The sequence below is a fragment of the Sinohyriopsis cumingii genome, chromosome 13 (genome assembly GCF_028554795.1).
Source record: "Sinohyriopsis cumingii isolate HCF-2022 chromosome 13, ASM2855479v2, whole genome shotgun sequence".
Taxonomy (NCBI): domain Eukaryota; kingdom Metazoa; phylum Mollusca; class Bivalvia; order Unionida; family Unionidae; genus Sinohyriopsis; species Sinohyriopsis cumingii.
In genome coordinates this window covers 1,129,216-1,376,735 of record NC_142973.1, presented here as the reverse complement: position 1 = coordinate 1,376,735, position 247,520 = coordinate 1,129,216, and the positions used below count along the sequence as shown (strand labels likewise).

The following is a 247,520-nucleotide window of genomic DNA, read 5'->3' as shown; positions in this document are numbered from 1 at the left end:
ATGTTGTTAATATTTGAAAACTTAAACTTCAAAAGAAGCACATTTATTTGATAAACAGAGTAACATAAACAGAGTCAGTGCGAATGATGACTTGTTCATAGGCCGCATGAAAACTCTTGGCGGGCGGCCCGCAGGCCGTAGTTTGCCCACCCCTGTAGTACAGTTATACTTTCGGAAAGTGCCTGGAAACCCTAGTTTTACTGGCCTAAGGTGGCGTAGTTAGTTAAAATAGTTCCCTGTGTTAAGGGACAGTTGCATAGTTTCTACGGCGAGAACTGCTGGCGGTACGGAAACCTAACGAAGAGAGGCTGTGCGGGTGTGTGGTTGGTGGATATTTGGTAGGTTATGAGACCTGTGGTCTTGCATTGATTAGAGTAAAATTTATGTATAGAATGGACACGTCGGGCTTTCTAATTTGCAACTGAAGTTGTATGGAAGTCTTTGGAAATTTGGGGTAAACTTATGACTTCTAGCGGGATTCGCGCCAGGGTTTGACATCGCTCGGTCAAGTAAAGATCCTTGGCTACATACATACATACATACATACATACATACAGCGAGAAACTTGCATGTCTTATGAACGTAATTTTAAATCCATTTACAATTATATATTTTATGCCAAAACATTTTATTTAAACATGCATACATTTACATGTGCATTCCTGAATGCATACTTAACCTTGCGTATAAAGACAGATATATCAATTATTTGCACGTCTATACATATCGCTTTAAATAGGAAGCTTCACATAAAAGAACTATAAAGAAACTGTAGGATTTCAATAGACAAATAGCATACCGTACAAACGAAAACGCGGCCTGTCGATTACTGCCAATAGACAAATAGCATACCGTACATTCTCACAGAGAGAGAGAGAGATTCTCAGAGAGAGAGAGAGAGAGAGAGAGAGAGATTCTCACAGAGAGAGAGAGCGAATGGATCCATTCCAACGAACACACACACACACACACACACACACACACAGAACAACAGCAGCAGCAAACAGATAAGATTATGTGTTTGCCATCTAGCCAGTGACCTTAAAGTATGGCTCAGTGGGAGAAAAATGATGTCCTCGCAGTGGCGATACCACGTTTAACCCAACAGTGGCATATTACTCATAGAACTACTTTCTTTATCCACTTAGGAGTTTTATCCGCCTTTATGTATGTTATTTAAAAGTATAATTTCATGCTTATTTAATTTTTGTGTTCTGTTCCTTCTCTCTCTCTCTCTCTCTCTCTCTCTCTCTCTGTGAATTTAAATACGTCAGTTGTAGTTACTTTTTATTCATGAAATGTATGTGAAAATCTTTTGTACATATTTTCCATTCGTAAAATATGTGTTACATACTTTAATGCTGACTCAACACTTTTGTTCTCCGCATTTTCGAACAAAAGAAGGTAACATAGTATTCGCGTTTCTGTCAGTCCCAATTGCGTTTCGGCCAGATAACCGTAACGCAGTTTGTGATTAACGAATTAAATTCGGCATCCTTACAGAGCATTTTTACAAGGTGCATCGCACGTCACATTGAGTGTCCTATCGTCAAGTTCAAGATCACGCTTCAGTAGTTTACGTTTTCATCCAACATTGTCTTCCTAACTTCAAAGATATTGGAGAAAAAGGGATGAAACTTCGTGTGGAGACCTTCACGATATGATATCATCAAAGTCGATGTGACAGCTCGTTATTTTCATTTTTCCGTGACATTTTTCTGTATGCGCTTTAACCTTTGACCTTTCTGAGATTAATGGATGAAACGTTGTATACTCATACATATCGCTAGAAGGTGCGTCGTATGCTACAAAAGGGTTCTAGAAAGGGCGTCATATGCTACAAAAGGGTTCTTGAAGGTGCGTCATAAGCTGCAAAAGGGTTCTAGAAAGTGCGTTGTATGTTAGAAAAGGGTCTTTTATTTAACGTCAAGGCTCAATATTTAAATTTTGGATCACACTTTCCTTTTTTTAACTTTGAGCCGTTTATAATTAGGCTGAATACTTTTACATCATTTAGTAGAAGTTAAGTACCACATTGTGATTCTATCTTGAAGGTCAGTGTTTACGTCTCGGTATTTTAAGTTTTCCGTCTTGTGTTTGTTTCCACTCTAAAACTGCTGCTTCCTATTGGCGCCTTGCCAATTCAGTCGGAGCATGATAATCGTAAGCAAGAGAAACAAGCTTTCAAGTCTGCGACATTCAAGACTAGAAATTCACCCAAGAATAATTTCAGGGAAACAGATTCTGACCAGGATGAAAATAACTATATCGCTTTATCTTCCAAGTGATAATGAAATGATTGGTGTAACTGGTGGTTCCGCAACGGCAGATCCGGGAGATATATCTGTCAGGAACAGTGTTGAAGATGATTTAGCCGGCGAAAATTCAGTTACAGACTCCTCCAGTGAGAATCTTACAGTGGATGATGAAACCTCTTCAAACCAAGATGATGGTAATCCCATTGTGGGAGAAGATTTGGTTTCAGCTAGTGCAGTTGATGATGATGAGCAGAGTGGTCATACTGCTGAACAGTCTGGAGTTATGAATCCAGAAGACAGTGTGATCAACATTGATAATGACTCTGCAGTACCAGGGCAAACCAGGGTTGAGACCCCCAGTAACGTAGTAGTTACTGATCAGTTACGAACAGAGAAGAGTTCCTTGCCTGTTCTAGCACCACGACGTTCTAGTCGAGTGACGAAACCACCTTCATGGATGACCTCTGGAGACTATGTGATGTCCCAAGCCGTTAATGAGCCAGACTGGCTAACAAAAGTCCGTATCCTCCAGTCATTGCACACAAAAGGAGTTTTCAACAGCATGCCTGATACCATTTCCAAAGCCATCATTTCCATCATGGTGGATACTCCTAAATGATGAGGGCTTTAAGGCTGGCAGAGAGCTTCCTGGTGTAAAGGGCTTTAAGGTTGGCAGAGAGCTTCCTGACCTAAAGGGCTTTAAGGTTGGCAGAGAGCATCCTGGCCTAAAGAGCTTTAAGGTTGGCAGAGTGTAACAAGATAACCGGGTGGGGTATTTCGGATTAACAACACAACACGTTTTGACGACACAGATATATGGTTTAATGTGGCGATTTATATGAGTAGTGGATGATGAAGATGTGTGCGTATTTATAATCCAAATATTGGATCTATTTAACAAAAAACGCACAGTTTCAAAGATGGAAAAAATGTACAAATAAATTTAGGTCAGTAACCCTAAAACACAGGATAAATGATTTCACAAATGATTCAATAATGGAAAGATGAATATAGTTCACTCAAATAGTAAACAATGTAAGCGTTTACACATAGTAAAAAAAAATGTATTCGCTCAGGTAGCGAAATTATGTCACTAAACAAGAACGGATATACAATCTATCCTTCCAGTCCTGAATAATACACTGGGTCTTACTAACCCAAAATTAGCATACAGCTAAAAATACATGTGTGGAGATGCACTCCGTCACCCGTGCACCATATCCGCTCCACAGCTCCTCCGAATCAATTTCACAACCAATATAGACTCCGGACCCTCGGAATACTATGATCACTTGAAATATTAGACCCTCCGGTCCCCCTGGTCCTTTGACGGCTCTACAGCTGGGTCACCTTAGTCACTCTTGACATTCCGGACGCTAGACATTAGACGCTCCGGCACCTTAAACGCTCCGGACAAACGGACGTTTCTACACTCGGACAACACCGGACACCCCGGATATTCCTCCAATCAAAAAAACTCAGCCCTACAGCTGGAGTTGTGCGAATCCTTTAAGCAGGCCGCTTGCTGACAAAACCATTAGTATTGTAAAGGTCCTTTACATGTAGTAACGTATTTATACCTTTAGAATTTTCGTTATTCTTTATCAAAGGCACCTTGCACGTGTGGCACAGGACGAATCGTACTCACGATTTCGAAATACATAGACCATATTATAATCACCCTCGGGTATCGTTGTACAGAGAAAAAGAAACGAAACCCGAGTACATGTATTTAATTAACAACATTTACACCATTCCGTGACAATACCTCCCCCCTAAAAAAAAGTGGTATCACTTTTAGAACAATCACGGAATGTGAACAATGAATCATTATTAAAACTTCCAATTTTCAGACCGAACGAAATGATTTGCTAATTACACCCTACTTAAAAAATCAGCTCCCACATTTTCTGACCCTCGAATTGCCTCGATTCGAAAACTGTATGGTTGCAAAGACAACGCCCAACGCATCAATCTTGCATTGGTGACCTTTGCTTTATTCAAATATAAAAGCGGCTGATGGTCCGTTTGCAAGGTAAACTCCCTCCCAAAAAGATATGTATGGAATTTCCCTATTCCCCATACTAAACCTAGGCACTCCTTTTCAATCACGGAGTACTTTTCCTCTCTAGGGAGCAATTTCCTACTTGCATAAGCAATGGGCAATTTCATCCCCCCTTGCTCCTGTAGCAAAACAGCCCCAAGACCCGTATCGGACGCATCAGTCCTCAGTACAAAAGGTTTATCTATTTCCGGCAACTTTAAAATTGGTGCACTTACCAGTTTGTGTTTTAGAGTGTTAAACGCTTTTTCCTGGCATACACCCCATGAAACTTTATTCGGTTGCCCCTTCCTAGTAAAATCCGTTAATGGGCTGGCAATAGCCGAAAAGTTGGGGACGAATTTCCTGTAGAACCCGATTAGACCTAGGAAAGACCTTACTTGTTTTTTTTGTCTCTGGTCTAGGGGCATCCCTGATTGCTCCTATTTTATCTGGATGAGGTTGCAACTGGCCTAGTCCACTTACCAGATGTCCCAAACATTCCAGACTGGAATACCCTATGCTACACTTAGTAGGCCTAACTGAAAGGTTTGCAATGTGAAGTCTATCGAACAGATCCCGTAATACCTTAACATGTTCATCCCATGTATGCGTGTAAACAAAGATGTCGTCTACGAAGCTGTCGACGTTTTCCGTTCCGTTTAATAATTTGCGCATGAGACGAACGCACGACGCACCGGCGTTGACTAAACCGAAAGGCATAACTTTAAATTGAAACAGTCCTTTGGGAGTCGCGAATGCCGTCAACTCGCGGGCATTATCGGCGATGGGTATCTGCCAATATCCCTTGCTTAGATCTAATTTGGAAATGTATTTATGACCTGCCAATTTTGAAAATACACTTTCCATATCTGGCATTGGTTCTGCATCAAATACGGTGATCTTGTTTAATTGCCGAAAGTCGATGCAAAACCGGTTGGTCCCGTCTTTCTTTCTGACTAACACCACGGGGGACGAGTATGGGGAGTTTGAAGGTTCGATCACTCCCTGATCTAACATTTTCATCACTTCTTCGCTGATTGTCTCCCGTGCATTAAAGGGTATCGGATATCCTTTAATCCTGATAGGCTCAGTGGTATTCAATTTGATCTCGTGTCGAATTAGACCCGTACAGCCTGGTCTGTCCGTGAACACATCTGGATATTTGGACAAAACCTCCATAATCTGTGTACGTTGATCCTCCGATAACTCAGGGCATACATTTATCTGGTCAATACTTTCCTTACCAACGTCCATGGGGTATTCAAGGGGTATTTCTGTGCTGGAGACGAATTCCGCTTCGTCACCAGACCTATCCTCTATCACCGCAACGCATACTACATTCAAAATCCCTTTATCAATCGTTTGTCCAGGTCTCGCTACGTAGAGTTTAAGCATATTGGCATGAAATGTCTTGGACTTCCCCTCCATATCAATGATATAATCCATTTCGCCTTTCACCTGTCTGACTTCATATGGCCCTTTCCATTGGACTAGCAGCTTGTTGTTATTCGTTGGGAGAAGCACCAACACTTGATCGCCTACGTCAAATTTTTTACTCCGAGTTCCTCGGTTGTAGTACTTGGCGTACCTACGACTAGATTTCGCGAGTTCGTCTTGCGCCATTTGACAAGTACTTTCTAATCTTTCGCGCAAATCAACTACGTAATGGTATGTGGTCTTAACTTCTTCGTCCGCGACCTCGTCTGTCCACAGTTCACGAAGTATGCGCATAGGACCACGAACTGTCCTACCGTACAAAAGTTCAAACGGGGAGAAACCCAAGCTTTCCTGAGGAACCTCACGATATGCGAACAGAAGGGCGTTCATATATCTATCCCAATCCTTCGGTCTTTCCGCACACATTCTCCGCAACATTTGCTTCAATGTGCCGTTGAATTTCTCGACCAATCCATTGCACATAGGATGGTAAGGTGTTGTGCGTAACTGTTTAAGGGACAACAACCTACTAATTTCTGCCATAAGATCTGAGGTGAATTGCGCTCCACAATCCGTAAGAACCTCTTCGGGCACTCCGACCCTGCTGAACATGTCTACGAGCGCTTCGGCTACACGTTCGGTTTCAATTGATGGCAAAGCTATGGCTTCTGGATATCTGGTAGCGTAATCTACCAGTGTCAAGATGTATCGGTTTTTCCGATCTGTATGCGGAAATATTGGTCCTACAATGTCGATGGCTACTCGTTTGAACGGAGTATCTATCAAGGGCATCTGACCTAACGGTACTCTAGTTACCCTGCCCTTAGAGATCGTCTTCTGGCAAACGTCGCACGAGCGACAGAACCGCGCTATGTCGCTATTGACGCCAGGCCAATAAAATTCTCTTAATACCCTATCCGTTGTTTTCTTTACGCCTAAATGACCTGCCATACTCGACTCGTGCGCGACCTTTAATACATGTGCCCTAAATTTCTGGGGAACCACTAATTGCAAGAACTTCCTATCCGATGTAGAGTATTCCCTGTACATTAAACCCTTTCGAACAAGTAATTTAGAGGAACCCCCGTTCTTACACTTTCTCACGGTACCCGTTAATGCCTTCTCAGAGGTTGCACGTAAAGACGCGTCACGTTTTTGCTCATTTTGGAATTCTTCGCGGGATATATCAGTAATGGCTTCCGGTACTTTTAACTTACGCAAAGGTTTATTTTCCTCCTTTACCTGAGCCCTAGTTTGCACTGCCTGGATGATAGGGAATCGGAAATCTGCTATGGTTGGGAGTCTAGAACCCGGTACGTTGCCAATCGTCAGTTCATAGATCGGGTTGGATACGCATAAAGCTTCCACAGTCCCGGTCAAAAAAGGTGTATCTATCATTATCCTTGCAACTGGAACGTGGTCGATTGTCTGGTCAAGCAATATGCAAGGTGATTTAACCCCAAGCAATTGATCATCGCGGACTAAGCTCCGTTTCACGACTACAGTAGTGCATCCCGTGTCTCGTAGAACGGTGACTTCTTGTCCGTTAACAGTGCCGTTTGCGGTCGGCACCCGTGCCTCTGGAAAAATACACGTGCCGATTGATTGGATCACATCGCGACTGGTCTCTGAACGCACCACCGGTTCACGCACCGCTTTCCACTTAACTTGCTGGGAAACATTAAGTTTTCCATTTACCGATCTTCTGCCTTTAATGGCTACCGCTACTTTCTGGACTGGTCCCTTCCGTTTAGGACAATAGTGGGAGATATGACCCACTTCCTTGCAAATGAAACATTGCATGTCACTCCGCTTCCTCTGGTTACTCCTACCAGATTTTTCAGGTTCCCTGGGTTTTCTGTCGTTGACCTGATTCCCACCTTTGACATCTCGCGTGATGACATTCTGCGAACCTCCCCGAGCTTCGGCGAACAAATCCGCCTGGGTGGCCATTTCATGTACATTTGTGAAGGATCTTTCCTTCAAGAATAAATATAACTCTTTGCCACAAGTTGTTAACAATTGGTCACGAAGCAAGAAATCGACAAGACCCTCAAATGTCTTGACGACTTTACCACATTCCACCCATCGCTGCAAATAATTGCAAGTCCTACTGACGAACTGGGTGAATGTTTCGCCTCTCTCTGGTTTACTATACTTAAACTTCTTGCGAAACCCTTGCTCGGTTAGTTCATATTTCTTGAGAAGTGCCTCTTTCAACACGGGGTAATTGAGCGAATCGGCCGTGGATAAACGCGAATACACGTCTAACGCTTTACCTTTCAATAACGCGCTAAGATGGAGCGGCCAATCGTCTTTCTTCCATTTTTGTACCGTAGCATACCTCTCGAACCTATTTAGATAACTATCCATATTATCTTTATCGTCTTCAAATGGGGGCAATTTTGGACCTCTCAGTTTAACATCATGTTCCCCCTCTTTTTTAGCTTGCAATAGCTCAGAATTTCTTAGATATTCCTTCTGCCGATTTCTATCTTCCCCTTCTAACTTCTCCCTCTCTGCTTCCCTTTCCCATTCTATCCTTTCCCTCTCAGCCTGTTTCTCTAGTTCAATCTTACCCTTCTCTAATTCTATCATTTCCTTCTGGGTTTCCCTTTTTTCCCCTTTCTAATTCCCTCTCTAATTCCCTCTCCTTTAATCTTTGGTCCCTCTCCCGGGCTTGTTCTTCACGAACGAAATTTCTAAGGGACTCCACCTCATAACCAAACTGTTTTCCCAGTTCTACCAGTTCTTTCATAGAAGTCATTTCAAAAGTTTGGTGGTGACCAACCTTAAAGTGCAGTTTTATACAAACCACGTAATTACCACAAACCGTATTTTCTTTCACGAAATGCAACAAAAATATTAAATACAAAAAATAAGTAATATTAGGTATCTACCTAACCTTGGTGCTTTGTCAAACGCATCTGAAACACACAAAAAGCATACAAATATAATAAAACAATTTCAGTGCTCTGTTATATCCGAAATGATCCCACTTCTGACACCATTTGTAACAAGATAACCGGGTGGGATATTTCGGATTAACAACAGAACACGTTTTGACGACACAGATATATGGTTTAATGTGGCGATTTATATGAGTAGTGGATGATGAAGATGTGTGCGTATTTATAATCCAAATATTGGATCTATTTAACAAAAAACGCACAGTTTCAAAGATGGAAAAAATGTACAAATAAATTTAGGTCAGTAACCCTAAAACACAGGATAAATGATTTCACAAATGATTCAATAATGGAAAGATGAATATAGTTCACTCAAATAGTAAACAATGTAAGCGTTTACACATAGTAAAAAAAAATGTATTCGCTCAGGTAGCGAAATTATGTCACTAAACAAGAACGGATATACAATCTATCCTTCCAGTCCTGAATAATACACTGGGTCTTGCTAACCCAAAATTAGCATACAGCTAAAAATACATGTGTGGAGATGCACTCCGTCACCCGTGCACCATATCCGCTCCACAGCTCCTCCGAATCAATTTCACAACCAATATAGACTCCGGACCCTCGGAATACTATGATCACTTGAAACATTAGACCCTCCGGACACTTGAAATATTAGACCCTCCGGTCCCCCTGGTCCTTTGACGGCTCTACAGCTGGGTCACCTTAGTCACTCTTGACATTCCGGACGCTAGACATTAGACGCTCCGGCACCTTAAACGCTCCGGACAAGCGGACGTTTCTACACTCGGACAACACCGGACATCCCGGATATTCCTACCATCAAAAACTCAGCCCTACAGCTGAAGTTGTGCGAATCCTTTAAGCAGGCCGCTTGCTGACAAAACCATTAGTATTGTAAAGGTCCTTTACATGTAGTAACGTATTTATACCTTTAGAATTTTCGTTATTCTTTATCAAAGGCACCTTGCACGTGTGGCACAGGACGAATCGTACTCACGATTTCGAAATACATAGACCATATTATAATCACCCTCGGGTATCGTTGTACAGAGAAAAAGAAACGAAACCCGAGTACATGTATTTAATTAACAACATTTACACCATTCCGTGACACAGAGAGCTTCCTGGCCTAAAGGGCTTTAAGGTTGGCAGAGAGCTTCCTGGCCTAAAGGGCTTTAAGGTTTATACAAATGATGCACCATCAGATATGTCTACTATTACAAAATACAAAAATCTTCAAACAGTTTCTTCAGAACTATCAAACAGAGTTTGACATATTTGACAAATTTGACAGAAAGCATTTGGCTTGAAGCCCTTTCACATTTATACAAACACTGTTATCCAACATCAAACATGGCTACTGTTACTTAAAATAAGAACACATTTAAATGACTTTTTCTGAAAAACCACTGAATAAGATATGACCTGGTGTCATTCAAGGAAACTATGGAACATTAAAGGAGCATTTTTTTATGTGTGACTATCCCTTACAATATTTATAACCTATGTATTTAAAAATGGATGTTCTGCTTGAAAGAAAAAAATGGAATTTGTGTTTTTGGCGCATTATTCAATTAAATTGCAGTATTTCAAAGTTACAAGTATTTCACTTTACCAATAAGTGATATATTTTATCAAGACCACGTTCATTCATGTCTGGAAAAGTGTTGTGTGCTAATTTCTAAAAACAAAATTTCCCTCAAGTTTCCTTACATGTCTGAAGTTTAAGTTTGCATCTTCAGTTTAAATTTGTAAGATTTAAATACAAGGTCTTTAACAAAGTAAAAAGGTTAACAGTTAAGTAGGCATTGCATAAGGTTATTGTGAATCTCACTAACGTTGATTGGAATTAATCATGATTCTCTCTTTGAGTCATGACACAATTAAGCGAAGATATTCTTGAGGACTTGATGCTAAAATTTACAAAATGTTACATGGATATATAGTCCAAACAGCAGATATAACTACAATTTTAGAAAAGCTAAAAGGTAAATAGATTTATAATATAGATTTAATGTAATAGTTTATTTTATATGTACTCTGCATATTTCTCGGGAATGCATGTTGATGTATTTTAGTACATTTTAATAGGTTATCAACCTGCATTTTATTATTAGCATATCGTTCTGTCCATACCTTTGTCTGTCTGTTCCCTACTTTTGCTCTAAACACTGTTGTTTAGGTTTAGTTGATCCACTATCTCTCTAGATGGATAATTAATAAATATATGGAATTGTAAGTTATTCGTATTGAATGTACTGTAAAGAGAATCAATGTAAACATGCAGAACAATAATGCACTGATGACGATATTATTTTATTATTGTAGTAAATATAATTTTAATTGTATTTGTAGGGTGTGTGTAGCAGGAGCATATGTTTTATACTTTTATATTCATGTTTTAATTAGACAGAAATAGGTATTTTATTATTTCACTCAATAATAAACATTAACTATATAAGATAATAAAATACCTATTTCTGCCTAATTAAAACATGAATATAAAATTATAAAACATATGCTCCTGCTACAGGTATAATACGTAAAGAATGACTTTACATAGATATAATACGTAAAGAATGACTTTACATAGGTATAATACGTAAAGAATGACTTTACATGGGTATAATACGTAAAGAATGACTTTACATAGGTATAATACGTAAAGAATGACTTTACATAGATATAATACGTAAAGAATGACTTTACATAGATATAATACGTAAAGAATGACTTTACATAGGTATAATACGTAAAGAATGACTTTACATAGGTATAATACGTAAAGAATGACTTTACATAGATATAATACGTAAAGAATCACTTTACATAGGTATAATACGTAAAGAATGACTTTACATAGGTATAATACGTAAAGAATGACTTTACATAGGTATAATACGTAAAGAATGACTTTACATAGATATAATACGTAAAGAATGACTTTACATAGGTATAATACGTAAAGAATGACTTTACATAGATATAATACGTAAAGAATCACTTTACATAGGTATAATACGTAAAGAATGACTTTACATAGGTATAATACGTAAAGAATGACTTTACATAGGTATGATACGTAAAGAATGACTTTACATAGGTATAATACGTAAAGAATGACTTTACATAGGTATAATACGTAAAAAATGACTTTATTCTCCATACTCATCAGCAGACACGTGGAATCTTTTCCAACATGATAAAAGTGGACATCCTAAAAAAAATAGATGAATTAAAGTGACAAGAAATATATTTAAAAAGCAACGACGCAAAAATGTAGAATAATCAGCATTAAGAATTGAAAACAATGAGAGGGAAGTCATGACAACTTAGATACAATGTATAAGGACTAGACAGACCTGCAATTTATTGTTTAACAAATTAAAATGTTAAAGATTTTAGGGGGAAAAAACGGATTTGTTCAAGAAGCCTGAGAAGACAATGGAAGACAACAGACTGGTTGTGTTTAAAGTGACACAGCAAGAGGAATTCAAGGATGGAAGACGACAGACTGGTTGTGTTTAAAGCGACACAGCAAGATGAATCAAGAGATCGAAGACAACAGACTGGTTGTGTTTAAAGCGACACAGCAAGAGGATTTCAAGGATGGAAGACAACAGAGTGGTTGTGTTTAAAGCGACACAGCAGAAGGAATTCAAGTATGGAAGACAACAGACTGGTTATGTTTAAAGCGACACAGCAAGAGGAATTCAAGGATGGAAGACAACAGACTGGTTGTGTTTAAAGCGACACAGCAGAAGGAATTCAAGGATGGAAGACAACAAACTGGTTGTGTTTAAAGCGACACAGCAGAAGGAATTCAAGGATGGAAGACAACAAACTGGTTGTGTTTAAAGCGACACAGCAAGAGGAATCAAAGGATGGAAGACAACAGACTGGTTGTGTTTAAAGCGACACAGCAAGATGAATCAAGAGATCGAAGACAACAGACTGGTTGTGTTTAAAGCGACACAGCAAGAGGAATTCAAGGATGGAAGACAACAGACTGGTTGTGTTTAAAGCGACACAGCAAGAGGAATCAAGAGGTCGAAGACAACAGACTGGTTGTGTTTAAAGCGATACAGCAAGAGGAATTCAAGGATGGAAGACAACATACTGGTTGTGTTTAAAGCGACACAGCAGAAGCAATTCAAGGATGGAAGACAACAGACTGGTTGTGTTTAAAGCGATACAGCAGAAGCAATTCAAGGATGGAAGACAACAGACTGGTTGTGTTTAAAGCGACACAGCAAGAGCAATTCAAGGATGGAAGACAACAGACTGGTTGTGTTTAAAGCGACACAGCAAGAGCAATTCAAGGATGGAAGACAACAGATTGGTTGTATTTAAAGCGATACAGCAGAAGCAATTCAAGGATGGAAGACAACAGACTGGTTGTGTTTAAAGCGACACAGCAGAAGAAATTCAAGGATGGAAGACAACAGACTGGTTGTGTTTAAAGCGACACAGCAGAAGGAATTCAAGGATGGAAGACAACAGACTGGTTGTGTTTAAAGCGACACAGCAGAAGGAATTCAAGGATGGAAGACAACAGACTGGTTGTGTTTAAAACGATACAGCAAGAGGAATTCAAGGATGACATAGATCAAAGGTTGGAAGACAAAACAACAACAAATAACAAGTAAAAACGAGTCGTTTAACGTCTCAGAGGAGAAGGAACATGCTTTGTTTGCACTTAAAACATTTTAAGTTTTCTCTTGCTAATTTGTATTGGCTATATAATTTAAAGCCTGTATAAAGAATTATAAAAGAAACAACATCAAGCTGAACATGAAGTGTCAGGCTTTGGTCCTGTGCATATTGTGTCAAATGCCAAAGGACATGGTAAAAATTTTAGATCGTGTGATGTAATACAGTGACATTCTTGAAACGTTGCACGGACACGGTAAAAATCTTGGATCACGTGATGTAATTCGTGCAACTAATAATACTCTAAACCACCAGTATACTATTCACTCTTTCGCCAGTATAAAGTTGTCAGTAAATATTAGCGAGAAACAGTATAATCAACATGATTTAAAAGCAACATTAGCAACAGGGTTAATTTTCAGTTATAGTTTGTTGCTTGACATTCCATGCAACATTAGAGACAGGCTTAATTGTCAGTTATGGTTAATCATCAGAGACACGGTTAATTGGTAGCTATAGTTAGTTGCTAGACATTCCACGCAACATTAGAGACAGGTTTAATTGTCAGTTATGGTTAGTTGCTACGCATTCTTAGCAACATCAGATACAGGGTTTATTGTTTAGCAATAGTTTTCCACAAAAATGTCACATTGAGGAGATTCTAAAATCGCATTAGCTTTGTAAGACATGGCTAGATACTAATTGAAACATAGTTTGGGAGGATGAATTGGAGGAACTAAATGCGTAGGTCCGTTGGATGAAACCCCTGGTAGGGCACACCGGTTTAAGCTCCTGGAAGTTCCTGCATTTGAAACGTCTCCCGGGCATAAATGCAACGATGAAACTATAAAGAAAACTTACTCTAGGAAAAGTTTCGGTTGATTCGCCTTCATTTTTAAAGGCACATATTTTCGTGATTGAATGTATAGTTTCACATGGCTAATTTATCTCGTCATAAGTCCTCTCTCTCTCTCTCTCTCTCTCTCTCTCTCTCTCACACACACACTATCACGGTAATAACAGAAATTCTCGGTTATACGTCACAAGTGAAGCGCCCTTTACAAGAAAATACTAGCTTTCCAGTAATAAAGCATATCTGTACAAACTGCATCAATTCTTAACTTTCGCTAGAAACAGCCATTCAAACTCTGTATATATGCGCCAACATACTGCTTTAATGTATATCTTAAAAGAGATGGGAAGTAACTAAGGGATTCCGAATTGGTCTCAGACTACAATTACCCGTCCCCTCAATCGTGAATGACCAAAATCAGGAAGCTATTCCGGAGAAATAACGTACTGACTGTATTGTCTGTTTGCCAGTGACTTGGGTGATAAAGTTACCTAATGTAATAATTATGTATACCTGGAACTTTATGAAATTGTACAGAAAGTTGCAATTATTTGTTGTTTACTGAAACCAGAAGAATGTAAAATGCCAATGTTTTCTGGGTCATGCCGACGCTTTTTAGTTGCTTCTAAGTCATTTTCTTCATATTGGTAAGACAAAAAATGATTCAATCAATTGACGATGAAACCATGTATGATTGATTGAACTAAGGTGGGTTAAGGCGTATTGAAAAGCGATAGAATTCAATTAGTTATTCTAAAGTTGGCATATTGTGAATCCTTATACAGAAAAAAAGAAAATTGTGGTCTGAGGCAAATTATCATGAAAATAGTCATGTGGTCTGAGACAAATTATCATGAAAATAGTCATGTGGTCAGTGACAAATTATTATGAAAATAGTCATGTGGTCTGAGACAAATTATTATGAAAATTGTCCTGTTGTCTGAGACAAATTATTATGAAAATTGTCATGTGGTCTGTGACAAATTATTTTGAAAATTGTCCTGTTGTCTGAGACAAATTATTATGAAAATTGTCCTGTGGTCTGCGACAAATTATTATGAAAATTGTCCTGTGGTCTGAGACAAATTATGATGAAAATTGTCCTGTTGTAGCATTTTCAGTACAATCCACTGTCATGAACTCCAGGGCCTTGTTTTGTTTTTATTTTACTTATTTGGTTTTTGTTTTGTTTTTTTAAACTAGATTCCAAACACTCAAAAGTATACTGAAGCCGATTTAAAAATACTCTACATTATATTAAACTGTCATCAGACCAGTTAATAAACACTTCACTTATTTTCGCTTATTTTCGGAAAGTTACCCGGGACAATTGTACAAATATGTGATTATTTTAATATTTGCTGTTAAGCTAATGTTATCATTGTTTATATTTAAAACGCTAAAAGTTGATGTAGAAGACATCTTGAATATTTTTCTTTCAGTTACGAAATGGAGTCGTCGCAAATACTGACAGAGAACTTGGCGCTTGATCAAGAAATGAAAAGGGCGATACAGATATTGCTCCCTGTGTACGTGTGATTATTTTCAGGGACAGCTTTTCTATCCAGTACACTTGTTATCGTTAGCTGTGTCATTTTGGCAATATATATATATCCCATTGTGTGATGTGATGTGCCCACGCTTGTATGAAAAGTGTCAGGGATATGATGATACCCTTTGGATGTCCGTTTGTCCGATTTTATGATTGTTATGATCTGCTACACAATTGCTGCATGGAATGTCACCAAGCTGCTCCTTATGATAACCACCTGCAAGAGGAGTGTACATTTTGCCTAATCGTTCTTAGGTACCTGGTTGTGTAAAAAGTCAACTACAGTGACATTTTAAAATACCGTTTGGAAAATTGTTAAATATGCATATATAATACATGTTTCCGATTTCATGTCATGTCTTTGGACCTTGGTCCATGAAATGGGGTTGAGGTCGTGGGTAGAGATTTTGCTATGCTAAACTTTGAAGCTGTTTTGTTAAAATTCATTTCATTCACTTCATTTAGCAATCAGTCTAACTTCCGAATGTCCAATCTATCTGTCAACGTTTCACTTCTTTCTTTCAGTGCAGATGAGTGTCACATCTAACTTGTTTTTTTTTATTAATCCATATTTGTGTTGATTTCAAATGCAAACTAAATTTTCATTCTTGAAAACAATTATGATCTTTTAAAGGCTTTACAATTACATCGCACTTAATGTCAACCTTACATTGTTTTCAATGTTTTATCATATTTTAAGAAATTAAGTTCTCTTGTAAGTCACTCTGACCAGTATTTATCGAGGACGTATTTAATTCATCGGCAGTATTGATCTGATTAAATCGTAGTGTAAAATATTGATCTGATTAAATCGTAGTGTAAATATAATTGTTCTCGAAGTTAGTCCTGCATTTTTCAATAGCAGAACCTTTTGAGTTAGAGAATATGTAAGCATGCGCCATCTAGTGACAGACGAGAATGATGAGTGAGTACAATTACTCTTACCGGTGGGCGCTATATTGGTGAATACGTCGAAGCTAGTCTCTGTGGTGATGGGGGCTTGGGCCGAGAGGATGATCGTTGTCACGGAACTGTGTGCAAGAAAATGTTTTTGTATTATATATATGTGAGCAGTCTTGTCATGAAGCTGTCCACTTTAGGGAATCAATCTTCAGCTGAAGAGGTATTTGAAAATTAAAATCCATTTTTCATTACTGTCTGCTCAGTGTGATAGAATTCTTTTATATAGTGAATGCTTCAGAATTTATTTTGTCTACTAAATCAGAACTATGTAACTTAATGCCATCCTATCTGACAGAATATCATCTGTTCCAAGTTAAACGTTTTATAGCTGAACAGGCAAGTTGAATTCAGTTACATGAGGTCCATATTAAATTATGAGAAACATTCAAGCTTTTCCAATCCAGTGCAAGTATTCTTGTATTAGGCAGATTAATGCGTGAATGTATGAATAATAATAATCTCATAAAGTCGTTCGAGGAATTTAATGTGCATCGAAGTCAGTTCAAGAGCGTGCATGCGTAAAATAGATCACTGTATTCGAAATTGAACGTGTTTAATGTTGTACACAGCTCAGTTCAAATATATTGGCTGCTACTGGGAATCGTTGAACTCTTTGGGGTTGTGTAACCCAGATGCTACTGTTATTGGTGACGGTGGTTAGAATTAGAGGGAACTGAGCATGAGTTGCAAAAGGCTCTGGAACAACGGATCTGCGGGATAGTGAGTTTTTAGAGATCCCTTTGCAGGCTTTGAGAAGCAGACCACGCGAGGTCATACCTTAATCATTTTGTCAGAAGTTTTTAATCGGAAATACCACATGATCGTCTCCTGGATGCCGGGAGATAACACCCGTTATATAGGTTTATGGTTTTTAACCAAAAAGTCATGTCAGTATATGTGACAATTTATCAATCTACTGCACCTTCATATTTGTTGATAAAAGATACATTTGTCGTATCTGTTGATGAATCCATATATCAGTCATATATGTTGATAAAACATACATTTGTCGTATCTGCTGATGAATCCATATATCAATCATATATGTTGATAAAACATACATTTGTCGTATCTGTTGATGAATCCATATATCAGTCATATATGTTGATAAAACACATTTGTCGTATCTGTTGATGAATCCATATATCAGTCATATATGTTGATAAAATCCCTGCAATGATCATGTCCGTTGATAAGCCATATTATTTGTTATTATTTATTAAAAAGCCATGTTTTGATCGTATCGAGTGATGAATGTTACCATTTGTTATATAAATTTCTGAGGCTTGTACGCATGAGCAGGATAGTGTTTTTCAGTTGCTAAGTTTAGATAAGAGAGGTGTAAGTAAGTTTGTGAATTAGAGTAGAGATTAGTTCATTAATCTGCATTTATTTATAATTGAACATTAATCTGCATTTATTTATAACTGAACATCTCATTCACGTACTTGTGTTGAGGTTCGCCATTAAATCTACTCCAAGCCGTTTTCATCCTGCTACAATTAGATGGTTATGCTGACTTGTTCAATGCATCAGATGTATTTCTACTGCAAGGTATATTGCTGTCTGGCTATCATCGTGTGGGTCTCTTATATTGACTCACACAGGGGCAAAGATTATGTAGGCCCCTGTACTTGCATTTGAAAAATATTATCATCAGCGAGCAGCATTGCAATGCAATAACTGCGCATTGTGTATCTATTTTTACGTGCTGCTGTTATCATGTTACACGATGACTCATTGCATACCAGTGGTAGTCGGTCTGCAATCGCGTAAGTGTCATTTTTTGCTTTCTCATACAATTATCTTGAAGTTTGTACCCTATAATACAAACTCATCCAGAGCATTTAAAGACTGTGTACTTTGTGAGTCTATAATCTTTACCGAATATTTCACGAAAAAACAATTTTTAGCTAGATCAACAACAACTTACACAAAAGAAAAGGCAAATGACGAATAAAAAAGCAACAACAGTAGCTGTAAATGTGTCGCTATTACCGCCATAATTACACAGATGAAAAGACGTAGTAGTAATAAAATTATTTAAACTAAGACATGAAGTGAGATCAGAAATGAAATGATATGAAGAAATAAAACAGAATGAATAACTCTAAAATTAAATTATATTATAATAAAACAATGTTGCAACATTACGGTTAAATGACGTTGAAAATGAAATGACAGGATGATGATCAAAGCCGTATAGCGTAAAACATGATTGGAAGTATCATAAAATTACATGCTGTAAAAAGAAATCAATTGAGCAAGGAACATAAAATAATACAAACACATGCAATATCAAACAATACGTTTACAGCTGAAGTGATATGCGCGGAAATACCGTGTAAGGATCGAAAGTAAACAGTTTAACCTAGTCTGATTAGGACTACGATTACAATTTAAGGTCAAACTACAAATCTTTTTGCGAAAAACAAATATGCACAGTATGGAAGTTCTGTCTATGACACACGTTTTCTGACGCCTAACTTGTAGGCACATTACAGTTATCGGTTGAGGGATTTGTTGCACTGAAGACAAGTCAGACAGTTTGGATCCGATATGTGTAATTATCGACACCAAGATAAACCAGTAAGCAAAATGTTATGTGTAATTATCGACACCAAGATAAACCAGTAAGCAAAATGTTATGTGTAATTATCGACACCAAGATAAACCAGTAAGCAAAATGTTATGTGTAATTATCGACACCAAGATAAACCAGTAAGCAAAATGTTTCTTTTAGTAAGATGTAGACTACAACAATAATTTCAAATCAGCACAAGCGACTTTATCCTCATTATGGGAATGTGCGTGCCAAAGTGTATATGCGTCATTTTGGTCTTGCATTGCGACAGCTTCCAAAGCTAAAACAAACAAAGATCAGTTTGTAAAGGGGATTTCATTATGGTGTTACATAATTTTGAATTAGAATTATTAATCCCGTTTTGTTTCTCCTTATTATTGCAGTTAATACTACGTCATTTCGAATCTAAATTAATGCCCCCATATTATTATTATTATTATTATTATTATAACATACTTGTTTTTATTTTCTTTTGTGTAAGTTCTTGGTGAACTCGTTAAACATTGTCTTCTCTTTAACAATACATTAAAACTTACACATATCATACATTACAAACTCTTAAAATGCCTTACTTTCCCCTACTAATCTCAATAAATTGAAAGTTTGTTGCTGATAAAGTTGCGTCTAACAATTCTCCCTCTGGTGTTTAGATTCAAGATAGGGGCATGCATATTATAAATCTAAATATTAGATACATTTTTCCAAAAATAGATGAACTTCAATCAATAATTTCGACGTCTTGTATTATCGACATTTTTGGCCTATGTGAAACTCTTTTTAGACAATTCTGTTGATGATTCAATAACCACGAAGACTTACCGTTCGGAGAAAAAAAGACAGAGTACACTGAAAACAAACAGCAACGAAGAGTTCCAATTTGGAGAGAGGAGAGAGTACACCGAATAAACACAGTAACGAAGAGTTCCAGTTTGGAGAGAGGGCAAAGTACACCGAATAAACACAGCAACGAAGAGTTACCGTTTGGAGAGAGGACAGACTATACCGAATAAACACAGTAACGAAGAGTCACCATTTAGAAAGAGGAGAGAGTACACTGAAAACACACAACAAGAAGGAGTTAACGTTTGGAGAGAGAAGAGCACATCGAATAAACACAGCAACGAAGAGTTACCGTTTAGAGAGAGGAGAGAGTACACCGAATAAACACAGCAACGAAGAGTTACCGTTTAGAGAGAGGAGAGAGTACACCGAATAAACAAATCAACAGAGAGTTACCGTTTAGATAGAGGACAGAGTACACCGAACAAACACAGCAACGAATAGTTACCGTTAATAAAGAGGACAGAGTACATAAAATAAACACAGCAACGAAGAGTTACCGTTTGGAGAGAGGATAGAGTACACCGAATAAACACAGCATTGAAGAGTTCCAGTTAGGAGAGAGGAGAGAGTACACCGAATAAACACAGCATCGAAAAGTTCCAGTTTGGAGAGAGGAGAGAATACACCGAATAAATACAGCATCGAAGAGTTCCAGTTTGGAGAGAGGAAAGAGTACATCAAATAAACACAGCAACGAAGAGTTCCAGTTTGGAGAGAGGAGAGAGTACACCGAATAAACACAGCAACGAAGAGTTCCAGTTTGGAGAGAGGAGAGAGTACACCGAAAAAACACAGCATCGAAAAGTTCCAGTTTGGAGAGAGGAGAGAGTACACCGAATAAACACAGCAACGAAGAGTTACCGTTTGGAGAGAGGAGAGAGTACACACAAATAAACACATTATCGAACAATTCCAGCTTGGAGAAAGGAGAGAGTACACCGAATAAACACGGCAAAGAAGAGTTCCCGTTTGGAGAGAGGAGAGAGTACACCGAATAACCACAGCAACGATGAGTTACCGTTTGGAAAGAGGATAGAGTACACCGAATTGGAGAAGTGATAGTTGGTGATAGTCCAACTCAATATTTACTGTAATTGACCGTATTTACACTTCGTATACACAGTCCATATCCAAAACCAGAATAAACTGCTTACCTCTAAGTGACTTGACAAGTAGTTCTACTGTAAAAAAAAAAATAAACTAAACACATATATGCTTTAAGAAATGTTCAAGTATGAAAGTATTAACAGTTATGGACTTAACAAAGCTATATCTTTCAACCTATGTTGAATATAAGTTGCAAAAAAGGATGATTTTGGGTAGAATGAAATTCAAATCAAAAAATCAGGCTTATTCACAATATTTCTTTCCAGCCCATATTCTGAAATAATAGTGGACAAGATATATGATATTAATAATAATAATATTGAAATGTGCTTGTATTTACAGATAAACAATCAATTTGTCGCTTGATAGCTGCAGGATTCAGTGAGAATAACACAAAGTTATTCGACTTCCTGAATGAAAGACTGAGAGAGCTTATTTATTCTTACTTATTAGTTGAAAATATTTTGGATAATGTTTCATATTATGCTGCCGCTTTAGAGAAACCTATACGTCTTAATATTGTTGATTTAGAGAACCCTACACAACCTAGTCTTAATCTTGGCGATTTAGGGAAACCTACACAGCCTAATATGTGTGGGTTTTTTTTACCATCCTTGTGATGAGAAGGTAGTATGAGAGTGCGTATTTATTCCCACTGTAATGTGTGCTAGTGTTTATGTTGGTTACATTCCCACCGTAATGTGTGCTAGTATTTATGTTGGTTACATTCCCACTGTAATGTGTGCTAGTATTTATGTTGGTTACATTCCCACTGTAATGTGTGCTAGTATTTATGTTGGTTACATTCCCACTGTAATGTGTGCTAGTATTTATGTTGGTTACATTCCCACTGTAATGTGTGCTAGTATTTATGTTGGTTACAAGTTTCATTAAAGACTTATTAGTTTAGTAGTTATACATAACAAGAAGGGCAGCGTATGGAAAATGCATATCTCCTCACAAAACAAGAGAAAACAGCACAGAGCATAAAATATCTTCATCTAAGGCATCGTTGTATTACGGACACTCCTCTTAGTATTAAACACGAACAAAATTTACAAGAGATACCACTTAAGTTGGGGCCCAGTGACATGATTATACTTGGATATTGTTTCATATTGTTTAATACACAGCTGAAGAATATACTAAAATTAAGTGGCAAACAATTTTGGATTAACGCTTGTTAAAGACATAACTATTTCTTATGATAGCGATGTGATTTTTTCAAGTTGAATCGCTATTATAGTTTTAGGATGAACAAGATTTGCTCATCCTATCAACGTCTGTAACAGCAGCATATATAACATCAGCGTCTGTAAGATCAGTGTATGTAACATCAGCGTCTGTAAGATCAGCGTCTGTAAGATCAGCATATGTAACATCAGCGTCTGTAAGATCAGCATATGTAACATTAGCATCTGTAAGATCAGCGTATGTAACATCAGCGTCTGTAAGATCGGCGTATGTAACATCAGCGTCTGTAAGATCAGCGTATATAACATAAGCGTCTGTAAGATCAGCTTATGAAACATCAGCGTCTGTAAGATCAATCGAAACTGAACAATGTATCATTAAAAACAATGGAGGAAATTGATATCAGAAACTTCTAATGACAAAACCACTGGTACGAAAAGAAATTTTGAATACTTCCAGATACTAATTGTCCTTTGTATCTGTTCTTCCGCGGGATGTGAGATTTACAACTACATTCAAAGGATTTGAAAAATATAGAAGGTGTTAACCAAAACCACGAGCTGGAAAATATTTGTCTCCAGTGTGATAAAACTGTTTCAGATTCGTAATCGATTATATTCTTGTACAAGAATGTACTTTTTTAACACTAAAGAGATTTGTTATGTGGCAGCTAATACAACGTGGACAAATAGCACAGCTGATTCACCAAGAACGAGTATAAACGAAGTATTGTTACTGTATAAGAAACAGAGATAAACTTATCCGAAAAAATTCTTCAGTACAGCAATAGAAAAAAAATCAGATTTGTGGAAGGATTTTCCAAAGTTATATTCACGGGCATACATTTATGCAACAGTTCACAGAAACAAACAAAAACTGAACACAAACAGGTATATTTATTGTGTATCTGATACTCAAGTAAATATTCAGCACAACCTTGTACATTCTATACTTGTTTTTAATATTCACATTCCACTAAAAGGACGACATACATCTTGAAATTTCAGTTGTTGTCATTTGTTTACATCGTGAAACATAATATTGCTGATGGAGGTGAGCAGGAGAATAATAATAATAATAATAATAATAATAAAGGTGTGTTGTATGAGGTTTTGAAATAATTACAAAACAAAGCGGAAGATAAAAGTCAAAAGATATTTCAGAAACATCAAAAATCAGAATAAATTGATCCATCTGAGAAATGTAATGAAATGTATGCTATCCATACAATGTTCTGATACGATAATTATGGCTGCTAAAGATACGATGAAAAGGGATAATATAGCAGAAACAGATGTGAACGTCGATTACATTTCTAACACGCTAGTAGTGAAAGGGGTGAGATTAGCGACAATGGGAATTAGCATTAAAAACACCCCCTGGGTAAGATTAGCGACAATGGAAATTTAACATTAACCACCCTGGGTAAGATTAGCGACAATGGAAATTTAACATGGGCAAAAAACCCTGGGTAAGATTAGCGACAACGGAATTTAACATTGGAGAAAGGAAAAAAAAAGGAAATATCCATTTTAGCGACAAAGGCATTCGAACAATAGAAAAAAAATATCGATTCTAGGGACAAAGGCAATTGAACATGGGAATAGAGTTTGGGTCTGTCTAGGGACAAGGGGAATTGAACATGGGAATAGAGTTTGGGTTTGTCTAGGGACAAAGGGGAATTGAACATGTTAGAAAAAAAAATACTTTAGGGACAAGGGGAATTGAACATGGGATTTTTTAAAAAAAAAAATTAAAAAAGGGGTAGGCAATCGAAAGGCTATCTCTTTTCGAGAAATGTGGGTGGCCCTGAAAAGGGCCTTTGGGTTTATGTTAATATTAATATTAACATAGACGGCATCTGTCACATCTTCTTCTTCTTAAACTCCTTCTAACTGCAGGTCCATACACAAGTACCCTCTTGAGGCATCCTTGTCTTTCTATGTAAACTCTTCTCATCCAGAGACTAGTATCTGTCCTATCAACAACAGTCCACTTGGACCGGACATACATGAGCATGTCCGTCCTAAACATCATTGAAGACACAAGGGTGGATGATTCAACTGTGGTCCACATCGTGAGGCGACGAGAACAGGTGAATCAATGCAGTGAACTGCGCTTATTTATAGGTCGAGGAAGGATTGAAACGGATTGAGTTCATTCACCAATCCGAACACGCGTTACAAAATTCAGTCAGTCCGCATCCAATCCGAAGAGAGCAGTCTGTGACGTCATGCGGTCTATATAGATTCGCTAGCGCCTGTGTGCTGTCAATCTATGCGACAGTGATTCAACATGATGGAAACTCAGAAAACGATCCATTGGGGTGCACCAGCAGTGGAGACCGCCCAAGGGAACCCGGACTTACTTTCAGAAGAGGTACATTGGGATTTTGTGGATTTTCTTACCTCGCAAGAATTTGTTCCGGAACCTTCATCTCATTCTTCATTACCGCAAGTGGAGAATTTTAGACAGAGACAGAAAGAAGAATTGGAGAAATTTATGCAAGCGGAACAAGCTTTTCTCCTACAGCAACAGCAACAGCAACAAGAAGAGGTAAGAAAAAAACAACAACAACAACAAGTAGCAGCAAAGAAACAAGAGGGTGAAAATCAAACGGCTACGGTACTGTTGGACATTTTAGCGGAGTTAAGAAGTCTGAAACAAATGTATCAGACTTCTTTATCACGACCGAAGAGAATACGACCTTCCCGAGCTAAACACGCCAACCCTGTGACTAAGCCTATCGTACCACCCTTAGTGATTTCAACCCAATCATCATCATCAGAAGTAGGCCTCGGCCGTGGCAAAGGCTTAAGGCAGTTAAAGTTGATTGCTTAAACTCACCCCTACACCAAAAAAGGCCCTTTTCAGGGCCACCCACTTCTCTCGAAAAGAGATAGCCTTTCAATTTGCCAATAACTCAAAAATCAACCAAAAAAACCCATTTTACCCTTATAGTACATGTCTGTGTATGAGTGCGTGAGTTAGCTTCTTATTTTAAAATCAAAACTCAAGGACACTTACCTTATATAATTAATGTATTCTTTTCTCCATAGTTACAATCCAATTCACAATTCACAACAGAACACTTTATAAATTACATTCACTTCTTCTGTTTCTTTTTTTACTCTCTCTTTTTTTCAATTTCTTCACCGTCACAGTCTTTTCCTCCTCTTCCTCCTCACTTTCTTCCCTTCTTCTTTTCTTCTCCTGTTTCTTTTTCTTCACCTGGCTGCTTTCTTCCTCTGAAGAATCTCTCTCTTCTTCTGAAGAATCCCTCTTTTCTTCCGACTCCTCTTGTTTCTTTTTTGGGCAATCTGGAGACCAATGTCCTTTTTCTTGACAATAATAACAGGTATCTTTACTTTTGTCTTTTCTAGCCCCTGTTTTTGTTCTTTTTTGACGGTCTGGACACTCTGAAGACCAATGCCCTTTCTTCTGACAGATATAGCAAGTATCTTGACTTTTATCTCGAAAGGAAGGAGAGTAGTCCGTGGGCTGGTCTGAAGAGAATTTTCTAATGACCCCTCGCAAAGCTCTGATGAAACGTTCCATCTGGGTAGTCTCTTCCATCGTTGTGCTCGTTTTGAGAGTGAAATGAATAGTGAAAGGACAAGACACACACCCTTTTTATATACGCTGGTTTGCCATGACTATAAATTAGTCTATGGTGTTTGAACTTGAGTCATTTGACGTTTTGCACTCAAGATGAAACGATCCTATTCATTCGAGAAGAAAGAAGAAGAAGAAAGTAAGAGGCAGATACGTGATCTATCGCCTCGTACCAGAGCTGAAGTCTTGGCACAAATTCATGCCAGTGATTTTGAAGAGGACATGAGTGAACCAGAATCCGAACCCTCTAAAGAAAGTTCACCACCCTTAGTCAACCCTGAAAAGTACTATTCCATTCGAGAGACGGAAAAGCGCTCCTCTAGGAAATTTAGAACCACACAGTGAAGTTTAAAGATTTCAAGTCCGACGTACCATTGGAGAAAGCAGAAGGGTTTATCACCGAGATGTGGGATTCTTTGCTCACCGCACTCAAGCGACAATGTCAACCCAAAGAAGACGATCGCTTGACACTATCCATAGATCACGACAGCTTGAAATCCCCTGTTTGGATCGAGTTTAGCAGACCCGCAGAACTAACCCCTTCCAAAGTCATGGACAAGATTCAACACGTACAACAATCTAATGACCAGTTTGACATCACCGATGGTAAAGCCACACTGAAAATGGCCCACGTCTCTCCTCCTCAAGGGACCGGACAACGCAATAAGGTGTTATTGGTGAACGACCTTCGCAACACCAAAAAGGATCTCGTCCAAATTCACAATTCTCAAGACCAGATGTGTTTAGCCCGAGCCATCGTTGTGGGACGAACCTATGCCAACAAGAACGACACGGTAGAATGGAAAAGAGCCTGGAAAACTATTCAACGATCCGACCGAGCCAAACAACGAAACGAAGCAGAACTCCTGTTACAACAAGCCGGACTGTCCAAAGACACACCCTGTGGCATTCCTGAGATGCAGAAATTGCAAGATGTCCTAGCTCCACGATACACCTTGAAAGTGCACCCTCAAGAAATGCGCGGACCTCTGTTGTTTCGAGGGAAAGATTTTAAGGACGGAAAATACATTCATGTCTATTATCACGATGACCATTTCGATACCATTACCACTATCACTGGATTCCTTGGATACAGTTATTACTGTGAGAAATGTGACTATGGCTATAACAATCGAGCGCAACACAAACATTGCGGCTGGAAATGCCCAGGATGTTTGGCCTCTCCACCCTGTCTGAGCGAGGGACAAAAAAGAGTACATTGTCCTGCTTGTCTGCGCACGTTTGTCAGCCCTGCCTGTTACCAGCAACATCTGAAGACGCAAGGTTCACAGCAGAAATGTGCTTGTCAACTGCTGAGATTGTGCCCTACGTGTCGGCAAGGCCTACGTACCAATAATGCCAAGACACACGTATGTTCAGGAAAGAAAAAATGTCACATTTGTCACCACATCGTGGACTTGGAACACGAATGCTACGTGCAAAAATACCAACCCCCACCAGAGAAAGAGGACGGTCACAAGAAGAAAGACAATTTCATCTTTTTCGATTTCGAATGCATGCAAGAGACTGGCATTCACATTCCTAATTTCTGCGTGGCTCATCGAGCGTGCGAGAAGTGCATTCAAGAACCTATCTTCAGTCATTGCCCTCACTGCAGCAAGATTCCCGGAGGGCGTGAAAAAATCTTTCGAGAACCGAACAAGTTAGCCGATTTTGCCCAATTGGTCTTACATCCAATCGACAAGACGTGGAGCCAAGAGGACATCGAACGTTACGGAGATTGTCATCGTCATGCCACGGTGATGGCTCACAATTTTTCCTGATACGATGGACAGTTTCTTTTGAGGTACTATACGGAACAAGGCACCGAACGTCCTAAAGTGACTTTGAACGGAGCCAAAATCATTTTCATGCAAGTGGGACAAGTGCAGTTTAAAGATTCGATGAGCTATTTGGCCATGCCTTTGAGTCGAATGCCTAAAACGTTTGGAATGACAGAAATGGCTAAAGGGTACTTTCCACACTTTTTCAATACGGAAGCCAATCAACACGCCGTTCTACCCCATTTACCTGAGGCTCACTATTACGACCCCGACAACATGCGTACCGAACAACGAGAAGCTTTCCACGCTTGGTACCAGACTCACGCCTCCGACCCTTTCGACTTTCAGGAAGAAATGCTAAAGTATTGTCGTTCTGACGTGGACATTTTACGGCGTTGCTGTGGAAAATTTCGAGAGCTGTTCATGGAACACGGAGGGGTCGATCCTTTGAAAGAAGCTTGCATCATTGCCAAAGCGTGTTCCTTAGTGTATCGACAACGATTCATGCCTGAAAACACCGTGGCTGTCATCAGTCCTCAAACGACCCACAATGTCAAACGTCAATACTCGGTCAAAGCCCTACGTTGGTTACATTACTTGTGCGACAAGGAAGACAAATGGATTCAGCATGCCCGCAACGGAGCAGGTGAAAAGACCATCGGACGTATTCGGTCGATGGCAGGGACTTAGAAAAACCCAAGATCGTGTACGAGTTTAACGGTTGCTTATTTCACGGATGTCCCGTCTGTTACCCTGATCGTAGCACTAAAAATCAGTTTTTACAACGAACCATGGAAGACTTGTACCAGGACACTTGTCAGCGACGCCTAAAGTTAGAACAGTAAGGATACCAAGTGGTGGAAATGTGGGAACACGAGTACGATCACCGTATGAAAACCGATCCCGAGTTTAAACGCCTCGTGGAAGGTTACCAGTTCATGGACCCGCTGAACCCGAGGAATAGTTTGTACGGAGGAAGGACCAATGCCACCTGTTTGCTGTACCAAGCCGACGAAGAGAAAGGAGAAGAAATCAAATACTTGGACGTGTGTTCGCTGTATCCTTACGTGTGCAAATATTGTCCCTTTCCTGCAGGGCACCCACAATTGTTCACGGAACACATCGACCTGAAAAACATTCGACAATACGAAGGCTTGATCAAGTGTAAAGTTTTGCCTCCCACGAACCTATCCCATCCCGTCTTACCTCACCATTGTCAAGGCAAACTGATGTTTCCATTGTGCCGTACTTGTGCCGAAACGTGCAACCAAGACCAACCTTGTCAGCACACCCAGGAAGAACGGGCCTTGACGGGAACCTGGGTCAGCGTAGAATTGTTCAAAGCTCTGGACATGGGATACCAACTGTTAGAAGTGTACGAAATTTGCCACTTTCCCAAGACACAACAATACCACAAGGGTGACCCCAGTCAGAAAGGCATTTTCGCCGACTACGTGGATGCCTTTTTGAAACTGAAGCAAGAAGCCAGCGGCTATCCTTCCTGGTGTCACACTTCCGAAGACGAAAAGACATTCAAAGAGAAATACTATGAACAAGAAGGCATCTCTTTAGACCACATCGAGAAAAACGAAGGCAGGCGGTCGTTTGCCTAAGTGATATTAAATTGCTTGTGGGGTAAAATGGCACAACGACCGTGTTTACCCAAGACGGAATATTTGACAGAACCTTCCCGCTACTTTCAGATGATTCACGACAAAACCAAATACATGAAACACGTGGACGTCGTTCGCGAGGATTTGATCTTGGTCAATTACGAAGAAGATCTGGACTTTGTACAAGACGACCCCTTCGGAAAAGTCATCATTGCGGCTTACGTGACAGCTCATGCTCGCTTAAAATTGTACGAAGCTTTAGAACTGTTAGGAGAACGCGTCCTGTACTTTGACACGGACAGTTGCATTTACATCGATCACCCGAGTCAACAGCACCCTGACATCGAAGGAGACCGTTTAGGAGCCTGGACAGACGAACATCCCGACGACAAGATTCTAAGTTTCGTCAGTGGTGGTCCCAAAAATTACGGCTACGAATACCGGGACCCACAAGGAGAATTGCACACGACGTGTAAAGTGAAAGGATTGACTCTGAATTATCGTACCAGTCGTGTGGTGAACTTTGGGGTATTGAAAGAAGCCTTGCAATCGGGAGAGGATGCAAACTTTAAAGTGACCACCTATCAACCGAACAAAATTGCACGTTTACCCACACACCAAATCGTCAGTCGACCCTTGGAAAAAGTCTATCAAATCGTGTACCAGAAGTGAGTGCGACTTCCCAATCATTTCACCTTACCGTATGGACACGTCGGTATTGGTCTGTATATAAAAAGGAACCCTAGGCAAGATCGATAGTTCATTGTGACTACCAAGACCGAGCGAACAAGATGAATACTTTCAGAGAAACACAAAACAAGTTTAGACAGGCACAATTCAAGTGTGGGGCTTCTGAAGTGGAATGCGATTGTGAGCCTTGCGACTTTTCAACCTGTGTTAGTGACGGTGCCAGAAGAACCCGTCACCCAGGACGGGACTGTCGTGGACAGGCCTGAAAGACCCTTTCGGGAGGACACTTGTGTGACCTTACCCCCCAATATAGAACTGGTTAGAACATTACCCAAAACATGTTGTACAGACACGTGTGTTTATTCCACGTTAATGGTTATCATGTGCCTTTTATCCTTATACTTAAGCCTTTGGCTTTTATGTATTTGTGTCTTTCGTATTCATGTTTGAAACATTCAATAAACGTGTTCTGAAAAAAAGTATATAAACTCTTGTCTTGTTTGTTTTTCGTGTCACAAGTGACATTTCTCACACCATGGCTACCTCTGCTGTCTCTGCTCCCTCTTCCTCTCCTGTCAAAGTCATCGACGAACACTTAGATCGTGCCAGTTGGGAGGCTTTGTATCTTCGCCATCCCTTTAACATGCTCATTGCTGGACCTAGCGGTTCAGGCAAAACCGAATTCGTCAAACGTTTGATCGAACATAAACATCATTTGATCGATCGGCCCCCTCAACGGATCGTGTGGTGTTACAAAGAGTGGCAATCGGCGTACAGCCTCTTGCGAGAAAGTCAAGGCGATTCCATCGTGTTTGTGGAAGGCATTCCTAAAGAAGACGACGGCATCGTCTCTGACTCCCGTCTAACCCATTTGGTCATTTTTGACATGTTAGGAGAAGACGAAGAAGAAATTAAACTGTGGTTCACGCGCAAAGGGCATCACCGTAATGCCAGTGTCGTTTACATCACCCAAAATTTGTTTCAACAAAGTAAAGCCCATCGCACCATCAGTCTCAATGCGCATTACCTGGTCTTGTTTAAAAGCCCTCGAGATAAATCGCAAGTGCAAGTCTTAGCCAAACAGTTAGGAACGCCTTGGCTGACTCAGGCGTACGACGATGCCACTCAAACTCCACACGCCTATTTACTCGTCGATTTGAAACCTACGACCCCCGAGGATTTGCGATTTCGTACCCACTTGTTTTACCACTGGTGCCAAGACGGAGGGCCTGTCCTGTACACGTCTCCGTCCTCGACTTAATTTCACTCCACAAAAACATCTATAAAAACCTCAGACCCTTTTCGTCTGTCTCACACAGCGTCAACATGACGTCCCTTCAGTCGCATCTTCCCGTCAAATTGATTCGTGCCTTGTATGGCATCAGTCGAGAAAAAAATCCACAAATACGAGCTCGTGTCTTAGAAGCTAGTCTCAAAGAAGTCTTACGATGGTTCACGGTGACGGCACGTCAATTACTCCAAGGAATCATTCAGATTCCTCATCAAACAAAACGTTTTTTCGATCGAAACAAAGTCGCTTTGGTCCAACTGGCCGATCCCCGCATCGACACTCAAACCAAAAAACAAATCATTTTGAAACCTGGAGGGAGCGGTACTCTAGGAGGGGTCATCATTCGCTCTCTCTTAAGATGGGATCCTAATGCCCCCAAACTTCTCCCCAAGAAAAAAGTCCAACGAAGCCCCAAGAAGAAGAAAAAGACCAGGTCCCCTAGAAGAACTTTTCCAGTGGCGGGACCCTCCTCTTACCAGACACCACCCCAGAAAAAGAAAAGAAGCCCCCAGAAAAAGAAACAGAGAAAAAGTCCCCAGAAAAAGAAAAGTCCACAGAAGAAAACTAGTCGCAAGAGAGGCACTTCGGCCAGGACGCAACTTTACACTCGCAAACCACGACCTGCCACGGCGGTGACCGCATCTCCGGCAGCCTCACGTTCATCCACTTCTCCGTTGATGACACCAAGAACTGAAGAGTACTTGGAGACGTTGATCACACCAAGAACTTCTCCGTTGATGACCCCAAAAATTACTTCCCCAGTGGCAGGACCCTCCAATTTTGGTGGCAGTGGCTGCTGCTCACAAAGTACCTTCTCCCAAAATCAAAGTTCAAGAAAGATCGGGCATGTTACAAAGTTTACTGGATTTGTCCAAGCAAGAACTGGCTCGATTTAGTCCGTTACGTACCGCTGCACGACGTGTCATGCCTGTCCTCAAATTGATACGACGTAAAGACAATCAGTGGCGACGCGTTCCAGTATAAAAAAGGTGTGTGACCAAGTAGGGTATCAGTGTTTTTTTGGCGCTCCTGAAGACTCAAAGATGTCACCCTCCAGAAAATCCCAAGGAAAGAAAAGGAAAGGACTACCACCACGTTTAGTCAAACATGGGGACCTGTTATCTGTCCTGTCCAAAGCTTCTCCACCTCTACGAAAAAAACTCATTCAATCGGCCTCCAAAGATGTCATCGATACCGTGTGCGAATGTTGTTTGAACGTCTTGAAAGGCACGATCCCTTTGTCCAAACACCAGAAACAATGCTTAAGCAAACATCGTCACGTTCTTCGCCAAATGGTTCAAAAGAAAATTCCCATTCGTCAAAAAAAGAAGATGTTGGTCCAACGTGGAGGCATTTTACCTCTCTTGTTAGGCCCCTTACTGAAAGGAGTCTTGGGAACCATGTTGGGAGGACTGGTGGGAGCAAGATAAAAAGGCCCTCGGAAGTCCCAAGATTTCAGAATCGACCCCTGACAACCCCATGGAAGGACGAAAACTAGCTTTAGTGCCTTACAAACGATGGATGGAATACCATCGGTGGCAAGAACAACGCACCCCGCATTTACCTCCCAATCCCAATTTGAGCGAAATGTCCCAGTTACAACACGAACTGCAGTCCTTGATGGATCGCCAAGATTTGTCCGAAACAGAAAAATCGCAAAAGTACGGTCAACTCTTGCAACGACTGCAACTCTTTCACCAGAAAGCTTTAGACGAAACAGCTTTACCCACTCTGAAAGATTTTAAGACCTTGATGAAAAGTCCAGCACCATCACCAGTACCAGTACCAGTACCACCACTACCAGTGACCAAGACAGAAAAAGGAGAAGAAGAAGAAGAAGGGTTTCAAACTCCACCAGAAAAAGTACGCAAGTTAACAACACCACCTACCTCCAGAATTGGATGGATTAAAAAGATGATGGCCACCCCTTCTTCATCACAAGAGAAAAAGAAAGTGAAGACAGAAGTGAAGACAGAAGTGAAACAAGAACCGATATCCCCCGCTCAGACATCCTCCTCTTCAACACCTATTGCCGATCGCACACGCAAAGCATTGCAATCCAAGAAAATACCTCAAGAGAAAAAGAGTAGCATCCTCCAAGAGTGGGTGTCTTATTAACACACCAACCAACACAAAAAATGGAAAAAGTCTTAGCCAGCATTTACTACGATCCCACGCATCCTGCAGGTTACGCAGGAGTTCAAAAATTGTATCGTGCTGCCAAAACGCGACTGAAAAGTCTCCGTTTACCTCAAGTGCAACGATGGTTACAAGAACAAGCTACCTACACTTTACACAAACCCATTCGACGCAAGTTTGCCAGAAGTCGCACCCGAGTGGAAGGCATCGATCATCAATGGCAAGTCGATTTAGCCGATGTCTCTCATTTGGCCAGCTACAATCGTGGCTACAAATATTTGTTTTGTGTCATCGACGTCTTTTCCAAATTTGCCTGGGTCGTGCCCTTGACTTCCAAATCGAGCAGCGAGTTAGTGCGAGCCCTGCAACGGGTGTTGAAACAAAGCGGTCGTCACCCTCTTCGATGGCAAACGGACAAAGGCACCGAATTTCTGAACCAAGCTTTCCAAAAAGAATTAAAGAAACGTGACATTCATTTTTTTACCACCGAGAATCCCGAAACCAAAGCCAGCATCGTGGAACGTTTTCAACGCACTTTGAAAGAACGCATGTGGAAATATTTTACGCATCACCACACTCTGAAGTACATCGACATCTTACCGCACCTGGTGCAAGCGTACAACCAATCTTACCATCGAAGCATCGGACGTGCCCCGCAAGAAGTGACTCCCGAGAACGAAGTGTTGGTGTTTGAGCGCCTGTTTGGTACGTCCCCGACGAGGGCTGTCCCCAAGAAAAGTGGAGAGTTGGCCGTAGGAGATTGGGTGCGCATTGGGAAAACCAAACGCACTTTCGACAAAGGTTACTTACCTAACTGGATGACCGAATTGTTTCGCGTCACTGGACGAGTGCATGGTCGTCATCCTGCCGTCTATAAATTGGAAGACATGAACGGAGAAGTGCTCAAAGGAACGTTTTATTTGCCCGAGTTACAACGTGTCACCAAAAAAGAAGACGACTTGTACGACATCGAAAGCATTCTCGAACGCAGAACCCGTAAAGTGGGCAAACTACGTGTCAAAGAAGTCAAAGTACGTTGGAAAGGATATCCACCCAGTTTTGATTCTTGGATCGACGCTTCGCAAGTCATCGACTATAAAAAGAAGTGACCATCATGCCCTTTCACACAGACGCAGCTACGGCGACCACTCCTTCACCTAGTTCTTCTGTGCAAGATTTACAAAAACAACCCTTGTGGGTGTGGTGCGGAGAACGTGTGCCTAAAACGCAAATCGTCTTTTTCTGCCAAATCTTCGTGGTGTATTGTGTCATCGGGGCAGCCATTGCCAATTTGAGTTTGCAACAAGGAGACAAACAATTGTGGACCATTTTATTGAGCAGTTGCATCGGTTACCTGCTTCCCAGTCCCTCCCTGAAATTCTCTTCCAACGGGAACCATGGGAACCTTGTGTCCAGTGCCAGTGCCAGTCACCACTCCAACCACAACCAGAACCCCATTTTGAGCGGAGACACGCCTCTGACGTCCAGAAACCCCTTGGACAGCCACAGAACTCTGGAATTATAAGTCACCAAAACCAATTTTACTTAACCTTACCCAGTGACAGTTCCATGGAGGTGTTTCCCCACAACACGTTGTGCTGTTACACGGCCAAATTACCTCAGGCCATCCCCTTAGATCACGAAGCCCATTGGGAAGTGGCTTTGGTAGAAATGATTCACCCAACACAAATCAAAAACATCACTGAAACTCAAAACACTTTTGACGTCGAAATTCTGGACCCAACAGTTCAGCAAACCATGACTTCCACTTCTCAACATAAATCACTTCCCAAGACCCCAATACTCAACAGTGACACTTCTCCTCCTTTTTACGTTTATCACTTTAAAATTAACTCAGGTCATTATTTTAGTGGTCAACATCTGGTGGAGGCCATCGCTGACAAATTCTATGCAGCATTTGACAAGGTTCTGACCAAACTAAATAAACGTGTCACCATGAAGTACCACAAACTGTCTCACCGTCTACTCATCAGATTTGAAAGTGAGGAAAAAAGTATACGTATTAAATTTTGCCCCGAATTGTATGACATTTTGGGTGGAGACCTCAATATGGTCACGGATAAGCAGACCAAAAAGATTCACATAGCAGACATTGACAACAACGGGCATTTTGCAAGGTACTTTCGTTTCCCGGTAGAACTGAACCAGGGACTGAATTTGATCTTTGTGTACTCCGATGTGGTGGAGTATAACGTGGTGGGACACACCTCTGTGCCGTTACTGCGTGTCATTCCTTTCAAAGTAAATTCTGCCACGGTCACTGACGAGGAAGGTGGAAACACTTATCACGTCCACCGCGAATTTGTCCATCCTCACTATTTGCCTGTCAGCAAGTCGTATTTGGACACGGTCAACATTGCTATAAAGGGAGATTTGGGACAAAATATTCCATTCACCAAAGGAAAAGTCACGGTAAAACTCCATTTTAGAAAACGGTTCTCTCACGACTCGTAAGTCATGTATCCAGTGTACCGAGGGGTTGCTCGACAGCGAGAACACGGTTTAGGAGATATGTTAAAATCGGCCTTTCGTTCGGTGGCTCCGGTGTTGAAACCGATGGTGACACGCGGATTGCACGCCTTGAAAGATGCGGCACTGACGCAAGGCAAAGAATTTCTCCAAAATGTCATCATCGACAAACAAAACCCTAAAGAAGCTTTCATGAGGGCAGGCAAAAATGTCTTGCTGCAAACGGGTAAAGACCTTTTGGGCCAACGAGACACACCTATAAATGCCCTGCACGGTACCGAGTCAGGAATTCAGCAAGGACAAGGCAGAAAGAGACGACGAAGAAAACACCCTTTCACCAGACTTCACACTTCTAAAACTAGAAAGGCCAAGAAAAGAAGAACCGTTCGAGAATTAGACGTTTTCGATTATTGAGACACAGCAACAAAAAAATGATGCACCGAGAGTCATGCGCCTGTTCCAAGTCGGAACTGGATCTGTTTGCCATTCCGCCCACCATGATGACCATGCAAGAATCCCAATGGGTGGAATTTCATCCCGTCTCCTCACCGACCGATTCCGCGCCCATCGAGTTTGAAATCAAGGGACAGCCCGAAGATTACATCGATCTGAATAGCAGTTACTTGTACTTGAAAATCAAAGTTCTAGATAAGGATGATGGTGCAGTAGAAGACACTGAGAATATAGCTCCCGTCAACAATTTCATGCATTCCTTGTTCAGCTCATTGGACTTGTACTTGAATAACAAACTGGTCAGCAGCAGCATGGATACTTACCCTTACCGTGCCTACCTGGAAAATCTCTTGACGTACGGAATAGATGCCAAGAATAGTCATCTCAATGCTTGTGTGCTATGGGAACCTGACGAAGCGGGCAAGTTTGACGAAATAGATAAAGACAATGACGGCTTTGAGGAAAGACGAAGCAAAATCTTAAATAAGAAGAGTTTAGAACTGATGGATCGTTTGCATTTGGACATGTGGTTGCAAGAGAAATATTTGCTGAACGGGGTAAATGTTCGCTTGAGACTGAATCGCAGCAGTACCGCTTTCCATTTGTTGGCTGATACTGCTGCTGGCAATCCTAAAAGCCAAATCGAGGACGTCAAACTCTACGTACGACGCGTGGAAGTGTTACCCAAAGTGGGAAATGACATCAGTCAAACGTTGAGCAGAACGACCGCCAAGTATCCCATACGACGCGTGGAAGTGAAAACGTTCACCATTCCCGCTAGCCATCATTCCATGATCGAAGATCATCTGTTTCAAGGACAGTTACCCAAGGGTTTAATCCTTGGTATGGTCCTGAATTCAGCCTTCAACGGAGCCTTCCATCAAAATCCTTTCAATTTTCAACACTTCAACGTGAAGAAAATCGAAGTCAGTCGCGATGGCAAGACCTTGTGTACCCGACCTTTCGAACCTAACTTTTCTCCCAATAAAATGAATTACTTGAGATCGTACTTGTCCTTGTACGAAGCCACCGGCCAGTTAGGAACCAACACCAGTCACGGCATTACGTACGAAGATTACGCAGGAGGCTATGCTTTGTGGGCTTTCGATTTCACTCCAGACCAGGGCAGCGACGAGGGACATTTCCACCCTATAAAATCCGGCCAGATTCGTGTGGAACTTCAGTTTGCAGAACCACTGGACAAGACAGTGAACGTCATCCTGTATGCAGAATTCGATAATACGATAGAAATCAACAGTTTGAGAGAAGTCATTCTAGATTATTAGAAGCCATGGAAGACTGTTCTCCCTCTTTACCTAGTGGAGAAGCTTTGAAGATGGAATGTGAGGAGACCGTGGAAGGAGAATCCCAACACAAAGACGAAAAGGACATCGTGATCAAGTCGAGATGTCCAGAACAAGAACAGCAATTGGTCTTCTACTGTGCTACATACCTGGCAGACACAATTACGATATGGATGAAGCATGATTACTATGAATGTCAAAACATCAGTCAAGAAGAAAAATTCAACGAATATCTGGACGAAGCTTGGAGTCTGTTTAAAAAAGACGTGTTACGTTGGTGGTATAAAGACTTGCGTGAACATTTCTGTCCTCCATTAACGACTCGAGACATCCATTACATCAAAGCCCTCTTTGACAAATTCAAAGAGAAAGTCGAGATCGAAATTGATCACTTATTATCAGCAAAAGAACATTTAGTGACTTATTTTGATCGTGATTTTTCTAGAAACGATGAGAAAGTAAATCGTTGATTTTGTTACTAGTATGCTTATTTTGTTGTCTTCAGCTAGGAAACGTAGTGTCCATCCATGACTCAATGACTTGCAACAGTGGAAATCACAATTTCATTCACAACTTTGCCAACCCTGTTTAAAGTAGAGTGTAAATTGAAAAAATGTTTGTCATTTGAAAAAAATGTTTGATGTTATATTGTTGGATTATTGTTAAAAAATGTTAGAGTTGTTGGTTAATGTTAAGTGATTTTGAATAAAAAATGTTGTGTTTTGAAAAAAAATGCCTTTGTGGTTTGTTTGGCTAAAAGAATGTTGATTTATGCTCTTTGACTTCTTACTATCCCTCTCATGACACTCATTCAACGTTGCGGCTCGAAAACCGTAGAGGGATGTTTTCCTTCACGTCCGCGCTTTGACTTTAAGAACCGGGTTGTTTCCAGTCTAACCATCCATTGTCGACTCATCCTCCTACGAAGATGTGCTCCAAACTAGCTAAGCTAAACGAAGTCTACGTGAATTTGCATAGGGTCAGACACAGTCTGATACCGAAGCCAGAAGAGATAGAGAATGTGAGAATGTTAAAAGTTACTGAAGACCTGATAGAAGAGCTCTTCAGAGAAGAAGTGAACAGGGAGAAAGAAGAATGGACAGAGAAGTACAGACTTCAGAGACAGCAGCAGCAACAGCAACAACAACAGCAACAGCAGCAACAGCAACCTAAACCTGACAGAGGCTTTGTCGATTGTCGTATCGACACCAAAGAGTTCTTCTTCTCTTTCCGAAGAAGCAGACCTATCGCCAGAAAGTCTATCCTCAGAGGACATCGCATTCTTAGAAACTAAAAGATTGCCATAGCAAACAACCCCCCCCCAAAAAAAAACAACCCTTTTCAGGGCTACCCAATACTCTAGAAAAGAAATAACCATCAATTTGCCAATGTGTGTAGGTAGAGTAGTGTGAATATAAACACTAACTCTTTTTTTAATAGTGCGAGTGTATGTGTTTGTGTGTTTGTGTTTGTAACATCTCACGTACGTTGGTGTGGATACTAGATTAAGATCATGTTTTGTTTTTTTTTTTTTTGGCTGTTTGAGGTGTGGGGAGAGTAGATTTGGGGGGGGGGTTGATTGGATTGCTTTGCGTATGTGAATAGTATATTGAAGTGATTAATGAAAAAATTTTTTAGAATAGGAATGGGTAGTATAAAAAAGTGAGTGAGTGTTTCTTTTAGGTCCGCGCGTTGTTTGGTCATGATCTAGGTAAGATCAATGTTATGTTTTTAGGGGGATGTTTTCCTTCACGTCCGCACTTTTAGTATAAATTGAAACTCGTTCGGCAGTCCAGCTACCTTTGTTGATTGATCAACACCAGAACGAACACCAGACTAGCGAAACTGTTGGAACTTCATGTGCATCTGGATTGTGCCAGGCGCCTGTTGAACGAACTGGGCGCGGAAGCCATTGTGGAAGAGGGAAGGATGAAAGAGGAGGAGAGAAGAAACAAAGAAGAGGAGGAGAGAAGATACAAAGAAGAGGCGGAGAGAAGATACAAAGAAGAGGCGGAGAGAAGATACAAAGAAGAGGAGGAGAAGAGAAGAAACAAAGAAGAGGAGGAAAAGGAGAGAAGAAATTTCAGAATCCCAGAGACAGAAAATTGGGATTCTGAAGCTATTTATCCTCCCTCTGCTCTCTCTCCCCAAAAAAAGTAAAAAGCAACTGTAGAACAAGATGTCTATGTGGCGCCAGGCCTGGAAGGTGCCATCATTAACCAGGTGTCCATGAAGTTCCAAAAAACAGCCCTTTTCAGGGCTACCCAATACTGTAGAAAAGAAATAACCATCAATTTGCCAATGTGTGTAGGTAGAGTAGTGTGAATATAAACACTGACTCTTTTTTCATAGTGCGAGTGTATGTGTTTGTGTGTTTGTGTTTGTAACCGCTCACGTAATTTTATGTGAATAGTAGATTATGGGTTTGTTTATTGTTTCTTAGCGTATGTGGAGAGTAAAGTTTGGGTTTTGTAACCGCTCACGTACGATTGTGTGGATAGTAGATTATGGATTTTGTTTTAATGATTTGCGTGTGTAAATAGTAGATTTGGGGTTAGTTTATTGTTGCTTCACTTATGTGGATAGTATATTATATGAATTGAGAAAAGTAGGGGGATGTTTTCCTTCACGTCCGCGCGTTGTTTGGTCATGATCTAGGTTAGATCAATTTTATGTTTTTAGGGGATGTTTTCCTTGACGTCAGTACTTTAACTATAAGAACCCACAAGGTTTGATGTTCTAACCATTCTACGGAATAATAAAAACGAAGATTGTGGTTGCAAGTGAGTTGTTCAACAATTTGGTACATATATATAATTGGATAATGGATGGTATCTATGTAGTGGAGAGACTAGAAAAAGAATGGAAGATAGCAGAGTATCTGGACTACGCTAAATGCCTAAACGTAGCAAAAGAAGTGATAGCAGAAATGATAGAGGAGGAGGAAAAGAGATTGAGAGGTATGATAAATCCCACCTATGTCAGAGTGGGAAGCCTAAAGGAAGCACTTGACAATGCAAGCAAAGTCAGGTGCTTTCTTGAAAATATGTCACATGGGACAGAGTGCTCTTTTGTGGAGAGAGGTCAGGAAAGACTGAGGAAAGGAGAGGAGTTGATGAGAAAAGTGATGGAGGTAGAGGTAAAGAAGATTAAAGAGAGATGGAATAAAGAAAGAAAAGATCAGGAAAACAAAAAGAAACAGGCTGATTTTGAAAGGCTATATGAGAATTGGATCAAAGTCCAGGAAACGTTTAGAGCCTTGGGCCATCCAGACTGGATGCCAGAGGAGAAAAAGAAGAAGAAAGAAATAATGGAAAAAGTGAGGACTTGGTGGAAGAAGTGGAGAAGTTAGAAGAAGAAGAAGAAGAAACCCAAAGGCCTTTTTCAGGGCCACCCACATTTCTCGAAAAGAGATAGCCTTTCGATTGCCTACCCCTTTTTTTAATTTTTTAAAAAAAAAAATCCCATGTTCAATTCCCCTTGTCCCTAAAGTAGTTTTTTTTTCTAACATGTTCAATTGCCGTTGTCCCTAGAATCGATATTTTTTTTTTCCATTGTTCGAATGCCTTTGTCGCTAAAATGGATATTTCCTTTTTTCCCTTTCTCCAATGTTCAATTCCATTGTCGCTAATCTTACCCAGGGTTTTTTGCCCATGTTAAATTTCCATTGTCGCTAATCTTACCCAGGGTGGTTAATGTTAAATTTCCATTGTCGCTAATCTTACCCAGGGGGTGTTTTTAATGCTAATTCCCATTGTCGCTAATCTCACCCCTTTCACTACTCACGCTAGGAGATGACTGTTACAGCTGTATGGTCTTAAAACGATGTAACAGAGAGAAGCAAAACCAACCCAACAAGTTATGTAAAATCAACAAATAATTTAGTCCTCCAGGTTACAAAGTGGAAATTGAAGAGGAACTTACAACGTTTTCGATTAAATCCCAAATAATAATCAATGTTCTATCACAAGTCTTAGCTTATAGAATATTCAGAATGAATTCTAATTGTCTTGAATGGTGTTGATGTACCGATAGTCTTGATGTAAGACAATTAATAATTTAGATAAATGATTCCTCTTAAATTATATCTGAACACAACTAAAAGTGATTTCACAGATTGATAGTAAAATTGGAATGAATAAATTTGTATACCACAACCTTATATAAAAATATGAGACTCAATGAAATTACCAGGAAGTGGGACACAAATTTGCTTACAGAGCATTCTATGTTTTGTAAATAAGACTGGATCTTGAACCCAAATATCAGTAAACAACTTATTTGTATAACTTACAAACATGGACAAAAGTTAGCTATCTAAACACGCTGTTTACAACTGGCATTTAGCATAAGGTACAACCTATAATTATGAATAATAGTTAAGCACATGACATAGACATACAAAACATAATATGATATACGAACTATCGATCAGTGCACGAAATATTGATCAAGTTAAATGTCATTGAAAATCAAAATAAAGAATCTTCTTTGGTTGTGGAGGTTTTTAAGTTATTTGCTACGTTTTTCCAATTAGTTAAGATGATGAAAAGAAATATCATCTCTTTTTTCATTTTAGACAAGGTATTTTTCCATGCTTGATTTTGATATATCTATAAAACCCTCGAACACAAAAAACCATTATATCCACATAATTTTAGTATGGGAGGAATTTCTACAATGCGATAAAAGTAAGAAGATAAATTATGATTATATTTTATGACAGAGAGAGAAACCAACACCATGTTCAATACCCACGTATTTATCAAACACTTAAATAGAGATAACATAAAAAAGATAACATAAAAAATGTTTTATTTGAAAGGACATCCTCACGTGGTTGTATATGGCGTTACAAACTGTGGAAAGAAAAGTCTGCACTAGATTTGATTGGAACCGAACATAGAGTTATTTGACTACGTTATCATCATCTGACCAACATTCTGGCAAAACAAAACTCGTAGTATGACAAAACTCTGTCAAAGTGGCATGGTACTGATGATCTCGATGCTGATGGCAAGTTAGAGGAAAAGTTAGAATTACACAGTAGCGTTTACCAGGTGCTAACAATTTATTTCTAATACACGATTGCTCCAACTTGAGGGATGCGAAGAAGAAGGCAAACATCGTAACCATGTTCGCATTCGGTGTTAGGCATTACCATATATCTGGGTTGGTCGCTAAAGTTGAATTCCATCTTTAAAACAACTGCGTGCGACCGTTAAGCTTTTAGTTACATTTTACTCTAAAGATAAAAAAGTTTTAACAATATGTGTGAACGAAGATAAAATTAAAAACTTGAAACAAAATAAAAGAATAAACCTTTAAACGGGAATGGAATGGCAATTTGATTATGGAGTCGTACAGTATCGACATGAAAGTGTGCCATTGTTATCAACCAAATAACTTCTGTCGTCATAATTACTTCAAGCACCCTTACTTACGTAATGTTATTTAACTCATGATGGTATTGTCTAGTTAAATAATCTCTTGAAGGTCTACTGTTTGTTTACAAAGAAAATCCTTGTACGTGTCTAATTTAAGATTTTTCTTTATCACTCACTTTATATATATTTTTTTTTCTTAAACTGCAATATTCCTATATAGGCACACCACAAAATTCATATCTGGCATCTTCCTATTCATTTGTGGAATACCGAATGTAATATGTTTCTTGCAATAAATTAAGTTATTAAATTCGATATAATCTTTTATGTAATTGCAAATGTTATTAGTCTCTTCAGGAATATATAACGAGTCTGTATATGTCGTTAACAATTTCATTTTATCACCATGTTGTTATTTTAGCTTCTTTAGTAAAATTAACCAATTATTTAACTTTAACACTGCAAATTCTCCTTAAATGGATAGCTTGATGTTCTTGTTCTTTACACGCGCGTCACCAAGGCTTTATCTATGATTGTTCCGTCTGCAAATGGTAATTCTTTCAGGCATCTGTAAATGTCTTGTTATCATCACATTTTTCATGCCAGTCCTCTGACGCACATTTCCATGTGTTTACCGATCACAGAATTATATATGAGCATTACGAAATCCTCTTCAAGGTCATAGTTTTTTTTTGTTGTTGTTAAGTTTGTTTGTCTCAGAGTGGTAGTCAACTCAGGATTTTAACCATGGTTCTTGATATTACGTGCATCTTTCGTAGATTCAAACGTAACTGGAAATACAGCTATAAATTACGATAGTGGATAACATATGTTTGCTATTTTCAACTTGCTTAATAACTTGGCTAATAATAGTTTTGTATCCTTTTCTTCCTCTATTAATCTCTTCTGCTGTGGTGATAAATTACATTCTTGATAAACTAATTGTTCAGGTGCTAATGGGTGGTTTCAAAATAGTTGTGTAAATGTGTTTGTACCTCTAAATATATATTCGCCAATACCACAAAAACTTTCAGCAAGGCTTCAGATTTGTCTTTTGTGACTTTGATTACTTGCTTGCATGCCCATATCATATGCTTGATAGGCATGGACTGGCTCATTCCATTTATAATGCATATTAGGATCCAGGTACATAATGAATGTGTTTGACCTTGACCTATGACATTCTCCATCTCTCATTTTGACTTTATCATCGACCTAGTACTTACGATTTTCTCTAGCGTATCTATGCAGTATCATACTAAATATTCGTCTAGTTCCACATCCCATCATCAAGAACATACCATAATACCACTGTCTGTACGTAATTCTACTTCCATTGAACTGTATTCATACTCGTATCATGGGATAATCCCATTGAACTGTATTCATACTCGTATCATGGGATAATCCCAGTGAACTGTATTAATCTGATGGGTCTAGTTTGCAATTATTCATCAAAACAGTTACAAACTCTTCAAGAATGTCACACAACTTTAAAGTATATTTCTGGACGAAATAGTAATGCATATCACCAAATGTTTTATGATACATACTGGCAATTATCACAAGTAGTCACTGATTCTTGGAGATGGGAATAAAATGTTTCGATTGGTGCGAATAGAATAACATTTAACCCTTTAAAATCATCCCCGTACTTGTTCGGGATAATATTTTCTCTCAAATGCTTCAATATATTGTTTTATCTTCTTCAAAATTTCATGGTTTCGGTGAATTTTTAGATTCTGTGCAAGTTGGTCTAACGATTGTCTATAATTTAAATTACACTCATTATGTTGATTACTCCTGTATTTACGTTGAGGACCCCTGTGTTTACGTTGAGGACCCTGTAATTATGTTGAAGACCCCTGTATTTACGTTGAGGACCCCTGTATTTACGTTGAGGACCCTGTAGTTATGTTGAGGACCCTGTAATTATGTTGATGAAACTATCGAATCAAACATTTGGAAAAAAGTTTAAAGCACAAACAATATTTTCGGCTCTTACAATCAACGCCCTTTATCTATCTATTTAATTCAATTCAAAACAGTAGGTCACAAAAGACATTTGAACAGACGCCCTTCATTTTTTGTGTGTGCCCCAAGACTTCCTGTACCCATGGTTTTGGCGCCCCTAGACTTCTTGCACCCGGGGCAACCCCCCCCCCCCAGTACGCTACTGCCCATTGTTAAATATTGTATCCTACCAAATGACCAGTCATTACCATAACTAATTCCATTATCATTTTACTTTGCCAATAGTCTATCAAGCGCCTTTCGAATTTAATTTCTTTTATGATTTTAAAACTTTTTTCTTAACACAAATTCCTACAAATGTCTGTATTCTGTTCTCATTACGAGCTGAATCGATAAATTTAGCTTGACTTTAAAAAAAAAACAAAGTCTCTAGATTTTCTTTTATTGTCATCTTCAAGTATTGTTCGATATCATGGAGGGAAAAAAAAAACGCAACTTCAAGTTTATTTTCCTCAATAAAATTTTAAAGCCCTATCGGCCGAGTCGCATAACTTTCTGCTGATAAATAGGTTGTTTCTTTATTCCATTACTAGCTGATGATGGTATAGAATTTTCGAATTCTCTCTACAATTTCTAAACATAAACTGAATGTACCGAAAGTAAAGCTAAAATTAAAATGTTATCGGGAACTTCATTTTATAAAATGCCTCAATCAAATTCAACGTTAGAAAAAGCTAAATTCCTGAATGGAACAATTATATAGTCTAAAGGGATTAAAGAGCTCGTGTTAGGTACATACGTATGTAATATTTAGTTTAATTTAGTCTAATTGTACGCAGTTGTTTATGATTGCTAGTGTTTGTCTTACATTTTACCTTAACTTTTCCACATTTTTACAAAAGCCCCTATGTTCTCCGTTAGTTTTTCAATTACATATATCAGTCGTCTATGTGGATTTCGTGCACCTTACCATCCCAGAATTCATTGCTTTGTTACCGAGAATTCGTGAGGCTTGTTGAGGTATTATGTCGAATCAGCTGAGAAGTCGCTATGATAGCTTTAATTAACTCCCCATTATAATCCCCACTGGAACCTCTAAGTCGACCTAAAAGTAATTCCGGCTTAAGGCACGGCGATTGTTGACTACCCCTCCGAAAATCTGATAAATTGACACTCCAGGCAAAAGCCAAATCCGTACCAACAAACGAGTCACAGCTCAAGGAACGAATCGACGAGAACGAACATGGGTGTTTATTTGTTTTATTCTAAAATCCGTATATTCTGTTCTTTTAAACAGTTATTTTGTATGCTGTGTTTCATTTTTATGATTTCTTTTTATCACACAGAAGCTTTTAAGATTCTAATATACAAAGGAGACTCGACTAAATACATTTTAAAAAAGTTTTCTTAGTTTCTAAATTTTCTTATCAACTTTTTTTTTAATTTATGGGCGAAGAGTGGGTGGGTAACAATGAACTGGGTTACGTTAGACCCTATACATTAATTTTGTATACTAGTGATGTATAAACTCAACAATTAACAATCGCTTATTCTATAAAGTATCGATGCCCGAGTATATTACAACCATTATAACATAGAATAATAACCGGATTTCATAGCTGATTTTAAAGGTTGTTACCCTTTACTGCGTATGACATACCATCAACGATAATAACATTAAAATTGTGACAAGCTTTAACACGTGAACATGGTTTACAGACTATCGATGTAACGTCATTAAAATTGTGATATGCTTTAACACGTGAACATGTTTTACAGACTATCGATGTAACATCATTAAAATTGTGCTATGCTTTAACACGTGAACATGTTTTACAGACTATCGATGTAAAGTCATTAAAATTGTGATATGCTTTAACACGTGAACATGCTTTACAGACTATCGATGTAACGTCATTAAAATTGTGATATGCTTTAACACGTGAACATACTTTACAGACTATCGATGTAAAGTCATTAAAATTGTGATATGCTTTAACACGTGAACACGTTTTACAGACTATCGATGTAACAGCATTAAAATTGTGCTATGCTTTAACACGTGAACATGTTTTACAGACTATCGATGTAAAGTCATTAAAATTGTAATATGCTTTAACACGTGAACATGCTTTACAGAGTATTGATGTAACATCATTAAAATTGTGATATGCTTTAACACGTGAACATGTTTTACAGACTATCGATGCAACGTCATTAAAATTGTGATATGCTTTAACACGTGAACATGTTTTACAGACTATCGATGTAAAGTCATTAAAATTGTGCTATGCTTTAACACCTGAACATGTTTTACAGACTATCGATGTAAAGTCATTAAAATTGTGATATGCTTTAACACGTGAACATGCTTTACAGACTATCGATGTAACGTCATTAAAATTGTGATATGCTTTAACACGTGAACATGTTTTACAGACTATCGATGTAAAGTCATTAAAATTGTAATATGCTTTAACACGTGAACATGTTTTACAGACTATCGATGTAACAGCATTAAAATTGTGCTATGCTTTAACACGTGAACATGTTTTACAGACTATCGATGTAAAGTCATTAAAATTGTGCTATGCTTTAACACGTGAACATGTTTTACAGACTATCGATGTAAAGTCATTAAAATTGTGCTATGCTTTAACACCTGAACATGTTTTACAGACTATCGATATAAAGTCATTAAAATTGTGATATGCTTTAACACGTGAACATGCTTTACAGACTATCGATGTAACAGCATTAAAATTGTGATATGCTTTAACACGTGAACATGTTTTACAGACTATCGATGTAACAGCATTAAAATTGTGATATGCTTTAACACGTGAACATGTTTTACAGACTATCGATGTAACAGCATTAAAATTGTGATATGTTTTAACACGTGAACATACTATACAGACTATCGATAAATATCTCTTTTCTCGAAACTCTAAGAACATTTTCGACATGCAGTATCTATCAAGCACTGATGAAAGATGCAATTAAATCTAGATGAAGAAATAATAATAATTTGCACGAAAAATTTCAGCTTTATGAACGCAGTCTCCATCATGAAAAAACCAAAACGTATCTTAATCAATTCATTGAATTATGTCCCTTTGCCACCTATTTGTATATTGTACTCATATACCGTATCTACTATATATAAATTATAACACATTTAATCTTTTGTTATTATTTGCTAGCTTTGTGGCTTGCTTATTTTCCTCTGCTAAACGTTTGCGTTGTTTCCCATTAGCTTATTTATTTCTGTTTCCTTTAGCCATTTTTGTGATTCTCTTTATTCATTTCTATATCTTCTGAGTTTTTTCCACATACTCTGGTGTTCTTTGGTTTTTAAATGTGCTTAAAGTGTTCAAAATTTCAGTGTATTTCCACTTTTGCATGTATCCTATCATTGTCGATAATTTATACTAAGTGATAATATCTCATGAAGAACTTACTTTCTGTGAACAATCCATATATCGCTTGTGTTTTCGCGACGTTTTACCATTTTGTATGTCTTTACCTCTGTTGCAACTGTCAGAGCTCCATTTATCTAGTCTTTGCCTCTAGAATTAAGAACCTCCTTTTATCTAGTCTTTGCCTCTAGAATTAAGAACCTCCTTTTATCTAGTCTTTGCCTCTAGAATTAAGAACCTCTTTTTATCTAGTCTTTGCCTCCAGAATTAAGAACCTCCTTTTATCTAGTTTTTGCCTCTAGAATTAAGAACCTCATTTTATCTAGTCTTTTTGTCTAGAATTAAGAACCTCCTTTTATCTAGTATTTGCCTCTAGAATTAAGAACCTCCATTTATCATGTCTTTTCCTCTAGAATTAAGAACCTCCATTTATCTAGTCTTTGCCGCTAGGATTAGGAACCTAAAAATAAGGCTAGACATTAAACTTTGCATTTATTACAGCATCAATCGCAATCTGATACGCATAGTCGTGAAATAGGTTCACTTGGACTAACTCTTTTAATAGAATAATTAATGCATTTAATGCATTGTGCATTTAAGTTAGCAAAGTCAATACAGCTGGTCTTAATTCACCTCAATGTGCATGTTAAAAAGAGCAACTTTTTTTTTATCTCCTCTCAAAAATAAAAACATATCCTCAAACAAGACAGTAAAGTGTATTTCTTAATTCAGATAAAAATAGATCCCACATTCCAACCGAATACCCGGGTTTTTAAGTTTCACACCCACGAGTTATTTAAGTTTGTAAGACCTCATTCACAATTTCATACAAGGAAGATATAATCGAATGCTTGAAAACATTGAAAGAATCAGGAAGAAATATCAGGATAAGGTCCTATTCGCTGATTTTTAAACAAAGCAAAAGCTCTCTGTTCGCTGGCTAATTTAGGAGTCTCAATAGGTAACAAATGTGACAGAACATTACATTTTGAATAGTATGTTCCAACTGAATTATAGTAGTTCTAAACTAGATTTGACCTTGTCATGTTTCAAACTTTATATGAAATAGCAGCATCCAGACCCGGAGTCCCCAAATTCGGGTGAGACCTATGACGCGCCGTAGCGGACAAAAGCTGATCCAATGAGAAAGTTGCAGCTGAAATTTCGATTTCGTATGTCGAGAAATCCAATATCACGTGTTGGATCAAATTGCATGTCCTTAAAGTTCCATTTTCTAGATCGAGATTGTATATTTTATGTGTTGAATTATACAGTGGTGGTTTAAAGTTCTATTTCCTATGTCGACGTTTTACAGTGTATATTTTGAATTACACAACGGTGGTTGAAATTTCAATATCATATGTCGAGAATCCCTAATTTACACGTTGAATGTAACTATTGGTGATGAAAGTTCCGTTTCATATGGCGAGTATTTAGATTTCATCTGTTGAATTTCACAGCAACGAGAAAGAGCCTCCTTGTTTAAAAATAACACGGTCTGTCACAAGAGTGACGTCTAGCGAAGAAATTCATAGTAATTCTCGACATGTAAATGCTAACTTTCAGACTGTAAATGCGTGAAATGTAATGACGCCTCATAATTTAATACACGAATGATGTCTCTTAATATTCATTATTATTTTGAGTTGTGGACATTGTGTAATGTTACTTTTAACACCAACACATCATTTCACCATATAAAAATAGCAATGAATTCTGACAAGCACGATAAAATGTCTAACCACCGCTGTGTAATTCAACATATACAATCTAAAAACTCAACATACGAAATGGAACTTTCAGCACAATCAGTGTGATTTAACATGTTAAATTGAAGCTAGAGACATATGCCGACAAAATTTCAACAACAGCCGTGTAATTCAGAAGATACAATCTAAAAACTAGACATTGGGCATGGAATTTTTAACCAGCGCTGTGTAATTCAACAGATTAAATCTAAATACTCAACATATGAAATGGAACTTTCAACATAAACTCTTTAAACCAATATGTAAATTAGGAATTTTCGACGTATGACATTGAAATTTCAACCACCGTCTTGTAATTCAAACGACACAATCTAAAACCTCGAAACTGAACTTTAAGGACAAGCATTTTTGATATAACGCGTGAAATTGGAATTCTGGACATATGACATTAAAATTTCAACGGCTACATTCTCATTGGACTAGCTTTTGACTGCTACGGCGCCTCATATAGATCTATATGTTTTATCCAGTCAGTTGCCTAAAGGCGACCATTAAGTTGTCTGATTAAAAAGAAACAAATATATACGGCATTTTCATGAAAGTAATTCTTTGGAATTAGACGTTCTTAATTTTGAGATTGTTTGTGAGAAGGATATAAACATTTTGCACCAGAAAAGTACATTTCTTTAAAGGAAAGGTTTTTACCATTTGTGACATCATATATAATTAGCATACCTTTCATATAATTGCTTTTCACTTTCGAGGTCAAGGGTAGCTGACAGAAGGAAATGAAAAGCGTGCACAATAAAAAAAAAGAGAAATATTGCCATCTTTTATGTTGATAACAATGTCAAGTGAAGAAATAATAGTTACTGTGAAACCTGTTTAAAGAAGACATAGAATGTACAAATTAATTTTGTTCTCTATAAACATTTTATTTTGTATAAAAGTGTCAAATGATCACAGAGATAAGAAAAGGGAAACGCTGCATAGACCTTTACGATATCCTTTCATGGTGAAGATCTCGTGGAGTCGTGCGAGATGTCACGCTGATGGACTATTATTGTCTGTGTAAAGGATTTAATGATCAAAACTAAGTTTCCTTGTTCAATACGCTGTTACCCCATTTTAGACAGGAGTATGGAGTTTGGAGGTCCTTGGAATGCAAGGAAATTACCTAAAGTAGAACCTTTAAGGATCTGTCCATTATGGACTGTCGAATCGCGATAGCAAAAGTTGGAACTATTGACTGTGAGGAAAGCATATTCTTTGACAAGATTTAAAACTTTTTTTGTAGAAAAACACACACATGCGCACAAATGTTTCAATTATAAAAATATACACGTTCACACAAAGGCTCAGATTACTTCATGTTTGTTTGTGCTATTTGTTTTATATATATATATATACCGTTTCCAGACAACATAAATACATACGTTCACCTTTTGTGCTTAAGACACAACTGATATCTTGTTTACATCAAAAGTAGTGATCCCTGTCATACACGATCAGCACACACACATAAAAAAAAAACAAGGAAGAAAACCGGATTTGTGTTGTAAAACACATTTAATTATGCTTCAACCTAAGTTTTAAAGATTCTAAAATATCGACAACTTTGATAAATTTCTAACTTGGCATGAAAATTTAACGAAGTCATCTTTACCTAATTTACTAAACAAGACTAGTTCTCGAAGGTTCTAAAATGTAGACAACTTTGACAAAGTTACATAGTGGCATGAAACTTTAACGAAGTCATCGACGCATGCATCTTCTTTAACAACATTTGTCTACTTCAAATGTGTTTTGCTAAATTATGCAAGCAAAATGTCGTCTAGGTTTCGAACGTTAAGAAAGATATGAAACCGTTTACAAATTGCTGTAATGTCGGACAATATGGCCCTGTCTTCTGTATAGCAATACAAACATGTCTCTGTAGTTTCGTGGGTCTTTCTATAATGCTTGTTCTTAAATCGCGTTTACAGGGTTTTGATAAGATAAAGTTAAAAAATATGTCAAAGAATGAAAAATATGTTCGCAGTCTCTAATTGTAATCAGGCATTGGATCCTATTCTAGTTAGGTTAACCATAAACAACGTCAAACTAGATGTTACTGCTCCAGTTTGAAAAGCGCCAAATGAGTCTTTTCGGCCACAGTTTCAAAGACTCCAAAATTAGACGTTTTTGTCCCAGTTGTAAATGCTCTGACGTTAGGATGATTTCTCTGTGTATGTATGCATTATGGCAAGACATCAACGCCCTCATTATATTTTGTACATTCAAAGATTTTTTAAAAATGTATTGATTTAAGAATATTACTGTAAAAAATGACAATTTAGTTTTCAGAACTCCAATTATTCATAAATCATAGGTTTTGTAAATGGAAACATTAAACCGAAGGAGATTGTTAATTTTAACGGTAACATTACGATAACTCGTGAAATTAAAGCTTGCATATTTCATTTTCATTTTGCGTTTGTTAGTTTTTTTGTTACATGGAAATCTTTTATAGCTACGAAGTATTATCTTTCTGTCATCAGCGTCGTCGTCGTTGAAATTGTTATCATGATTTTCATCATTTAAATAATATAATAATATTTTGAGTACTATGCATGCATCGTCGTCATGCTTCATTGAACTCAAATTGCGTTGATTGCATTGTTCTATTTTAGACAATTAATAAATAATGCGATTACCTTTACTCAGTGGACCAAACAAATTGATGTTTATTGTATTGTGGATCAGGAAGTAAAATGAAATAAAATCGCCTCTATTGCATTAATTTATAAGTCAAGCGATCACCTTTGCTTATTAGACCAAGCAAATCGATGTGTGTTGTATAATGGATCAGGAAGCAAAGATCCAAACTATAGGATTTGGGTTATTTTGTCATATGACCAGAACTTTAAAAGTATATAGGTGTGTAAATAAACTCTGACAATGTAGCCATGTGATCTAAGATTCATTGGCAAGTCCGTAAAATAACACCAGTTTGAAGTAATACATCATTTTATCTCCAGTGAAAATCTATGGCTGGAATAGACTCTCTTCCTGATGTTTATTGTGTTACAGGACAAGAAGATTTCAACTGATCGTCAGATAAAATAATGATCGTATCCCTCTGTTGTCATACGAACTGCAGTTTAACCTTGATGACAAACATCCAAATTGCTCTGAAATTTCAAAGTTCCAAATGTACATTTTGCTTGACATAATGGTGCTCCAAAACTATTGTATGAAATAATGAGATCCATTTGACTCTAAAAAATCACTGAGCAAGACAAACATTTTTTGTTTAAAAATAAAATTAAAATTAAAAATAATAGAGACGAAAACACTTTTAAAATGCCTGTCGTTTGGCAAATAATGTTTCTTCACTTTCATTCCAGCGTTCTTAATGAAAAACGAAAGACCGTTTATTTGTTTTTCCTAAAATTTAAAATTTTGCCTACGTTTATTGATTACTAGGCTGTTCCTAAAATAATATCGTTTGGAATGAACACGCAAATGAAATGTATAATATCTTCTCTCTGTTGTCGTGGCATATCGACAAACAAACCTTGTGGCCGAATATAGGTAACTGGCATGACACGTGCGAAACGTGTTGCTAAAACGAACACATCGAGAGCAAACACTGAAAAATTCCACATCATTGTTGGAAGTATACTCCTCACTGTTTATCCTAGAGTAATAACCGGGGTGCAAATTGCTTTCAGCAGCTTATGGTTCCGGTTAGATCAATAGTCGAAGTTGCTAATTTTTGTACTATTTGGATTAGTTTGCCTGCCCGTTTTCTTTCTCGCAATAATCGTCATACAACAACAACAATAAAGTTGGTTATTATTATTATTATTAGTAGTAGTAGTAGTCGTAGTAGTAGTAGTATCATTATTATTGTTATTATTGCCGATAACGATTAGGAGAAAAATAAGAAGATGAAAATACAAATCAATGAAGTAGTTGTAGTGGTTGTAGATGATGATTTCGATCTGTTGTCTGTGTTGAATCAAAATAAATGTCTTGGTAATGTCGACTTAATTAAGATTCACGTAAACACGGAACAGAACCACTTTTCAAGTAGTTCGGTTTCAGCCAGACACAATTCAGTGGTAATGCATCGGTTTATCAGGTAACCCTGGCTTTCGTAAACCAGACACCGGCAATCGGCCATTTGCGACAACATTCACAAATAGCAAAACTATGCATCTTATGATTGTCTTCCATATTTGGCAATATTCTTTTGTCCACATTTTCACGGTAACTGAGTTTATAATGTAACTCGCCCACCACATAAGTAAACTTGTATGCTGACTACATATGTCAAGCTTACATGAAATTAAAGCTTGGAAACTGCATTTTCATTCTTTAGTTACATTCAGACTGAATATCTTCTTGGGCTGGATATTATTCTCTCTCTCTCTCTCTCTCTCTCTCTCTCTATATATATATATATATATATATATATAAAGTATCAGCAGTCTCTCTCTCTCTCTTGCTACACACACACACACACACACACACACACACATATATATATATATATATATATATATATATATATATATATATATATATATATATATATATATATACGTGTGTGTGTGTATGTGTGTGTGTGTGTTTGTGAAGTATTAGCGATCTCTCTCTCTCTCTCTAAATCTGCAACAGTTTAATTATCATCATCATCGTCTTTGTCACTGTAATCATCAATATCATCATCACTTGAAGTGTGTAATAATATTCTGAGTACTACAGATGCATCATCGACCTTCACTGAACTCAAATTGCCTTCATTGTATTCATTTATGCCACGCGATTGCCTTCATTGTATTCATTTATGCCACGCGATTGCCTTTGCGTATTAGACCAAGCAAATCGATGTGTGTTGTATAATGGATAAGGAAGCAAAGATCCAAATCACAAGATTTGGGTTATTTTGTCATATGACCAGAACTTTAGGTATATGTACGTGTGTAAATAAACTCTGACTATGTAGCCATGTGATCTAAGATTCATTGGCAAGTCCGTAAAATAACACCAGTTTGAAGTAATACATCATTTTACCCCCAGTGAAAATCTATGGCTTGAGTAGAATCTCTTCCTGATTTTGTGTTACAGGACAAGGAGATTTCACCTGATCGTCAGAGAAAAGACTGATCGTACCCTTCTCTTTTCACATGACCAATAGCTTAACTTTGATAACAAACATACTAATTGCTCTCAAGTTTCAAAGTTCCAGATGACAATATTACTTGACATAATGATGCTCCAAACTAGTGTATGAAATAATTAAATGCATGTGACTATACCGAATCAATGAACAAGACCAACAGTTGGTGTTTAAAAACACAATTTAAAAAAGAGACGAAAACACTTTTAAAATTATTGTCGTTGGGCAAATAACGCTTCGTCAGTCTCTTTCTAGCGTTATTAGTTAAAAACAACGCATAATTTATTATTATTATTATTAATTATTAATTATTATTATTATTATTATTATTATTAGTAGTAGTAGTAGTAGTAGTAGTATTTGTTCTGTAGTAAACGCAAGAATTTTCCTTTTACAGAGGAGAAAATGTTAACTACTGGTACAACTCGATCATCGGAAATCATTTTACAGTGCATTCAGACATCGTAGCGGTATGACTGAAAAATTGTAAAAGCTACGTTAAAAATGCAAATCACACACACATTCTTCCTCTTTTGCACTACTGCTGGACTCTTTGGGGAAACACATCTGATAGCAGTATTAAAACAATCTACAAACTTAAAAAATGGATAGCAACAATTATCCTAAATTTACCATTTGATACACGTCCGGTTTGATAGATGATAGTTTCGATATGTTTTCTGTATTGAATAAAATAATATCGATATGAGTTAGATTCATTTCAGACAAGAGCATAATTGCTTCTAAAGTAATTTAGCTTCCAACAGGCTCAGTTCTAAAGTAATTTAGCTTCCAACAGGCTCACTTCGGAGGTAATGCATCGGTTCATCAGATAAACCTGGCTTTCGCAAACCAGACATCGGCAATCGGCCATTTGAGACAAACACTGACAAAAAGCAAAAATCGTGTCTTATGCAGACACTGCCATTACTGTTTTCGATATTTGGCGATATTCTTTGTCCGCTTTTTGAAGGAAACTGAGTTTATGACGTAACTCTCCGACCACGTAAATCAAGCTACAGCCGGAGTCAAAATTTTCCTGACCCAATAACGATACACATTTTCAAGTTTAAGTAATAACGGGAAGCAACATAACCACTTTTTAGGTAGTTGGGTTTCAGCCAGACTAACTTCGGAGGTAATGCATCAGTGCATCAGGTAGTTCTGGCTTTCGTCAAGCAGACATCGGCAATCTGCCATTTGCGACAAACAATAACAAATAGCAAAAAGTATATCTTCTAAAGCTTGTTTAGAGATCGGTACAGCGCGCGAGGTCAGGACCCCGAGGTCCTTTCGGGCTTCTGTGAACAATCCAAGGACTACAGAACCAAGACCATTTCCGTAAAACCTGTAATTTCGCTTTGACAAAACGTACGGATATCAAACATCCATGTACGGCTGTCATCATATTCGATCTGGTCGAACTCAGATGTATAGTTTCCTTTCTGGTCAACAAGGGTGAAACAAAGGGGCGTCAAGCGGGGATTATGGAATAGAAGATACGTATGCGTGCGAGTAATCAACAGCAGATAACCCGGGGGAGCCTCTGGAGAGAATTCAAACAATATATAACCCTGCGAAACGATACTTGAAAGGTTCGCTGCTCGCTAACCGTAACTGATGTCGTCATTGTTTAAAATAACCTGCCTAGGATTCGTTTGTATATCTTATGGACAACCAAGAACTGTTCTCAGCGACGAATGTGTGATTTCAATCTCATACTTTGGAGGTTCGGCAGAGAAATCAGCCTCTCACCCGTGACGAAAGGGATTTTCGGTTTAGGGGATGATATCACCTATTCATTAAAAGCTGCACAGGAGATCCCACGTTATCCAGCTTATGATCAGATTCTCCAACAGTTGAGTTTTCCCCGATTCTATTGGCCAGCCATTATCGCGTGAACTGAGTTTGGAAACATATCACCGTGTTGAGTGGTCTGGACTTCACCGAGGCAGAGAAATCGAAATCTCTTTCGTGATTCATGTTAAATGTCAGTTATTGTATAACTCAATCATACTTTCATATTGTGTGCGATGCTGAACAAAAACACGTACCGCATATCTAACTTTTTCGGGTGGATAGTTACCGAGCCGCAATCGCTGTAACTTGAGTCAGATGTGGAGCAAAGAAATGTAAATTTATAATAAAAAAGTTCTCTGGCGGTGATATATCTACCGAGCTAACAAAGCTATCTGGGGTACCGTGGAGTAATATCCTTGTGAAAACCTATCCCTGGATACAATTAATGCGGGCCCGGAACATTACAAGACGTACGACTGGACTCCAATGACCGACAAACGCCATGAGAAGAACATGTATACCATCCACGTCGATGCTGCATGTTACCGACATTATCTCGTGTCTAAATCATCATGTGATATCCATTCGTGTCAACGCGCCGACGTGGATCTCATCCATGACTTGAACACGAGGTGAAAGACTCGACATCTGGATCATTAAAGAAGGTATGAAGGCCACGATTGTAATCGGTGGACAGAGTCAATCATTATTGTAAAACAATACTATAATTAACGTGGACATGAAACTAACCACCACACACCACAGTCCGTGCGGATATTGGAAGGATGAAGCAGCCGTTGAAAAGTTAGCGACCGCGGTTAGGGTCGCACTCGGAGTCACTCGATCGTCACTTGCCAATCAAACGTAGCATATTTACATATTTACCTACCCGCAGTAAAGCAAGTTTCCAGGGGGTGGTTTGATGCGACGAACCCCAAAGAAGTTCACCTGGCGGATGTCTTGTTTCCTTCACATAATCGGGTAAGCGGACGCACATACAAATATGCACTAACCGTCGTAGATGTTGTCAGCAGATACAATGAAGCCGTGCCACTGACATTCAAAGATTCAACAAGTGTCGCAGATGCAATAAAACGAGTACAGTCTCGTTTAACGTTAACCTGGCCATGGCTTTTGCAGGTGGATCCTGGTAAAGAATTTCAGAGCCGTTGAAGCGTTTTTGGTGAAATATCATATGCTGGTTCATTGTGAACATGTCTGCATAAATCGTGGATAGGCCGTTATGGAACGATTCTAACAATATACTTGGGTAACTATTATTATGGCACCAGTACGAACAAGAATTATAGGGCAATCGCAAACGATATCGTGAATGGGTGACGCGTCTTCGGTAAGTCAAAGCAGCGTTGAACAATGAAACCATACATATGACTGGGTTTACCTGTTCAAGCAATGCGGCAGAAAATTAACACACCAAAAAGTTGCACAATCACACCTATTAGACATGTTCAGAAACAATATAATTTGGTATCTGTATGTACGTGGGGTGCTGGAAGGAGGACAATGTAGTGGTGTTAACTCGGTGTGGTGCGTTGATGCATTCACAACCTCAGACTGAATTGATATTCCGGGTCACCCAACATGTAACCTTCTGGCGCTTCAACCTTCGGTTCTCACGGACAAACGAAGGGCGAAGTCTCCAAGTAGGGCAAGAAGAATTACAAGTCACTCCGAAATTACACAATGACTGCCAATATTTATTTCGATATCTTCGCGTGCCCGTTCGCATGCCTAATGATACCATAGAGAAAAATCCATCACTGGGTGTCAAACGGGGAAAAACTTACCTATGTGCATTGTTATATACCCGTGAGACGTTTCTTTCACCGAGTAGGCTTTGCCACGTGATCTAATTCGCGCGTCTCGCATAAGTATTCCACATTTTGTGCCGGAGATCCATTCGCACAACCATGATTGGATTTCCTTACGCATTGTTGATGTTTCTGAAGAATCTTTCGTATCCACCGGGAAGACCCAAGCAAACCACATTTTGGGACACAGCCCCACATATTCCTCGATGGGTTTTCCGCATTTTTGTCTTTGAATCTCTGTGTTGCTAAACAGCGCATTCTCTTTCGGGTACTCTCTGGTGTTAAACTATTTTACTAGCGACGTCTCGCCTGTCTGAGTTGGGGTCATCTGTGATAATGTGCATAATTTACGTCTGCGTCCGTGTATAGCATCTTTACGTTGTCGCCCTACCGAAGCTTGATTTTGTCGTAATAAAATTCGTACATGCAAAGTTTTGACAAGTCAAGTACAGACTTATACATGTATCTGAGCCTTGTCAGATTCAGTTTTGATTTTTTTCCTGTGGACTGCAATGTGTCTATATCACTGGTATGTTTTTGGGCTAACACTTCAGTCAGAGTATGAGGTGACACTAAAAGTCGTCATCGTTGATTCCAAAATTTTATTTGACTAATTCTTACACACACTAGTTCATAAGAGAGAGAGAGAGAGAGAGAGAGAGAGAGAAACTATTACACTTCATTCATTCAGCTATCCGCCCGTGAAGAGGATGGAAGAATCAAAAGTTTGGCTTTTTCGTCAGATATTTAGAGAGAGTAATTCGAAAGTATATTTCAGATAAGGTTTCGGGCTACTCCTTACGAGGAGAAAGTAAAAAAAATCCTGCTATAAATGTCAAGAGAACGGACATTGGGCCCCAGAATGTCCGTGACGTTAAAGCAAAGGAAAGACAGGATAAAAGAGAGACAAAGGTAAAGATACATGTTATCGTTGTCAGGTAAACGTACACTGGTCTTCCGAGTGTCTTAAGAAAAAAGGAGAACAGACAGGAGAAGCGAGAGGATGAGAGTTCTTCAGAAACAGAATAACCCATACCCAAAAAAGCAATGCACAAAGTCAAGACAACTGGAAGACAGTGAAAAAGAAGAACTCATGCGGCGAAGACATTTAAAAAAGAGACAGAACACAAAAGGAAAATGGAATTATGTGCTGTGCTATGAAATTTTCACTGTAATTCAGAAGAGAATGTGCACAAGCAATCGTAATTGCTTTTTTGTTTTGATTTTCATTCTAGTATCGATAAGATCCTTAAACACACACTTATACACGCACACCGTTCAATCATGGGGAAAGAAGTTTAAGTTGTACTTGGTTTGGTAAACAATGTAGCGTATTTCTTTTCTAAGAGATATTGGTGCCCCTGAAAAAGAATTATGGGTGTATTTTTATATTTAAAAAAGTGCTAATATAATCAGGGTAGAGTCATCGTCAACCATTGTTCTGGTACGCTGTTTCATCCGGATGTCAAGGCATCATGGACCATAACCAGGATCACAGACACAGCGATATCGAAAAGAAAAAATAATGTGGAAAGACAAGTGTATCTGAAGAGGTTTTACTCTACGGACCCACAGTGGGACGAAGTTTGAGAAAACCAGTGAAGCGATGCCACTTATGTTAACCATCTTTAGTTAACAACCCCCAACGGCCCTTTTTAGGCCCACCAGTATTTGTAGGAAAGAGATAATAATGTTGTTTGCCAAAATAATGTTGTGTTTTATGTTTGTTTTGAATGTTTGTTTTGTTGACAAATAAAATTTAAAGCCCCCTTTACCCCATCTCTTGTGATAGTGTGTTTGTTGGTATGTAACGCTATAGTAGTGTGTCTACAAACACTACTTTACCCTTGTTTGTGATTATATTTGTGAGTAGTGGCGTAATATTGCGTCTTTGCCTTGGTTAATTTTGTAATGTGATACTATATTTGTGTTAAAACAGTAATATCATCACTTGCAACGCTTTTTTCGTTGGATTGTAGGTGTGTGTGTTTGGATAATAATCAAAAAGTAGGCGCTTGGCTGTATATGTGGTTTGTGTTTGGATTGTAATCAAAAAGCGGGAACTGGATTATACGTGCATGTTGTTTAAATAGTATATGTAGTGTAAGGGTGTGTGTTAGTTTGTAGGTAAAACTTTTAACATTATCATCCGAATCAGACCCTATAAACACTTGACCTTATAATACGTACCTCATGTTAAACCCATGGACAAGTTTCACTTTAATATAGTAGTTCCCCACCCCCATTAAGCTAATGAGCATTTTAACAAAGGATTTGTCATTGACCCCATATCGCCCACGCATGTTAACCTACGGGCGTATTGTTAGGCTCCGTATGACTCCCAATTTGCCCCTCCAACTATTTGTATGGTCTGAGATTTTCTACACAAAATGTTGCCAGCTACCTTTAAAGAAGCGCAGAAATGTCGTTACTTTTTATAAAATGGTTACCCATATGACACAGACGTTTCAAACAAAATTATTCAACTAACGGTTCCTCAAGATAGGAGAGGTATTCTTTAAGAAACAGCTTAAATTTTGAAGTATCATTATGTTGTTTACGTGTATATAGTAAGTCTGTATTACATGTTCGACTACCAAATTATGGAATAATCTACTTCACGATATAAGAAACTCCAATTCTTTTTTTGTCTGGCCAACATAATAAAATAAAAACAAGGAAATGTCATCTTACGACTCCATAGGTGACAGAAAAATGTATATTATATGAGCCACACTGAGGAATTAACCTGTATGGTAATAGTTTCTCACTCTGTGTATGTGTTTGTGTGTGTGTGTGCTGTGTGTGTGTGTGATTCACCCATTCGAGCCCAGATCTAGTGTGTTCGCCATTACAGATCACAGACATTTCACAAGTATCCCTATGAGTTCAAGTCTCTGCTCGGCCAACATGGTTTGTGAAAAAGCTCGCTAGTAGTTTCTAGTGGGCGCGTGGTTCGTCCTGGGATTTTCCCGAGTTCTTCCTCCACCAAATATACTGGCTACCATGTATAGCCATGTATATCATGTGCTAAGAAAATGACTTTAAACCTATACCCCTCCCCAAAGTAATTCACCCATAGTGCGACACCTTTCTTCATTCTTGAACATTATCGCACTTCAAACAATTATTCCTTTAGCTCGTTTACGTTCCTACAATCATTCAAGTATACTTTCAATTGTTCTTGGTAAGTTTCACCAGTAGTAAATGGGGGCACCCTAGCGTCAAGGGGAATTAGCATTACAAGACCCCTTGGGCAACTCTAGCGTCAAGGGAAAATTAACATGGAGAAAAATCGTGGGTCAGATTAGCGTCAAGGGAAATTAACATGGAGAAAAATCGTGGGTCACTCTAGCGACAAGGGGAATTTAACATGGAACTATAGTGTGGGTCTGTCTAGCGACAAGGGGAAATTAACATGGGAATAGAGTTTGGGTTTGTCTAGGGACAAGAGGAATTGAATATAGGATTTTTTTTTTTAAATTTAAATTTAAATTTAAATTTAAAAAAAAGGGGTAGGCAATGGAAAGGCTATCTCTTTTCGAGAAATATGGCTGGCCCTGAAAAGGGCCTTTGGGTTTATGTTAATATTAATATTAACATAGATGGCATCTGTCACATCTTCTTCTTCTTCTTCTTAAACTCCTTCTAACTGCCGGTCCATACACAAGTACCCTCTTGAGACATCCTTGTCTTTCTATGTAAACTCTCCTCATCCATTGACTAATATCTGTCCTATCAACAACAGTCCACTTGGACCTGACATACATGAGCATGTCCGTCCTAAACATCATGGAAGACACAAGGGTGGATGACTCAACTGTGGTCCACATCTTGAAGCGACGAGAATAGGTGAATCAATGCAGTGAACTGCGCTTATTTATAGGTACAGGAAGGATTGAAACGGATTGAATTCATTCACCAATCCGAACACGCGTTACAAAATTCAGTCAGCTCGCATCCAATCCGAAGAGAGCAGTCTGTGACGTCACGTGGTCTATATAGATTCGTTAGCGCTTGTGTGCAGTCAATCTATGCGACAGTGATTCAACATGACGGAAACTCAGAAAACGATCCATTGGGGTGCACCAGCAGGGGAGACTGCCCAAGGGAACCCGGACTTACTTTCAGAAGAGGTACATTGGGATTTTGTGGATTTTCTTACCTCGCAAGAATTTGTTCCGGAACCTTCGTTACCTTCTTCATTACCGCAAGTGGAGAATTTTAGACAGAGACAGAAAGAAGAATTGGAGAAATTTATGCAACGACAAAAGGAAGCGGAACAAGCTTTTCTCCTACAGCAACAGCAACAGCAACAAGAAGAGGTAAGAAAAAAAACAACAGCAACAACAGCAAGAAGAAGTAGCAGCAAAGAAACAAGAGGGTGAAAATCAAACGGCTACGGTACTGTTGGACATTTTAGCGGAGTTAAGAAGTCTGAAACAAATGTATCAGACTTCTTTATCACGACCGAAGAGAATACGACCTTCCCGAGCTAAACACGCCAACCCTGTGACTAAGCCTACCGTACCACCCTTAGTGATTTCAACCCAATCATTATCAACATTACGCAGTCCAGAAGTAGGCCTTGGCCGTGGCAAAGGCTTAAGGCAGTTAAAGTTGATTGGTTAAACTCACCCCTACACCAAAATAAAAAGGCCCTTTTCAGGGCCACCCACATTTCTCGAAAAGAAATACAATTTCAATTTGCCAATAACTCAAAAATAAACCCCACCCATTTTACCCTTATAGTACGTGTCTGTGTATGAGTGCGTGAGTGTAGCTTCTTATTTTAAAATCAAAACTCAAAGACACTTACCTTATATCATTCATGTATTCTTTTATCCATTTTTTACAATCCAATTCACAGCACAACACTTTAATTAAAAGTTCATTGACTTCTTCTTTCTCCTTGTTTAGTCTCTCTGTTTTTTGAATTTCTTCACCGTTTTTTCCTCATTTTCTTCCCTTCTTCTTTTCTTCTCCTGTTTCTTTGCTTCTTTTAAATAGAATTGTCTTCTTTCTTCCTCTTCTTCCTCTGAAGAATCCCTCTCTTCTTCCGAAGAATCCCTCTCTTCTTCTGAAGAATCCTTCTTTTCTTCTGACTCCTCTTGTTTCTTTTTTGGGCAATCTGGAGACCAATGTCCTTTTTCTTTACAATGATAACAGGTATCTTGACTTTTGTCTTTTTTAGCCCCTGTTTTTTTTTCTTTTTTGACGGTCTGGACACTCTGAAGACCAATGCCCTTTCTTCTGACAGATATAGCAAGTATCCTGACTCTTATCTCGAAAGGAAGGAGAGTAGTCTGTCGGCTGGTCTGAAGAGAATTTTCTAATGACCCCTCGCAAAGCTCTGACGAAACGTTCGATTTGGCTAGTCTCTTCCATCGTTGTGCGCGGTTTGAGAGTGAAATGAATAGTGAAAGGACAAGACACACCCTTTTTATATACGCTGGTTTGCCATGACTATAAATTAGTCTATGGTGTTTGAACTTGAGTCATTTGACGTTTTGCACTCAAGATGAAACGATCCTATTCATTCGAGAAGAAAGAAGAAGAAGAAAGTAAGAGGCAGAAACGTGATCTATCGCCTCGTACCAGGGCTGAAATCTTGGCACAAATTCATGCCAGTGATTTTGAAGAGGACATGAGTGAACCAGAATCCGAACCCTCTAAACCAAGTTCACCACCCTTAGTCAACCCTGAAAAGTACTATTCCATTCGAGAGACGGAAAAGCGCTCCTCTAGAAAATTTAGAACCACGGCTTACACCTACACGGTGAAGTTTAAAGATTTCAAGGCCGACGTACCCTTGGAGAAAGCAGAAGGGTTTATCACCGAGATGTGGGATTCTTTGCTCACCGCACTCAAGCGACAATGTCAACCCAAAGAAGACGATCGCTTGACAGTATCCATAGATCACGACGGTTTGAAATCCCCTGTTTGGATCGAGTTTAGCAGACCCGCAGAACTAACCCCTTCCAAAATCATGGACAAGATTCAACACGTACAACAATCTAATGACCAGTTTGACATCACCGATGGTAAAGCCACACTGAAAATGGCCCACGTCTCTCTTCCTCAAGGGACAGGACGCAAAAAGATGTTATTGGTGGACAACCTTCGCAACACCAAAACAAGTCTCGTCCGAATTCACAACCCTCAAGACCAGATGTGTTTAGCCCGTGCCATCGTTGTGGGACGAACCTATGCCAACAAGAACGACACGGTAGAATGGAAAAGAACCTGGAAAACTATTCAACAATCCGATCGAGCCAAACAACGAAATGAAGCAGAACTCCTGTTACAACAAGCCGGACTGTCCAAAGACACACCCTGTGGCATTCCTGAGATGCAAAAATTGCAAGATGCCCTAGCTCCACGCTACACCTTGAAAGTGCACCCTCAAGAAATGCGTGGAACTCTGTTGTTTCGAGGCCAAGATTTTAAGGACGGAAAATACATTCATGTCTATTATCACGATGAACATTTCGATACCATTACCAGTATCACTGGATTCCTGGGATACAGTTATTATTGTGAGAAATGTGATTATGGTTATAACAATCGAGAGCAACACAAGTCTTGTGGATGGAAATGCCCAGGATGTTTGGCCTCTCCACCCTGTCTGAGCGAAGAACCAGTGCCTTGCTCGACTTGTCTGTGCACGTTTGTCAGCCCTACCTGTTACCAGCAACATTTGAAAACACAAGGTTCACAGAAGAAATGTGCTTGTCAACTCCTGAGATTGTGCCCTACGTGTGGACAAGGCATACGTACCAATAGTACCAAGGCACACGTATGTCGAGGAAAGAAAAAATGTCACATTTGTCACCACATCGTGGACTTGGAACACGAATGTTACGTGCAAAAATACCAACCCCCACCAGAGGAAGAGGACGGTCACAAGAAGAAAGACAATTTCATCTTTTTCGATTTCGAATGCATGCAAGAGCCCGGTATTCACATTCCTAATTTCTGCGTGGCTCATCGAGCGTGCGAGAAGTGCATTCAAGAACCTATCTTCAGTCATTGCCCTCACTGCAGCAAGATTCCCGGAGGACGTGAAAAAATCTTTCGAGGACCAAACACGTTAGCCGATTTTGCCCAATGGGTCTTAGACCCCATCGACAAGACATGGAGGAAAGAGGACATCGAACGTTACGGAGATTGTCATCGTCATGCCACGGTGATAGCTCACAATTTCTCCGGATACGATGGACAGTTTCTTCTCAGATACTATACGGAACAAGGCACCGAACGTCCTAAAGTCACTTTGAACGGAGCCAAAATCATTTTCATGCAAGTGGGACAAGTACAGTTTAAAGATTCGATGAGTTACTTGGCCATGCCTTTGAGTCGAATGCCTAAAACGTTTGGAATGACAGAAATGGCTAAAGGGTACTTTCCACACTTTTTCAATACGGAAGCCAATCAACATGCCGTTCTACCCCATTTACCTGAGGCTCACTATTACGACCCCGACAACACGCGTACCGAACAACGAGAAGCTTTCTACGCTTGGTACCAGGCTCATGCCTCTGACCCCTTCGACTTTCAGGAAGAAATGTTAAAGTATTGTCGTTCCGACGTGGACATTTTACGACGTTGCTGTGGAAAATTTCGAGAACTGTTCATGGAACACGGAGGGGTCGATCCTTTGAAAGAAGCTTGCACCATTGCCAAAGCGTGTTCCTTAGTGTACCGCCAACGATTCATGCCTGAAAACACCGTGGCTGTCATCAGTCCTCAAACGACCCACTATGTCAAGCGTCAATACTCGGTCAAAGCCCTACGTTGGTTACATTACTTGTGCGACAAGGAAGACAAATGGATTCAGCATGCCCGCAACGGAGGAGGCGAAAAGACCATCGGAACGTATTCGGTAGATGGCTGGGACTTAGAAAACCCCAAGATCGTGTACGAGTTTAACGGTTGCTTATTTCACGGCTGTCCCATCTGTTACCCTGACCGTAAGACTAAAAATCAGTTTTTGCAACGAACCATGGAAGACTTGTACCAGGACACTTGTCAGCCACGCCTAAAGTTAGAACAGGAAGGATACCAAGTGGTGGAAATGTGGGAACACGAGTACGATCACCGTTTGAAAACCGATACCGAGTTTAAACGCCTCGTGGAAAGTTACCAGTTCATGAACCCGCTGAACCCGAGGGATAGTTTGTACGGAGGAAGGACCAATGCCACCTGTTTGCTGTACCAAGCCGACGAAGAGAAAGGAGAAGAAATCAAATACTTGGACGTGTGTTCGCTGTATCCCTACGTGTGCAAATATTGTCGCTTTCCTGTAGGGCACCCGCAATTGTTCACGGAACACATCGACCTGAAAAACATTCGACAATACGAAGGCTTGATCAAGTGTAAAGTTTTGCCTCCCACGAACCTATACCATCCCGTCTTACCTCACCATTGTCAAGGCAAACTGATGTTTCCATTGTGCCGTACTTGTGCAACCAGTACCAACCTTGCCATCACAGCCAGGAAGAACGTGCCTTGACGGGAACCTGGGTCAGCGTAGAATTGTTCAAAGCTCTGGACATGGGATACCAACTGTTAGAAGTGTACGAAATTTGCCACTTTCCCAAGACACAACAGTACCACAAGGGTGACCCTACTCAGAAAGGCATTTTCGCCGACTACGTGGATGCCTTTTTGAAACTGAAACAAGAAGCCAGCGGCTATCCTTCCTGGTGTCACACTCCCGAAGACCAAATACAATTCAAAGAGAAATACTACGCACAAGAAGGCATCTCTTTAGACCACATCGAGAAAAACGAAGGCAGGCGATCGTTTGCCAAAGTGATGTTAAATTGCTTGTGGTGTAAAATGGCACAACGACCGTGTTTACCCAAGACGGAATATTTGACAGAACCTTCCCGCTACTTCCAGATGATTCACGACAAAACCAAATACATGAAACACGTGGACGTCGTTCGGGAGGATTTGATCTTGGTCAATTACGAAGAAGATCTGGACTTTGTACAAGACGACCCTTTTGGAAATGTCATCATTGCGGCTTACGTGACAGCTCATGCTCGCTTAAAATTGTACGAAGCTTTAGAACTGTTAGAAGAACGCGTCCTGTACTTTGACACGGACAGTTGCATTTACATCCATCACCCGATTCAACAGCACCCTGACATCGAAGGAGACCGTTTAGGAGCCTGGACAGACGAGCATCCCGACGACAAGATTCTAAGTTTCGTCAGTGGTGGTCCCAAAAATTACGGCTACGAATACCGGGACAAACAAGGAGAAGTGCACACGACGTGCAAAGTGAAAGGACTGACTCTGAATCATCGTACCAGTCGAGTGGTCAACTTTGGGGTATTGAAAGAAGCCTTGCAATCGGGAGAGGATGGAAACTTTAAAGTGACCACTTATCAACCGAACAAGATTGTACGTTTACCCACTCACCACATCGTCAGTCGGCCCCTGGAAAAAATCTATCAAATCGTGTACCAGAAGCGAGTGAGACTTCCCAATCACTTTACGTTGCCGTACGGTCACATCGATATTGGTCAGCATATAAAAAGGGACAACGTCCAAGACCAATAGTTCATTGTTCATTGAAGTAACTTACCATGTCGTTGACGAAGAAGAAACCAGATTGGTTAGGAGTCAAATGTTGGACATCATCGAGACCAGGGTTTTGAGGCTTGGACACAAGAGGTGGCCCAGTATGCACGAGAGTTATTCAAGGAAAAAAGTTACTTTTCAACCTGTGTTAGTGACGGTGCCAGAAGAACCCGTCACCCAGGACAGGACTGTCGTGGACAGGCCTGAAAGACCCTTTCGGGAGGACACTTGTGTGACCTTACCCCCTACTATAGAACTGGTTAGAACTTTACCCAAAACATGTGGTTGTTGTACAGACACTTGTTTTTTATTCCACGTTCATGTGCCTTTTATTCTTGTACTTAAGCTTTTTTCTTTTATGTATTTTTGTCTTTCGTATTCATGTTTGAAAAAAACATTCAATAAACGTGTTCTGAAAAAGTATATAAACTCTTGTCTTGTTTGTTTTCGTGTCACAAGTGACATTCCTCACACCATGGCTACCTCTACTGTCTCTGCTCCCTCTTCCTCTACTGTCAAAGTCATCGATGAACACTTAGATCGTGCCAGTTGGGAGGATTTGTATCTTCGCCATCCCTTTAACATGCTCATTGCTGGACCTAGCGGTTCTGGCAAAACTGAATTCGTCAAACGTTTGATCGAACATAAACATCAACGCATCGTGTGGTGTTACAAAGAGTGGCAATCGGCGTACAGCCTCTTGCGAGAAAGTCAAGGCGATTCCATCGTGTTTGTGGAAGGCATTCCTAAAGAAGACGATGGCATCGTCTCTGACTCCCGTCAAACCCATTTGGTCATTTTCGACGACATGTTAGGAGAAGACGAAGAAGAAATTAAACTGTGGTTCACGCGCAAAGGGCATCACCGTAATGCCAGTGTCGTTTACATCACCCAAAATTTGTTTCAACAAAGTAAAGCCCATCGCACCATCAGTCTCAATGCGCATTACGTGGTCTTGTTTAAAAGCCCTCGAGATAAATCGCAAGTGCAAGTCTTAGCCAAACAGTTAGGAACGCCTTGGCTGACTCAGGCGTACGACGATGCCACTCAAACGCCACACGCCTATTTACTCGTCGATTTGAAACCTACGACCCCCGAGGATTTGCGATTTCGTACCCACTTGTTTCACCACTGGTGCCAAGACGGAGGGCCTGTCCTGTACACGTCTCCATCCTCGACTTCTTTTCACTCCCCATAAAAAAAATCTATAAAAACCTCAGACCCTTTTTCGTCTGTCTCACACAGTGCGAACATGACGTCCCTTCAGTCGCATCTTCCCGTCAAATTGATTCGTGCCTTGTATGGCATCAGTCGAGAATAAAATCCACAAACACGAGCTCGTGTCTTAGAAGCTAGTCTCAAAGAAGTCTTACGATGGTTCACGGTGACGGCACGTCAATTACTCCAAGGAATCATTCAGATTCCTCATCAAACCAAACGCTTTTTTGATCGAAACAAAGTCGCTTTGGTCCAACTGGCCGATCCCCGCATCGACACTCAAACCAAAAAACAAATCATTTTGAAACCTGGAGGGAGCGTTACTCTAGGAGGGGTCATCATTCGCTCACTCTTAAGATGGGATCCTAATGCCCCCAAAGTTATACCCAAGACAAAAGTCCAACGAAGCCCCAAGAAGAAAAAGACCAGGTCCCCAAGGAGAACTTCTCCAGTGGCAGGACCCTCCTCTGACCAGACACCACCACCACCCCGGAAAAAGAAAAGAAGCCCCCAGAAAAAGAAAAGTCCACAGAAAACTAGTCGCAAGAGAGGCACTTCGACCAGGACGCAACCTTACACTCGCAAACCACGACCTGCCACGGCGGTGACTGCGTCTCCGGCAGCTTCACGTTTGTCCATTTCTCCGTTAATGACACCCAGAACTGAAGAGGACTTGGAGACGTTGATCACACCAAGAACTTCTCCGTTGATGACCCCCAAAAGAACTTCCCCAGTGGCAGGACCTTCCAATTTAGTGGCAGTGGCTGCTGCTCACAAAGTACCTTCTCCCAAAATCAAAGTTCAAGAAAGATCGGGCATGTTACAAAGTTTACTGGATTTGTCCAAGCAAGAACTGGCTCGATTTAGTCCGTTACGTACCATTGCACGACGTGTCATGCCTGTCCTCAAACTAATACGACGTAAAGACAATCAGTGGCGACGCGTTCCAGTATAAAAAAGGCCTGTGACCAAGTCGGGTATCAGTGTTATTTGGTGCTCCTGAAGACTCAAAGATGTCACCCTCCAGAAAACCCCAAGGAAAGAAAAGGAAAGGACTGCCACCACGTTTAGCCAAACATGGGGACATGTTATCTGTCCTGTCCAAAGCTTCTCCACCCCTACGAAAAAACTCATTCAAACAGCCTCCAAAGAGGTCATCGATACCGTGTGCGAATGTTGTTTGAACGTTTTGAAAGGCACGATCCCTTTGTCCAAACACCAGAAACAATGCTTAGGCAAACATCGTCACGTTCTTCGCCAAATGGTTCAAAAGAAAATTCCCATTCGTCAAAAAAAGAAGATGTTAGTGCAACGTGGAGGTATTTTACCTCTCTTGTCAGGCCCCATACTGAAAGGAGTCTTGGGAACCATGTTGGGAGGACTGGTGGGAGCAAGATAAAAAGGCCTCGGAAGTTCCAAGATCTCAGAATCGACCCCTGACAACCCCATGGAAGGACGAAAACTAGCTTTAGTTCCTTACAAACGATGGATGGAATACCATCGGTGGCAAGAACAACACACCCCGCATTTACCTCCCAATCCCCATTTGAGCGAGATGTCCCAGTTACAACACGAATTGCAGTCCTTGATGGATCGCCAAGATTTGTCCGAAACAGAAAAATTGCAAAAGTACGGTCAACTCTTGCAACGACTGCAACTCTTTCACCAGAAAGCTTTAGACGAAACAGCTCTACCCACTCTGAAGATTTTAAGACCTTGATGAAAAGTCCAGCACCATCACCAGTACCAGTACCACCAGTACCCGTGACCAAGACAGAAAAAGGAGAAGAAGAAGAAGGGTTTCAAACTCCACCAGAAAAAGTACGCAAGTTAACAACACCACCTACCTCCAGAATTGGATGGATTAAAAAGATGATGGCCACCCCTTCTTCCTCACAAGAGAAAAAGAAAGTGAAGACAGAAGTGAAGACAGAAGTGAAACAAGAACCGATATCCCCCGCTCAGACATCCTTCTCCTCTTCGACACCTATTGCTGGCCGCACACGCAAAGCATTGCAATCCAAGAAAATACCCCAAGAGAAAAAGAGTAGCATCCTCCAAGAGTGGGTGTCTTATTAATACACCAACCAACACAAAAAAATGGAAAAAGTCTTAGCCAGCATTTACTACGATCCCTCGCATCCTGCAGGTTACGCAGGAGTTCAAAAATTGTATCGTGCTGCCAAAACGCGACTGAAAAGTCTCCGTTTACCTCAAGTGCAACGATGGTTGCAAGAACAAGCTACCTACACTTTACACAAATCCATTCGACGCAAGTTTGCCAGAAGTCGCACCCGAGTGGAAGGCATCGATCATCAATGGCAAGCCGATTTAGCCGATGTCTCTCATTTGGTCAGCTACAATCGTGGCTACAAATATTTGTTTTGTGTCATCGACGTCTTTTCCAAATTTGCCTGGGTCGTGCCCTTGACTTCCAAATCCAGCAGCGAGTTAGTGCGAGCCCTGCAACGGGTGTTGAAACAAAGCGGTCGTCACCCTCTTCGATGGCAAACGGACAAAGGCACCGAATTTCTGAACCAAGCTTTCCAAAAAGAATTAAAGAAACGTGACATTCATTTTTTTTACCACCGAGAATCCCGAAACCAAAGCCAGCATCGTGGAACGTTTTCAACGCACTTTGAAAGAACGCATGTGGAAATATTTTACGCATCACCACACTCTGAAGTACATCGACATCTTACCGCACCTGGTGCAAGCGTACAACCAATCTTACCATCGAAGCATCGGACGTGCCCCGCAAGACGTGACTCCCGACAACGAAGTGTTGGTGTTTGAGCGCCTGTTTGGTACGTCCCCGACGAGGGCTGTCCCCAAGAAAAGTGGAGAGTTGGCCGTATGAGATTGGGTGCGCATTGGCAAAACCAAACGCACTTTCGACAAAGGTTACTTACCTAACTGGACGACCGAATTGTTTCGCGTCACTGGACGAGTGCATGGCCGTCATCCTGCCGTCTATAAATTGGAAGACATGAACGGAGAAGTGCTCAAAGGAACGTTTTATTTGTCCGAGTTACAACGTGTCACCAAAAAAGAAGACGACGTGTACGACATCGAAAGCATTCTCGAACGCAGAACCCGTAAAGTGGGCAAACGACGTGTCAAAGAAGTCAAAGTACGTTGGAAAGGATATCCGCCCAGTTTTGATTCTTGGATCGACGCTTCGCAAGTCATCGACTATAAAAAGAAGTGACCATCATGCCTTTTCACACAGACGCAGCTACGTCGACCACTCCTCCTTCACCCAGTTCTTCTGTGCAAGATTTACAAAAACAACCCTTGTGGGTGTGGTGTGGAGAACGTGTGCCTAACGCAAATCGTCTTTTTCTGCCAAATCTTCGTGGTGTATTGTGTCATCGGGGCAGCCATCGCCAATTTGAGTTTGCAACAAGGAGACAAACAATTGTGGACCATTTTATCGAGCAGTTGCATCGGTTACCTGCTTCCTAATCCCTCCCTGAAATTCACCTCGAACGGGAACCACGGGAACCTTGTGTCCAGTGCCAGTGCCAGTCACCACTCCAACCACAACCAGAACCCCATTTTGGGCGTTGACACGCCTCTGACGTCCACTAACCCCTCGGACAGCCACAGAACTCTGGAATTATGAGTCACCAAAACCAATTTTACTTAACCTTACCCAGTGACAGTTCCATGGAGGTGTTTCCCAAGAACACGTTGTGCTGTTACACGGCCAAATTACCTCAAGCCATCCACTTAGATCACGAAGCCCATTGGGAAGTGGCTTTAGTAGAAATGATTCACCCGACCCAAGTCCTCAATGTCCTTCCCAATCAAATTTTTTTTGATGTGGAAGTTCATGACGAACAATTGCAACAGTGGATGGATAGCAATGTCAAATATGACAAGAAAACCCGTACACAAAAGTACACCACCTATCACTTGTTCATTTCCCCAGGCTATTATTTTAGTGGTCAACATTTGGTCAGCACCATAAACTCCAGGTTTAATGCCGTGTTTCTGAAAGCTTTGGAGCATGTTAACAAAAGTGTCACCATGGAGTACCACAAAACAGCTCGTCGCTTCTTGATGAAATTTGAACGGAGTAAAATCCTATCCATTTTATTTTGTCCTGAATTGTATGACATGTTGGGCGGAGACATGAACCTGAGAATGAGCATGATGAAGAAAAGCGAATTACCCATCGTTTACGACAACGAGTCTTTTAGCAAGTTATTTTGTGCCCCGGTAGAACTGAACCAAGGACTGAATTTGATGTTTGTGTACTCCGATGTGGTGGAGTATAACGTGGTGGGACACACCTCCGTACCGTTACTGCGTGTCATTCCTTTCAAAGTGGATTCTGCCACGAACACTGACGAGGAAGGTGGAAACACTTACCACGTCCACCGCGAATTTGTACATCCTCACTATTTGCCTGTCAGTAAGTCGTATTTGGACACGGTCAACATTACTATAAAAGGAGATTTGGGACAAAATATTCCATTCACTAAAGGAAAAGTCACGGTGAAACTCCATTTTCGAAAACGGTTTTCTCACGATTCGTAAGTCATGTATCCAGTGTACCGAGGGGTTGCTCAACAGCGAGGACACGGTTTAGGAGATATGTTAAAATCGGCCTTTCGTTCGGTGGCCCCGGTGTTGAAACCGATGGTGACACGCGGATTGCACGCCTTGAAAGATGCGGCACTGACGCAAGGCAAAGTATTTCTCCAAAATGTCATCATCGACAAACAAAACCCTAAAGAAGCCTTCATGAGGGCAGGCAAAAATGTCTTGCTGCAAACGGGCAAAGACATTTTAGGCCAACGAGAAACACCTATAAATGCCCTGCACGCTACCAAGTCAGGCATTCAGCAAGGACAAGGCAGAAAGAGACGACGAAGAAAATACCCTTTCACCAGACTTCAAGCGAGAAAGGCCAAGAAAAGAAGAACCGTTCGAGACTTAGACGTTTTCGATTATTGAGAAAAGAGACAAAAAAAAAATGATGCACCGAGAATCTTGCGCTTGTTCCAAGACGGAACTGGATCTGTTTGCCATGCCCCCCACGATGATGACGATGCAAGAATCCCAGTGGGTGGAATTTCACCCCGTCTCCTCACTGACCGATTCCGCTCCCATCGAGTTTGAAATCAAAGGACAGCCCGAAGATTACATCGATCTGAATAGCAGTTACTTGTACCTGAAAGTCAAAATTCTAGATAAGACTGGAGGTGCTATAGACGATGAAGCAGTAGCTCCCGTCAACAATTTCATGCATTCCTTGTTCAGTGGAGTGGACTTGTACTTGAATAACAAACTGGTCAGTAGCAGCATGGATACTTACCCTTACCGTGCCTACCTGGAAAATCTCTTGACGTACGGAATAGATGCCAAGAACACTCATCTCAATGCCTGTGTGGTATGGGAAGCTGACGAACCTACCAAGTTTGAAATATTGGAAACTGATGAAAAGAAAGACAACAATGATGGATTTGTAGAACGAAGAAAGAGAATCACGGGAGCCGACACAAGTTTAGAACTGATGGATCGTTTGCATTTGGACATGTGGTTGCAAGAAAAGTATTTGCTGAACGGGGTGGATGTCCGCCTGAGACTGAATCGTAGCAGTGCCGCTTTCCATTTGATGGCTGATAGTGACGGTTACAAAACCAAAATCCTAGAAGCCAGACTCTACGTACGCCGTGTGGAAGTGTTACCTAAAGTGGGAAACGACATCAGTCAGACGTTGAGCAGAACGACTGCCAAGTATCCCATACGACGCGTGGAAGTGAAAACCTTCACCATTCCCAAGGGACAGCGATCCATGATCGAAGATCATCTGTTCCAAGGACAGTTACCCAAACGTTTGATCGTTGGTATCGTCGAGAATACAGCCTTCAACGGAGCTGCCGAAAAAAATCCTTTCTACTTTCAACACTTTGGCGTGTCCAAAATCGAAGTCAGTCGCGATGGCAAGACCTTGTGTACCCAACCTTTCGAACCTGACTTTACCAAGAAGAATTACTTGAGATCGTACTTGTCCCTGTACGAAGCCACCGGACAGTTAGGAACCAATACCAGTCACGGTATTACGTACGAGGATTATGCAGGAGGCTACGCTTTGTGGGCTTTCGATTTCACTCCAGACCAAGGCAGCGACGAGGGACATTTCCACCCTATAAAATCCGGCCAGATTCGTGTGGAAATTCAGTTTAAAGACCGAGACCCTGATGAAACGGTGAACGTCATCCTGTATGCAGAATTCGATAATACCATAGAAATCAACAGTTTGAGAGAAGTCATCCTAGATTACTAGAAACCATGGAAGACTGTTATCCCTCTTTACCTAGTGGAGAAACTTTTAGTGTTGGATTATTGTTAAAAAATGTTAGAGTTGTTGTTGTTTAGTGTTAAGTGATTTTTGAATAAAAAATGTCGTGTTTTGAAAAAATTGTTTGATGTTATATTGTTGGATTATTGTTAAAAATGTTAGAGTTGTTGTTTAGTGTTAAGTGATTTTTGAATAAAAAATGTTGTGTTTTGAAAAAAATGCCTTTGTCTTTTGTTTAGCTATAAGAATGTTGGATTGATGCTCTTTCATTTCTGACTATCCCTCTCATGACACTCACTGAACGTTGCGACTCAAAAACCATGTGGGGGATTTTTTCCTTCACGTCCGCGCTTTGACTTTAAGAACCGGGTTGTTTCCAGTCTAACCATCCATTGTCGACTCATCCTCCTGAGAAGATGTGCTCCAAACTAGCTAAACTCAACGAAGCCTACGTGAATTTGCATAGGGTCAGACACAGTCTGATACCGAAGCCAGAAGAAATAGAGAATGTGAGAATGTTAAAAATCACTGAAGACCTGATAGAAGAGCTCTTCAGAGAAGAAATGAACAGGGAAAAAGAAGAATGGACAGAGAAGTACAGACTTCAGAGACAGCAGCAACAACAACAACAAGAGCAGCAGCAGCAACCTGAAGCTGACAGAGGCTTTGTCGATTGTCGTATCGACACCAAAGAGTTCTTCTTCTCTTTCCGAAGAAGCAGACCTATCGCCAGAAAGTCTATCCTCAGAGGACATCGCATTCTTAGAAACTAAAAAAGAATGCCATAGCAAACAAAAAAAAAAAACAGCCCTTTTCAGGGCTACCCAATACTCTAGAAAAGAAATAACAATCGATTTGCCAATGTGTGTAGGTAGAGTAGTGTGAAAATAAACACTAACTCTTTTTTAAAAAAATGTGAGGGTATGTGTTTGTGTGTTTGTGTTTGTAAGTGGTTAAGTAAGTTGGTATGGATAGTAGATTAAAATGATGTCTTTTTTGGTGTTTGAGGTGTATATTTGGAGTTAGATTGGATTGCTTTGCGTATGTGGATAGTCTATTGAAGTGATTTATAAAAAATTTTAAAATAGTGATGGGTAGCATAAAAAAGTGAGTGAGTGTTTCTTTTAGGTCGGCGCGTTGTTTTATGGTCATGATCTAGGTAAGATCAATTTTATGTTTTTAGGGGATGTTTTCGTTCACGTCCGCGCTTTCACTATAAATTGAAACTCGTTCGGCAGTCCACCTACCCTTGTTGATTGATCAACACCAAAAATGAACACGAGACTGGAGAAACTGTTGGAACTTCATGTGCATCTGGAATATGCCAGGCGCATATTAAATGAACTGGCCGCGGAAGCCATTGTGGAGGAGGGAAGGATAAGAGAGGAGGAGGAAAGAAGAAACAAAGAAGAGGAGGAGAGAAGATATAAAGAAGAGGAAAGAAGATACAAAGAGGAGGAGAGAAGATACAAAGAAGAGGAGGAGGAGGAGGAAAAGGAGAGAAGAAGAAGAAATTTCAGAATCCCAGAGAGCGAAAATTGGGATTCTGAAGCGACATATCCTGCCTCTGCTCTCTCCCCGCAAAAGGTAAAATGTAATTGGGGGATAAGATGTGTATGCGGCGCCAGGCCTGGAAGGTGCCACCATTAACCAGGTGTTCATGAAGTTCCAAACAAAAAAACAGCCCTTTTCAGGGCTACCCAATACTCTAGAAAAGAAATAACCATCAATTTGCCAATGTGTAGGTAGAGTAGTGTGAATATAAACACTAACTCTTTTTTAAGATAGTGTGAGGGTATGTGTTTGTGTGTTGGTGCTTGTAAGAGCTAAGGTATGTTTGTGTGAATAGTAGATTATGGGTTTCTTTATTGTTTCTTAGCGTAGGTGAAGAGTATAGTTAGGGTTTTGTAAGCGCTCACGTACGATTGTGTGGATATTAGATTATGGATTTTGTTTATTGTTTCTTAGCGTATGTGTTTGTGTGTTTGCCTTTGTGTGTTTGTGTTTGTACCCGCTCACGTACGATTGTGTGGATAGTAGATTATGGGTTTGTTTATTGTTTCTTAGCGTATGTGGAGAGTATAGTTTGGGTTTTGTAACCGCTCACGTACGATTGTGTGGATAGTAGATTATGGATTTGTTTATTGTTTCTTAGCGTATGTGTTTGTGTGTTTGTGTTTGTACCCGCTCACGTACGATTGTGTGGATAGTAGATTATGGATTTTGTTTATTGTTTCTTAGCGTATGTGTTTGTGTGTTTGTGTTTGTGTGTTTGTGTTTGTACCCGCTCACGTACGATTGTGTGGATAGTAGATTATGGGTTTGTTTATTGTTTCTTAGCGTATGTGGAGAGTATAGTTTGGGTTTTGTAACCGCTCACGTACGATTGTGTGGATAGTAGATTATGGATTTGTTTATTGTTTCTTAGCGTATGTGTTTGTGTGTTTGTGTTTGTACCCGCTCACGTACGATTGTGTGGATAGTAGATTATGGGTTTGTTTATTGTTTCTTAGCGTATGTGGAGAGTATAGTTTGGGTTTTGTAACCGCTCACGTACGATTGTGTGGATAGCAGATTATGGATTTTGTTTATTGTTTCTTAGCGTATGTGTTTGTGTGTTTGTGTTTGTGTGTTTGTGTTTGTACCCGCTCACGTACGATTGTGTAGATAGTAGATTATGGGTTTGTTTATTGTTTCTTAGCGTATGTGGAGAGTATAGTTTGGGTTTTGTAACCGCTCACGTACGATTGTGTGGATAGTAGATTATGGATTTGTTTATTGTTTCTTAGCGTATGTGTTTGTGTGTTTGTGTTTGTGTGTTTGTGTTTGTACCCGCTCATTGAGTCATCCACCCTTGTGTCTTCCATGATGTTTAGGACGGACATGCTCATGTATGTCAGGTCCAAGTGGACTGTTGTTGATAGGACAGATACTAGTCAATGGATGAGGAGAGTTTACATAGAAAGACAAGGATGTCTCAAGAGGGTACTTGTGTATGGACCGGCAGTTAGAAGGAGTTTAAGACGAAGAAGAAGAAGATGTGACAGATGCCATCTATGTTAATATTAATATTAACATAAACCCAAAGGCCCTTTTCAGGGCCAGCCATATTTCTCGAAAAGAGATAGCCTTTCCATTGCCTACCCCTTTTTTTAAATTTAAATTTAAATTTAAATTTAAAAAAAAAAATCCCATATTCAATTCCCCTTGTCCCTAGACAAACCCAAACTCTATTCCCATGTTAATTTCCCCTTGTCGCTAGACAGACCCACACTATAGTTCCATGTTAAACTCCCCTTGTCGCTAGAGTGACCCACGATTTTTCTCCATGTTAATTTCCCTTGACGCTAATCTGACCCACGATTTTTCTCCATGTTAATTTTCCCTTGACGCTAGAGTTGCCCAAGGGGTCTTGTAATGCTAATTCCCCTTGACGCCAGGGTGCCCCCATTTACTACTTTCACCTGTTTCGCGAAATTTGTTTTGTCTTCGTGATGGAAAAGACTGAATGAACTCGTGCCAAACCCTTTTGCTTTCTTAATATATGCAACAAAATAAGTTTACAACCAAATTAAGAAAACAATTTTAATTTTTTAAAACAATCTTTGTGAAAATTTACGTTACTATTCTTTCCAACCGTTTAACCAACTTATCACTTAAAGAATTGATTTAATTTCATTAGATCTATAAATAATACGCCAGATTTGATATGGAATGTAATTTGATCGAAACTTAGCAGGAAGAAAAGTGGATTGTATTAGTGGGGTCAAGTGTACAAGGGCTACAGTGATTGGTGTATCAAAAAGTACTTTTTGTAAAATTTTAGGTTAATAAAGCCTGGCTAAAACAGGTAACCTACCCGATTTTCTCGTCACAAGACAATTAAACTTCATTTCACTCAAGTCTATCATGAAGATCAGATGACAAATTCTGCATTATTTAATTTTACATTAGTACATCAATTAATAAATTCTGGAGTTCTGATTGGCCGACAACATGGATTTATTTCAGGACAGTATGCATTGTACCTTGTCCGTGTGATGCTGTAACTGAGTACGAGAACGACACCTGCTTTGTTCCACATAATAATATTGTCCAGAGCTGATGTTATATAACGTCATAAGATCTACTAAATTTGTATAGGATTCGTCATAGGAAAAATCTGCATAGTGTGTTCTGATACGTAGTATAGTACCCTGGCCTTAGGCTCGGGCATTACATAGGCTGGGCATTATAGGTGTATTTTCAGTATAGTACCCTCGCCTTAGGCTCTGGCATTGTACATGTAGTGTCAGGTGGAGTGTAGTACCCTGGCATTAGGCTCGGGCATTATATAGGCTTGGGTAACATGCATTGTCTGGTGGAGTGTAGTACCCTGGCATTAGGCTCGGGCATTATATAGGATTGGGTAACATGCATTGTCTGGTGGAGTGTAGTACCTGACCTTAGGCCCGGGCATAATAAATGTTTTGTCGGGTTGAGTATTGTAGCAGCAGAGAGGGTGAACAGACCATAGAATTCCGACAAAACAAATAAAACAAACAAATAAATCATCTCGTAGAAAGGTCCAGATTTTACAAATGAACTTTCCTTGAGATGTTTATTTTTGCAATGACCGATTGTACTAATAAAACCTCAGTTCGAAATAGTAGCTGAAAAAATAAAGTACTCTACGTGTTTATTTATTTCTTGTTTATTTGTTTGACGACCAACGTTGGTAGGTACCCTCTCTGCTGCTATTAATTTACCACCATACCAAGTTTGATGAATATTTTTCAACGCGTTCTCGCTGTCGTTTTTCCTCATCTGTTTCATCTTCATCTGAATCTTCGGAATTTGTTCTATGTTTCAAGTAATATTCAAGTTCTGATGGTGGTTTTTCTATTTTGGGATTTATGTTTTTTCTTTTTCTGTAATAGTTCATCAAACTTCGATATCGATCTCCACCGCAAATTTTGCAAATCTGATATAATCCTCTAACGCCGTTGTTACATCCAACACATCTTCGTGGACCAGCATGAGGATTTTTCTTTATAAGATAATTATGTTTCTTGCAATATTCTCCACGGCACCTTTTGTTGCATTTATCTGTTGTTCCTTGACGCAGCCACGCACAGTTGTTCATTATATTAATGATATCTGTTTAATTAAATTTAATTTTATCATCACCCCTGTTACCCAAATATTTTATCAATACCCACACGATATCTTGTTCATGGATCATGTAAATTTATTGTTATAAATCCATGCGGGGTAGCTTGCGCTCGTGAGAAGAAATTTTTGAATTTAATTATATCCATGTCACCACCACACCAGGTTTGATGAATATTTCGCAACGTGTGTGTGTCTACGCCATTAAACACAACTAAAATGTTGCAGTTGTCTCTGATCACTTTTGGTATTTGTGTATATCGTTGAGTAACATAGATCACATCTGTATTTTTATGTCTACCTCGGGAAAATATTCTGGCTGGATTTGATTGTTTATCTAGCATCACATCGTCGTATACAACTAAATTATTAATAAATCCGTCTATGGAATCTACGGATGGTGCTTCATCAATATCGGTTATAAACTCTATAACATCATTATCCTGATCCAGTAATCGCGCGTTTTCATTGAAATCTTTAAGTACATCATAACATTGCTGATCATCAACGGATGGTGCTACTAAATACAACTTATCCCATTTCAACCATCTCATTATCAGATTAAGTAATAATTGCGTCTTACCCGATCCAGATGGTCCTATGATAATCATTCTGATGGAGTTCGGTAGCGCAGGATGATGCTTAACTGGCTCTCGCTGCCGAGTTGCTGAGAAATCAATTATATCCATATATATTATAACATGAATTTATATTGTTTACGCTGTAAAGTTAAAACTCCAACTATTTATTTAGCTACAGTTACAACAAAAAACAAAAAAATAGCGTACGGTGGAAAATGTTCTGTATGCTGTAGAAAGAAATTTTCGTTTTTACCTAATAAGCGCGGTGGTGATAATGCTAATTTGATGTCAAAGTTTCCAGGTGCTCCATGGGCTAAATACAGCGGAGAAAAACATCTACCAGGATATAATTATTGCGGTCCTGGTACTTGACTCGATATCAGGCTCGATAATCAAGATCAACCAAAACCAGGCGAGGAACCAATAAACGCTATTGATCGAGCTTGTCATGCTCATGATGTAGCTTATAAAAGTCAAAATCTACAAGATAGGCATATTGCAGATGTAAAATTAATTCATTCATTAAATTCTATAAAAAATAAAAATATTAGAGAATCATTAGCTAATTGGTTAGTAAGATCCTCGATGAAAGGTAAATTAGTGATTGGGGCTGGTAATTAATAATGGAATCAATTTATTATTCACCGAGAGGATACTGGAGAGGCAAAGCAGCAATTGGTAAACTTGCTGATGCAGCGGCGGTTAAACATTCTACTGCTAAAACGTGGTTGTCCAGGCAGGCAATATGGCAAATTTATCTACCACGTCCTAAACAAATTCAGTACGCGTATTTCGATGTCAGTGTTCCTAATGAAGTTCATCAAGCTGATATTCTGTTTTTACCGCATGATACTGTGCGTGGAAAAACGTACAAATACGCGCTAACCGTAGTTGATGTTGCAAGTAGATACAAAGAAGCAGAGCCGCTATCAGCGAAAACATCATCTGAAGTAGCCGATGCGTTTGAACGAATTTATCAACGAGGTGGTGGACCACAAGGTGGTCTACGATGGCCACAGCTACTACAGGTTGATCCTGGTAAGGAATTTCTTGGTCCAGTATCATCGCTGATGAAACAACATAATACCAAAATACGACGAGGTCATACTGCAATTCACCGTGATCAAGCAATTGTTGAGCGATTTAATCGAACACTTGCTGAACGGTTATTTGGATATCAATACGCGAGGGAATTTATTCAGGATAAAAGATCTCGTGAATGGGTGGCAAGATTACCAGGCGTGATAGCTGCATTAAATAATGAGATCACACGAACAACCAACATGAAACCCATTAGCGCGGTCACAAAAAAAAATATACCAACACAACGAAAAGATGCTGGAAAACAAAAAATATTAGGTGATGTTACAGTCAGATATTTATATGAGCCTGGTGAACTTGAAGGTGGTAAAGCGAGAGCAACTGATCCTATTTGGAGTGTTACCACACACAAAATATCTACCGTGACAAGATCCACCGGGAGAAACGTAGGCGTTTCCAGACCTGCAATCTACAGATTAGATTCGGCCGCTCCTCAACGTGGATTTACACGTGAACAACTACAAATAATTCCCCCGGATACACAACTGCCACCAAAATCACTCCGGTGATTTCGATCACTTAACTAGCGCCTCTACGTCGATTACACTCAAGACAGGTTAACATGGTATTTTCTCGTGTATGACCGCGACTATTATCTTTTCTATCTACGGTAAATTGTCTTGAATCATTACTCGAATACCGCCATAACATTATACAATTACAACTGGTGCAATGATTGTTCTGCTGCTGTTTTAACTCAATAATAAATTCAACATCAAGATCAAAGTCACGTTTATTTTTTTTATCAGATTGTTTGTATCCGATTAATTTTTTTCTTATTATATCATCATCGATGATGTTAAATTTATCAACGATTTCAGGAATTATAATTCTACGTAATTGAGATATATTTCTGACCCTCGATACCGCTAAATAAACTAAATTTGACCACTCGATGCGATCGTCTACAATCCAGACTCGTGTATCAGAAATAGTTAATCCCTGTGACGAGTGGATTGTCATGGCGTATCCCAACACCCATGGAGATTTGTCAGCGCGTAATGCATCTTCGACCACACTGATATCAACGGCGACAATATCATTTAATACGAGAATCTGTTTCCTTGACTCTGTCTGTCCTGGAATATCGACATTAATATTCTGTTTTCGTGTATCTGATGGTCTATAACACAACGGTACGGGTAATTCTGAATATTGTTCTTTATGTAGTTGAAATAACTGTTGTTGTAAAGCGTCTCTGATTATTTTTCTACTTGCTACGATCAAATCGGTGGGTCTCCATGAGTTCAAAAAATCACTCATTGATGTCTCTGAGATCACTCCACGTATTATTTCACACTGAATTTTGTTTGATTGTAATCTGATTAATTTTTTAAACTCCCTCAAATTTGCATCAAGAGCTCTATGATCATCATCTATTTCTTCGTAATAATCAACGAAATTTTTTAACCAATCATGTGGAGATGGTCCAACAAAGGGCGGCGGTTGACCATGATCGCCACACATTATTATGGCGGTATTTTTCGTCAACAACCAATCAAGAAACATTTTTAATGTATCCAATGACACCGTGCATATCTCATCCCAAATAATTATTTTAGGTATATATTTTTCTCCCATCCGTTCAGGAGTCCATGTATCCCCGCGCCATCGGAAGAAACTATGATACGTACACGATTGTACTTGCCGCTGTTTCATCTCACGTGCAAGTCTATGTGTGGGTGTCAGCACGATTATATCTGAATTTCTAAAAACATTAATCGTTCGAGTTGTTTTGCCGCATCCACCAGGTCCATTGAGATATACTGTCTTATATCTGGTTATTGGATCACTCAACGATGGTGCTTTCGACATTTCTGATATTTTATTACCCTCACGATAAACATCTCTCATTGGAACATCTGCTGATTCTGTGTAATTGTGTAATAGTTCCTTTTTTATTCTCCACGAACCCCATCGTTCATCATTACTTGTAAATTTCATAACAGGTTCTAAATATTTACTTGAAATATAAAACGAGTCCGTTGCGACTCTGACTGCGGTCTCAGGAAATCTATTAATCATCGATAATAAATTTATAGAAACATAAGCCAACATGGAAGATCTTAGATGAGTATATTGTGGGGATACGTCATTTATGTAACTAACGATCGTACCCAATTTTGTTCCGTCGGATAAATAAACACTTTCTCGATTTACAAATATATTTTTCGCTGTTGTATCAGCGATTATAAAATCGTACTCGGCATCATCCAGAATTAATCGTGCGTGATGTCTTTTATAATCATATGCACCACCTTGAGTAAATTTACCTATAATTTTTCTACCGAGATCTTTTGCGGTTTTGAGTTTATTAGGAATATCATCTTTGGAAACATCCTTAAACTCGCTAATAACTTCAGAATCTGACATGGGCAACCAAACTTTGGTCTGTGCATGATATGATATAATTGCCTCACTGACCACCAACGATGTCAGTATCGCACAATCTAGCATATATCGCAACAAAACTATAGGTGCCCAACGTTTTTCACAAAAATGTCTGCCAAACCAAACATAACAAATCTTGTGAAGATTTTCGTTGAGCTCGAATGATTCAACACAGGCGAATCCAGTCAGATCAAAATCAGGTAATGGTCCATTAATTGCCACTCGCGTCATCTCGTTTGTAGGGTGACCAAATCTTTCAAAGTGCGTAGAACAATCTCCGTATCCCAGAAAACTTCCTGGATAACATGCAACCATATCAACCGAAATAACATCATTGTAATTGTATTTGGTATTCCATAATCCGCCATGTCCATATTCGACGCAACTTGCGCGTACGTCCTCGAGTAAATCAAATCGTGTTGGTTTCCATGAATTTCGTTCTCTGGCGAAATGAGCCGCAACAGATGGAACGGTAAAACAATTAGTTAGTAATTTGTCAGTATTTTCCGCGTGCTTGCACTGTAAAAACGTCGCAAGATTTTTCATCTCGTCATGGAGGGATTCTGTGCGATATATTTCACCGTTCGGTTTGACAAACTGATCAAATTCACCCTCCTCATTACTTTTGAATAACCATACCGATACAGGATCGGTTTTACTTATTTCGTTGATAAAATCAAACATACTCATATCTGTGGGGTAAAATCTAACAGTTCGATCACGTGGAAATATTGTTACTGCGTTAGTCCATGCGTGCGCGTTATGATCGATAATATTTATTGGAGCTCCTTTCGATTTATATTTCGACTGGTACAGTACTTCTCCCGTTATTGTCGCCACAGTTATTGGAAATTTTAATATTTTTCCTAACTCAGCAACATCTTTTATTGTAGCACCAGTATCCTTAACTGAATCAGCCCACGAGTTTATTTTTTCACGCCTTAAATCAGTTAATCCATTTCCACGCATCGCGTTTGTAAAGTGTTCTATTACTCGTTCAGCTACACAATTTAACCTTGAAAATTTCATCGGCGCTAGTTTATCAACGTTGGGTTTTTTATTTATCTCATAAATTCCATAAATAACTGCTGTTACAGGATACGCTCGCTCATAATACGGTTTATCAATACCAGTCAATAGACCCGGTCTGGAATTTTTACTTAATATGATAGTTTTATTATTACCAAGGACAGGATCATATTTGTCACGGATAATCCAACTATCTGTTTCTGTTAATACAATAAATTTTACTCTGAAGAAATATTTTTGATTGCCCTCGTATTCAGCGATGTAGTTAATGATAGTTGCCGCTCGCTTGTCGTTCATTGTGGCGTCCGTGACAGTGTTGCGTATAATCTTGAACGTTGACCATGTATGAGATGCACCATCCGTGTAAAATTCTTTCTTAGCGTCATGAATTTTTGAGATCAAACTTTTATTTTTCGGATCAACCAGATCTCGTACTGGCAAGTCAGAAGATAATCTGTCAAGGTTGAATTTATACTTAACAGGCCTAGTTTGGGATAATCTCTCAAACTCGTTCATATAATTAAAACAAATATTTAAATAAAGAAAATTATATATATATATACAATGTCCCAATGTAGATGGTTGATGATCGGCTCAGTAAATCGATGCAACAAATCCTGTAGAAAGGAATTTTGTTGGATGCACTCACAAAACATACGACGAGGAAGTCTAGGACCAATACCATGTCTACGGTGTGGTATTGGAGTGCGAGGAAAGACAGAATTATGTGGAAAGTGTGGCGGGAAACGGTTCAGAGAGCTTAAAAGATATTATGACAAAAAAAATAATAGCGGTGAAAACGCTATAAAATCCGTGAGGGATTATATATCAAGATTTCAGACAAACAATGATTTAAACATATAATATTATTATAATGGAGCAAAATATATTTGTCCCACATCCTGTCATAACAAACTATGAATCAAATATTAATGGTATCATCAGACACTGCAAGTTGAAGAGACCAGTTGGTTGTATTAATAATGTTGGTTATCTTAGATTTACAGTTGGGAAGAAACATTATCTATGTCATAGATTTACGTACGAGTGTCACAAGGGTTTGATCAAAGACGGTCTTGTTATTGATCATATTGACGGGGACACTCAAAACAATAATTTATCCAACCTTCGTGTTGTCACATACAGCGAGAATAATACACGTGGAAATACAGGAAGATATAAGACAATCGGAAAGAGGGGGTAATTTCTACAAACATAGAAACCGGTAAAGAAATTATGTTTCAGTCTATGAACGCGGCTGCGACATATTTTGATATTAACTCGCGTTCAGTACAAAAAGTAGCAGATAATATAACCAGATCTGCTCTCTCGAAAAAATATAAGCAGAAAATTACATTTCAGTATCAATAACTATCATCACCACATTATTAACTATCATCACCACATTATTAACTATCATCACCACATTATTAACTATCATCACCACATTGAATTAATTTTTTAATTTATGTCACAGTAGGTCCTCCATACACTACTGAATTTTTGATTACATAAGGGGAGATTACTTTGTAATATATAGTTTTCTTCGTAGATGGTTGGTTTTTTATGATCGTAATTAGTCAGTTTAACTAATTACATCGTAACTAATTACATCGTAACTAATTACTCGTAGAAGTATTATTTATGTTTTTTAAATATTTCCCCATCATACAACACATGATAATATTATTGATCCGTAGGAAGCTGTGTGTGAAACAGAAACCGTTGCTCATTGTAATCGACCTGCAGTTGTGCATTAATGCCACTGTTATTATTGATTTTCGGTCTGCTTAGGAAACCAGCTACAAATACAGAAACTATTATTCAGAAACTGTTATAAATACAGAAACTATTATTCAGAAACTGTTATTCAGAAACTGTTATAAATACAGAAACTGTTATTATCCAGAAACCGCTACAAATACAGAAACTGTTAAATACAGAAACCGTTATTATTCAGAAACCGCTGTTTACTGTAAATATTGGTTCCTTAGCTATATAGCTAGCTATATATTAACTTCCGAAACATATGTTCGTAACAATGTTTGATAGCTCGATCAGTATGGTATTGGACTGTGACGCTCGCGGTCCAGGATCGAATCCCCATGGCTGACAATTTGTCGGTGGTGCGCATAATTGCGATTTTTATAATAGTGGGGGGAACCGCAAGAACCCCTCCGCTCAGCAAATTCACAACCACAATATTGACTTGTGGTCGATACATATTTTCGTATCACCCACTGGATTAATTATTGTGGGTGTGATTTTGCTGAGCGTACATGTTTGTACTGTCCTTAGTTAGTACCGTTTCATTCATAATCTGAGCTCGCTAATACACTCGATAGGGGCTCTTCATTCATTGTATATAACCATTTCATTGTATATAACCATTTCATTGTATATATCCATTTCCTTAGTTAAGTTATATGTTTGTGCCGTCCAAGCATAATCTGAGCTCGCTAATACACTCGATAGGGGCTCTTCATTCATTGTATATAACCATTTCATTGTATATATGTTATATGTATGTCCGATAAACTTGGTAGATTGCGGTGGCAAGCTACGAGTTTAATGAGGACTGTGCTGTCCTTGTGCTGTCCTTAGTTAGTTATATGTTATGTGTATATCCTCTAAACTTGGTAGATTGCGGTGGCAAGCTACGAGTTTAATGAGGGTTGTGCTGTCCCCCCTCTTGGGCCTCTAGACCGTTGTTTGGCGGGTTAGGGGCTCTCGTAGAGGGAATATTTGCCTAATGAACTTGGTAGATTGCGGTGGCAAGCTATGAGTTCTTGGTTGTGCTGTCCCTGAAACATCCCGACGAACTCGCTAATACACTCGATAGGTGTTCTAGGGATATTTTTTTTATTTTAAAGATTTATATATTATATAATGAACCATGAAAATATCAATGATGTAATTGTCGCTATTAAAAAGTTAAAAAAAGATGGAATTAATATATCTGATGAACTTAATCCTGAAAAAATAGTTTCTGACTTTGAGATTTTACAAGAACGTAAAACCATGGGGACACACACACTATCATCTGAATACAGGCTCATGAAACGGATTCAATCGGCAATGTTTCAGTCGCTAGCTACCGTAGAAGATGATCATGTGAAGGAGTTCGTTCCTCTTTCTACCGCCGTAGAAAGAATTAAGTCGTTATTATCCCACGAGTATGAGGCAAAGAAAACGATTAGTACTCGCATAAGACTATTAAGAAAAATAATGTTAGATCGTGAAACGATCCAAGGTAACTTCGTTACTGGTGAAACGATCCAAGGTAACTTCGTTACTGGTGAAACGATCCAAAGTAGTAATTTTGAAGATGACTGAGATCTTTGATCAGAAATATTATTTCTAAATTTGATGGGTTAGTAATTTGTTTTTTTTACTGAAATTTAACAAATTTGTACAAATTTCTTAATTTTGACTACCATTTACCCCATCAAAAACATAAAATTGTACAAATTTCTTAATTTTGACTACCGTTTACCCCATCAAAAACATAAAATTGTACAAATTTCTTAATTTTGACTACCGTTTACCCCATCAAAAACATAAAATTGTACAAATTTCTTAATTTTACAAATTATTTATTTCTGAATTAATTTATTTATTTACTGAATTATTTTTTTTTACTAAAATCAAGGAAAATGCACGAACTACTTGATTCTGACGGGCTAGTTGGTAGTCAAAATCAAAGAAAAATGCACGAATTACTTGATTTCTGACGGGGTAGTTGGTAGTCAAAATCAGGAAAATTGCGCAATTTCGTTGTATTTTAGTAAAAAAAAATAAAAATCTCAGTAAAAATAATATTATTAATAAATAAAATTAATTTATAATAAATAAAATTTGTTAGGAACAATTTGACAAGGTTAGAACTTTCTTGATTTTGACGGGGTAGTTGGTAGTCAAAATCAAGTAGTTCGTGCATTTTTATGTTTCTGAGGGGGTAGTTGGTAGTCAAAATCAAGTAGTTCGTGCATTTTTATGTTTCTGAGGGGGTAGTTGGTAGTCAAAATCAAGTAATTTGTACAATTTCAGTAAAAATCAGGAAAATTAATAAATATTATTTTTTTTTGTGATAGAAATTTTAATTTTACTTTCATCGACTAGCTTTTTTAGTTGCCTAGGCCGATTAATTTGTACCAAACACAAATTTGTGCCAGTAATAATAAAGTATTTTTTTAAGTTGATCGAATTTGATTCTGAAGATCTACGACAAAAGTCCTTAGACAGAAATCCTTACGACGGAAGTCCTTAAGACGGAAGTCTTTACGACTTTACATACAGATTTATTACAAGCTCTTCTTCACGTATGTCAATTAAGCGATTAAGGTGGTCTGTGAGTTTAAAATTGATTCGTGTTAACATATTATTGTGACACCGCAAATACATGGGATTAGTTGGTTCTTGCATGATTAAATTTCCAGGGGGAACTTGTGGTGTGAACGTGTACAGGATGTATCCTTGTTGAGCCTGATTTGATCTTCCGAGATCTATTTGATAGCTGCCATCGATTACGTCACAAACCAGATTGACCGCGACAGTCGGTGTTATATTAACGATCCGCGGGGATACGTGTCTTCCGCCGCCATGTGGATCATTATCATATCTGAGAACAGTTGGAGGTGGTGCTAGTTTTTTCCATGCATCGAGTATTTTAGGGAAGTTTTCGTCGATAAGATCGTTTAATAATTTTACTAGTTCTCCAGCATCAATCCCCGGTATTACAAATGTTGGTAATTGTTGTTTAGTTATTTTGTAATGATTGAGAAACCATGGTCCAGCTTTATAATTATCAATAATTTCATCACCGTGTCTAACCATGTTCACAATGATAGTTTTATTAACGTATCTAATATCTGATATGACCTGATTTAGATGTTTTATCGTCTCAATGATTTTTTGTTTTACGTCATCGCTGTAGCTATCAGTAAAGAAATTTCGTAGTTTGTTGATTGATTGTTTAAATTCAAAATTAACAGGATCAGAATATGATTTAATAAATTCTTCATCTACGAGTGGATATACTCTAGCACCTGAATGAACATTACGTACATTATTTATTATTTTAGGAACGTCACCATCAGGAGTAATTGTAAACACGGAAAGATCACCGGTCTGGATCCATGGATATTTACCTCTATATTCAGGAACTGTCATAAATTTCCTTTCATCTGTGATAAAATCACCCCTCGTTGGTTCTGGTGGTCCTTCATACACCGGGGGAATTTCAGGCCATCCTAGCACTGATCTGATTGAAGATTGATAAATATCAACTGCATAATCAGGCGAGTTTATTTCAATCGTCGAGGACAGGGTGGGTTCATGAACAATAATTGATATTTTTGATTCCTTTCCCGTTATTGATTTTATTCTACGCGCAAATTCCTCACTGATCTCTTCAATCTCGTAACTGCCAGTTGGTATTCCAACAACAACCCAGTCAGGTGTTCCATCGGATTTGTTCTTGTTAGTAAATACAAGAGAATTATTTGCTGGTGTACCATTAAATGATTTTGATCTGATATTTGGCCAGCTGTAATATACTCGTAATTGTGCTAGTGCTATTTCTTTTACTGGAATTGTAGTAGGAAAATTAACACTAAATTCAGGATTAATTGAACTTACCGAGATCATCGTTATCTTTGGCGGAGTTGTGTTGGTCACGATCTGCTGGAGTAATTCTGTCATTATTGATACTTGTATCTTTAATACCGATACCTTCATCGTATATTTTGGTTATCATTGAAAATTCGAAATCAGATATAATTCCATCACTGAGACTCGCTGATAACAACGAGGATAATTTCGAGTATGCTACCGTCGCTGTATGTAATTTTATTGTGTAATCGGATAATTTTTCGTTCGTACAAGTACATATTTTTTTGTGATGATACCAAGCACACCTGCAATAGTTGTTGCTGCTGAAATACAGATAGTTACAGCTACTGGTGCCATCGTTGTCAACGCTGATATTACACCGGTTCCAGCAACAACAGCGGATACTGAATAAACAATCACATCAACGATAACCAATCGTCGTCGATATTTTTTTACTTTTACTGTATATTGATCGACTTGATCTTTTAGCGCCGCCTGCCATTCACGCGCTTGATTGTATCTGTATTGTGCACCGTCCATATATATTTTTATACAGTAACCAATTGATGTGCTTCAGCTACAAATTCCAAACACCACCAGTAAGATGTTGCGGTTAATGTCCTATCAGCTGCTTCCAGAATAAATATTTCCTCGGCTCCGATATTTAATATAACAGATACAACGCCGGAAAACCTGTCGGTGGAATGACGCCATGGAAACGTTGTAAATATTTCAAATTTTGCAGCACTAAACACAGATAGCCTGTACACGCCAGTGCTTGTTGCGGTATATTTGATGGTATTATTTTGTTTTGACCATGTTGCAAATCCCGATGATACCGTGCATACGATGTTTGTGATATGCCCGGGAGTTATTTCAGCTGGAATTTTAATCAGATTGGTTTTACTGATAATCTCAGGAATTCCCGCTACGATGTCTAGTTGTGTTCGTTTGATCGTGTCTAGGTTACTTTTGATATCAGAAAGTTTTATATCGATGACGGAAGGAGTTCCAAAGAACTTATTTATGGCATCATCGGTTTTCTGAAAATTTCTTCGAAGCCTTGTAAACGCGCCCGTGTGAACGTCATACTCGGCCCGTAGCGTGGATAGTTTTCCATCCACGTCGTCGACGTATAGTTTGTTTGCGACGTCGTTGTCAGATTTTGGAGCTGTTACAGCTACTATTTTGTTCCCGTTCATGCTAAGTTCACCTGTCATCGTGTCACCGGTGTTTCTCACGCGATTAGCAACACTTTTTGCAATTTCATCTCTGATGGTTTTAAGTGACATACTTGAATCTCTGATTCTACCACCGTCAGTAAACACGGGAATATTATCCGTAACTGCACCAAGTACTCGCCGGACTATATCATTCCATTTGATATTGCTGGTTTTTAGTTTACCATATCGATCTTGAAAAATAACAACTTCATCTGGGTCAACTCCAGCAAGGTTCATAATATCAGCGAGGTCATCTTTAGTCGCATACTTTGACAGATCAACGTCGGATTTTATTTTCTTACCAGTAGAAGATCTTCCGTAAATATCAACCATTATAATAAGATCCGTTGTTTAAAATGCTTTACGCGCAACAAATCGGTTGCTTGTATAATCGTGCACGACTTTATGTGGCGGCTTGGATGATTTTGATATAGCGTCGAGTACATTAATTACTTCACGGCCGCATATTGGCGGATCTGTCATTGTTTGTGTGGTTAGCGTTGAATACCAAACTTTGTAACCTCTAGTTGTTGCGTGGAGTGGTGCGACATACTTGATAAATTCAACAGGTGGAGCTAACCCGTACGAATCAAAATAAACAATTCCACGCGGATCAACCGCGTATGATACCCAATGAGTACCAGGTCCGGAACGTTTGTCAAGATTAATAATACCTGTTTCTAGTTTGTTTGGTTGTTTCGGTAATTGATCTCGCATAAAAACACCTCTAAAGGCAGATATTTTTAATTTTTTAGCAGCATCAAGTAAATCAAAATTTGATGATGGAACGTCTAACGAAATGACCCTGGAAGCCTTAGGCCTCTCCCCCAACGAGATCCCGGTAATCTTAGACCGCGTCCCTTTTTTTTGTATCCCCGCCCTGTTGCTTTCTTTAGTGTCATTCCAGCGGCTGTTCCAACAGCACCTAACGCGGCCGCTTTTGCTACGGCTGGAGCAGCCGCAGCTATTAATGTCGGAATGGCCGCAAGAAGTGGAAATATACCACCTGTTTTAACCATGTCTTTGATGGCGCTCGGGGAGAGATGGAATTGAACTCCAGTTTTTGATTCTAGGGCTTTATTGAAATGTTTAATCTGATTATTTGTCAGCGATAATTTGTTTGGACCACCACTAATATGATCTCGTTTTAGTGATATTTTAGTTCCGCATTTGTTGGCGGTTTTTGATTGAAGCTTTTTTACCTGACCAGGAGTCAGAGTAACATTAACATGACTATACGACATTTTTATATAAAATATATTTTTCTAAATAACACGATTAAAGATTTTCCACCGGTGCATCAACGACCCTCATTCGACCACTACCACCTTCAAGTAACATGGCCTTGTCGCTAAGTATGACCGCGATCGCTCTGTAGAAGCCGGGAACAATTGGTGGACCGGGTATATCAGGAGGAGGGTTAGTAACATGAGCTCGAAAGTGTATATCAACAACAGATTGTTTGGATAAATCAAGATGTTCTAGTGAAAAATAATAAATCGGATATAGACCTGTAAAATCTAGTTGTGATATTTGCAACCCGGTATCTATATTTTGATCACGTCCCATGAATGACATTAAACGATGATATGCGCGCGCTACATGATTTTGATCAAAATTTAGTTGTATATCCTCGGCTGGTTCTTGATGTCCATTTATCCGTAAGGAAACTTCATTAACTCCAAGGTTGTCAAATATCATATGTGAACGTTGTTGATTATTCGTCCGAGCATTATCTTGTAGTGCAATAAAAATATGTCGTGGTGCAGAAACACCCTGTTGTGATGCTATATGCCATGTAAATAAACCATTAATATTGCTTTGAGCAGCATCTGTGGTTACTGTTAACCATGATAGCAATGATTTACCGCCTTGATCCATAAAAGATAGTAATTTTTGTTCCTCAGTAATAGATGGAGTCATTACTGGCATCCACAATGAAAGTTTTGATATATTTACTTTACCCTCGGCAACACTAGCACCTCGCCAGATTGCATCATTATCATCACCTTTTCTTACGAGCACAATTGTGTGTTTAGCTCCAAAGATGACTTTTCTAACATTTCTGCAAAATCCAAAGATGTGAGATAATGGAATTGCACACGAAAAATTTCTATCATCTCCCGACAGTGCTGATCGGCGTGTTGCAAATCCCAGGTTGTAAGTCGCATTAACGCTTTTTATAATATCATAATCAGCACCTGGTCTGTCTGCGTGCTCAAAATCAGCTGGTTGTGGATCAACTGAAGTAGCTCGTGTTGCCAGTACTTTGGTATACTGAACATGATCAGCGTTGTTGGTAATATCCTTAGCAAACATCATTGTTGGACCGGCTGATCTTGTAAAGTCGTCAGAATATCTCGCCAGACCAATTATTGTTGTAGCAACGTCGACATCATTCTGAATTGATTCAATATTTTTTCCATCAATCATGTATGTGGCGCCACTAAATAATGCCATGATCCCGTTGTTGACAAAACCAACACGCAAATTAGCAGCATATGCCGTATTAGCTACAACATTCGTTACAAGTCTACCTTCTACTTCAATAAACGCCTCAGCGCGCAAGAAATATCTACTTGTATCATGAACCTGTAATTCGATTCTCCCCCGCTGATTTGGTAGTCTTGCGTCATAAGAATAAAATTGATAATCACGTACTGACTCGTACTTAAGGACAGGTGCCTCCATATCAAATGCTGGGTCTGATTCGCGCCTGAACATTTTTATTATAATTATCATTTTTCCAAATGATGATCATCGTCGACGAAGACCGCTTCCTGCTATTAAATTTGCTGTTATATTTTTTTCTGCTTCTTCAGATATCGCCGCTAGTTTTTGATTTGCAGCCTGATTTATTATTTTACTTACGTCTGCGGGCATCACCTCAGTACTTGCCAGTTTCACCGGTGGTTGTTGTTTTCGTCGCAATAATCGTGCTAGTCTTTCCTTGATCGCCGAGAACGCCTTACCAGCAACATTGACAATTGCACCAGGAGCTTTATCACGAACAATATCAATAGCCTTCATCGATAATTGTTTTGCAACTGGTGCTACTTTTGGAGCTATCCTCGTGAATAATCCTCGAATGACATCACCAAGTCCATTTCCGTAAATAACACTATAGATTGGTAATCGTGAGTTTACCGCTCTAACCTGTGTGGGTTTACGATGATTATCATGCACAATCATCTTATTTTATTTACCATTTATCTAACAACTAGTCATCAACGAGCTCATCAATAAGTTCTCGGTAAACGCCAATATCCATGATACCACCTTGAAATAGTCGCCGACAAATATCAGCTGCTTCATTGGTTATTTCTGGTGAATTATTTCCAGCTCGTTTTCCTCCTATGAGAAATTCTAACCGTGATACGTCATTGATGATATTATCAGGACATAAACCAGATCCTGTTTTAGGTTCATCTTGAGGTGTTTTAAATACTGGTGGTTGCATTACCGGAGCAAGTACTTCAGTGGTGGCCGGGGGTGAACCTTCTCGAAATCCATGTGGTGAACCTGTCGGTGTAAATGTCATTTTCGGTGCAGAAATTTTCTTCGAGGGGAGTAATTTAATTAGCTCTTTAGTCTTTTTAATTTCCGACTTCAACCTTTGCTGCGGCGAAGAAGATTGTTGTTGTTCTATTTGTTGCAGAGGTGGAGGAAGCTGATACTGGGAGGACTCTCCTTGTTCTAGTTGTTCCCATCTCTCTCTATAAAGTCTTTTTACTTCTTCTTTAAGTCTTTCAAATTCTGGACCTCTAGCTTGTTTTTTGTTGTAATATACGCGATATATCCATTTAATGAAATTATCATCATTTGTTTTTTCATAACGGGGTTTTAAAATACTAGATTTATTAGATATACTATTTAATATTGCTTCAGGTAATCTCTCTCTTTCAGTTTTTCTAATTTCCTCAACAACTCCTTCGTTAAATTTTGCAATTAATTCTACGTTTTCCCCTGCTGGTTTGGATTTAGATGCAAGTTTTTTTCTCACATCGGCGACTTCAGTACGAAGTTTTCCAATGCCTTCAAGTATTTCCTCATCAACAGGTGGAGGTTGAGCTGCGGCTATGTCAGTTGGAAGGTCTCGTAAAATCTTCTTTGTTTTTTTAGTTCTCGCTGCTATTTTTTCAGCCTGCACTGCAGTTTGTTCTAATACCGGAAAAATACCCTTTTTCCTCTTCTCATCTTCCTCCGCAATATCTCCCCATATAGTTTTTTCAACAGCCGCTGCAGCTTTCTTAGTAGCTGCAGTGACGGGTTTAAATAGTTTTTTAGTGTCTTCTTCGTACTCAACTTTTGATTCTTGCTGCGCTTGCAGATTTTTTCTAAATGAGTCTCTGACAGGAAGAAATTTTTTAATTGTTTCTAATCGTTCTCGTGCTGTTCTTGCAGTATGAGATTCTGGATGTACCATTTTATTATAACATAATAATTTAATTAATATCAGCAGAAGAGGAGCAGCAGAGAGGGGTGATGATAAAATTAAATTTAATTAAACAGATATCATTAATATAATGAACAACTGTGCGTGGCTGCGTCAAGGAACAACAGATAAATGCAACAAAAGGTGCCGTGGAGAATATTGCAAGAAACATAATTATCTTATAAAGAAAAATCCTCATGCTGGTCCACGAAGATGTGTTGGATGTAACAACGGCGTTAGAGGATTATATCAGATTTGCAAAAATTGCGGTGGAGATCGATATCGAAGTTTGATGAACTATTACAGAAAAAGAAAAAACATAAATCCCAAAATAGAAAAACCACCATCAGAACTTGAATATTACTTGAAACATAGAACAAATTCCGAAGATTCAGATGAAGATGAAACAGATGAGGAAAAACGACAGCGAGAACGCGTTGAAAAATATTCATCAAACTTGGTATGGTGGTAAATTAATAGCAGCAGAGAGGGTACCTACCAACGTTGGTCGTCAAACAAATAAACAAGAAATAAATAAACACGTAGAGTACTTTATTTTTTCAGCTACTATTTCGAACTGAGGTTTTATTAGTACAATCGGTCATTGCAAAAATAAACATCTCAAGGAAAGTTCATTTGTAAAATCTGGACCTTTCTACGAGATGATTTATTTGTTTGTTTTATTTGTTTTGTCGGAATTCTATGGTCTGTTCACCCTCTCTGCTGCTATTGTACCCTCGCCTTAGGCTCGGGCATTGTACTTGTATTGTCAGGTAGAGTATAGTATCCTTACCTTAGGTTGGGCATCGTATGCCACCATCACACAACACTAATGAAGGACAACTCACTATGGATAAGACATAGAATCAATCATATATGACAAAAATGAAAACAGTACATTGATTTTCTTAGACTTCACAACCTTTAGTTGGTCCTCCGTTAGTGTATTGAGGTTCCTAGTAAAGTATCCCTTTACGGTAAGAAGGAGTGCCATTTAGGAAACTTGACACGAAATATCATTACGTTTCAATTGATCTTAACCCTTAATGCTATGGGTGTAGAATGGTACAAATGTATGTTTATATCTTAATGACATACAAATAAAAAGATAAACAGGTTTATATTTGTATTGGTATTACAAATGAAAAGAGTTTTAATTCATGAGTTATACACAACCTTAATGTGACTTGTATACTTAAAATTCTCCTTTATATTTTCTTGAACTCGCATTTTGTCCATAGCAACATGACTACATGTTCCCTTTCCCTTTTGTTTGGGGATGGAGTCCGATATCCTATAAATTGCTCCTCTTTTACGTCAATCCTGTCCTATGAAGAAAGATACTTGCGAAGTTAAAGTTACAGTTTAGGGTTATACCTTCTTTTAATCCTATAACTATCTGGCTGACGTCGTCAAGAAACTGCCACTGGGGTGGGAACACAGGTGTGATGAGTGCTAAATTACTAACAATTCTTGATGTCTAACGTGGTTTGTGAAAACTTGTAACTAGTTGATATGTTGAAGTGCGAAATCTATTACCAATATACATCTAGAGCTTATTGTGTTCTTTAAAAAAAAAAAATGAAATTTCTATTGATTATATAGCTACGACTTGACCTGACAAATTAAATAGTTGAAAGAATGATACTCATATAGCTGTGACTTGTCCTGAAAAATTATATATGGTTGCAAGCATGATAATCCTATAGCTATGACTTGTCTAATAATTTCTTATCGATATTTTTGTGTCATGAACTTTTTGTATAGTCACAAAACTTTTAGTCTGTAAATAAATATTACGATATATTTTTATTCATAGATTTATATGGGGGTGGGGGTAGTATACGTTTAGTATCAGCATAGGACAATTAATTCTTAACTAAACTTTCATGGTTTTTATCTTGAAAAAAGATTACTGTATCTCTAACCAAGTGTAGATAGCAAAACTATTATGAAACGTAATGCTTTAAACTTTTACGTTACCTCTTGAGGAAGAAAAAGAGTAAGATAACTTTACGATTAAATAAGATGAAAACAAACTGATTAACAATTCACTTCTGGACACACACACACACACACACACACACACACACACACGGGTGCATTTACCAATACATTTAAAATCAAGACATGTATTTTATTAACCAATTTTAAGGATTTTTTTATTTAAAATAAAAAGCCTCTATGAACTAATTTAGTGAAAACAAATCCTGCAAATTTACTGAACATTTTCACCAATTTTACCTTTTACTACCCACCTGGCCCCATTGGGGACACTTATGTTATGGCCTGTACATGTTGTTTTCTCAAAAATTTTGCAACTACACTGACTAGTATATGATCTAGTTTATCGTAATGTTACTTCACAACGGTCTGACAGACGAGTAAATAGACGACATCTCTCAGTATAAAATAATGAAAAACTTTGATGCATCTATAAAACATTGACAATGGCAACGTAATAGAATCAATCCTTTTTAAGTCAAATGAAGGTATTTAACTTTGTTGACTAAAGCATACTTATTGGAAAGCTAACTTACTACAAATTTCAGTAGGAAAAATTGTCCTGGATACAATCTTATCTTAGTAACAGAACATAGCAAGTACAATCAAATATTATTTTGTCACCTACTGTCGAATATAATGTAGTGCGCTCCACAACTCAATCTATGGATCTATCTTATTTCTCTCGTACATTAATGACCTGCCTTTGTATACAGAGAAAGTAGAAACTAATATGCATGCAGATGATGCAGCATTCCAAATGTCGGGTCAAAACAGCTGCAGCAGGATCTTAATCCTGTCAGTAAAGGCAATCACATATATAGAAATATCCCAAAAGACTACTGCAGTGATAGTCGGAACATCACACCGATCATCCATGCAAATGTCTGTAAATGATGAATATATACCTAATGTAGAATGCCATGAGCTCAAAGTAGTAAGTGTTAATGATAAACTAACTTGGAATCATCACACGTTGATCGTGTATGTAACATTATAACTTTGAATCATCACACGTTAATCATGTCTGTAATATTATAACTTGGAATCATCACACAGTAATCATGTCTGTAACATTGCCACTTGGAATCATCACACGTTGCTCATGTCAGTAATGTTATAACTTGGAATCATCACGCAGAGATCATGTCTGTAACATTGCCACTTGGAATCATCACACAGTGATCATGTCAATAATGTTATAACTTGGAATCATTACACATTGATCATGCCTGTAACATGATAACTTGGAATCATCACACAGTGATCATGTCTGTAACATTGCCACTTGGAATCATCACACAGATCATTTCTGTAATGCCTCCATTTCACTACTACAAAGACTGAAAAAATATTTACCAATGCATGCAAGGTTCCTTTTTCTGAAAACTGTTTCGAAAGAAAATGTCCACCGTGTCCCGATAAATTGTGAGCAATCACGTAAATGTATTGATGACAGTTGTCATAACGGTCTAAAGTTTATATGTCACTGTCGTCAGTGGGTTCTAAGACCACATCATACAAAGGAAATTTGTATATATGCAATATTTTTTCACTTCCACCGGGGAGCACGTTATAGAATAGAAGTTCCTGATTAATGGCAAGCTAGATGATAGCCACAAAAGTTAAGGATATGGATACTAACGCCTTGGAAACATTTAAAGGCCGTGATTGTCTCTTTTCTTTTCATGTTGTTGTCCAGCTCTTCTTTTTCTTTGTTGACATACCGTAAGGGTAACAGTGGTGATCGAAATCGACTAGGTGATACCAAATATGATAAACAGTCACAACATTTCTATCCCAAATGGACATGTTCCTTCCAATCGTTGAATCCTTGGACGCAATAGTCGCAATATTATGTATCGAAGAAGTCATTTGAATTGGTAATGGAATCAAAGAATTCCTTTTCATTGGTAATGGAATCAAAGAAGTCCTTTTAATTGGTAATAGAATCAAAGAAGTCCTTTTAGTTGGGAATGGAATCAAAGAAGTCCTTTTAATTGGTAATGGAATCATAATTGTTTAGTTATGATACACGTGAATATACTTTCCATCTGGAAAATTAAGTCTTCAAAAGAGGAGATAACCACGGGTCTCTTGGGAATACATTTTCAAAGTATAGTGAGGAGCTAACACTTTTTGAAACTTGTGCATCTCACGGGGTCCACGCATGGTCTCTTTCGAAATTAAAGCTTTTTCCAAACATGTATCTACTTCTCTTCGCCGTTTGAGTTTGTGCATCTCCGCTAGCCAAGGTTCGGATATGATAACCCTAACCTTGGCAGATCGTAAAGATATATCGGTGCTTTGTTCTATATATAGACTGACAGACAGATAGACATAATGACATATAGATAGAAAGATAGAAAGATGGATGGATGGACAGACAGATAGGTTGGTAAACAGACAGACAGATAGATGCAAAGACAGACAGAAAGATGGATGAATGGATGGACAGACACAGGTAGAGATAGATTGATAGATTGATTGACAGACAGACATAAAGATAGAAAGATGGATGAATGGAAAAACAAACAGAAAGACAGATAGATAGGTTCTGCAGCTACTGCTAAGACTGAAAATTTGACAGCCATTTTAATTTGAAATTTTCCACTCCACCTCTCCATCCTTGAAATTAGATACAAGGCTGCTGTGAAAAGGATGCTGGCTAAGGGTGTAAAACTAGGCTAGCTCTTCAACAATTGACATAATATTGCATTTAACCAGTTGTATATATTTCAAAGTGGGAATGTCTAGAGATCAATTCTTAGAAGCCTTACTCTTATTTATCAAATAATCTAGAATTGTATTCGCTACTTACATACACATTCCTCTTGACAATGCCTCCTCTCAAGTAGTCCACTTAGACTTGTTGAAGTAAAACTTGGACAGCTTTATAATATACAATGACAATCCAAGGACTTCGCATCAGTTACATTTCCGGCTGAAGATAGTTTGAAGCATTTCCATGTTTGAAGGAGATGACTATATGGCATTTAAATTTGTCACTTAATAAGTATATACGGATGTTAACTTAGAGGAAGACAGATGGATGGATAGATAGATAGACTGTTAGCCAGACAGATAGATCAGCATTCTTTAAACCAGCATCCTAATTAAAGACAGATCATTATCAGACCTTACCATAATCAAAGTAAGTTTATTTTGCTTTACAAGAAACAATGCTCAGTACTAAGGCAAATGGGAGTAACGTGTCATGCCTACATGAAGGCAGCTGACCTGGACTATGCTCGACAGGGATCGATCCCACAATCAACTAAATTCACCAAGCAAACCATCGGGCTACCACATGTCCCCTACCCAGAAAAGGAGATTTGAAAAATACTAGAACTAAATAAAATGTATAAAATATGTGTAGATAAGTCTTATTTGGTATTAAATTTTATGTTTCAGGTCTTGTCTTTTATAAAGTTAATCTGATTTTGGTGATAATTAAATTAATGTTTTAAGCTTCACACACATAACATGTAGAACAATTGATGAACCTCTGACTGAAATGGATCAATTTATATCTTTAATAAACTAGAAATGTGTTTCATGAATGGAACCTCATTTAAGTACAGTACATTAACTATATCAGGTCCTTTTTCCCCAGGAAAAAATTAATAGATTCACCTAGTACAGTTATTAATATTTATTTAATTATCATTGCAACTCATTTTGAAGACTAAGTGTTGACTGAACTCTTATTTTGTGAGGACAAAGTTGAAAAGAATATTTTTGGAGGTCATACATTTCTATAGTCGTGATCTACTCAAAGCCTCACTGAAATGTATGATGTCCAAATATACTTACATGAGGTTAGGTTTTCCTGATGACTCTGGTTTGAAAAATATGTCTGACAGAGCTAAACTGCATAAAAGTACATGCACATAGGTGCACATAAACAGACACACAATCTTTAAGACTTGGTATCAAGAAAGTCTCAGTGTAAATATAAAGGTACCATCTACATTCACTTATAAGTTGCTGCAAACACCGAAGGCTGTCATTGCAAATTGTACTAATCAGAGCAAACAACACAGACTCTGAATTGCCAACACATTTTTTGATGGCAGATCAGGGTGCATGTTGTTTGCAGTTGGACTCGACGATATATGGCACTTAATTACATCTTTTTAAAGAGCACAAATTTTCCGATTTCCCTTTCAGAATTAAGACTATTTCTTTTTTTACGGTTAATTAAAGGCAGTTTATTGATAGATACAATTGACATCTCAGTGCTATGGGCTACGTAAATGTCATATATCCATAGAGGTCAAATTTGTCTTGTCTGCCTTCTTTGTAGAGAGTGCACACACACACACACTCTCTCTCTCTCCAATGCCAGTGAAAAGTCCAGTCAGCTGTAAATTGCAGTAAAAATGTGAGCAAATTTTATTTTCGAACAAGATAAAACATTTCCAATCGTAATGACATCACAGTAAATTTGTTGAAAATCACAACAAATAATCTTTTGAGTATACCAGACACATCATAAGAAATTCTAGTGTGACCAAATGGAGGTTATGTATTGGGAAACATCTAGAATTCATTACAAACAATAGTGAAATATACTTAGAACTAACAACTAACCAGTAACATTTCTTCATTAAAACTTTATTTCCTACAGAAATAAATCACACAATATACATTGGTAGATTTAAATACCTGGCTCCAGCCAGAATGTACATGGGGATGTACTGGTTTCTTCCAGCATCACATACCTCATGATGCCAACAACTAATCTGTCCAGACAGCATTTGTATTAGTTGGAAGAACTTCCTTTTCAACTGATGTAAACTAAAAAAAAGGTACAACTTTTAAACTAAAGATGCTGATTTTGTATAAACCACAATCACACATCCAAACCTTTATTTATCCAAATGTTTTTCACATCTCCCAAAGAGTTGGATGAAAATTAGATTTTATTACATGTTAAATTTTGTCTTCTAGGATAATTAAACAAAGCTGTATTGTATTAAGTTTATTTTTATTGTTGGTTTTAATGATACTTTTAGCACATTATTGGCTATATCACTTTTAGCACATTACTGGCTATTTCATGCTGAGGAAATGGGAGCTAAATGCATTCCCAAGGACACACAATGGCAGGTGACCCAAACTGGACTGTGTGGGAAGTGAATCTGCAATCCATGGATTACAAGTGTGATGTTCCACCAACAGAGCTATCATGGCTCCATGTATTGTTTTGTAGTTGACTCAGTTTATATGCAAGTTGACATGGCTGCTCTCAATTAAATGTGGCATGAGAAGATATTCCACTGGACTGCTGACCAATCTAATTGCCTTGTACATAATCTAACTGTTTTCTAGCTATACAGTAGCTAACGGAGACATATATGTAGTTTCCAGGTTAAAAACTTGTACAATTTCAAAACTCAAAAATTTTCATCCAATTTACATCATAAATTTTCACTCTTGTTAAAAGGTACAGTTCAAATGACCCCAAAAATTTCTTCAATCAAAAAAAAAATGTTTGGAAAAAGTGTATGAGTGTACTGTTTTTGTGAGAAGTCCATGAGAATATATTGGCCTTCCTTGGGAAGATCAATCACTGTTTTTGTGAGAAGTCCATGAGACTATATTGGCCTTCCTTGAGAAGATCAATCACTGTTTTTGTGAGAAGTCCATGAGACTATATTGGCCTTCCTTGGGAAGATCAATCACTGTTTTTGTGAGAAGTCCATGAGACTATATTGGCCTTCCTTGAGAAGATCAATCACTGTTTTTGTGAGAAGTCCATGAGACTATATTGGCCTTCCTTGGGAAGATCAATCACTGTTTTTGTGAGAAGTCCATGAGACTATATTGGCCTTCCTTTAAGCATGCACATGGCTTAAACAAAACTTTCATATTTAAAGTGGTAATAAGCTGTTTCCTTTGCATGTTTAAAGTGGTAATAAGCTGTTTCCTTTGCATATTTAAAGTGATAATAAGCTGTTTCCTTTGCATATTTAAAGTGGTAATAAGCTGTTTCCTTTGCATATTTAAAGTGGTAATAAGCTGTTTCCTTTGCATATTTAAAGTGGTAATAAGATGTTTCCTTTGCATATTTAAAGTGGTAATAAGCTATTTCCTTTGCATATTTAAAGTGTTAATAAGCTGTTTCCTTTAAACATCCTAAATATAAAAAAAATATCTGGTCTCTCCAGAAACAATATCAGACTAGTCTCAAAGTTCTTGGAGACTCTTTTAAGTATGAACAATAGTGATCTTAAGTTAAACTTTTCTTTATTTTCAGAACATGCTTGATACTTAATGTAAATGATAAATGGGAATCTGAAGCATGTGAAGAACTTCATTAATAATTGAGAACTTAACTGTAAAAAAGTCAATTAGCACAAGTTTTAAAATATAAAAAAACCAATGAAGAATAATATCTGATCAAAAGTAAAATCTGAAGAACCAGTAATAAAGTTAAAATAATACTAGTAATAAAGTTAAAATAATACTGTACACATGTTTCACATGAATTAAGAATAAAAATGAAAACCAACTTATTCTAGCAATGCAAAGTGTACTTTGGTACATAAAGGTACATCATTTTAGTTGGTACATAAATGTACATCATTTTATGCTGGTACATTAAGGTACATTTTAGTTTGGTGCATAAAGGTACATCATTTTAGTTTGGTACATAAAGGTACATCATTTTAGTTTGGTACATAAAGGTACATCATTTTAGTTTGGTGACGAAAGGTACATAATTTTAGTTTAGTACATAAAGGGACATCATTTTATGTTGGTACATTAAGGTACGATTTAGCTTGGTGCATGAAGGTACATCATTTTAGTTTGGTAAATAAAGGTACATCTTTTTAGTTTAGTGCATAAAGGTACATCATTTTAGTTTGGTGCATAAAGGCACATCATTTTAGTTTGGTACATAAAGGTACATCGTATTAGTGTGGTGCATAAAGGTACATCATTTTATGCTGGTACATTAAGGTACATCATTTTAGTTTGGTGCATAAAGCTACATCATTTTAGTTTGGTGCATAAAGGTACATCATTTTAGTTTGGTGCATAAAGGTACATCATTTTAGTTTGGTACATTGAGGTACATCATTTTATGTTGGTACATAAATGTACATTATTTTATGTTGGTACAATAAGGTACATCATTTTAGTTTAGAACATAAGGGTACATCATTTCTGGCCCAAAAGGTGCAGAAGAAATATGTGAATATAACATAGACTAACAACTGGTGCAGTGACATTGTATCATGATCACCAAATGTCTGCAACACACATGTCACATGCAAAAAGATGCAATACACACATCACATGCAAAAAGATGCAATACACATGTCACATACAAAAAGATGCAATACACACATCACATGCAAAAAGAATAACAACTGAAGAATGATGAAAGACTAGAAACATGGTTGTAGCAGATACCAATATTCTCACTCTCTGAAATCTAACAATATTTACATTCATTTGATTTTATTCTATACAAAATCACAGTAGAAATCAACCAACTTTCAACCAACATAGATTCTATAAAAAATAATTAGGTCTGATGTACAAAAGTAGCTGCAATTATTTAATAAAATTAATATTTTCAAACTTAGAATATTTATAGCATATAAGTACAAAATATGTAGAAAATCACAAACAAGAATCACTTAACTCTAATTTAGTTGATCTTTTAAGAGTAAATGAACAAACCTGTTTACTGAAATAAAATTATCCAAATATCTAGAAGTGATAGTCTCTAAAAATTTGCTCACAAATCTTTTAATTCGATATTTAAAATGTTTTATCAGGTTAAATTTTGACAAGGTTTTTTTAAAATTTCTTCTATGCCATAACATAGGTGTAATGATACAATTAAATATTTGGCCTGTATTACAAATAAAGACATTATTATTATTATTATTATTATTATTATTATTATTATTATTAAATCTCTAACAGATTTTCTATTTTTAGAATCTATTGACATCCTCTATCAATGAAGACCAAATGTGATAACACCCCTTTTCTTCAATAAGTTTTTAAAAAAATGTTTTTATGTGCTAAAATTTAAACTTGCAAATAAATTAAAGCTATACAGATTTTAGAATACATAAGTATGTCTATTTACAATTAATTCAACAAAATAATTGGGCATACTCTTCTGAGCCTGATGCAGGTTTAAATATACAAATAAAATCTAATAAAAACAACAGATCAGGTTATTCCCCTGATACTATAAAGAGGTACAAAGGGAAGGAAGTATACTTTCTCATTTTTTAGCAGTCACCTCTCTTGTACCAAAACTGTTTGTCAAAGAAAGACAAAGGTAAGTAACTCTGACAGCTTTCAAAAATAAGTTAAGAATGCAGACGAAGTTTAATGAATTTAAAAAATTTAAAAGAAATAAGAAAAATGTCAAATGTATACTTATGTTTTCAGCTCCTATTTTTGACAAGACTGATTCTTTTAGCTTAATTAAAGATCTGATATTAAATATAATTCTTTTCTAATTGCTTGGTGAAACAAGGTATTTAGCTCATTTTCTCAATCTAGTTATGTTAGTCAAGTTGTAAGACCATAAAACAAACAGTGATTAGAAATCAATAAAAACAAAGCAAACAAGGGATTTTTTTACAAAGATTTTCATAGACATAATTTATTTTTTGTTGTTATAAATGATTCCACCTATACAAAATTCCACTGGATCAGTGAAATTTGTTCAATAAAACACAATAACTTTAATAAAAAAATAAAAGCATGAATGATAAGGCCAATATGACTTAGGGCTTCATTACACATGAATTTTGTTAAATCTGTATATGACTTTGGGCTTCATTACACATGAATTTTGTTAAGTCTATATTTTTAATGTCTCCATTCAATGTAATCCCAACTTGATGTACAATAATGATAACAATAACAACAATACAATAATAATAATGATAATAATAATAATAATAATCAATGAAAAAAGATAATGTATTTTAAATCACTAGATCACTAGTTCTTAATATTTTTCCTAATACAGTTTATATATATATATATATATATATATATATATATATATATATATATATATATATATATATATATATATATGGGGTCTAACTGAATCCTGTGATTTAAAGCATTTGCCAATCATTAAATAGATTTACACTAATGTAGAAGAAATATCCACTGTGTTTCACTATTAGTCTCCATTTCTTTATGTGAAAATGAACCCACACATATTTTTTAAAACATGTCTTTCAACAGTATAAATAATTCTCTGTAAGATGTTTGTCATGTATCTGTATGTCTAAATATAGCAAATAAATATTATACTTAGTATATTTGTTGCTGTAAGAATATTTTAAAATACACTAGTGGACTGAATGATATGAGTTTAGGATACAAATGATGCAAACATAAATTTGTAAAAAATGCCAAAATAAGAGTCCCCAAAATGTGATTTAAATAAGAGTCCCCAAAATGTGATTTTAATAAGAGTCCCCAAAATATGATTTTAATGAGAGTCCCTGGATGGGACTGATGCTCTACTAAGCACAAAGAATTTCTAGGAATTCAAGATATATAAGATATTTAGGGAATAATGGATATATTTCACTGAGTCGGTGATTCATACAGAAAATATAAACAGTTACATAATTCTCCTTCCTAATTTAAAGCTAAATAGCACATTAAGAAACAAATAATTTGAGCCTTGTTGGATTTGAACTTGAGTTGTCTTTACTGAGAAGTGGCTATATTTACCATCTGGGATAAGAATCACTTCGAATTTCATGGTTATAATGTTATCCAAGTCTACTGATGACCAGTGAAAAATCACAATATTTATTCACTCGTGAAATATCAGAATTATTTCTCTAAGAAGATATAGTAATTCACAGCCTAGCATAAAATGAAAAGACCATTTCTTCCTTTTAACTGTCAAGTGTATACAAACTCTGATGGGGGCCCCGAGTGGCCGAGTGGTCTAAAGCGCTCTCCGTTACGGATCACTGCCATCTCACCTCTGTCTGCGTGGGTTCGAGTCTAGGATTCAGCTAATGTGGGTATGTGAGAAAGCTTGCCAGTAGCTTCTCATGGGTCGGTGGTTCTTTCTGGGGTTTTCCCGGGTTCTTCCTCCACCATTAATACTGGCCGCCATGTATAGCCTTTCGTGTGCTGAAAAATGGCGTTAAACCCTACAACAACAACAACAACAAACTCTGATATTCTTAAGCAGTAACAAAATTAGCTCCTGTGGTACACATACTGCTTTCAGGCTGGCACCATTTTCATTTTGGACAAAGTAGATATTATTTAAAGCCTTGTGGTGAAAACTCCATGTCAGAATGTTCATCCATACAGGACAGCCAGTCATCATGGCAGCGATATTGGACTGGCACAATTTTCATTTAGGATTGGTGAACCCTGCCATAATGATCAGTCATTCATGGAGTTTGGATTTAGTCTGGTCCTTTATAGTACAGCAACACATGCAGGCTATTCAGTGTTCAGGTAATTGGAGTAAAGTGCATTGGCTAAGGACAGTGGCACCATTTTCATATAGGACCAACCAAGTGTAATGAAAAGTCTAATGGTGAAAACCCCATGTTGATACAGCCATTTATTTGGAGAGGAGTAGAGATAACAGTATTTTCAACATATGACTTTCCATTCAGGAGTAGCAATAACAAGATTTTCAAGATGGCTACTGTGGCAACCAGATTGGAATTCGGAACAGCAGCATTTTCATGTAGGACCAACTGTACATAATATTAAGTCTTCTGGTGAAAACCCCATGTCATTATGACTTTCTGTTCAAGTAGAGTTGAGATAACAAGATTTTCAAGATGGTTGCCATGGTGGCCATATTTGACTTCTCACTGGCACAATTTTGATTTAGGACCAACTAGATATCATAAAAAGTCTTTTCGTGAAAAACCCATATTGATATGGCCATTCATTACGGAGGTTTAGTGATTATATTACTTTTTAAAATGGCTACCATGGTGGCCATATTGGACTTCAGATTGGCATCAATGTCACTTACAACCAAACAGACATAATAGGAGGTCTTAGTGAAAACCTCATGTTGAATGACCATCCATTCAGAAGGAATAGTGATAACAACAACATAACAATGCTGATATGACTATTCATTCAGGAAGAATAGTGATAACAACAACATAACAATGTTGATATGACCATCCATTCTGGAGGAATAGTGATAACAACAACATAACAATGTTGGTATGACCATCCATTCAGGAGGAATAGTGATAACAACAACATAACAATGTTTATATGACCATCCATTCAGGAGGAATATTGATAACAACAACATAACAATGTTGATATGACCATCCATTCAGAAGGAATGGTGATAACAACAACATAACTAGACTTTCATGGTGGCCACTATGGTTACTAGATGTCTGAACAGCATCATTTTCATTCAGGATCAGCTATACCAAGGGGTGGGTGTGTGTAAAAAGTCTGAGTCAATTCTCCAAGAAAAGTTTAGGACGAGTAGTGATAATAAGTTTGTGCTAATGGACTGACAGACAATGGATGATGAATGGACAAAGGATAACAGACCACCACATAAGCTCTCCTAGTAAATGATCAGTACAGCTATCTGTCCTAAATCATTATAACAAACTGTGAACACATTTCACAAGCATAAGTTGCCTCCCATTTCTGATAACTTTTTGAAAAAAGCAATTATGAAACGTATCATAATTAAATAAAATAATAACTTTTTCCATTGTGTATGACACTCACCTTATACTACAAATTTACATAATGCTACTGTTTGAGTGAAGACTTAAAGAAAATAGAATTTCCAAAATGTACACAAATTACAGAAATTATACTGATAATAATTTGAAAAATGTATTTTACGTGATGCTATAAATAGACAGGCATCAGCATTTATACAGTCTTATTAACTGTAAATTTAATTTAAATAATATGTAATACTGAATAATGATCTGGAAAGACAAAATATCTCCCAGATTTAGTCCATCTCGATGAGTCGGGTCAATACTAACAGTTTCACATAAAGTGATACTGTTATAAGAAAATACTCTAAACATACATGTGGAATTCAAAGTGACAAGTTGCAACCAGCAAAGTTCAATATGTCATCATTAATTATTCTAGCAATAAAATTATTTTAAAAATAATATCTCTAAACATGTCTGTATAAAATTCAGTTATAGTATGTGCAATACAAGTTTGAGATATTTTTGATGAAACTCATTAATTCTAGTTTGGAAACAATACAACCTTTGAATCTGGGTATTTTCCAATACATGTATATTGAACACAATGAGATCATATCCTTAATCAGAATAAGTCTTTTCTGCAAAATGCTTTGGATGTAGGCAGGTTTTCAAAGGACTGTGGCACAAAATGGAAAGCCAGTTCTGAGTTGCAGTGATTGACCTAGCAAGTTTGAAATGAAGAGCATGTCGTAACATGTGAGGCATGACAGAACATCCCTTGCAGTCAAAATGCATGTGATTTGGCACAGGTATTTTTCTTGAAGACTATACAAAAACAGTGTAGTCCTACCAAATCTGACTTTATCTAGTCATTAATTTGCAAACTGATTGATCAGCTATGTTAAACAGGTATGTTTTGTTTATTACTCCAAAAATAGCTCTCGTACATAATTATCATGGAAAAATGCCTGGTAGTAGATTATTTACAACCACAGAAATTTATCACCAGCAAGAAGAGAAAATGTTATGTCTCAATAGAGTTTATCAGTAATTGGACATATATTTATGCAAGATGAAATATAGTAAGATGTCATGGTGAAAAATATGGTTTTATTTTTCAATATAATCTTCTAAGACAAAATAATTAAATAATGCCCTATGACGAAATAAACTAACTTCAGCTTACAAATAGTGACAGAGCTAGTCAACCAAAATTGATTGCTATGAAAAAATGTTACTTCCAATCTTTAACCCTGATTATCAATGAACTGATTTGTGTTGCAGAAATACTGATTATAAATATCATTTTATAATAGCAATGCTTAAAGTTTTCAATGTCCTAATTTTAAGGGTTAACAGTTAAGTAAAACATTTATACCGAGTGGAGTACATTTTTATATGCATAACTTGAAACTAATTCTCCTGCATCATTGTTTACCATGTGAGTGAATTTGTACAAATTTTGTACAACTCATGCTCTCGCATGCTCTAGCAGCATCTGTGTGTGCTGCTGAGTAATTTGTTATAAAGCAGTGTAACACAGCAACATTCTCTGATACTCTTGAACATACAATGTATGTGCCATTGTGTGACTATTCACAATGCAGTGTCATACTTAGCAACATTCCCCTATATTCTTGAGCAAGTAAAGTATGTGCCACTGTGTGATGTGACATACTGCAGTGTAACACCCAGCAACATTCTCTGATACTCTTGAAATTACGTGTGTGCCACTGTGTGATGTGACATACTGCAGTGTAACACCCAGCAACATTCTCTGATACTCTTGAAATTATAAAGTGTTTTCTACTGTGTGATATGACATACTGCAGTGTAACACCCAGCAACATTCTCTGATACTCTTGAAATTACAACGTGTGTGCCACTGTGTGATGTGACATACTGCAGTGTAACACCCAGCAACATTCTCTGATACTCTTGAAATTACAACGTGTGTGCCACTGTATGATGAATACTATTACAGTACTAAGGTCAGAACAAATGGAATTTATGAAAATCATTGAACAACATAATATGCATCCCGCTACTTAATGTGCATCATAAACATCATATGTAATGAAAATAATAAAGATACATTGAATTGTACTTGCTGAAAAATCTAGTACATGATGCATCAACTTCTGGTAGGCAATACTGATCTTGAGCAAATAAATAAACTGTAGAAAACTTAGTACATGATGTATCCAGTAGGTGCCACTGATTTCAGTGGAGGCAGAAATCGACTGCTAGGTCCAGCAGAGAAGGAGTAGCTGGATGTGGTGGCATCAACTGATCTCATGGAGTACGCTGATCTTGTAATATCATGTCTCATCTGAAGGGATCCAGGCTTGACTTTCTTTGAGATTGCTCGGATTAAGTCCCTTGCATGCTTTAAGTTGTAGGCTGTTGGACAACAAAAAAAAACAAAAATAAACTAATCTTTCCCAATACATTTTATTTAGAATTCTCAACTCTGCAGCAGTCTATCATTAAACATAACACACTCTAAAACAATTGGTATTACTCACTACAGTATACTTGGCAGGGCTTCAAACAGAAGAAATTCTTCTGGAAACCTGAAGTTTGGAGAACACAAACATCCAAAGGGTAAAACTATCAAAATTACAATGTGGAATGCTAGAAATTCAAGTCAATGAAGTCAAATAACTATAAAGGTGTGTGATAACTTTGTTTGAAAGTCAACTCATTAATGTCTCATCAATATAAAGGTGTGTGATAACTTTGTTTGAAAGTCAACTCATTAATGTCTCATCAATATAAAGGTGTGTGATAACTTTGTTTGAAATTCAACTCATTAATGTCTCATCAATATAAAGGTGTGTGATAACTTTGCTTGAAATTCAACATTCTTCAGTAAAGTTATGCTAGGGTAATCAAAGTTAGATGGAGAGACAAAAGCAAGGGCCATAACTCTTCTAAATGACAATGTTGAACACTTGAAATCAAACTTATTAAACATTTTATCAACATAAAACTCCATGCCAAATTCTGCTGAAATTCAACAAAGCTTAGTAAAATTATGCCACAGAAACCAAAGTCAGGACGATAAATCAGAGACCATAACTCCTACAAATGATACTGTGGAATACTGGGAATTAAATATGTCTGAGATCTTATCAGTCTGAAGCCACATACCATATTTCAATGAAATCCAAAACATTTTGGTGAAGCTGTCTTGTGGAAATCAAAGTGAGGAGTAAGAGTAACCTGTTTTTTCAAAACTCTTTTAAATGAGATAAAACCCATGAAAGGCACATGTATATCTATGACAATGAGACAAAACCCATGAAAGGCACATGTATGTCTGACACAAGTCTTTTAGATGAGATAAAACCCATGAAAGACTCATGCATGTCTATGACAATGAGACAAAACCCATGAAAGGCACATGTATGTCTGAAACAATTCTTTTAAATGAGATAAAACCCATGAAAGACTCATGCATGTCTATGACAATGACACAAGACACATGTACATTTATGACAAACTTCTTCTAAGTGAGAGCAAAATCTATGAAAGGTACATGTACATCTATGACACAATATTCATACCAAAGTGGGCCAGAATATATTGAATAGTTCTTGAGCTATGCCAGTTAAAGCAACATTTCAATTGAAGATATGCAAGTAAATGTCATGGGCCATAACGCTATCTAAAATGGAGCTGACAAGATAAAACTGATCAAATGTAATATCTAAATCCATGCAATAATTTACATACCAAACTGCATCAGAATGTAATGAATTGTTTTGCTGGTTACAAAAATCTGCTGTAATGGAGATTTAAATTGATTAAAAAAGGATAATAATTCTGTTAAAATTAGACCTGAAAAGACAAAACCTTTAAAATGCAGATCTACAACCAAATGGTACTCATTTATGTGTAATGGTTGTACAGCTATGGTGGTTACAAGAAAGGTAAATGGATGAACAGAAAAAGTATTACTGAATCTTCCTAATTCATTTTCTTGTAGAAAGAGTTAAACTATTATTTGCTGAATTTGCTAGACTACCTTTCTTTCTCAAAAATGAATATTCAACTTGAATAGTTTCATCCAATGTGGTGTAATTTAAACTCGGTGAAAGTTTTAATAGTGTAAGTTGAACATTCAAATATAATTTTGAAAAACTATATCTTGAGACATAACTTTAATATGTTCATAGTAGATTGTCCAACAAAATATAACAATACTACACAGCTTACCTTTTAATCTGGCCTTTATCTCATCAGAAAAATATCCACAGTTAATCCACTCCTCAAAATCTATTATTTGATCGAAGGCAGTCAAACCTGAATAAAGTTTAAATGTGATGAATGAATAAATGTTAAAAAACATGTATAAAGCATTAGCAGATGTCTTAAGTTATTAATGTCTTTAAGGACTGCATTTGATATCCAGTATAAATACATTTATACAAGCTGCCCTGGTAATGTGTCTATATAAGCAGTTGTTGTTGTTGTTGTTGTAAGGTTTAACGCCATTTTCAGCCCATGATAGGCTATACATGGCGGCCAGTATTAATGGTGGAGGAAGAACCTGGGAAAACCCCAGAAAGAACCACCGACCCACGAGAAGCAAGCTTACTCACATAGGTGGCGCTCTACAATTTTGTATTTTGCATAGGGTTAGGATTTTAAAGAAAAAGAATTTCCCCAGCTTTCCTCACTGGTTATACTGGCTATTTAAAAAAGACCTTGTATATCTTAGGTATAATTAAAAGAACCTTTAATTCCCTTTATTTTGGTGTATGATTGATGGGTGTACTATGGGTTATAGAGTATACAGCTTGGCCTTACTTTAAATGTGCACCTTTCAAAAAAGTGCTAGCTCTACTTGGTCATTTTCACTTCCTGAACTTAAGAGGTAAATTGTATAAAAAAGAGCTGATAACTTTTTTTACATTTTATATATTTGGTAATTCATTCATTGCACTTTCAGAAGCTGGTATTGCCTAGTCTGGCAAAATTCATTTTCCCTATTTTAATAGCTGCTATGTATAGTGTAATTTAGACTAATTCAGGCTGATTTTTTAACACAAGGGAGCAGTCATTTTAGTTAGCAGTGTGCTTAAATCATGTAAAATTTCCAAAAGTACAATATCCAAAGAAATATCATCCACATTACATTACTATAGCATATAGGCATGCCAACATTCTCTCCACTGTGCATGTTTTAAATGCGAACTACTTCACCTTACATACGTCACTCTCTCTAAAGTACATATTAATTGGTGAGCGTCCCCCATACCCATACTGGCGAAATCCAAGACATGAACTCATGCAGACAGAGGTGAGATGGCAGTGATCCATAATGGAGGGCACTTTAGACCATTCGGCCAGTCAGGGCCCCCATAAGCAGATGTTACATTACCTTAGTTTGAAAATGTTGAGGAACAATGGTTCAGCTTGGCCATAATGGCCAGGATGGCAGCCTGAATGTTTGGGGTCCAGTTAAACAGATTTCTACTGTATATAAAAAGTGTGTAGCATAGTGTATTTAATATTGGATTTCACAGATTTACTTAATGTTGAATTTCACAACAAAGTTGAGGTGATTTCACGATGTTTTCAGAAAACTATACCATGCAACTTAACAAAAATACCTAAAATGACTAAAATTGAAAATTACTGAATTTGTCTTGTAATCTAATATGATATAAAACATTGTTCTAGATATTTTACTAATCCAAATTGATGTAAAATTAAAAGACAGATATCCCATAATTAGGAAAACCTATCCTAAGATAATTTGTTCAAATATCTTTCATTTATGTCTGTTTGGTATTATGTCTCTGATCAAAATAAAATATTTCCCTTGTCTAAGTTTCCTCTAACCTTCCCACCTCATTTTTAAAAAAATTAGGACATTTATGTTGGAGTGATGGGTCAAAGCACAGTGCCTACTGAAAAAATGGAATCTGCTGACACATTGTGTTGTTGGCATAGGGTATTCAGTTACTACCAGACTTAGCAAACTTATATGCTCTTACAAACCTGCATGAAATTATAGGAAAGTGATTCAATTTCTCAGACATTTTGAATATATATATATATATATATATATATATATATATATATATATATATATATATATATATATATATAAATTCTGTCTAGCAATGCAATTGATGATTACCAGGTCAAATTTCATCAATCATGTATTTCATGAATGTTTTACCTGATGTAAACACATTTTCTATTTCATGTATGCAGAGCTTTTCAACAGGCAAAATGCTCTGACCCAACACTCCAACATAAATGTCAAACTATCTAAAATGGGGTGGGAAGGGTTAGAGCAAACCTGGACTGACATTTCCCCAGACAATCTGTATCACACAAAAATATTAAACAAAACAATCTTCTGCTGAAATTTGCTATAACATTTAGGTAAAAAACAAACAAAAATTACTTAGGAAAGAAAAGATTTTATATAAACCTAAGTTCTTTATGTACCTAGGTTATTTTTATGCCTAACATTTGCCCCCTTCTCTGTGAGAACACATGCGGCAAACTGGTTGTTGGCTTGTGTGGCAGAAAACAGTGGTGTGTTGCCTTCGTCATTTACAGCATCAACCTCTGCTCCATGCTGCAATATAAGCTCTAGTGCCTCTGTGTTACCTGACAGCCCAGCTGCATAGTGGAGAGCGCTGAATTGAAAGGAAAATGATAGCTTAAAACTTTTATCTCCCATGCTGCTCTGGTTTTATTCCCCTAAGGAATGACTAGCAATCAAATGTACATGTAAGTTGATATGGCTTGTAACAAATCCCTTTGAGCCAGTAAAATCTGTGTGTTGGACAAGAACTTAATTAAAAACAGGAAAATAATTAACATTTTTTATTTAAATTAAGTCTTTTTTATACCTGTGCATTTGATCAGTCCAAACTGTTCCTTAATTGCTTTAACTTATATATAAAAAAACACAATAAGTCAAGTCATAGTTTCATTTAAAAAATTTACTCATTTGCAGGTTTACTAATAAATGAACCCAATTTTATGTTCAGAGGTCAGTGTAATGCCAGCAAAATTTTTAAAGGCTGATTTGTAAATTATCCTAAATTCTTTCAGATGTTTATATTTTAATAATTTTGCTTATCATATTGTCACTGTTTAGGAACAAACTGATATTAACAAGGATCTGGTGAATTCTGCTCCCCCCCCCAAAAAAAAAAAAACTTGTATGAAAAAGTTAAGCAGTGATGTTAAATTCAGACATATCTCTCTCTCATATCAGTACTTACGTATTTCCACCAGGGTACTTTGGACTGGCATCTGCACCATTTTCCAATAAGAATTTCACAGCTTCAGTTCTCTTGTTCCTACAAGAATGTTATTCACACTGTGAGAGGTGTGTAAAATGTTGCATATATTTATAATATGAGTAATTGCCCACATTCATGATTTTTGTTGTTGTTGTTGTTGTTGGGCTTAACGCCATTTTTCAGCACACGATAGGCTATACACTGCGGCCAGTATTAATGGTGGAGGAAGAACCCGGGAAATCCCCGGAAAGAACCACCGACCCTCGAGAAGCTACTGGCAAGCTTTCTCACATATCCACATTGGCCGAATCCGAGACTCGAACCCATGCAGACAGAGGTGAGATGGCAGTGATCCGTAATGGAGAGCGCTTTAGACCACTCGGCCACTCGGGGCCCCGCCCACATTCATGAAAGGTTTATAATAATATTGAATACAAGCTTATAAGTCGAGTCAAATTGAATATAACCAAGATCTAATTTGCTGCAGATCAGCATTTAAGTTGTCTGTTTTACTATTGCTCATAAGAAACTGCACAAACCAAGAACTGCTAGTGGATAATGCATTGGCAGATCTGGGTTTGTGTAGTTTGTAGTTGGACTTGACCAATAAGTGAGTGTATATGGAATTACTTCCAGTATGAGTTCCAAAATCTGATCTCATTCTTGTTCATTCTTCTCTAAATAATTAAAGTTACAATGACTTTAAAAATAATGACAGAGATAATAGCATAACACAGTTTTGTGGTTTTTCTAATAAGGTTAAGGGAAATAAAATTAAAAACAAAAAGATGCACTAGTGTCTAGAAAAAAAAGGAATATGGGAATCCTATGCCCAGACAGGTCGCCATCGAAATGATCTCGGTTGATTTTCAATGCATGGTTCTTCATATATATGAATCATGATATATTATGCCATAGGCAGACAGTTAGCATGGCAACTGTTAACAGCCCACCAATTATTAACTTGAGGGTTTAATCATGATATATAATGACAACAAAGCATGATATATAATGTGGGAGCATAGAGAGACCAGTCTACAAACAAAACTTAAGGTCTATAAAGCTTTTATGTTGTTAACCCTATTGTATGCTTGCAACACCTGGATACAGATGTCAGGCTAAGAAAATGATATGAATAATTTTCACATGGGCAGTGCAGACACATCAGCAGCGTAAATCTAATGACTTCAGCACATCCTCTATTTATCATGCAAGCTCAAGAAGCGTCTTCTGTCAAGTGTGTCACAGACAGTTCAGAGCACAAATTGGGTTGATCAGCCATTCACATACTCAGAGAAACCAAACCAGTTATTAATGTCTTGGTCATCATTGAACTTAAAAGATGAACAACATAATGATGTAGTTAGCAATACATACCTGACTGTTTACAGCCTAACAATAATGACGTAGTTAGCAATACATATCTGACTGTTTACAGCCTAACAATAATGACGTAGTTAGCAATACATATCTGACTGTTTACAGCCTAACAATAATGACGAAGTTAGCAATACATATCTGACTGTTTACAGCCTAACCATAATGACGTAGTTAGCAATACATATCTGACTGTTTACAGCCTAACAATAATGACGTAGTTAGCAATACATATCTGACTGTTTACAGCCTAACAATAATGACGTAGTTAGCAATACATGTCTGACTGTTTACAGCCTAACAATAATGACGTAGTTAGCAATACATACCTGACTGTTTACAGCCTAACAATAATGACGTAGTTAGCAATACATATCTGACTTTTTACAGCCTAACAATAATGACGTAGTTAGCAATACATATCTGACTGTTTACAGCCTAACAATAATGACGTAGCTAGCAATACATATCTGACTGTTTACAGTCTAACAATAATGACGTAGTTAGCAATACATACCTGACTGTTTACAGCCTAACAATAATGACGTAGTTAGCAATACATATCTGACTGTTTACAGCCTAACAATAATGACGTAGTTAGCAATACATATCTGACTGTTTACAGCCTAACAAATAATGACGTAGTTAGCAATACATATCTGACTGTTTACAGCCTAACAATAATGACGTAGTTAGCAATACATATCTGACTGTTTACAGCCTAACAATAATGACGTAGTTAGCAATACATATCTGACTGTTTACAGCCTAACAATAATGACGTAGTTAGCAATACATATCTGACTGTTTACAGCCTAACAATAATGACGTAGTTAGCAATACATATCTGACTGTTTACAGCCTAACCATATTAACTTGAGGATTGAATCATGACAGATAATGACACAAATAGTTATCATGGCACATGCAACTTTCAACACCAACCCACTATTAACTGGAGAGTTGGCAATTTAAATTGTATAGCTTTTTCTTGCCACTGCAGCATGTTGTATCAGGTAACACCCACCCACTATTAACTGGAGGGTTGGCAATTTAAATTGTATAGCTTTCTCTTGCCACTGCAGTATGTTGTATCAGGTGATGATTTTTGTGATGATTACCAAAGCTGTTCTATTTAAATAGATGATGCAATCAAAAGACAATCATATAAACACAGTGCATGTTTTCATTCTTGGATAAAAAAAATGTAAGGTTTATAACATAGGAAGTATATGTGAAAAATACCATGAGTATAGCATAGTGTGTGATATCAATGCAAAATGCTTAACAGATATGACAAAATTTGGAAAACATAATCTAAGAACTTGCAAATATTTTACGAGTTGCATGTTCCTTGTAGTCATTGATTGTATTTATAAACATACGTCCTGGAAATGTAAATAATGAGGTAAAGATTTTTTCTTTCATCATGAAAATAAGAAAACACCAGAAGATAGTGTTACTCATTCCCTATGTTGAAATGGAGTTATATACAAAAGTGAGTCTCATTTCCAAATTTATCCATGTCACTGAGTGTCATTAGATAATACTGTTGATGGTCTGCAACACCGGGTAGACAGAAATTGTTATATTAGGTTATAATTAGCTTGAAATCAATGACAATATGGTGATTCTGCTTGGCAAATATGATACACTGGCTTAGTAGCTACTCATGGGTCAGTGGTTCTTCCCTGGGTTTTCCCGGGATCTTCTTCCACCATTTATACTGGCCACCATGTATTGTTGTTGTTGTTGAGGGGTTTAACGCCATTTTTCAGCACACAATAAGCTATACATGGCGGCCAGTATTAATGGTGGAGGAAGAACCCAGGAAAACCCCAGAAAGAACCACCGACCCACAAGAAGCTACTGCCAAGCTTTCTCACATACCCACATTGGCTGAATCCAAGACATGAACTGCCGCAGGCCACCATGTATAGCCTATCTAGTGCTGAAAAATGGCGTTAAACCCTACAACAACAACAACACTGGCTCAGTGGTTACCACATATACTCATTTATAAGTCGAGTCAAACTGCAAACAACATAGATCCTGATTTGCCATAGCATAGAGTGCCTGCAGATCAGGGTCTATGTTTGTTCTTTTGTTCACTACTAACAAACTGCACAGGCCTGCACCTGCCAGCACATAATGTGCCAGCAGATCTGGGTCTGTGCATTTTTCAGTTGGACTTGACTTGTAAGTGAGTATATATGGGAGCATGCTTAATTCTCAATCAGTGGGGTTTGGGTTCAAATCCTGCCCAAACCAAATAGTGTCAGCTGACACAGTGACTCTGACCAAGACCCTTTACTCCCATTGCCTAAATATTAGTCTCTAGGTGATTATGTGTTTTTCAACACCAACTAATTAAAACATTCAGTTGTGCATAAAGACTTCATTTTAATTTGATATTATCTTCATGAAAGAATCACTAACAAAATATTCTGAACATAGGCTTTGATGTTGTGCAGTTTATCATAATAAAATCTTACTTCAACAGTAAAATCAGTTAATTTTCAAAGTCATGTCTCCAATAGGGTTAAGCACCTATTTGAAATTGGCTTTTCACTTTTGGAACAATTTATGACATCTATCAATATTCATATGTATGATTGGTGTTTTTCATTTTAAAACTGTGCCATAAAATCAGATTTAAATTTAAAAAATAATATCAAATCAAACTTATATAAAATATAAACACTGGATGCACAAGATGCAGATGTTCATAAATGAGCATGTCATAGATTATGCAAATACAGAAGTACGCATTATCAGGGACCCCGAGTAGCCGAGTGGTCTAAAGCGCTCTCCATTACGGATCACTGCCATCTCACCTCTGTCTGCGTAGGTTCGAGTCTCGGATTCGGCCAATGTGGGTATGTGAGAAAGCTTGCCAGTAGCTTCTCGAGGGTCGGTGGTTCTTTCTGGGGATTTCCTGGGTTCTTCCTCCACCACTAATACTGGCCACCATGTATAGCCTATCGTGTGCTGAAAAATGGCATTAAACCCTACAACAACAACAACAATGTATGCATTATCCACACGAATTCAGTTGTATACACAGTACATATTTCACATAACAAAATTCATCAGCAAGTAAAGACCATATTATCTGGCACATCAGAGACTAAACTGTTGGCTAGAACTTTAACAACTTTTATAAAGAACATCACAGACCCAGATCTGTTAGTGTAATATGAAATGGCAGACCCAGATCAATACTGTTTGCCAGAAATCAATAATACCATGAATGGAACAGACCATGGTCTATTCATGTAACATGTAACTGTAGACCATGATCAACACTGTTTGCTAGAAATCAGCTGCACCATGAATTGTATAGACCCTGACCTATTCATGTAAATATAAAATGGCAAATCTTGGTAAATGTTGTTTTCTAGAAATTATACAATGAACAGCACAAACCCTGATCTGCTGTCATAAAAGGTAACTGCAGATATGGGTCGATGCTGTTTGCAGCTGAGTATGCATGATGCATAAATACAGTATAAATACAGTATAAATACAGTATAAATCAATCAAGAACCATATTCTCATATATGAACACAGAAATTACAACTGTACTATTAATTTTCTTCCATCCTTCCATTATTAAGAAAAAAGAACTCTGGATGATCAATGATACTTTAAAATGAACTTACAGTTTGAGTTGCTCCGTCAGTATCCTTCTCATCAAAATGTCAGGTTCTCTTTCTTTAAAACAAAAACTGTTTGCCAACAACCTGCAAAAAATATATAAATATAGCATTTTGCATTATAAAGATCACAAACTATCTAGAAAGTAGACTATAGATGGAGAAATATCAATTAAAATATTAATTGCTACCTAATCTGTAAGCATATGCCTGAGACCAAATACTTCAAATGTCTGGCTATAGGATTTAGCTGTACTATGAATTAGAAACTAGAATCTTCAGTTAAAAATGTAATCTATCTCCTGACATGCAAAATCCATGCCATCCAATCAATGACTTTTATAAAAAAGAATGAATAACCACAACAGTGACATCTGTGACAAAATTAGTGTGACACTTGCCAGCTAATACAATTCAACTGGACATTAGTGTGACACTTGCCAGCTAATACAATTCAACTGGACATTAGTGTGACACTTGCCAGCTAATACAATTCAACTGGACATTAGTGTGACACTTGCCAGCTAATACAACTCAACTGGACATTAGTGTGAAACTTGCCAGCTAATACAATTCAACTGGACATTAGTGTGAAACTTGCCAGCTAATACAATTCAACTGGACATTAGTGTGACACTTGCCAGCTAATACAATTCAACTGAACATTATTCAATAGAGTTCAACTTGCCAACTAATTTAACTTGAATGGACATTATTAAACAAAGTTCAACTTGCCAACTAATACAACTCAACTGGACATTATTCAGTAGAGTTCAACTTGTCAACTACCACAACTCAACTGGACATTAGTGTGAAACTTGCCAGCTAATACAATTCAACTGGACATTAGTGTGAAACTTGCCAGCTAATACAATTCAACTGGACATTAGTGTGAAACTTGCCAGCTAATACAATTCAACTGAACATTATTCAATAGAGTTCAACTTGCCAACTAATTTAACTCGAATGGACATTATTAAACAAAGTTCAACTTGCCAGCTAATACAATTCAACTGGACATTAGTGTGAAACTTGCCAGCTAATACAATTCAACTGGACATTAGTGTGAAACTTGCCAACTAATACAACTCAACTGGACATTAGTGTGAAACTTGCCAGCTAATACAATTCAACTGGACATTAGTGTGAAACTTGCCAGCTAATACAATTCAACTGGACATTAGTGTGAAACTTGCCAGCTAATACAATTCAACTGAACATTATTCAATAGAGTTCAACTTGCCAACTAATTTAACTCGAATGGACATTATTAAACAAAGTTCAACTTGCCAAATAATACAACCCTAACTGGACATTATTCAGTAGAGTTCAACTTGTCAACTACCACAACTCAACTGGACATTATTGTGAAACTTGCCAACTAATACAAATCAACTGGACATTATTCACTGCAGTTCCTTACAATGCTAATGATGTGGGGTGTGGGACAAATGTTTAGTGATTTGATTTGATTTGAATTTTTTACGTAGCTTTAACAATTTTTCAGTCATATCGCTACGATGTCTGCTGTATGGCAGTTTATAGTTATGTCAAACACTGGGGCATCATGTCACAGACATGTAGCATGTCCCACCCAGTCACATTATTCTGACACCAGGCCGACCAGTCCTAACACTAACCTCTTAATGCTGAGCACCAAGTGAGGCAGCCGTTAGTACCATTTTTGTAAGTCTTTGGTATGACTCGGCTGGGGATTGAACCCACGACCTCCTGCATCCGAGGCAGACACTCTTACCACTAGGCCACCGGAGTGGTTACAAATGTTTAGAAAATCCATGGAAGGATATGAGGTGTTACATTATGCTGAGGGGTTTTAAAGTTAGGGTTAAATATAACTGGTTACATTATGCTGAGGGGTTTTAAAGTTAGAGATAAATATGAGGGGTTACATTATGCTGAGGGGTTTTAAAGTTAGAGATAAATATGAGGGGTTACATTATGCTGAGGGGTTTTAAAGTTAGAGATAAATATGAGGGGTTACATTATGCTGTGGGGTTTTAAAGTTAGGGATTTATATGAGGGGTTACAATATGCTGAGGGGTTTTAAAGTTAGGGATAAATGTACTAAGTATATTCTCAACAATAAATTTTGGTGTTGTTAAAAACTGATGTGAAGGAAATTTGAAAACCTTGAGAAAACCTTTTTCAGGTAACTACTTTACCTTTCACATGCATAACCAGAAAATGAACATGATATGACTAACATGTAATTGGAATCAGTTACAGCATTACTATATATAGTCTTGTCCAATGATTTCAATTCTCTTCATTTGTCATTTCAAAAGGAGTGTCATGAATTGAAACAATTCATTGGTAGATGTTTTTTTAAAAAACAACAGATTTGGTTTATTCAATATCTAATGCCTCAGAGGTCACAGTCCTCAATGAAGTTAGTTTTCACGCTCATTCCAAGTTTAAGCTAGAAGAGATTTGTTTTTAAAGTGAAATATGTCATACCTCAGCACATCACAGTACTGTCCTGTGACCTTAAAAATATGATGACAGTCACAAAACCTAATCAGATCTAGGGACCCATTTAAAATAGCTAAGCAACCAATTTGATGCCTCAGTGATTTTTAGATATCTTGCCTCAATGATTTTTGAGATATCTTGAATACAAGATCAGTGGGACAGATGGACTAATGGATGGCACAAAACCAATATGGAGTAAGAGACACAAAAACACCCCTAATTCATTGTTATCTGTCAATAAAAACACTCCTTTTCCTCATGAGAATTGTCCCTATTTTGTGATTTTTACAATAAGGTTATACTTTATGGCCAGCTTTCCATTAGACATATACCTTTTTAATATCAAGTGAACAGCAAATAATGCAAAAAGATTTGAAAAAATGCAATAGTTAGTACTTTGCCAATAATTAGCAATATGCCACCAATGATTACTAGGCCAACAATTAGTACTATGAAAACAATTAAAACTATGCAAACAATTAGTTCTGTGAAAACAAATAGTACTATGCCAACAATTATGCTGTTTCATATAGGATATTTAAAAAAAACACTCCCAAAAAGGTGTAGCCTTTTTTTTTTTCAAAACTGGTGGGCAAGTGTTCAGAGCATCTGCTTTAGATGCGGGATCAAGCTCTGGCCAAGTCATATGAAGGGCTTGTAAAAATGGTACTAACAGCTGCCTCATTAGGCACTCAGCATTAAGAGGTTAGTGTTAGAACTGGTTGGCCTGGTGTCAGAACAATGTGATTGGGTGGGAGATGATGCTCCAGTGCTAGAAATCACTATAAACTGCCACAATGCAGGCATCATAGCGATATGACTGAAAAACTGTAAAGGCTACATCAAAAATTCAAGTCACACACACTCCTTTTTCAAAAAAATCGCACACAACATATCATTTCAAGTTTGCGAAACACCCTTTTTTTCTGTTTTGATGATGTATGTTTCAAACTTTAAAAAAAAAACAACCAATGATTTGAAATGACTATCATATCAACTTCTTGTATGACTGGAACTGATGTTGTTTAAGGTTATCCTCTGCATTTGATTGATAAATTAGACTGTATAGGTCCAGTGTGAATTATGAGTGAATTATGAACAGTGAGCTACTAACCAAGCAGCACACTGGGCAAAGTCATTAGCAATGGCCAGATGTAGGAGACTGGGTGGCTGTTTCTGATCTTCATTATTAAGAGCCATGGCAATACTGCTATTCCTGTCAAACCTCATCATCAGTCTCATCACATCTACCCGACCTTGCATTGCACAACAGTGGATTGGCAGCAGGCCCTACAATACCACATACAAAGAATTATTTATTAAATAAATTTATCATATAATATTAGTAATTATTAGTGTTGTAACATTAATTCATAAAAAGACATAGCATAACATGCAGCAAAGTCATCTAGAATACAATCTCAAATTCACATTACTTTTATGTGTAAATGATGAAACCATTTCTTTTTATGGGCCATCCAATCGTGAGGGTTGTATCAGGTTTGTGCTGTAATGACCTAGCTGATTATGCAAAACATTATGTCACCATTATGTTCTAAATGTAAATTTATCTTAGAAATGAACATTATTGACAGTGGGAGGCATAACTAGATTTGTGTTTATAAAGTCCAAAACATTAATCAATTATACATGTTGAAAATATCTAATCAGACCATCTATATATGTATAGAAATTTGCATGACAAATTTCATTTAAAACTTCATAATTTATTATAGATATACAAATGTTGAGTTTTCATTATGTCAAATAACCCTCCATTACACAAATGAAAAATCAATTGCTGTAAATCTGATAATGTAAGCAGGCTATTTACATAGTTAAGTTTTGTTCATGACTGTAAGTTGTAAACATGTCGACATAGCTTTTGAGTTTATAATTTTTTAGAAAAACACTTGTTTAAATTTGATTGGAATTTTCCATTGCAATGATTCACATCTAGGTCAAGTGAAAATGTGTATAAATAGGGACTCAATAAACAAATAATTCATTCCTATCTTAGATCAGTCTCTTGAATCCATTTGTTATCTGAGTTTACAGTTGTGAACAGATATAATTTGAGAGAAATGATTTATTTAAATTATTCCCTGGAATTATTAAGGCGTCCTTGACTTTGGATATACACTACTTTGGAATTTTTGTGAACTCATTCAAAGACATTCTGGAATGCATCACTGAAGTTGCGTGGTTGTGCTGAAATTATTTTTATTCTTTCAGTCACAGTGATCTTCACCTTTGATATTTTGACCCAAAAATATATAGGATTCAACAACACCCCCAGTTACATTCACATTTGATGTTTTGACCCAAAACTGTAAAGTATTCAACAATACCACACAGTGATTTTCACCTTTAATATTTTGACTCAGAAATGTATAGGATTTAACAATACCACACAGTGATCTTCACCTTTGATGTTTTGACTCAAAAATGTATAGGATTCAACAATACCACACAGTGATCTTCACCTTTGATGTTTTGACCCAAAAATGTATAGGATTCAACAACACCCACAGTACTCTACACCTTTGATGTTTTGACCCAAAAATGTATAGGATTCAACAACACCCACAGTGCTCTTCACCTTTGATATTTTGACCCAAAAATGTATAGGATTCAACAATACCCACAGTGATCTTCACCTTTGATATTTTGACCCAAAAATGTATAGGATTCAACAATACCCACAGTGATCTTCACCTTTGATATATTGACCCAAAAATGTATAGGATTCAACAATACCCACAGTGATCTTCATCTTTGATATTTTGACCCAAAAATGTATAGGATTCAACAATACCCATAGTGATCTTCACCTTTGATATTTTAACCCAAAAATGTATAGGATTCAACAATACCCACAGTGATCTTCACCTTTGATATATTGACCCAAAAATGTATAGGATTCAACAATACCCACAGTGATCTTCACCTTTGATATATTGACCCAAAAATGTATAGGATTTAACAATACCCATAGTGATCTTCACCTTTGATGTTTTGACCCAAAAATGTATAGGATTCAACAACACCCACAGTGATCATCACCTTTGATATTTTGACCATAAATGTATAGGATTAAACAATACCCATAGTGCTCAAGCCACCAACAAAGTTTGGATACTGCAGATGGTTGAGAACTCAAGTTATTGTGCTGAATCTATTTTTATTCTTTAAGTTACACTAGGTTTGCACTTTTGAGTTTTTCCACCCCAAAATCATAAGGGTTCATCCTTATTCCAAATGCTCAATCCATCCAAATGGTTCGGTATAAACTGTAGAACTCAAGTTATTGTGAAGAAAGCATTTGTCTTCTTCCAGTCACAGTGACCCTGACCACTGACCTTTAATTTTATAGGAATCTACCATACCCCAAATGCATGCCATTCACAAACTTTTTTAACTCTAGGCAGTAGACAATTTAAGTGACTGTCCAAATCTAAACTGGTAAAAGACAGATGAACAGACCACTGAATGGTTCAACAACATTATACAATAATATGCTGTGACTTATAGAAATAAATATTTATATGTTCATTCATATGTATCTTTATGTTTAAGAAAGGAAACACTAGAGTGATTAATGATAGGTAATGCTAGAGTGATTAATGATAGGTAATGCTAGAGTGATTAATGATAGGTAACAGTAGAGATTAATGATAGGTAATGCTAGAGTGATTAATGATAGGTATCAGTAGTGATTAATGTTAGGTAATGCTAGAGTGATTAATGATAGGTAACACTAGAGTGATTAATGATAGGTATCAGTAGTTATTAATGATAGGTAATGCCAGAGTGATTAATGATAGATAACACAAGAATGATTAATGATAGGTAACAGTAGAGATTAATGATAGGTAAAGCTAGAGAGGTAACAGTAGAGATTAATGATGGGTAATGCTAGAGTGATTACTGATAGGTAACAGTAGAGTGATTATTTATAGATAACAGTAGATTGATTCATGATTCAACTATTTAAACACTTATGATCTTATTCATGATAATCAGTCTGGCTTTCGCCAGAATCACTCCTGTGAAACTGCACTTGTATCTTTGATTGACAAATGGCTGAAAGCATTAGATCAAGGAGAAATGGTAGGCACTATTACGGTTGATTTTCATAAAGCTTTTGATTTTGTAAACCATGAAATTTTGCTTGAAAAACTAAAAATCTATCAATGCAGTGAAAACTCCCTAAACTGGTTTACTTTTTATTTAATGACAGATTGCAAAAAGTATCTTTAAATGGTCAACTTTTTGAAAGTAAAAATATTAATTGTGGAGTACCACAAGGCTCTATCCATGGGCCTCTGTTATTCATACTATTTATCAACAATTTACCTCTTAAGATTGGAACTTCAATTTCTTCCACTGACCTTTATGCAGATGATACTACACTGTCTGAGATTGGTAAAACCAAAACAGTACTTGAAAATAACTTACAAGATGCTCTCAACAGACTTCAAGAATGGTGCAAAGAAAACAGTATGATCATAAATACAGAAAAAACGAAAGCCCTACTAGTTACAACACAACAAAAACGAGCAAGGCTAGATAGCGACAAACTCCAGGTTCTATTTGACAATGTGAGCCTCAATATAACCTCTCAAGATAGAATTCTTGGTGTATTCGTGGATAACAATCTTACTTGGTCTATTCACATTAAACGTATTTCAAAAAAGGTTAACTCTTATCTTTGGCTACTGAGGAAAATCAAAACATACATTCCTCTTCAGTATAGGGTCATCTTTTATAAAAGTTATATTCAGCCATATCTGGACCTCTGTAATGTAATTTGGGGTAATACCTCTAATTCAAACATAACAACACTTTTAAGACTCCAAAAGAGGGTTTGCCATTTAATTCTAGATCAAAGTATAGATAATTTTCAGGATGCAATGAATAATATAAAGGTTTTAACAATACATGAAAGAATATTTCTTAGAAAGGCCAAATTGATGTATAAAGTATCCTGAAAAGACATTCCTGTCTATCTAAGCAATATCTTTCACCAAAGAGATGCTGATGGCACTCCAAATTTAAGGTCCATAAGAAGAAAAAATTACATTATACCAAGGCCAAAGAAGAAATTGTTTAAAAAAGTTTTCAATATACTGGTCCACTGGTACGGAACAACATTCCCAGTGACATAAGGCAGGCTCCTAGCATTTCATCTTTTCACAATCAATGTCTTAAATGGATGAAATCTTTAGAAAATTGAACAGTTCTAGTACAAAAAATACCGCCTGCTTTTCTGTAATTTTACATCATTTTCATAGCTGAATTTTTTCAATGCAGGATTATATTTTATGTTTTATATATGTTTATGTTTTCACTGATGCCTGTGAATGTGTTCCAGGCTTGATACTTTGAATTTTAAAATTACTTAATTATTTAGTGTCAAGCCAGACTCTTCACATCATGTTGTATATACTGTATATATTGTACATAACAGATAGAAGGCCTCAAGGTAGATTAGTTCTGTAACTAATTGAGTTACCTTCTCTAAATAATGTCTTTATTATTATTTATTATTATTATGATAGGTAACAGTAGTGATTAATGATAGGTAATGATAGAGTAATTAATGATAGGTAACAGTAGTGATTAATGAGGGGTAACAGTAGAGATTAATGATAGGTAACACTAGAGAGATTAATGATAGGTAACAGTAGAGATTAATAGGTAATGCTAGAGTGATTAATGACAGGTAACACTAGAGTGATTAATGATAGGTAACACTAGAGTGATTAATGATAGGTAACACTAGAGTGATTAATGATAGGTAACAGTAGAGATTAATAATAGGTAATGATAGAGTGATTAATGACAGGTAACACTAGAGTGATTAATGATAGGCAACACTAGAGTGATTAATGATAGGTAAGACTAGAGTGATTAATGATAGGTAACAGTAGAGATTAATGATAAGTAATGCTAGAGTGATTACTGATAGGTAACAGTAGAGTGATTAATGATAGGTAACGGTAGAGATTAATGATAGGTAACAGTAGTGATTAATGATAGGTAATGCTAGAGTGATTAATGATAGGTAACAGTAGTGATTAATGATAGGTAATGCTAGAGTGATTAATGATAGGTAATAGTTGTGATTAATGACAGGTAACACTAGAGTGATTAATGATAAGTAACATTAAAGTGATTCATGATAAGCAACACCAGAGTGGTTAATGATAGGTAACACTAGAGTGATTAATGATAGGTAACACTAGTTTGGTTAATGATCAGTAACACTAGAGTGACTAATGGTATGTAACCCTAGACGGGTTAATGATAGGTAATACTAGAGTGATTAATGATAGGTAACACTAGAGTGATTAATGATAGGTAACACTAGAGTGGTTAATGAAAGGTAACAGTAGAGATTAATGATAGGTAACATTAGAGTGATTAATGATAGGTAACAGTAGAGATTAATGATAGGTAACACTAGAGTGATTAATGATAAGTAACATTAGAGTGATTAATGATAAGTAACACTAGAGTGATTAATGATAGGTAACAGTACAGATTAATGATAGGTAATGCTAGAGTGATTAATGATAGGTAAAAGTAGAGATTAATGATAGGTAATGCTAGAGTAATTAATGATAGGTATCAGTAGTGATTAATGATAGGTAATGCTAGAGTGATTAATGATAGGTAACAGTAGAGATTAATGATAGGTAACAGTAGTGATTAATGATAGGTAATGCTAGAGTGATTAATGATAGGTAACAGTAGTGATTAATGATAGGTAATGCTAGAGTGATTAATGATAGGTAACAGTTGTGATTAATGACAGGTAACACTAGAGTGATTAATGATAGGTAACATTAGAGTGATTCATGACAAGTAACACCAGAGTGGTTAATGATAGGTAACACTAGAGTGAATAATGATAGGTAACACTAGAGTTATTACTGATAGGTAACACTAGTTTGGTTCATGATCAGTAACACTAGAGTGATTAATGGAAGGTAACACTAGACTGGTTAATGATAGGTAACACTAGAGTGGTTAATGAAAGGTAATACTAGAGAGATTAATGATAGGTACAATGTAAACAACTACACTGCAACAATTTGCTTCATGGAGTCTTAAACAATGAGGATCTATACAGAAAATCAAACTCATGCAAACATTCAACACAAAGTTACAAATGAAATTTGCCTGTAAGAAGACTGATTTCAAGTACCATCAGGGTGCAAAAAACCAACAACTGAAATTGAAAAAGTAGGAAACCATTCTATGAATAACTGATATTGTCTTTAATTAATCTCAAATAGTGGATGAAAAGTAAACTGATCCAAGATTCCATCTATATAAAGCTGCACATCAAATTTGGTTGAAATTCAACAATTCAGAGCAGAATTATATTGCTGAAACCAGATTCAAGGAATATGGGAAACCAGGGCTTTACTACCACATAATCATAACATAGTTAACTGAAAGCTAAACTCCTGTTAAGTTTCACTTCTATCATAATGCATACTACATTCACTTAAAAAGCAACAATCCTTGGCCAAACCAAAGTTAAGATGAATGAGATATCAGGGTCCATAACTTCTCTAGATGATGTTGTGGAAAACTGGAGGAGAAAAAACCTAATTCAAACTATCATTAAAATTAATCTGTACGTCGAAATCCAACAAATGTTTTAGTGCAAAGTCATCCAAGTTTTCATTCACTATTATTTGACAGATATTAACTTAAAAAATAAGGAAAGAGTTAATTAAATCCACTAAAACTCATGCTCATGGAAATATTGTTGTTCAAATTCAAGCATATCTACTGTGTGTTTGGAACCAGAATATTGCAGAGGCAAAATGTATGAATGATATGAAAACATCAGAGGTTATTCCAATTCTTTATTGCATCACAATGTCAGCCTGCATGTAGTGCTGTATTATATTCATGAACACTAAGAGTGAAATAATTTAATTTAAAAGATATGTAACCTCACTAAACCTTGAGTTAAGTTGCCATTTAATTCAACTATGCCTTTTTTATGTCAGTGAGGACTTTAATTTGTGATGATTTCTGCCCCAAGTAAAAGTAAAAGGATTATGCTATGATCATTACAAATATAACCTGAAAAAAGACAAATCATACTTTGTATGGGCTCTGATCATTCATTGCATCACGAGGTCAGCCTGTGTACACTGCCACACTATATGCACTACAGCCAAGAATGAGATAAATAATTTCAGAAAATGAAAACTTTACATTAAACCTTCAGTTTTAATTCAACTGTACCTTTTTTTGTAAATGAGAACAAGAGTTTGTGACCATTTCTGATCCAGGTGAAACTAAAAGGATGATGCTGTCATCACTGGAACTATCACTTAGATTTATCATACTTTATCTGGTCAGCAAACTAAAAGTAATGGTTGCTATTTTAGCTTCAGGACTATGAATGCCTGACTAGTAAGTAAGCCAAACTAGTAAGAAAGCCAGACTAGCAAGTATGCCTGACTAGTATGTCTGACCTGTAAGAAAGCCTGACAAGTAAGTATTCCAGACTAGTAATTATGCCAGACTAGTAAGCCTGACTAGCAAGTAAGTCTGACTAGTAAGCATGCCTGACTAGTAAGTATGCCAGGCTAGTAAGCATGCCTGACTAGTAAGTATGCCTGACTAATTGCTATTTTAGCTTCAGCACTAGGAATGCCTGACTAGTAAGTAAGCCTGACTAGTAATTATGCCAGACTAGTAGGTCTGACTAGCAAGTATGCCTGACTTGTAAGTATGTCTGACTAATAAGCATGCCTGACTAGCAAGTCTGACTAGTAAGCCTGACTAGCAAGTAAGTCTGACTAGTAAGTATGCCTGACTAGTAAGTATGCCAGGCTAGTAAGCATGCCAATCTAGTAAGTAAGCCTGACTGGTAAGTATGTCTGACTAGTAAGCTTGCCTGACTAGTAAATATGTTTGATTAGTATGTCTGGCTTGTAAGTAAATAGTTTATTATACTCAACCCAGTACTGTTATCAGGAATTTCTACTACATAGTAAATATAGATAATGTAAGTACAAACCATCTTAGTTTCTGATGTCATTGGTAGTCTCTAATGGCAGCTAACATGGACAGTGATAATATAGTACGCTATAGAAATACAAAATTCATTCCATCATGGTGTGGAAACTATATAAAATATGTCTCCTAAATACCGTCAGTACTAAATTAAATGACACAGAATGCTCAATAAAGGTCTGAGTAATACAAAAACTGAAAGTTGCAAGCCAAACACACACAAATACACACACACACACACACACACACACATATATATTGTAACTATAGAACTTACATTCTGTATAAGTGAGGGCCACAAAATAATGACCCACGGGTTTGTAGTTGGACCACTCTGGTTTAAAGAATAGGCAATCAGGGGCCAAAACTCTTCTAAATGATTTGGAATACTGGAAATCGAAGGTCTCATCCGTGTAAAACTGCATTATAAATTTGGCTGAAATCCTTGACAAATTAATGATGTTGAAACCAAAGTTAGGAGGATGGGCATTCAGGGGCCATAACTAGTGTAAATAATGACAAGCATACTAATAAAAAGCATACTCAGATTTTGTTGAAATTAAATTATTACTAGTAATTGTGGAAAGCAAATTGCTGATGACTGGATGGACAGAGGGACAGTCTGATTACTATATGTAGCTGATGTAGTGTAATCATAAATAGATACCAACCCGGCTGTTTCTTATTGTCATACTGGCTCCTTTGTTCAGCAGCATCTCTATACATGTCAGTTCCGAAGATGCATTTGTCTCTCCATAACACTTGACATGTAGTGCTGTGTTACCTTCAGAATCTTGTGCGTCTATATTGGCTCCAGCCTCTATCAAGATCTGATTCATGATTAAAAATAAAAATAAACAAAGATTTTATATTTCAAACGTGCACTGTTATGGTAAGAACTAAAACAAGAATCAGTTTAGAATAAATGTACAAGATTTAAAACAAGATCTTGTTCTCTCGATTGCACTTTTAGATTCATCTGTTTTATCATTTTTAGTTGCTTATATGGTCCACTCAAGAAAAAACAAAACATTATCCAGGCTGTGGGAACTAAACAGCATGTACTCATGTCATTTTGCCCCAAAATATATATGTGTATTGAGTAGAATTGCAAAGGACCGAGTTAGCCTGGCATCTGTATGATTTTTCTTTTTCTTTTTTTAATTTGTGTATACAAGTATACCATCTGTATAAAACTGGACAGCTAAAGAATGTAAAAAGTACTTTCCTGATTGAATTAATTGACTGGAAATATCTAAGTCAAAAGTATGTAGTTTAGGTGAGTCAGATTAATAATCAACTTATACAGTATGGCGTAAGTGTACAAATGTAAACAACACTCAGGTGAAATAAATATTTAACAAAGCAATCTAAATTTTTGTCAATATTATTTGAAAAATAGTTCTGAAGATTAATAATTGCTCTCTCATGACAAACAAAAAAGTTAAAATTTAAAAGGAAAGTATGTAGCTGCAAATTTGGCAATAGGTACAAGAAGACAGTTTGTATACATGTTGTAATGCTCTAACAGGGAAAAATGCATGGCCAGACTGGGGCTTGAACCCAGTACTGCCACAATTCTAGATGGGTGCTCTACAATTAAATCCTATCTGAACTGACATGTCAAGTCCTATCCACTATGCTTTCTCCCTGCCTTTTCAGGCATGTCCCTCTTTCTCAGCTTCAAACTTCTACTTAACTGCATTTTTCTTAGCCATTTGGAAGGGCAGATGTTGAATTTATTGGATATACCAGATGTAATAGGGAATATGGGATCTGGCTTGAACCCAGGACCTCTCTAAGTTTAGATGGGCCCTCTACAACTTGAGCTATCTGATTTGACATCAAGTTCTACCCATTACACTTTCTCACCCCCATCCTACATTTATCTGAGACATGACCATGTGTCTCAACTGTGAACTTAACTGCATACTCCCTAGCTCATTGGAGGTACATACATGAAAACCTACTGGCAATGCCAAACACAACAGGGAAAAATGCATAGCTGGACCAGGGCTCAAACTCATGACTTCATTAACTTAAGACAGGAGCTAAGCAATCCCTGTGCCAAGCTCTGCTCTGAAAGCATGATTCAATGGATTTGGCATTGACTAGGTTGGATGGTGAAGAGTTCCACAGGCAGATCCCTGATGGGAAGAATGAGTCCTTGTATGCATTAACTCTGGTGAAGGGGACAAGAAATCTGCAATGGTGTCCTTAAGTGTAAGCTCCAGTCTGGTGGAGGTATGGTGCTGCTGGAATGTTAACTAGCTTGTGTACAATCAAGTAAATCATAACAGCATTTGCTTGTTGTCATTGGATTTGAAGCTCTTCCCATCCCAAATGTTGGAGCATGGTGGTGACACTGATGGTTCGTCAATAATCATCAACAGTAAACTGTGCCATGCTACGTTGTACTGCTTCAAGTTTGGCAATGTATAATTTGGTGTATGGGTCCCAAATGGTTGATGCATATTCCAACCGTGGACATACAAAGGTTTGTAGCACATTGATTTTACTTGTTCTGGACATGTGGACAAGTTTCTACAAAGGAATGCCCTGGTGTTGTTAGCCTTCTTTGTAACAGAGTCAATGTGGCTATTCCATGATAAGGTGCAAACAGAGTCAATGTGGTTGTTCCATGATCAGTACAAACAGAGTCAATGTGGCTGTTCCATGATAAGGTGCAAACAGAGTCAATGTGGCTGTTCCATGATAAAGTGCAAACAGAGTCAATGTGGCTGTTCTGTGATAAGGTGCAAACAGAGTCAATGTGGCTGTTCCACGATAAGGTGCAAACAGAGTCAATGTGGCTGTTCCATGATAAAGTGCAAATAGAGTCAATGTGGCTGTTCCACGATAAGGTGCAAACTGAGTCAATGTGGCTGTTCCATGATAAGGTGCAAACAGAGTCAATATGGCTGTTCCATGATAAGGTGCAATTGATGGTGACTCTCAAATATTTTTGGCCATGAATGTCATCATCAGTTCTTGATAATAACGGAACACATGGCTGGGATAATCCAACTCTTGTTCGTAATCTGGATGATGTGTCAGGATTGAATTCCATTAGCCAGTCCTTGTGAGGATTGAACTCCATTAGCCAGTCCTTGTCAGGATTGAATTCCATTAGCCAGTCCTTGTCAGGATTGAATTCCATTAGCCGGTCCTTGTCAGGATTGAATTCCATTAGCCAGTCCTTGTGAGGATTGAACTCCATTAGCCAGTTCTTGTCAGGATTGAATTCCATTAGCCGGTCCTTGTCAGGATTGAATTCCATTATCCAGTCTTTTTCAGGATTGAATTCCATTAGCCAGTATTTTCAGGATTAAATTCCATTAGCCAGTCCTTTTCCCATTGATGTAGGTGGTCTAGATCTGCTTGTATAGTTCTTTGTCCTGGTCTGAGTTGATTACTCAACAACAAGCTTTCATTGGCAAAATGGTTAACTTGGGAATTGACTCTTAATGCCAACTGGTTGTTTTAGATCAGAGAACAGTAGATAATCCATGATTGTACCTTGTGGAGTGCCTGAAGTGACTGTTCTAATGAAGATAACTGGCCTTTGAGAACAGTAGGTAATCCATGATTGTACCTTGTGGAGCGCCTGAAGTGACTGTTCTAATGAAGATAACTGGCCTTTGAGAACAGTAGGTAATCCATGACTGTACCTTGTGGAGTGCCTGAAGTGACTGTTCTAATGAAGATAACTGGCCTTTGAGCACACCCTGCTGGTTTCTTCAAGTTAAAAAGCTGTTTATCCATTCAATGGTCTTGCCTTGGACACCACAGTGATGAAGGCTGGCTGAAAGGTGCTTATGAGGGACTTTATCAAAGGCTTTGCTGAAGTTCAGCTGAATCACATCTATTTGTTGTTTGTTGTTTAGACCAGCTGCTAGATCCTGGAGTGTGATTATAAGTTGACTCTTGCATGATCTCTTCCTTTTGAAGTCATGTTGTCTCTCAGATAGAACATTGTTGCTTTCAAAGAACTTCATCAGATGGCTATGGATGATATACTTCATAACTTTGCAGCAAATTGATGTAAGGGAAACTGGTCTGTAGCTGGAGTCTTTACTCTTGTCACCTTTCTTGATCAATGTAGTAACGATTGCTCCTTTCCAGTCATCTGGTGTCTGGCCCTACTCTAATGAGGCTTGGAATAGGAAAGTTAGGGCTGGAGATATTGAAGGTGCCATCTCTTTAAAGAATCTTGATGAAATCTGATCAGAACCTGTTGCTCTATGTGGGTTAAGGTCTTAGAGGAGTCTGAGAATCCCATTTTCATGAATCCAGATGGATGGGGCAGTCAGAGTGTTGCTAGTACCGAGATCAGGCACATATGCCATGTCTTTAATAGTGACAACTGATGAGAATTAGGCCTTCAAGGTTTCTGACTCCTCAGATGCACTGAAATGGATTGAGCCATCCTTCTTCAGAAGGGCACTCTAGAACCATCACATGAAAAATTACAACTTCCTGCTGATGCTTGTGTGACTGACCATTTCTATGACATACCCATTGCATGCATAACTGAGTATATTTTTGCATATGCTGATATCTATCCCAGTCTTTTGTATGGTTGGTATGTCTTGCTCACTTGTGTGCCCTTCTCTTCCAACTGGAGTGTCTATGCACCTGTATACCCTTCTCTTCCAACTGGAGTGTCTACACACCTGTATGCCTTTCTCTTCCAACTGGAGTGTCTACACACCTGTATAACCTTCTCTTCCAACTGGAGTGTCTACATACCTGTATACCCTTCTCTTCCAACTGGAGTGTCTACACACCTGTATACCCTTCTCTTCCAACTGGAGTGTCTACACACTTTTATGTCCTTCTCTTCCAACTGGTGTGTCTACACACCTGTATGTCCTTCTCTTCCAACTGAAGTGTCTACACACCTGTATGTCCTTCTCTTCCAACTGAAGTGTCTACACACCTGTATACCCTTCTCTTCTAACTGGAGTGTCCATGCACCTGTATACCTTTCTCTTCCAACTGGAGTGTCTACACACCTGTATGCCTTTCTCTTCCAACTGGAGTGTCTACGCACCTGTATGCCCTTCTCTTCCAACTGGAGTGTCTACACACCTGTATACCCTTCTCTTCCAACTGGAGTGTCCATGCACCTGTATACCCTTCTCTTCTAACTGGAGTGTCTATGCACCTGTATACCTTTCTCTTCGAACTGGAGTGTCTACACACCTGGTATGCCTTTCTCTTCCAACTGGAGTGTCTACGCACCTGTATGTCCTTCTCTTCCAACTTAAGTGTCTACACACCTGTATACCCTTCTCTTCCAACTGGATTGTCTATGCACCTGTATACCCTTCTCTTCCAACTGGAGTGTCTACGCACCTGTATGTCCTTCTCTTCCAACTGAAGTGTATACACACCTGTATGTCCTTCTCTTCCAACTGAAGTGCCTACACACCTGTATGTCCTTCTCTTCCAACTGAAGTGTCTACACACCTGTATATCCTTCTCTTCCAACTGGAGTGTCTATGCACCTGTATACCCTTCTCTTCCAACTGGAGTGTCTATGCACCTGTATACCCTTCTCTTCCAACTGGAGTGTCTATGCACCTGTATACCCTTCTCTTCCAACTGGAGTGTCTATGCACCTGTATACCCTTCTCTTCTAACTGGAGTGTCCATGCACCTGTATACCCTTCTCTTCCAACTGGAGTGTCTACACACCTGTATGCCTTTCTCTTCCAACTGGAGTGTCTACGCACCTGTATGCCCTTCTCTTCCAACTGGAGTGTCTACACACCTGTATACCCTTCTCTTCCAACTGGAGTGTCCATGCACCTGTATACCCTTCTCTTCTAACTGGAGTGTCTATGCACCTGTATACCCTTCTCTTCCAACTGGAGTGTCTACACACCGGTATGCCTTTCTCTTCCAAGAGGAGTGTCTACACACCTGTATACCCTTCTCTTCCAACTGAAGTGTCTACACACCTGTATACCCTTCTCTTCCAACTGGAGTGTCTATGCACCTGTATACCTTTCTCTTCGAACTGGAGTGTCTACACACCTGGTATGCCTTTCTCTTCCAACTGGAGTGTCTACGCACCTGTATGTCCTTCTCTTCCAACTTAAGTGTCTACACACCTGTATACCCCTCTCTTCCAACTGGAGTGTCTATGCACCTGTATACCCTTCTCTTCCAAATGGAGTGTCTATGCACCTGTATACCCTTCTCTTCTGACTGGAGTGTCTATGCACCTGTATACCCTTCTCTTCCAACTGGAGTGTCTATGCACCTGTATACCCTTCTCTTCCGACTGGAGTGTTTATGTACCTGTATACCCTTCTCTTCCAACTGGAGTGTCTACACACCTGTATACCCTTCTCTTCCAACTGAAGTGTCTACACACCTGTATACCCTTCTCTTCCAACTGGATTGTCTATGCACCTGTATACCCTTCTCTTCTGACTGGAGTGTTTATGCACCTGTATACCCTTCTCTTCCAACTGGAGTGTCTATGCACCTGTATACCCTTCTCTTCCAACTGGAGTGTCTATGCACCTGTATACCCTTCTCTTCTAACTGGAGTGTCCATGCACCTGTATACCCTTCTCTTCCAACTGGAGTGTCTACACACCTGTATGCCTTTCTCTTCCAACTGAAGTGTCTACGCACCTGTATGTCCTTCTCTTCCAACTGAAGTGTTTACACACCTGTATACCCTTCTCTTCCAACTGGAGTGTCTACACACCTGTATGCCTTTCTCTTCCAACTGGAGTGTCTACACACCTGTATACCCTTCTCTTCTGACTGGAGTGTCTATGCACCTGTATACCCTTCTCTTCCAACTGGAGTGTCTACACACCTGTATGCCTTTCTCTTCCAACTGGAGTGTCTACACACCTGTATACCCTTCTCTTCTGACTGGAGTGTCTATGCACCTGTATACCCTTCTCTTCTGACTGGAGTGTCTACACACCTGTATACCCTTCTCTTCCAACTGAAGTGTCTACACACCTGTATACCCTTCTCTTCCAACTGGATTGTCTATGCACCTGTATACCCTTCTCTTCTGACTGGAGTGTCTATGCACCTGTATACCCTTCTCTTCCAACTGGAGTGTCTATGCACCTGTATACCCTTCTCTTCCAACTGGAGTGTCTACGCACCTGTATACCCTTCTCTTCCAACTGGAGTGTCTACACACCTGTATGCCTTTCTCTTCCAACTGGAGTGTCTACACACCTGTATGCCTTTCTCTTCCAACTGAAGTGTCTACGCACCTGTATGTCCTTCTCTTCCAACTGAAGTGTCTACACACCTGTATACCCTTCTCTTCCAACTGGAGTGTCTACACACCTGTATGCCTTTCTCTTCCAACTGGAGTGTCTACACACCTGTATACCCTTCTCTTCTCACTGGAGTGTCTATGCACCTGTATACCCTTCTCTTCCAACTGGAGTGTCTACACACCTGTATGCCTTTCTCTTCCAACTGGAGTGTCTACACACCTGTATGCCTTTCTCTTCCAACTGAAGTGTCTACGCACCTGTATGTCCTTCTCTTCCAACTGAAGTGTCTACACACCTGTATACCCTTCTCTTCCAACTGGAGTGTCTACACACCTGTATGCCTTTCTCTTCCAACTGGAGTGTCTACACACCTGTATACCCTTCTCTTCTGACTGGAGTGTCTATGCACCTGTATAACCTTCTCTTCTGACTGGAGTGTTTATGTACCTGTATACCCTTCTCTTCCAACTGGAGTGTCTACACACCTGTATACCCTTCTCTTCTGACTGGAGTGTCTATGCACCTGTATACCCTTCTCTTCCAACTGGAGTGTCTACACACCTGTATGCCTTTCTCTTCCAACTGGAGTGTCTACACACCTGTATATCCTTCTCTTCTGACTGGAGTGTCTATGCACCTGTATACCCTTCTCTTCTGACTGGAGTGTTTATGCACCTGTATACCCTTCTCTTCTGACTGGAGTGTCTACACACCTGTATACCCTTCTCTTCCAACTGGAGTGTCTACACACCTGTATACCCTTCTCTTCCAACTGGAGAGTCTATGCACCTGTATACCCTTCTCTTCTGACTGGAGTGTTTATGCACCTGTATACCCTTCTCTTCTGACTGGAGTGTCTATGCACCTGTATACCCTTCTCTTCTGACTGGAGTGTCTATGCACCTGTATACCCTTCTCTTCCAACTGAAGTGTCTACACACCTGTATATCCTTCTCTTCCAAATGGAGTGTCTTTGCACCTGTATACCTTTCTCTTCCAACTGGAGTGTATACGCACCTGAAAGTTACATCATGGTTGGCTGAAGTGAGGATACGTCATGGTCGGATATAATGATAGATAAGAATTCTGTGAGCTTGGTGTGCATGGCAGTGATATTTGCTTTCCTCCACAGGTAGATGAGTCTCTTGACTGTCTTCTGTCTGTTTAGAATGATGTCAATCATTATTATGTTGTGGTCAAGGATCCTAGGTATAAGGGAGCTCTTGGCGATAAAAGATGTCAAATATACGTTGAGTGTGTTGATGGATCTTGTTGGGAAGTTGATGATTTGTTTGCACCCAATGTTGTTTAAAATGAAGGCCTGGTTGATAGGTATGGGGTACTTGTGTCCAGAGATGGATTTGTCTGCTCAGTTAATATCAGGTAGGTTTGCATCTCCCCCAAACCACAATGTGAGGTCTTTATATTGTGAGTGTAGGTCTGCAATAGTTCCACAGAGTTATTCTGCATAGTCAATGTTATTATATGTAGGTCTGTAAATGCTTTCAACAACGAGTGGTCTCTTCAAGCTGGTACATGTAAATACAAACTCGGATTTACTGTAGGTGTCTAATCCTGTTGTGTCTGTGTTGGATCTAGCGATAATAACCATGCCACCATGGGAACTTTCAGGTCTGTCTCTTCTAGCAACAAATCTGTGTCTGGCAATTCTTCATTTTCAGAAATGGAAGGGTTTAGCCATGTCTCACTAGCAAGTATGATGTCAGGATTGGTTTAGCCATGTCTCACTAGCAAGTATGATGTCAGGATTGGCTTAGCCATGTCTCACTAGCAAGTATGATGTCAGGATTGGTTTAGCCATGTCTCACTAGCAAGTATGTCAGGATTGGTTTAGCCATGTCTCACTAGCAAGTATGTCAGGATTGGTTTAACCATGTCTCACTAGCAAGTATGATGTCAGGATCAGTTTAGCCATGTCTCACTAGCAAGTATGACGTCAGGATCGGTTTAGCCATGTCTCACTAGCAAGTATGATGTCAGGATCGCAATACTCTAGCATGGTCCCAAATCTTTCTTGTTTGGCACATATGCTTTGCAAGTTAATGCCCAGAACTCTGAGATTTTTACTTGGATATGGGATCTGACTTCCTATGAGTGTTTGGCGAGGATGAAGATGTTGGTGGACCAATGTTAATACTGGAGTTGGAGGATGAGATCAATGATTTGGTTGACTCTGTGTAACTGGGTGGAAAACATGATGTAAGGTTGTTTTCAAACTCCTCAAAAAGGCTGCATTGAAGTTAGGGTTGCTGTATTTGCAGCAATACCAGCTCACTTCTGAAAGTTCGAGGGGTTCATATACAGCAGTACACATATGCAGACAGCTTTTATTGAACCATTTGTCACAGCCTGTACAGGTGACTGAACGTATCTTCTTAGACCATGTGCATGCCTTTCCACATACATCACATGGAAACTTCACCGCTCTTAAGTATCTACTGTTTAGTGTTATAATTCACAAATTACTTCATTGTGCTATCTTTATTCTGCATGTGATAGACACAGATTTTGACTCTGACAAAACTCTTACCATGGTCATATCAAACTATGATACCTATCTGCTGACTTTAATAACACTCTAAAACTTTTGAAAAGTTAATTTAAGTTGGTTTTGATAGATGACTGGATGAAGAGAGGAAGGCCTCTTAAGACATTTTCTGATAGATAGTATCACTTTATTAAGCGATTTTCAGCCAAAAAAGTGGTCAATATATTTATGAATCACCTCTTTTTGTTTGCATATGGTATGACTGGTTACTGCTTATTGCTATATTAACTATGAAGTCAATAGCTTAAAGCAGCATAACCAGTCTAACCAAACCATTGGACTATATCAGTCAAATTTTATAACCAGTCTAACTAAACAATTGGACTATATCAGTCGAATTCTCATCTACATAATGCACATTACAAATAACAAGCTGAATTTAAAACAAGTAACAGGAAGGGTGAAGAGACATTCCATATTTGTGCCAATTATTTTGACATGACACTGTATGGACACATCTGTAATATGTGAGTGGACCATCAATGATTTCTTGCACCATTAAATGCAGCCTGATTTGGGTCACTCTTGAATACAATACTGATGTCATAGTACAATATGTAAAATTCAGCATTACCTGCATTATTTCTGGACTCTTGACTCTGTGAATTGGGCTGGCTCCTTTGTAATCTAGCAAGTTGACATCTACACGTAATGACAAAAGCTCTTTGACTGCTGCCACATTGCCATAATAGCATGCTGTGTGTAACAGGGTGCTGCCATTAATACATCTGAAATTGAATGGTGGCAATGGGGAATATAAAATAATTCATATACTGTAGCTCTCTGTCTTTGAAAGTTTACTCTATTTCATTAAAGAAGAAATTTCTTATATAACTCTGGATTTTAGAACAATCAACAGACAATTATTGAATCAGGCTGACATAGCATCAGCTGCACTTGACAGCAATGAAAAACAATGACCAATGACCATGGTACACAGCTGGTGACTACTGGATGTTTCAGAGAGTAGATATTTCATAGCAAACATGGATTGCCAGGATGGCTTGTGTAGTTTTCAAATTCATTTACTAGGTCACAATTTCAATATAGAACACAAAGTATGTACCCTTGTAATGGTAGTTCAGAAGCAGTGACAATTTGCATAGATGCAGACTTGTAAGTTATTTTAACATTAACATATAACATTTATCATGAATTATGTAAGTTGTTTACTTGGAGAAATTTGATTTCTCAGAAATGCAATGTACTGGGCTTTTTTGGGGTATTCTGAGCAGTATTACACTATGAAACAGCTATATTACAATATGAAATAGCTGTATTACAATGTGAAACAGCTGTATTACAATGTGAAACAACTGGATTACAATATGAAACAGTTGTATTGCAATATGAAACAGCTATATGAAACAGCTGTATTACAATCTGAAACAGCTGTATTGCAATATGAAACAGTTATATTAAACAGCCATATTACAATCTGAAACAGCTGCATTGTTTGCTATTCAGAAACCTGGAGCTTACTCTTAACTCTCAAATCTCTGTCATTGACAGCTGAATGTATGAAAAGCTAAGTATAGCAAATTCAGATGGAAAATGTATGAAAAGCTAAGTATAGCAAATTCAGATGGAAAATGTATGAAAAGCTAAGTATAGCAAATTCAGATGGAAAATGTATGAAAAGCTAAGTATAGCAAAATCAGTAGGTAAATGTAGCATATATTTTTTACTGCATTAATTACCGACTTTTTTAAGTTTTTACAAAGTAACAAGGTCAGAGGGATTTTTTTTTACCTGCAACATTTAGTACAAAACAGTACTAATAAAAGACTTACTGATACATCATTATTAGGAATCCCAGTGAAAGACAGTAATGATCATGGATACTATTACATTATTTTATGTTAATATTATGTATAAAATACCTCAATATCAGGCAACTTTACTATCAAGGTTATCCACTTTAATGGCTCACATGAACAGTTTCATAGTAAAGGATTTATGTTGCTTTAAATTCAAAACAAATTTAATCATTCCTCCCTTAACACCGGAGATTGCAAAATTACCTTGCACTGGACATTTTGTGTGTGAGTTATACATGCATTGTTATAAGTATGCCAGTTACTTATGTTACTATGCCAATTACTTATGTTAGTATTATAATAATAATAATAATAATAATAATTATAATAATGACCTTATTTAAAGAGGGTAACACAATTAGCTAAGAACTAATCTACCTTGAGGCCTTCATACAAAGGAATTTATTTATTTTAGCTGCATCTCTGAAGCCACTGGATATATTGGAATTGGAAGAAGGAAATAGAGTGGGCATTTATACTATTCCAGAGCAGAGTTCTAGAGTATTGGAAACATTTTTAAAAATAACTCCTTATTTGGTTTGGGAATTTTATACTGTTTGGTAGACGTGGATCACAGGTGGGGAGTATTGCCAGGTAGCCTATACTGGAATAGTGACTGTAAATATTCAGGAGCACTATTATGGGATATCCTGTACAATGCATTCACTCTGGGGATGCTGATTATTCTGGATACTAAAACTGACTGCATATGTAAGCATAAGGTTTTATGACACGAGTCACATAATTTCTATCTTCAGTGAGCCTTGGTACGCTAGAAAGAAATCACCATATATACTTGCATAAAAGTCAAATTCAACTGCAAATTGCACAAACCCAGATCTGACATTGCATAATGCACCAGCAGATCTGTGTCTATGCAGATTTACTTTTGTTTTTGTTGGAGTAATCAGTAGAACTACATAGGTCCTGATCTACCAAGACTTTATGCAACAGCAGATTGGATCTATGTTGTTTGTAGCTAGGCCTGACTTATCAGTATAAGTGACTATTCTAACCTCTTAAGACTGGGTCTATGTTGTTTGTAGCTAGGCCTGACTTATCAGTATAAGTGACTATTCTAACCTCTTAAGACTGGGTCTATGTAGCTTGCAGTTAGGCCTGACTTATCAGTACAAGTGACAATTTTAACCTCTTAAGACTGGGTCTATGTTGTTTGTAGTTAGGCCTGACTTATCAGTACAAGTGACAATTTTAACCTCTTAAGACTGGGTCTATGTTGTTTGTAGTTAGGCCTGACTTATCAGTATAAGTGACAATTCTAACCTCTTAAGACTGGGTCTATGTTGTTTGTAGTTAGGCCTGACTTATCAGTATAAGTGACAATTTTAACCTCTTAAGACTGGGTCTATGTTGTTTGTAGCTAGGCCTGACTTATCAGTATAAGTGACAATTTTAACCTCTTAAGACTGGGTCTATGTTGTTTGTAGCTAGGCCTGACTTATCAGTATAATTGACAATTCTAACCTCTTAAGAATGGGTCTATGTTGTTTGTAGCTAGGCCTGACTTATCAGTATAAGTGACTGTTCTAACCTCTTAAGACTGGGTCTATGTTGTTTGTAGCCTGGCCTGACTTATCAGTATAAGTGACAATTTTAACCTCTTAAGACTGGGTCTATGTTGTTTGTAGCTAGGCCTGGCTTATCAGTATAAGTGACTGTTCTAACCTCTTAAGACTGGGTCTATGTTGTTTGTAGCTAGGCCTGACTTATCAGTATAAGTGACTGTTCTAACCTCTTAAGACTGGGTCTATGTTGTTTGTAGCTAGGCCTGACTTATCAGCATAAGTGACAATTTTAACCTCTTAAGACTGGGTCTATGTTGTTTGTAGCTAGACCTGACTTATCAGCATAAGTGACAATTTTAACCTCTTAAGACTGGGTCTATGTTGTTTGTAGCTAGGCCTGACTTATCAGCATAAGTGACAATTTTAACCTCTTAAGACTGGGTCTATGTTGTTTGTAGTTAGGCCTGACTTATCAGTATAAGTGACAATTCTAACCTCTTAAGACTGGGTCTATGTTGTTTGTAGCTAGGCCTGACTTATCAGTATAAGTGACAATTTTAACCTCTTAAGACTGGGTCTATGTTGTTTGTAGTTAGGCCTGACTTATCAGCATAAGTGACAATTTTAACCTCTTAAGACTGGGTCTATGTTGTTTGTAGCTAGGCCTGGCTTATCAGTATAAGTGACTATTCTAACCTCTTAAGACTGGGTCTATGTTGTTTGTAGCTAGGCCTGACTTATCAGCATAAGTGACAATTTTAACCTCTTAAGACTGGGTCTATGTTGTTTGTAGCTAGGCCTGACTTATCAGCATAAGTGACAATTTTAACCTCTTAAGACTGGGTCTATGTTGTTTGTAGTTAGGCCTGACTTATCAGCATAAGTGACAATTTTAACCTCTTAAGACTGGGTCTATGTTGTTTGTAGCTAGGCCTGACTTATCAGCATAAGTGACAATTCTAACCTCTTAAGACTGGGTCTATGTTGTTTGTAGCCTGGCCTGACTTATCAGTATAAGTGGCAATTCTGACCTCTTATGAATGTCTAAACTGAAACCTGCATCTATGGCACGTAGTAAGGTTGGCAGACTTCTTTCATAGACTTATTTAAACTTAAACTTACTCAATTATGTATATTAGACTCAAATACCAACCTGCTCCTGAGACAGACAAAGGGCTGGATTTCAGCTACATGATGTCTGATGCACTGGTTTAACATCTCCATGTCCCCACCCATAATCTTGGGTACAATGTCAGAGTAATGTTCATATGTATCTAGACAAGACAAATACTTCAGTAGACATTCCTTGTAATAAGATTTCAAAAGAATCCTTCAGGATTTTGTTATTAATTTTAGCAGACATACAAAAATAATATCAAATACTTAATTTAAGTTTGTGGTCTCTATGACAGATGGCCTCTTAAAGGAGGTTGCATTTAGCACAGGTGATATGCGTCATGATATCCACTTTAAAATACTTTTAAATATAGATCCTGCATAATTTAAGTTTGAAATTTTTTTAAATCTAATTTTCCAATCAGAATATGTCTCTCTGAATTCCCACATATTTTTTGAAGTGAAGTCTTGAAGAATATTAAATAGAATGCAACAACAATACTGTAATTGTTCTATGCATTTTAGCTATTTTTGGAGTAAATAAGATTTCATTTATGTCATTAAAAAAGTATTTAAGTTCTCTCCATCTTAGAGACTTTTTGTGCTAATTATCTATTTGTGTTAATTACAATGTAAACATGTAACTGGGTTAATTAAAATGTAAGCAAACTTTTTTTATGCTTACCTATAAGAAGCCTCTTGAATTCTTCATTTTTGATTGTTTCAAATGGTGACTGGTTCTTAACATTTTTGCAATGGACATCACAACCCCATTCTATCAGGTACTGAAATCAGACATCATTTTACAATGGATATAAAAACCCTTTCTATCAGGTACTGAAATTAGACATCAGAAGCGGCACCACTTGAAAAATACAAAGATTAATAAACACATTACAAATCAGATGTTAAGCTGACCTCAGAAGTAAACATAGCTTGAACATAAACTGAAATTTCTGCAATGTTTTACTCTCAAAAGTGAATCAGTCTTGAAAATGAGCCATATATATATATATATATATATATATATATATATATATATATATATATATATATATATTTATCTGTGTGTGTGACAGCAGACATGGACTAGATGATTGAATTAGCCACCCATCTACACCAGTCTCCTCATATCACATGACAAGTCACATGATCAACATTAGTCACTGATGAAGGCAGTGTGATAATGCCAAAAAATTTGAATTCTTAAGGATATTTATGCTCTGAGTATGGGAAATGACCATGAATTATCCTGAGCCAGGAAGCAACCTTTTCAGTTGTAAAACGAAGTTTGTTAAAGAGAGTGGAATGTCATAAAGCCAAAGAAACACAATATAATTAATTTGGAAAATATGACACAATATATCAGTGAAAACTGAAAATATGGTTGTGAAAATATGAGTCAGAAAAATTCAGTCTAAGGTTACAGTACACTTTTTGATGATGTCAGTGGTGTTGTCATGATGTTAGGTATATTTAAAAGTGCAAAGTTTGTCAAGATTGTTCCCAAGACTTTGTGGTCACGCAGTTCTGGATAATACCCAAGAAAAAAGATTTCAGATTGATTTTGGTGTTGTCTTTGTATATTAAATTCTGAGTAAAGAACAAAAGAATGCCATTCAGTATGGATACAAGTGCACTGTTTACATGAAAGGGAAGTTGTTAAATTCATCAGTTGATGCTCTATTTCAATGATCAGTTTACACACACACACACACACACACACACACACACTCATTTTATCTCTTACCAACAGCAACAGCAACTGATCACTAACTGTCCATTTTCAATATTTCTCTTGAAATTTAAATTTTTGGATGTATGAAGAGTTTTTAAAATTTAATTTGTAGGATATATGTATAATATAATGGATCTGGGTGGGTGGTGGGAAGTTATTTCAATTGGCCATCACTGTAATATACTGGACCTGAACAAGTGGTGGTAAGTTATTTCAATTGGCCATCACTGTAATATACTGGACCTGAACAAGTGGCGGTAAGTTATTTCAATTGGCCATCACTGTAATATACTGGACCTGAACAAGTGGCGGTAAGTTATTTCAATTGGCCATCACTGTAACATACTGGACCTGAACAGGTGGTGGTAAGTTATTTCAATTGGCCATCACTGTAATATACTGGACCTGAGCAGGTGGTTGGAAGTTATTTCAATTGGCCATCACTGTAATATACTGGACCTAGGTGGGTGGTGGTAAGTTATTTCAATTGGCCATCACTGTAATATACTGGACCTGAGCAGGTGGTTGGAAGTTATTTCAATGGGCCATCACTGTAGTATACTGGACCCGAGTGGGGGGTGTAATTTATTTCAATGGGCCATCACTGTAATATACTGGACCCAAGTGGGAGGTGGTAAGTTATTTCAATGGAACATCACGGTAATATACTGGACCCAGGTGGGTGGTGGTAAGTTATTTCAATTGGCCATCACTGTAATATACTGGACCCAAGTAGGAGGTGGTAAGTTATTTCAATGGAACATCACGGTAATATACTGGACCCAGGTGGGTGGTGGTAAGTTATTTCAATTGGCCATCACTGTAATATACTGGACCTGAGCAGGTGGTTGGAAGTTATTTCAATTGGCCATCACTGTAATATACTGGACCTAGGTGGGTGGTGGTAAGTTATTTCAATTGGCCATCACTGTAATATACTGGACCTGAGCAGGTGGTTGGAAGTTATTTCAATGGGCCATCACTGTAATATACTGGACCCAAGTGGGGGGTGTAATTTATTTCAATGGGCCATCACTGTAATATACTGGACCCAAGTGGGAGGTGGTAAGTTATTTCAATGGAACATCACGGTAATATACTGGACCCAGGTGGGTGGTGGTAAGTTATTTCAATGGGCCATCACTGTAATATAATGGACCCAAGTGGGGGTGGGAAGTTACTTGAATGGGCCATTACCGTAAAATAATGGACCCATGATGGTGGTGGGAAGTTATTTCAGTGGGTCATCATTGTAATACTGGACCCAGGTAGGTGGTTGGAAATTATTTCCATGGGCCATCACTGTCATATACTGGACATGGGAAGTTATTTCAATGGGCTGTCACTGTAATATAATGGAGCTGGGTGGGTAGTGGGAAGTTATTTCAATGGGCTGTTACTGTAATATAATGGAGCTGGGTGGGTAGTGGGAAGTTATTTCAATGGGCTGTCACTGTAATATAATGGACCTGGGTGGGTAGTGGGAAGTTATTTCAATGGGCTGTCACTGTGATATAATGGACCTGGGTGGGTAGTGGGAAGTTATTTCAATGGGCTGTCACTGTAATATAATGGAGCTGGGTGGGTAGTGGGAAGTTATTTCAATGGGCTGTCACTGTAATATAATGGACCTGGGTGGGTAGTGGGAAGTTATTTCAGTGGGATGTCACTGTGATATAATGGACCTGGGTGGGTAGTGGGAAGTTATTTCAATGGGCTGTCACTGTAATATAATGGAGCTGGGTGGGTAGTGGGAAGTTATTTCAATGGGCTGTCAATGTAATATAATGGACCTGGGTGGGTAGTGGGAAGTTATTTCAATGGGCTGTCACTGTGATATAATGGACCTGGGTGGGTAGTGGGAAGTTATTTCAATGGGCTGTCACTGTAATATAATGGAGCTGGGTGGGTAGTGGGAAGTTATTTCAATGGGCTGTCACTGTAATATAATGGACCTGGGTGGGTAGTGGGAAGTTATTTCAGTGGGATGTCACTGTGATATAATGGACCTGGGTGGGTAGTGGGAAGTTATTTCAATGGGCTGTCACTGTAATATAATGGAGCTGGGTGGGTAGTGGGAAGTTATTTCAATGGGCTGTCACTGTAATATAATGGACCTGGGTGGGTAGTGGGAAGTTATTTCAATGGGCTGTCACTGTGATATAATGGACCTGGGTGGGTAGTGGGAAGTTATTTCAATGGGTTGTCACTGTAATATAATGGACCTGGGTGGGTAGTGGGAAGTTATTTCAATGGGCTGTCACTGTAATATAATGGACCTGGGTGGGTAGTGGGAAGTTATTTCAGTGGGATGTCACTGTGATATAATGGACCTGGGTGGGTAGTGGGAAGTTATTTCAATGGGCTGTCACTGTAATATAATGGACTTGGGTGGGTAGTGGGAAGTTATTTCAATACACAACCAAGCACCAAACAATGCCATTGATGAAGTAAGCTTATCACCCAAACTGTCAGGAAAAATGTTGGTCCTCGCCATGCACATGTACTCCCTGCTCCCTAACCCTAACCCTAACCACCTTCATCTTACTTTTGCAAGTTAAGTCCATAAACATAAATATATCCACACATTATGATTTTGATGTAAATATTGAAGTCATTATATGGATATACCCAAATGCTTAAAACCTTAATCGATCTTTGCAGTCAGCTATGCAGACATTAACTTAAATCACTCAGATACACACATGCCACTTCTCACTGCAATGTTAAATGAACTGCAGCAGAACACCGACTGGAACAGAACAATTTAAGCTGTAGGGGTGGAAGAATTTTCAGCTATAATCCAACATGCCAACACTGACTGGAACAGAACAATTTAAGCTCTAGGGGTGGAAGAATTTTCCGTTATAATCCAACATGCCACTCTCTACTTTTGCTCTGCAGTAGTGTAAAGTCATAGTTATCAACAAATATTTCAATCAATATTGGGCTGATTTCATTCATTTGTTCTTCTGTCTTTTATAGAATGACTCAGCTGTTGTTTTATTCCAGAACACTTTCCTGACCCATGATATGAAATGATTTATTCCCATGTGTGGTTAAAGGCAGTTCACATCTATTCAATTGCACATTACAAGGTTACTAAATGTGCATGGACTTCAGTTAACTATTATTCAAGTATAAATAAGTTTCCTATTAAAAACTTCTAATGTTCCAAGTTTTATATACATGTACATGTATATGTATTTATCATGGCAATGTTCTTTGCTCCCAAAACAAATACTGAATGTGTAATTTTGTTTTAAGTATTTCTCATTTACTATGTGTCAATTTATGTTGGTAGCTTTATCACTGAAACCTATAGCTTTGTGCCCATCCCCCCTCCTCTTCCAACCAATCCGTACAGCTGAAATGATATACAAGCAATGTTTTCTTCAGTTAACTGTCTGGTCCCAGTACTGCAAGAAATATTACATAACATCACGGCACTCTGCAGACCCCAACATCACGTTACACATACAGAATTTCACTGTACCTATTATTTGAAAGTAAAATTAGAAGAAAAAGAATGGGTTTAAAAACCATGGAGGACAAAATATGAATTTAGACTTCACTGGTATAATGGTGCATGAAAAGTGAGGGTGCAAAATTTACAGATAGCACCATAAATACTCACTTTTAAGTTGACTCCAACTGCAAACTTGATAGTACCATAATTACTCACTTTTAAGTTGACTCCAACTGCAAATTCAGTTCTGTCATCTAATAATGCACTAGAAGATCTGGGTTTAAACAGTTAGGAATAATTGGTAAAAGAAGCAACATAAATCCTTATGTTTCAGCATATTATGTGATGTCAGATCAGGGTCTATGTTGTTTTGAAGTTGGACTTGACCTGTAAGCAAGTACATACAGTAGGATAACGTGCCACGCAAGCACTTACTTGGCAGAGTCTTCTATGAAGTCCCTCTATGGCAAGACTGATTGGTGTTGACTTGAAGTTGTTTTTCAAATCTATGTTTGCTCCATTCTCCAGCAGTAGTCTTACTATTTCCTGAAAATGACCCCATTTATAAAGATATCAACACAACACAACAATCTGTTGCTACTATGTATCAACATTTATAAAGATATCAACACAACACAACAATCTATTGCTACTCTGTATCAACATTTATTAAGATATCAACAATACAGAACAATCTGTTGCTATTCTGTATCAACATTTATAAAGATATCAACAATACAGAACAATCTGTTGGTATTCTGTATCAACATTTATAAAGATATCAACAATACAGAACAATCTGTTGCTATTCTGTATCAACATTTATAAAGATATCAACAATACAGAACAATATATTGCTATTCTGTATCAACATTTATAAAGATATCAACAATACAGAACAATTTGTTGCTATTCTGTATCAACATTTATAAAGATATCAACAATACAGAACAATCTGTTGCCATTCTGTATCAACATTTATAAAGATATCAACAATACAGAACAATCTGTTGCTATTCTGTATCAACATTTATAAAGATATCAACAATACAGAACAATTTGTTGCTATTCTGTATCAACATTTATAAAGATATCAACAATACAGAACAATCTGTTACCATTCTGTATCAGCATTTATAAAGATATCAACAATACAGAACAATCTGTTGCCATTCTGTATCAGCAACCATATATGCAGATATGTGTTAAGGTTAAGTATTCCAAAAATTTGCCAATTATTGACCCTAAATTATTCTGAGTGGTTGTAGTAAATTGTTACCAATTATCACTCTTCAAGCTCATACATGAAAACAAAATATTCTTTTTAATCATAATCGTGAATAAGAATGCAGCTATGTTGACAGTATTATCATAAATGTGTCCATTGGACACAAATGCTTCTCCCCAGGATTAATAAGATGTGCTGATATCAAGGAGAAATACTTTTGGCAGAATGTATGTATGTACCATCATTAATGTAAATATTCATAACCTTAAATCTACTGTACCCTATATTTTTAAAATTTGTACTAATTTTTGATAGCACATAAAATTTCCAGAGAATAAGTGTTTTTAAAAGCTAAGTAAAAAAAATTAAATTGAAATGCAAACTAAGGAATGTTTTACTTTTGTTTAAAAATGCCTGGCCAGACAACTGTCAGACAATGAAAAAACTTTGATTATCCTAATTATTGTATTAAATGAAGGTGTTGTCAGTGTGCAACAATAAAAATGGCTAGCATGCTCATTAACTCAACTGCACTCAATGGCAACTTTCCCCTTGACAGACTAATTCTGGATATATTTTGACTGCCCTTCAGAGCCAAGGTCCATTATAAATAACCATATTCCATTATCAAGTCCTAAACCAGTCTAAGTGATCTGGCTCATTTGCATATTTAGGGGGATGAGATATACATAATTTCTACGATACGTTCTGTTGTCACAACCTTTACATTATAAAGCATGACAGGTTGCTCTATTTAAACAGTTGCATAAAAATTATAATCTGTATCAGGGTTAGAGATAGAGATGACTTTCAAGCAATAACTGAGACTTATTAATCTTGAATCAATTGATTCTGTAAATAGTAATATTATTTTATTTCAACTAAAACAGATTAAGCAATATATCTACCATGGTTTGTGAATGTGCCCAGAGTTTACAGAAATGAAACTAATTATAACATTTAGAACCAGTCAAAAAGGATATTTGGGTACTGTTTACATTTGTCAACAATGTTTGTTTCTGTACATGATCAGACTGACATTGTTTTACAATGAAAAGAAAAATGAAACATCAAAACTACAACCAGAACTTTTTAAATGTAAATGAAATTACCCAAACATTATCATATACATCTTCATTTATTGGCCAGAAGGACAGAATGCACCACACCCTTCCGAACCCACTTCCACTTAGCATACAAGAATCATTGATACACAACCCTGACAACAGCCACTCAGCATACTAGATGCATTGATACACAATCCTGACAACAGCCGCTCAGCATACTAGATGCATTGATAAACAACCCTGACAACAGCCACTTAGCATACTAGATACATTGATAAACAACCCTGATAACAGCCACTTAGCCTACTAGATGCATTGATACACAACCCTGACAACAGCCACTTAGCATACTAGATGCACTGAAACACGACCCTGACAACAGCCAACTAGCATACTAGATGACCTGAAACACAACCCTGACAACAGCCACTTAGCATACTAGATGCACTGATGCACAACCTGGACAACACCTACTTAGCATATTAGATGCATTGAAACACAACCCTAACAACAGCCACTGAGCATACTAGATGCATTGATACACAACCCTGACAACAGCCACTTATCATACTAGATGCACTGAACACAACCCTGACAACAGCCACTCAGCATACTAGATGGATTGAAACACAACCCTGACAACAGCCACTTAGCATGCTAGATGCATTGATACACAACCCTGACAACTGAAATATTAATTTTCTATAACCAGAGAGTCCAGGAAAAGTATTGTTTTTTTGTTTGTTGTTCACACCTCCAAGTCCTTCTCAGTATATTTCATTGCTTAGAGCTTTGGTGCTGTCCCCTCACAAAATAATAACAAAAATCAACAGCTTACTTTGCTGTTTGTTTGTTACTATTTTCAATATTTTTTTTAATGAGGTTTTTTGACTTTTTTTTCCTTAATATCAACGTTTTCCTGGGACAGGGGTCTCAAGGTCAGTACTCACTTCAGACAATTCCTGTTGGTTGGCTTTTCTTTCCTTTCTCCCCATATTCAGTGTTATGTTTGGAGTGACCTATGCCCTGATATCTTTTCAGTTTTATCATTACATTGTGTCATATTCATATGTTATTGTATTTTCATTTGGACTTTTGTGGATTTTAAAAATCAAATCAGTGTCTGATTGTCATTTATTTATTTGCATTCTATTATGTTTTATGGTGTATGCATGTGTGTCACTCTTTCCCTTCTCTATCATGTTTTACCTGCATTTATATAATTTTCTCTTTCTTCTCTTTTTTTTTCCTCTTCTTTTTCCCCTACATTTTATGTTTTTATAATTCTTTTATCGTCTCTTTGACTTTGTGATTTCTTGATTTATACAATGGTATTTCATACGCTCTACTTTTGGTGTTCTGACTTATGCATTTAGTTCCTGTTGTTGTCATTGGTGTCATTATTGTTGCTGTTGTTGTTTCATTGTTCCTTTTTCTGGCTGTAGTACCCTCTGTTGGTAATTGTTTATGATTTGGGTGCACAACAACTGGCATTTCTACATTTTCTTCAATGGCCTCTAGATTCTCAAAATCCATTATTTAGTCCTTTTCTTTTCCTGCTGTCTGGTCTTCATTTGCTCATTGCCTTTATCTTCAGAAGCATCATCTGAACGAATTTGAATTGAAACGTCTTCATGCCAGGATGGTTCCTGTCATGCTTGGTCAAAGTCTACTTTATTTTGACAAATCATTCAAATGTGTTTTTCATTTTAGTAATAGTGACAACATTTTTGGGCATCATTGGTATAAATATGAAAGGTCTTCATGCCAGGATGTTTCTGTCAAATATAATCAAATTCTGTTCAGTTGTTTTGGAACAAAATCTGTTTTTTCAAATCTTTTAAATTTATTTTTAGTGTGTGTGATTTGGATTTTTTATGTAGCTTTAAAAATTTTTCAGTCATATTGCTACGATGTCTGCAGTGTGACAGTATATAGTGATGTCTAGCACTGGGGCATCATGCTGCAGACATGTAGCATGATGTCCCACCCAGTCACATTATCCTGACACCAGGCCGACCAGTCCTAACACTAACCTCTTAATGCTGAGCACCAAGCGAGGCAGCTGTTAGTACCATTTTTGGAAGTCTTTGGTATGACTCGGCCGGGGATCACAACCTCCCACATCCGAGGCGGATGCTCTAACCACTAGGCCACCAGAGCGGTTAAATTTATTTTTAGTAATAGTAGCCACATTTGATGGCAGATTGGTATCATTTGAATAAATTTTAAATTTATTTTTAGTAATAGTAGCCACATTTGATGGCAGATTGGTATCATTTGAATAAATTTTAAATTTATTTTTAGTAATAGTAGCCACATTTGATGGCAGATTGGTATCATTTGAATAAATTTTAAATTTATTTTTAGTAATAGTAGCCACATTTGATGGCAGATTGGTATCATTTGAATAAATTTTAAATTTATTTTTAGTAATAGTAGCCACATTTGATGGCAGATTGGTATCATTTGAATAAATTTTAAAGGTCTTTATGACATGATGCTCTGTGCCAAATTTGGTCAAAATAGGCAGAGGTTTTTGGGATGAAGTTAAAATAGCAATTATTGATGGGCACACATTGCATAATGATACAGGATATACCATAAGCTCATGTGGTCTTGTGTGATTAGTGAGCTAAAATTACTGAAACTGAAGAATTATGAATAGCAAAAAGCACATCTGGACCATTGGCTAAATAAGACTACTAAGTGAGACATTTTCAATGGAGTTGGAGTTATGCTCTGGAAATGCAAGTGTGAGGGACAATTTGATGGATGAATTCACTGACCAGGGCTAGACAGAACCCATTTCTATATCTGGAAATGCAAGTGTGAGGGACAATTCGATGGATGAATTCATTGACCACGGCTAGATAGAACCCATTTCTATAGCTGGAAATGCAAGTGTGAGGGACAATTCGATGGATGAATTCACTGACCAGGGCTAGATAGAACCCATTTCTATAGCTGGAAATGCAAGTGTGAGGGACAATTCGATGGATGAATTCACTGACCAGGGCTAGATAGAACCCATTTCTATAGCTGGAAATGCAAGTGTGAGGGACAATTCGATGGATGAATTCACTGACCAGGGCTAGATAGAACCCATTTCTATAGCTGGAAATGCAAGTGTGAGGGACAATTCGATGGATGAATTCACTGACCAGGGCTAGATAGAACCCATTTCTATAGCTGGAAATGCAAGTGTGAGGGACAATTCGATGGATGAATTCACTGACCAGGGCTAGATAGAACCCATTTCTATATCTGCCATCAACTTGATTTGGAGCAGAATAAGGTCTGTGAAGTTTCTGGGCAATAAATCAAAGTGGGATTAAGTTGAGTAAAACAGAAATATCATATACAGTACAGTGTGACCAGCTAGAGCAGGCTCTATTATAACACCAATTCATATATAGTACAGTTTGACCAGCTATAGCATGTTCCATTATAACACCAATTCATATACAATACAGTTTGACCAGCTATAGCATGTTCCATTATAACACCAATTCATATACAATACAGTGTGACCAGCTATAGCAGGCTCCATTATAGCACCAATTCATATACAATACAGTGTGACCAGCTATAGCATGTTCCATGAAAACACTAATTAATATACAGTACAGAGTGACCAGCTATAGCAGGCTCCATTATAACACCAAATATCATATACAGTACAGTGTGACCAGCTATAGCATACTTCATTATAACACCAATTCATATACAGTACAGTGTGACCAGTTATAGCATGCTCCAGTATAACACTAATTCATATACAGTACAGTGACAAGCTATAGCATGCTCCATTATAACACTAATTCATATATAGTACAGTGTGACCAGCTATAGCATGCTCCATTATAACACTAATTTATATAAAGTACAGTGACCAGCTATAGCATGCTCCATTATAACACCTATTCATATACAGTACAGTGTGACCAGCTATAGCATGCTCCATTATAACACCAATTTGGATTTAACATGATAGTAGCATGGCCCCTGAAATTTCATATGCACGCATTTTTCTCGTACTCCATAAAAAAATGTTCTTCTAAAAAGTACAAAAATTAATGTGTAAAAAGTTTACTGTCATTTTAGGAAGAGATCGTGTATGAATTTTAATACAATCTTGTCATGGTTCCTGAAATTTTGTATTCATGTATTTTTCTTGCATACAAAAAAATAATTTGTTCTTCTTTAAAGTATGTAAAATAACGTGTAAAAAGTTTATTCAGGGATCGCAATGGGCTTCATCAATGTTACAAATTACGATTGTTTATTTCTTATTGACAACAAAATATACCATCTGGTGATTTTCCTTTTTTCGCAACAATATTGTTGGCTGTTTAAACTTGTAAATACAATCATGGCTTTGAAGAAATTAAAATGCACCATGACAAGAAACCACAGACATGGACATAAAATGCACTGCAATGTATCTATTGTTACATAAACAAATCCTTTGTTCATACTGACAAACCATCTTAACAGGCATTGTTATATCAATCTGCTTATGCTAACATCTAGCCTGAGGACTGTGCTGTGATACACTTAAATAGTAATGCTACTTGACTAGCTACAATCAACCAAACTTTGAAGTCAGGATCACAGAAAAACTACAATCGACCATATGATGACTAATATGTTTTTAAATGAACCCCATAAAATATGGTTTTGTTAAAACTTCAAAGAAAACTGATTACCTTTCAAGCACTGATCCTTCTGTATAAATACTTAGCAAATTTAAAAGAAAATTCATTCTCAATGTTCTACAAATATTTGATGTTGCCACCGAAATAACAAAGGGACTTTAATTTGGTCCTCCAAATATGTTCTTTAGTGGTAACTTCAAAAACACATGCACCCCTCATCAAAGCAAGCCGACTACAATCTTCAATAAAAATAAAGCACCTTCATCAAATGAAATCAGCACCGAACTTAAATAAATGCAATGGAATGTGATGGAGAGTTGCATTTTCCAAAGTGACCGGAAGATGTTTATTGTGTTGTGAAAGTTTCCTTTTTGCAGGAAAAACATTTATGCTTATGATTGCTTTTAATGGGGAGCATAAAATGCACTTTAAATTTCCAATCTTTTGAAACCATAGATATCTAGCTGTCAAGTTATTTTTTAATTTGTTCATATGTTTTTATTTCCTGATGAACAGCCTCATCGTTTGCGTAGCCTCAGATAGATGATAGCTGTCTCCAGCTGACCAAAATCTAGGCCACTTTAAGTAGAATGTAAACAACTATGTAGCCATGTGCTACTGGCAACAATATTGTAGTAAACTGTTTGGTGAAAAGTATTTGTTGACAATGGGATATAGATCAAATGAGGACTAATATTTTTTATATATATGTGTGTTATTTGTGTTTTCTAACTGGATATGACTGATACATGAATTTTATAACATGTGATCTATACCCAAATGCGTGGAGTTTTCATATACATGTACAGCACTTAATGCATTTTGGACTGTACTATACAAATGTAAATTGTCAATATAGTTTAGCCTTCACTGAATCAAAAGCATGTATTTTTATTCCTGCTTTTATTAACCCCTACCCTTCTTTCCTGTCGATCTTATTTTGGTACAAGCATCATTTTGTTCTGCTGACTTGGTTGGTTAAAACACAGTTCAGCCTATAACATGGTCACGTCCTATTGACCCAAACCATCATGTCATAGTGGAGTCACAATGTATATATCCTGAACAACAAAAGGAGTCATAACTCTGGAAATATGCATAATAAAGCAGTGACAGAAAGATATGTGCACATTTGCCTCACATTAATATCTGCCAAGTTTCAACACAGTCCACTGCAAGACATGGGAACAGTTGCAGACATATAACCACTGGGCATAAGCATCTATATACAACATGTATGCACATATGTACAGGATGGACAGTTGGACAGTCCTAACACTACAAGTACCTGCCACATTCATGGTAGAGGCATAATAAAATCATGCATATTCATATATTAACATTACAACGCTAGCAAATTAACTAAAAATAAATTGCAGCATACCAAGGTGAAACAGTTATAGTGAGGGGAAAATGTTAAAAATACTGTTTATTTTTAAACACATGGAAATTTAATACATACAAAATGTCCTAATCTGCAGGCCCAGTGTAAGGCTGTATTCCCAGTCTTTGGTTCTCTGCTACTGATGAAGGCTGGATGCTCTTTGAAAAAGACAATCATTTTTTCCATAGTTTCATATTCATTCTCCCTGGCACTCTTAATAAACAACCGCTGCCAGGTAGCCGTGTTGCCAGGAAACACCTGATATAGGAACAGCGTCCCTGCCTTCAGTTGTTTGTTTCTGCTGGGAGCTTCAAAGAAAAACTGAAAATATATTTAAAACAAAGTTGAATAAGATTGTAATAGATGGTAGATGTAAGTCTAAAACAAAAAAATTTACATTTCTCGGTTGTTTTAAGTTACAAATCTTGTTTCCCTTCTAAAAGTTGGGTTGCTCTAAATTCCAATTAGGTTGTCTTATATGACACCTCATTTATCAGAACTAAGAAGGAGGACCCAGGTGGTTGAGTGGCGATTGCCTTTACCAATCACTGTTATCTCACCTTTGTCAGCCTGGGTTTGGGTCTTGGGCTTGGCCAAAGTGGGTATGTGAGAAAGCTTGCCAGTATCTTCCTGTGGGTCAATGGTTCCTACCAGGGTTTTCCTGGGTTCTTCATCCACCAAATTTACTGGCCACCATTATGTTAAACTCCACAAGAAATCTGCAATAAATACAAGAATGTCACTAAATAGAACTAAATAAAATCTGATTGACTGAAATATTTTACCCATTATGTTTTATTCATTCCACTCCAATTTTAAATGCTGGAAATATAAAGATTTTATAAAAAGAAGTACTTCTACAGCTCAGCAGCAAGTGACTATGGCTAAACGGTGATGATTAAAAGTAAAATTGAAAAAATTGTAAATATAAAGAAACTTTAAATAAAATGCTAAGATAAAGCCTTAACAAAATCCATAAACATTAAATACCAAAAGGCTGAAGTTAAACGGAAAATATATTTTTAATTCTATGTGTTTCATATGTGTTTGGCATTAACAAATATCATCTCTATTTGTTCCAAATTAGGGGTGCCAATCTAGTTTGATGTTATAAAGCATGTTTGTGAAGTTTTCATTCCACATAGCTTGCCAAGTATGAAGAATTTCTCAATTCATGACATATTTTAAGTCAGTATAGGCAGTCTTCCATTTAGAAATGGTGAATGCAGTGATCTGTCTGATCTTCATTCCATTTAATAGCAGTGTGACTAGGCAGCCAACAGTATAGAATAATTTTTCCAAATTGTATGAGTAACTCACATCTCTGTAATATTTAGGATTTTAAATAGATGACAAACTTAAGTTTTGCAAGCCTTTAAGTATGGAAAGAGAATGCCAAATGATGACAAAATTTATTTTTGGGAAGCTTTCAGTAACCAGGTCAAGATGGTGCCATGGTGTGCTTGAATGAAAACAATCTTTCATCTGTGTAAATGACAAAAATCTTTCATTTTTCAATTGAATTTACACTGAAAAAAGAGGATCTGTTGTTTTTATTATGGGAGGTTTTGAAAACCATTTTAGTGCTTTAGTAATACAAAATTCTGCAATATTTTCAAACTTCATTTAATGCTGCCTGTAGGTGAGGATAAATTTGGTTTTTAAGTGTACCAGACAGTCGACTTATAAGCAAATAAAGATCTTTTTCTGTTCCCTTATTGTGTCTTTACAAGCATCTTCAAACCATTGTTTGTTAGCATGTTAAGGAATCAATGAAGTTTTTGGTATTGTATCCCCCACAAAATCCTGGAGTATACTTGTATAAAAAAAAGGATTGGAAATACTATGCTTTCAAAATAATCAACTGTTAAATTTCATTCACTCAAGGACTGAAACATTCTCTAATCTGCCTTGTTTACTTTCCATCTTTGCCCTAGCCTTATAAGTCTGCCTTGTTTACTTTCCATCTCTGCCCTAGCCTTATAAGTCTGCCTTGTTTACCTTCCATCTCTGCCCTAGCCTTATAAGTCTGCCTTGTTTACCTTCCATCTCTGCCCTAGCCTTATAAGTCTGCCTTGTTTACTTTCCATCTCTGCCCTAGCCTTATAAGTCTGCCTTGTTTACTTTCCATCTCTGCCCTAGCCTTATAAGTCTGCCTTGTTTACTTTCCATCTCTGCCCTAGCCTTATAAGTCTGCCTTGTTTACTTTCCATCTCTGCCCTAGCCTTATAAGTCTGTGGTTATTACAGAGCTCCATTACAATGTGCTTCACTGTAACACAGTCATTCCTGTTATAGCTCGGTTCAGTACACACTCAATTCTTGTTATAATGTGCTTCACTGTAACACAGTCATTCCTGCTATAGCTCTGTTCAGTACACATTAAATTCTTGTTATAATGTGATTCACTGTAACACAGTCATTCCTGCTATAGCTCTGTTCAGTACACACTCAATTCTTGTTATAATGTGCCTCAGTGTAACACAGTCATTCCTGCTATAGTACACTCAATTCTTGTTATAATGTGCTTCACTGTAACACAGACATTTCTGCTATAGCTTGATTCAGTACACACTCAATTCTTGTTATAATGTGCTTCACTGTAACACAGTCATTCCTGCTATAGCTCAGTTCAGTACACACTCAATTCTTGTTATAATGTGCTCCACTGTAACACAGTCATTCCTGCTATAGCTTGGTTCAGTACACACTCATTTCTTGCCATAATGTGGTTCAGTACATAACACAGTTCTCACTATAAAGAGGTTCCGTACTTAGGCAGTCTGCAGTTATGGACTCCAACTACTGCCCTTTAACAAGGCAGAGCCATACTTCTTGAACATATGGAAAAAGCTCACTGTCACAAAGATCATCACCAACTTCCAAGTGAAGACAAGTAAATATAATGGCTACATCAGAATTAAAAGCTACTCATTCGGAAATAAAGTGCCATGTTTTCATATTACTATTTAAATAGATTGATGCAAGATATTTAAAAAAAATTAAGACAGTTCAGAAAAATGTCTCCTGATGGGCCAAATAACAGCACGCTGAAGCTTGTGACAACTAAAGGACAGCTACACGTTGTCTATTCATTTAGTTTTGTGGGCATCAGTTTTAATATTTTAATATTTTTTCTAAGACCTCTTATCAGAGGCACAAATTTATGGATGCATCTTAGGTGTCTGCTTTCTTTAAGAGAAGAAAACCTTTTTTTGATCTTGCTGATGCAAGCAAGATATCCATAAAAACAGCAACACCATAAAAAATACAAGTAGTATCTATTACCTAACATGTATTAAGTATTTGGTTCAAGTGAACAAATTCTTCCTTACTTTCTTACCTCATAATCAGGGTAACTGGCTGGGTTAATTTCAATGACATTTATGTCTGGCAGATTCAGAACTTGTCGAACACTCACTGGAACAAAAATGGACAAGAAATTATTCCACAGCAGAGGGCAACAACCAGTGTAAAAATAGAAAACTGTTTACATGTGAAAATAATGAAATAATCAGTTAATGTCCTAATAACAGGAAAACAAAGGGACTGCTGCCTATAAAAGATATCATTCTTTGGTCAGTCAAATGAACAGAATTAAGTTTGTGGAATCAACCTGACATACATTCGTACTATCAAAACAGAAACACCTTACCAACATGTTTCCAAATCAAACCTACCTTTGAAATTTTTTTATAGCTACTGAATAAGTTGTCTTCATTTATTAAAATTTAACCAGCAAAATTTGTGTTTCATGACGTGGCACCTGAAATGTTTAGGTCCACAAATAAAAGAAACTCTGCATTGTTCATAAAATAGATATGTTATATAACCAATTCTAATTCAGAAATTCCTATTTTCTGATTCAACCACAAAAGTAAATATCATTGTATCATTCTTTAGAATGTAAACCTATTACTGTTAAATGATGTTTATTTTGATTATCTTTCTTGATGTAGACAAACTATGAACATATTTTGGCAAGAAGCAAATGTGAGCTGTTATCACAAAGGAATTTGCCTTGTCTTTTCCATACATGTGTTGTTATCACGAAGGAATTTGCATTGTCCTTTCCATACATGTGTTGTTATCACTAAGGAATTTGCCTTGTCTTTTCCATACATGTGTTGTTATCACTAAGAAATTTGCATTGTCTTTTCCATACATGTGCTGTTATCACTAAGGAATTTGCATTTTTCCATTCATGTGTTGTTATCACTAAGGAATTTGCATTGTGCTATAGGCTGACAAGAAGGATCAGTCTAGTTGTACTTTTATTAGTGTTGATATCAGGTCTAGTCCACCTGAGAAAATGGGGTAATGATGAATCTGAATCAAGCATGATGGATATGAATGAGAGAATTCCTTCAAATCATACACACAAAGAGCATGCACTGCAATATATGTACTAATTTTCAAATGGACATGACTCTTATGTAAGCTTCAGTGGTTAGGTCATTCTTACTGCTGAATTTAAAAACACTGTTGTATATATTACTGAAATGATGGCAACTGTTTTTTTAAATACTTTTGCACTAATTTATTTTTGGGTAAGTACTTTTTTCAGAAGTAATCTGTTTCTTTTTAAGGCAATTGTCTCAAAATAATGGTTAAAACCCTATCTGCTTATACTTACCTTTGAATGCATGAGAAATTTAGTTAAATATAGCATTCACATTCATGTTTGTTATGTTTTTCATCATAAAAGCTTTATGATGTTATAATACTATTTCTTGTGGCACACATATGGACATATCAATGAAAGTAAAGGCATTTTCTGTGGGTATATTTTTTTTATTTAAAAATATTTTCATCAGTATGTAAATTCACATATTTGGTTAGGGATTTCAGTGTTTTCACAAGTAGATAATCATTTGTAAAAGACTGAAATCCATGGATTGTTGCAACCACAAAATCCATGATAATTAGTACCCCACAAAATCCATGATAGTTAGTAACCAGAAAATCCATGATAATTAGTGCCCACAAAATCCATGATAATTAGTACCCCACAAAATCCATGATAATTAGTACCCACAAAATCCATGATAATTAGTACCCCACAAAATCCATGATAATTAGTACCCGCAAAATCCATGATAATTAGTACCCACAAAATCCATGATAATTAGTACCCCACAAAATCCATGATAATTAGTACCCACAAAATCCATGATAATTAGTACCCACAAAATCCATGATAATTAGTACCCCACAAAATCCATGATAATTAGTACCCACAAAATCCATGATAATTAGTGCCCCACAAAATCCATGATAATTAGTACCCCACAAAATCCATGATAATTAGTACCCACAAAATCCATGATAATTTGTACCCACAAAATCCATGATAATTAGTACCTCACAAAATCCATGATAATTAGTACCCCATAAAATCCATGATAATTAGTACCCACAAAATCCATGATAATTAGTACCCCACAAAATCCATGATAATTAGTACCCACAAAATCCATGATAATTAGTACCCCACAAAATCCATGATAATTAGTACCCACAAAATCCATGATAATTAGTACCCCACAAAATTTTATGATAATTAGTACCCCAATTATCCTGATAAGTACCCGATAAATTCCATAACAATTGGTACCCAAAAAATCAATGATAATTAGTACCCTCAAATTCCATAACAACTGGTACCACAAACATTCCATAATAATATGTATCCCATAAAATCTGCAATTGATATCTACAAAATCCATGACAATACCCACAAGTAATGTGAGTTCAAAGAATTTAAAGGAAAATAATTATTTGTTTGATTATTCAAGTTATCTGAGGATAAATGCAATGTCCATATGCTACCATAAGACATATTATTATGAGTAAACAGTCATTTACGATCACTTATTCATGATCAATATTTTTTATGATCAATTATTTCTAATCAATTATTCATTATCAAACATTTAAGATCAATTATTTATGATAAAAATTCTTATCAATTTTGTATGACAAAATAGCTATGAACAAGTATTTATGACAAAATATTTATGATCAGTTTTTTATGATCAATGATTTTTAAACTGTTCTATAACAGAAATTTTGATTGTGCATTTTATCAATCCATCCACTGACAATAACAACAAAGAATGAAACAAATAAAAATATGAATAGCAAAAACAAAACAAAACAATAAAAATATAATAATAATAATAATAATAATAATAATAATAATAATAATAATAATCAGCAATGCCAAACAAACCAAAACAGATCAGAATTTAAGGAAATCTCAAAAACTTTGTTTACCATATTTCATGGCTATATTTGAAATTACTTACCTTCCTTAAAAAATAACTTTATCACAGGATACACTGAGAAATTGTAATCAAAACTGTGATTTTTTATATTTTAAAATGTTGTGATTATCAAAAGTGAAGAGGCTAATTGCATTAGCATGAAAGAAAATATACAAAGCCAAATTGTCCATACAAAGATTTATTCAAATTTGTGGTTCATCTAAACCTAAAACATACTGCAAAACTCTGATGACATACACACTAAAAATTTCTAATATTCCAGCTGAAAACCTAAATCCATTCTACTTCTACAAAACTTTCTTCTCAACAGTAAGCCAGCATTGAATATAAGCTACCTAACATATTGTATTCCTATCTTCTAGCTAGCAGAAGAGACACATATTCTGAATAAAATGTAAAGTGGAAATAGCAAAATTAGTGTCAATTAAGATGTAAATGATTCCTAAATAGTGTAAATATTTGATGAAGCTTTTTTTTATCTACCACAACAATGTTAGACGTATACAAGACAATATTTTCTTACTGAATATCCCTCAATATTATGACACAAAAATAAGTCTACTGTGAGTAAGCCATCTATATAAAATAAACCATATAAACATTACTAATAAATTTAATATAAAATAAATCATATAAACATTAATAAATTTTATATAAAATAAACCACATTAAGATTACTAATAAACTGTATGCTGCAGTTTACCTTTCTATAACAAAAGTTTCCAGTCCCTTTTGCATAATGTTTTAAATAAAGCTGTTAATTCCCAGAATAGTATTGTTTTAAAATTAAAGAAAATACCATCCTAGATTCCTCGCATATAAAACTTTATTTAACTCTAAGTCTTATTTGAAAATATTCTGACCAATCAAATGCTTCCATCTGTCATTTTCAGGTATGATTTCCAAGCCTGGAGCAACATCTATTTGATTAATTCCATAGATATTCTGTCTTGCTATAACTAAAAACTATTTTAGAATCGAAATAGTTTATTGCAGTCATGTTCTCCTTCTAAGGATACTGTTTAATAACAATATGTGTGTGTGTGAGATTTAGATTTTTCACATAGCTTTTAAAAAATTTCAGTCATATTGCAATGATGTCTGCAGTGTGGCAGTTTATAGTGATGTCTAGCACTGAGGCATCATGCTGCAGACATTATTCCGATACCAGGTCAACCTGTCCTAATACTAACCTCTTAATTGTGAACAACTAGCGAGGTAGCTGTTAGTACCATTTATATAAGTCTTCGTTATGACCCATTCGGAGTTAGAACTTGTGAACCTGAGCAGTTTTAATAATAATAATATATTTAAAGAAGAAGCTCATCTGGTCAACAAACTAATCTTCCATGAGGCCTTCTGCAATTTTATATGCATACGATGTGCAATTTTTATAAGTTGTGGTTTCTTTACGCAACAATGCTATTAAAAACTAGATAAATGATCTACTACTACAATAAAATATATACAGTGCATTAAAGATGAGTACATACAGGATTCATACAAAAAAGTTAGTAATGAGCCTGTCAGTAAAGGTGAACACTTGAATGTACATTGTTTTAAATTGCTGTTTTTACTGAATTACACTAAATCATACAAATGATTGTTTCTGTATATAACCTCAGAAGCTTGTTAAAACATTTGAATGAGACAGCTGACCTTTCATAGGCTAAAATGGAAAGCAAAACCTTTCTTATAAAATTCTAAATTTGGTTTTGATAAATATAAATTGTTGTTTGAGATGAATCTTAGTTCATACATTTCCACAAATATGAATTACTTTTAAGATATCAACAGCAGCCAACCCATGCAAGGATTTGTAGACTTAAATCCTTTTGAAGTCTTTATTCAAATGGGAGTCACTTAAGCCAGTGAAACGAAGAACAGATAACTTTCTGTAGCATGACAGGTTATGACTCCATAGCTTTATATCACAAAGTCTTCATCAGAGGAATGCTGGCTGGATTTGAATCACATGATCAACTAAATGGAGACCACATAACGAAATCCTTCTGTACAAAGTTCCAATCCAGAATCACATGATCAACTAAATGGAGACCACATAACGAAATCCTTCTGTACAAAGTTCCAATCCAGAATCATATGATCAACTAAATGGAGAACACATAACGAAATCCTTCTGTACAAAGTTCCAATCTGGAATCACATGATCAGCTAAATGGAGACCACATAACGAAATTCTTCTGTACAAAGTTCCAATCCAGAATCACATGATCAACTAAATGGAGACCACATAATGAAATCCTTCTGTACAAAGTTCCAATCCTGAATAACATGATCAACTAAATGGAGACCACATAACGAAATCCTTCTGTACAAAGTTCTAACCCAGAATCACATTATCAACTAAATGGAGACCATATAACAAAATCCTTCTGTACAAAGTTCCAATCCAGAATCACAGTTCAACACCAGAATTCATTCCTCTGATGAAGGCCTTGTGAAAAGGTCGAAAGCTAACGAGCCATAACCTATTATGCTATAGAAAGGTATCTATTATGCTATAGAAAGGTATCTATTATGCTACAGAAAGGTATCTATTATGCTATAGAAAGGTATCTATTATGCTACAGAAAGGTATCTATTATGCTATAGAAAGGTATCTATTATGCTATAGAAAGGTATCTATTATGCTATAGAAAGGTATCTATTTTGTAGTTTTGTTGACTGAAAATGGCTGTAGCAGGTAACAACATTCATTCTAGAGGTCACTTAAGTATTTTAAAAAGATGAATGTCCTTCATGTAAGTGTGAATGTCATGAATCTAGTAAATTAAAAAATTCCAGGTCATTTCTAAATTCATTACAGACACATCTTTCTAATATCTTTGAAAGTAATGATAAGACTGATATGGGAATATAGTTATTCATAACCTAAAGATATCCCTTCTTGTGTATTGGATTCATTATATTGTTTGTTGTCAGCTGGAATTTTTTCCTAGTTAACTTTTGAAACAAACTATTCTGCTGTAAAGAAGATAAAATTGAAATAAATTGGCTTAATTTTAATGTTGGATTTACCGAGTAAGATATAAGAAAAATAATTAAATTTCTGCATTATCTTACAAAGAATATATTTCAACAAACTGAAATTTTTACTGCACTCAGAAATGAGCAAAATAACACTGGACTTACTAACCCTAACCCTAACTCCAAAGAGGATATACCTTATCAATGAAATGACTATCAGCGGAAAATCAAAATATATTTTACATAGTCCCTGATATTTTATGCCTGAATAAGCCACCATAATTTGTTTCATGGAGTAATATCAAGAACTTAAAAATAAATTATGCATGAATTGAATTTTTACCTTTTGATTTGCTGGTGAAGTCATCAATAAATTCTTTCGTCTCCTTATGTCTAAGAATAAGCCGTCTTCCATCATTTAGCGTCTCCTTGTTGCTACTCAGATAAAACCCCGAGCCATTGGTCAAACTCTAGAAAAACAAAAACACAAGAAAACAATCTTGACAAAATATCAGGCTTTGTTAAATACAGTGAAATCCAGCAAAACCAAAAACCCTTGGGACTAAATAAAATGTTTGGTTTTAGAGGTTTTTGTTTATTGAGGGTATTGTTGTTTTATAAATCAGTAGTTGTAAATGCACATCATAATGATATCAATACACCAGTAGTGTAAATGCACATCATAATGATATCAATACACCAGTAGTGTAAATGCACGTCATGAAATCTACACTTCAGTAGTGTAAATGCACATCATAATGATATCAATACACCAGTAGTGTAAATGCACATCATGATATTTACACCTCAGTAGTGTAAATGCACATCATAATGATATCAATACACCAGTAGTGTAAATGCATATCATAATGATATCAATACGTCAGTAGTGTAAATGCACATCATAATGATATCAATACACCAGTAGTGTAAAAGCGAACTGAAATCATCAATGATATTCTTGAGCAATAGGATTTTCAAATTAGCCACTGCAAATGCATACTGGATGTAAAACTGGCACCATTTTCATTCAGAACAAACAGGACACCACTAGAAGACTTTTAGTGAAAACCCTATGTTGATACAACAATTTATTACAGAAAACTATTGAGAAGATTTTTAAAATCTACATTGTGGCAGCCATATTTGGGGTCAGATTGGTATCTTCATCATTTAGAACTTACTGAATATTATAATCAGTCTTCTGGCGAAACTCTGTATTGATATGATTTTCTGTTCAGTAAATACTTAGTGAGAAAATCCAAACCTGGTCACCAAGTTATACTAGGCTGGAATGATTGTGTCAAAGAACTGCAGGACTATGCATGAAATAAATACCTTATTGGTGTGGAAATGGTAAACTCTATCACATGCCTCTCAGTAACCAAATTTGACAAAAACTCGAGATCAATTTAAGTATGCCCTTAGATTATGTAAGAAGGAAGGATTAAAACACAGAGCGGACATGCATGCCAATAAATTTGACAATTAAGACCAACGTGACTTCTGAAGAAAGTAAAACAAAATATTACTATAACTTCCAGCAGGTTACCAATTAGCATTGATGGGAACCATTGCCAAAATAACATATGTAACATGTGGAAAAATCATTCAGAAGCCTTATTAAATAGTGTTAAAAATGATGTGAATAAGGAATATGTTCTTTTGGTATGCAAGGACACTTGTAGTTCTGTTGAACTGATGTCTGAGATCCAATGTGCCATAGAAGGTTAATATCCAGGAAGAGATATTTGTATGTAGAATAATTTAAATTTTCAGACAGTAGACTCTATATTCTTTTAATAATTGTATTTAATTGTAAGTTTGTACAGAAATCTGATAACTTCACAAAAGTAACAATTATCCTGCTATTGAAAAGTAAAAGTGGTAACCTGGCAGACTAAAATAACTATACACAATAATTATTTTGCAATGTTTGATAATTAGTTTGGTTTTAAGAACAGCTTTATGCCACTACATATTTAAAGAAAATGTCAGCTATTATATAGAACATGGTATCCCTGTGTTTGAATCTTTATTTTTATATGCCTGTAAGACAGTTGATAGAGTCAATCACTGGACACTGTTTAAAAAGCTACTTTACAATAAAATACCAACCAATTGTTCATAATCTAGTTAACTCAAACAGGCATGCTTTCATGTAAATTCAGAAATTGTTCACTGATTATCAAAAATAAGTTATTCAAATCCCCCAGCTAGTACTAACATGGGGGACTGTTAAACATGAGGTAGGTATATAATGTGTAATCTTGTTCTACATGGGCAAGTTTTCACAGTTGCAAAGATAGTGCCAGAGATAACATGTCGCCATGCATTACAAATTTCTGTGTATTCGAACAAAAGCATGCTTCTAAATAAATTTAGGAATTGTTCATTGAATATCAAAATTAGATTATTCAAATCGTATTGCTGCAGAATGTGCTGTGCTCTTCTGTGGATAAACTTTGGTGAATGTAGGAAAAGAAAACTAGTTATCGGCTATAAAAATGGCATTGCTCAGACATCTAGAATGGCCACCACATCAGCATTCTAGATAATCTTGTTTTCAGTACTTCTCCTGAATGGATAGTCATATCAACATGGAAATTTCAGATTTCTAATGATGTCTAGCTGGTCCTAAATAAAAATCATTCGGTTCAGACATCCAATACGGTCTCAACAGTGGCCACCTTGAAAATCTTCTTATTATTACTTCACCTGAATAAATCAGCTTTTTATGATGTCTAGTTGGTACTAAATGAAAATGATGCTGATCTGACATCCAGTATGGCCACCATGGCAGCCATTTTGAAAATGTTATTATAGCTACTCCTCCTAAGATAGAATTCTTTATTTCAGGATTGCATGGTCAGTACATCTAAATTAAAATATAAATGTGTTTTAAACAGAAAAGATCACATCTGTCTTATCTACAAATATTCAAACACATATACAACTACAGAATGGGTGTCATTGTTAAAAACAGACTTCTGTACAACGTTTAAAATGTAATTTGTTCCAATGAGCTGTAATCTGAGAATTAAAACCAATATTATAGGTTCACTGAGATTTCAATTCTTACTATCTTGATATTCTTATCATCATTGAAAACACATAATTCATCATTAATTCTTCCAAACTAAATATAGTTTACAAGCAATGGTAAGTCTGATAATACAAAGAAAGTCTACTTTTAATTGATTGAAACACTTAATTAGGTTCTCATGTTTGCAGTGATCAATTGCCATTTGTCACATACATATCACATAATACACTGAAACTGAATTAAAAGAAAAATGTAATACAAATTTTATTCGATAAAACTTATTTAATTGGTATCTTTTTCTTAAAGTGTTGCCAATAGTGGGCATTATTAATATTTTAATCAATCAATTGTTATGTATATTTAATTTAAATTGTTTGTCTGCTAGTTTTACATTTTCATTACACATTATTGTAATGTAACATTGTTTACTGGACTTGACCTTGTTCAAAACTGAGTTCATTTGATTGACCTGATTGACTTTTTAAAAGAAAAATTATATCTCATTTACATAAACAACTAATAATAGCTTCATTATTCTCTATGTGTATGAGCTCATTAACTGAATTATAATTCAGGTAAACAAGAAGTGATAAATATGTTGATCAGGGTCAGGGTTTTTGGAGATTCCCATGTGAATCTAATAGGTTATTGTGTTGTATGTAAACAAGGTTCATTAAGACCATTCTAGAAGGTTATTTTCCATTAGGTAATGGTTGTTTTTAGAAAATGCTAATATGACCTGAGGTCAAGCAGAGAACTATATTATCTTGTGACTGTGAAGATTTTACCAGTCGTGCTTTAACGTCTAGCACTATAAGTTGTATTATGTTGTGTCCAGTTTGGGCTGAAGTTTATTTTCTTCAAATTCATGAATTCAAATGATTATTTTCTCTAGAAATACAAAAGTACTCAGACTAAATTCTTGGATAAAGACATTCATTGGAATTTATACTGATTTCAAACCTGGACAAATATTTCTGTGATTCAATAAGAGACTGTTGACACATCAGCAGTTTGCTGACCATAACAGACACATCATCACCTTCAATTCTGGATCTCATCGGGACCTGAACTCAGTTTCATTCAGGACTTTTTATAACTAGGACTTGTGTTTTTAATTATCTTATCATTTTTGGATTTAATTCGCAATACCGTAAGTTCTATTTTCTCATTTTCCATTTTGATTTCTAGGGAAAAAAATTATTTGTTAAATTTTACAAAACATGTTGTCTTTACTCTTTTTTGTTACTTATGTTAAGAGCATAGACTCGTAACACAATATTAGGTTGTTTAATGTTATTCACAGTGCACTGAGAAATTTTTACGTAGAAAATTTAACAAAATATGACTTGTTACTAAAATTTGTGTATTTCGTGATTTGAATTTTTGATTCAAATTTCCAGGCACTAACGACAGTTTTTGATGATAAAGTGATTCATACATCAAGTTTTATGCTACCAATCTGATTTCAATTTTATTGATATTCAGCAAATAGGGGCTTATTTTGTGGGTACTTTCCATAAGAAAAAATGGGAATAAGCAGATTTGTCAGTTATAAGAGTGGGCTAAAACAAGAAGGCAGTATACTGCATGAATGACATACTAAATGGATAAATTCTTTCAAATTGATAAATTATAACACAGAAGTACCTGCTAATCAATAGGTATTACATGTAAAATCAAATTTCAAAAAATCACAAAGCACACAAAATTTAATCTGTTAATATTATTCTTTTAATTCATAACTAATATTTTTGGGGAAAAAGTTGTACAGCCAGGCAAATATTTATTTTTCTGCTGATGTGTCATGACTAAAACCTACTCTGCATCAATGCACCATTGGTGTTCCAAATCATGAAATACAAGACAGATATTCACCATTTCAAAAATGTGTATTTCTTACCAAGTTGATGACAGCAGCCAGACAGAAATCATTGATTGTAATATTCCTTGGGATTTCAACCACATCAAATCGATTTTTCATCTTTTCTTTGATATCAAGTCGCAGCTGGAAATGTTTAGAATAAAACAAAACTAAACATTCTGCATATGTTAAAACTAGACACAGTGACAAGACTTTACATATAACATGCAGAATGCTGTGTCTCACCTGTAAATCAAGTCATGATTCAATGGTATAATTTTAAAATATATTAACACAATGCTGATACCATTTCTACTACCACCCAAAAAAATGGATACCTATGGTTTGCTATCTGCACATGAGACAAAGCAAAAGGTCTTACTGATGTCTGACTAGAGGGAAGCCCAAATTAACTGAAGACAAATGATGTGACAAATATAATTATACATCTTGCAGAAAGGAGTCAAATAACATTATCAAATATCCATTTGTAAACATCTAGCTTGAAATGTTATATTGTTTTGGCCCCCAAGTAAAGCCCAAAATATAGATTCAAATAAAATGTAAGCACTCTATAAGTAGAATCCAAGTACTACCTAAGTGTGTATATGTATTAGAAGAAATTATTATCAATATTTACCTCACTTTGAACCTGCTGGACATGTTTCATCCATTTTTTGCAGTAATCAACATCAAAGTTCTTCTGAATATTTTCAAGAACTGAAAAATTGAAGAAAAAAAATATGATGCATACAAGCCAACCTGTATTGAATTATAAGGATAATTAAAACTAATATAAGTGGTAAATGAGTGTAATCTGATCACAAAAAGAGTAACCTATATAATACATACAATAATTACAGAAAACTATGAAAAATACACATTTACTTTTGTTACCAGCCTGGTTTTGCAGTTGGTTAAAATTCCTATCATAAGTGGGCAAAATCCATGTGGATTAGTACCAGAATACAAACATGAAAATCCATGTGGATTAGTGCCAGAATACAAACATGAAAATCCATGTGGATTAGTGCCAGAATACAAACATGAAAATCCATGTGGATTAGTACCAGAATACAAACATGAAAATCCATGTGGATTAGTGCCAGAATACAAACATGAAAATCCATGTGGATTAGTGCCAGATTACAAACATCAAAATCCATGTGGATTAGTGCCAGAATACAAACATGAAAATCCAGGTGGATTAGTGCCAAAATACAAACAAGAAAATCCATGTGGATTAGTGCCAAAATGCAAACATGAAAATCCACATGGATTAGTGACAGAATACAAACATGAAAATCCAGGTGGATTAGTACAGAATACAAACATGAAAATCCATGTGGATTAGTGCCAGAATACAAACATGAAAATCCATGTGGATTAGTACCAGAATACAAACATGAAAATCCATGTGGATTAGTGCCAGAATACAAACATGAAAATCAATGTGTATTAGTGCCAGAATACAAACATGAAAATCTATGTGGATTAGTACCAGAATAAAAACATGAAAATTCATGTGGATTAGTACCAGAATACAAACATCAAAATGCTGGCAATTATGTAGATACAACACTAACTAGTCAAAATGATCATAAAGTCAAGTCCACAAAAATTCTGCAATGAACAAGACAATATACTCAATCTGAGTGCTGTATTACATTACTCTCATATTCTTTTTAAACTTGTAAAGCACTATTAATTTGACCTTTTTCTGATGTGACGTGTTTTGATGTTTAAAGAAATCCCTCTCCTCTAACATTTTTAGTTGTAATTTACCATCACATTTGTAAAACCTGTTTTTCTTAACTTGTGGCACCATTTTTTAAAAGTACAGACTGGTCCACAAATATGATGAATCTGTGAAAAGTTTTCAAACTGATGAAACTCAACTGTTAGCTGGGAAATGTGTCATACAGAACTGCTATAAATAGAAAAAAGTCAAGTTCTTGTAGGACTATGATAGACAAATGTACTCTTACACTATTCTTATGCAGCAGAATTAATTTTTAAAATTTTCTCAAACTGATATGATGTGTGTGATTAAAAAGATGATAATAAAAATGACAAGCATAACATGTTATTGCTTTAATGTTTAATGCAAAAAAAAAGCATGAAGTAAAACAACTACAACAAGAGCATAATGGCTGGCATGTATGCTGATGGCAGACTTTAAATATTAAAATGTTATTTAAATCTTACAGGAAATCAAGCCATTTCAAAACATGATGTAACACTTGATATTGCAACATCATTTTTATAGACCCCAAAACATATAGGCTTCTTTCTCATCCTAAGGTACAAGCCACTCACAAATCTTGGTCAAGGAATTGTGCAAAACCCATTTATGTTTGAGTCAGATGACCCTGACCTTTGGATCCCAAAGTCAACGGCCTTTTATATTTACCTGATGAACCACAAACTTTGCTCATAGTACATGGTCAGGAAATAAAGTTATGGTACAAAAAGCATGTCTCTTCTTTCAGTCACAGTGACCTTGACCTCTGAGCTTTTGACTATAAAATCAGTAGGCTACTTCCTGATACAAGCTATCCACAAATTCTAGTGAAAGTACAGGGTAAAGAATTTAAATTTGTATGCAGAAATCATTTACCATTTTTCAGTCACAGTGATCTTTATGTCTGACCCTTTGACCTCAACATCAACAGGCTTCTTCCTTAACTCAAGAGTTCAGTCTAGGAAAGTGATTTAGAACTAAACATATTATGCTGAAACCAGTATTATTTTATTCAGTAAATGATCTTGACCTTTGACATTGACCTAAAATTCAATAGGCTTCTTCCCTACCTGAATGCCAGCCATCCACAAAATCTGCCAAAAGGTAGATGGTGTAAAACAAAAGTTACTGTGTAGAAATGAAGAATGTACCAGATAGCAAGATGGATGGAGATATCTGCATGGATGGACTGACAAACATACAGACAGGTCTATGCATTAATGGACAGACAAATGAACAGATAGGTAAATGGATGGATGGATGGATAGACAAACATACAGATAGATACATTGATGGATAGACTGACAAACATACTGACAGGTCCATGCATTAATGGATAGATGAATGAACAGATAGGTAAATGGATGGATGGACAGACAAACATACAAATAGATACATCGATGGATGGACTGACATATATACAGATAGATACATCAATGGATGGACAGACAAACATATAGATAGATACATCGATGGATGGACTGACAAACATACAGATAGATACATCGATGGATGGACTGACATATATACAGATAGATACATCAATGGATGGACAGACAAACATATAGATAGATACATCAATGGATGGACTGACAAACATACAGATAGATACATCAATGGATGGACAGACAAACATACAGATAGATACATCAATGGATGGACAGACAAACATACAGATAGATATATCGATGGATGGACTGACAAACATACAGATAGATACATCAATGGATGGACAGACAAACATACAGATAGATACATCAATGGATGGACAGACAAACATATAGATAGATACATCGATGGATGGACTGACAAACATACAGACAGATACATCGATGGATGGACTGACAAACATACAGATAGATACATCAATGGATGGACTGACAAACATACAGATAGATACATCAATGGATGGACTGACAAACATACAGATAGATACATCAATGGATGGACTGACAAACATACAGATAGATACATCAATGGATGGACTGACAAACATACAGATAGATACATCGATGGATGGACTGACAAACATACAGATAGATACATCGATGGATGGACTGACAAACATACAGATATATACATTGATGGATGGAGAACATTACCACATTATACGCTCTGCCTATTTATTTGTGTAAAAAAATCTTTAAATTTCTGATAATGTTGTTGTTGTAATAGGGTTTAATGCCTATTTATTTGTGTATAAAAATCTTTATATTTTTGATGCTGTTCTTGTTGTTGTAATAGGATTTAATGCCATTTTTCAGCACAAGATAGGCTAGTCATTTGACAAAATTTCAGCTAAAGACTTCTTATGATGTCTAGTTGGTCCTAAATTAAAATTGATTTGTTCAGACATCCAATATGACCTCCACAGTGGCCACCTTAAAGATCTTGTTATTGCGACACTCTGTGACCTTCTACAACACCCTTGCAGCCCTGATTTGGATTGCAACCTGGGGATTGGGAACCACTGCTTTAAAGAAATTATGATGAGGTGCCAGTGTATATTAACCTCATCTAAATCAACATACCTGTCTGTGCTTATCCAATTCTACTTTTCTTTCTTTCCTCCTCTTCAGAAATTATGATGAGGTGCCAGTGTATACAAACCTCATCTAAATCAACATACCTTGCCTGTGCTTATCTAATTCTACTTTTATTTCTTTCCTCCTCTTCAGAAATTATGATGAGGCGCCAGTATATAAAAACCTCATCTAAATCAACATACCTTGTCTGTGCTTATCTAATTCTATTTTTATTTCTTTCCTCCTCTTCAGAAATTATGATGAGGTGCCAGTGTATACAAACCTCATCTAAATCAACATACCTTGTCTGTGCTTATCTAATTCTACTTTTATTTCTTTCCTCCTCTTCAGTTCTTGCATGTTAGTGATTATTGGAGGGAACTTATCCAATTCATGATTGCACTCCCGGATCAACATGTTGAAATAGTCCTGAATATATATATATATATATATATATATATATATATATATATATATATATATATATATATATATATATATATATATATATATATATATATACACTTAACAAATACTGGAAGATATAATTTAATGCAAAAAATTATGCCTGAAGCGTTCGGAAAATTTTAAAATAACATATCTAAACTCATATGAAAGTACAGTAAATAGAATTTATTCTGTTAAAATTTACTGAGGGTGACATTAATTACCATTAATTTTGCTTCATCTCTGGTAACTTGAAGTGGCAATATTCTCCTTAATTTCTGTTTCAAATAAACAGATTTGACTTAAAGGTCACAATATGCCAAAGTAATACGAATAAAGTACAATGTCACACACCACAGCACTCGATCTAGATGGTTTGGGTAGAATTTCAATCCACACAATTGCAACATGCTAACAATTGATCCACGCTCAATTTTTGACAAAACAATAATACTTACGACTCTGTTGACTACAGCTGTGGCCTGTCTGTACTTGTATGCCACCATGAGGAAGAATGTGAAGTAGGCACAAACTGCCATTGAATCAGCCTGAAGAGTATAAAACATGTATATTTGAAAATATGAATATGTATAAGCATACAATATTTCAATTATCTGCATTCATTAAAAAATTTGACAAGAGTCCAGACTGTCCCCAGTGTGGTTGATCATATGAATTTATGTGATCATAGTACTTTATTTAGTGGGTGATGATGGGGTGTATACTCTTGGTTTACATGTTCACACCAATAATTTATGTGATCACAGTACTTTATTTAGTGGGTGATGATGAATGGGGTGTATACTGTTGGTTCACACCAATAACTTATGTGATCACAGTACTTTATTTAGTGGGTGATGATGGGGTGAATACTCTTGGTTTACATGTTAACACCAATAACTTATGTGATCACAGTACTTTATTTAGTGGGTCATGATGGATGGGGTGTATACTGTTGGTTCACACCAATAATTTATGTGATCACAGTACTTTATTTAGTGGGTGATGATGGGGTGTATACTCTTGGTTTACATGTTCACACCAATAATTTATGTGATCACAGTACTTTATTTAGTGGGTGATGATGGATGGGGTGTATACTGTTGGTTAACACCAATAATTAATGTGATACAGTACTTTATTTAGTGGGTGATAATGGATGGGGTGTATACAGCTGGTTCACACCAATAATTTATGTGATCACAGTACTTTCTTTAGTGGGTGATGATGATGGGGTGTATACGGTTGGTTCACATCAATAATTTAGGGACTTGGATCCACAGGTTCTTCTACTCTATATACCAGTATGATGGATAGCTTGAATTCATTTGACAAGATTTACCAAAAATATTTATCATAGCTCATAAAAAAAGTATTTTCATACCCACCCCCACCTGTATCTTGTAGAGCCTTGAGGATACAGGTGTAACATTTTCTTTAGCTAACTGTCTCAATGATGGTGCTCTGTAACCCTGACCATTATGTTACAGTCGGGTTTTCATGTATGTCTCTTTGTCTATCTTTATGTATAGATGTAGTGTTTATATGTGTATTATACAAGAGTTTCATGTATGCAGATTATCTATGCATTTGTATGCACATTATATGTATGTATGTATGTACGTATATATGTATGTACGTACGTATGTATTTATGTATGTATGTATATGTATGTATGCATGTATGTATGTATGCATGCAAGTATGCATTCATGCATGTAGGTATCTACGTAACTATATAGGGATGGATAGATGGAAGGATGGATGAGAGAATGCATGCACGCCAGTCTGTCTATCTGTAGGTTGGTAAGTAGGTAGGTATACACAATTTCAATTATTACAAATTCAGAATTGATAACATATATTCATGAAATTAAATGCTGCCAGTTCCACAAGTTGCTACAAGAAAAACACAAATTAACAATTCATTTGATCAATTTCTTAGCCAAACAGTGGGAGGTCGTGGGTTCGAACCCTGGCCGAGTCATACCAAAGACTTACAAAAATGGTACTAACAGCTGCCTCGCTTAGCACTCATCATTAAAAGGTTAGTGTTACGACTGGTTGGCCTGGTGCCAGGATAATGTGACTGGGTGGGACATCATGCTATATGTCTGCGGCATGATTCCCCAGTGCTAGACATCACTATAATCTGCCACACTGCAGACATTGTAGCGATATCACTGAAAAATTGTTAAAAGCTACATTAAAAATCCTAATCATACACACACTCTTAGCCAAATATTCATGATCATGACAATTTAGTTTTCATGGACCAAAGACAGAGCTTGTGATAAAACGATATGCTAACTGGAAGGGCCCAGAGATTCATGGGCTGAAAGAGATCCCATGGGAAAAAGATACGCTAACTGGAAGGGCCCAGAGATTCACGGGCTGAAAGAGATCCCATAAGAAAAAGATATGCTAACTGGAAGGGCCTGAGAGATTCATTGGCTGAGAGAGATCCCATGACAAAAAGATATGCTAACTGGAAGGGCCCAGAGATTCATTGGCTGAGAGAGATCCCATGACAAAAAGATATGCTAACTGGAAGGGCCCAGAGATTCATGGGCTGAGAGAGATCCCATGACAAAAAGATATGCTAACTGGAAGGGCCTACAGATTCATGGACCGAGAGAGAGCCTGTGACAAAAAGATATGCTAAATGGAAGGGCCCAGAGATTCATGGGCTGAGAGAGATCCCATGACAAAAAGATATGCTAACTGGAAGGGCCTAGAGATTTAAGGACCGAGAGTGAGCCCATGACAAAAAGGTATGCTAACTGGAAGGGTGTACAGATTCATGTATTTCTGTATATCATTCTTTTTCCTTTCTTTATTTACAGTCATAAATGCGTAACATGTTCTAGACTGTTGATGGTTTTTCAATAACCTTAAGTTATTCTTCTGAAGATGCCTAATGTGTTTTAAACAGCATCATTTGCAGGTTTTCCATCATGATCATGAAAAGTTGAAGCATTTGTCCAGAATTTTATTAGCAGGAGAAATCATCAATTTTCTTCTATATCCTGCACTCTTTTTTTTATTTTAAAGAGATGCAAAACACAAGCACAAAAACTATCTCATGAAATAGGACAATACAATTCTATGCAAAAACACTAACATTACCCACCAGCAAAAAGATAAATAAACAAAACAACAAAAATTTGTACAATGAACTTCCATCTGTGTGCAAATACCTCAAGCTTTAATGGTGGCATACTCTTTGAACAATGGCCCATGTTTGCCTGGTTGTGTTATATACAACTTTGACAACAAATGAGGTTCTTGTGCAATAGGTCTTCATATCAACTTGATCAATGACCTGGCTTCCACACGTTTATTGCCAAAGGCTGTAGATTATTTATTTGACCTGGGAAATGTGTCTTTTTTATGCAAGGTTAATTAGCAGAAGTTAGTTTTATAGTTTCATTACTTTTCCACATGAACTAAGATAACAATAGTTGTTTCAAAGTAAAATAATAAACAGGAAAAACTATTCTGAGTCAGAGAAAGTAAGTTATTTAGTAAATTGTTTTATTCTGACAATACATAATGATCATGATAAAAATAAGCTCTGCTACTACTTCCTATATATGTACCATATAGACAAAGGGAAGAAACACTTACACATTACCTCCCCTTAACATTGCAAAGTGATTACCCATCAACCAGTTGTTTACCATATTAAGCTGAGCAATACATCAGTGAGGATGCTCACATTTCTGGGAGATATGGAAGGGATTAGTAGTAATATGAATGGGTAAGTATTTTCAGAGACACAATTCACAAACAGTTAGAATAAAAGGAGACAACTGCATAAGCATCCAACCTCAAACCATTGCATCCTTCAAGGAAAAAATGGTTGAAGGATACACATCACCATCCTAATATGAAGAGAGCATATTGGACTGTCATGTAACATATTAAAACAACAGGCAAGGAGGAAAGAATAACTTTTCCATACAGAGCAAATAACTTTTGATGAATCAAGGGAACGCATAAACCCATGCCTGTGAGGAGGTTGTGACAAGCTCAAGAGGGTCTGGTGGTGATCTGGACTGTAGTCACATAATGCACCAGATTTAATTCTCATTGCTGTGATGACAGATCTTGGACATAAATCTCAAAAAGGATGTCTGTGCATGCCAGCCAATGGCTAATATTATACCTTGGATTGAAATGTTGCATTTGACTACGAGACTTGAAGAAACATCTTTAATCTCAGGAGCAAAATTCTTCATGAGGTAAATCTGATCATGTCATGATTTGGAGAATGCAAAGCATATATCCTTTTGTCATGCCCATAAAGGGCTTGAGGGGTTATAGAGGGGTTATATCTTTTACCATGCCCATCCAGGGCTTGAGGGGTTATATCCTTTTGCCATGCCTAACCAGGCCAGGGCTTGAGGGGTTATATCCTTTTGCCATGCCCATCCAGGGCTTGAGGGGTTATATCCTTTTGCCATGCCCATCCAGGGCTTGAGGGGTTATATCATTTTGCCATGATTAACCAGGGCTTGAGGGGTTATATCCTTTTGCCATGCCCATCCAGGGCTTGAGGGATTATATCCTTTTGCCATGACTAACCAGAAGAAAAGGACATAGTTCATAGCCATGGGTCTTCTCCATGCATTTCAAGCAAACCTTTAGAGTAAGGACTGGGTCTTGCACTGCTGCCCTTCTTGATGAAAACTATTTGATATCAAACAGATGGCAACTGGTTTGTAGCTATGAAATCTGGTTGTGGCATTAGGACCATGGAACCATCTGATCTGAAGATGATTCAGGTCAATGGATAGGACATGCAACTCACTCTTTCTGAGGCTTGCAACAACAGAAAGCATGTATTGTAAGGTAGCACTTGGGAAACAAGGTGAGTGATTTAGGCTTGTGCAAGTCAAAGTTGGCCAACAGGTCTGATATGTCCTTGTCATGGTCTTTATTTGCTGTACCATGATGACTGAATGTTTCATAAATCATCAAGCAATATCTCTGGATTATACCAAGCTATCCTTTTCTCCTCAAGAAGTTTTTTAGCCAGCTGGGAGAACAAAGCATTCAAAGTGACAATGTTGTTTGTGCACTAGTCCCTGAAAACCTTTCACATCCCCTCATAAGCCTTCATAAGTCAAGGACCATTTATCTTGTGAGATTATCTCCATGATTGAAAGCTGAAACTCATTTGTACATGAGGCTCTCTCAGGAAAAGTCCAGCAAGCATGAAGAGAAACTGGTCTGTGCAGGGACGAAAGAGAGCAAGCAGAGTTGTCTAAGCAGGTTAAATTTGCTGAGATTTTTCTCAGGATGTCTCTTGCTAGGCTGAGCTGATCATTCACCCAGGATGTATCCCATCTGAGTCATGCCTCCAGAACAAATTTGCAAGACTGGTCCCCAATTTTCTTGATGACTCTCAAGATCAGAACTATTGGAGGGAAGGTATAGTCCCAAATTCCGATCCTAAACAATTGCCTGAACATTCCAGATCCAAGTTTTTGGATCTGGAACAGAAGAGATGAAATTGGACAGTTTGTGATTTCACCTCATTGCAATGAGATTTATCCCATCCCCAAGTGCGCATTTCAGCTGAAAGATCAACAGGTGATAGGAAAACTTGTGTGCCGAATCTATGTGATTCTTAACAAAGAACTGGTGAAAACACTGTGTCTACCAAGAACATGTCTGATTTGGACTGTTATCTTGTGTTGAGGTATCAGCACAGAAACTGTTGTTAACATATTCAAGCAGGTGATTTTTCCCAACCTCATCTGAGGAGGCAAGGGAACACTATAGATGACTTGTCCAATATTACTAGGATCACTTTCCCACACAGTTGATTGCTCCAACAATGAAAGATGTTCATTACAGACTTCATTTCTAAAAGGTTTATATAAAGTGACTTCTTCTCTAGGCTTCAACTACTGTTTGCCATGATGAAGTAGGACAATGGGACAGCTCTCCCCCTGACCAGCCAAACAAACTCACTTCAATATTAGCCATCAACATCAAGTCTGGGCTTTTCCAGAGGAATTCCAGCCATATGCCACTGCTTGTCTTGCAAATGATGCAGGAACTGTTTAATCTCCATCAAAATTTGAAATATGCTAGCTGACTAGACACCACTGATTCAGGAGTACCTTTTGCAGAGGCAGAAAAAAATGGCTTAGAAAAATCAAATCTACTGCTGAGTTTTGTAAAATAAGTTGCTACAGAAGCCTGATTCTTGAATATTAATATATAAGCTCCATGGAATCTGAATGAGGGAGATTGAGATCAATCAGAAATTTCATATCCAGATGGATTAAGTATTGAGCGGGATAAGATCTGATTTCTTCTAATTTGCTAGAAAGCTCAGGTGTGCAGAAGTTGGACAGATAGCGACATGAAAGCATGCATTGATCAGACTGAGACTGATCACAAACTCCTCCCTCTTGATGGAAAGGCAAACTAATTGCAATGTCTCCATTCAGTTCTAAAATATATCAGCTGGCTTTAGGTACCAGAAAAAGCCTTGAATAAAAAGCCCTAGTGAGTTCAGTTAGAACCCTCTTACTCCACCTTCTCCACCTTTAAGGGATATGTATCACTGCTGTGGAACATACAAGGGGTAGAGGCCAGATAAAACAATGTCTGAAGCCTCTCCAAGACTACCTGGAGCACCCATTTGTTACATGGAAAAAGGTTCATGCAAGCTTGACAAAAATGGACAAAACTTGGCACCAATTGGAAGATTCTCTGAGGGCAATGGGGTTGCTAAATCACTGGCAGTTAATTGGACACTTTGGGGAAGAAAAACTTGTTTCATTTCTGTTTTATTAAATTGCCTGACATGAATGAAAGATTTATTGCCATCTGAAAGAGGTTTGTAGTCAAGCCTGCTTTTGTTGAGTGGGATGTGGCTACCTATGCCTGTTTTTGACCAGCTCATCATTGAGGCTGAGAGTGTTGCAGTCAAACAAGTGAAGGATGGGGTAAAGATATCTGGAGGGATTCCTTTTGTGCTGCCTTCTTCTGCACATCCTCTATGTGACTCTGGAACAACAGCAGTGAACCAACAAAAAAGAATGTAAAGCCAAAGCGTGTGAAGGCTTCAGTGACGATGGATGCAGACAAGTGTCTTGTAATATTAAATTCAGTTTATCAGGACCCATAAGGGCACTGACCATGGAATGATGAGCTGTCCTACTAGTTAACTGTGGCTAAGTGAGCCACCAATTCCCATGCATGCTCAATTCCCAGCTTTTTCTGGCCAAGTGAAAAATTGATGTTCACACTATATTCCACACAAGCTGTGAAGTCTCATTAACACCTGCCAATTAACCTTGTAGACATATGTGCTGCTCCAGTGTTCTTATTCAGGCATGGAATGTTAATGCTAAATGTTTCCAAGTGTGAGTGGTATCAGCATGTAGAATAAAGTATTGGTGACAGGCTTTCTGAGAGAAAAATATCATTAGAATAACTAGTTCCAGTATTTAATCTGAAAGATGACCAGAGATCACTTAGAGTTTTTCAGACTGGGAGGAGACAGGGATGATCCTCTGCAACCTCATTATCTACCAAAGCTTTGAGACAATAGTTCTAGCCAGTAGATGGAGATGATGAGAAACTGGATGGTGTTAAAATACAAAATATTTCCTCTGCTGCAGCCATGAAACTTAACTCTGTACTTTTCATGATAGGGTCAGAGTTAGGAGACAGATCAAGGTATTCCCTACACTCATTGTGGGCGTTCAGAAGGTTGTTGTCATCTGGCAAAGCTACCATATCCATGGGATAGCATGAATGCATCAGGCACCACCAAGTTATCTGTCTCTAGCTGCTCTGTTGTGATGATTGATTGACTGATTGATTGATTGATTGTATTTTAACGGCACATCAGCACTGTTTGACTATTTAGCGCCATAAAAAATGTTATATGTAGAATCTTTTAAAAATTATAAAAATGATGGCATAAAAGTTAGAGTTTACAGTACATGTTCACTGCTTTCAGGAATCCTATAATACAAGTGACGTTTATTGTATCAAAAAGTTCTTTCATGTCATGCACATTGTAATACTGATTGCGCGTAGGTTGCAGGTCAAAACACTCTATCATAAAGTACTTAACAGTGAATGGTTCATTGCAAGAAATGCACTCTGGTGGGTCATCACCTTTTAGTATGTGGGAGTGGGTTATATAAGTATGACCAATTTGAATTCTTGCAATGACTACCTCCTCCCTATGCACGATTCTCTAGGAAGGAGTACATTCTCCAAGGGTTGGCTTGATGGTGTTAAGTTTATTATTCACTGCATCATTCCATGATGCCTGCCACTTCTGACGTAAAGTCTCTTTGATGTTAGGTTTAAAATCAGTATAAGGTATTTTAAAATCAGATGGTTCATAAGATAGGGCCATTTTTGCAGTGCAATCTGCTTTTTCATTACCTTTAATACCAGCATGGCTAGGTAACCAGCAGTATACAATATTGTGGGAGGTACTCAGCTTAGTATTTTTGATGAGACCATTGGTCAACAATGGGTTCTCCAGTTTTCTATTGTGTAGTGACTGAAGTACTGATAGGGAGTCAGAGAAGATGATGCTGTTTAAAATACGTTTGTTTTCGATATATTGTAGAGCAAGGTCTATTGCTCTGATTTCGGTTGAAAAAATTGACGTGCCATTTGATAAGCAAACTTGCACTGTGTGATTTCCACAAATGAAGGCTGCAGCAGACTTTTCCTCATCCTTTGATCCATCTGTGTAAATTCTCGTGTAGTTTTTAAATTTGGTGAGGAGTTCATGGTAAGAGTTGTGGAAGGTGGAAGGGTTTGTCTCAGATTTTTTTCCATCGTGTAGTGTAAAAAGTACTTTTGGTTGTTTAAGTAGCCTTGGTGGTGTTTCAGAGATGGATGTTTTCTGAATTTTAGAAAGATCTATTTTTGTACTGTCAAGGCTGGATGATATTCTAATGCTAAAGGAAGGTATGGCATTTGGTTTATTTTCGTATAAGGTTTTGTATCTGGGTTGAAAAACAGCCAAAAAAGCAGGGTTCAGAGGGTTTGATTTTATTTTGACTGTATACTGTGCAGAAAGCATTTCTCTACGAAGTGATAACGGTGGTTTGTTCGCTTCAGCTAGAAGGCTTTCACATGGGGATGTTTTAAATGCTCCCAGAATGAGTCTTATTCCCTGATGATGAATTGGATCAATCATTTTCAGATATGACTTTCTGGCTGAACCATACACAATGCAGCCATAGTCCAGTTTGGAGCGAATAAACATTCTATATAAACTGAGTATGACTTTTCTATCAGCACCCCAGTCAGTGTGTGCTACTACTTTAAGTAGATCATGAGATTTTAAGCATTTAGCTTTCAAGTTCTTTAGGTGTGGAATAAAAGTCAGTTTTCTGTCAAAGATAATGTCTAAAAGCTTTATTTCCTCAACAACTGGAATAGGTGTTCCATCCAGTGTGAGTTTAGGTTCATCGTGGTGTCTTCGTAACTGACAGAAATACATACATACCGTTTTGGATTTCGAGAATTTGAAACCGTTAGTATTGGCCCAATTTTGAATCTTGTTTATATTTTGCTGTAGTTGTCTTTCAATTGTATGCATGTGTTTTGATCAATAACATATTAGAAAATCATCAACGTATAACGAGCAATCCACAGCAGGAGCCAAACACTTGGTGATGCTATTAATTTTGATGTTGAAAAGCATCACAGATAAAATACTGCCCTGGGGCACACCCATCTCTTGCTCGTGCAGATCTGAGAGGGTACAGCCAACTTGTACCTTGAATTCTCTGTCTGAGAGAAAGTTTGATATGAAAGAGGGCAGACAGCCTTTTAGATACAGATCATACAAGTCATTTAGTATCCTGTACTTCCATATCATGTCATAGGCCTTTTCTAAATCAAAGAAAACCACTACTAAGTGTTCCTCCTGTATCCGTTGTGATGACACTGGAATGTTCTCCATTATACTCACAGAAAACAATTCAGGTGGAGGCTCAAGACGCTGCACTCTGATGAGTTTGTCTTCTTATTTCTCACCTTTAGATTCTTATGCAGGACTCAAGACCATGTCCACTCTGACCTAGACCTACCAACACTGCAAGGTGCTGTTAATGTACACTTAGTACAAGTGAGGTAAGTGCATATGAATTTCTCACTTTAGAGCACTCTGTCTCCACTGTTTTCTGAGAAGACAATAAATGATAAAAAAAAAAGAAATAACAACCCCAAAATTTCAAAATATAAACAACAGCACCATTAAACACTGAAATATGAATGAAAATATATAACTAAACCAGAAAAATCATGCCATCTTAATTCACTCATAATGTTAAGTTAAAAATGCCTACTGTGTCAGAGAAAAATGGTTATATCTGGCTCAAACTCAAGTTCTGTTCATAGTCAATTACAAGCATCTTCAAATAAATAAATATTAACAAGGTGATCAATATCATCTGTTTTTATTACTTTCATTTATCATCTATAGTTTAAATTTATTGTTTTATTGTTTATGCCATATTATTTATGGTTTATTATTTATCATTTATCAATTATCACTTATTTGTTTATAACTGTTTACTTATCATTTATCTTCATGATTGACAAGTTCTTTAATTGTTAGATTTTATAACTAAATATTTTGACTTAGACTCAGTATTCATGTAGCACATACTGTCCATTCTTCGTTCATTCATCATTCATTTAGCACTATTTGCCTTCAATGTCCATTCATTTTTATTCATTCATCATTCATTTAGCACTATTTTCCTTCAATGTCCATTCATTTTTTATTCATTCATCATTCATTTAGCACTATTTTCCTTCAATGTCCATTCATTTTTATTCATTCATCATTCATTTAGCACTATTTGCCTTCAATGTCCATTCATTTTTCATTCATTCATCATTCATTTAGCACTATTTTCCTTCAATGTCCATTCATTTTTTATTCATTCATCATTCATTTAGCACTATTTGCCTTCAATGTCCATTCAATTTTCATTCAGTCATCATTCATTTAGCACTATTTGCCTTCAATGTCCATTCATTTTTCATTCAGTCATCATTCTGTTTACATAAATGTTAATGATCTGTAAACTAGTGACATCTGATGATTATAGAGTTCAATTTCTTTGACATAAAATCCTGTAGACTCAGAGATCCATCTAACATACAGCAACAAAAAAGATATCTTGATTACCTCAACTAGATCTTCTGAATTAAAGGGTGTCTCAGCATAAAACATCTTTTCTACTGTCCTCAAGGCCAAGTTGATTGTCCATCTAGATATATAAGACAAACATTTTTTAAGAAAAATGGATGCTGCACCGTTGTGCCTGAAACTGACCCAATTACAAAACCCAACTACATTTGATCAACAGATGGACAGAAGGACAAGGGCAACATTACATTTCTGCCATTGTCATTATGGATGGTTCATTTGAATAACTCGTGTAAAAATTTTGATAAATTTTATATTTCAAGAATTTGAGAGCCTAGACTGGCAAATGATAATGTTTTGCACCTCTGCAGTTCCGTGTTCAATCCTAAGTTCTGGTTCCTGGTTTTCTCTAGGTTTTTCTGTCTTTTTCACCTCAAAAACAATACACAGACAATGCATAGTCAACAAGAATACATAATATCCACTATACAAAAATATTTCAAGTTTCTTTTTTCATCATTTCACTGACAGTCCTGTCATGAGTCTTGCTGTTACTTTAAATGTACTTTTAAACAAGAGACCCATGCTGGCATGATAGAATTCACCTGTGTAGTTGATATATATCAGATTGTGAATACAAATTCATACATGTTTTGTAGATTGAAAAGGAAGAAAAGATTGGATCATACAGCTACTATATTGTGTATTAATGTTGGAGTGATTTGTCTTTTTTCAAGACCATATATATATATATATATATATATATATATATATATATATATATATATAACACGTTTTTGGCATCAAATGGACAAGTCATTTATTCAATCACCAAGGGAAGTTAATCTGTGTAGCTATTATCCTCAAGTAAAAACTTGGAAACCACTGAGATCTGCACAGTAGCTTAATGGCTAAGGAATAGGATCAAATGGTTGCAGGTTCAAGTCTAACCATCCAATCAGCCTGAATCAATTACTAAATACATCAAGAGTAAAGTTTCTTGCCTATGGACACAACACAGCATCTGGCATGGTCTGGGAATCAAACATAGTACTCCATGGCCAGTCCAAATATCAGTTCCAGTTCTGGCTTTAAGTTGCATGGTCAAGATGCATAGTCCGATAGCCAGAAGAGGAATTTGGTCCCTGGGCAGAGAAGTACCTAACCCTGCTGGTTATCAGCATTAAGCCTCCTGTCAGCCTTAACAGAGCAGTAGGGCAGATTCGATGTGAATGTGAAAGACTACCATGCCAGAAAGTCACAAGCTAGAAGCAGATACTTTGTCATTTTCTAATGCTATTGGAGAATTCAAGTGGATCAACAAACTATAAAAGAGCTACATTCTCAAAGTAGACCTTGTGTATCCTTAAGAGCTTTAAGTTGTGCACAAAGATTTTCTGCTGGCTCCTGTGGCACTTTGTGTACCACTGTAATGGCCCCTGAGGCACTTTGTGTACCATAATGCTGACCCCTGAGGCACTTTGTGTACCACAGTGCTGGCCCCTGAGGCACTTTGTGTACCACAGTATTGGCCCCTGAGGCACTTTGTGTACCATAATGCTGGCTCCTGAGGCACTTTGTGTACCACAGTGCTGGCTCCTGAGGCACTTTGTGTACCATAGTGCTGGCCCCTGAAGCACTTTGTGTACCACAGTGCTGGACCCCAAAACACTTTGTGTACCATTGTGCTGGCAAAGCTACTATTGGCATGGCTCACTGAATTAAAAGGGGGAACAATAGCAATGTGTGATCCACTATCAGAACCTCCAGCTTTCTACCAGTCTTAGGATACTAGTCACTCACCAGGCATTGAACTTCAACCAGAGTGCATGTATGGCACTATACATCCACGAAGGCTCACCAGGCATTGAACTTCAACCAGAGTGCATGTATGGTACTAACATCCATGAAGGCTCACCAGGCATTGAACTTCAACCAGAGTGCATGTATGGCACTACACATCCATGAAGGCTCACCAGGCATTGAACTTCAACCAGAGTGCATGTATGGCACTATACATCCACGAAGGCTCACCAGGCATTGAACTTCAAGCAGAGTGCATGTATGGTACTATACATCCAGCTCAACACCCATCTGGGGACTTGTGCTAAAAATAAATGTGAAAACAACTTCTTCAAGCTTGTGAACAACTTGGTGTTCAGCAAGATCATGGAAAAGCCGAGAAAGTGGATGTCGGTGGACCTGGTTGGGCCAGAAGGTGAAGAAAACAAGCTGCATAACCTCGTTGCCATAACACCAGTGTTTCAAACATGGAAATGTTTGATGTTTGATGACAACGTCATTGCAGTTCACAGCATGAAAGCCAACCATATGTTTGACCAGTCAATATACACAGGGATGTCTATCTTAGACCTTACTAAGCTGTTGATGAATGACTACAACAGCATCAAGGTCTGGTGGAAAGGCAAGCCTCCTCTAGATGGACACAGACAGCCTGCTCATGCAAATTAAATTGGAGTATCCATACCATAACATGGTAGAAGCCAACCTGTATGATGCAACTGATTACTCAAAAGAATATACACTGTTCAGCACTGGTAACAAAAAATACAATGGCATGTTTAAAGATAAATCCACAGAAGTCATGAAGCCACGTCCTTATGAAATTGTTGAATGACCTGGGAAGGTACCTTTTGCACCACGGCTTTAGGTCCTTCCAGACTGAGTTCAGCCTTTCTGGGTGAAAGATCTCTGAGACACAAAGACTGGAGAAGTGTACTCAGATCTCCATCCTGAGAAGTGTACTCAGATCTCCATCCTAAGAAGTGTACTCAGATCTCCAGTTAGAGAACAGTTTCTCTGACTTGCAATGTTTGTGGTAAAACTGTCCTAACATCATGAGCTGAGATGCACAGCAAATTCATTGGTGTGGAGTTATTTCCTATATGCTGAATGAGTAACCCAATTTATCAAGGATGAAAGTGTCTGTGAGGACAAGTAGAGGTGTGATCTCCCTTGACACAATGGGTTGGGTGTCTGTGAGGACAAGAATAGGTGTGATCTCCCTTGACACAATGGGTTTGGTGTCTGTGAGGACAAGAACAGGTGTGATCTCTCTTGACACAATGGGTTGGGTGTCTGTGAGGACAAGAACAGGTGTGATCTCCCTTGACACAATGGGTTGGGTGTCTGTGAGGACAAGAAGAGGTGTGATCTCCCTTGACACAATGGGTCGGTCTTCCTTATGTATCACTCAGTGTCTACAGTAGACAGGAATTATTACCAAAGTCTGATTACCCATGAATGGTATCTTGTTCTTGGCCATGAAAGGAGGGACCTTCATGAGTGATACTCACCCATCTTGTCAGAACTGCATGTAGAAGGGTCCACTAATAGGGCATGTATTTGCCGATTCTGCCTGAAATTCGCCAATGCAAGGAGACAGAACTTATATGAGAGGTGAACCAATGATTCTCTTGAGATTAGTTCAAATGGTGTCTTGTTCATTACCCATGATGGATTCCATTTGGGTAAGGATGCAACATCATTGGACACGCATAATCCAAATGGATAGAAGATCAGACAGGTCATGGTTTGTCTGATATCCTCTCTTCGATGATAATGCAATGACTGTGGCATGGTAGGTTTTAACTGTTTTAGTGCCAACTGTTTTTCATTGAAGAGTCATAGGAAATTAGTTATTGAGGTATGGATGCCTACATTGGTATAAAGTGTTCTTATGTGCATCATTTTGTGAATATATTTCATTGCCTTTATATGCATTAAGGTGGAAGGAACATCTCACTTGAGGGATTTCTCCATCACTGGTTCAGAGAACTGTTTGTTCCTGAGGGTGTATTTTAACATGATCCAAATGTGCTGGTTCAGGAACTCTATTTTCGGATGAAACACCTGCTGCTGTGGTTGCTTAAAGTAGATGAGGGAATATCTCAGTTTCCTGGTAATTCTGTTGCAAGATTGATAAGGCTGATCCAAGATTTCCCATTCGAGTGGAGCAATCAGGATGGGGAGACAATCAGATTCTTTTGCTTCCTGTATTACCTTCATAATCTGAGGCACTGGAGAAGAAGTGTATATCATTGGCTGTTTGAATCTATATAATGAGCACGGATTATCCAGGACTGGTTAGACAAATGTTTTGATTTTGGTATTCCACCTTGTCACCAACAGGTCCATCATAGGTTGATCCCATCTTGCACCTACTGAATGAAAACCAAGTGATGATGACACCAATGTCTTTGTTTAGTTGGTTTTTGCAGGACAATGAGTCTGCCAATAAATTAGCCAGCCTAGGATATGTCTAACATGGAAGTGGATTTATCATCAAGGACACCACTTTGGAAAATCCCAAACAAGAATGCTATGGACTGGTGACATGGTTCTGCATGCTGTTTGAGACAAACCACCACAGTGGAGTTGTTGGACAGAATGAGAATTCCATTCCCACGCAGGTTCTCCAGCCACCAATGAAAGACTTTCAGAATGGTTTTCCTCTCTAAAATGCAGATATGTAAATAATGATTATGAGAGACCACACTCCACTGGCATCCCAAAATGATAGGAGTCTTGCTTCCTTATCCTAGTCCTCTCTGTTCACATCCTTACAGATCATGACTGAGTCTGTACTTGCAGAGGTATCTCTGACATGAGTCAAGTATGGTTTCCCTACCTTCAAGATGGAACCTCATATTGTGCAGATTATGTTCAGACTCATTTGGACCACAGAATCACTGTAATGGGAGCCCAAGAAAGCGACCTAGGACTATGATGTCTATTGCTGCTTTGAGCAAAACCCAGCAGTCAAAGGTATTCTCTAACAGATGGATTGTTCTATATATGCAAGGAATCCACCATTGTACTAATTCAATTTTCATTTCTGGGAGAGACATACTCTGTTTACTTGAATGCTGAGTTCCAGACCAAAATTTTGAAATGGTATGAGGATGAAGGTCTTGTTGACAAGAACACTGAGAAAGAGAAGCAGGGTAACAAGTGATATCATTTCTTGCTCCAAGATATAACTAGCCTGCTGTTATGTAGATTTTTGTTTGTGTAGTTGAGTCACAGGACTTTTGGAATTTATGTGAGTGGGTATGTGAAGTCATGCCTCTTGCAAGTCCGGCATTTAGAACCCACTGTTGCATTTCATCATAAACCCAAGAGTTTACAAGAGTTGACTGAATGCACTTAGACTGATGTCCAAGTGCAGAGTGTCTTGTTTGTGGCTGAAGGAACTCTGAACAAAGAATGTGTGATGAACATGATTCAGAGTTCCCTAGAAACCACTTGTCAGATTCATATGTCATCATGGCAAATCTTCCCCATTTGGCAACAACAGACTGGACCTTCCCCCCATCAGGATCTGTGATAAGGGTGTGTGAATGTGATGTCCATTGAGATAGGAAAGGTCTCGTGGAGAGAAATGCTGGCAAAACTGATTGTCTTCCCTTTGCTAACCACTTTATTTGGGAGAAATGTAGTGTTTGGGGGGGTTAAAACTAATTTTAATACTGAATTTTCGTCTACTCTGGGAGTATGGATTCACATCATACAGACAGTATACTGTCAGCATGAAACTAGATTAGCAAAGCAATAGTGACCGGATAAGTAACTATTGCTATTAAATAATGGTTTTTGACACTTGTAAATTCAACAGACTGCTTCCCAGTGACCAGCACACAAGGGACATTGTAAATTCAATAAGACTGCTTCCCAGTGACCAGCACTCAAGGGACATTGTAAATTCAATAAGACTGCTTCCCAATGACCAGCACTCAGGGGACATTGTAAATTCAATAAGACTGCTTCCCAATGACCAGCACTCAAGGGACATTGTAAATTCAATAAGACTGCTTCCCAATGACCAGCACTCAAGGGACATAGTAAATTCAATAAGACTGCTTCCCAATGACCAGCACTCAAGGGACATTGTAAATTCAATAAGACTGCTTCCAAATGACCAGCACTCAAGGGACATTGTAAATTCAATAAGACTGCTTCCCAATGATCAGCACTCAAGGGACATAGTAAATTCAATAAGACTGCTTCCCAATGACCAGCACTCAAGGGACATTGTAAATTCAATAAGACTGCTTCCCAATGACCAGCACTCAAGGGACATTGTAAATTCAATAAGACTGACCAGCATTCAAGGGACATTGCAAATTCAATAAGACTGACCAGCACTCAAGGGACATTGTAAATTCAATAAGGCTGCTTCCCAGTGACCAGCACTCAAGGGACACTGTAAATTCAATAAGACTGACCAGCACTCAAGGGACATTGTAAATTCAATAAGACTGACCAGCATTCAAGGGACATTGTAAATTCAATAAGGTTGCTTCCCAATGACCAGCACTCAAGGGACATTGTAAATTCAATAAGACTGACCAGCACTCAAGGGACATTGTAAATTCAATAAGACTGACCAGCATTCAAGGGACATTGTAAATTTAATAAGACTGACCAGCATTCAAGGGACATTGTAAATTCAATAAGACTGCTTCCCATTGACCAGCACTCAAGGGACATTGTAAATTCAATAAGACTGACCAGCATTCAAGGGACATTGTAAATTCAATAAGACTGCTTCCCATTGACCAGCACTCAAGGGACATTGTAAATTCAATAAGACTGACCAGCATTCAAGGGACATTGTAAATTCAATAAGACTGCTTCCCAGTGACCAGCACTCAAGGGACATTGTAAATTCAATAAGGTTGCTTCCCAATGACCAGCACTCAAGAGACATTGTAAATTCAATAAGACTGCCTCCCAATGACCAGAGCACTCAAGGGACTTGTTGTTGTTGTTATAGGGTTTAACGCCATTTTTCAGCACAAGATAGGCTATACATGGCGGCCAGTATTAATGGTGAAGGAAGAACCCGGGAAAACCCCGGAAAGAACCACTGACCCACGAGAAGCTACCAGCAAGCTTTCTCACATATCCACATTGGCCGAGCCCGAGACTCGAACCTACGCAGACAGAGGTGAGATGGCAGTGATCCGTGACGGAGAGCGCTTTAGACCACTCGGCCACTCGGGGCCCCTACACACCCAAGGGACATTGTAAATTCAATAAGACTGACCAGCATTCAAGGGACATTGTAAATTCAATAAGACTGCTTCCCAATGACCAGCACTCAAGGGACATTGTAAATTCAATAAGACTGACCAGCACTCAAGGGACATTGTAAATTCAATAAGACTGCTTCCCATTGACCAGAGCACTCAAGGGACTTGTTGTTGTTGTTATAGGGTTTAACGCCATTTTTCAGCACAAGATAGGCTATACATGGCGGCCAGTATGATTGGTGGAGGAAGAACCCGGGAAAACCCCGGAAAGAACCACCGACCCACGAGAAGCTACCAGCAAGCTTTCTCACATATCCACATTGGCCGAGCCCGAGACTCGAACCTACGCAGACAGAGGTGAGATGGCAGTGATCCGTGACGGAGAGCGCTTTAGACCACTCGGCCACTCGGGGCCCCTACACACCCAAGGGACATTGTAAATTCAATAAGACTGACCAGCATTCAAGGGACATTGTAAATTCAATAAGACTGCTTCCCAATGACCAGCACTCAAGGGACATTGTAAATTCAATAAGACTGACCAGCACTCAAGGGACATTGTAAATTCAATAAGACTGCTTCCCATTGACCAGCACTCAAGGGACATTGTAAATTCAATAAGACTGACCAGCATTCAAGGGACATTGTAAATTCAATAAGACTTACCAGCATTCAAGGGACATTGTAAATTCAATAAGACTGACCAGCATTCAAGGGACATTGTAAATTCAATAAGACTGCTTCCCAATGACCAGCACTCAAGGGACATTGTAAATTCAATAAGACTGACCAGCATTCAAGGGACATTGTAAATTCAATAAGACTGCTTCCCAGTGACCAGCACTCAAGGGACATTGTAAATTCAATAAGACTGACCAGCACTCAAGGGACATTGTAAATTCAATAAGACTGCTTCCCAGTGACCAGCACTCAAGGGACATTGTAAATTCAATAAGACTGACCAGCATTCAAGGGACATTGTAAATTCAATAAGACTGACCAGCATTCAAGGGACATTGTAAATTCAATAAGACTGCTTCCCAATGACCAGCACTCAAGGGACATTGTAAATTCAATAAGACTGACCAGCATTCAAGGGACATTGTAAATTCAATAAAACTGCTTCCCACTGACCAGCACTCAAGGGACATTGTAAATTCAATAAAACTGCTTCCCAGTGACCAGCACTCAAGGGACATTGTAAATTCAATAAGACTGCTTCCCAATGACCAGCACTCAAGGGACATTGTAAATTCAATAAGACTGCTTCCCAGTGACCAGCACTCAAGGGACATTGTAAATTCAATAAGACTGCTTCCCAGTGACCAGCACTCAAGGGACATTGTAAATTCAATAAGACTGACCAGCACTCAAGGGACATTGTAAATTCAATAAGACTGACCAGCACTCAAGGGACATTGTAAATTCAATAAGACTGACCAGCACTCAAGGGACATTGTAAATTCAATAAGACTTACCAGCACTCAAGGAACATGCCTGTAATCTTTTGCTGATTGCCTTACAAATCTCTCCACTGTATCTAAGACTTTGAGGGATGAGAAGAAAGCATTCTTGGTGCCTTGTTGCGAATTCCATCAACCTGATCATAAAAGATATCAGATGATTAAGGTTGCAAGCATAGTTTGACCTATGACGGTCTTTAAGAAAAGTGGAGGTAGAGAGCATCACATAGTTTGGCCTATGATGGTCTTTAAGAAAAACGGAGGTAGAGAGCATCACATCTCATTCTGCCAGCTGAAGTTCATAGGTGCCATTACAGCCATGCTGGGCCTCTATGTTTATAAAGTGGGTCATTCTATAAACAGACTCCCATGCATGATTTGGAGTGGGAGAATGTAAGATGAATTCCACCTGTTGAAGGATTGATGCAGATACTAGATCCACTGTTGATTCCATGGTCATGACATTATGAGTCAACAGATGGGTATCCAAATGTAAAACTGGTGTGTAGGGCTTGTAGAATTGCCAACTACAATTCAAGGGAAGGCATCTGTGGGAAACAGCGTCTGTACACTTGGGACTCACAACTGATGATGTAAGCAGCCCAAAATGTCAGTACAGATTTTGGAAGAAGTTGAAAGTAGATTCCTCCTTAGTCAGTGATCACCTGATATCAGAACTGTAGACTAAGCAGGTATTGTAGAGGAATGAGAAGAAGATAACTCCAAAAGGAGTGGGCAGAAAAAACAATGACAAGGGAACTTAAGAACCAGTATTTGTGCTTTGGGATTAAAATAGTGAAACTGATGTCTCTTCTGCTACCTGTGAAGTAGCTGAAGGAGAATGTCTACGAAGGCAGCACTTGCAGTATTTTATTAGTTACATCCTATTACTCCCAAGGTGTCACTAAGTAGCAGTTCTATTTAGGTGTCAAAGACTTGAGGACAAGAGAAGAGACATTTCGAGGAAACTGAGATGCCATGTTGGACACTGAACACCAGAAGTGTCTAGAGGTACTATGTGGGTTAGAATGGTCTATAAGAGTGCCTATATAAACTGAATGTCATCCACAGGAAATGCGCAGCAGCACTATGCGGTTTGACCGATCCATGAGAGAGACTGTACAGACTGGATATTGTCTGCAGGAAGCCCTAACAGCACTATGTGGGTCTGACTGATCCATGAAAGTGCATGTATAGCCTGGATAGGAAGCACCCAGCTACACTAATAATAATAATAATGAGGACTTTGTATAGCGCCTAATCTTTAGAAGCTCTAAGCGCTTTACAACATTAGACAACACCTATAAGATAAAAAACATATAATAATATTATTACAAAAACAAACACCATGAAATTTAGAAAAACATTAAAAAATAAAAACCATGCTGAGAATATTTCAGGTAGGAAATATTATTAGGTCTTTAAGTTTGTTCTTGCAGTCGAAATAAGTGAGTTTTCAGAGCCCTCTTGAATGTGATCACTGTGTCTTTGTGTCTAAGCTCAGTGGGCAATTCATTCCACGTTGCTGGGCCTTGGTATGCAAAAGAACGCTGTCCATATGACTTTGTTTTCATAGTGGGAATAATGAGTATACGATTGTCAGAAGAGGAGCATAAGTATCTTGCTGGTGTGTACACACGGGTGAGATTGGATAGGTATGTTGGACTAGAGTCCGACAGTGAAACGTAGCACAGAGAACAAATTTTGTGTTTGATTCTGGATCGAATGGATAGCCAGTGTAGGGTACAGAGCAGCGGGGAGGTGTGCTCTGATCGTGGTACTCTAAGTATGATCCATGAGAATGCTTGTCATCCACTGAAACTCCACGCAGCATTATGTGGTTCAGATTGATATATAACTTTGTTCACATGAACTGGGTTCTTGGGTACTGAGGCATTAAACTGGGCATGGTATGCATGGTGGCTGATAATGTATAATAGATTGTGGTCATTGTCTATTGTGGTCAGAGTCATATGGCTGAGTCCCATCTTGAAGGAACAGGGCCATCATGGCTGGCATAACAGTATCCAGTTCTGTGGTTGGGATGTCATATGGGATATTAATCCACATCGCTGGACAGTAATTCTGATATGTGAGACACTAGCTTAGGCTATTATTGCTCTCTATCTCACTCCCCAGTAAAGGATATGGTTGGGAATCTGTGTGTGCAAGCTGATGATGTTTTCATCCCTGAAGGTATGCTTATGTGCCTTCCTCCTTAGTATCTATAGAATTGCCGCCCACTGTCCATAACATGCAAGTCTGACATGTATTCAAAGAATGACATAAAGAGTATGCTACACATGTAGAGTGGTTGTCAGTCTGGTCTTGCCCATGGTCTAAAGCTATAAGACACAGGTAGAGTGGTTGTCAGTCTGGTCTTGCCCATGGTCTAAATCTGTAAGAAAAAACTGAGCAGACAGTATATGCAGGTGTGGTGTGGCACCCCTCATGCTTTATGAACTTGAGAGTGTATGTGCCGAGTTACACAATATAGCAAATACCTGTAAAATGGGACACATGGCCTGTACAGGTAAAGAATTATAATACTGCTATTGATATTTATGAAGTGGACAGCAAAACAATCAATTCAAGTAACAAATTACCTGTAGGAGGATCAATGTTTTACTGCCTATACAGGTAAATTCACTGAAGCAATGCTTGTAGTAAATATGATGTGGACACCATGAATGAACCATGTATAGAAAACTTACCTGTATGTATCTGACCATGATGGGAGCTATACAGTAATCTATACAAGGCAGGTAGATAACTTTTTGACTTTTACTACCCATTTTTAATCTGGGAGGGCTGGATTTGTAACATGGTAGTAGTAGTTGTCCTATGGTATAATGATCAGATAATGTACATGAAGAAGGAACAATGGTTTCATAACTACCTCTAGCTAAGTTCTTTTCTGCACATTTAAAACTAATTTCACAATATATGAATTATTTGAAAACAACATATTAAACATGAGAGTTTTTTTAAAAGAAAGTGAATCCTTGTAATAATTTGTCAAGTGTAATTCTGAAGTGTAGAGAACAACTGACAAAACAACACAACATGCATAAAACAAGCCAGAACTGACCCCTAAAACTCTCCCCCTCCTTTCACCCAAAATAGTTATGAAGAGTATAAAGATGTACTGCACATGTAAGTCTGCTGCAGAATTCTGACAGAATTTTAAATGAAGACAGAGAAATACATCTTAAACCTGTTCTTCCTGGATTTTTTTAATATTTTAAAAGTGATAATGCTAATAAAACTTTGAGCATGATCACTATAAGAACTAGAATCTCTTTGTTATTGTGTCAATATTGGATGGAACAGAAGGGAACAAGTTCAAAGGATCTTGTCTTTCCCAAGTGTGTTTACAAACATTTTCAGACAATTTTAATTTTACATGGCCAATCACTAGCTATTTAAATTTAATCTTTGGAAAGAGTTTTTAGAAAACAAAATGTACTCTAGCAGCATATACAATTCCAATGTTGGAGTATGGCTTACGATGCAAGATCCCATCCATCGAAACAGAGGTAACCAGTTTGATGACTTAAGAATAAGTTCATTCTCAATGAAAACAACACAGGCCATGATAAGTATAATGTATCAGCAGATCAGGATCTATGTTGTTTGTTCTACTGATTAGTCCTAACAAACAGCATAGACCCAGATCTGCTGGTACACTGTGCAATGGTTGATCAGGTCTATGTTGTTTGCAGTTAAATCTGACTTACATGTGAGTGAATATAATCTACTGAAAATTTGTTAGATCATATGACATGCTTACCTGTCATAAGTTTATTAGATCATATGGTATGCTTACCTGTCATAAGTTTATTAGATCATATGACATGCTTACCTGTCATAAGTTGATTAGATCATATGACATGCTTACCTGTCATAAGTTTATTAGATCATATGACATGCTTACCTGTCATAAGTTTATTAGATCATATGACATGCTTACCTGTCATAAGTTTATTAGATCATATGACATGCTTACCTGTCATAAGTTTATTAGATCATATGACATGCTTACCTGTCATTCAGTAGAAGATCCGATGTGAATGTATTTGGTACAAAGGAATTGACAAGAGCACAAAGAACTCGACTGTCTACAAAATCATCAAGGGACTATGTAAAGGAAAAAAAAACCTGTTGTTAGGCTAGAACTACTTGTATTCTACTAATCTAACTTGACTTACTGCAAAAGACGGCAATAAAGAGGCACATTTGTATTTTATTAATCTAACTTGACTTACTGCAAAAGACGGCAATAAAGCGGCACATTTGTATTTTATTAATCTAACTTGACTTACTGCAAAAGACAGCAATAAAGCAGCACATTTGTATTTTATTAATCTAACTTGACTTACTGGAAAATATCTGCAATAAAGTGGCATACTTGTATTTTATTAATCTAACTTGACTTACTGGAAAAAATCTGCAATAAAGCGGCATATTTGTATTTTATTAATCTATCTTGACTTACTAGAAAACAATCTGCAATAAAGTGGCATATTTGTATTTATTAACCTAACTTGACTGACTGGAAAAAAATCTGAAATAAATTTCCCAGAATATGTTGTCAAAGCTAACAGTCTGGAATCACATGTACAATTGGTTTGTATGATGTAATTTGTTGAAACTTGTAGACACATTATAAGTTTGCTGAGAACATATATTATAAGTTTTAAAAACTCATTCAAATTTTAAAAATGAAAAGGTCAAATTTTCAAGCTAGTAGCTGTATGTGCCAGTTAAAAGGGAGATAATCTTAGCCCACATGTGAAGGAAAAAGATAAATGATTATCCATATTATTTTGATGTGTTGCTTAACCCAATAATCTTTATTAAATGATGGCTTAGATATTATCATTAAAGTCAAATGAAAAGTAAATAGTTTTTGTTTTTTCAACATGCAAATGAACTAGGTTGTTATAAGTTATGCACTTTACCTAAGTAAATTAGCCTAATGGATTCTTTCACAAAGGATTCTTAACACAGTATCACAGAAACATTTGGCAGTCATTTAAGTAATCTGTGCAATGTTGGTTTGTTATGTCTGACCAACTTTACTTTTTGAACATCTCTGTGACAATCAATTGTATAAACTGCCCAACGGTGATAGTTTTCCATGAGCACAGCCAGACAGTAAACTACCCCATCTCTAATCTCTATGACAATCAACTGTATAAACTGATAGTTTTCCACGAGTATTAAGTGCAACTGTTTAAACATGCATAAAAATTGTGGTGTCAAGAAGCGTTTCTCTCTCTTATTTCTTTTAAATGTGATTACTGAAAATCATTTCTCTTTTAACTATGACTAAGTCAGCAGGGTTGAGGAGCAAAAAATCATGTTTGTTGTGTGACATGATGTGTTCTGGCAGGTATGCTGTCAAGTGTTTCAAGATGAAAGACTGATTTTTTGTATCGTTACCATTGACAAGCGTTTGGCTTGTCTTATTGATCATGTGCTTGATCATCAGTTGTAAAGAATGTCAGCTGTTATAACTGCTATTTACTGACAGTGCCTTAGTTAATACATAACGATTGGTATAATGCCTTAGTTAATCCATAATGATTGGTATAATGCCTTAGTTAATCCATAATGATTGGTATAATCAACAATACCTTAGTTAATTCATAATGATAGGTATATGGCCTTAGTTAATCCATAATGATTGGTATAGGTATATGGCCTTAGTTAATCCATAATGATTGGTATAATGCCTTAGTTAGTCCATAATGATTGGTATAATGCCTTAGTTAATCCATAATGATTGGTATAATGCGTTAGTTAATCCATAATGATGGGTATATTGCCTAGTTAATCCATAATGATTGGTATAATGCCTTAGTTAATCCATAATGATTGGTATAATGCCTTAGTTAATCCATAATGATTGGTATAATGCCTTAGTTAATCCATAATGATTGGTATAATGCCTTAGTTAATCCATAATGATTGGTATAATGCCTTAGTTAATCCATAATGATGGGTATAATGCCTTAGTTAATCCATAATGATTGGTATAATCAAAGCAATTTCACAGCCAGACAGCAAGCTACCCCATCACCAGCTTTTAAAAACATGTAATATGTTCTTCAGTTTACATTCTAACTTGAATTTCTTTATTTTTTCTGGGTTTCCAGATTTTTTCAATATTTAAAATTATTAAATATTTTGAAAATAATAAGGAAAATTTGGAGGCTCTGATCATTTAAGTTAATTGCAGTAAATATAAATATATTCAAATTTACCTATCAATAAAAACCACTTTAACGTTGATCACTCAGAAGTGATTATAAATTCTAACTGTGGATGTATTCACTGTCAGTTCTCAGGAATTTTGTGGTTGATATAAACAATGTATTTAAAGACCACTGTGGGAGAAAAAAACCGAGACCTCATCCCACATCATGATTTAGGTACTGAGGTATTCTCATTGTGGGAAAAAACCCAGACCTCATCACATGCCATGAATTTATGTACTGAGGAATGTCTCATTGTGGAAAAAAGACCAGACCTCATCACAAGCCATGAATTTAGGTACTGAGGAATGTCTCATTGTGGGGAAAAAAAACAGACCTCATCAACACCATGAATTTAGATACTGAGGAACATCTCATTGTGGAAAAAAACAAGACCTCATCACACACCATGACTTTAGTATGTGCAGAACATCTCACTGTGGAAAAAAAAACAGACCTCATCACACACCATGAATTTAGGTACTGAGGAATGTCTCATTGTGGAAAAAAGACCAGACCTCATCACAAGCCATGAATTTAGGTACTGAGGAATGTCTCATTGTGGAACAAAAAAGAGACCTCATCACACAACATGAATTCAGGTACTGAGGAATGTCTCATTGTGTGAAAAAAACCACACCTCATCCCACACCATGAATTTAGGTACTAAGGAATGTCTCATTGTGGCAAAAAAACAGACCTCATCACACACCATGAATTTAGGTATTGAGGAACATCTCATTGTGGAAAAAACCCAGACCTCATCACACACCATGAATTTAGGTACTGAGGAACATCTCATTATGGAAAAAACAGACCTCATCATACACCATGAATTTAAGTATTGAGGAACATATCATTGTAGAAAAAAAACCAGACCTCATCACACACCATGAATTTAGGATGTGAGGAACATCTCATTGTGGGGAAACAACCAGACCTCATCATATGCCATGAATTAAGGTAATGAGGAACATCTCACTGTTGCAAAGACATATAAATAAATATTCACCAAAATAGATTATTCACAGTACTCTGAATTAGGAATAAAGTCCACCGTCCTGAAACAGTTTCATTTTGAAAACTGCCCCAAAAAGGTGTCAACTCACTCAAATTGAAAATGATACTGAAGAGTCTCAGTTTCATCTCATCTGTTCTACTGGTAAATAGACAAAAAAATAACAGTTTTTTAAAACTATAAATTCTATTATAACACTCTTCTAAACTGAGTGTTTAAATACCAATGATGCAAGATTTTAGCTACTTCAATATTGTTTAGAGTTTCCCAAATACTTATTGATTCCAAACTATTTCATGACAACATTCCAATATGAATACATAGCTAAATTGGACAAGAAGCCTAGATCTTCATTAATCCAATAATTATATTAATCCATCAATTTCTGAGTCAATGTGCATGCATTAATTCAAAGTTCCAAAGCTGTTTTACATCATGCAAATCATGTAAGAACTAAATGGTTCATTAATGTAAAAAGAGTAAAAGGTTTCTCTTAATATGTTTTGAAAACAATAACAATAATATGTACACTAATGCAATTAAATGAATGGCATCAAAAGAATAAATTAACTTACATAGCAGAAGAGATTCTTCCCATCTCGAGTAGTCTGCAAGATACAAGAAACATGTTATTTTAAAAAAATTGCTGACACAACTGATTGGAATTTACTGAAATAATGGAAAACGTGTCAAGAGCAGATTTTAAGGATGTTATTTGGTCTGGTTTGGTGTTTTACATTAAAGCAATACAAGTAATTTATTTAGTGATGCAGCATTTGAATTAGAGTGCCCTGCCACCCGGTCTAGATAGGTGGAAGGATCTGAACTCTGTTTTGGTTTCATGCAGGAGAAATAATTATAAGGATAAAAATTGGTATGGTTTGCGATTAAACCATTGATCCTGTTAACCTTATTATTCAACATGATATTATTTTCTGTGGTGGATTTAATTTTGTTTATATATCCTATCACTGAGCAAAATGAAATTAAAATCCTCCATGAATATTTCTCTAGGGCATGGTGTACATAACTTACAACATAATTCTCATTTTTTGTAATGCTGAATTAAAATAATTTAAAATAAGTAGAGCTTATTTCTACTTTTCTTTTATTCTTGAGTGTAAATATCCCCTTTTCTTGACTTATATTATCCAGTAAATACTGGGTCTGTATTGCAGAATAGTTTCTTCATTATTCAATCATCTACATTTTATCATATAAGAAAATAAGAAAAACAAGATGCCTCGAAGGGACTGATGCTCTACTGGCAAAAAGAATTTCCAAATCATTAAGGTAAGAACAGTTTCTTCATTTAAACACTGACTGCTGAAACCATCTCTGTTATTCTTCAGCAATAACAAATTTTTCTAATTAGCTGATGTGGTGGATGTACTGGATGTCAGACTGTTAGATTGGCACCATTTTCATTTAGTAGCAATCATTAAAATTCTTTTGGTGAGAACTCCAATTCAATAGGAGTTTTTATGAATTGGCAACACATTTTTTATTCTGGTAATGAATGAATTGGCAACACATTTTGCATTCTGGTAATGAATGAACTGGCAACACATTTTGTATTCTGGTAATGAATGAACTGGCAACACATTTTGTATTCAGATATTGAATGAATTGGCAACAGATTTTGTATTCAGGTATTGAATGAATTGGCAACACATTTTGTATTCTGGTAATGAATGAACTGGCAACACATTTTGCATTCTGGTAATGAATGAACTGTTAACACATTTTGCATTCTGGTAATGAATAAATTGGTAACACATTTTGTATTCTGGTAATAAATGAATTGGCAACACATTTTGTATTCTGGTAAAGAATGAATTGGCAACACATTTTGCATTCTGGTAATGAATGAACTGGCAACACATTTTGTATTCTGGTAATGAATAAATTGGTAACACATTTTGTATTCTGGTAATGAATCAATTGGCAACACATTTTGTATTCTGGTAATGAATGAATTGGCAACACATTTTGTATTCTGGTAATGAATGAATTGGCAATACATTTTGTATTCAGGTAATGAATCAATTGGCAACACATTTTGTATTCAGGTAATGAATCAATTAGCAACACATTTTGTATTCTGGTAATGAATGAATTGGCAACACATTTTGTATTCTGGTAATGAATGAACTGGCAACACATTTTTCATTCTGGTAATGAATCAATTGGCAACACATTTTGTATTCAGGTACTGAATGAATTGGCAACACATTTTGTATTCTGGTAATGAATGAATTGGCAATACATTTTGTATTCAGGTAATGAATAAATTGGCAACACATTTTGTGCACTTTTAACGATAATCTTTAAGTTAGAGGTCAGATTAGTAGAATATGAATGATGACAGTTTGTATTCCAGAAGAAGAAAAAAATACAAAGGTTAATAAGTGATTATTAACTGATTTTGTATTCTGGAAATTATTGAAAATAATCATCAATAAAACAGGATTGAATAATGGTCTCTTAAGTTTAGGTCAAGAAAGTTTCTGTGAATAAACTGATATTTGAGATCAGTTTTCATGCTTTACCTTTAACTGATAGTTGACCATTTCTATAATACACTCATCTGGGGAAGGCAGATTCTCCTTCCTCTTCTTCTTGAAATTTTTCACATAGTCTGCATTTGGGTATTTTATCCACTTTTCTTCCACCTCTTCCTATCCATTAAAAGATTAATATTTGATTAGGACACAAAATAAACATAAAAAGCAAATCACCATGGATCAAAACTCTGGAAAAAAAGAGGTCCATTACCATATTAAATTTAGTAAACAGTATTAAAACTAAATTTAAAAAAAAGCACAATTATATTGCCTTTTTGTATAAAAGTACATATTAATTATTGATATTTAAAAGAATTCAGACTTGGGAAAAATAATATCAAATATGCATTAAGTCTCTGAAATTCATGTTCAGACCCTGTTAAACTGAAGGCCTGTAACTCTTTACAAAGTTACAAGGTTTTCTCCAGGACATTTTGCAGTTTGTACACCTTTCCACGTCAGACTAAATATTGCACAATATTACTTAAACTTGCATGCAAATTATTCAGTTCTTTCAAATATTAATATTTGTAAATCAACCTTCCATAACTTATTGCAAACATCATGCTATTCACTTCAATCCAACTGAACAGCTTTGCTAATGTTAATTCTGAACCATGAATTTGGAACCAAAAATACACCTTGGTGACCATGACTAGCTATATTAAAATGCATGCTGGGATGCTGGATGCATCTATTTTTTTAGATGGGGTGAATGCTATAGAAATGATCTAATTTTATTTGCTAGATGTCACTTATGGTCATATTCTATACTAGCTGAACAATACAAAACATCCCAATCCATAAAGCACACACTGATCCATTTACCCAAATATAGAAGTATGTGAGATTTCCCTATATCAACAAATATCCAAGTCATCTGCACAAAGATGTCATGTGATTAACATGAGCCAATCATTCACTTGGAGTGGAAATAGATATAATAGTGTTTGAATTGAAATAAACAAGGCTGTTTTAAAAATTCAAGATATTTGAAAGAATTGAACCATTTTCATGCAAATTTAAGCAAAACTGTCCTTTTGTTTGTCAGATGTATAGTACAAGTCATATGGGTCATGTATGCACATTTACTCATTTTAAATTAAATATAAATTTTTTTTTTTAAATTTAACACTAATTTTCTTTAAGCAAAGTCTATGCATTTCTAATTATTGAATGCTCTGCACCTTAACTGTCACAAAGAAACTTCCAGATGAAAATTATCTATCGCTATGGACTTTTACAATGGTGACCATGAACTAAACCTGGGTCAAATAGAGCGCAGCGAGTGGAATCATCACATCTAAGGGTAGAATGAAGTTGTTTATCAATATGTGTAGCTTTCATTGTGACATCACAGCGCACAACATTCAATCCGGATTGTACTGGATCACACTTTTAGGTTCATTTCATCCAAAAATGTCTACATACTTTAACATTGATTTTGCCATATGCACCTCTCAGGGCGTCTAAATAATGACCTTCCAAAGGAATGTGGATGTATACAAATCCAAATGAAGTGAATACTTGCCACTTAAAGGTATGTGGAATCAAATTCTAAAAAATGACACCGATTACTGAAATAGTTGGTGTTGAATGCCTACATGACTCATAGGACTTGTACTATAGAGAGGGGAACAAACCACAGTTGGTCCTGGAGAAAACTAAAGTTTTGGGTTGTTGGGCAGGCAACAATTTCGAATGCTGAATACATCCATGTTACAAACAACAGCACTTCTTTTTTATGGTACATGAAAACAATTTCTTAATCTGCCATATGTTTAAAGAGCAAAAGAAACTAATATTTTGTATGTGCAAATCCTATTTGTATTTGTTGCTGCAATGAGTAATAATTGCTGTTAATTACAGTTAATGAAGATGGTACAAGCAAAGAATTCCTATTTTGGATCATAATAGACACAGCTATGTTAAAAACAAACAGAAAAATAGAAAAGATACAAATTAAAAAATATTCTAGCTATACTAAATATGTTGATGGACAACTAATGCACTAATATAAACAGGAACATCCCATTTCCGCTCTATTGAAAAATGATTATTAAAAAAGCAAGTACAAATACCACAACCAAAATAATGATGACCAGAAAACCAGTAAAACAAGAAAATAAGAAGACATGATCAGTTGACATTTCAGACCAATTGTGTTCAGGAAATCAATCAGTAATGGGATTTAAAATGATGACTGATTGCAATGACGCTGGTGGAGTGATTGTGGTTGCAGTGATGGTGATGGTGGTAATAGTACAATGACTGCAAAAATGAGCCACAAAACAAACCACATGAGGTAAATATTCTAATGCAAAAGTTAATTCCAAGATCTATATTGATATGACTGTAACTCTGTATTGATGGTGATTATGATGATTTGGTTCATGTTTGCTGCAAAACTTGTGGTAGTCAGCTGCCAAAAGAAATATCTGAAGTAAATAGTCTCAAGATCATTTCAGATATCAATGTAATACTGTTATAATAATGATGATAATGACATTGATGACCATGATGCTTATGATGATGATTACAATATTGATGACAATGATAATTATGACACTGATGACCATGATGCTTATGATGATTATGACATTGATGACCATGATGCTTATGATGATGATAATGACATTGATGGCCATGATGCTTATGATGGTGATAATGACATTGATAACCATGATGCTTGTGATGATGATTATGACATTGATGACAATGATGACCATGATGCTTATGATGATGATAATGACATTGATGACCATGATGCTTATGATGATGATAATGACATTGATAACCATGATGCTTGTGATGATGATTATTACATTGATGACAATGATGACCATGATGCTTATGATGATGATAATGACATTGATGACCATGATGCTTATGATGATGATTATGACATTGATGACCATGATGCTTATGATGGTGATAATGACATTGATGACCATGATGCTTATGATGATGATTATGACATTGATGACCATGATGCTTATGATGGTGATAATGACATTGATAACCATGATGCTTGTGATGATGATTATGACATTGATGACAATGATGATTATGACACTGAAGACCATGATGCTTATGATGATGATCATGACATTGATGACATGATGCTTATGATGAGTATGACATTGATGACCATGATGCTTATGATGATGATTATGACATTGATGACCATGATGCTTATGATGATGATTATGACATTGATGACCATGATGCTTATGATGATGATTATGACATTGATGACCATGATGCTTATGATGGTGATAATGACATTGATAACCATGATGCTTGTGATGATGATTATGACATTGATGACAATGATGATTATGACACTGAAGACCATGATGCTTATGATGATCATGACATTGATGACATGATGCTTATGATGAGTATGACATTGATGACCATGATGCTTATGATGATGATTATGACATTGATGACCATGATGCTTATGATGATGATTATGACACTGATGACCATGATGCTTATGATGATGATTATGACATTGATGACCATGATGCTTATGATGATGATTATGACACTGATGACCATGATGCTTATGATGATGATTATGACATTGATGACCATGATGATTATGATGATGATAATGACACTGATGGCCATGATGCTTATGATGATGATTATATTTGCAGTATTGTTGGTGTTTATGGAGCGATTATCAGCCACTAAAATTGCTGGAAGTGCACATTCTGAAAGTACAGGTCATTTAAGTGTGATTCCAATTTAGTACATTTACTGAGGATATGAGGATAATAATGATGGTGGTAGGGGTATTTTGGGTTGCATAATAATAGCTTTATGTACACGTAATAAATAGTCATGGATGACATTGAAAATGAATTCGATTCCTGGAATTTAGTCAAACTGATGAAAAACAGTTATTGTGTGCCTATGTGTGTGTGTGTGATTTGAATTTTTAATGTAGCTTTAACAATTTTTCAGCCATATCGCTATGATGTCTGCAGTGTAGCAGTTTATAGTGATGCAGACATGTAGCATGATGTCCCACCCAGTCACATTATCCTGACACCAGGCCGACCAGTCCTAACATTAACCTCTTAATGCTGAGCGCCAAGTGAGGCAGCTGTTAGTACCACTTTTGTAAGTCTTTGGTATGACTCGGCCGGGGATCGAACCCACGACCTCCCGCATCCAATGCGGACACTCTAACCACTAGGCCACCGGAGCGGTAAAAAAAAACAGTTATTAAAGTTAAGCTTCTGTTAACATTATGGTGTACTGCTGAAAGAAGTCTCAATTCTCCTGTGGGGTCATCTGTACCTTTTATTTATGCCAGGTATTCATGAAATGAGCCATGATGTTATTTACATGTTTACAATGTAAAACCAATTGTAAAAAGCACTAAACCAAATCTACCATTACATAATGTTGTGACAGATTGGATCTGTCCCACACAACCAAATAGTGTCAGTGAAATGTATAACAACAGCTCTAGCATGTTCCAATTTTGACATAGTTTATACACAAGCTAGTTTTAAAAGCCATTACATGTTTTGCAGCGACTGAGAAGTGATCTTAGCCATCAATTAGTTTTTATAAAAAAAACGGCATGCATTTTCATGCATGTGATCATGATCAGAATTAAAAATGCAACCTTTGTAGTCATAAATAAAATATAAAATAATATGTATATAATATGTATATAACAATAATATCACAGTATTTGTTTAGAACAACTGCAGAACAATTAACAATCTAACTAAACTGTTGCAGCAAGCATTTAGATTGGTTAAAATTACATCATGTGATACAGAAAAATAGAAGTTAAGAGTTCTTATCACCAGGTAGGAACTTACGTACTGATGCACCCTTTTGTGTGCTTTGACAATATTTGTAAACAATGGTAACCATTAAAGTACAGTTTTATCATTTACTTCTTGGGGTATGTTATTATTTAAAAAACTATTTGTAACCATAAGACTTCCTATTTTACAGGATTTATGAAGTCATTAAGCTTGAAAATTGACTGCATTTTATGCATGAACAGCCTTCACTTTAGTACAGACATTCATGATGTGTGTAATTGATTGCATTGTATGCATGAACAGCCTTCACTTTAGTACAGATATTCGTGCTGTAATTGATTGCATTGTAGGCATGAACAGCCTTCACTTTAGTACAGACATTTCTGCTGTGTGTAATTGATTGCATTGTATGCATGAACAGCCTTCACTTTAGTACAGACATTCATGCTGTGCGTAATTGATTGTATTGTAGGCATGAACAGCCTTTACTTTAGTACAGTCATTCATGCTGTGTGTAATTGATTGCATTGTATGCATGAACAGCCTTCACTTTAGTACAGACATTCATGATGTGTGTAATTGATTGCATTGTAGGCATGAACAGCCTTCACTTTAGAACAGACATTCATATGTGTGTAATTGATTGCATTGTATACATGAACAGCCTTCACTTTAGTACAGACATTCATGCTGTGTGTAATTGATTGCATTGTATGCATGAACAGCCTTCACTTTAGTAGACATTCATGCCGTGTGTAATTGATTGCATTGTATGCATGAACAGCCTTCACTTTAGTACAGACATTCATGCTGTGTGTAATTGATTGCATTGTATGCATGAACAGCCTTCACTTTAGCACAGACATTCATGCTGTAATTGATTGCATTGTATGCATGAACAGCCTTCACTTTAGTACAGACATTCATGCCGTGTGTAATTGATTGCATTGTATGCATGAACAGCCTTCACTTTAGCACAGACATTCATGCTGTGTAATTGATTGCATTGTATGCATGAACAGCCTTCACTTTAGTAGACATTCATGCCGTGTGTAATTGATTGCATTGTATGCATGAACAGCCTTCACTTTAGTACAGACATTCATGCCGTGTGTAATTGATTGCATTGTATGCATGAACAGCCTTCACTTTAGCACAGACATTCATGCTGTAATTGATTGCATTGTATGCATGAACAGCCTTCACTTTAGTACAGACATTCATGCCGTGTGTAATTGATTGCATTGTATGCATGAACAGCCTTCACTTTAGCACAGACATTCATGCTGTGTAATTGATTGCATTGTATGCATGAACAGCCTTCACTTTAGTACAGACATTCATGATGTGTGTAATTGATTGCATTGTATGCATGAACAGCCTTCACTTTAGTACACACATTCATGCTGTGTGTAATTGATTGCATTGTATGCATGAACAGTCTTCACCTTAGTACAGACATTGATGCTGTGTGTAATTGATTGCACTGTATGCATGAACAGCCTTCACTTTAGTACAGACATTCATGCCATGTGTAATTGATTGCATTGTCTGCATGAACAGCCTTCACTTTAGTACAGACATTCATGATGTGTGTAATTGATTGCATTGTATGCATGAACAGCCTTCACTTTAGTACATTCATGCTGTGTGTAATTGATTTTTAAGCTTCATGGCTTCACAAATCCTGTAAAATATGAAGTTCAATTATTTATTTAAATTTGTTTTAAAAAAACTCACACATAGGTCAAACAGCCAAATATAGTGACTGTGTATGAAAATGAATATAATAAAAACCCTTCAAAAGCTAACAAATGTTGCATTCAAAATTTAGTCAGTAATCTTTACAGATCAAGTGCAGGTAATTTTCTAAAACCTTTCCATGCAATATGCTTTACTGGTTCTCCATGCATGAAATTATTTCTGAATTTAGAGCAATGAATAATGAACAGTGTCATATTTTCATTATGCTGTTAAATATACATAAAGACCATCATAAATGCATAGAGGACTTAGAAACTGGGCAGACCAAAACAGGATCAATTGCACTCAGAATATAAAGAAATATACAGACTGATGCAAGTTATGACAGACTGAAAGTGTCAGTCACATGGAACCTGGATAGGATTGTGACAATACGTTCAGATCTTACATCTGCATACCCAGGTTTGATACCTTAAAGAGGCATGCACAGTGGCTGCCATTCTGTATATTGTTCCAGGATCTCTTTAGCTCATTAATAAAAAGTTGTATTAAATATTTATAAAAATAACTTTAATTGTAACAATTCAGGAACAAAGCAAGTATTACAATAACAATTGATATGAATGGAATCAAAAGCAGTTCTTGATCCAACTAATTTTTTCCTTTATCTTCAGTAACAAGTTGGTAAACTCTGATAACTTGGGTTTATGCAAATTACTAAAGAAATGAAAGAAAAGAAATGAAACTAAAATGAAGGATACTAACCCTGAAGTGCTATCATCATTTCTTCTTTTATAGCAAACAAATTACAAAGGTTTCTATAGTAACTGCTTTTAACATATAGCAATAGTAAAGAGCAAATACTGAGTTTTATTGATCTAGGCAAACCTATTCCATATTTAATATTTTTTTGTTATTTTCATGCATTGTGTGAGAATAACCTGCTCTTGAATTGCAAAGATGACACCCCTACACAAAGTGCCAGACATCTGCATACGACAAGACTCCTTCACCAAACAGAGCACTTCTAGGCAAAAGCAATCAATTAAACACTCTTCTAGCTTACCCAGTTATCCCAAATATTAACATTCTGCATGTAAAGAAAATCTTACTCTATCAGCTCTGTAAGCAAAATTAGTGAGAAACAAGCAAATTCTGTTACAGTATGCCCTCTGCCTAATTTAAAACTGCTTACTTTTGACTGTAACACTGAACACAGGACTCCAGATAAGGTACCCAATAAACCCTCTCATAATGCTACAGTATAACAAAAGTATTCAAAGTTTTACCAGTTAGTCTCAAGTGGAATATGAATTGGTTTGGATAGACAGGTGGACACACACAAACACAAATAAATGGATGGATGGAAAGAAACATGAATGTTATGTCCCCAATTTGGGGGCAGAAAAGCAGTGAATAATTATCTTTATGTCTTTGCTTGCTATGGGTTCTATGGAGCTAACAAACTGCATGCAAACCCTTGACAAACAGAGTGAAAATATCGACATGTAATTTCTCAGCAACATTATTCATGAGGGAGATGTGTTCTTTGCAACCAATATGCACAGCAATATATCCAGGTATTTGCTTTGTATGCCAAGGGTTCATATTAAGGTGGTAAGTTCCATAGAAATCTGGGCTAGTGAAGACATCCATTTGAAATACATCTTGGGAAATGTACAAAATCTAATCACTACAATTTCATTCCATTAATATACTAAAGCAGTATATATGGAAGCCAATGTAAACATTTAGGCTCTGATTCAACTGAAAAGTACTTTCAAGAAATACAGCGATGTTATTTGGAATTTTTAGGAAGTACCAGTTATCATTAGTAAAGAAACAAGTATTTTACTAGTTACAAATCTTTTTGCATACTGTACATCATACAACAGTAGGAGACACCAGTAAACATAAGTAAGGAAATGAGTAGTTTACTAGTTACAAATCTATTTGCATACTGTATGTCACACAACTGCATGGGACACTGGTAATCATAAATAAGGAAATGAGTAGTTTACTAGTTACAAGTCTGTTTGCATACTGTACATCACAAAACTGTATGGGACACTGGTAATCATAAGTAAGGAAATGAGTAGTTTACTAGTTACAAGTCTATCTGCATACTGTACATCATACAACTGTATGGGACACTGGTAATCATAAGTAAGGAAATGAGTAGTTTACTAGTTACAAGTCTATTTGCATACTGTATGTCACACAACTGCATGGGACACTGGTAATCATAAGTAAGGAAATGAGTAGTTTACTAGTTACAAATCTATTTGCATACTGTATGTCACACAACTGCATGGGACACTGGTAATCATAAGTAAGGAAATGAGTAGTTTACTAGTTACAAGTCTATTTGCATACTGTATGTCACACAACTGCATGGGACACTGGTAATCATAAAAAAGGAAGCAAGTATTTTACAAAGTACAAGTCAAACTGTACATCATCACTTGTAATTAATAGCCTGTAGATATTTTTTACTGTATTTAGTGTTCAATCAGCGGTTGAATGTGTTCTTGGTTAAATTCTACATATGATCTACTTGTAGTTACAATCTAGAACTAAGCTTTCATGCCTAAATATTAAAATCCAGTCTATAAAGAAAATATTAAAATCCAATCTATAAAATTAAATATAAAAAACCCAGTCTATAAAATTAAATATAAAAAAGCCAGTCTATAAAATTAAATTTTAAAACCCAGTCTATAAAATTAAAAAGTAAAACTTAGTCAATATTATTTCAATGAAGCATATATAGAATCGTCTCAGGCACGCAAGTAAATCATGCACAAATTTTCTTAAATACAACATACAAGTACATCTTGAAACATCCTTTATTGGACTGTTGAAAGCGACAGACTAGAATATGAAAATTTAGCTCTGAATGTATGAGATGCCAAACATCATGCAGACTTTAGAGAAATCCTAGATACTATCTATATTAACTGTGGCCATAGTATCTAAAAACCAACAGTCAAAGAATTCCATGCAGTGCTATGTCTCACATGCTCTGTTATTATCCACAAACCTCAAAAAGTCACCAGATCAAGCAAAAATTCTGCAGAATGCTGACTCATCTGCCAAGGTGTATTCCAAACACCTTGCACTGGAGCATTTAAACAGATCACTGTGACCTTCTTTTGCCTGTAATGATGAATGTACCCATCATATTTCAATACTGTACATGCCTGTAATGATGAATGTACCCATCATATTTCAATACTGTACACGTCTGTAATGATGAATGTACCCATCATAATTCTATACTGTACACACCTGTAATGATGAATGTACCCATCATATTTCAATACTGTACATGCCTGTAATGATGAATGTACCCATCATATTTCAATACTGTACATGCCTGTAATGATGAATGTACCCATCATAATTCTATACTGTACACACCTGTAATGATGAATGTACCCATCATAATTCTATACTGTACACACCTGTAATGATGAATGTACCCATCATATTTCAATACTGTACATGCCTGTAATGATGAATGTACCCATCATATTTCAATACTGTACATGCCTGTAATGATGAATGTACCCATCATATTTCAATACTGTACATGCCTGTAATGATGAATGTACCCATCATATTTCAATACTGTACACGTCTGTAATGATGAATGTACCCATCATAATTCTATACTGTACACACCTGTAATGATGAATGTACCCATCATATTTCAATACTGTACACGTCTGTAATGATGAATGTACCCATCATATTTCAATACTGTACATGCCTGTAATGATGAATGTACCCATCATATTTCAATACTGTACATGCCTGTAATGATGAATGTACCCATCATATTTCAATACTGCACATGCAGCAGTGTATGAGAATGTGACCTAAATGCAAAGTCTTCATGTTAATGCCAGAGCCAATATGATTGGATATGAGATACTTACGATTCAAAGATGAGACAATAATGCAAACACCAAAAGGAATATAATAATGCTGTATAAACTTCACTGTTGCTGGTGATGCTGAATGGACTGACTGGGGCATAATTCCTGGTAAAATATGTAATTACCATGTTTCCTGTATATAACTTGCCACTGACCACAAACAACACAGACCCAAATCTGCCAATGCATAACATGCCAGGTCAGGGTCTACAATTTTCACCTTAAATCATAAGTTGAGTAATCAGCACAGAATGCTCTTTGCTAGAACAACATGAAATGGCAGATTGTCACATATTTTTTGAAAAATTTTAAGCAAGAAGTTCAAACTCATGCCCAAAATGCTGCAAATCTAGTTTACAAGTATCATAAGTGAATATGGTGTGTTCCATGTCACAATTTCATATAAAAGAATCAAATAATATTCCTATAAAAAAGTTAGGATTTTCCAGACCTTTTGGAGATGTTGACTATGAAATTTGCATAGATAGGTTTAAAAAAATTACCAAAAAAATGGCAAAATTCCAGAAAGTAACAACATAATGTGATTTGTTCAAATTTTACCAAAACCATCAAGATTTTAGTATATGCATGGGTAAATGTGGTAATCCAAATTTAACGAGAACCCCAGGTGGTCCTAATATTGCAAACATGAGATGGCTAAGCTTTAACTTGCATCTCAATCACTCAGCTGCCAAAACTTTTCATTAATCTGCACAGATGGCACTCATTTACAAGCTTCTAAAAAGTCTCGCTAATTTAGGCCCATCCACAAAGTTTGATCAAATTATGTTTAAACATGGAGCCCAAAAGGAGGTCAAAACTTCAGCCAAACAGATGCAAGTCACCTCATTAATATGCAAGGATATTAATAAAATAATATGCAAGAATATATACCTTTTTAATATGTTCCTCATAATCTAACTTGTCGAATATCTAAATAAACTAAGCTTACTGAACTGAAGAAATGCCAGCTCATAAATGAAGCCACTTAACTGGTAACAGGCTGAGTCAATCAAATGCAAGTTGACCACATTATTAGGCATGGATGTTGTGCAATTTAGATCTTGGTCACACAAGTGCATTTACCAAAGCTAATCAAAATCAGTTCCTAAACAAAGCCTTCAGTGAATTTTAAAAAAACTCAACCAATCAGATGCAAGATCTTCTCATTAATATGCATACATGTTGCTCATAAACAAATTTTTCCAAGACTCGCACCAAATCTAAAAAAAATCAGTTCATCAATGATGACTGGCAAAAAGCTCAATTAAATGAAAGATTAACTTAATGTGCATGGATGTTGCTCATATTTAGACTGAAATGATATACTGATGACCTAAATTTATGTTCCATGTTTGATTCAATCAGAAATATGGCCTCCAATCAGAAGAAGGATGGCCTCATTAATATGTAGGATGTCGCTTATATCTAAACTCAAATGACATACCGTATATACTCACTTATAAGACAACTCCATGTGCAAACTGCATAATGTAATGGCAGATCTCGGTCTGTACAGTTTATAATCAGTAGAACACAACACAGCCCTGACCTACAGGCATATTATGTGATGGCAAATCAGGATCTATGTTGTTTGCAGTTCTACTTGACTTATAAGTTAGTATATATGGTACTGGTGATATAAACTTATTTTCAAGTTTGATCAAAATTCATTATAAAATAAAGCCTCCAGAATGGTAATCAGCAAGGTGTTGACACATGTATGATGGATACAAGGCTATATCAGAAGACAAAGGCCTGCATTTTCAGCCCATGATCAAATAACTGCTGAAAAATTGTAAAGAAAACTATCAATGTTAACGCTGACGATGCTGTCCACACCTGTCTCGCTTCCCACTAAGATGGGCTTGGCAAAAATGAGGGATGTGTGTGATGCTGATGCAGAAGGTACTAATGATCCTTATGTCACATTTTCTTTCTTGAGTGAGAAATTTAAGTCTGTTGCTGTATACATGCAATGTAAGTATGTTAAAGACAACTCTTTCATGTCAGTATGAAAATAAGAATGATGATGCATGTGAAATGTTACTTTTCCACTTCCAAATGCACATGCTCTACACATGTCAGGATGAAATCTAATAGACAAACTTACCACAGCTGAATCGGACTGTATTTCAATATAATTAGACAAACTTACCACAGCTGAATCAGACTGTATTTCAATATAATACAAAACAGGTTTAAATCATAAAGTCAAAAGATTTTTTCAAATTTTATTTAGTAGTTTATTAATCTGAAATTTATATATTTAAAATTTTAATGCAGTAGTCCATGCTATAAAGGCGATTCAATATAACACATTCCCTGATATAATATACGTATTAACACAGTACTACCTCATTATCAATGTGCTTTAATACAACACAATCCATGAAATAAAACAGGCCTGAATATGGTAGTTCCTTGCTATGAAGTTGTTAAATATAACATGATCCCTGATATAATACAGGAACAGTATTATCATAGTAGTTACTTTCTATAACAATGCTTAAATGTTACAAGGTCCCTGATATAATATCAGCATTAATACATTAGTCTTTGATATACAGTTACTTCTATATAACATGATCCCTGATATAGACATTAATACATTAGTCTTTGCTATACAGGTACTTCTATATAACATGATCCCTGACATAGACATTAATACATTAGTCTTTTGCTAAAGGTACTTCTGTATAACATGATCCCAGATACAGACATCAATACATTAGTCTTTGCTATACAGTTACTTCTATATAACATGATCCCTGACATAGACATTAATACATTAGTCTTTTGCTAAAGGTACTTCTGTATAACATGATCCCTGATATAGACATTAATACATTAGTCTTTGCTATACAGGTACTTCTATATAACATGATCCCTGATATAGACATTAATACATTAGTCTTTGCTATACAGGTACTGCTGTATAACATGATCCCTGATATAGACATTAATACATTAGTCTTTGCTATACAGTTACTTCTATATAACATGATCCCTGATATAGACATTAATACATTAGTCTTTGCTATACAGGTACTTCTATATAACATGATCCCTGATATAGACATTAATACATTAGTCTTTGCTATACAGGCACTGCTGTATAACATGACCTCTGATATAGACATTAATACATTAGTCTTTGCTATACACGTACTGCTGTATAACATGATCCCTGATATAGACATTAATACATTAGTCTTTGCTATACATGTAATGCTGTATAACATTATCCCTGATATAGACATTAATACATTAGTCTTTGCTACAGGTACTTCTATGTAACATGATCCCTGATATAGACATTAATACATTAGTCTTTGATATACAGTTACTTCTATATAACATGATCCCTGATATAGACATTAAAACGTTAGTCTTTGATATACAGTTACTTCTATATAACATGATCCCTGATACAGACATTAATACATTAGTCTTTGATATACAGTTACTTTTATATAACATGATCCCCGATATAGACATTAATACATTAGTCTTTGATATACAGTTACTTCTATATAACATGATCCCTGATATAGACATTAATACATTAGTCATTGCTACATAGTTACTTCTATATAACATGATCCCTGATATAGACATTATTACATTAGTCTTTGCTGACGAGTTTAGCTTGTACTCCAAGTTTAATCAAAATCACACCAGATATATGACCTAACAAACTTAGCCAATCGGATGCATGATTACCTTATTAAATATGCATGGCTCTAGCTCATTATCAAAATTGTTGACGATATATGGCTATATTCCAAGCCTGATCAAAATCACACAAAAAAAATTGAATCTTCAAAATGGAAGGAAGCTCAGTCAATCAGATTCAAGATAACTTCATTAATATACAAGGATCTCACTCATTATCAAACTTGTATGAGATATTTTGGTGAGCTAATCCTATATTCAAAGTCTGAACAAAAGTGGATCAGAACTACGGGGTTGAAAGTAGCAATAAGCTCAACCAGTCAGATACAAGATTAACCCATTAAAATGCATGGATCTAACTCATTATCAAACCTGTCCAAGATCTTGATAAGATAAGCTTATATTGTAAGTTTGATCAACATCTGATCAGATATACAGCTTCCACAATGATAACAATCAAATGTTGACAAATATACAGCCTCTAGAATGATAATAGGCAAACACTGACAGATATACAGCCTCTAGAATGATAACAGGCAAACAATGACAGATATACAGCCTCTAGAATGATAATAGGCAAACAATGACAGATATACAGCCTCTAGAATGATAACAGGCAAACACTGACAGATATACAGCCTCTAGAATGATAATAGGCAAATGTTGACAGATAAACAGCCTCTAAAATGAAAACAGGCAAATGTTGAGAGACATACAGCCTACAGAATGATAATAGGCAAACAATGACAGATATACAGCCTCTAGAATGATAATAGCCAAATGTTGACAGATAAACAGCCTCTAAAATGAAAACAGGCAAATGTTGAGAGACATACAGTCTACAGAATGATAATAGGCAAACACTGACAGATATACAGCCTCTAGAATGATAATAGGCAAATGTTGACAGATAAACAGCCTCTAAAATGAAAACAGGCAAATGTTGAGAGACATACAGCCTACAGAATGATAATAGGCAAATAATGAGAGATATTCAGCCTTTAGAATGACAATAGGCAAATGTTGACAGATAAACAGCCTCCAGAATGATAACAAGAAAATTGTAGACAGAAATACAGCCTCCAGAATAACAGGCAAATGTTGACAGATCGACAACATAAAATGGGCAATGCATGATGGGTACAGAGCCATACAACAAGTTCATCTGGTCATATGGCCATGTGAGCCAAAATAAAAGAGGCAAGGGAAATAATTATGCAGAGAGTGATCCAAACAAATATATGAATTAAATGGTTTAATTTTCAATAAATTAAAATAAATCTGATTTAATTTTCAATAAATTAAAATAAATCTTTCCTATGCATGATATTATAATACTAGTTAATATACGGAAGATGGATAACAGTAAGATAAATATCTTGTATCATAAACTTCATTAAAAATAATAGCAAAATCTATATCAACCAGATACCTTGCAGCCCTTGCAAAAGAGGAATGTATTTTTTCATCAGATCTATGAATCATAAAGAAATATCCATCACTAATTACCTTACTAGTTGAAAATGTCTGTTATGCCTTTACTATATCCTTAAAATATCCAAGCAGCACAGACTCGATTCAAACATAAAATTGTATGAAGTACATGTAACCCAATTCTAGTTATATAGTTACTTGCATGTTTGGTACAACAATTAATGCACGGTCTTCCTGGTGACTCTCAAAACATGACTGAGAAAATAGTACCTATGTGTTTTTTAGTGGCCACCATGCATGGGGTTGATTACAGGTGCTCAATTACAATTATGATTACAGGTTGTTTGGCAATGACGATTAAGATTATGATTAGGATTACACTTTATTTGGAATCATGATTAAAATTATAATTACAATTACAGGGGGATGATTATGAAACACAATTGCGTTGTATTTGCTTGTACAACTGAAAAACAAACAATTCTAACTCTACGTAAATGTTTATTGACAAATTATTTACATACAAATTAACATGTCAGATGAGCACAACTTAGCATTGTTTACATCACATTCACATCAACGATTTTAGTTGTTACTGTTGTTACAATGAATAAACCTTAGGTGTTTAAAGTTTGCATCCATCAGAGTACATCTGCCCGCTGTCAAAACTTTGCATGCAATAGAGAAACAGCATTCAACTGCAGCACTTGATGCTGGAATCTGTAGGAAGGAATAGGCAAGCTTGAACAATGTAGGGTTGAGACACAGTTGTCCTCTCCAATAGGCCAGTGGGACTGCATCCTCAGACAGGCATGCTGTACTGAAGTAATCCTCCAATGGGGAGCATTGCAGTAAAGACTGTGGTTTTGGATCATCTATGAATTTCAAAAACCTTGAGTGTTTTCTCTGGGGTGATGAGGCATTTTCTGTGCTTTGGGATGCAATGACAGGAAGCTGTTTTTTGATGAGGGCTCTAATTTCTTCTTTTTCTTCAGGGGTACAGTAAGCTAACTTCCATCTGAGGTCAAGGACAGCTGCTATTTTAAAGGTTTCGGTTTCATACTGGGCAAGCCTGCTGTAGACACAGTTCTTAAGCATTAGCAACGTGTAAGAGGAGTGCTTACTTGAAAGTTCTTCTGTTCCATTTGGAGTCCATGTATTACTGGCATGACAACACTTCTGTTCCATTTGGAGTCCATGTATTACTGGCATGACAACACTTCTGTTCCATTTGGAGTCCATGTATTACTGGCATGACAACACTTCTGTTCCATTTGGAGTCCATGTATTACTGGCATGATGACACTTGCCATGAACTTGTTCTGACCATGGGAAATGTTTGCGAGCAGCTTTGTAAAGTCCTGGCTTGTCTGTGAACTTTAATTACTCAAAGTGGTTGAACACAGGACATGGCATGTTTAACAATTGACTTCACAATGAACAGTGGCAAAAAGCTGCACAACAGGTCTTTTTATACTGGCCTTCTAAGCTTGTCACCTAAGCTGTATAAATCTGGCATTCTGCCAAGTAAAGTACTTGGCTTCTATATTCATCTTGTGAGATCAGCCATATACAAAGCTGAATAGATGAGATATTTATTTGAAGTCTACTTCACTGCTAACTTAAACCTGATGAAAGAGTTGCTAAATGAACATTTTTTTAAAAATTAACAAATGGTCACCTAAAATTTTGAAACAAAGTATATTTTAAGAAAAATTAGCTTGTATATTGGCCACCTAAAATACCCATTCCTTATTGTAATAGTCAACATCCATGGTCTTTTGTTGATGGAAACTTTTTTATTCTTACAATTATTAAGGATATAATTAGTGATATTTGGTTGTAATCATTTGTAGTCATGATTACACTATACGATTACACTGCCAATGAAGGACATCAATGATTACGATTATGATTACAGAACACAATGTAATCAATTACAATCAATTGTCATTAGAATCATAATCAGCCCCATGCCTGTGGGCCACATAGCTTATAATGATGCTAAGCACCTTCACATATTTTATGCATTTGCGGACATTTAGCTGTGGCACTGGTATCCACTATTAACTGCAGAATCCCTCTTGGACAAACATGTTACTGCTATACAAATCTGCAGAATTTCTAAGCAATTTTCCACCAACATGTGCATACTTTGGAGTGGACAGTTATTTTCCTTACTTTCTAATACATTCTTATTTATTCAGTTTATACACTTAAATAAAAATTCTACACTGTGTAGAGTGCATTTTTATGTGTGACTCTGTACTAATTTGCATCAATTCTCACACACCACTGCTTTCCAAGTGTGCAAATTCATAAAATTTTGCATCCTTTGTACTTATGCATCCTTGCAGTGTTTTTTTGGGCATGTCATTTTGCATTTTGGACAAACATATGTCCTTCCTTATATGGATTTCAGGTACACATGCCTCAAAATGACTGGAATACTTTCCAAAATTAATACACATCCATGCCTTGGCAGAATGATGAAAGCAATGCAGTTTTAACAATCTTAAGTTAGACAGATAACTCTTTAAATGGTTTTCCAGCGAATGAAGGCCATTAGACAATAATGCAAGCAAGCCTGCCTCTATTTTGATGCATTAATTTCAACTTTTGTTTCCTTTATATCCTGATTTTATTACTACTTTATCATGTAAATAAATTGACCTACATCTTCTGCCTGTTCACTGTTGGTTGATGAGGCACCAAAGCCAGACAAAAGGGATTTCTTGGGCTTCTTGCTGCTTTTCTTCTTCTTTGGTGGTGGTGGATCTGGGGTCCACTAAAGAAAGAGAAAGACATGCAGAAATTAAGTAAAGTTAAGTAGTTTCAAGGGAGACAGAAAGAAGAAGGAATTTCCCTAAGTTTGTTCAACCCCTTATTATCTAAATGCTTTACTTTTTAATTTTTACATTTTTAAAAATAAACTTTTAATCTAATCAGCACTACAGAGCCAGCATTTTGGTGATGTGCCATAAAGCTGCATACATACCTACCTACCTTACATACATAACTTCATACATACATACATATCTTCATACATACATATATACATACGTTACAACTTTATGGTCATCTCTCTGGTGGCCTCAGTGATTATAGTGTCCACCTTGGATGCAGGTTCAAATCCTGGCCGAGTCATAACAAAGGCTTATAAAAATGGTACCAGCAGCTGCCTCACTGGGTGCTCAGCATTAAGAGGTTAGTGTTAGGACTGGTCAGTCTGGTGTCAGGATAATGTGACTAGGTGGGATATGATGCTACATGTATGTGGCATGATGCCCCAGTGCTATACATCACTATAAACTGGCACACTACAGACATAGTAACGATATTACTGAAATTAGTGTTAGGACTTGTTGGCCTGGTGCCAGGATAATGTGACTGGATGAGACAAGATGCTACATGTCTGCAGCATGATGCCCCAGTACTAGACATCCCTATAAACTGCTGTACTGCAGACATTATAGAGATATGACTGGAAAACTGCTAAAGCTACATTAAAAATCCAAACCACACACACACACACACACACCAGCCTATGGTCTTATACTAAGCAAAATAAAAGAGTGGACCCAACAAGTTTTATAAAATTCAACAAATAATTTATTTCCCTAGAATACAAAAGTGAAAATTTAAAAAGAACTTACATTATTGTGAATTAAATCCCAAATAGTCTCTAAATTTCTATCACAAGTCCTAATGTATAAAGTTCCGACTGAATTTCAGTGGTATTCACAATAAATTCCAATATTTTGTGTGTTGATATGCTTGTAGACTCAAAATGTGGTAATGTGCCAATAAACTGGATTATGATGTATCACAATATTATAATTCTAAAATGTTCTTGTCTGAATTCACTATAATTCCAAATTAATGTTTTTGCCCAAGAATATTACTGATGAGCAATTTGTTTTTTTCCAGTGAATAATAATTTGAATAAATAATTCACCCAAATTAAATACTAAACACAATTATAAGACTGATTCTGTAAAAGATGTTCATGCAAGAATGAGTAATTTCTCAAGTAAACAACATTATATAAAAATCTAAGACAAAAATAGAACCAGGATGAGGGTCAAAAGTTCATTCTAGAACATTCTAAGTTGTCAACAAGACAAGGTCTATAGCTAAAATTATAATAAAGAACATGGCAAACATTAGGCAGAGCAGGTTTTTATGTAGGAATTCCAATGTACAAGAATCAGACCCAAATAAATATGTTTACTACCATTGATAATAATCCTAATATTTAATCTATTCTCACAGAGAAACCATAGCTATGTATTATGTTGTTCACAAAATCTATATCCCTGGTCAGGTACACTGTGAGATTGATTTTGGACAAGACTAAGTACAAAATACAAAATGTATATAATATATAATCATTAGGAAAAGCCAACAAATAATACAAATTTAAGATTATTTTTTGTTTCTTTTTTGAACGTCATTGTACTCAAAATCTGCTGGTGAAGCTATTATCATTGTGAAAGTCAAAACCTTGCAGTCAAATTTGGAGTGACAGCCAGTATTACAAGTATAGTTCATGCAGCAGCAATTATCTTGATATAGCATGCAGCTCCCTTTTCTAATTCCCATATTCATTCACATGTACAATACATAGCTAACATGCTGAGGGTAACTTATCACAACACAATATGTACAGAAATTAACATGAAAAATGTACCATTTCATAAACATATTCACTCCTATTTTCAACTACACTTGTCAGAAACAGTCCTCTAGGTGGCTAGGATATATATAGCATGGAATAAAATATATGTAGTTATGAGCTAATTATAAATATCTGGCCTATGCTGGTAATGTATGTCAGTGACCTTCTTTGTAAGAGTGTAGTACTAACAGGAATGCATTCAATTAATAAGTTTCATGATTTGAACACAAACTGCACCCAATGAAATGAACTTCAAAAACAAAATCCACTAAAGGATAAAATATAGGTTACATAGGCCAGTGTTTGCAAGAAAGGTGTTGTACTAATCAAAATGCATCATCTCACCAAATAGTGAGTTTCTAGCAACAACAGCATGCATACAGCATGCCATAAACAGATGTGGTCATGGCATTAATGCAAAAACCAAACCCAGTAATGGACTAAAATTAGGACACAATCATTTCCTTTTGTTGCTGCATGGGTGTGGTACTATGAGATGTATACCATCAACAACTGCATCATCTAGCATGAACAATGCTGTAGAATGTGTGTGTTCATGTTTCTAGGATTTTTAACAATATGAGTCATATAGTAATGTCTGCAGTGTGGCAGTTTATAGTGATGTGGAGCACTGGGGCATCATGCCGTAGACATGTGGCATCATCTCCAACCAAGTCAAGTTATCCCAACACCAGGCTGACCAATTCCAAAACTAACTTCTTAATGCTAAGTGCCAAGTGAGGGAGCTGCTAGCATCATTATGATAAGTCTCTGGTATGACTTGGTCGAGGATCGAATCTGTGACTTCCCACATCCAAAGCAAACCCTCTAACCACTTAGGCCAACAGAAAAGTCATAATGCCGGAGAAATCAACACTAAACATAAAATTAAAAACTGTAACCCAAGTCCATGAAGCATAAAATATGGGCTATAATGACCCTGCTACTGAAATGAGGGAAGTAGTGCTCATCATGATGCATTTCCTCTCCAAATTGTATTATTCTCAATAGGATAGCATGCAAAAAACTATTAGATCATGAGCTAAACACAAAACTTCACCTAAGCCAGTAAAAATTTAAAAGTAGGTCACAGTGACCTTCTTTTGTTGTAACAAAAGAACAAAAACAGAGCTGATTATTAGTAAATTCCCATACTCAGAGCATAAATTTCTTAAGAATTTGAAATTTTTTGCAGTATCACACTGCTTTCATCAGCGACTAATGTTGACCACGTGACTTATAATGGTGATATGATATGAGAAGACTGGTGTAGATGGGTTATAATTCAAGACCCTCATAGAATGGTGTAAATGGGCGATAATTCAAGCCCCTCATAGAATGGTGTAGATGGGTTATAATTCAAGACCCTCGTAGAATGGTGTAGATGGGCAATAATTCAAGCCCCTTATAGAATGGTGTAGATGGGTGCTAATTCAAGCCCCTTGTAGAATGGTGCAGATGGGTGCTAAAGGTGTAGATGGGTGCTAATTCAAGCCCTTTGTAGAATGGTGCAGATGGGTGCTAATTCAAGCCCCTCATAGAATGGTGTAGATGGGTGCTAATTCAAGTCCCTTGTAGAATGGTGTAGATGAGTGCTAATTCAAGTCCCTTGTAGAATGGTGTAGATGGGTGCTAATTCAAGTCCCTCATAGAATGGTGCAGATGGGTGCTAACCCTAACCCTATCTTGAAGGTATGTGATATACATTGATTCCATGTTGTCTGAATATTCAAGTTAGGACTTCGATGTCGCTGTTACAGATAAAAAAAATGTGCTGCCCAAACAGTGTCAATAAGGCATAGATATATTCAACAGGGAGGTCACATCTAGATCTCAGAGTATTGTCTGCTTCTAATGTCTCTGATCACAAGTGTAGCTTGATCCACTGGAATACTGGTGAAAAGTGCTAATACATCATAAGACACCAGTTTTCTAAATGGTGGTACCTCGTGGTCTCTAGTCTTTTGGACAAAGTATACACTGTTGAAGATATGGTGTTCCATTTTGTGCACTAGAGGCCCTATGATAGAAGTAAGATATTTGGCCAAAGCTTACAGTACACTGCCCGAACTAGATACTATGAGATGAAGTCTCCTCGTATCATGCGACCATTATAAGTCACGTGATCAACATTAGTCACTGATGAAAGCAGTGTGATATTGCCGAAAATTTCAATTTTTTTTTTATAGATATTTATGCACTGAGTATGGGAATTTACTAATGATTATGAATTATCAAGTGCAAGGAAGAAAACTTTTCAGTTGTAACAACAAAGATGTGTACAATTATTTAGTCAAATAATTCTAGCAAGAAAAGTGCTTGAGAAATAAACTTAAACGCAATGTTACAAGAGTCAGTGAAGCATGAAGGAAGAGTCAAAATGACTTACATTTCTGATGAGGATGTGGTACTAAAGTATATATCAATGCAGTCATGTAGGCATATTTATTAATTGTTATTCTAAAACTGAATATTAGTATAGTTTAACCAGTCTATTCAATACTAATTACTGAATGCTCCACACCTTAACTGTCAGAAACTTCCCAGATGAAAATTATTGATCACGATGGATATTTACAGTGGTGGCCAGGTACTAAACTGGGTCAATAAAAGAGGACATCAGGTCTAATCATAACAAAAAACAGGGTAGCATGACTTTGTTTCAAAATGTGCAGCTTTCACTGTGACATCACAGCATGCAACATTCAGTCCTTTTTGTACTGGATCACAACTTTTGGTGGACCTTGTCCAAAACTGTCTGCATACTTTAACATTGATCAACCATATGACATGTATATAATGAGTGACCTTGGATGCATTTGGATCTAAATAAAGTTAATAATCACCATGTGTAATCAAATAGGAACAATGACACCCATTATTGAAATAGTCTCTACTGGCTGCCTACATGCCCTGCTGTATGAACTGGTCAAGATCTATCCCCTCAACAAGTTTCATAATTACAAGTATAAAAATTAACCAAAAATGTACAATATATATTTATATGGTTGGGGCAGAATTATAACTAACCCTGCTGGTCACAAGTCAAGCAAACTATTTAAAACAACCACTATAGCTCAACTAGCAGGGCACAGAAGTTACTTTGCCTATACTAATGAGTATAATGTATTTACAAACAGTATTTTTTTTTAATCAGCTAATCTCTTTTGCCCCATGGAAGATCTTAACATTAATGCTTGTGCAAAACATGGTCAATACATGACTTCTGTGTGAACTGTACCTTGAAGGGCACCTGAATCAGAACATTCATATCTTCATGTTGCAGATACTCAGCTCTTTCCCACAGAAACCAAATATCATGGCCGATCAATCTCCATAGAAGATCAAATACCTAAAATTATATTTGCATGTATTAATTTTAAATACTGAATAATTACATTAGTACCTCACAATAAAACTCCTCAACAGATGATTACCCCTCTTATAATGTGTGTATGGTCATGGATCAGTCAAATTTTGTTGTATAATTGCTGCCTAGTACTTTGCTGAAGACTCATGAGAACCTGATTAATGAATACCATACTGTTTGCCTACATTGGCTAGTCTTAGCAAATGTATTTTCATTACAAAGGCAGTTTTTTAAATGGTTAAAAAAAATAAACAGTGAAATTAACCTATATTGAACAGCCCAAAGACAAAACAAATGTCTTTAATAGCCAGGTCTTAAAAATTAACTTTTCTAATTACAGGCTGCTTTTTTCTCTTCACATAGGCAGGCAAATATTCAACTGCAGTTTATTCATAGTGAAGACAAAATCCGATATTAAGCAAAATATGCTCAGGAAGGAAAGGTAAAAATATAAAAAGACAAATAAAATCTGAAATTCTATAGCTATATGCAATACAAATTTTAAAATCAATTTTTGATGGCTAGCACGTACATGTCCTCTGTATAGAGGAGTCTATCCAGGAAGTTCTCTTACCCTTTAAAATGCTGGGTATAATATAGAGGAGTCTATCCAGGAAGTTCCCTTACCCTTTAAAAAGGTGGGTATAAAGGAAAGCTACATATATCTTACATGATCAGCGCTTCTCATAGCAAAATGGCGACTATCCACATATACATCTTCAGGAATGATGTTGCAGCTCTTGAGTTCCTCCATGATCCATTCAACTCGAGTTTGCTTCTGCTGCTGGGAGAGACTGCAAGTATATAGTTTATTTTTAAAAATATTTATCAGGTTATGTTAAAATTTAATGTCATCATAATTAAATGTCAAAAATAGTATATACCACACTGTGGCATAATATCTAGTGACATTATCTGACAGCTTCATTGATGAATAGAAAGAGAGAGAGAAATAATAAATATGGAATATCTAACAAATACCAGGTGTTAGAAAAATCTCTAAAATTTCACTTAGTCAGGCAAGTATTTAAAAAATGAGCTCACTCCAAATACTCTTAAGCAAATCAACTATTATGGAAATACATAAGCTGATGATGCTAACAACCTAAATCTGATTGTCTGAAATGTTGTTCCCTGTTGTGTGGCCCCTTTGAACACAAATGTAAGCTATTGTTGTGGTTATTAGTATTGAAGAGTGAGAGCTAAATGCTTGTAACAGCAGCTTGATCAAAACAAAAGGATAAGAAATTTTCAATAGAAAGTATGGACTTTCAATGAACACAGCTACAATAATCTCAACAGAAGGTCCTTGTCATTACAGAGAAACTCTACTTAGCCATGAATCAGCAATACTGGATGAGTGATTGGAAAATTCACTCAATTATTAGCAATTTGGATTTGACATTTCAAGTTGACAGAGTGAATTTTAAACCCCTGAATATGAATAAGTGGTATAAATGCTCCCTCTCCTTATAAGGCCACCTCATCTGCAGCAGGAAAGTGACCTAATAAGAAGGTGGCTTTTCTAGAGAAAGATTACACAGATCTAAGTAATAACTAGGCCAAAAACATATGTGTTTCTGGTCAGCCGATTTCCGTTTCACATTGCCAAACCTAGCATTTTTCCTCCATGGTAAAAAAAAAAAATCACAAAAAATCTAATATCAAATAAATAATATGTTAAAAAAACCTCCATATCTTAATTTTAAAATCAGTGCAATAGGAAACATATTTTTTGCCTTATATATAAATTGTGAAAGGCATAACTAATATTCAAATATTTAATATTTTCATTTAAAACTCACAGAAATGTTATATAATGAATGTGATAAAATTATTATCAATATTATTTCAAATAATTATGAATAATCATCAATTATGGTTCAAAACCATCTTATCAATAAAACAGGGCACAAATATATATCAACTATTTTTATCCATCCATTTTGTTTTCCCACTGCTATAGAATGTATAACCAATGATATTCCTATGAATTTTTCTCACATCACTTTTCTTAGCAGTAATCAAAGGTATCTCCCTCTTCTGATTTATCTTAATTACTTTCACTTTTCTTTCTGCAATGAAAATGTTCTATAGTTCGCACTTAATTCAGCAACTTTTTCCTTATTAGGCAGTTTGTATTTATTAGATGAAATGTTTTGTGAGTTTATCATTCTGTCAACTGGTTTTTAGTCCACTACTTTCAAGTACATTTTGAAATCAATGAGCTAACACACCTTTGTTACTTTAGTGACCAGATGTCACATGACTTGAGCTGAACAATACTATGGTCAGTTAGCTAATTTCATCTTGATAATTATCAGTGGTAATAATAGCAATTAATTATTAAATGACAAAACCTTACATCTAAGGAACACAATAGCAAGGACAATCAAAGCATGTACAAAGTTTTATGAATTTAAGTTAGTTACTTTATGAACATTTTGGAAAAAATGTCAATGTACTTAATTTAGAAATATTTGTGAGATTTCTAACTGTAAAAAGTTTTTTTGTGTGGCCACTGCAAGGGATAAATTTACAGTGTTTGCATTAATATACTGGCTGCTGGCAATGATAGAGATTGACTGTTTTAGAGGAGTACTTTGAACACAAACTTGTCAATACCAAAGGATTCTGGCCATATCAAGTGTGTGGACACTGGTCAGGGGCCTCTTCATGAGGGGGAGGACTGCATTGTGCTAGTATCTTGTGTTCCAAGACAAAAGTTATGACATTCATAAAAATTAAATAAGAAGGTACATGTTTCTTATTTATTTAACTTCAAATTCCATAACTCATGAATCTTTTTGATTTACAGAAAAGTGATGAATTAAAGTACTTAAAAAATAATTTAAAAGAACATTCAGAAACCTAAGTGTAAGTACTGAGTTAAATATAGCACTCCCTTTGTGTAAGGTCCTGCATTATATGGAGTTAAATATAGCACTCCCTTCCTGTAAGGTCCTGCATTATATGGAGTTAAATATAGCACTCCCTTTCTAGAAGGTCCTGCATTAAATGGAGTAAATATAGCACTCCCTTGCTGTAAGGTCCTGCATTATATGGAGTTAAATATAGCACTCCCTTGCTGTAAGGTCCTGCATTATATGGAGTTAAATATATCACTCCCTTGCTATAAGGTCCTACATTATATGGAGTTAAATATAGCACTCCCTTGCTATAAGGTCCTGCATTATAAAATGGTTCCTATTATTATAAGGCTGGTATTGTCATGGATCACATTTTATTTAATGGTAGTAAAATTGTATGTCTATTGTACTTCATTAATACTGTATATACTCACTTATAACGAGGCCAACTGCAAATATGCATGGACACAGATCTACCATCACATGATGTGCCAGAATATCTGGGTCTGTGCAGTTTGTTAGGAGTAATCAGTAGACCAATAAAGATAGACCCCGATCTGCTGGCACATTATGCTATGGAGGATCAGGGTCTTTGCTGTTTTCTGCAGTTTGACTCATAAGTGAGTATATATTGTAAATGGTCTCACTATAGGACAGCATACTCATTAGCTCCCATAGATATCATTATGATGGGGTAGTACTGTATGTCAAAACATTATAATGAGGTAGTACTGTATGTCAAATCATTATAATGAGGTAGTACTGTATGTCAAATCATTATAGTGAGGTAGTACTATATGCCAAATCAATATAATGAGGTAGTATTATATGTCAAATCATTCTTGTCTGATATATTGGGGTTTATACACTTGACCAGTGAGTATTCATCACCTAAGAATCTGCTTTAGAAAAAAATCCTCATCAAACTGGCAGGAATTCAGCTATTATGATGCAAAACTTGGTAGGTGGTCATGAGAGTCACATTTAAAAAAATTACAAAGTTAAAACATGGCAATTTTTGAGAAATTAATTTACCTAATTCATACAGCACCATGCACATCTCCTTGAACTGAAAACTGTTATCTCTTATCAGGCAGTTATACACACTTGGGACCCTACAACAAAATTGTCATTTGAAACAATCAAAAAGTTCAAAACCAAGGATTTATTTGGTCACTGGAAGCCAGGCTTTGCTGCACTCACCATCTGGGGGCAAACATATTGACCAAGTAGGAATGACATTTTCTTGAATATAAAGCTGAAAATGGGAATCTGCATGGTTGTAAAATATTTGACTTCGAGATTAGGGATCATTTACTTTGAGATTCAGGCATATTTTTGTCATTTTGGGCCCATACATTGCCTACGTGACATTAAGACAACTAATATATAATGATTCACATTTACTGGATAAACAAATGTAATGATTATTTATCATTCATTAATAATTTCTGCTAACTATTGATTGTTTTCATATCTGAATGATCAAAAACAAATAATTATTTTCCTGACCAGTGTATGTCCATGACCTCAAGACCACAATTATGACCAAGCACACTTGTAATTCTTACTGATTTACAGAAAGTACACTCCACATGTTTGTGTATTACTTACTTATCATCGATAGATAAATGTATGATTGGTTTTATTTGTGATTTATAGGTGGAGTGGTGAGTGGAAAATTGGGAATGTTTAATCTTAAGGGCATTAAGAGAGTGACAGATTTCATTGAAACTGAGTGTTAAAATAAAAATATTTTAATGGTGGATTTTCCCAAAATGATAAATTTGTGAAATTTAACTAATCCAAAATTTCCTTTTAGGTTGTACCACACATTGCATAGGTCCCAGATAACTGTCATCCATCCATCTGAAATCTATATAATTCTAAACTGCATTTTTCTAATGCTAATTTTACATACTCATCCATGGTTTCCAATCTCTTAAGGTCTCTGCCAGTGAAACTCTCAGTGAGAAATTTTATATGGGTACCAGTCAGCAGATCCATCAGTACATTGTTCAGCAGCTGGTTGTATGGCATCAGCCGCAGGTTCACCCATGCTGTGAAGCCTTTGATCCTTGTTCGTAGAGACATCTGTTGCAAGGGACTTGTGTCACAATTTAGAAGTTTTCACTAAAAATAAAAATTGTATCTTGATTAAATAACATAAATTGGGTAGTTTGACCGATATTTTGTTGTTTTATGCTGTTATTGCATGTGACTTAATATTTAACAACCATTTATACAAACAAAAACAAAAATTTATCGACTGAAATATTGTTTTATTTTGTGAATAAACAAGTAATAAAAGTAAAACTTTTTATCAAAGTTTCAAATATACATACATGTAACGAACCATACATTTGTATTTCTATCTTGCAATTAAAAAGTGTAAACACAGGAAGCATGGAATAATTCTGTACACTACAAAATGATGATATCAAAATGCTTCCAATGTGGTTTGTGACTGCTCCGGTGGCCTAGTGTTAGAGCGTCCGCCTCAAATGCAGGAGGTTGTGCGTTTGATTCCTAGCTGAGTCATACCAAAGACTTGCAAAAAATAGTACAAATGGCTGCCTCGCTTGGCGCTCAGCATTACAATTGGTCAGCTTGGTGTCAGAATAATGCGACTGGGTGGGACATCATGCTACATGTCTGCGACATGATGCCCCAGTGCTAGGCATCCATATAAACTGCCGCACTGCAGACATTGTAGCAATATGACTGAAAAATTCTTAAAGCTAAGTTAAAAATCCAAATCACACACAAACACACACACACCAATGTGGTCTGTAGTGACTTGGGATAGGATCAAAATGGAAATCAATAAACAGATTATCAGAACTTACAATCAATATTATTCCAATGATCATTTCCCTCTACAGTAATCTCATATTCTTCACTACCTCTCATCTCCTATTACCATAAACTGTATCATTACCATAAACTGTACCATTTGCCCATTGTTTCCATAAGCTTTGGATCAATGAAGGATAACAATAAACTACATGTGCCATGAATTCATAAATTTCAAACAGACATCAAAGAGAGAAACAAATATCACAAAGCAATGTCTTAGGTACAACAACCAGTAATGGCAGTAGAAGTCACATGACTTGTTGAGTGGGATTAAAACAAAATTTCTGCTGCTTAAATCAGCTGCACAACATATATATATATCATGTGCAAAACAATCTGAATGTTGACTGAAAGAAATTACCTACTGAGGGACTCATTCATTTCAAACAGTTATGAGAAATGTTTGCATTCATCCAAAAATCTAGATTTTGCATTCATGATCACATGTTACAGCATACTGACCAAATGCCCACATATAGTATTTATTCATGGACTAAGGGCTAACTGAATTTACAGTTGTTTGATTACAGTCAAGATCATTTTATGGCACAAAAAAAGCTGTAATTAAATGTAAGTCTTCGTTTTCATTTTTATTAGAACATGTTTTAAATATACCAGTAATTTGAGAAACACACTGTGATTAGCAATTTGGAAGGATGAGGGACTGCAAAAACAAACAGATGCAGATAACTGGTTTATAGACGTCAGAATCAATCCCACACCTTTCCAGTTTCCTATCATGACAATTAATTTACTGTTCTATGTATTTAAGTGGAGTGCAGTATTAAAGGAAAATGTAAGACAAGAGCAAAAAGCATTTCTTTATGCTAATGTTACATAAATCAGTTTCTCCTTTTTGTTTTTTTACCTGAATAAATGTAAATATGGACATTAATAAAATCTGTCTTCAAGTTATATTTCAAGGTTTCATTCAAAGTACCTGACTCTTCTTTCATATATTCTTGAGAGTATATATTGGAGTGTGGAGTCTCAATTGATACTCCAACAATCTTGATAAAGTATGTACTGGAATGTGGAGTCTCAACTGATACTCTGACAATCTTGATATAGTATATATTGGAGTGTGGAGTCTCAACTGATACTCCAACAATCTTGATAAAGTAAAACTTGAGTGTGGAGTCTCAATTGATACTCCAAACTTTCTTGATAGAGTATATCTTGGAGTGTGGAGTTAAAACTGGTACTCAAAACTTTCTTGATAGAGTATCACTTGGAGTGTGGAGTTAAAACTGATACTCCAAAATTTCTTGATAGAGTATCACTTGGAGTGTGGAGTTAGAACTGATATTCCAAACTTTCTTGATAGAGTATCACTTGGAGTCTGGAGTTAGAACTGGTACTCCAAACTTTCTTCATAGAGTATATATTGGAGAATGGAGTTAGATCTGATACTCCAAACTTTCTTGATAGAGTATTACTTGGATTATGGAGTCAGAACTGATACTCCCAACTTTCTTTATAGAATATATCTTGGAGTGTGGATTCAGTGACTATAAGGAAGGAATGTATTGTCTGTATACAAAAATTGGTTAGCCAACAGAGTAAACTTTCACAGCTGGACTTTTAACTGCAGTGGAACTGATCAAAATCATAAGAACAGAACTGAGATAAGGAGTGCTTGAGATAAGGAGTGCTTAAGTAATATGGAAGAATAATGATGGGTGAATGAACTGATGACTGAATTATATAAAAGATGATAATGAAATAAATAAAAAAACAAGTTGAGTGGTTATATATTGGATGATCGTTGGATGATTACAGGCCAGCCTTGAGAGGTCCATGGAGTATTTTCAAGCTCAGTAGGTAAGTTGTTCTAGAATCTGCTGATTCTAGAAAAAAAAGTATTTTCGATGTTTGAGTAGGGAATACTAAACTTATGTCTTTTGGCGATGGATGAAGGAAAGAAAATCAATTCTGACAAATTTGTTTTAATGTTATTGATTATACCAAGCAAATAAATTTTGCTTCTGTCCGTACATGTCTGTACATGTATTCAATAAATAAAAGAGTTTAATTCCGCGACACAAATAAGCAAATAAAAACACTGACCTTCAAGATTTGATACATGTCTATTTGTTGTTCTTTGTTCTATATTAAAATGCATTTAATTTCCAGTTTAAATCTGATGACTGCTGGAAACGATCAATAAAGACAATATGTAGATTCCAGATAATGCAAGAAGACTTACTCTGATATCATGCTAATACAGAAAAATTATTTTCATGATATCATATACTTGCACTAATGTTGGGAACTTTAATGTATACAGGTACTCCCTGATATATATAATGGTTACATTCCTGGGACCACTAAATATTTTGGCTTTTATTTAAGTTGAGTTTTACAAAGCTACATATGTCTTTAACATTATGGTGAAGGGAATATTTAACAGAATACAATAAAAATCTTTAAGATTATGCAAAAAGTATAATAGAAATGATTTACATATGTATACAAGAGGACAAGTGAAAGTATATACTGTAGGTCCACTCAATTTGAAGATTGGAAAACTGCCTATGTGCATATTTATGGTTCATTACATATCTGCGAGTTTACGAATGTCATAGTTTACGTATCAGGGAAGTGCCTGTAAGTTGCACAAAGTGTAAATCAACTTGAAAATGCATGCTACTTCGATAGCACTCATTCTACCACAAGCACCATCCAAAAGAAAATTAAAGAAATTAATCTGTAACCACTTGTGATGGAGGGAGTAGCACTGGGATTCTCACTAAGAATGGACCACCAACATGAGCATGAAAGTACATGGCGACCTCAGATTGTTAAACAATTCCCAGTGTTCCAATGAAATGTAATCAATAGCATAAAACAAAGTTTTAAAGTCAACACCTGTCAGTTCTGAATGTCATCAGAAAACAACAACAATCCATACTTCACAATTTGACTCTTATTTGCAACCACAGGTTTGAGTTTTGCTTCTTGACAAATATGGTAATCTTGTGATGTAAGTCTTGCATAACATAATTGGATATTATCAGACGATAAACTGGTTAATCGATTATTTTTTACAGTGCTAGTGATTTTAAGAATATATCGATTCTATTTGAGAACATGGGGTATGGGCATGATTTGGAAAAAGTAATATTCACGGGTGTATTTAAAAAATTGTATAATCGTCCGCAATCCCAACAGTTTCCCGAAATCAACCGATGATGCAGAACTAGTAACTTATGGTCATGTATAATATATAAGATTACACAATAGGTGGCGTTATGCATTAAAAATACCGAAAATTGAATAAATCGATACCACAATACCCACGGAACCATGCTCAACAGATCATCCGTAAGTCGGATTTGCCATGCAATTTATAACAACATTTATAAATTTATGACTATATATTTTACTGGAAATTAATTTTGAATATTAAAGTTATTAAATATAGACAATCACCATGTCCTTCTGGGATTACCATCGCCTCAAACTATCCCAACTTAACACTGAAGTAAGTGTGCCTAGATCCTAATCCGCCATTTGTAAACAAAAGGTATCCCTATCAAGTCTCGTTCAGAGTCACGCGTGGTTTAATGAGAACTATGTACATGTTGGCTGTCTCTGTACACGCCTGACGGTATCACGATTTGCCATAGACCTCATTGCTAACGTTTGGAGAAGTTAATATACTTATATCCCGCTTCTGCATGTGTGTTACACACTGTCATAGAGAGTAATGTTAGGTTGTCGATTTGACAAAGACAGAACTAGTTACTCCAATGCACTTAAGAGAGATAACTCTGTTTGAACTATAGACAGGGGTCCAAAGAAACTACAACTCTTGTATATTACATCAATCACGGCTGTTATGTTTTGCTAATAACACAAAACATGGTTTGGTCTAACTACTGTAATGGCTAGATTACAACTGACTAAAACAGAAAATACACGCACACTAGTTTCTCAGTTAATGTTACCATAAGGCATATTGTGTTACAACTGAGTGAGAGCCTGGAACTGACCTCAGGTGACCTGTAACTGTAAGATCTTTTGTAGCAAAAGAATGTTAATACCGTATATTACCACAACTCCCCCTAAAAATAAGATTTGTGCTTTTCTTTTAAATTCACGTATTTAGTTCTCCTTTTCTTTTTAATAAATTTGTAAATATATTCAATCTTGACAAAGTTCTATTTTGCACATGAATATTTATTTCAAATAGTTTTTGGTGAGTTGTAAAAGTTCTACTAATTGTAATTAAAATTAAGTTCTAGCTCTTTGATATTCACAGTCATTCTTATACTCATGAAGGCAAATACATGGTGATATATTGGCATTGCCACTAAAATCTGTAGTCCTAATATTTTGTTCTTCAATCCAGTTGTTATCACTGCATATTAACTGATGTGATATAATAGATGTATTATTATGCCCTTGACAGTTGTAAGGTGGGCCACCCTAGGGACAATGGGAATTACCATTAAAAACACCCCTGGGCCACTCTAGGGACAATGGAAATTTAACATGGGGAAAAACGCTGGGCCACTCTAGGGGCAATGGGAATTTAACATGGGGAATAGAGTTTGGGCTTGTCTAGGGACAAAGGAAATTAACATGAGGAATAGAGTTTGGGCTTGTCTAGGGACAAGGGGAACTGAACATGGGATTTTTTTTTTAAAAAAAAAAATTTAAAAAAGGGGTAGGCAATTAAAAAGTCATTCTCTTTTCGAGAAATATGGCTGGCCCTGAAAAGGGCCTTTGGCTTTCTTCTGCTTCTTCTTCTATTTCCTCCATTTCCTCATCCATCCCCTAATCTTTCCCCAAATTCCTTTGTTCTTCCTTTTTTCTTTTTCAGGTAACCAGTCTGGGTGACCCATAGCCCTGAACTTCTCTTGTATCTTGATCCAATTGTTGTTGAGTTTGTCAAAGGCCTCTTTTATCTTTAAGTTTTCTTTCTCCTTTCGTTCTTTATTCCACTTGTCTTTGATCTTTTTCACTTCTTCCTCCATTACTTTTCTCATAAGTTGTTCCGATTTCTTAAGCTGGTCTAGGCCTTTTTTGACAAAGGACCACTCTGTCCATTCCATTACGTCTTCCAAAAAGCACCTGACTTTTATCACATTATCCATGGCTTCTTTTAAGTGACCAATCTTTACATACTCTGGATCTGTAAAGCCTCTTAGTCTTTTTACTTCTTCTTCTATCATCTCTTTCACCAGATCCATAGCTAATTTTAGGTTGGTCACTTGTCTTCTGACAAAATCTCGGGTAAGTTCATGCTTCCATTCTCGTTCAATCCTTTCCACTGCATAAGCTCCATCCAACATTCAATACCAAACGTCTTTCAACTGGTTAAACAATTCTGTTACAGCTACCATCTTCCTTTTCTTTATTCCGTAGAATGGTTCCAACGACGAACGTGGTGGGTTCTTATAGTGAAAGCGCGGACGTGATGGAAAACATCCCCCAAAACATAAAATTGATCTTACCTAGATCATGACCAAGCAACGCGCGGACGTGAAGGAAAACATCCCCTACTTTTTCATATAATAAAACCCAAACTATACTCTCCACATACGCTAAGAAACCCATAATCTACTATTCACACAAACATACCTGAGCTCTTACAAACACTAACACACAAACACATACCCTCACATTTTTTTAAAAAAGAGTTAGTGTTTATATTCACACTACTCTACCTACACACATTGGCAAATCGATGGTTATTTCTTTTCTAGAGTATTGGGTAGCCCTGAAAAGGGCTGTTTTTTTTTTTGAACTTCATGGACACCTGGTTAATGGTGGCACCTTCCAGGCCTGGCGCCACATACACATCTTGTCCCCCAGTTACTTTTTTCCTTTTGGGGGGAGAGAGCAGAGGCAGGATATGTGGCTTCAGAATCCCAATTTTCGCTCTCTGGGATTCTGAAATTTCTTCTTCTTCTTCTCTCCTTTTCCTCCTCCTCTTCTTTGTTTCTTCTCTCCTCCTCCTCTTCTTTGTATTTTCTCTCCTCCTCTTCTTTGTTTCTTCTTTCCTCCTCCTCTCTCATCCTTCCGTCTTCCACAATGGCTTCCGCGGCCAGTTCATTCAACAGGCGCCTGGCATATTCCAGATGCACATGAAGTTCCAACAGTTTCGCCAGTCTCGTGTTCATTTTTGTTGTTGATCAATCAACAAGGGTAGCTAGACTGCCCAGCGAGTTTCAATTTATAGTGAAAGCGCGGACGTGAAGGAAAACATCCCCCTAAAAACATAAAATTGATCTTACCTAGATCATGACCAAAGAAACAACGCGCGGACCTAAAAGAAACACTCACTTTTTATGCTACCCATCACTATTTTAAAATTTTTTTTCATAAATCACTTCAATAGACTATCCACATACGCAAAGCAATCCAATCTAACCCCAAATATACACCTCAAACACCAAAAAAGACATCATTTTAATCTACTATCCATACCAACGTACTTGAGCACTTACAAACACAAACACACAAACACATGCCCTCACATTTTTAAAAAAAGAGTTAGTGTTTATATTCACACTACTCTACCTACACACATTGGCAATTTTATCG

The 247,520-nt window shown here is 36.8% G+C and overlaps 1 protein-coding gene across 4 annotated transcripts; it reads right to left on the bottom strand.

Annotated features, from left to right (window-relative positions):
* Positions 1-104,124: 104,124 nt before the first annotated feature.
* On the bottom strand, positions 104,125-244,484 carry LOC149784837 (uncharacterized). Of its 4 annotated transcripts, none has more exons than XM_089978399.1 (29): positions 244,417-244,484; positions 240,025-240,236; positions 235,904-236,027; positions 235,105-235,215; positions 229,860-229,970; positions 224,229-224,243; positions 211,606-211,734; positions 209,629-209,661; positions 205,818-205,912; positions 193,291-193,372; positions 182,544-182,633; positions 181,941-182,067; positions 178,010-178,089; positions 177,409-177,513; positions 172,803-172,929; positions 166,522-166,598; positions 163,258-163,500; positions 155,275-155,385; positions 150,318-150,417; positions 149,670-149,790; positions 145,745-145,898; positions 136,002-136,160; positions 127,391-127,566; positions 123,790-123,870; positions 118,727-118,804; positions 117,939-118,132; positions 115,689-115,775; positions 113,660-113,867; positions 104,125-104,559 (listed from the first exon to the last, which is right to left on the bottom strand). In XM_089978399.1, exons 2-29 carry the CDS (start codon positions 240,195-240,197, stop codon positions 104,397-104,399), a joined length of 3,354 nt encoding a protein of 1,117 aa, XP_089834525.1. In that variant the 5' UTR covers positions 240,198-240,236; positions 244,417-244,484; the 3' UTR covers positions 104,125-104,396. The 4 variants fall into 4 exon arrangements, with proteins under 4 accessions (XP_089834525.1, XP_089834527.1, XP_089834524.1 ...); XM_089978401.1 differs by lacking the exon at positions 113,660-113,867 and adding an exon at positions 115,206-115,254 and having other exon boundaries at positions 244,398-244,476; XM_089978398.1 differs by having other exon boundaries at positions 244,398-244,476.
* Positions 244,485-247,520: the final 3,036 nt, after the last annotated feature.

Coding starts and splice junctions, on each gene's coding strand:
- LOC149784837 (XM_089978399.1), bottom strand. CDS start 240,197: ATGTCTCTACGAACAAGGATCAAAGGCTTCACAGCATGGGTGAACCTG. Junction 229,971..235,104: donor TGATTCAGGTGCCCTTCAAG/GTACAGTTCACA, acceptor CTCTTTCTTTAG/TGGACCCCAGATCCACCACC. Junction 123,871..127,390: donor TTTGCCCAGTGTGCTGCTTG/GTTAGTAGCTCA, acceptor TATTTTTTGCAG/GTTGTTGGCAAACAGTTTTT.